This window comes from Diceros bicornis, chromosome 34, assembly GCF_020826845.1.
Source record: "Diceros bicornis minor isolate mBicDic1 chromosome 34, mDicBic1.mat.cur, whole genome shotgun sequence".
NCBI classification, from domain to species: domain Eukaryota; kingdom Metazoa; phylum Chordata; class Mammalia; order Perissodactyla; family Rhinocerotidae; genus Diceros; species Diceros bicornis.
In genome coordinates this window covers 26139652-26423247 of record NC_080773.1, presented here as the reverse complement: position 1 = coordinate 26423247, position 283596 = coordinate 26139652, and the positions used below count along the sequence as shown (strand labels likewise).

The following is a 283596-nucleotide window of genomic DNA, read 5'->3' as shown; positions in this document are numbered from 1 at the left end:
CTAGAACCTATTTGTCATCTATCCTCTGAATACTGGGGGCTGATGCTCCTGTCCCTTGGCCCTCAAGCTTCAGTTGTAATACCTGAGGGAATGTTATTGGATCTCTTGAGCCCATTATGGATTGATGAGAAAGGTCTATGGGCAGAACTTGGCTATGGGGGAATGAGGACATACCATGCATGACCTCATCCTTCCCTTCACGTGAACTTGGGACTCCTGCTGTGCTATGGCGTGGCAGATACCCCACTCCCATTAGTCCCAGAGAAAAAAGATTGCTTCTTACTGTACTATGTCACTGAAAGACAATGATGTCCGTGGGAATGGAGTATCTGGAAAGAAACATAGTAGTTCCCTCTGTAGTGGTGAAGGGTGGAATGAGTGTCGGTCCTCTCCTCTTCTCAAGCTACAAAATCAGCAAAGTAGGTGTATTCTGGAATCCCTCTTGTCCCTCTCCTCAGGCACTGAGTACCCAGGATCCAGGCACTGAGTATCCCAAGCCTTGATCTCTCCTTGGACTCCCTCTTGCACTCAGGGTGCTGGGAGTCCTGGCCCCACACTCATAGAAGACATGGAGTTGGGTGGTTTTCTATGGTCACACAAACTCCAAGATACATTGTACATCAGAGTCGTTGATGACAAATTCCCAGGCTTGTTGGGTGATGACCTAAAAATGAGGTGTGTATCGAGATCCCTTATGTGCTATGATGTAGTGATCTCTCCCCTACTTCCAGCCTTATCTTGAACTAATTTCTCGGGGCTGTAGTGAAGGTGGCTCACCACACAAGGGGACGCCTGTCCTCCCAATACTCTTTGTAGACCTGGTGAGCTCCAGGCAAGGCGGGGTGGCGGGGGGGGGGGGGGGGTGATGCTGTCCTTGGTGCTGAACTAGGGCCAAGTTCTGAGCTCAAAAATCGCCCAGCTTGAAGTGGAGTCTGAACCCCTCCAGCATGGGATCCTATATTCAGGTCAGGAAGGCAGCCATATAACCTGAAGTGGTTAAGAGATATGGCTTGCCTGAGAGAAAAGGTTTAGGGGACATGAATCCTCTCATCAGTGGACTGGGGGTCTCTTATGCTCTCTCTGCTTCCTAGTTCATCCCTGGGGATGCTTCTGCATATCCGGGTGTCCCTAATTGCCTAGAGGAACTAAGAACAGTGAGACTATATGAAAGAAAATTGGACCTAAGATTAAAGAGACCAATGGGGACCTGAAGAGAGAAAGAATCCTGGAGAGTATTGGGCTTTATGTTGAGAGGCTGTGAGATCGGAGTGACAGGAACTCGTGGGGGAGGGGCCATCCGTTTCGAAAAGTAATCATTATACTACTGAGAAGTATTCATAACCTTTGTTTACTGACTAACATATTTCAGGAAAATTTTAAAAGTAGGTTTTCTCATAAGACTTTACTACGTATAATTTACGCCTACTAAATAGAATATTTAGATCTGGATCCTGGAGAAAGCAGCCGACGTTCACTCGTTCTTGAATATTGATTGAACTTTACTCTGTGCTAAGCACCGTCTCACACGTGAGGTTACCTGGCGCCCGTGGTCTGGTCTATAACATCATCAACCGCAGATCCCTCTTCCCAGAGCCAACAACTTTTGATGACCATCTTGGTATACTCTCTTTCTTTTTTTCAGGATATTTGTTTTTTTCTCTCATTTTGATCCTATTGGAGGTGATGCTATATCGTTCTATTTTCTTTTGCAGAGTAATTACCTAGTCTTCTAAATCTCATTTTTACTGGTTGTTTTTAATAGGAGATGTGCTACATTTAATAAATCTCTCAAATTAATTATATTTTATTTTATTGCAGTAACTTTGGTATATAACATTATATAAATTTTAGGTGTATATCATTATATTTCCATGTCTGCTTAGGTTACATGATGTTCAACCACCAAAAGACTAATTACAATCCATCACCACACACATGTGCCTAATCATCCCTGTCGCCCTCCTCCCTCTCCCCTTCCGCTCTGGTAACCACCAATCCAATCTCTGTCTCTATATGATTGTTTGCTGTTGTTTTTATCGTCTACTTATGAATGAGATCGTATGGTACTTGACTTTCTCCCTCTTCTTGTTTCACTTAGCACAATACCCTCAAGGTCCACCCATGTTGTCACAAATGGCTGGATTTCATCGTTTCTTATGGTCGAGTAGTGTTCCATTGCGTATATATACCACATCTTTATCCATCTCAAATTAGGTTGGGCATTCATTTGTTTCCATTTATCTTGAGTGAAAGTGGCATAACATCACTGCTTTTGGAAATTATGAGTTTTTCCAGGTCTTCTCATCGGGTAACTGGAGTAAACTTTCTAGAACAAAGATAAGTAGAGCTCATGTTCCTGATTAGAACAGTTGGGAGCCCACCGACTCATTTTCTCTACAACAGCGTTGCTCAGCCAATTTGCCCCCTGAACGTCCTAAAGTGATGAAGCTCACACAAGAATTCCACACTCCAGAGCCCAGACCCTTTGAGGCACTTGGAGGAGTTGAGGAAATAACCAAAGTCTGGCTGCCTTTAGATGGAAGAAAGTGTAATGGATTTATGGCCAAAAAAGAGATTTTCTTTTCCTACAGTGTCACTTCCTTCCAGTCATCCCCTTTTCAACTTCCTCAAACAAAGCCTGAAGTGAGAAAACAGAGTTGTGAAATGTCAGTATTGGGGTTTCTCTATTCACAACATCCTCCTAGTTTTCTGATGGGGAACCAGTCACATGTTGCAGGCTTCTATAGTAATATGTTGACCACAAGTGACAGAATCATTAGTCTATCCAAATAAAGGAGAATTTTATGAGAATATTCTGGGATCTCCCACATCATTAAAGAAGAGCAAAACCACCCGGTGGGAAAGATAGTCCTGAGTCTCTCATACTCTCACACATCTTGCTGGCTCTGTCCAAATCATGATGCTCTGACTGCTCCTTACCTGGCCGATTTCTCATGGATGTATTTGCAGGGAGCAACCTTGAGGGATGAGATCACGTCTCCCTCCAGGACAAAGAGCAGGCTCCCTTACTGCTTGCTCTGAAAGTGGTAGATTCTGACTTTGCTTCTCTTTGCCTCCTGGGGACCTAACGACCTGACTCAGGGCTTTCTCTGAGACTTATCTTATCAACAAAATTTTCTGAATAGCTCTGGGTGCCAAAACAGACCCACTCCTTAACCCCATGGGCTCACCATCTAGCGGGATGGAGAGCGTTGAAGATGCCATTACAGACAAGATCAGGACCGTTAGGAAAGCACGAGGGTCAGAACAAAGACCTGGGCTAGAGACAGATTTGAAAGCAACAGCATCTTTTCTTTAATTTCTAAAATATTTATCGAAAGCATATTATGTGTCAGATGTTGGTCTTGGTGATCAAAAATAGACAAAAATTCCTTCACCCTGTATCACAGATCAGGCATAGACGTGTCCTTGGGAATGGACAGTGAGGAAACATTGCCCAGGCCAAGTCTCAGAGGTGGACACAGACAGATAAAAAGAGAGGATGAGGCTGGGAAGTCTGTTCCTTTCCTTTCCAGGACCAGGCTGGGGAGTGCGGGAGGGAGGAGCGAATTAAAGAAAGAAAAAGGAAAAAGGAAAGGAAAGAAGGAGAGCAAGAGGTGGAAGAAAGAGGAGAGAGAGACTCCTTCCTGGCTGAATCTGTGGAAATGTGGATGGCCCAACTGGCAGCTGTGGTTGTCACTGCTCTTAGGAAACACTTGACTGTTTGAATGCTCACAAAGCAGTTAGGACAGTGCCTGGACACAGGGCAAATCCCTGGGGCCCACTGATAACGACCCCCTGTAACACTGAGGCTGTCTAACTGGATTTTTCTGGTCCCTCCACTTGCTGGACTGTGTGGATATGAGCAGCTCACCCGAGCCTCCTCTGTGAGACAGAGACAATGCTGACCCTCTCAGAGTCACTGAATAACACAGGATAGGTGAGGAATTGATGCACAATAGGTGATAAGCAGAGGAATTCGTTCTCTAGAGCTACTGTCACAAATTAACACACACTGCGTGGCCTAAAACAGCAGAAACTTATTCTCTCACAGTTGTGGAGGCTGGAAGACCACAATCAAGGTTTCAGCTGGGCCACGCACCCTCGGACGGCATAGGGAAGTATCCTTTCTTGACTCGTCTGGCTTCTGGTGGTTGCCGGCAATCCTTAGCATTTCTTGCCTTGTGGCATCACAACTCCAATCTCTGCCTCCATTGTCACACAGATTTCTTCCTTACATGTTTCTGTGTCCAAATTTCGCTCTATGTATAAGGACACCAGTCACTGGTTTTAGGGCTCCTCGCCCCACCCTCCACCTGGCAAAATAAGTCTGACCTCATACTAACTTGGTCATGTCTCCAAATAAAATCACATTCACAGGTATCAGGGGTGAGAACCTGAATAAATATTTTGGGGGGACATAATTCAACCCACAACAGCAGGGATTCATTATCAGCAGTATTGGACCCCCTGATATTCCCACTGTCCATCTCCAGTCCCTACCTTCCTCCTGAGCTCCCGACCATCTCCAGCTGTCTGCTGCATGCTGATATCCATGGGGAATCCCAGATACCCCTGAGCTCCCAACATGTGACTCTGACATCATTGTCTCCATCATGCCCTGCCCCCAACACTTGAGAGAAATGAAAAAATACAGTGAAAAAACTTGTACAAATATATTCACAGCAGTTTTATTCATAATTGCCAAAAACAGCAAACAAATCACACGTTCATCAACAAAAACAAAGGTAAACAAACTGTGATACACTGGAAACGTACTCAGCAATGAAGGAACAAAGTACTGATACCCACACACAATGGATGAATCTCAAAAAACTCATTACTGAGTGAAAAAACCACTTCAGTACATACTGCATGATCCTAATTATATAAATCAATTATAATATTTAAAAAGTTCATTTTCCCCAAACATTGATCCACTTGTTCTACCACATTGGTTGAAATGTCCTTCCTTTCCAAAGTGAATAGACTAGATGCTGTTCAGTGGACCGTGTATAATGTGTGAGTCTATTTATGGACTCTGTTCTGTCCACAGCACACTCTCTTGATGACGCTACTTCATAGCAAAGTCTGATGTCTCCAACTGTGGTCTTCCTTTTTTAGACTGTTTTCCTTTTCCAAGTATTTACATTTCCATATATATTTTAGAATTCACTTCTCACACACACACACACACACACACACACACACACATAAATCAATATGGAGAAAAGTGACATCTTACCAATATTGTAAAGATTCTTTCTCATTCACTGGGCTTGTCTCCACCCATGAGCATGGTATATCTCTTCATTCTTTTGGATCTTCTTTAACTTCCCTCAGCAATGTTCTGTATTTTTCAGTGCACAAGTATTTCATGTTGAAATAAAAAATTGTTCCTTAGTCCCGTATGCTTTTTTGGTGCTATTATAAATTTGTTGGGGTACTTTAGTAGGGAATTTTTCGTGCCTCACCCAATCTTTGATTTCTTTCCAAAAAGACTACTTTATGAAGTGACTGCTGAGATATAGTCCTGTCTTCGTGTGGGTGCTGAAGGGCAATTTTGGGATCATTTGCTTCATTCATCAGAAGGTAATGTGATCGTTTGAGAACCTTTCTCATTCACTGAGTTTGTCTCTGTAGGGGGCGATCATGAGCTGCTGCTTGACTGTCCCATCGCAATGCAAATGTCCACCTCTTGGGCTCAGCTTTCAAAGACACAGGAAGATGATGGCCCGGTGTGTAGACATTCCAGGTGGAGAGATCTCAGAGTGCAAGGTCTGAGGTCTGACGCTGGTCCCCTCCAGAGTCAGGAGCAATTCCCAGCAGGACCTTACTGTCCAATGCACGGTGACCCAGCATGTGTTCAGAATACACTTTGTGGCATGTGCTCTGATAGGATTTTACACCCAGAATTCTCATTATGAACTTGCAGGTAGGGCTTCCCACCCCTGTTTCACAGAGTAGGAAATTGAGGCACAGAGAGGTAGGAGTCAGCCTGTCACTTACTTTGTAAACAGGTAGCGTGGATACAAACTCAAACTCTTTGGTTCCAAAGTCTGTGTTCTTTACACTATTACAGGGATTTTTAACTCTAAGCCAGGGGCAATCAGGCCCTGACTTTGTCTTTGCTGCACAGGGGCTGTGATCTCTCAAGCCAGGGTCGAGTCTCTGCAGTTTCTCACTTGTGGATCTTGATCTCTGAGTTCTCACTAGCAGCGGCCTCCTGTTCCTGTGGATCCCGAGGCTTCATGCCATGAAAGCTGAGGGATGCACAATGGAGCTGTTCTTCTTCCCCTGAGCAGGGGTCAGCCACATCTTGGTGAGAGTGCTCTGGGATGTTGCTCTCCTGGGATTCAATCAGGGGACCCTGAGTGGTGGGAGAGAGAAGGGAGTCAGAGGAGAACAGTAAGGCCAGGATAAGACAGCAAGTGTTCAGGAAAGAAACCCATGTATTCCTTCATCCATTCATCCCATATACATTTTTCTTGACATCTCCTTCCTTTATGCTTTCCTTGAATATTTAATATTTAGAGAACACGTTATTTGGTGCTTGCTAATCTCATGAACTTCCCACAACAACCCCATAAGGAAGATATTATCATTGTCTTCATTTTATACATATGAAAACGGCAATGATCAAAGTAAGCAGCATACTCAAAGTCCCTGAGGAAGGGACCAGCCTGGTAGCATCGTGGTTAAATCCGTGCACTCTGCTTGGTAGCCCTGGGTTCACAGTTTCAGATCCCCGGCACAGACCTACACACTGCTTATCAAGCCATGCTGTGTCTGGCGTCCCACATATAAAGTAGAGGAAGATGGGCACGGACATTAGCCCAGGCCCTATCTTCTTCAGCAAAAAGAGGAGACTTGACATCAGATGTTAGCTCAGGGCTAATCCCCGAGATGAGGATGTCAGGTGTCTGGGTGAGGGCTGGTGGGAGAGAAAGAGACATGAGTATAAGCAGGGAGGGTCTAAGGTTCAGCCATGAGAGTAGACGCGGTCTTCAGTCTAGCTCCTGCCTCTAAACTCTGACTGGCTGTACCCCCAACACCTTCCAGGAGCAGAGTCTTATCCCAGTCATGTCCTGGGACTCCTGTGTGCTTCCCCTGTGGTCTCTCCTGGAGCCCCCTCCTTACCCATCACACGCACAGAGAGATGGATGTCTTTGTAATTATATTTTGTTCTTCCTCTCTCCACCCAAAAAGAGTATCTTCCGTTGTCACTCCTCCTGGCGTCTCTGATGTCCAGTGAGCAGTCGTAGATCCGGGGGTCCCCAAGGAGGTGGAATCGGCCCTGGGTCTCCTCCTGTGCTTTACGATCTGAGTTGTTTGTGGCCACTGGAATGTCTTGGTCTGTGTTGGCCCTTCCTGGAACCAGTAGCCATGAGCTGGGGTAGACTCAGCCCAGCTATCCCGGGGGTAGGAGACAGTGCAGGGCACCCGCACACACAGACCCTCATGCACCGTCACTGACTCCTGCACTTGAGATTGTAACCCTTGTAATTTTTCCAGGGCTCCCTCTGGCCCTCAGCCCCCTCCCTCCACCAGAGCAGGGCCAGCAGCAGCAGCAGCAGCATGTCTGGGGTTGGCAGTCTCAGGTTCCTCCAGGGAAAGTCTGTTTCTCAGCGTTCTCTATCGGGAACTAAAAGTTACAAGATTTAGAGGAGGCTCCTACAAGAAGATGAGGGTGAGGTCAGAACAGTGACCCTCCTCAGAGGAGGAACTTCACAGTCAGACAGAGCTGGGGCTGGGACAGCTCATGGAGTCAACCATCCACCACCCCTCCAAGTCCACTCCTAGGGACCCTGGGCCAGAGAGGGTGACATACCCACCCTCATTCACACCTCATGCAGGCCGTGATTCTCATATCTAGCCTTCCAGTTGATGCCTTTCTCCTCAGGATTACATTTTCTGTAAAGTAAAAATGTGTCTCTTCTAATCAGATCTCCCATTTCAAGCCTATAGATGTTTTTGGAGCTCAATCCATTCAGGGGTGCAACTCAGGGCCAAAGGAGATGAAGGGAGCCAAGTGTCATCCCTCCCTCAGCATCCACCTGGTGGGCATCTTCTCTTGCTCATGAGGTCACACACCAGCCCCGGTTGCTGCCCCGAGTGTCAATGCTCAGTGGGGAGACAATCAGTGTCCCGCAACCAGAACCTCCTTGTGATGGAAGACATGGAGACACGTGTAGGAGACACAGAGTGAGTAACGTTAGCCTGGGGGTCGTCAACTCTTAGGGATGATGAGGATTTCCTGAGGGAAGAAACACACACCTGAATTCACAGAAGGTTATTTTTAACTGTGTGGTAGGGGCGGGGAGGAAGTGATGGGATCCTGGAAGGTGATGCCTCCTCAGACCCATGTCGATTTTCTTGAAATATGTTTGGGTGAAACATAAGACATACAGAGAAGTCTCCCCAAAAGAACAGCTCAGTGATTCATCAAAAATGAATACCTTTCAAGGTATTGGTCTCCCTCTGTATCCCCACACCCCACTCTACCCAAGGAGCCCCAGCCTCACTGGAATGCTATCTTATTCCTTGATTTTCTCTATAGTTTTATCATCCAAGCATGCTGCCTTTAATACTATGGCTTTGCACGTGCTGTTCTTAAGACTTTGTATACATAGAAAAAAATTGCAGTTTGTTTTCTTCTATTCAACTTCATGAATCTGCCCATCCCTTATTATCCCCTTCCCAGAACTATAACCCAAACCCAAGGTACAGTAAGTGCTGTGATCATGGAGAAGGAAGGTGCAGGGTTTCTGCCTGCATAGGCACTCCCACATCATCACAATTTACTCCATTTTCAGCTGGAATCTCAGCCTGCAGCCCCATCCCCCCGCCGGGCCCCCTTGCCCTGACCACTCACTCTCTCCCTGCTGGGACAGTTGCAGCATCTGTGGTCAGAAAGGCTTGCCCATGCTCTGCCTGTTTCCCACGGTCCCCAATTTGCAAAGAAAAGCAGAAGGGGAAGGAGAGACATGAGAAAGCCACAGAGAATCTGTGTGCAAAAGAGGAACTATGACCAACAGGTCATCAGAGCTGGAGGACCTTCTAGTCCCAGTTCTCCAGTTTGCAGAAGAAGGCAAGGAGGTCCAGAGTGGGCAAGTGAATTGGCTGAATCACACAGGTGCCATGTATTATGTGCCACTGATTACACCGGAATCCACTTCAGCAATTTATGTCTGCCCAGGTTTCATTGCGCTGGAAGACAGGAAGCTTATCTTAATCGGAAAGGGAAGAATTGTCAACTCATCCCATGAGGTGAGGGAGGAAATTTCATTCATTTAATCATTCATTCATCAAACAACCATGTGCACTGTGCCTTCAGTTTTCCAGTAAAGGCGTGAAATGACAGACCTATCCCTTGCCTTTGAGGAGAACAACTGGTTGGGATAGACAGGTAACCTGACAATACCAGTGCCATAGGATAGATGGCTCTGAGGAGTGAAGCCCACCTGGTGTGGGAGGGGCTCTTGCTCTTCTGGACTGGAAGGTGAGTCTCAGGGAGGACTGGGCCAAATAGACATGGTAAAAGCTCTCAGGCAGTCACGAGGGATGTGAATTCCACATGTGACCCTGGTACCCTGGGAATTCTTTGACTCTCAGGTATTATGTTCTCAATCCCACTCACTCTCCCACTGTGCTGGAGATCCTCTGACAGCTGCCAAGTTCTGTGCTCTGTTTGTGATCAACCCCACCTCTCCCTCAGCAGGAGTCAGGCCACCACCGACAGGGGGCGCCCCCTCTGTCTGTCGAGGACTTACCTGGCTCCAGGGGATCCCTAGGAAAAGGCCAAGGTGCTGTCCGTGGTGCTGATTCAGAGCTCAGTGCTGACTTTGGAGATGTCTGCTGCTCTGTAGGGGGCCTGATAACATAGCACAGGGACCTTATGTTTGGAGTCAGGAGGGTCAACGTATCAGATGTGCTAGGAAGGGCTCACGTCTACCTGGCAGGAGGGGCTGAGGGAAAGGGAAGATCTATACTTCCCCTCCTTGCCCTGTCCACCCTCAGGAATGTCCTGTGAACAATGCCAGGCTACTGTCCCTGGTCCCAGTTCAGGGAAGATGAAGGCTCTATGCTGACCCTTTACATCTCTGTTCCCATTTCATTTTCCCAGCATCCCTGTTAGAGAGGGGTAATCCCTTCATCAGACAGAGGAGGGAGCTGACACTCAGACAGGTGAGTAGCCATAGGAACTAATCTCCAAAGACGACCCCACACAATCCCGCCCTCCTTTATACAAACACAATCCTCCTCTCCTTACAAGATGCAGTTTGTTATTATTATCTTCTCCTCTTGAACCCACATTGGGTCCGTGACTGCATGACCAATGGAATGTGGATGACAAGATGTTCTTAGAGTCGTACAGCTCAGACATGAAGAATGCCTGGCAGCTTCCACTCCTGCCCTGTGGATCACTGGGCATCTGTGTAAGCAATCCAGGGGACTCTGATGGAAAGAGACGCTACGTAGAGGAACCCTGAGGGGTCAGACGTCCAGTCCCAGTCACTGCCACCATCCCAACAGGACTGCCTGAAAGAGCCCAAAGCAAAACTAGGAATGAATCTACCCAGCCAGGCTCTGGCCAATTTATAGCTCTATGAAATAGAATAAAATGATTTTTTGGGCCACTGAGATTTAGAGTGCTTTGATCTTCAGAAAAAGGTAAGTGAGACAGTAACCACAAAATTCATGGCTAATAAGGAAAAAGTAAACCTGACAAATTTTTCATCATACTGTATTTAAAAGATGAGTTTAAGAGGGTGATCTGAAGCCTTCTGTGAAGATAACTGTGGAGGCTTTGCCAGGCTGGAACTACATTTCGCAGAATTCTCTTCACTATTTGATTCCAGGTTAGAGTTGGCCCAGAGAGAGGGCAGAAGTTGAAGCCGCAGCCACCAGGCTCTGAGGGTCAGTGGAGGGGCAGGTGCTTTTGCAGCTGTCACACATCATCCCTGATCTGTTGGGTCATCTTGCTGATGAGAAACAACAGCTGCTCAACTGCTGGGATGCAAGGAGGGTGGTGGGGGAAGCCAGTGGCTGGACTTCAGCGGACAAGAACCATTAAGCCTCAGTACATGGGTTGGTGATCCAGGTTGACATAGGTGGCCCAGAGAGATGTTTACAGTGACGTGCAAAATACAGACCAAGAGCATACTAAGACATTTTCCCAGGTCTCTTTGACCTGACAACTAGGGCCATTTGCTTATTCACAGGAGCACCATCTTCCCCAGAACACAGCACAGGAAACAGCACATCTCAATACTCAGTTCCCAATGCCCAGCTGTGTGTCTGTCTGTCTGTCTGTCTGCCTGTGTGCATATCCTGAATATTGGGCTCCCAGGCCAGTGTGATGGTCAATTTTATGTGTCAACTTGACTGGGACATGGGATGCACAAATTAAATGTTATTGGTAGGTGTTTCTGTGACGGTCCTTCCAGATAAGATTGGCATTAAAACTGGCGAACTCAGTAAATAGATTGCTCTCCCCAATGGAGGTAACAGCATCCAATCCATTGAGGGTCCGTATAGAACAGAAAGTGATGCAGGTCAGATTTCCAGGGTAACTGGATTCCAGCATCCCTGGGACATGGATCTCAAGTTTTTGGGTCAAGGCTAGGGAAGATAAAAGGGCTGAACTTGGTTTGGGGAGGGAACTCCCTCTGCTGGAGCTTCTCAGGGTCCTTGAAGGCTTCCAACGACCTTGGATGAGAAGAAAAGTCTCTTTTTCTGGAAGTTACCCTGCATGTCACATTCAGGAACAGCTTGTTATTTTGTAACTGTATTTCAGGTAATAACCTCTCTTCCCTTGAAAGAAGTGTCCCCATTATGCACATCTCTGATGCTCAGAGAGCAGTTGTAGATCTGAAGATCACCAAGGAGGTGAGGTGGAATCATTCCTGAGTCTTCTCCTGCACTTCTTGGTTGGGGGCATTTGTAGCCACTGAGGCATCCTGTCAAGGACTGGGGCCCCATCTTGGCACCAGTAGCCATGAGCTGGGTCAGAATCCATCCAGTAGAATTTTGGGTAGGAAATGGTGCAGGTCACAAGGACACACAATCTCTCCTGCACTGTCACCAGCTCCTGCATCTCAAGTTCATATTTCGGAACTGAGCCAAAGCTGCTGGAGAGAAAGAGACTCAGACTCCACCCTCATTCCCCACCCTGGACCCCTCTGGCTCCTGGTCCACTCACCTTCCTACAGCATGGACTGCAGCACTACCAGCAGTTGAAGCATCTATTGAACCATAAATGCCAGGTACTTCCCTGGAACAGTCTGGTCACCAGAGTCCCTTACTATGGGAAGAACAGTTTGGGAAAAACAAGAGTAAACCACAACAGGAAGCCAGTGAACATGAACACGATAGTAATTGTGCACATAAGTGCAACTTCAGACCCACAGCTGCTAGAGATGAGGAGGTTCTTGGAGATCAGCCATAACCACTTCCCTATTCTGTAGAGCTCAATATACGTCTAGAGAAAGCAAAAGTCACACTGGCTGATGCGACTTTCATACTCAGAAGGGTTTATGAAAAATTGGAATTATTTCTGCTTTGCACATTCAGAACTTCCTAGTGAATTTTTTCCCTGGAAAATGTTACCCAGTGAAGCAATTCCTCTATAGATCCAAGGCTATTTGGGTTTTTCATTTGTTCTTGAAACAGATTCCATAAATTATATTTTTCTTATTATTTTATATATCATCTGAACTTTAAATGGATTAGCATATATTTGCGTGAAGTATCTCTTATTTTGTTCTTAAATCAAATGATTGAAGCAAAACATACATAGAGAAAACAGTTCAGATTATAGAGATACACTTGATCAGTTTTCAAAATGATGACATTTCTGGAACAACCACCTTGATCAAGAAGCCACACCAAAACCCAATCCTAGTTACTCCTCTCCCATCCCCCCAAAAAGGTAACCACTATAATGACTTCTATCATCGTGGATTAGCTTTATCTGTTTTTGATTTTTCAGTAATTGAGATCATCCATTATGTGTCTTTTTGTGTCTGGCTTCCTGTGCTCAATATTTTCGTTGTGAGAGTTACTCACATATCAGCAGTTAATTCATTTTCACTCTTGAAGGAATTCCATTGTGTGCATATACCACACTCCATATAACCCATCTACACTTTTTTTATAATTTTTATTCCTTTATTTTTTCCCTCAAAGCCCCAGTAGATAGTTGTATGTCATAGCTGCACATCCTTCTAGTTGCTGTATGTGGGACGCGGCCTCAGCATGGCCAGAGAAGCGGTGGGTCGGTGCGCGCCCGGGATGCGAACCTGGGCCACCAGTAGCAGAGCAGGCACTTAACCGCTAAGCCACGGGGCCGGCCCAAGCCCCATCCACTTTTGATGGATATCTGGGTTCTTTCTAGACTGGATTTATTCTGAAGAGTGCTGCTATTATCATGTCTTTTGGTACAAATACGTAATTTTATTGGGTATATTTTTAGAGTGGCATTTCTCAGTAATAGGGTACGTGCATTTTCATTTTCAGTAGGTACTGCCAAACAGTTTTCCAAGGCAATTATAAAATTTACATTCCAATCATGAGCATATGAGAGTTCCAACGGTTTCAATTCTAGACAGTACTGTGTATTTCCTTGTTCTTTTTTTGTTTTGTTTTGTTTTCATTTTAACAATCCTAAAGATAAGCGGAATTTCATTGTGGGTTTAATTTGCATTTCATTTATGACTCATGAGATTGGGAAATGTCTCATATATTTATGGGGAATTTGAACATCTTCCTCTGTGAAGGGTTTAAGATCTTTTCTAATTTTTCTCTTCAGTTTTTGATATTTTCTTATCAACTTTTGGAAGATACTTAAATACTTTGCATAAAAGTTATTTCTTGGATATTTTTATTGCAAATATCTTCTTCATGGCATCTTTAGAAATAGAATTTCTTACTTCTAATGTAGTTAAGTTTATCAATCTGTTCTTTCATTATTAATAAATATTTGCCCTATTTAAGTAATCTTTGCATACCCTCAAGAATACACAGGTGATTTGCTAATAAAATACTTGAAGTTTTACTATTTACATTTAGGTATCTCAACAGTCAGTAGTGATTTTCATGTATTGTGTAATGTAGGTGTTACCATTCATTTTTTTCCCATATGCATATCCAATGGATCCAGCACTGTTTCTGAAAGGGACATATTTTCCCCACTGCACCTAAGTATAGCTCTTGTCATAAATCAAGTAATTTTATATGTGTAGGTTTGATTCTGAATATTCTATTCTGTTCTATTGGCCTACCCTAGTAACAGTCCCACATGACCTTAATTAATGTACCATTATAACAGGTCTTGATGTCTTGTAGCATGAATATACTACAACTTTTTGCTTTTTTATGATTTTTTTGCCTCTACTAGGTCCTTTCCAATGAATTAAGACTTTCTAGATAATGATTGGCACCACATTCAATCTACTGGGCAAGTACATGGAAGGAGAACCTCTCTGAGAAACAGGGTCACAGGGAAGACCAAAGCTAAAAGTGGGGAAATAAAACATTAAAAACCCCTTCCAGAACCCAAATATAATCCTAAGTAACGATAGAGGAATTTGAAGCTCTGGAGACTGAAGGTAACTACACAAACCACAAAACCAAAATCTAGCTCAATTATGACTGGGTTGATTCAGAATTCAACATCAACATCGCAACTGAAGAAGTGGCATGCCCACTTCCAGGTATACACTGCTCATCTCAGTCTCTACTCTTCCACACATGATGTCTAACATTCAATAAAAAGTTATTAAATGGACAAAAGTAGAAATACCAACTGCCTATCAAGAGGCAAAGCAATCAACAGAAGCCGGCTCAGATACGACAAGATGTTGCAACTATCAGATAGGAACATTTAACATAAGAATATTCATGTTAAAAGCTCTAATGAAAAGTTGGGTGAAATGCATGATCATATGGACAATTTGAAAAGGAAGACGAAAATTATAAGAAAGAGATAAATGGAAATGGTAGAAATTTTTAAAATAGGATAAGAGAAGCAAAGAATGCCTTTGATGGACACAGTAGACTTGACACAACCAGGGAAAGAATCAGTAAATTGATTGATCGATAGAAATTACCCAAACTGAAACAAAATGTTTCAGTAAGTGAACTGGAAGAACATCAAATTTTTATTTAACTATTTCTTCAAAAGTAACAAAGAGAGTAAAACAATAAAACTATCACCTAGATTTAACAAGTATTCACATTTTTCTTGAGCTTTTAGGAGTCACTATTGTGTCTTTTTAAGTTCTTCTGTATTGTAAACACGTGAAAGGAATCTTCTTCTGTTCCTGCATTATAACTGCTTCCAGACTGGGTTCTTTGGCTTGCACAGCCTTGTATGTTTCTGTCCCTTTTCTGATGTAGTATGTTTTCATAGTGTTCATGTTCATTATTTTTCGTATTCTGATGCTTAACACAAACAGTCTGGCCAAAATTGTATCTGCACCCTCCACTCTGAGCTAGTGTTTGGAGAGTGGGTGTTGTTTTCAATCAACTTCTCTGACACCTAAGCATCTGGGGTTGACGGAAGCAAAAGGGAGTCAAAGAGGGTAAAACTAAAATGGGATTCAGCACAGACCTCCTGGGGTGCAGGACTTGACTCTATTTTATGACACTCCAACTTTCACTAGGGAACTCTCCATCAGCCCAGAGGTGTATCCTACATTGGGGTTTCTCTTTGAACCCCAACTCAGAACAGTGTGATGGAAGATGGTAAGCTCTGGCCACCCTCAGATGCAGCCCCAATGATATGAATGGTTTCTTCTTTGGAAGTCTTTTCGTTTTTTTATTCAGGTCTATTCACTCATATGAATGAGCATATGTGCCCATTGGAATATCTCATGAAAATTCTCAGGGTTCTCTCAGCCCAAAGTTTCCTCTTATATTCCTGCTTCTGGAGAAGAGGTAATTATAGAGGGTCAGGAAATTTTCAGTGCCACACTACAAACTTCTGACTCTTTCCACTTGACCCCATTAAGAAGTATATGGTGTCATTTTTTTATTCATTTCCTGGTTTGGATGTTGCTGGTGACATTTTAGCTCCTTTGATTGAGATGTCGTGTGTTCATTTAATATACGACAGGACTTGTCACAAGTAGCATCAGGCTAATTTGCCAGCAGAAACTTGCATTTTCCAGGAGTAAGGAACCAGCACACAATAAACACACACCTGTACCAGGACCTGCACACAGTGCTTTACGTGTGTCACAACATTCTTGTGAGATGGGGCTTATTATTTCCCCACTTTGCAGAGCAGGACACTGAGTAACAGAGAAGTAGAGTGACTAAATTTCCAATGTCACCCTCTTAGTAAGTGGAGAAGCCAGGATTGAATCCAAGTTTTCCCTATTCTAAAGCTCTTATTTATTCCCTACGTCGAAGAATTCCCATTAAATTACTAATAATCCATTGACTAGAGACACATTTACTCCATAAGAACGATTGTTTGAAGTCTCCCTTTCGCAGAGAATCTCTGGGCTCCAGGACCTATCTGTCCTCTACCCTCTGAATACTTGGGTCTGATGCTCACATCCCTTGGCCCGAAAGCCTTCATTTTGTGATATGTGAGGGAATATTAGTGGAGCTCTTGAGTTCTTTATGGTCAGAAGGGTTTATGGGCAGAACCTGACTGTGGGGAAATGACGAAAACCCACGTATGACCTCATCCTTCACATTATGTGAACTTGGGAATACAGTTGTGCTTTGGGGTGGCAGAGCCCCCACTCCCAATTGGTGCCAGAGAAAAAGGATTCTTTCTTACCTATACTACGTTCTTGAAAGACAATGGTGTCCACGAGAATGGAGCATCCGGGACAGAAATGTAGTAGTTCCCCTTTCACTGATGAAGGGTGGAATGAGTGCTGGTCTTCCCCCCCCTTTTCCAGCCACAAAAACAACAATTAAGCTGGGTTCTGGAATCCGTCTTGTCCTTCTCCTCAGCCTGGTCCCCAGAAACCAGGCTGTGAGTATCCCAAGCCCTGAACTCTCCTTGGAGTCTGTATTGCATTCAGAGTTCTGGGAGTCCTGGCCCCACACTCATAGGAGACATTGAGTTGGATGGTGTTCTATCATCAAACGAACTCCAGAAAACATCATACACCAGAGTGGTTAATGCCAAATTTCCAAGATTGTGGGGTGATGACTCGAAAATGACGTGTGCATCCAGATCCTTTATTTCCTATGACATAGTGAACTCTCCTCTTCTTCCAGCCTAGTCTTGAACTAATTGGTCTGGGAGGCAATGAAGGTAGCTCAGCACACGAGCGGTTCTCTCTCCTCCTAAGAGAGATTGTAGACCTGGTGGTCTCCCAACAGTGGAATGATGCTGTCCGTAGTGCTGAAATAGGGCCAGTTTCTGTGCTCAAAAATCACCCAGTCTGAAGCAGTCTAACCCTTCAAGCGTGGGGTCCAAGACTCAAACTAAGGGTAGCCATATTACATGGAGTGGTGAAAATAATTGCCCTGCCTAAGAGAAAAGGACTTGGGAAGTGGAATCCTCTCTTCTGGGGGTTGGGGTTCTCTTATGTGCTCTCTGCTTCCTAGTTGATCCTTGGAGACTCTTGCGCATGTCTGAATGTCCCTAATTGCCTAAGGGAACTAAGAACAGTTAGGCTGTATTAAAGAAAATTGGCGACCGTCCCCGTGGCTTAGCGGTTAAGTGCCTGCTCCCCTACCGGCGGCCCATGTACGGATCCCGGGCATGCCCCGACACATCGCGACACATCGCGACACATACTGAGGCCGCGTCCCACATACAGCAACTAGAAGGATCTGCAACTATGACATACAACTATCTGCTGGGGCTTTGGGGAAAAAAAAAAGGAAGAGGATTGGCAATAGATATTAGCTCAGAGCCAGTCTTCCTCAGCGAAAATAGGAGGATTAACATGGATGTTAGCTCAGGGCTGATCTTTCTCACACAAAAAAAAAATAAGAAGAAGAAGAAATAAAGAAAGACAATTGGGCCAAAAATTGAAGAGACCAATGGAGACTTGAAGAGAGAAAGATTCCAGGAGAGTATTGGGCCTTATTTACAGAGGTTGAGAAATGGAGTGACAGGAACTCTTGGGGAGGGGCCATCTGTTTCAAAAAATAATTATTATAATAGTGAGAAGTACTCATAATCCTTATTTACTGACTATTATATTACAGGAAAATTTTTAAAATGTTTTCTCATAAGACCTTGCTAGGTATAATTTATACCTATTAAACGAAATATTTGGATCTAGATCTTGGAGAAAGGAGTTGGTTTTCACTCATCCTTGATTATTGATTGAACATCTACTCTGTCAAGCACCATCCCACACGTGAGATTTCTTGGTGCCCGCAGTGCAGTCTATAACGTAGTTAACACCAGGTCCCGCTTCCCAGAGCCAACTACATTTGATCACCATCTTTGTATAGTTCCTTCCTTATTTTCTGGGCATTTGTTTACTGTCTCACTTTGATGCTATTGGAGGGAAGATTTTATATCGTTCCATTTTGTTTTTCTGGGTAATTAATTAGTCTTCTATATTTCTTTCTCGCTGCTTTGTGTGTGTGTCAGAAAGGATATGCTTTATTTAGGTTCTCCGCTTTGATTGTTTTTGCCTCCTTTGGACTATCAGCCTGACTCACAGGTTTCTCTGCGATGTATCTTATGAATAAAATTTTCTGAACTGCTGTGGAAACTAGAACAGATACAGTCCTTGCCCTGATGGATTTACCATGTAGTGGAATGTGGAGCACTGACGTGCTATTATAGACAACATGAGGACAGTTAGGAAAATTCTGGGGTTAGAGCAAAGACCTGGGCTGGGGAAAGAGATTTTCCAAGTACACCATTTTCTTTTTAATTTCTAAAATTTTTATCGGGAGCTTACTATGTATCAAGTATTGTTCTTGGGGAAAAAAATAGACAAAACTATCTTCACCCAGTATCTCAGATCAGGCATAGACTAGCTCTTGGAAGAGGGCAGTGAGGAAACATTGTCCAGGCAGGACCTCAGAGTTGGGCACAGACAGATAAAGAAGAGAGGGCAATGCTGAGAGTTCTGTTTCTCCCTCCTCCAGGACAAAGCTGGGGATGGAGGAAGGAAGAAACAAGGGAAAAAAAGAAGGAAAAAAAGAAGGAGAAAAGGAGCGAGGGAGGGGAGGAGGAAGAGAGAGACCCTTTTCAAATCTATGGAAGTGTGGACAGCCAGCCTAGCAGTTCTGGGTTGTCACTTCTCTTAGGAACAGATTGACTGTTCGAATGCTCACAAAGCAGTTAGGGCAGTGCCTGAACACAGGCAAATACCCAGGGAACACTGATTAGGACTCGATTTTGGATTCTGGGTCGTCTACTTGGATTGAATCTTGTCCCTCCACTTGCTGGCCTCTGTGGCTTTGAGCAGCTCATCCGAGCCTCATCTGTAACACGGGGACAGGGTTGACACGCTCAGTGTCACTGTGAGTACTGAATGAGACAGAAGACTTGAGGAATTCGTTCACAATAGATGCTGAGCAAATATGTTAGTTCCCTAGGGCTGCTGTGACTACTTACCGCAAACTGGGTGACTTAAAACAGCAGAATTGTATTGTCTCACAGTGGTGGAGGTTGAAAGACCACAATCAAGGTTTCAGCAGGGACACATTCCCTCACAAGGCTCTAGGACAAAACCCTTCCTTCCCTCTTCCTGCTTCTGGTGGTTGCCGGCAATCTTTGGCCTTCCTTGCTTTGGAGCATCATAACTCCAATCTCTGCCTCTGTTGTCACATGACCTTCTTCCTTACATGTGTCTGTGTCCAAATTTCCCCCTTTGTATAAGGACACCAGTCACTGGATTTAGGGTCCACAAATCCAGTCTGACCTCATATTCACTTGATTACATCTGCAACTAACCATCTCAAAATAAAATCACACTCACAGGTACCAAGGGTATGAACGTGAATATATCTTTTTTGGGGGGACACAATTCAACCCACAACAGGCGGCAAAAATTATCAGGACTATTGGACCTCCTGATGTTCCCACTGTCCATCTCCTGTCCCTACCTTCCCCTTGAGCACCAGACCACCCATCTCTCCAGCTGCCTGCTGGACGCTGGTCTCAATGGGGAGTCCCAGAGACCCTCGAGCTCCCAACATGTGACTCTGACCTCATTGTCTCCATCTCTGGCCCGCCCCCCAACACTTGAGAGAAATGAAAACACACCTGGACTCAGTCGTGTGCAAATACATTCACAGAAGCTTTATACATAATTGTCAAAAAATGAAAGCAAACCAAATGTGCAGCAGCAGAAAAAAGGGTAAACAAAGTGTAATATACTGGAATCTTACTCAGCAATAAAGAAACAAAATACTCATACTCACAACAGCATTGATGAATCTCAAAAACACCAATACTGAATGCAAACACCACATGAGTCCAAACTGCATGATTCAAATTATATAAACCAAATGTGTCATTTATAAGGTTCATTTTTTTCCAAACCTTAATCCACTAGTTCTACCAATTTGTTAAGTCCTTCCTTTCCTAAATGAATAGACTGGGTGTAGTTCAATGGATTGTGTACAGTGTGTGGGTTTATGGACTCTGTTCTGTCCACACCACACTCTCTTGATGAGTCTACCTTTATTTCTGTTGACTGGGATTACTTGAAATCAGTATGGGAAAACTGACATCTTAACAATACTGTGTCTTCCCATCCATGAACATGGTATATTTCTTCATTCATGTGGATCATCTTTAATTTCTGTCAGCAATATTCTGTATTTTTCAGTATGGAGGTATTGCATGTTTAAATTTTAAAAATGTTCCAAAAATGTTCCAGAAAATGAGAGGACGAGGCTGGGAAGTGTGTTTCTTTCTTTTCCAGGGAAGTCTGAAAAGGGAGGCAGGTAGAAGAAAGGAGAAAAAGAAAAAAAATGGAAGGAATAAATGGGGGAGTGAGGAAGAAAGACAAGTGAGAGATGGAAAGAGAGAGAGAGAGAGAGACTCTTTCCTGTCCAAATCTGTGAAAATATGGATGGCCAGGCTAGCAGCTTTGGTCATCACTGTTCTTAGGAACTGCTTGACTGTCTGAATGTTCACAAAGCAGTCAGGAGAGTGCCTGGACACAAGGCAAACCCATAGGACCCTCTGATTAAGACCCGCTTATGCCACTGGGGTCATCTACCTGGATTCAACCTGGTCCCTCCACTTGCTGGCCTGTGTGGATTGAGCAGGAGCCCGAGCCTCCCCTGTGACATGGGGACAGGGCTGACACTCTCACAGTCATTGTCAGGATTGAATGAGACAGGACAGGTAAGGAATTGATGCACAGTAGGTTCCAAGCAATGAGTCAGTTCCCTAGGGCTGCTGTGACATATTACCACAAACTGGGTGGCTTAAAACAGTGAAATTTATTCTTGCACAGTTATGGAACCTAGAAGAGCAAAATCAAGGTTTCAGCAGGGTCACACTCCCTCAGAAGGCTCTAGGAATCCTTCCTTGCCTCGTTCTCCTTCTGGTCGTTGCCAGCATCATAACTTCAATCTCTGCCTCCACTGTCATGTGGCCTTCCTCCCTGCTTGTGTCTGTGTCCAAATTTCCCTCTTTGTATAAGGACACCGTCATTGGACTTAGAGCCCTCCAATGCAGTCTGACATCACATTAACTCAGTTACGTTTTTGAAGACTTACCTCTAAATAAAACCATATTCCCAGGACCAGTGTAGATAACTTGAATATACCTTTTTGGGAAACGCAATTCAACGAAAACAGCAGGCATTCATTACCAAGATATGGGACCCCCTGGTGTTCCCACTGTCCATCTCTAGTCCCTACTTTCCTCCTGAGCTCTGGACCATCCATCTCTCTATCTGTCCACTGGAGGCTGGTCTCCATGGGGAGTCCCAGAGTCCCTCGAGCTCCCAACATGTGACTCTGACCTCATCGTCTCCATCTTAACCCTGACCCCCAACACTTGAGAGAAATGAAAACACACCTGGACACAGTCTTGTACAAATATGTTCACTGCAGCTTTATTCATAAGCACTAAATACTGGAAAGAACCCCAATGTCCATCAACAGAAAAATGGGTAAAACAAGGTGTGATTCACTGGAATCCTACTCAGCAATAAAGGAACAAAATACTCATACTCACACAACATGGATGAATCTCACAAAACACAATACTGAGTGAAAAAACCACAAGAGTACACACTGCATGATTCCAATTATATAAACTAATGATAAAATTTATGAGGTTCATGTTTTCCAACCTTGATCCACTTGTTCTACCACATTTGTCAAGAAGACCTTCCTTTCCTGATTGAATAGACTGAGTGCTGTTCAGTGGACTGTGTACAACATGTGGGTCTGTTTATGGGCTCTGTTCTGTCCACACCACACTCTCGTGATTACTCTATAGCAGAGTCTGATTTCTGTCATGGTGTTCTTCTTTTTCAAGATTATTTTGTTATTCTAGGTCCTTTACATTCCAAATAAATTTTCTTTGTCAATTTATAAATATATATATAATTTATGCGTTAAACTTATATATATATATATATATATATATACACACTTATACATCCATATATAGACGTCTGTTGACTGGGATTACTTTAAATCAATATGAAGAAAACTGGCATCTTAACAATATTGTGTCTTCCAATCCAAGAACGTGATGTATTGCTTCATTCATTTGGATCTTCTTTAATTTCACTCAGCAATACTCTGTATTTTTCAGGGAGGAAGTACTGCATGTTTAAATCAAAAAATTGATCCTTGGTACTTTATGGGTTTTGGTGCTGTTAAAATGGGCTTGGTTCCATTTGTAGGATTATTTTTTAAAATTTTTTGTTTATTGCAGTAACATTGGTTTATACATTGTATAAATTTCAGGTGTACATCATTATACTTCTATTTCTGCATAGATTACATCATGTTCACCACCCAAATACTAATTACTACCCATCACCACACATGTGCCCAATTATCCCTTTCACCCTCCTCCCTCCCCGCTTCCCCTCTGGTAACCACCAATCCAATCTCTGTCTCTATGTGTTTGTTTATTGTTGTTGTTATCTACTACTTAATGAAGGAAATTGTATGGTATGTGACCTTCTCCCTCTGACTTATTTCACTTTGCATAATACCCTCAATGTCCATCCATGTTGTAAGACCTGAAAATATGAAACTTCTAGAAGAAAACATAAGCAGTACGCTCTTCAACATCGGTCTTAGCAACATATTTTCAAGCTCCATGTCTGACCGGGCAAGAGTCAATAGAAAAAATAAACAAAAGGGACTACATCAAACTAAAAAGCTTCTGACAACAAAGGAAACCATCAACAAAACAAAAAGACAACCTAACAATTGGGAGAAGATATTTGCAAACCATACATTTGTAGGATTTTTAATGCCACATTCAAATCTTTGATTTCTTTCCACCAAGGCTACTTTAAGAAGTGACTGCTGTGATATCTTCCTGTCTTTGTTTGGGTGCAGAAGGTAAATTTTGGGATCCTGTTGTTTCATTCATCAGATGGTCGTGTGAGCATTTGGGAACCTTCCTCATTTGTTTGGTTTGTCTCTATAGGGGAGACCATGAGCTGCTGTTTGACTTTCCAGTTCTCAACCCAGAAGCCCACTCTTGAGCTCAGCTTTCAAAGACAGAGGCAGAGGAAGGTCCAGCGGGAGGGCATTCCAGGAGGAAGGACCTCAGCGTGCAAGGGCAGAGATCTGACGCTGGTCCCCTCCAGAGTCAGGAGAAAGTCCCAGTAGGACCTTTCTGTTCAAAGCGCAGGGATCCCGTGTGTATTCAGCATGCGTTTTGTGCCAGAGGCTGTGACAGGATTTTGCTCTCAGAATTTGTCATCACAACCTTGCAGATAGTGTCTCTCATTTGTGTTTCACAGAACAGGAGACTGAGTCACAGAAAGGTAGCATTTGTTCTGTCACTTAGGAAAGGGGCAGAATGTGACTCGAACTTGGAATTCTTTGGTTCCAAATCCTGCATTCTTTCCAGTATTTAGAGGGATTTTGAACTCTACAGGAATCAGCCCTGACTTTTCTTTACCCTGCAGGGGCCGTTATCCCTCAAGCCAGGGCCAAGTCTCTGCATTTCTCACCGGTGGATCTTGATCTCTGACTACTCAATACCAGCGGCATCCTGTTCCTGTGGATCCTAAGGCTTCATCCCATGAAAGCTGAGGGATGCATAATGGAGCTCTTCGTCCTCCCCTGAGCAGGGGGCACACACATCTGGGGGAGAGAGGTCTGGGGGGCCGTCTTCCTGGGATTCAATCAGGGGACCCTGAGTGGAGGGAGAGAGAAGAGAATGAGAGTGGAACAACAGAGACAGGATAAGGCAGGAAAGCCCAAGAATTCCTCCTTCCATTCATCCCACACACATTTTTGTTGAGATCTCCTTGATTCATGCTTTCCTTGAATATTTAATACTTAATGAGCATCTTATTTGTTGCTTACTAATTTCATTAACTTCTCACAACAGCCTCATAAGAAACATACTATTATTGTCTCCATTTTATAGATATGAAAACTGAGGTTGTACCAAGTAAGTAGCATGCTCAAAGCCCTTGGTGAAACCAGGATCCCATCCTGTTCTTTCTGACCCCAAAGCTTGAGGCCCCCTGTGTGAGGCCCTCATCTCGGTGCTGGATATACTGCGAGGAATGGGGCAGGCGCAGGCCCTGACCTCATGCAGCTTACTCTTTTATTGAGGGAGGCAGCAAAACATGTGAGTTAAACTAATAAATATCTAATTATAAGTTATTATGTGATAGAAAGTAACTAGGTAAGTGAGAATTACAGGTCCTTGCATCAGGCATGGCACCCGTCATTGGGAAAGTCACAGTTTCACGGGAGGCCAAGAGAGGCAAAGAAATTATGTCCCTGTGGTAGGCAGAGAGCAGCCCCCCAAAGATGTCCGCATCCTAATCCCCTGGAACATGTGAATGCGCTACATTACATGGCAAAAGGGACTTTGCAGATTGGGTTAAGTCAAGCGTAATGAGGTGTGGAGATCCTCCTGGATTACGTGGCCGGACCCGATGTAATCACAAGGGTCTTGACAAGTGAAAGAAGGAGGCAGAGAGAGATTTGAAGATTCTGTGCTTCTGGCTTTGAAGACGGAGGAAAGAGGCATGAAACAAGGAACGCAGGCGCCCTCTAGAGGCTGGAAAAGGCAAGAAAATGCATTTCCCCCTGGAGCCTCCAGAAGGAACGTAGCCCTGCCTGCCAATGCCTTCATTTTAGCCCAGTGAAACCCGTTTTGGACTTGTGACCTTCAGAACTGTAAGATAATAAATTTATGTTGCTGGAAGCCACTGAATTTGTGTTGATTCATGACAGCAGCAACAAGAAAGTAACACAGACTCACATAGAGCGAGTGACAGGCGCTGCCTGAGGAGCATCCTTCTTTGCTGCTCCTCTTGGCAACAGAACTGTTCAACAGAATTGTTAATGTTTGTGCTCTTCCTGTTCTCTCCTGATTGTTCAAATTAAGGTTCTCACACACACACAACCACTTCCCGACACTGCTGTTTTCAAGCACACCAGTGACCTCTGCTGGTGAATCCAAATGGTCACATTTCAGTCCTCACCTCTCTGGACTTTGCAGCAGCAGGTCATCCAGGAGCATGGCGTCCCTAGATGAAAGCCCTTCTTTACTTAACTACAAGATACCACACTTTCCCAGGTCCACGGACCTCACTGGCAGCCCCGTTGCTGGCTGCTCTCCAACCAAAGGGAGAACGAAGAGCATTAGAGGAGGGAGGACCAGCCCATTCACAGACCCAGAGGCACTAGTAACCTTGTTCTGGTTGATGACGATGAAAAGTCCAAGGCGGATGGAGTAGAACGGGAGGTGGGGGGAGTGGAGGAAGTGGACTGCACAGTGGGGCTGGGATCAGGGTGAGGGAAGAGAGGGACTCGCCAAAATGCAAAATTAAAAGAGTAGCCGAAAACCTCAGTAATTCAGATAAAAAATGTTTGAATGCGAGATTTGTAAATCAAAAAAATGCAGAAAACAACAAAAAAAACCTGGAGAATAAAAATCAAGAATGTAAATAACCCAGGATTAGTAAGAGTGCCCTCAGAACCACTTGGAGTCTGAGGCAGAAGAAAAAATATGTGCCCCGTGTATATGTTTTTATGTAATTTTAACGTTCATTTTTTCTATAACATTCAAATATTATTAAACACTTGAAAAGTGCTGTGTATTAAAACATTTTTAAGTCTAAAGGTTTTATGTGTACTCAAATCAGAATTTGTTATAATTTTGCTTTCCTGGCTTTACTGGAAACAAACGCAGAGAGAATATTTTCAAATTCTCCTTCTCTGCTTCTCTCCTTTTCAACTGAGAATACTGCCACGTGTGACAATTTCCCTTGACCAAGTTATGATCCCAGGGAATTATCAACTGACTTCAGTCGACTGATTCTGCCATTATTTACATTTTTGATATTTTGCACATCATTAATTTTGTTTATTAAAAATAGTGTATTAAGATAGTACTTATCTCGGTTACTGAGATTTCTTGAATCCCCTTAAGATCTGCATCTGAGGTGAGTGCCTCACTCTCCTCACCCTAACCCTGGCCCTTCTGGAGAGGTAGGTGCTGAGAGGCCGGAATATGCAGGGCTACAGGCTGAGGAGTGTGAGCTTCATTCTCTAGGTCAGAGGGTGGCAAACTACAGGCCATGAGTCAAATCTGGCCCCATACTTGTGTTGGTAAATAAAGCTTTATTGGAACACAGCAACGCTCATTCATTTACATATGGTCTGAGGCTGCATCCATGCTGCAGTAGCAGAGTTGAGTGGCCGCAACAGACACTCTGTCAGCCCACAAAGCCAAAAGTATTTACCATCTGTCCCTTGAAAGAAAAACTTTGCTGGCCTCTGTTCTAGATGATGGGGGCAAACAGATGCTCAAAAGCAGAGGAATTGGACAATGATGGCTTTTAGATGATCGCTGTGTGTGAGAGATGGGAGGTGAGTGGCAGAGAGATGAGGGGTCCAGGAAAGAGATCTTCAAGTCTCAGCAATGACGGGGGTCAAGTTGGAGAGAGGGAGACTGATGCTACCTGTTCTTAACTGGAAAAATGAACATGACGTGGTGAATTTTTAGCTGTAGCTGAAGAAAGGGATAGAGAGAAAGTGACTCCTCTGTGCATGGACTGAAGGAAAGAAGTGGGAGCTGTCATGCTGTCAGCAAGTTGAGGTATCCAGCGTGGGGGGAGGAGGCGGAGGAGATGAGAAGAGCTACATGGCCATGCTGGGTGGGTCAATCCAGGGGGCCCTTCTAGAGGAGGTGTCCAGGCAGGATGCCGGATTGGGAGATGTCCAGGTCACTCACCTGGGAGAATGAGCTCATGAGAGCATTTGCACACTCCATCCCCGTGTCCCTCACGCTCGCTGCTGGCCTTGCTGCTTTTCTCCTGCAGGACCTCACTCAGTGAGAAGAGACCAGAGAGCCTTTCAGTCTGGTCAGCTCAGGGTGCAGTGGGCAGACCGACCCCTCCTCTGTTCTCTCTTAAGGGGCTGGAGTGGTAACTGAGGTGGGAGAGGGGTGGTCCCATCCCAGAGACACCAGGTTGAGAACAAAGCTCCCCCCTCCTGGACAGTGGGGTCAGTGATTTGTGACAGACTCACCTGGGTGCCAGGGACCTCATTCCTGCCTTTGATTCAGGCTCTGGACCCACCCAGTCCCTCCAGCTCTGGGTTCAGGGATCCGTGGCTGCCTGCCCTTCCCACCCCAGGGCTCTCCCTCCCTCCCCAGGTCGCTGCTCACATGATGACGATGACGCAGAAGGACAGGAAGAGCAGGCCTGTAGCACCTGCTCCCCCCATGGCCCCCAGCTCCACTCCTGAAAATGACCACGCTTTTCCTGCAGACAAATTGGGTTATTGGTGATTCCCTTATGAGAACTTGGTCTAGTCTCCTCCAACATCCTGTAGGGCCCCACACTTCTGTGTTCAGGCCCCTTTGCCAGATACAGGAACAGGGACATGGGTTGGGGAGGGGCAGGGGTTGGATGAGGAGAGTGAGACATACAAGAGCTGGGTTGCAGCCTGTCTTTATTTAAAATGTTGACATTTTGTTCATTGTGGCATTTATTTTGCATTCATTTTTAAATAAAAAATATTGCATCATAATATTAGTTTTTATTGCTGTGATTTTTTTGGCTTCTCTTTAAATTTTGGACCCATGGTAAGTGCCTCACTCGCCTGACCCTCACCCCAGTCCCGCAAAGCTGGGACCTTGTGTCCCCAGACACACCTGTCCAGGCGCCAGCCCCTCTCCTACAAGACCCACCTCCTTCTCTGGCTCCCCCTCCAGCCCTCGCCCCACCCCACAGCCCTGTCCTGGCAAGAAGACGACAGTGACCCTCTGAGTCCCAGGGAAGTTCCAGGCCTCACATCCCAGCACAGACCAGAGCTGAGCTCCCCTCTGAAGCTCAGGGGGCTACTGGCTGGACTGTGGGGTGGGGTGGGTGCTGTCCTCCTCCTCCAGCCCCTCCCCCTTCCACCAGTGCACTCACTCTGCAGAGAGAGGCTCAGGGAGACATGCAGGGAGCCCCGAGGGTGCTGAGCTTGGCAGGTGAATTCACCCTCATGCCCTGACTCCACCTGGGGCAGCTCCAGGACCCCAGGGTTTGAGGGCTGTGAGGGGCTCAGGGTCTGGCTCCCACGGGTCCAGCTCAGCCTGACTGGGGGATTGCTGGTGACAACACAGACCAGGCGCAAGGACTGGCCCTCCAGGACTGAAAGAGATGAGCCATTCTTCAGAATTGTGGGTGCTGCAGAAGAAGAGACAGAAGGTCAGAGTGAAAAAGAGATCAAAAGAGGAAGAATGCAGAAGGAGGCTGAATGAGGACAGACACAGAGATATAAGCCGAGGTGCAGGAAAATGCTCACTTTCACCCCTCCCTTGTGGGACTGTAAACTTGTCCATCTTCCTTACAGAACAACTTGGCCACATCTCTCAAAATTGGAAAGAACATTTGAAACAGCTATATTTTGCTTTTTGGAACTTTTCCCACAGACTTGCACACACACTTGTGAAAGGAGACACAAGATAGTTCATTGCAGCATTTCTGTTAATAGAATAAAATGTACGCCATTATTTTCCATTAACAGAACATGCATATAAATCAGAAACCAGCCGGCCCATGGAATACTGAAAGTCACGGAGAAGAATGAGGAGAGTCTGTATTGCTGATATCCAAGGACCCCTAAGATCCTTTACGTGAACAAACCAAGGCTCAGAGCAGCCTATGGACACTGGTCACTTCCCGGGGAGGACTGGGCATCTGAGGACAAACTCTACTGTGAATTTTGAATTTTTGAGCATGTGAATATGTTACCTGTTCGAAAGTACTTAAATAAGCAACTGGAAGGGAAAATTAAAAGATAAAGCTGGGAGAGTCATCAAGAGACAAATGATAAGGGGCCTCGAGACGTGAGCTCTGCTGTAGGAATGTTGCCCTTTTCTCCTTGTGGAGCTGAGGGAGATCGAGAAGTCTGAGGAGAGTGAGGGGTCAATGGGGGCCATGGAGGCTGAGGATGGGAGGGGCCACGGTGATCACCCACAAGGGGTGCTCTGGTCACCACGTTGAACCCAGCGTGAGGCAGGGACCTTGGGAGGCGGCTCCGTCCTACCTGTGCTGTTTCTTTGGAAGATAGTTACAGTCAAGTTCTGTGGAGAATCTGGGAGAGAAAGACATGGTGGACCCGCGTGAGTGTTGAGGGCTGAGTGGACATCGGCCCTTGTCCCCAGGAGCTGCATAAATGGGAGAAGGGTGGAGGCAGGCATCCTCAGGACCCCCTCCCAGCCTGGATTCTGGGACCCAACACCCAGTGTCTAAGGCCATCACATTTCCATCCCCATTGCCCTCAGGACCCCATCATGGACTGGGGCATCCTGGCCCAGCACTCACAGGACACGTTGAGGTGGACGGTACTCGTCCTCGTCACTCCAGCCATAGTCGGGGTCACCTGACAGGTGAGGCTGGTGCCGTGGTCCTGGGGCCGTGAGGTGAGGGTGAGCACCAAGGAGAGGTGAGTCCTGGGGCCCAGGGAGGTGAGGGCAGCTGATGTCCAGGAGAAGATGAGGGGTGTGCCCCGCTCACAGCCCCATGGCACAGAGCAGGTCAGGTTCCTGGGGTGGCCGGACTCCAGGGTTCCTGAGATGAGGATGTCAGGCGTCTGGGTCAAGGCTGGTGGGAGAGAAAAACACATGAGAATCAGTAGGGAGGGTGTGAGGTGCAGCCATGAGAGAAGACTCAAGCTTCAGTCCAGCTCCTGCCTCTAAACTCTGACAATCTCTACCCCCAACCTCTCCCAGGAGTGGAGTCTTATCCCAGTCATGTCCTGGGACTCCCATGTCCTTCCCCTGTGGTCTGTCCTGGAGCCCCCTCCTTACCCATCACATGGACAGAGAGACGGTTGTCTTTGTATTTGTATTTTGTATTTCCTCTCTCCACCCAATAAAAGTATTTTCCGTCATCACTCCTCCTGGCATCTCTGATGTCCAGGGAGCAGTCGTAGGTCCGGGGGTCCCCAAGGAGGTGGAATCGGCCCCGGGTCTCCTCCTGTGCTTTACGATCTGGGTTGTTTGTCGCCACTGGAACATCTTGCTCTGTGTTGGCTCCTTCCCGGAACCAGTAGCCATGAGCTGGAGTAGAGTCATTCCAGCCATCCTGGGGGTAGGAGACAGTGCAGGGCACCCGCACACACAGACCCTCCTGCACCATCACTGACTCCTGCACTTGCAGCTTGTAATCCTTGTCATTTTTCCAGGGCTCCGTCTGGCCCTCGGCCCCCTCCATCCACCAGAGTAGGGCCAGCAGCAGCAGCAGCAGCAGCATGTCTGGGGTTGGCAGTCTTAGGTTCCTCCAGGGAAAGTCTGTTTCTCAGTGTTCTCTATCGGGAACTAAAAGTTGCAAGATTTAGAGGAGGCTCTTCCAAGAAGATGAGGGTGAGGTAGGAACAGTGACCCTTCTCAGAGGAGGAACTTCACACCCAGACAGAGCTGGGCCTGGGACAGCTCATAGTGTCAATCATCCACCACCCCTTCACATCCACTCATGGGGATCCTGGGCCAGAGAGGGTGAGATCCCCACCCATATTCACACCTCATGCAGGGCGTGAGTCTCATCTCTGGCCTTCCAGTCGATGCCCTTGCCCTCAGGAGTACATTTTCTGTAAAGGAAAAATGTCTCTTTTGTAATCAGATCTCCTATTTCAAGCCTATAAACATTTCTAGAGTTTGATCCAGTCAGGGGTGCAACTCAAGGACAAAGGAGATGAAGGAACCAACTGTCCTCCCTCCCTCCCTCAGCATCCACATGGTGGACATCTTCTCTTGATCATGAGGTCACACACCAGCCCTGGCTGCTACCCTGAGAGTCACTGTCCAGTGGGGAGACAATCAGTATCCCGGAACCAGATCCTCCCTGTGATGGGAAGACATGGAGACACGTGTAGGAGACACAGTGTGAGTAACGTTAGCTTGGGGGTCGTCCACCCTCAGGGATGGTGAGGATTTCCTGAGGGGCGAGACACACACCTAAGTTCACAGAAGGTTATTTTTAACTGTGTGGTGGGGGCTGGGAGGAAGTGATGGGATCCTGGAAGATGATGCCTCCTCAGACCCATGTTTATTTTCTTGAAATATTTTTGGGTGAAACATAAGACATACAGAGAAGTGTCCCCAAAACAACAGCTCAGTGATTCATCAAAAATTAATACCTTTCATGAAATATAATGTTGGGAGCACCAAGGACCTCCCCCTTGGTCCCCCTCTGTATCCCCACACCCCACTCCACCCAAGGAGACCCACACTCACTGTAATGCTATTTTACTCCTTGATTTTGTCTATAGTTTTATCATCCAAGCATGCTGCCTTTAATACCATGGCTTTGCACACACTGTACTTAAGACTTTCTATACATAGAAAAAATTACAGTTTGTTTTCTTCTATTCTTCACAAATCTGCCCATCCCATATTATCACGTTCCCAGAACTATCACACAAAACCAGAGTACAGTCAGTGCTGTGATCATGGAGAAGGAAAGTGCAGGGTTTCAGCCTGCATAGACACTCCCACACCATCAACATTTCCTGCATTTTCAGCTGGAATCTCAGCCTGCAGCCCCATCCCCCTGCCGGGCCCCCTTGTCCTGGCCACTCACTCTTTCCTTGTTGGGACAGTTGCAGCATCTGTGGTCAGAAAGACTTGCCCATTCTCTGCCTGTTTCCCATGGTCCCCAATTTGCAAAGAAAAGCAGAAGAAGGGGAAAGAGAGACATGAGGAAGCCTCAGAGAATCTGTGTGCAAAAGAGGAACTATGACCAACAGGCCATCAGAGCTGGAGGACATTCTAGTCCCCGTTCTCCAGTTTGCAGAAGAAGGCAATGAGGTCCAGAGTGGGCAAGTGACCCGGCTGAATCACACAGGTACCATGTATTATGTGCCATTGATTACACGGGAACCCACTTCAACAATTTTTGTCTGCCCAGGTTTCATTGGGCTGGAAGACAGGAAGCTTATCTTAATCAGAAAGGGAAGAATTGTCAACTCAACCCATGAGGTGAGGGAGGAAATTTCTTTCATTTACTCATTCATCCATCAAACAACCATGTGCACTGTGCCTTCAGTTTTCCAGTAAAGGGGTGAAATGACAGACCTAGCCCTTGCCTTTGAGGAGAACAACAAATGGTCGGGACAGACAAGTAACCTGACAATCCCAGTGCCATAGGATAGATGGCTCTGAGGAGTGAAACCCACGTGGTGTGGGAGGGGCTCTTGCTCTTCTGGACTGGAAGGTGAGTCTCAGGGAGGACTGGGCCAAGTAGACATGGTAAAAGCTCTCAGGCAGTCACGAGGGATGTGAATTCCACATTTGACCCTGGTACCCTGGGAATTCTTTGACTCTCAGGTATTATGTTCTCAATCCCACTCACTCCCCCCCTGTGCTGGAGATCCTCTGCCGGCTACCAAGTTCTGTGCTCTGTTTGTGATCAACCCCACCTCTGCCTCAGCAGGGATAGGGCCACCATCCATAGGGGGCGCCCCCTCTGTCTGTCGAGGACTTACCTGGCTCCTGGGGATCCCTAGGAAAAGACCAAGGTGCTGTCCGTGGTGCTGAATCAGAGCTAAGTGCTGACTTTGGAGATGTCTGCAGCTCTGTAGGGGGGCCTGATAACATAGCACAGGGACCTTATGTTTGGAGTCAGGAGAGTGAAGGTATCAGATGTGCTGGGAAGGGCTCAGGTCTACCTGGCAGGAGGGGCTGAGGGAAAGGGAAGATCTGTACTTCCCCTCCTTGCCCTGTCCACCCTCAGGAATGTCCTGTGAACAATGCCAGGCTATTGTCACTGGTCCCAGTGCAGGGAAGGTGAAGGCTCTATGCTGACCCTTTACATCTCTGTTCCCATTTCATTTTCCCAGCATCCCTGATAGAGAGGGGTAATCCCTTCATCAGATAGAGAAGGGAGCTGACACTCAGGCGGGTGAGTAGCCATAGGAACTAATCTCCAAAGACGACTCCACACAATCCCGCCCCTCCATTATACAAACACAGTGATCCTCTCCTTACAAGATGCAGTTTGTTATTATTATCTTCTCCTCTTGAACCTACATTGGGTCCATGACTGCATGCCCAGTGTAATGTGGATGACAAGATGTTCTGAGAGTCACACAACTCAGACATTAAGAAGGCCTGACAGCTTCCACTCCTGCCCCGTGGATCTCTGGGCATCTGTGAAGCAATCCAGGGACTCTGATGGAAAGAGAGGCTACATAGAGGAACCCTGATGGGTCAAACATCCAGTCCGAGTCACTGCCACCATCCAACAGGACTGCCTGAAAGAGCCCAAAGCAATACTAGGAATGATACTACCAAGCCAGGCTCTGGCCAATTTATAGCTCTATGAAACAGAATAAAATGATTGTTTGGGCCACTGAGATTTAGAGTGGTTTCATATTCAAAAAAAGATAAATGAGACTGTAACCACAAAAATCATAGCTAATACGGAAAAAGTAAACCTGACAAATTTTTCCTCATACTGTATTTAAAAGATGAGTTTAAGAGGGTGATATGAAAGCTTCTGTGAAGATACCTGTGGAGGCTTTGCCAGGCTAAAACTACATTTCCCAGAATCCGTTTCCCTATTTGCTTCCAGGTTAAAGTTGGCCCACAGACAGAGGAGAAGTAGAAGCCGCAGCCACCAGGATCTGAGGGTCAGTGGAGGGGCAGGTGCTTTTGCAGGTGTCACTCATCATCCCTGATCTGTTGGCTCATCTTGCTGACGAGACACAACAGATGCTCAACTGCTGAGATGCAAGGAGGGTGGTGGGGGAAGCCACTGGCTAGACTTCAGGGAACAAGAACCATCAAGCCTCAGCCCATGGATTGGTGATCCAGGTGGACATAGGTGGCCCAGAGAGATGTTTACAGTGGCGTGCAAAATACAGGACAAGAGCATATTAAGACATTATCCCAGGTCTCTTTGACCTGACAACTAGGGCTGTTTGTCCATTCATAGGAGCACCATCTTCCTCTGAACAAAGCGCAGGCAACAGCACTTCTCAGTACTCAGTTTTCAATGCCCAGCTGTGTGTGTGTCTGTCTGTCTGTCTGCCTGTGTGCATATCCTGAGTATTGGGCTCCCAGGCCAGTGTGATGGTCAATTTTATGTGTCAACTTGACTGGGACATGGGATGCGCAAATTAGATGTTATTTGCGGGTGTGTCTGTGACGGTGCTTCCAGAGAAAATTGGCATTAAAATTGGTGTACTCAGTAAATAAATTGTTCTCCTCAATGGAGGTGACATCATCAAATCCATTGAGGGCCAGTATAGAACAAAAAGGGATGCCGGTCAGATTTCCAGGGTAACTGGATTCCAGCATCCCTGGGAAATGGATCTCAGGTATTTGGGTCAAGGCTAGGGAAGATAAAAGGGCTGACTTTGGTTTGGGGAGGGAACTCCCTCTGCTGGAGCCTCCCAGGGTCCTTGAAGGCTTCCAATGACCTTGGATGTGAAAAAAAGTCTCCTTTTCTGGAACTTACCCTGCCTGTCACATTCAGGAACAGCTTATTGTTTTGTAACTGTATTTCAGGTAATAACCTCTCTTCCCTTGAAAGAAGAGTGCCCTCTTGTCTCCATTATGTACATCTCCAATGCTCAGGGAGCAGTTGTAGGTCTGAAGATCACCAAGGAGGTGAAGTGGAATCATTCCTGAGTCTTCTCCTGCACTTCTGGGTTGAGGTCATTTGTAGCCACTGAGGCATTCTGTCAAGGAGTGGGGCCCCATATGGACACCAGTAGCCATGAGCTCGGTCAGAATCCATCCAGTAGAAATTTGGGTAGGAAATGGTGCAGGTCACAAGGACACACAATCTCTCCTGCACTGTCACCAGCTCCTGAATCTCAAGTTCATATTTTGGACCTGAGCCAAAGCTGCTACAGAGAAGGAGACTCAGACTCTACCCTCAATCCCCACTCTGGACCCCTCAGCCTCCTGGTGCACTCACCTTCCTACAGCATGGACTGCAGCAGCACTACCAGCAGTAGAAGCATCTATTGAACCATAAATCTCTGGGACAGTCTGGTCATCAGAGTCCCTTACTATGGGAAGAACAGTTTGGGAAAAACAAGAGTAAACCACAAAAGGAAGCCAGTGAACATGAACAGGATAGTAATTGTGCACATAAGTGTAACTTCAGACCCACAGCTGCTAGAGATAAGGAGGTTCTTGGAGATCAGCCATAGCCACTTCCCTATTCTGTAGAGCTCAATATAGGTCTAGAGAAAGCAAAAGTCACACTGGCTGATGCGACTTTCATACTCAGAAGAGTTTACGAAAAATTGGAATTATTTCTACTTTGCACATTCAGAACTTCCTAGTGAATTTTTTCCCTGGAAAATGTTTCCCAGTGAATCAATTCCTCTATGGATCCAAGCCTATTTGGATTTTTCATTTGTTCTTGAGACAGATTCCATAAATTATATTTTTCTTATTATTTTATATATCATCTGAACTTGAAATGGATTAGCATATATTTGCGTGAAATATCTCTTATTTTGTTCGTAAATCAAGTGATTGAAGCAAAACATACATAGAGAAAACAGTTCAGATTATAGAGATACACTTGATCAGGTTTCAAGGTGATGACATTCCTGGAACAACCACCTTGATCAAGAAGCCCCACCAAAACCCATTTCTAGTTACTCCTCCCCCATCCCCCCAAAAAGTAACCAATGTAATGACTTCTATCATCATGGATTATCTTTATCTGTTTTTGATTTTTCAGTAATTGAGATCTTCCATTATGTGTTCTTTTGTGTCTGGCTGCCTGTGCTCAACATTTTTGTTGTGAGAGTTACTCACATGCCAGCAGTTAATTCATTCTCACTGTTGAAGGAATTCCATTGTGTGCATATACCACACTCCATATAACCCATCTACTTTTGATGGATGTTTGGGTTATTTCTAGACTGGATCTATTCTGAAGAGTGCTGCTATAATCATGTCTTTTGGTATAAATACACCATTTGGTTGGGTATACGTGTAGAGTGGCATTTCTCAGTAATGGGGTACTTGCATATTCAGTTTCAGTAAGTACTTCCAGACAGTTTTCCAAAGTAATTATAAAATTTACATTCCAATCGTGAGCATATGAGAGTTCCAGCGGTTTCAATTCTAGACTATACTTGGTATTTCCTTGTTCTTTTTTTTGTTTTGTTTTGTTTTCATTTTAACCATGTTAAAGATACGTGGAATTTCCTTGTGGGTTTAATTTGCATTTCACTGATGACTAATAAGATTGGGAAATGTCACATATTTATGGGGAATTTGAACATCTTCCTCTGTGAAGGGTTTAAGCTGTTTTCTAATTTTTCTCTTTGGTTTTGATCTTTTTCTTGTCAACTTTTGGAAGATACTTAAATACTCTGTATAAAAGTTATTTCTTGGATATTTTTATTGCAAATATCTTCTTCATGGCATCTTTAGAAATAGAATTTCTTAATTCTAATGTAGTTAAGTTTATCAATCTTTTCTTTCATTATTAATAAATATTTGCCTTCTTTAAGTAATCTTTGCATATCCTCAAGAATACACAGGTGATTTTCTAATAAAATACCGGAAGTTTTACTATTTACATTTATATATCTCAACAGTTAGTAGTGATTATCATGTATTGTGTAATGTATGTGTTACCATTCATTTTTTCCCATATGCATATCCAATGGATCCACCACTGTTTCTGAAAGGGACATCTTTTCCCCTAATTATATTACCTAGGTATAGCTCTTGTCATAAATCAAGTAATTTTATATGTGTAGGTTTGATTCTGAATATTCTATTCTGTTCTATTGGTCTATCCTAGTAATAGGCCCACATGACCTTAATTAATGTACGGTTATAACAGGTCTTGATGTCTTGTAATATGAATATACTACAACTTTTTACTTTTTCATTATTTTTTTGCCTCTTCTAGGTCCTTTCCAACGAATTAAGACTTTCTAGATAATGATTGGCACCATATTCAATCGATTGGGCAAGAACATGGAAGGAGAACCTCTCTGAGAAACAAGGTCAAAGGGAAGACCAAAGCTAAATTTGGGGAAATAAAACATTAAAAACTCCTTCCAAAACCCAAATATAATCCTAAGTAATGATAGAAGAATTTGAAGCTCTGGTGACTGAAGGTAACTACACAAACCACAAAACCAAAATCCAGCTCAATTATGACTGGGTTGATTCAGAATTCAACATCAATATCCCAACTGAAGAAGTGACAGGCCCACTTCCAGGTATAAACACTGCTAATCTCAGTCTCTACTCTTCTCAACATGATGTCCAAGATTCAATAAAAAGTTATTAAGTGGACAAAAGTATAAATAGCAACCGCCTACCAAGAGGAAAATCAATCAACAGAAGCCAGCTCAGATACGACAAGATGTTGCAACTATCAGATGGGAACATTTAACATAAGGATAATTAAGTTAAAAGCTCTAGTGAAAAGGTGGGGGAAATGCACGATCATATGGAGAATTTCAAAAGCAAGATGAAAATTGTAAGAAAGAGATAAATGGAAACGGAGGAAATTTTTAAAATATGATAAAAGAAGCAAAGAATGCCTTTGATGGGCTCAATAGACTTGACAAAACAAAGGAAAGAATAAGTAAATTTTCAGATTGATCGACAGAAATTACCCAAACTGAAACAAAATGTTTCAGTAAGGGAACTGGGAAAACATCAAATTTTTATTTAACTATTTTTTCAAAAGTACCAAAGAGAGTAAAACTATAAACCCATTACCTAGACTTAACAATTATTCACATTTTTCTTGAGCTTTTATGAGTCACTATTGTGTCTTAGTAAGTCTTTCTGTATTGTAAACACTTGAAAGGAATCTTCTTCTGTACCTACATTATAATTGCTTCCAGACTGGGTTCTTTGGCTTGCACAGCCTTTTTTGTTTCTGCCCCGTTTCTGGCGTAGTATGTTTACATAGTGTTCATGTGATTATTTTTCATATTCTGATGCTTAACACAAACAGTTTGGCCAAACATTGCATCTGCCCTCTGCACTCTCAGCTAGTGTTTGGGGAGTGGGTGTTGCTTTCAATCAACTTCATGACACCTAAGCATCTGAGGTTGACGGAAGCAAAGGGGAGACAAAGAGGGTAAAACTAAAATGGGATTCAGCACAGACCTCCAGGGGTGCAGGACTTGACTCTATTTTATGACACTCCAACCTTCACTAGGGAACTCTCCATCAGTCCAGAGGTGTATCCCACATTGGGGTTTCTCTTTGAACCCCAACTCAGAACAGTGTGACGGAAGATGGAAAGCTCTGGCCACCCTCAGATGCACCCCCAATGATATGAATGGTTTCTTCTTTGGAAGTCTTTTCATTGATTTTATTCAGGTCTGATCACTCATATGAATGAGCCTATGTGCCTATTGGAAGATTTCGTGAAAATTCTCAGAGTTCTCTCAGCCCAACTTTGCCCCTTATATTCCTACTTCTGGGGAAGAGGTAATTATAGAGAGTCAGGAATTTTTCAGTGCCACACTACAAACTTCTGACTCTTTCCGTTTGACCCCTTTAAGAAGTATATGGTGTGATTTTTTTATTCATTACGTGGTGTGGATGTTGCTGGTGACATTTCAGCTCCTTTGATTGAGATATCCTGTGTTCATTTAATACATGACAGGACTTGTCACAAGTAGCATCAGGCTAAGTTGCCAGCAGAAACTTGCATTTTCCAGGAGTAACGAACGAGCACACAATGAACACACACCTGTACCAGGACCTGCATACAGTGCTTTACGTGTGTCACAACATTCTTATGAGATGGTGCTTATTATTTCCCCTCTTTGCAGAGCAGGACACTGAGTAACAGAGACGTAGAGTGACTAAATTTCCAATGTCACCCCCTTAGTAAGTGGAGAAGCCAGGATTGAATCCAAGTTTTCCCTATTCTAAAGCTCATATTTATTCCCTATGTCGAAGAATTCCCATTAAATTACTAACAATCCATTGACTAGAGACACATTTACTCCATAAGAACGAGTGTTAGAAGTCTCCCTTTCGCAGAGAACTCTGGGATCCAGGACCAATCTATCCTCTACCCTCTGAATACTTGGGTCTAATGCTCCCATCCCTTGGCCCGAAAGTCTTGATTTTATGATATGTGAGGGAATATTAGTGAAGCTCTTGAGTTCTTTATGGTCAGAGGGGTTTATGGGCTGAACCTGACTGTGGAGAAATGACGAAAACCCATGTATGAACTCATCCTTCACATTATGTCAACTTGGGAATACAGTTGTGCTTTGGGGTGGCAGAAACCCCACTCCCATTTGATGCCAGAGAAAAAGGATTCTTTCTTACCTGTACTATGTTCTTGAAAGACAATAGTGTCCAGGGGAATGGAGTATCTGGGACAGAAATGTAGTATTTCCGCTTTCAGTGGTGAAGAGTGGAATGAGTGTTGGTCCTCCCCTCCTTTTCCAGACATAAAAACAGCAATTAAGCTGGGTTCTGGAATCCGTCTTGTCCTTCTCCTCAGTCTGGTCCCCAGAAACCAGGTGGTGAGTATCCCAAGCCCTGAAGTCTCCTTGGACTCCTTATTGCATTCAGAGTTCTGGGAGTCCTGGCCCCACACACATAGGAAACATTGAGTTGGATGGTTTTCTATCGTCAAACGAACTCCAGAAAACATCATACACCAGAGTGGTTGATGCCAAATTTCCAAGATTGTGGGGTGATGACCTAAAAATGGGATGTGCGTCCAAATCCTTTATTTGTTGTAACATAGTGAACTCTCCTCTCCTTCCAGCCTAGTCTTGAACTAATTGGTCTGGGATGCAGTGAAGGTGGCTCAGCACACAAGTGGCTGTCTGTCCTCCTAAGAGAGATTGTAGACCTGGTGGTCTCCCTACAGTGGAATGATGCTTTCCGTGGTGCTGAAATAGGGCCAGTTTCTGTGCTCTAAAATCACCCAGTCTGACGGAGTCTAACCCTTCAAGCGTGCGGTACACGACTCAAACCTAAAGGTAGCCATATAACCTGGAGCGGTGAGAATAATCGCCCTGCCTAAGAGAAAACGACTTAGGAACTGGAACCCTCTCTTCAGAGGGTTGGGGTTCTCTTATGTGCTCTCTGCTTCCAACTTCATGCTTGGAGCCTCTGTGCATGTCTGAATGTCCCTAATTGCCTACGGGAACTAAGAAGAGTTAGGCTGTATGAAAGACAATTGGGCCTAAGATTGAAGAGACCAATGGAGACCTGAAGAGAGAAAGATTCCAGAAGAGTATTGGGCCTTATTTACAGAGGTTGAGAAATGGAGTGACAGGAACTCTTGGGGGAGGGGTCATCTGTTTCAAAAAATAATTGTTATAATAGTGAGAAGTACTCATAATCCTTATTTACTGACTGTTATATTACAGAAAAATTTTTAAAATGTTTTCTCTAAGACCTTGCCGGGTATAATTTATACCTATTAAACGAAATATTTGGATCTAGATCTTGGAGAAAGAAGTTGGCTTTCACTCATCCTTGATTGTTGATTGAACATCTACTCTGTCAAGCACCATCCCACACATGAGGTTTCGTTGTGCCCGCAGTGCAGTCTATAAGGTAGTCAACACCAGGTCCCGCTTCCCAGAGCCAACTACATTTGATGACCATCTTTGTATAGTTCCTTCCTTATTTTCTGGGCATTTGTTTACTGTCTTACTTTGATGCTATTGGAGGAAAGATTTTATGTCGTTCCATTTTTTTTTCTCGGTAATTAATTAGTCTTCTATATTTCTTTCTCATTGTTTTCTGTGTGTGTCAGAAAGTATATGCTTTATTTAGGTTCTCCGCTTTGATTGTCTTTGCCTCCTTTGAACTATCAGCCTGACTCGCAGGTTTCTCTGGGATGTGTCTTATGAATAAAATTTTCTGAACTGCTGTGGAAACTAGAACAGACACAATCCTTGCCCTGATGTGTTTATCATGTAGTGGAATGTGGAGCATTGAGGTGCTATTATAGACAACATGATGACAGTTAGGAAAGTGCTGGGGTTAGAACAAAGAACTGGGCTGGGGAAAGAGATTTTCCAAGTTCACCATTTTTTCACATTGCTATAATTTTTAGCAATAGGAGCTTACCATGTATCAAGTACTGTTCTTGGTGAACAAAATAGACAAAAATATCTTCACCCAGTATCACAGATCAGGTGTAGACTTGCTCTTGGTAGAGGACAGTGAGGAAACATTGTCCAGGCAGGACCTCAGAGTTGGGCACAGACAGATAAAGAACAGAGGGCAATGCTAAGGGATCTGTTTCTGCCTCCTCCAGGGCAAAGCTGGGGATGGAGGGAGGAAGAAACAAGAGAAAAAAAGAAGGAAAAAAAGAAAGAGAAAGGGAGTGATGGAGGGAAGGAGGAAGAGAGAGAGACCCTTTTTCAAATCTATGGAAGTGTGGATAGCCAGGCTAGCAGCTCTGGGTTGTCACTTCTCTTAGGAACAGATTGACTGTTCGAACGCTCACAAAACAGTTAGGGCAGTGCCTGGACACAGGCAAATGCCCATGGAACACTGATTAAGACTTGATTGTGGATTCTGGGTGGTCTACTTGGATTCAATCTGGTCCCTCCACTTCCTGGCCTGTGTGGCTTTGAGCAGCTCACAGGAGCCTTCTCTGTAACACGGGGACAGTGTTGACCTTCTCAGTGTCACTGTGAGTATTGAATGAGACATAAGACTTGAGGAATTGGTTCACAATAGATGCTGAGCAAATGTGTTAGTTCCCTAAGGCTGCTGTGACTACTTTCCACAAACTGGGTGACTTAAAACAGCAGAAATGTATTAGTTGAAAGACTACAATCAAGGTTTCACCAGGGACACATTCCCTCAGAAGGCTCTAGGGTAAAACCCTTCCTTCCCTCTTCCTGCTTCCGATGGTTGCCGGCAAACTTTGGCCTTCTTTGCTTTGGAGCATCATAACTCCAATCTCTGCCTCTGTTGTCACATGACCCTCTTCCTTACATGTATCTGTGTCCAAATTTCCCCCTTTGTATAAGGACACCAGTCACTGGATTTAGGGTCCGCCAATCCAGTCTGACCTCATATTAACTTCATTACATCTGCAAAGACCCATCTCAAAATAAAATCACGCTCACAGGTACCAAGGGTGTGAACATCAATATATCTTTTTTGGGGGGACGCAATTCAACCCACAACAGACGGTAAACCTTATCAGGACTATTGGACCCCCTGATGTTCCCGCTGTACATCTCCAGTCCCTACCTTCCTCTTGAGCTCCAGACCACCCATCTCTCCAGCTGCCTGCTGGACGCTGGTCTCCCTCGGGAGTCCCAGAGACCATCGAGCTCCCAACATGTGACTCTGACCTCATTGTCTCCATCTCGGGCCTTCCCCACAACACTTGAGAGAAATGAAAACACACCTGGACACAGTCTTGTGCAAATACATTCACAGAAGCTTTATACATAATTGTCAAATAATGGAAGCAAACCAAATGTGCATCTACAGAAAAAGGAGTAAACCAAGTGTAATATACTGGAATCTTACTCAGTAATAAAGAAACAAAATACTCATACTCACAACAGCATTGATGAATCTCAAAAACACTAATACCGAATGAAAAAAAACACATGAGTACAAACTGCATGATTCAAATTATATAAACCAAATGTGTCATTTATAAGGTTCATTTTTTCCAAACCTTAATCCACTTGTTCTACCAATTTGTTAAGTCCTTCCTTTCCTAGATGAATAGACTGGGTGTAGTTCAGTGGATTCTGTATAGTGTGTGGGTCCGTTTATGGACTCTGTTCTGTCCACACCACGCTCTCTTGATGACTCTCGCTTTATGTCTGTTGACTGGGATTACTTGAAATCAATATGGAGAAAACGGACATCTTAACAATACTGTGTCTTCCCATCCATGAACAAGGTATATTTCTTCATTCATGTGGATCTTCTTTAATTTCTGCCAGCAATGTTCTGTATTTTTCAGTATGGAGGTATTGCCTGTTTAAATTTTAAAAATTTCCTTGGTGCCTTATGTTTCTTGCTGCTGTTATAAAGGGGCAGGGGTCCATCTGTAGGGAATTTTTAAAGCTTCATCCAATCCTTTGATTTCTTTCCATAGAAGCTAGTTCATGAAGTGACTGCTGTGATATATTCCTGTCTTCGTCTGGGTGCTGTAGGAGAATTTGGGGATCATGTTGTTTCATTCATCAGATGGTCATGTGAGCATTTGGGAACCTTCCTCATTCATTTGATTTGTCTCTAGAGGGGAGACCATGAGCTGCAGCCTGGCTTTCCCATCTCAACCCGGAAGTTCACCTCTGGAGATCGGCTTTCAATTACAGAGGCAGATGAAGGCCTGGTGGGAGGACATTCCAGGAGAAGGGACCTGTGTGCTAGATCTGAGATGTGACACTGGTCCCCTCCAGAGTCAGGAGAAATTCCCAGCAGGACTTTTCTGTTCAAAGCATCAGGGTTCAGCATGTGTTCAGCATACACTTTGTGGCAGGTGCTGTGATAGAATTTCACTGCCAGAATTCTCACTATGAATTTGCAGGTGGGGCTCTCATCCAGGTTTCACAAAGCAGGAAACTGAGGCAGAGAGGTAGGAGTTTGTCTGTCACTTACTTAGTCAAGAGGCAGATGTGGACTCAAACTCAAAACTCTTTGGTTCCAAAGTCTGTGCTCTTTACACTATTTAGAGGGATTTTTAACTCTACAGCAATCAGCCCGGGACTTTTGTTTGAACCACAGGAACCGTGATCCCTCAAGCCAGGGCTGAGTCTCTTCAGTTTCTCACTTGTGGATCTTGATCTCTGAGTACTCATTACCAGTGGGCTCCTGTACCTGTGGATCCCGAGGCTTCAGGCCACAATAGCTGAAAGATGCATAATGGAGCTCTTCGTCCTCCCCTGAGAAGGGGGCAGCCACATCTGGGGGAGGGTGGTCCAGGAAGCTTCCCTTCTGGGATTCAATCAGGGGACCCTGAGCGGAGGGAGAGAGAAGGGAGTCAGAGGAGAACAGTAAGGACAGGATGAGGCAGCGAGTGTCCAGGAGGGAAGCCCATGTATTCCCTCATCCATTCAACACACATGCATGTTTCTTGACATCTCCTTCATTCATGCTTTCCTTGAATATTTAACATTTAGAGAACACGTTATTGGGTGCTTGCTAATCTCATGAACTTCCCACAACAACCCCATAAGGAAGATATTATCATTGTCTCCATATTATACATATGAAAACTGCGATGATCAAGGTAAGCAGCATGCTCAAAGTCCCTGAGGAAGGGACCAGCCTGGTAGCATAGCAGTTAAATTCAGGTGCTCTGCTTGGCAGCCCTGGGTATGCAGGTTCAGATCCCTGGCATGGACCTATGCACCATTTAACAAGTCATGCTGTGGCTCACATCCCACATATAAAGTAGAGGAAGATGAGCTCGGACGTTAGCACAGGGCTAATTTTCCTCAGCAAAAAGAGGAGGACTGGCATCAGATGTTAGCTCAGGGCTGATCTTCCTCACTAGAAAAAAAAGGCCCCTGAGGAAAACGAGGATCCAATCCAGTTCCTGATGACCTCAAAGCCCGAGGCCCCCTCAGTGTGAGGCCCTGAGCTGGGTGCTGGATGTTCTGTGGTGCAGACACAGACCCTGACTTCTTGCAGCTTACTCTTTAATTGAGGGATGCAGTGAAATATGAGTTAAGCAAATAAATATCTAATTGTGAGTTATGATATGATGGACAGGAACTGGGTAAGTGAGAGAGGATTACAGGGCCTTGATGAAGGCATGGCGCCTGCCCTTGGGAAGCTCACAGTTTGGTGGGAGGACAAGCCAGTCAAAGAAACTATGTCCCTGTTATAGGCAGAATAACAGCCTCTAAAGATGTCCCAGCCCTAATCCCCAGGAAACTGTGAATGTGTTACCTTACATGGCAAAAAGGACTTTGCAGATGGAGTTAAATTAAGGACATTGAGATGTGGAGATTCTCCTGAATTATTTGAGAGAGCCCAATATAATCACAAGGGCTTTGACAAGCGAAAGGAGAAGGCAGAGAGAGATTTGAAGACACTGTGCTTCTGGCCTTCAAGATGGAGGGAGGAGCCAAGAACCAAGGAAGGCAGGCGCCCTCTAGAGGCTGGAAAAGGTAAGAAAACGCATTTTCCCCCGGAGCCACCAGAAGGAAATCAGCCCCGCCTGCCAATGCCTTCATTTTAGTCCAGTGAAACCCAGTTTGGACTTGTGACCTCCAGAACTGTAAGACAATAAATTGATGTTTTTGGAAGCCAATGAATTTGTGGTGATTCATGACAGCAGCAACAAGAAAGTAATACAGACTCACATGTAGGAGAGTGACAGGTGCTGCCTGAAGAGCACCCTTCTTTGCTGCTCTTCTTGATAAACAAACACTTCACCAGAATAGTTAATATTTTTGCCCCTCCCATTCTCTTCATTATTCAAATTAAGATTCACACACACACACACACACACACACACACACACACACACACAACCACTTCCCGACACTGCTGTTATCAAGCACACCAGTGACCTCTGCTGGTGAAATACAAATAGCCATCTTTCAGTCCTCACCTCTCTGGACTTTGCAGCAGCAGGTGACCCAACTGCACACTTGCCCTAAAGGAAAGCCCCTTTAGACTTAATTACAAGACATCACATTTTCTGGGTCCATTGATGTCGCTGGAAGCCCCCTTGCTGGATGCTCCCCATCTCCCTGCCCCTAAATATCAGAGCAGCCCCGGACTCTTTCCTTCTTCAACTTTGTTTCGTGATCTCATCCACTACATTGGCTTCATCTCATCTAGTAGGCTGATGACTCCCATCTCCTTCTCCTCTCTGGAAAGACTTTGATCCAAAGGTATACTTGAAATGCCCATTCTCTGTTAAAACAAACAGAAAACTCAACATATTCAGACTGAACTTCTCCTTTTCTCCCCCAAATCTCTTCCTCCAATCATCTCAACCTCAGTGATTGGTGTCTCCATTTTTCCAGCTGTTCAGTGCAGAAATCTAGGAGTCATCCTTGACCCCTTTCTGTCACTCGCACCACACTCCCAGTCCATTAACAATTCTCAGTAGCCGTAACTTCAGAATTCACCCAGAATCCTATCAAGCCCCACCCTCACGCCATCCTGGTTCCAGCCACCATCAACCCCTGCCTGTTATGTTTCACCAGTCCCTTTTCTAACTTCCCTGACACACACAGTCTCTCTGTGCACAGCAGCCAGAAGGATCCTGTGGAAATGAAAGTGGGATCAGGTTCCTCTTCTGCCCGAAAGTCTCCCGATGCCCACAGTGTCCTGTGTGTGCAGACGTGATGTACACACACGCTGACTTCCCCAAACTCGTTTCCTGCTTGTTAGCCCTGCCTCCCTCTATGTAATCACACGGACTTCCTTGCTGCTGCTCCTTCATTCGCTGGTCATCCTCCTGTGTCTGACTGTTTTCACCTGCTGTTCACTCTGCCTGGAGGGCTCTTGGATCACCCAGTGAAATTCAAAACTCTTGATCCTCCTTCATGACTTTGCTCAAACATCACTAACAAAACCACAAGTCAACCTACGGAATGGGAGAGAATATCTGCAAATCATGTAACAGATAAGGGGTTAACATCCAGAATATATAAAGAACTCCCACAAATCAACAACCACCACAAAAATACACCCGTTAAAAAATGAGCACAGACTTGAATTAGACATTTCCCCAAAGAATATATACAAATGGCCAATGAGCATATGGAAAGATGCTCAACATCACTGATCACTGGAGAAGTGCAAATCAAAACTACAATGAGATATCACCTCACACCCATTAGAATGACCACTATAAAAAAAAATAAACATATGTTGGTGAGGATACAGAGAAATTTGAACCCTTGTGCACTGTTGCTTGGAATGTAAAATGGTGCAGCCACTATGGAAAACAGTATGGAGGTTTCTCAAAATATTAAAAATGCAATTGCCATATGATCCAGCAATTCCACTTAGGAGTATTTATCCAAATGAACCCAAAGCAGAACCTCCAAGAGATGTTTGCACACTCACGTTCCCTGCAGCATTGTTCACAGTAGCCAAGAAGTGGAAGCAACTCAGATATCCAGTGACAGATGGATGGATAAAGAAAATGTGGTGTATACATAGATTGGGATATTATTCAATCTATTGGGATATTTAAAATGAAGGAAATCCTGTCACATGCTACAACATAGATGAGCCTTGAGGACAGTATGCTAAGTGACATAAACCAGTCACAAAAAGACAAATACTGCATGATTCCACTAATATGGGGTGTCTAGAGTAGTCACGCCCACGGAGACAGAAAGTAGAAGGGTGGTTTCAGGGGCTGGGGTGGTGGGGGAAGTGGGTAGTCAATGAGTACAGAGTTTCAGTTTTGCAAGAAGGAAATGTTCTAGAGATCGGTTTCACAACTGTGCACTTAAGAATCGTTATGATGGCAAATTTGTTATGAAATTTTCACTACAAGAAATAAATAAATCCCAAGAGCACTCCACAAGCCATCTCCTCAGCACTGTCTCTTCTCTCTACCCTGCATTTTCCCCAAAGTACACGTCTACCTTGCACATTCTATTCACTTATTTGTTGTTAGCTTGTTTATTTTTTTTACTAGTTTAATTATCACCCTCTGTCTAGAAAACAACTTCTTTGAGCCGAGATGTTAGATATTTTTCATGATGAGTCTCTGCCACCTACAGTGCTCGTCACTCAGTAGGTACTCAATAACATTTCCTGGAGGAATTAATGAATGAAAAGATGCATGTTACCCTGCTGTCAAAACCTTCCAAAAGCTCCCAGTCACACTCCAAATGCAATAAATAGTGTGCAATGAAAAGTGTGACATGTCCATCGGAGCATGGAGGATGAACAGGAATGAATGAGTGGAAACGGGGAGGGAAGAGCTTTAGAGGAGGAACAGCCCATGCAGAGACCCAGAGGCACAAGTAACCTTGTTCCGGTTGATGACGATGAAAAGTCCAGTGTGGATGGAGTGTGAGTGGGAGGTGGGGGGAGTAGAGGAAGTGGCCTGGACAGTGGGGCTGGAATCAGGGTGAGGCAAGTGAGGGTCTCGTCCAAAATGAAAAATTAAAATGGGAGCGAGAATCCTCAGTAATTGAGATTAACAGTATTTGAATACAAGATTTTTTAAATCAAAACAAAGGCAAAAAATCCCATGCAGACCAAAATTCAGTACTTTAAATAACCCAGGATTAGTAAGAGTGTCCTTCTGGAACAACTGGAGTCTGAGGCAGAGGAAAAAATCTGTGCCCCCATATACGTGACTTTATGTATTTTAATGGTCAATTTTCTCAAAACATTAAAATGATTGAAATATTACTGAAAACCTGAAAATTCTGTGTATTAAAACATTATTGTAAGTTTCAAAGGTTTTATGTGGACCCGAATCAGAATTTATTACAATTTTGATTTCATGCCTTTACTGGAAGCAAACACAGACAGAATATTGTCAAAATCTCCTCCTCTGCCTCTCTCGTTTTCAACTGAGAATGCTGCCACGTGTGACAATATCTCTTGACCAAGTTATGATCTTAAATTATTATTAACTGACTTCATTATACTCATCCTACCATTATTTAGATTTTTGATATTTCACTCATCGTGGATTTTTTTCATTAATTTTGATTTTTAAAATATACTGCCTTACAGTAGTACCTCGATTGCTGAGATTTTGGACACGTTTCTAAGTTTTGTGTCTCAAACTAGTGCCTCACTCTCCTCACCTTAACCCTGGGCCTTTTGGAGACGTAGGTGCTGAGAGGCCAGAATATGCAGGGCTGTGGGCCGAGGAGTCGGACCTTCATTCTCTAGGTCACGGGTCAGCAAACTACATACAGCCCTGGGTCAAATCCGGCCCACCGCCTGTGTTTGTACATAAAGTTTTATGGGAACATAGTCATACTCATTTATTTACTTATGGTCTAAGGCTGCATTCATGCTGCAAAAGATGAGTTAAGTGGCTGCAACAGAGATTTTATGGCCCAAAAAGCCAAAAATATTTATTCTCTGGCCCTTGATAGAAATGCTTTGCCGGCCTCTGCTGTAGATGATGGGGGCAAACAGATGTTCAAACTCAGATGAACTGAACAATGATGGCTTTTAGATGATCACTCTGTTTAGGGCAAGGGATATGAGGGACAGGGAGATAGGGGTCCAGGAAAGAGTTCCTAAAGCCTCAGCGATGACGGGGGTCAAGATGGAGAGAGGGAGACTGATGCTAGCTGTTCCTAGGAGGAAAGAAGACAAGACGTGGTGAATTTTTGGCTGTAGCAGAAGAAAGGGAGGATAGAGTGAAGGTGACTCCTCCATGCCTGGCCTGAAAGGAAGAGGATGGGCTGTCATGCTATCAGCAAGATGAGGATCCCACTCGAAGGGATGAGGAGGAGGAGGAGATGAGGAGAGGATCTTTGGTCATACTGAGCAGGATAATCCAGGGAGTCACCCTGGGAGAGGTGTCCAGGCACAATGCTGGATGGAGAGAAGTCCAACTAACTCACCTGAGAGACTGACCCCGTGACACTGTTTGCACCCTCCATGCCCGTGTCACCCACATCCTCTGCTGGTCTGGCTGCTTTCCTCCTGCGGGACCTCACTCTGAGTGAAGAGACCAGAGAGCCTTTCAGTCTGAGCAGCTCAGGGTGCAGTGGGCAGACTGACTCCTCCTCTGCTCTCTCTTAGGGGCTGGAGGGGTGACTGAGGTGGGAGAGGGGTGGCCCTGTCCCAGACACCCCAGGGTTGAGAAAAGGCTCCCCTGTCCTGGACAGTGGGGCCCGGGGTTTGTGACAGACTCAACCGGGTGCCGGGACCTCCTTCCTGCCCTTGATTCAGGCTCTGGACCCACCCAGTCCCCCAGCTCTGGCTTCAGGGATCCGTGGCTGCCTGCCTTTCCCACCCAAGGGCTCTCCCTCCCTTCCCAGGTCCTTGCTCACATGATGACGATGACGCAGAAGGATAGGAAGAGCAAGGCTGTAGCACCTGCTCCCCCCACGGCCCCCATCACCACTCCTGATAAAGGCCACGCTTTTCCTGCAGAGAATTGGATTATTGGTGATTCCCTCTGAGAACTCGGTCTCTTCTCCTCCCACTCCCTGTAGGGCCCCACACATCTGTGTTCAGGCCCCTTTGCCATGAGCAAGAACAGGCTCATGGGCTGCGGGTGGGGGTTAGGGTGAGGAGAGTGAGGCATACAAGAGCTGAGTTGCAGCCTGTCTTTAATTAAAATGTTGTCATTTTGTTCTTTGTGGAGTTTATTTTGTATTTTTAAAATACTTATTTAAATACTCTATTGCAATATTATTGCTCTTGATTCCTGAGGATTTTCGATTCTCCTTAAGTTTTATGGTGAAGAGGAGAGGTTTACTCACCTGACCTTCGTCCCAACGCCCAAAGAAAGGGTCTTGTCTCCCGAGACACACCTGTCCAGACCCTAGCCCCTCTCCTCCAAGACCCACCTCCTTCCCTGGCTCCCCCTCCAGCCCTCGCACCACCCCACAGCCCTGGCCTGGCATAAATGGACAGTGACACCCTGAGTCCCAGGGGATTTCCAGGCCTCACAACCCAGCACAGACCAGAGCTGAGCTCCCCTCTGAAGCTCAGGGGGCTGCTAGCCTGTCTGTGGGGTGGGGTGGGTGCTGTCCTCCTCCTCCAGCCCCTCCCCCATCCACTGGTGCACTCACTCTGCAGAGAGAGGCTCAGGGAGACGTGCAGGGAGCCCTGAGGGTGCTCAGCTTCGCAGGTAAATTTGCCTTCATGCCCCCAATCCACCTGGGGCAGCTCTAAGACCCCGGGGTTCAAGGGCTGTGAGGGGCTCAGGGTCTGGCTCCCATGGGCCCAGCTCAGCCTGGCTGGGGGGTTGCTGTCAACAACACAGACCAGGTGCAGTGACTGGCCTTCCTGGACTGAAAGAGAGGACCCGTTCTTCAGGACTGTGGGTGCTGGAGAAGAAGAGACAGAGGGTCAGAGAGGCAAGGAGATGGAGAGAAAGGCAAAGGAGGCAGACAGAGACCTGGAGAGGAGGACAGACACACAGATACAATTTGAAGTGCAAGGAAATGCACACTTTGACCCCTCAGTGGCGGAAATGTACACTTGTCCACCCTCCATGCAAAGAAACTTGACCATATCTCTCAAAATTAGAAAGAGCATAGGAAACAGCCATGTTTTGCTTTTACGAAGTTATCCCACAGACACACACACACATCAAAGGAGACACATGAGTATTCATTTCAGTGTTTCTGTTAGTAGAAGAAAACAAATGCCATGATTTTTCCATTAACAGAAGATGCACACAAATCAGAATCCAGCCAGGACATGGAATACGGCACAGTCATGGAGAACAATGAGGACAGTCTGTACTACTGATGTCAAATGACCCATAAGATCCTTTAGGTGAAGAAACCAAGGTCCAGAACAGCCTATGGACACTGGTCACTTCCTGGGAGTGGACTGGGCATCTGAGGACAGACTCTGCTGTTCACTGTGAATTTTAGACCATGTGAATATATTACCTGTTCAAAAATACTTAAACAGTTGTTAGGGAAAATAAAAAGATGAGCCTGGAGGAGTCTTCAGGAGATGGGTGACAAGGAGCCTCAAGAGATGGGCTCTGCTGTATGAATGTTGCCCTGTTCTCCTTGTGGAGCTGAGAAGGCGTTTGGAGAAGTCTGAGGGGGGTGACGGGGCCGATGGAGACAGATGCTCACAGCTCCTTCCTACCTGTGCTGTTTCCTTGGAAGACAGTGGCGGTCAAGTTCTGTGGAGAGTCTGGGACAGAAAGACAAGGTGTCCCCGCATCAGTGGTGAGGGCTGGGTGGACATGGGTCCTTGTCCCCAGGAGCTGCACAAATGGGGGAAGGGTGGAGGCTGGAGTCCTCCTGACCTGCTCCCAGTGTGGATTCTGGGACCCCCACCAGTGTCTGAGACCCTGACACCCCCATCCCCACTGCCCTCAGGACCCCATCAGGGACCCGGGCGTCCTGGCCCAGCACTCACAGGTGACGTTGAGCTGGATGGTCCTTTCCACAGTTAGACCGGTTGTGGGGAACTTCACCTGACACGTGAGGTTGGTGCCATGGTCCTGGGGCCGTGGGGTGAGGGTGAGCACCGAGGAGAGGCGGGTCCTGGGGCCCAGGGAGGTGAGGGCAGCCGACATCCAGGAGAAGATGGGGGGCGTGCCCTGCTCACAGGCCCAGGGCACAGAGCACGTCAGGTTCCTGGGGTGGCTTGACTCCAGGGTCTCCGGGATGAAGATGTTGAGTGTGTGGGTCAGGGCTGGTGAGGAGATAGGGAGACACAGGGATCAGGAAGAAGAGTCTGAGGAGCGGCCCTGAGAGAAGCCTCAGGCTTTGGTCCAGCTCTTCCCTTGGTCTCCAGACTTGTTTTACCCCCAAATCCCTCCCAGGATGGAAAGTGCTCTGCCTGCTCTGCCCTGGGACCCCCATGTCCTTCCTCTGTGTTGATTCTTGGAGCCAGCGCCTTACCCGTCACATGCACAGAGAGTTGGTTACTTGTGTAAGAATATATCACACTTCCTCTCTCCACTCGAAAAAAGTATTTTCCGTCATCTGTCCTCCTGGCGTCTCTGATGTCCAGGGAGCAGTTGTATTTCCCGGGGTCCCCAAGGAGATGGAATCGGCCCCGGGTCTCCTCCTGCATTCCTCGATATGGGCTGTTTGTGGCCACAGGAGCATCCTGGCCTACTCTTGCCCCTTCCCGGAACCAGTAGCCACGAGCTGGTGTAGAGCTGCTCCAGTGACTCCAAGGGTGGGAGAAGGAGCAGGGCACAAACACACACAGTCCCTCCTGCACCGTCACTGACTCCTGCACTTGCAGCTGGTAACCCTTTTCCACCTCCCACCATCCCTTGGCCCCCTGCCTCCACCACAGCAGGGCCAGCAGCAGCAGCAGCATGTCTGATGTTGGAGGTCCCAGCTTCCCCAAGAAAATCTGTTTCCCGGGTTTCTTTCTCAGGAACTAAAAGTTGCAGACTTAGAGCAGACTTTAACAGGAAGATGAGGGTGAGGTCACAACAGTTACCCAGAGGAGGAACTTCACATCCAGAAAGTATCAGGGCCAGGACAGCCCATGGAGTCAACCATCCACCAACCACGTCCACCCCTGGGGACCCCGGGCCAGGGAAGGTGAGAGGCTCACCCAAATTCACAGCCCATGCAGGGCCTGAGCCCCGTCTGCTGCCTCCCTGTCAATGTCCTTTCCCTCAGGGATCGTTTTCCGCCAAGTGAAAATTGGTGCCTTCTGGCCAGACCCCCTGAGTCGGTCTGTGGAGGTTGGTCCAGCCCGGGGTGGGACTCAGGGAACCAAGATATGAGGGAAGCCGACTGACCTACCTCCCTCAGCATCACCATGGTGGGCATCCCCTCTCTGCTCAGGAGGTCACACACCAGCCCTGGACACAGCCCTGAGTCACTGTCCAGTGGGGAGGCAACAGGTGTCCAGGCAGCTGGAACTCCCTGTGACAGGGGATGCGATGGGGGACACACAGGCAGTGTGTGATGTTGACAACCCTCAAAGTTGGAGGTTGTATCTCAGGAGGACTGGGCAGGGGGGACACTCAGGTGGTGGAGGCCAGGAGTCTGTGTGTTAACACAGCTAAGGATGTCGAGGGGAGCCCGGCCCACAGGACCCCTGGAAACCGAGGCTGTGATTCTCTGTAGAGTGGGGTTTGGAAGGGAAGAAAGTGCAGGAGGGAAGGGGCAGATTTTGAAAGGGATAGAAACATCCCCCTTTGTAGAGACAGTATGGGCACCAGAACGGATTTCTTCATCACTGGTGTCTCAAGATTGCTCCTCCTCATTGCTCCAGAGTATGGCAAGATCTGCCTACCTCTGGGTCTTTGCCTAAACAAGCTCTGCTCTCAGAATCTGGGTGTGTGGCAGACACAGAGCAAGGAACGCCAGCCTGAGTGTCGTCCACCTTCAAGGATGATGAAGATTTCATGAGAGAAGAAGCATGCACCTGAATTCACAGAAGGATAGTTTTAAGAGTGTGGTGGGGGCTGGGAGGAAGTGATGGGAGTCCTGGGAGGTGGTGACTGTCCAGACACAAGTCAGTTTTCTGGAAAGGTTTTTTTTGGGAAACGTAAGGCACATACAAAGAAGTGCCCCCACAAGAACAGCTCAATCAATCACTCATCAAAAAATGAACACCCAGGGCTGGCCCCGTGGCGTTGTGGTAAAGTGCTCATGCAAGGATCGCAGGAGCGCACTGATGCACTGCTTGTCAGGGCATGCTGTTGCCACTTCCCATATAAAGTAGAGGAAGATGGGCATGCATGTTAGCCCAGGGCCAGTCTTCCTCAGCAAAAAAAAGAAAAAAAAAGAGGAGGATTGTCATCGATGTTAGCTCAGGGCTGATCTTCCTCACACACACACAAAAAAATGAACACCCTCCAAGAAGTAGAAGGTTAGGAGCACCCAGGACCTCCCCCCTACATCCCCTTCCTTATCACCACACCCTACTTTCCACAGGGAGCCCAAGCCTCACACTAATGTCATTTATTTCCTTGCTTAGCTCTGTGGTTTATCATCTGAACATGCTGAGTTTAACACCATGACTTTGCACGTGTTTATATTAAGACTTTGTATACGTAGAAAAATTACAGTCTTTCTTCTATTTGACTTCATGAAGCTGCCCATCCCATTTTATCCCCTTCCCAGAAGTATCACCCAAAACCTGGAGTAGAATCAGTGCTGTGATCATGGAGAAGGAAGGTGCGGGGTTGGAGCCTGCATAGACACTCCCACACCATCACCATTTCCTGCATTTTCAGTTGGAATCTCATCCTGCGGACCCCTCCCCGTCCTGGGCCCCTGTGCTGGCCACTCACTCTCTCCCTGCAGGGTCAGCTGCAGCATCTGTGCTCCGAAGGGCCTGGCCAAGCCGATCCTGTTCTCATTTTTCGCAATTTGCAAAGAAAAGCAGAAGAACGGGAAGGAGAGACATAGGGAAAAAACTAACTGTGTGCAAAAGAGGAAGTATAACCCACGGGCCATCAGAGCTGAGGGGTCGTCTAGCATTACTTCTCCATTTTACAGGAGAAAACACCGAAGTCCAGAGTAAGCAAGTCAACTGCCCAAATCACCCAGGTGCTCTGTCGCATGCACTATTCTCTTCACCTTGGGCCACTTCATCAATCTTTGTGATCCCAGGTTTCCTTGAATGAGAGGCAGGAAGTTTGAGTTAATCTGGAAGAGAAGAGTTTTCAACTCAACCCAAGAGGGGAGGGAGGAGATTTAAAGCATTTGTTCATTTATTCATTCAACAGTCATGTAAATCATGCCTTCACATTGCTAGTAAGAGGGATGAACATGACAGGTCTAGCCCTTGCCTTTGAGCAGAGCACCATCTGGTAGGGAGACAGGTTACCTGATAATTCCGGTGCCAGAGGCTACGTGGCTGTGATGGGGAAGCACACATGGGGTGGGTGGAGCTCTTGCTCTTCTGGACTGGAAGGTAAGTCTCAGGGAGAACTGGGCCAGTAGACATGGTAGAGACTCTCAGAGGGTCACGAGGGATGTGAATTCCACAGGTGATGCTGGCACCCTGGGAGTTGCCAAACTCACAGATATTATCTTCTCAATACCACTCACTCCCATACTGTGCTGGAGATCTTCTTGCCAGCTACCAAGTTCTGTGCTCTGAATGTGCCCAACCACACCTTTGCCCCAGCCGACCTTAGACCACCTCCCATAGGGGGCGCTCCTTCTGCCCAGGACTTACCTGGCTCCTGGGGATTCCTTAGGAAAGGGCAACGGTGATGTCCGTGGTGCTGATTTAGAGATGACTTCGGAGATGTCTGCGGCTTTGTGGAGGGGCCTGCTCACTCAGCACAGGGACCTTATATCTGGAGTCAGGAGGGTCAAGACATCAGATGTGCTGGGGAGGGCTCAGGTCTACCTGGGAGGAGGCACTAGACAGGGGGAAATTCCTCTGTTTCTCCTCCTTTTCCTTCTGTCCACACTCAGGAATGTCCTATGAACAATGTCAGCCTGTGATCACCGGTCCAAGGGCAGGGAAGGTGAAGGTTTTGTCCCGCACTTTTGCATATCTCTTCCCATTTCATTTTCCCAACATCCCTAACAGAGAGAGATGTTCCTCTCATTAAGTGGAGGAGGCAGCTTAAATTCGGACAGGTGAGTAGCTGTAGCAACTAGTCACCAAAGACAACCCCAAACAAGCCAGACCCTCCTTTATCCAAACATGGCGCTCCTTTACTTACAAGATGGAGTTGGTTATTATTATCTCCTCTTCTTGAACCTAGACGGGGCCCATGACCGCTTTGACCAATAGAATGTAAAGGACAAGATGTTCTGAGACTCATATGGCTCAAACATTAAGAAAGCCTGGCAGGTTACACTCTCTCCTCATGGATTTCTTGACATCTGTGTAAGCAACCACGGAGACTCTGATGGAGAGAGATGCTACATAGAGTAACACTGAGGGGTCAGATGTCCAGCCCCAGTCACTGCCACCATCCCAATGTGACTGCCTGAAAGAGCCTGAGGCAAATCTAGGGGTGAAACTGCCCAGCTGGGCGCTGGCCAATTTACAGAACAATGAGAATAAATAATAAACAATAGAATAAAATTATTGCTTGAGCCACTGTGTTTTAGGCTGATTTGACGTGCAGGGCAAGATAACTAAACAGCAGCCAGGCAAATCATAGCTAATAAGGAAAATGTTAAGTTGAAGATTTACTCACCTGACAGAATTTTCCATTTACTATATTTAAAGGATGACTTTTAAACGGTTATTTGAAAGCTTCAGTGAACATACCCGTGGAGGATTTGCCAAGCTGGGACTACGTTTCCCATCATTCCCCTCCCTCTTTGCTTCCAGGTTATAGATGGCCACAAGAGAAGGGAGAAGTTGAAGCTGGAGCCACCGGGCTCAGAGACGGAGGTGCTAGGAAGCCCTTGCACATCATCACTGATGTTTGGCTCACCCTGCTGGTGTGACGTAACAGCTGCTCAACTGCTGGGAGGCAGGGATGGGTAGCGGAAAGCCACTGGCTGGATTTCGGAGGACAAGGAGCACCAAGCCTTACTACATAGATTGGTGACCCAAGTGGACACAGGTAGCCCAGAGAGTCATTTACAGTGACTGGCAAAGGATCAAGTAGAAGAGCATCATTAGTGTTTCTCTCCTACTAAGACATTGTCCCAGGATCTCTTTGACCTGACAACGAGGGCCATTTGCCTATTTGTAGTAGCCCCATCTTCCCCAGGGCAAAGGGCAGGAAATGGCCCATCTCAGTATTCCGAATGCCCAGTGACAAGCTGTGTGTCTGTCTGTCTTTCTGTGTGTGTATGCTCACCTTTAGCCTCCGAGGCCAGTATAATTGCTAATTTTATGCGTCAACTTGAATGGGCTGTGGAATGCCCAAGTTAAATATTATTTGTGCATGTGTCTGTGAGGGTGTTTCCAGATGAGACTGGCTTTTAACGTGGTGACCTCAGTAAAAGAGATTTCCCTCCCAAATGGGGGTGGGCACCTTCCATTCCTTTGAGGCACTGAATAGAAGAGAAAACAGTGCAGGTCAAATTTCCAGGGAATTGTTTCAGGGTAGATTTCCAAGGTGGGGTCTCCTTCTCACAAGTCAGATTTCTAGAGTAACTAGATTCCAGCATTCCTGGGAAACGCATCTCATGAGGTTAGGTCAGGGCTAGGAAAGAGAAAGGGGCTGACGTCTTTTTCTGGAGGGGCACTCTCTCTGTTGGAGCCTCCCAGGAGCCTGTGGGCCTCCCATTAACTTGGGTGGAAAAAAGCCTTCTTTTCTGGGACTTACCCTTCCTGTCACATTCAGGAACAGTTTCTCATTTTGTAATTGTGTTTCATGTAATAAACATGAGTAAGAGAATCAGACTCCATCCTCGCTCTCCACCCTGGACACCTCTGGCTCCTGGTCCTCTCATCTTCCCACAGCATGGACTGCAACAGCACCAGCAATAACAGAAGCATCTCTTGAACAATAAATGCCAGCCACTGCCCTGGGACAGTATGGTCACCAGGCTCCCTCAGTATGGGAAGAGTGGCTGGGGAAAAATAAGAGTAAACTACAACAGGAAGTGAGTGAATAAGAACCGGATAGTAATTGTGCACATAAGTGTAAGTTCAGACCCACAGCTGCCATAGATGCGGAACATCTTGGAGATCAGCCATCACCACTTCCCTACTCTGCAGAAGTCAATATAGGTCTAGAGAAACAAAAAGACTTCCAAAAGTGATACTGGCTGATGTGACTTTCATACTGAGAAGTGCTTATGAAAAGTTGGAATTTTTTCTGCCCTGCACATTCGGATGAACTTGGCATTGAACTTTTTCCCTGGGAAATAATGTTTCCCACTGAATCAATTCCTTTATGGATACAGGAATATTTGGGTGTTTCACTTGGTCCTGAGATGGTTTCAGTAAAATATACATTTTTATAATTTTTACATGTCATCTAAATTTTAAAATGAATCAGCATATATTTGTGTGAGGTATCCTCATATATTGTTTTTAAAGTAAAAGACATTGAAGCAAATATACATAGTGAAAGTAGTTCTGATTATAAAGATATGCTTCATCAATTTTCCTAATGATGACATTCCCAGAATAACCATCTAGATTAAGAAGCGTCACCAATGCCCATTCCTAGTTAGTCATGTCCACCCGAAAAAAAAGTACCACTGTAATGACTTCTATCATCATTGATTAGTTTTATTTGTTTTTAATTTTTACGTAGTTGGGAACTTCCAGTGTGCGTTCATCTGTGTCTGGCCCCTTTGCTCAGTCTTTTGCTGTGAGATCTATCCACACATCAGTGACTCATTCATTCTCACTGCTGAAAGAATTCCATTGTGTGCATATGCCATACACTCCATATCTGTCAGTTTCTGATGGGCTTTTGGGCTATTTCCATCCTGGATCTCTTACGAAGAGTGGTGCTACAAAAGTGGTAATTTACGTATGTATGTGCACTTTTCTTGGGTGTATTTTGTAGCGTGGCCTTTCTCAGTCATAAAGTATGTGCATATTCAGTTTTAGTAAGTATTGTCAAACTGTTTCCAAAGTATTTATAATATTTACATTTCAATAACGAGTATATGAGAGTTCCAGTAATTTCAATTCTGGACAATACTTGATATTTCCAATTGTTTCCTTAGTGAGATTTTTGGTCTGCTTTCATTTTAATCATCCTGGAGATTAGTGGAATTCATTGTGGGTTTATTTTGCATTTCACTGATGACTCATGAGACTGAGGAACTTCTCATATTCTCATGGGGATTTGAGCATCTTCCTCTGTGAAGGACTTTATGTCATTTGCCCAATTTCCTATTTGGTTGTTGATCCTTTTCTTATCAATTTTCACAGCTACTTAAATATTCTGCATACAAGTTCTCTCTTGGAGATTTTTATTACCAATATCTTCTTCATGGCATCTTTATGAAGAGTTTCTTAATTCTAACATAGTCAAGTTTATCAACCTCTTCTGTCATTGTTAGTAAATGTTTATCTTTTTCAAGAAATACTTGCATAGCCACAAGGATACACAGATGGTCTTTTTTTTCTAAAAAAATATCTAAAGTTTCCCTATTTACATTTGGGTATCCAAACCACTAGGAATGGACTTTCCTGTATTGTGTGATGTAGGTGTTATGATTCCTTTTTACCCATGCAGATATCCAATGGATCCAGCACTATTTATCAAAAGGCCATATTTCTCCCACTGCTCTTGTCATAAATCAAGTAAATGTATATGTGTAGGTTTGATTCTGAACGTTCTATCCAGCTCTATCGGTCTACCCTAAAACAGCCCCACATGACCTTAATTACTGTGGCTTTATAAGAGGTCTTGGTACGTTGTGGTACCAATATACTATAACTTTTCTCTTTTTTGTGATTTTTTTGCCTCTTCCAGGTCCTTTCCAACAAAATAAGTCTATCTAGATAATGATTAGTTCTGCATTCCTTCTACTGGGCAAGAACACGGAGAGAGATCGTCTCTGAGAAATAGAGTCATAGGGAAGAGCAAAGCTAAAGGTGGAAAATAAGTGCTTAAAACCCCTTCTACAGACTAGTCATGATCCTCAGTAATGCCAGAGGAATTGATGCTCTGGTGACTGAAGGTAACTACACCAACCGCAAAACCAAAATCCAGCTCAATCCTGACAGGAGACGTACAAATTTCCACATTAACATCCCAACAGAAGAGGCATGCCCGCTTCCAGGCATAAAAGCTGTTTAGCTCAGTGTCTACTCTTCTACACACGATGTCCAACATTCAATAAAACATTCGGAAATGCACAAAAGCAAGATATGTCAACCAACTTTCAGGAGTCCAAGGAATCAACAGAAGAAATCTTGGATATGAACCAGATGTTGGAACTATCAGAAAGGAACATATAACATAACTATTATGTCAAATGCTCTAGTGGAAAGGTGGGGAAAATGCATGATCATATAGGGAATTTCAACAGAAAGATGAAAATTATACAAAGAGATAAATGTAAATGGTAGCAATTTTATAAATTTAACAACAGAAATGAAGAATGCCCTTGATGGACAAAGTAGACTTGAAACAACCAAGGAAAGAATCAGTAAACTTGAAGATCAATTCATAGAAATTACCCAAACTGAAACTGAAACCTTTCCATAAGGGCATTGGAACAACATCATATCTTTACTTAACTTTTTTGTTAAAGAAGTACCAAAGTGAGAATAGAATAGCAAACTTCCCACCTGGATTTAAGAATTATTCACCTTTTCCCTGAGCTATTAAGAGTCACTGTTTTTTCTTATTAAGTTCTTCTGTACAGCAAACACCTGAGGGGAATCTTCTTCTGTTTCTGGCATTGTAAGTGCTCCCAGACTGAGTTCTTTGGCTTGCACATCCTGGTATCATTCTCCCCCCTTTCTGTTGTAGTATGTTTGCATAGTGTTCATGTGATTTCTCTTCATATTCTCATGCTTACCACAGGCAGTCTCTCCAGACATTGTATCTTCCCCCTTAACTTAGAGCTAGGGTTTAGGTGGTAGGTGATACTTTGAACTAACTTGTCTGAGATCTATGTGTCTGGGGTAAGGGAATCTCTGGGGAGAGAAAGAGGGTAGAACTCAAATGGGAATGGGCACACCCCTCCTGAGGTCCAGGACTCCCCTCTCTCTACTGACACTTTGTGCTTCACTAGGGTCCTCTCCATAAACCAAAGGTATATCCTACATTGAGGTTTCTGCTTGAACCCATACTGAGAACAGTGTGAGGGAAAATGCTAAGCTCTGGCAACCCTCAGAGACAGCCCCTATGATGTAAGGCTTCTTCTCTGGAAGTCTTTTCATTGATTTTATCCAGGTCAGTCCACTCATATGAGTCAGCGTGTGTGCCAATTGGGAGATCTCGGTGAAAGTTCTCAGAGTTCTGTAAACCCTACTTTCCCGAATATATTCCTGCTTCTTGAGAAGAGGAAATTATTCAGGCTCAGGAAACTTTCGATGCCACACTACAGACTTCTGATTCTTTCCAGTTGACCCCATTGAAAAGTATACAGTGTGATGTTTTATTCATTTCCTGGTTTGGACTTTGCTGGTGAAATTTTAGCTCCATTTACTGAAATGTCCTGTGTTCACTTAATACAGAATAGGACTTGCCACTCACAGCATCAGGCTAAGTTGCCAGCAGGAACTTGCATTTTCAAGGGATAAGGAACCAGCACACAACGCACACACACCTGTACCAGGACCTGCATACAGTGCTTTACGTGTGTCACAGCATCCTTGTGAGATGGGGCTTATTACTTCCCCACATTACAGAGCAGGACACTGAGGTACAGAGAAATAGAGTGACTAACTTTCTCGTGTGACCCCCTTAGCAAATAGAGAAACCAGAATTGAATTCAAATTTCTCTTATTGTAAAGCTTATATTTATTCCCTACAGCATAGAATTCCCATTAAATTATTTATAATCCATTGATTAGAGATACATTTACTGCATTAGAACCAGTGTTGAAGTTTCTCTTTCCCAGAGAAACTCTGAGCTCTAGAACCTCTTTGTCGTCTATCCTCTGAATACTGGGGGCTGATGCTCCTGTCCCTTGGCCCTCAAGCTTCAGTTGTAATACTTGAGGGAATTTTAGTGGAGCTCTTGAGGCCATTATGGATTGATGAGAAAGGTCTATGGGCAGAACTTGACTATGAGGGAATGAGGACATACCATGTATGAGCTCATCCTTCCCGTCACGTGAACTTGGGACTCCAGCTGTGCTATGGCATGGCAGATACCCCACTCCCATTAGTCCCCGAGAAAAAAGATTGATTCTTACTGTACTATGTCACTGAAAGACAATGATGTTCATGGGAATGGAGTATCTGGGAAGAAACATAATAGTTCCCTCTGTAGTGGTGAAGGGTGGAATGAGTGTTGGTCCTCTCCTCTTCTCAAGCTACAAAATCAGCAAAGTAGGTGGATTCTGGAATCCCTCTTGTCCCTCTCCTCAGGCACTGAGTACCCAGGATCCAGGCACTGAGTATCCCAAGCCTTGATCTCTCCTTGGACTCCCTCTTGCACTCAGGGTGCTGCTAGTCCTGGCCCCCATACTCATAAGAGACATGGAGTTGGGTGATTTTCTATGGTCACACAAACTCCAAGAAACATTGTACATCAGAGTGGTTTTGCCAAATTCCCAGGCTTGTTGGGTGATGACCTAAAAATGAGGTGTGTATTGAGATCCCTTATGTGCTATGATGTAGTGATCTCTCCCCTGCTTCCAGCCTTATCTTGAACTAATTTCTCTTGGCTTTAGTGAAGGTGGCTCACCACACAAGGGGACGTCTTTCCTCCCAATATTCTTCGTAGACCTGGTGAGCTCTAGGCAAGGGGGGGTGATGCTGTCCGTGGTGCTGAACTAGGGCCCCGTTCTGAGCTCAAAAATTGCCCAGCTTGAAGAGGGGTCTGAACCCCTCATGCATGGGATCCAATATTCTGGTCAGAAAGACAGCCATATAAGCTGAAGTGGTGAAAAGTTATGGCTTGCCTGAGAGAAAAGGTTTAGGAGACATGAATACTCTCATCAGTGGGTTGGGGTTCTCTTATGCTCTCTCTGCTTCCTAGTTCATCCCTGGGGAAGCTTCTGCATGTCTGGGTGTCCCTAATTGCCTAGTGGGACTAAGAACAGTGAGACTATATGAAAGACAATTGGACCTAAGATTACAGAGACCAGTGGTGACGTGAAGAGAGAAAGAATCCTGGAGAGTATTGGGCTTTATGTTGAGAGGCTGTGAGATCGGAGTGTCAGGAACTCGTGGGGGAGGGGCTATCAGTTTCCAAAAGTAATCATTATGCTACTGAGAAGTATTCATAACCTTTGTTTACTGACTAATATATTTCAAGATAATTTTAAAAATAGGTTTTCTCATAAGACCTTACTACGTAAAATTTACACCTACTAAATAGATTATTTAGATCTAGATCCGGGAGAAAGCAGCCGACGTTCACTAATTCTTGAATATTGATTGAACATTACTCTGTGCTAAGCACCGTCTCACACGTGAGGTTTCATGGCGCCCGTGGTCTGGTCTATAACATCATCAACCCCAGGTCCCTTCTCCTAGAGCCAACAACATTTGATGACCAACTTGGTATATTCCCTTCTTTTTTTTCAGGACATTTGTTTTTTTCTCTCATTTTGATCCTATTGGAGGTGATGTTATATCGTTCTATTTTCTTTTGCAGAGTAATTACCTAGTCTTCTAAATCTCATTTTTACTTGTTGTTTTTAATATGAGATGTGCTATATTTAATAAATCTCTCAAATTATTTTTATGTTATTGCAGTCATTTTGGAATATAACATTATATAAATTTTAGGTGTATATTATTATATTTCCATGTCTGCTTAGTTTACATCACGTTCAACCACCGAAACACTAATTACAATCCATCACCACACACATGTGCCTAATCATCCCTGTCGTCCTCCTCCCTCTCCCCTTCCCCTCAGGTAACCACCAATCCAATCTGTCTCTATGTGATTGTTTGTTGTTGTTTTTATCTTCTATTTATGAGTGAGATCTTATGGTATTTGATTTCTCCCTCTGTCTTGTTTCACTTAACGCATTACCCTCAAGGTCCAACCATGCTGTCACAAATGGCTGGATTTCATCGTTTCTTATGGTCGAATAGTGTTCCATGGCGTATATATACCACATCTTTATCCATCTCAAATTAGGTTGGGCATTTATTTGTTTCTATTTATCTTGAGTGAAAGTGGCATAACATCACTGCTTTTGTAAATTATGAGTTTTTCCAACTCTTCTCATCGTATAACTGGAGTAACTTTCTAGAACAAAGATAAGTAGAGCTCATGCTCCTGATTAGAACAGTTGGGAGCCCACTGACTCATTTTCTCTACAACAGCGTTGCTCAGCCAATTTGCCCCCTGAACGTCCTAAACTGATGAAGCTCACACAAGAATTCCACACTCCAGAGCCCAGACCCTTTGAGGCACTTGGAGGATTTGAGGAAGTAACCAAAGTCTGGCTGCCTTTAGATGGAAGAAAGTGCAATGGATTTATGGCCAAAAAAGAGATTTTCTTTTCCTACAGTGTCACTTCCTTCCAGTCATCTCCCTTTCAACTTCCTCAAACAAAGCCTGAAGTGAGAAAACACAGTTGTGAAATGTCAGTATTGGGGTTTCTCTATTCACAACATCCTCCAAGTTTTCTGATGAGGAACCAGCCACATGCTTCAGGCTTCTATAGTAATATGTTGACCACAAGTGACAGAATCATTAGTCTATCCTAATAAAGGAGAATTTTATGAGAATGTTCTGAGATCTCCCACATCATTAAAGAAGAGCAAAACCACCTAGTGGGAAAGAGACTCCTGAGTCTCTCATACACTCACACAACTTGCTGGCTCTGTCCAAATCATGATGCTCTGACTGCTCCTTACCTGGCAGAGTTCTCATGGATGTGTTTGCAGGGAGCAACCTTGAGGGATGAGATCACGTCTCCCTCCAGGACAAAGAGCAGGCTCACTTACTGCTTGCTCTGAGAGTGGTAGATTCTGAATTTGCTTGTCTTTGCCTCCTGGGGACATATCGACCTGACTCAGAGTTTTCTCTGAGACTTATCTTATCAACAAAATTCTCTGAACAGCTCTGGGAGCCAAAACAGACCCACTGCTTAACCCCATGGGCTCACCATCTAGCGGGATCGGGAGTGTCGAAGACGCCATTACAGACAAGATCAGGACCGTTAGGAAAGCATGAGGGTCAGAACAAAGACCTGGGCTAGAGACAGATTTGAAAGCAACAGCATCTTTTCTTTAATTTCTAAAATATTTATCAAAAGCATATTATGTGTCAGATGTTGGTCTTGCTGATCAAAAATAGACAAAAATTCCTTCACCCTGTATCACAGATCAGACATAGACTTGTCCTTGGGAACGGGCAGTGAGGAAACATTGCCCATGCCAAGTCTCAGAGGTGGACACAGACAGATAAAAAGAGAGGACAAGGCTGGAAAGTCTGTTCCTTTCCTTTCCAGGACCAGGCTGAGGAGTGAGGGAGGGAGGAGGGAATTAAAGAAAGAAAAAGGAAAAAGGAAAGGAAAGAAGGAGAGCAAGAGGTGGAAGAAAGTGGAGAGAGAGACACTCCTTCCTGGCTGAATCTGTGGAAATGTGGACGGCCCAACCAGCAGCTGTGGTCGTCACTGCTCTTAGGAAACACTTGACTGTTTGAATGCTCACAAAGCTGTTAGGACAGTGCCTGGACACAGGGCAAATCCCTGGGGCCCACTGATAACGACCCCCTGTAACACTGAGGCTGTCTAACTGGATTTTTCTGGTCCCTCCACTTGCTGGCTGTCGTGGATATGAGCAACTCACCCAAGCCTCCTCTGTGAGACAGAGACCATACTGACCCTCTCAGAGTCACTGTGAGGACTGAATAACACATGATAGGTGAGGAATTGATGCACAATAGGTGATAAGCAGATGGAGTAGTTCTCTAGAGCTACTGTGACAAAGTAATACACACTGTGTGGCCTAAAACAGCAGAAACTTGTTCTTTCACAGTTGTGGAGGCTGGAAGACCACAGTCAAGGTTTAAGCAGGGCCATGAACCCTCGGACGGCTATAGGGAAGTATGCTTTCTTGACTCCTCTGGCTTCTGGTGGTTGCCAGCAATGCTTGGCGTTTCTTGCTTTGTGGCATCACAAATCCAATTTCTGCCTCCATTGTCACACGGCCTTCTTCCTTACATGTTTCTGTGTCCAAATTTCGCTCTATGTATAAGGACACCAGTCACTGGTTTTAGGGCTCCTCGCCCCACCCTCCACCTGGCAAAATAAGTCTGACCTCATACTAACTTGGTCATGTCTCCAAATAAAATCACATTCACAGGTATCAGGGGTGAGAAGCTGAATAAATATTTTGGGGGGGCATAATTCAACCCACAGCAGCAAGTATTCATTATCAGCATTATTGGACCCCCTGATGTTCCCACTGTCCATCTCCAGTCCCTACCTTCCTCCTGAGCTCCAGACCATCTCCAATTGTCCCCTGCATGCTGGTATCCATGGGGAGTCCCAGAGACCCTTGAGCTCCCAACATGTGACACTGACATAATTGTCTCCATCATGGTCCTGCCCCCAACACTTGAGAGAAATGAAAATAATACAGTGAAAAAACTTGTACAAATGTATTCACAGCAGCTTTATTCATAATTACCAAAAACGGCAAACAAATCCAATGTTCATCAAGAAAAACAAGTGTAAACAACCTGTGATACACTGGAAACCTACTCAGCAATGAAGGAACAAAGTACTGGTACACAAACACAATGGATGAATCTCAAAAAACTCATTACTGAGAGAAAAAACCACTTCAGTACATACTGCATGATCCTAATTATAGAAACCAATTATAATATTTAAAAAGTTCATTTTTTCCAAACATTGATCCACTGGTTCTACCACATTGGTTGAAATGTACTTCCTTTCCAAAATGAATAGACTAGATGCTGTTCAGTGGACCGTGTATAATGTGTGTGTCTATTTATGGACTCTGTTCTGTCCACACCACACTCTCTTGATGACTCTACTTAATAGTAAAGTCCGATGTCTCCAACTGTGGTCTTCCTTTTTTAGACTGTTTTCCATTTCCAGGTATTTACATTTCAATATATATTTTAGAATCCACTTCCCTCTCTCTGTCTCTCACACACACACACACACACACACACACACATAAATCAATGGAGAAAAGTGACATCTTAACAATATTGTAAAGATTCTTTCTCATTCACTGGGTTTGTCTCCATCCATGAACATGGTATATCTCTTCATTCTTTTGGATCTTTTTTAACTTCCCTCAGCAATGTTCTGTATTTTTCAGTGCACAAGTATTTCATGTTGAAATAAAAAATTGTCCCTTGGTCCCGTATGCTTTTTTGGTGCTATTATAAATTTGTTGTGGTACTTTTATAGGGAATTTTTTATGCCTCACCCAATCTTTGATTTCTTTCCACAACGACTACTTTATGAAGTGACTGCTGAGATATAGTCCTGTCTTCGTGTGGGTGCTGAAGGGCAATTTGGGGATCATTTGCTTCATTCATCAGAAGGTAATGTGATCGTTTGAGAACCTTTCTCATTCACTGAGTTTGTCTCTATAGGGGCGATCATAAGCTGCTGCTTGACTGTCCCATCACAGTGCAAATGTCCACCTCTTGGGCTCAGATTTCAAAGACACAGGCAGATGACGGCCCAGTGCATAGACAGTCCAGGAAGAGGGATCTCGGTGTGCAAGGTCTGAGGTCTGAAGCTGGTCACCTCCAGAGTCAGGAGAAATTCGCAGCAGGACCTTACTGTCCAAAGCACGGTGACCCAGCATGTGTTCAGAACACACTTTGTGGCAGGTGCTCTGATAGGATTTTACTCCCAAAATTCTCATTGTGAACTTGCAGGTAGGGCTTCCCACCCCTGTTTCACAGAGTAGGAAATTGAGGCACAGAGATGTAGGAGTCAGTCTGTCACTTACTTTGTAAAGAGGTAGTGTAGATACACACTCGAACTCTTTGGTACCAAAGTCTGTGTTCTTTACACTATTACAGGGATTTTTAACTCTACGTCAGGGGCAATCAGGCCCTGACTTTGTCTTTGCTGCACAGGGGCTGTGATCTCTCAAGCCAGGGTCGAGTCTCTGCAGTTTCTCACTTGTGGATCTTGATCTCTGAGTTCTCACTAGCAGCGGCCTCCTGTTCCTGTGGATCCCGAGGCTTCATGCCATGAAAGCTGAGGGATGCATAATGGAGCTGTTCATCCTCCCCTGAGCAGGGGGAAGCCACACCTGGGGGAGGGTGGTCTGGGATGCTGCTCTCCTGGGATTCAATCAGGGGACCCTGAGCGGTGGGAGAGAGAAGGGAGTCAGAGGACAACAGTAAGGCCAGGATAAAACAGCAAGTGCCCAGGAGAGAAACCCATGTATTCCTTCATCCATTCATCCCATATATATTTTTCTTGACATCTCCTTCCTTTTTGCTTTCCTTGAATATTTAATATTTAAAGAACACGTTATTTGGTGCTTGCTAATCTCATGAACTTCCCACAACAACCCCATAAGGAAGATATTATCATTGTATTCATTTTATACATATGAAAACGGCAATGATCAAAGTAAGCAGCATGCTCAAAGTCCCTGAGGAAGGGACCAGCCTGGTAGCATCGTGGTTAAATCCGTGCACTCTGCTTGGCAGCCCTGGGTTCGCAGTTTTAGATCCACGGCACGGACCTACACACTGCTTATCAAGCCATGCTGTGTCTGGCGTCCCACATATAAAGTAGAGGAAGGTGGGCACAGACGTTAGCCCAGGCCCTATCTTCTTCAGCAAAAAGAGGAGACTTGACATCAGATGTTAGCTCAGGGCTAATCTTTCTCAGGAAAAAAACACCCCTGATGAAACCAGGATCCAATCTAGTTCTTTCTGACCATGAAACCTGAGGACCCCTGTGTGTGAGGCCCTGAGCTGGGTGCTGGATGTTCTGTGGTGGACACAGCAGACACAGACCCTGACTTCTTACAGCTTACTCTTTAATTGAAGGAGGCAGTAAAATATGAGTTAAGCAATTAAATATCTAATAGTGAATTATTACATGTTGGACAGGAACTGGGTAAGCGAGAGATTATTATGGGGCCTTGATTCAGGCATGGCACCTGACCTTGGGAAGCTCGAAGTTTGGTGAGAGGACCAGTCAGTCGAAGAAATTATGCCTGTGGTAGGTAGAACCACAGCCCCCAAAGGTGGCTGTCCAAGGCGATGTCCAAGCCCTAATCCCTAGGAACCTGTGAATGTGTTAGATTACATAAGGAAAACGGACTTTGCAGAAGGAATTAAGTGAAGGATATTGAGATGGGGACATTCTCCTGGATTATTTGAGAGGGCCTAATGTATTCAAAAGAGTCTTTACATGTGAAAGGAGGCAGAGAGATATTTGAAGATACTGTTCTTCTGGCCTTGAAGATGGAGGAAGGGGCCAGAACTAAGGAAAGCCGGCGCCCTCTAGAGGCTAGAAAAGGCAAGAAAATGCATTTTCCCCTGGAGCTTCCAGAGGAGACTCAGCCCTGCCTGCCAGCGCCATCCTTTTAGCCCAGTGAAACCCATTTTGGACTTGTGACCTCCAGAACCGTAAGATAATAAATTTTTATTGTTGGAAGCCGCTGAATGTGGTGATTCATCACAGCAGCAACAAGAAAGTAACACAGACTCATGGAGGAGAGTGACAGGTGCTGCCTGAGTAGCATCCTCCTTTCTGCTCCTCTTGACAAGAGAACACTTCACCAGAATTGTTAATATTTTTGCCCATCCCATTCTCTTCAATAGTCAAATTAAGATTCACACACACACACACACACACACACACACACACACACTTCCCAATACTGCTGTTATCAAGCAGACCAGTGACCTCTGCTGGTGAAATCCAAATAGCTATCTTTCAGTGCTCACCTCTCTGGACTTTGCAGCAGCAGGTGACTCGACTGCACACCTGCCCCAAAGGAAAGCCCCTTTGGACTTAATTACAAGATATTACGCTTTCTGGGTCCATTGACCTCGCTTCAAGCCCCCTTGCTGGATGCTCCCCACCTCCCTGCCCCTAAATATCAGAGCAGCCCCGGTCTCTTTCCTCCTTCAACTTTGTTTCGTGACCTCATCCACTACATTGGCTTCATCTCGTCTAAAGGCTGAGGACTCTCAAATCCGTACCTCCAGCTCCTTCTCCTCTCTCGAAAGACTTTGGTCCAAAGGTACACTTGAAATGCCCATTCCTGGTCAAAACAAACAGAAAACTCAACATATTCAGATGAACTTCTCCTTTTCTCCCCCAAATCTCTTCCTCCAATCATCTCCACCTCAGTGATTGGTGCCTCCATTTTTCCGGCTGCTCAGTGCAGAAATCTAGGAGTCATCCCTGACCCCTTTCTGTCACTCATACCGCACTCCCAATCCATTAGCAACTCTCAGTAGCCTTTGCTTCAGAATTCACCCAGAATCATATCAGGCCCCACCCTCATGCCATCCTGGCTCCAGCCACCATCATCTCCTGCCTGGAATGTCTCACCAGCCCCCCTTCTAACATCCCTGACACACACAGTCTCTCTGTGCACAGCAGCCAGTGGGATCCTGTGAAAATGAAAGTGGGATGAGGTTCCTCTTCTGCCCAAAAGTCTCCAGATGCCCACAGTGTCGTGTGTGTGCAGACGTGATGTACACACACGCTGACTTGCCCAAACTCATTTCCTGCTTGTTGGCCCTGCCTCCCTCTGTCTGATCACATGGACTCCCTTGCTGCTCCTTCATTCGCTGGTCAACCTCCTGTGTCGGATTGTTTTCACCTGCTGTTCCCTCTGCCTGCAGGGCTCTTGGATCACACAGTCAAATTGAAAACTCTTGATCCTCCTTCATGCCTTTGCTCAAACATCACTAACAAAACCACAAGCCAACCTACGGAATGGGAGAGTATCTGCAAATCATGCAACAGATAAGGGGTTAACATCCAGAATATATAAAGAACTCCCACAAATCAACAACAACCACAAAAATAAACCTCTTAACAAATGAGCACAGAACTGGGATTAGATATTTCCCCAAATAACATATACAAATGGCCAATAAGCATATGGGAAGATGCTTAATGTCACTAATTATCAGAGAAGTGCAAATCAGAACTACAAGGAGATATTGCCTCACACCCATCAGAATGACCACCAAAAAAAAAAAAAAAAAAAAACTCGTGTTGGTGAGGATGCAGAGAAATTTGAACCCTTGTGCACTGTTCCTGGGAATGCAAAATCATGAAGCCATTCCAGAAGACAGTACGGAGGTTTCTCAAAATATTAAAAATGGAATTGCCATATGATCCAGCAATACCACTTAGGAGTATTTATCCAAATGAACTCAAAGCAGAATCTCCAAGTGATATTTGCACACTCATGTTCCCTGCAGCATTATTCACAGTAGCCAAGAAATGGAAGCAACTCAAATATCCAGTGACAGGTGAATGGACAAAGAAAATGTGGTGTATGCATAGATTGGGATATTATTCAGCCTTTACAATGAAGGAAATCCTGTCACACACTACAACATAGATGAACCTTGAGGACAGTATGCTAAGTGAAATAAACCAGTCACAAAAAGACAAATACTGTATGATTCCACTAATATGGGGTGTCTAGTGTCGTCAAACCCATGGAGACAGAAAGTAGAATGGCGTTTGCAGGGGCTGGGGTGGCAGGGGAAGTGGGTAGTCAATGGGTACAGAGTTTCAGTTTTGCAAGATGGAAATATTCTAGAGATCTGTTGCACAACTGTGCACTTAAGAATCATTATGATGGTAAATTTGTTATGAAAATTTTCACTACAAGAAATAAATAAATCCCAAGAGCACTCCACAAGTCATCTCCCCAACTCTCCCTCTTCTCTGTACCCTGCATTTTCCCCAAAGCACACGTCTACCTTGCACATTCTATTCACTTATTTGTTGTTTGATTGTTTTTTTTTTATTAGTTTGATTATCACTCTCTGTCTAGAAAACAACTGCACTGAGCCAAGATTATAGACATTTTTCATGATGGATCTCTGCCACCTACAGTGCTCATCACTCATTAGGTGCTCAATAACATTTCCTGGAGGAATTAATGAATGAAAAGATGCATGTTATCCTGCTGTCAAAACCTTCCAAAGGTGTCACATTCTGAATGCAATAAATAAGTGAAAAGTGTGACATGTCCATCAGTGCATGGAGGATGAACAGGAAGGAATGAGTGGAAATGGGGAGTGAAGAGCGTTAGAGGAGGAACAGCCCATGCAGAGACCCAGAGGCACAGGTAACCTTGTTCTGACTGATGACGATGAAAAGTCCAGGTTGGATGGGATATGAGTGGGAGGAGGGGGGAGTGGAGGAAGTGGACTGGAGAGTGGGGCTGCGGTCAGGGTGAGGCCAGTGAGGCATTTGCCCAAAATGCAAATGTAAAAGGGGAGATGAAAACCCCTGTAATTGAGATAAATAATATTCCCGTGCAAGATTTTTTAAATCAATTAAATGCAAAAAAAAAAAAAAAAAAAAACACTATGGAGAAAGGAAAATCAAAAATTTAAATAACCCAGGATTAGTAAGAATGCCTTTCTGAACCTACTGGAGCCTGAGACAGAGGAAATATGTGTCCCTTTCTATATATATTTTTAATGATTTCAGTGGTCAATTTTTTCCAGAACATTAAACTAATCGAAACGTTATTGAAAACCTGAAATGCACAGTGTATTTGAACATTAAGTTTAAAGGTTTTATGGCTACCCAAACCAGAATTTGTTATAATTTTGGTTTCCTGGCCTTACTGGAAACAAATGCAGAGAGAATATTTTCAAAATTTATTTCTCTGAGTTTTCAGCTGAGAGTAATGCCATGTGTGACAATTTCTCTTGACCAAGATATGATCTTAAATTATTACTAACTAACTTCAGTCTACTGACCCTACCATTGTTCAGATTTTTTATATTTTGCTCCTCATGGAATTTTTTCATTAATTTTGATTTTTTATAAACAGTGCATTGAAGTATTATCTCGATTGATGAGATTTTTGGCACCTTTCTAAGTTTTGCACTTGAAGCGAGTGCCTCACTCTCTTCACCCTAACCCTGGCCCTTCTGAAGACATTGATGCTAAGAGGCCAGAATATGCAGGGCTGCAGGCTGAGGAGTTGGAGCTTTATTCTCTAGGTCAGGGGTCACCAAACTACAGCCCATGAGTCAAATCCGGCCCCATACCTGTATTTCTAAATAAAGTTTTACTGGAACACAGCCACGCTCATTCATTTACATATGGTCTGAGATGCCTTCCTGCTGCTATAGCAAAGTTTTGTGGCTGCAACACAGACTGTATGGCCCACAAAGCCAAAAACATTTACTCTCTGGATCTTGAAAGAAAAACTCTGCCGGCCTCTGCTCTAGGTGTTGGGGGCAAACAGATGTTCAAATACAGAGGAATTGGACAATGATGACTTTTAAATGACCACTCTGTGTAGAGCAAGGGAGATGAGGGGCAGGGAGATGAGGGGCAGGGAGATGAGGGGTCCAGAAAAGAGATCCTGAAGCCTCAGCAATGACAGGGGTCAAAATGGAGGGAGGGAGACTCCCAGTGAGCCCCAGCCTCACTGGAATGCTATCTAATTCCTTGATTTTCTCTATAGTTTTATCATTCAAGCATGCTGCCATTAATACCATGGCTTTGCACACGCTGTTCTTAAGACTTTGTATACATAGAAAAAATTGCAGTTTGTTTTCTTCTATTCAACTTCATGAATCTGCCCATCCCATATTATCCCCTTCCCAGAACTACCACTGAAAACCAAGAGTACAGTCAGTGCTGTGATCATGGAGAAGGAAGGTGCAGGGTTTCAGCCTGCATAGGCGCTCCCACACCATCAAAATTTCCTGCCTTTTCAGCTGGAATCTCAGCCTGCAGCCCCATCCCCCTGCCGGGCCCCCATGTCCTGGCCACTCACTCTCTCCCTGCTGAGACAGTTGCAGCATCTGTGGTCAGAAAGACTTGCCCATGTTCTGCCTGTTTCCCATGGTCCCCAATTTGCAAAGAAAAGCAGAAGGGGAAGGAGAGACATGAGGAAGCCACAGAGAATCTGTGTGCAAAAGAGGAACTATGACCGACGGGCCATCAGAGCTGGAGGACCTTCTAGTCCCAGTTCTTCAGTTTGCAGAATAAGGCAAGGAGGTCCAGAGTGGGCAAATGAATCGGCTGAATCACACAGCTGCCATGTATTATGTGCCATTGATTATACGTGAACCCACTTCAACAATTTTTGTGTGACCAGGTTTCATTGGGCTGGAAGACAGGAAGCTTATCTTAATCAGAAAGGGAAGAATTGTCAACTCATCCCAGGAAGTGAGGGAGGAAATTTCATTCATTTGATCATTCATTCATCAAACATCGATGTGCACTGTGCCTTCAGTTTTCCAGTAAAGGCGTGAAATGACAGACCTAGCCCTTGCCTTTGAGGAGAACAACAAGTGGTTGGGATAGACAGGTAAAATGACACTTCCTGTGCCACAGGATAGATGGCTCCGATGAGTGAAGCCCACCTGGTGTGGGAGGGGCTCATGCTCTTCTGGACTGGAAGGTGAGTCTCAGGGAGGACTGGGCCAAGTAGACATGGTAAAAGCTCTCAGGCAGTCAGGAGGGATGTGAATTTCACATGTGACCCTAGTACCCTGGGAATTCTTTGACTTTCAGGTATTATGTTCTCAATCTCACTCACTCCCCCCCTGTGCTGGAGATCCTCTGCCAGCTACCAACTTCTGTGCTCTGTTTGTGATCAACCCCACCTCTGCCTCAGTAGGGGTCAGGCCACCACCGACAGGGGGTGCCCACTATGTCTGTCGAGGACTTCCCTGGCTCCTGGGGATCCCTGGGAAAAGACCAACGTGCTGTCTGTGGTGCTGAATCAGAGCTAAGTGCTGACTTTGGAGATGTCTGCAGCTCTGTAGGGGTGCCTGATAACATAGCACAGGGACCTTATGTTTGGAGTCAGGAGGGTCAAGGTATCAGATGTGCTGGGAAGGGCTCAGGTCTACCTGGCAGGAGGGGCTGAGGGAAAGGGAAGATCTGTACTTCCCCTCCTTGCCCTGTCCACCCTCAGGAATGTACTGTGAACAATGCCAGGCTACTGTCACTGGTCCCAGTGCAGGGAAGGTGAAGGCTCTATGCTGACACTTACATCTCTGTTCCCATTTCATTTCCCAGCATCCCTGATAGAGACGGGTAATCCCTTCATCAGACAGAGGAGGGAGCTGACACTCAAATGGGTGAATAGCCATACGAACTAATCTCCAAAGACGACCCCACACAATCCCGCCCTCCTTTATACAAACACAGTGCTCCTCTCCTTACAAGACGCAGTTTATTATTATTATCTTCTCCTCTGGAACCCACATTGGGTCCGTGACTGCATGACCAATGAAATATGGATGATAAGATGTTCTGAGATTCATACAGCTGAGACATTAAGAAGGCCTGACAGCTTCCACTCCTGCCCCGTGGATCTCTGGGCATCTCTGTAAGCAATCCAGGGGACTCTGATGGAAAGAGAGGCTACATAGAGGAACTCTGAGGGGTCAGACGTCCAGTCCCAGTCACTGCCACCATCCCAACAGGACTGCCTGAAAGAGCCCAAAGCAAAACTAGGAATGAAACTACCCAGCCAGGCTCTGGCCAATTTATAGCTCTATGAAATAGAATAAAATGATTGTTTGGACCACTGAGATTTAGAGTGGTTTGATCTTCAGAAAAAGATGAATGAGACAGTAACCACAAAATTCATAGCTAATAAGGAAAGAGTAAACCTGACATATTTTTCGTCATACTGTATTTAAAAGATGACTTTAAGAGGGTGAACAGAAGCCTTCTGTGAAGATACCTGTGGAGGCTTTGCCAGGCTGGACTACATTTCCCAGAATCCTCTTCCTTATTTGTTTTCAGGTTAAAGTTGCCCCACAGAGAGGGCAGAAGTTGAAGTCGCAGCCACCATGCTCTGAGCATTAGTGGAGGGGCAGGTGCTTTTGCAGCTGTCACGCATCATCCATGATCTGTTGGCTTATCTTGCTGGCGAGAAACAGCAGCTGCTCAACTGCTAGGAGGCAAGGAAGGTGGTGGGGGAAGCCATTGACTGCACTTCAGGGGACAAGCACGATCAAGCCTCAGTACATGGATTGGTGATCCGGGTGGACATAGGTGGCCCTGAGAGTTGTTTACAGTGGCGTGCAAAATACAAGACAAGAGCATACTAAGACATTATCCCAGGTCTCTTTGACCTGATAACTAGGGCCATTTGCCTATTCATAGGAACACCATCTTCCTCCGAACAAAGTGCAGGAAACAGCACATCTCAGTACTCAGTTCCCAATGCCCAGCTGTGTGTGTGTCTGTCTGTCTGCCTGCCTGTGTGCATATCCTGAGTATTGGGCTCCCAGGCCAGTGTGATGGTCAATTTTGTGTGTCAACTTGACTGGGACATGGGATGCGCAAATTAAGTGTTATTTGCGGGTGTGTCTGTGACGCTGCTTCCAGATAAAATTGGCATTAAATTGGTGAACTCAGTAAATAGATTGCTCTCCTCAATGCAGGTGACATCATCAAATCCATTGAGGGCCCGTAGAGATCAAAAGTGATGCAGGTCAGATTTCCAGGGTAACTGGATTCCAGCATCCCTGGGACATGGATCTCAAGTATTTGGTTCAAGGCTAGGGAAGATAAAAGGGCTGACCTTGGTTTGGGGAGGGAACTCCCTCTGCTGGAGCCTCCCAGGGTCCTTGAAGGCTTCCAATGACCTTGGATGAGAAGAAAAGTCTCCTTTTCTGGAACTTACCGTGCCTGTCACATTCAGGAATAGCTATTATTTGGAACTGTATTTCAGGTAATAACCTCTCTTCCCTTGAAAGAAGTGAGCCGTCTTGTCCCCAGTATGCACATCTCTGATGCTCAGGGAGCATTTGTAGGTCTGAAGATCACCAAGAAGGTGAGGTGGAATCATTCCTGAGTCTTCTCCTGCACTTCTTGGTTGGGGTCATTTGTAGCCACTGGGGCATCCTTTCGAGGAGTGGGGTCCCATCTGGGCACCAGTAGCCATGAGCTGGGTCAGAATCCATCCAGTAGAATTTTGGGTAGGAAATGGTGCAGGTCACAAGGACACACAATCTCTCCTGCACTGTCACCAGCTCCTGCATCTCAAGGTCATATTTTGCACCTGAGCCAAAGCTGCTGGAGAGAAGGAGACTCAGACTCCACCCTCATTTCCCACCCTGGACCCCTCTGGCTCCTGGTCCACTCACCTTCCTACAGCATGGACTGTAGCAGCACTACCAGCAGTAGAAGCATCTATTGAACCACAAATGCCAGGTAGTTCCCTGGGACAGTCTGGTCACCAGAGTCCCTTACTATGGGAAGAACAGTTTGGGAAAAACAAGAGTAAACCACAACAGGTAGCAAGTGAACATAAACAGGATAGTAATCGTGCACATAAGTGCAACTTCAGACCCACAGCTGCTAGAGATGAGGAGGTTCTTGGAGATCAGCCATCACCACTTCCCTATTCTGTAGAGCTCAATATAGGTCTAGAGAAAGCAAAAGTCACACTGGCTGATGCGACTTTCATACTCAGAAGGTTTTACGAAAAATTGGAATTATTTCTGCTTTGCACATTCAGAACTTTCTAGTGATTTTTTTCCCTGGAAAATGTTTCCCAGTGAATCAATTCCTCTATGGATCCAAGGCTATTTGGGTTTTTCATTTCTTCTTGAGACAGATTCCATAAGTTATATTTTGTTTATTATTTTATATATCATCTGATCTTTAAATGGATTAGCATATATTTGCCTGAAGTATCTCTTATTTTGTTCTTAAATCAAATTATTGAAGCAAAACATACATAGAGAAAACAGTTCAGATTATAGAGATACACTTGATCAGTTTTCAAAATGATGACCTTCCTGGAACAACCACCTTGATCGAGAAACCCCACCAAAACCCATTCCTAGTTACTCCTCCCACATCCCCCCAAAAAAGTAACCAATGTAATGACTTCTATCATCATGGATTAGCTTTATCTGTTTTTGATTTTTCAGTAATTGAGATCTTCCATTATGTGTTCTTTTGTGTCTGGCTTCCTGTGCTCAACAGTTTTGTTGTGAGAGTTACTCACATGTCAGCAGTTAATTCATTCTCACTCTTAAAGGAATTCCATGGTGTGCATATACCACACTCCATATAACCCATCTACTTTTGATGGATGTTTGGGTTATTTCTAGACTGGATCTATTCTGAAGAGTGCTGCTATCATCATGTCTTTTGGTATAAATATGCAATTTTGTTGGGTATATTTTTAGAGTGGCATTTCTCAGTAATGGGGTACTTGCATATTCAGTTTCAGTAGGTACTGCCAAACAGTTTTCCAAAGCAATTATAAAATTTACATTCCAATCGTGAGCATATGAGAGTTCCAGCGGTTTCAATTCTAGACTATATTTGGTATTTCCTTGTTCTTTTTTTTTGTTTTGCTTTGTTTTCATTTTAACCATGTTAAAGACAAGTGGAATTTCCTTGTGGGTTTAATTTGCATTTCATTGATGACTAATAAGATTGGGAAACGTCTCATATGTTTATGGGGAATTTGAACATCTTCCTCTGTGAAGGGTTTAAGATGTTTTCTAACTTTTCTCTTTGGTTTTTGATCTTTTTCTTATCAACTTTTGAAAGATACTTAAATACTCTGCATAAAAGTTATTTCTTGGATATTTTTATTGCAAATATCTTCTTCATGGCATCTTTAGAAATAGAATTTCTTAATTCTAATGTAGTTAAGTTTATCAATCTTTTCTTTCATTATTAATAAATACATGCCCTATTTCAGTAATCTTTGCATATCCCCAAGAATTCATAGGTGATTTTCTAATAAAATGCCGGAAGTTTTACTATTTATATTTAGATAGCTCAACAGTTAGTAGTGATTTCCATGTATTGTGTAATGTAGGTGTTACCATTCATTTTTTCCCATATGCATATCCAATGGATCCAGCACTGTTTCTGAAAGGGACATCATTTCCCCTAATTATATTACCTAAGTTAGCTCTTGTCATAAATCAAGTAATTTTATATGTGTAGGTTTGATTCTGAATATTCTATTCTGTTCTATTGGTCTATCCTAGTAATAGGCCCACATGACCTTAATTAATGTACGGTTATAACGGGTCTTGATGTCTTGTAGTATGAATATACTACAACTTTTCACTTTTTCATGATTTTTTTGCCTCTTCTATGTCCTTTCCAACGAATTAAGAATTTCTAGATAATGATTGGCACCACTTTCAATCTATTGGGCAAGAACATGGAAGGAGACCCTCTCTGAGAAACAAGGTCAAAGGGATACCAAAGCTAAATGTGTGGAAATAAAACATTAAAAATTCTTTCCAAAACCCAAATATAATACTAAGTAATGATAGAGGAATTTGAAGCTCTGGTGACTGAAGGTAACTACAAAAACCACAAAACCAAAATCCAGCTCAATTATGACTGATTTGATTCAGAATTCAACATCAATATCCCAACTGAAGAAGTGACATGTCCGTTTCCAGGTATAAACACTGCTCATCTCAGTCTCTACTCTTCTCAACATGATGTCCAAAATTCAATAAAAAGTTATTAAGTGGACAAAAGTATAAATAGCAACCGCCTACCAAGAGGAAAAGCAATCAACAGAAGCCAGCTCAGATACGACCAGATGTTGCAACTATCAGATGGGAACATTTAACATAAGGATAATTAAGTCAAAAGCTGTAGTGAAAAGGTGGGGGAAATGCACGATCATATGGAGAATTTCAAAAGCAAAATGAAAATTGTAAGAAAGAGATAAATGGAAACGGAGGAAATTTTTTAAATATGATAAAAGAAGCAAAGAATGCCTTTGATGGACTCAATAGACTTGACACAACAAAGGAAAGAATCAGTAAATTTTCAGATTGATCGATAGAAATTACCCAAACTGAAACAAAATGTTTCAGTAAGGGAACTGGGAAAACATCAAATTTTTATTTAACTATTTTTTCAAAAGTACCAAAGAGAGTAAAACAATAAACCCATCACCTAGACTTAACAATTATTCACATTTTTCTTCAGATTATATGAGTGACTATTGTGTCTTATTAAGTTCTTCTGTATTGTAAACACCTGAAAGGAATCTTCTTCTGTACCTGCATTATAATTGCTTCCAGACTGGGTTCTTTGGCTTGCACAGCCTTTTTTGTTTCTGCCCCGTTTCTGGTGTAGTATGTTTACATAGTGTTCATGTGATTAATTTTCATATTCTGATGCTTAACACAAACAGTTTGGCCAAACATTGCATCTGCCCCCTCCACTCTGAGCTAGTGTTTGGGGAGTGGGTGTTGCTTTCAATCAACTTCATGACACCTAAGCATCTGGGGTTGACGGAAGCCAAGGGGGGAGAAAGAGGGTAAAACGAAAATTGGATTCAGCACAGACCCCTTGGGGTGCAGGACTTGACTCTATTTTATGACACTCCAACCTTCACTAGGGAACTCTCCATCAGTCCAGGGGTGTAACGCACATTGGGGTTTCTCTTTGAACTCCAACTCAGAACAGTGTGATGGAAGATGGAAAGCTCTGGCCGCCCTCAGATGCACCCCCAATGATATGAATGGTTTCTTCTTTGGAAGTCTTTTCGTTTTTTTATTCAGGTCTGATCACTCATATGAATGAGCATATGTGCCTATTGGAAGATCTCGTGAAAATTCTCAGAGTTCTCTCAGCCCAACTTTGCCCCTTATATTCCTGCCTCTGGGGAATAGGTAATTATAGAGGGTCAGGAATTTTTCAGTGCCACACTACAAACTTCTGACTCTTTCCGTTTGACCCCTTTAAGAAGTATGTGATGTGATTTTTTTATTCATTACGTGGTTTGGATGTTGCTGGTGACATTTTAGCTCCTTTGATTGAGATGTCGTGTGTTCATTTAATACATGACAGGACTTGTCACAAGTAGCATCAGGCTAAGTTGCCAGCAGAAACTTGCATTTTCAAGGAGTAAGGAACCAGCACACAATGAACACACACCTGTACCAGGACCTGCATACAGTGCTTTACATGTATCACAACATTCTTGTGAGATGGGGCTTATTATTTCCCCTCTTTGCAGAGCAGGACACTGAGTAACCGAGAAGTAGAGTGACTAAATTTCCAATGTCACCCCCTTAGTAAGCAGAGAAGCCAGGATTGAATCCAAATTTTTCATATTGTAAAGCTCGTATTTATTCCCTATGACGAAGAATTCCCATTAAATTACTAACACTCCATTGACTAGAGACACATTTACTCCATAAGAATGAGTGTTTGAAGTCTCCCTTTTGCAGAGAAACTCTGGGATCCAGGACCTATCTGTCCTCTACCCTCTGAATACTTGGGTCTAATGCTCCCATCTCTTGGCCCGAAAGCCTTCATTTTGTGATATGTGAGGGAATATTAGTGGAGCTCTTGAGTTCTTTGTGGTCAGAAGGGTTTATGGGCAGAACCTGACTGTGGGGAAATGACGAAAACCCATAAATGACCTCATCCTTCACATTATGTGAATTTGGGAATACAGCTGTGTACTCCCAATTGGTACCAGAGAAAAAGGATTCTTTCTTACCTGTACTATGTTCTTGAAAGACAATGGTGTCCACGGTAATGGAGAATCTTGGACAGAAATGTAGTAGTTCCCCTTTCACTGGTGAAGGGTGGAATGAGTGTTGATCCTCCCCTCCTTTTTCAGCCACAAAAACAGCAATTAAGCTGGGTTCTGGAATCCGTCTTATCCTTCTCCTCAGTCAGGTCCCCAGAAACCAGGCAGTGAGTATCCCAATCCCTGAACTCTCCTTGGACTCCTTATTGCATTCAGAGTTCTGGGAGTCCTGGCCCCACACTCATAGTAGACATTGAGTTGGATGGTTTTCTATCATCAAACGAACTCCAGAAAACATGATGCACCAGAGTGGTTGATGGCAAATTTCCAAGATTGTGGGGTGATGACCTAAAAATGAGGTGTGCGTCCAAATCCTTTATTTGCTGTGACATAGTGAACTCTCCTCTCCTTCCAGCCTAGTCTTGAACTAATTGGTCTGGGATGTAATGAATGTGGCTCAGCACACAAGCGGCTGTCTGTCCTCCTAAGAGAGATTGTAGACCTGGTGGTCTCCCAATAGTGGAATGATGCTGTCCGTGGTGCTGAAATAGGACCAGTTTCTGTGCTCAAAAATCAACCAGCCTGAAGGAGTCTAACTCCTCAAGAGTGGGGTCCAAGTCTCAAACCTAAAGGTAGCCATATAACCTGGAGTGGTGAGAATAATTGCCCTGACTAAGAGAAAAGGACTTGGGAACTGGAACTCTCTCTTCAGGGGGTTGGGGTTCTCTTATGTGCTCTCTGCTTCCTAGTTCATCCTTGGAGACTCTTGTGTATGTCTGAATGTCCCTAATTGCCTAAGGGAACTAAGAACAGTTAGCCTGTATGAAAGACAATTGGGCTTAAGATTGAAGATACCAGTGGAGACCTGAAGAGAGAAAGATTCCAGGAAAGTATTGGGCCTTATTTGCAGAGGTTGAGAAATGGAGTGACAGGAACTCTTGGGCGAGGGGCCATCTGTTTCAAAAATAATTGTTATAATAGTGAGAAGTATTCATAATCCTTATTTACTGACTATTATATTACAGGAAAATTTTTTAAATGTTTTCTCATAAGACCTTGCCAGTTATAATTTATACCTACTACACGAAATATTTAGATCTAGATCTTGGAGAAAGCAGTTGGCTTTCACTCATCCTTGATTCATGATTGAACATCTACTCTGTCAAGCACCATCCCACACATGAGGTTTCCTGGTGCCTGCAGTGCAGTCTATAAGGTAGTCAACACCAGATCCCGCTTCCCAGAGCCAACTACACTTGATGACCATCTTTGTATACTTCCTTCCTTATTTTCTGGACATTTGTTTACTGTCTCACTTTCATGCTATTGGAGGGCAGATGTTAAGTCGTTCTGTTTTGTTTTTCTGTGTAATTAATTAGTCTTCTATATTTCCTTCTCGTTGTTTTGTGTGTGTGTCAGAAAGTATATGCTTTATTTAGGTTCTCTGCTTTAATTGTCTTTGCCTCCTTTGGACTATCAGTCTGACTCAGAGGTTTCTCTGGGATGTATCTTATGTATAGAATTTTCTGAACTGCTGTGGAAACTAGAACAGATACAATCATTTTCCTGATGGGTTTACCATGTAGTGGAATGTGGAGCATTGAGGTGCTATTATAGACAACATGAGGACAGTTAGGAAAGTGCTGGGGTTAGAACAAAGACCTGTGCTGGGGAAAGAGATTTTCCAAGTACACCATTTTTTTACATTGCTAAAATTTTTATCGGGAGCTTACCATGTATCAAGTATTGTTCTTGGTGAACAAAATAGACAAAAATGTCTTCACCCAGTATCGCAGATCAGGTGTAGACTTGCACTTGGGAGAGGGCATTGAGGAAACATTGTACAGGCAGGACCTCAGAGTTGGGCACAGACAGATAAAGAAGAGAGGGCAATGCTGAGAGATCTGTTTCTCCTTCCTCTAGGACAAAGCTGGGGATGGCGGGAGGAAGAAACAAGGGAAAAAAAGAAGGAGAAAAGGAGCGAGCGAGGGAAGGAGGAAGAGAGAGAGACCCTTTTTCAAATCTATGGAAGTGTTGACAGCCAGGATAACAGCTCTGGGTTGTCACTTCTCTTAGGAACAGATTGACTGTTCGAATGCTCACAAAGCAGTTAGGGCAGTGCCTGAACACAGGCAAATACCCAGAGAACACTGATTAATACTCGATTTTGGATTCTGGGTCATCAACTTGGATTAAATCTGGTCTCCCCACTTGCTGGCCTGTGTGGCTTTCAGCAGCTCACACCAGCCTCCTCTGTAGCACAGGGACAGTGTTGACCCTCTCCGTGTCACTGTGAGTATTGAATGAGACAGAACACTTGAGGAATTGGTTCACAATAGATGCTGAGCAAATGTGTTAGTTCTCTAGTGCTGCTGTGACTACTTACCACAAACTGGGTGACTTAAAAAAGCAGAAATGTATTGTCTGACAGTGGTGGAGGCTGAAAGACCACAATCAAGGTTTCAGCAGGGACACATTCCCTCACAAGGCTCTAGGGTAAAACCCTTACTTCCCTCTTCCTGCTGCCGGTGGTTGCTGGCAATCTTTAGCCTTCTTTGCTTTGGATCATCATAACTCTAATCACTGCCTCTGTTGTCACATGAGCTTCTTTCTTACATGTGTCTGTGTCCAAATTTCCCCCTTTGTATAAGGACACCAGTCACTGGATTTAGGGTCTGGCAATCCAATCTGACCTCATATTAACTTGATTACGTCTCAAAATAAAATCACACCCACAGTTACCAAGGGTGTGAACTTGAATATATCTTTTTGGGGGGGGACACAATACAACCCACAACAGATGGCAAACAATGTCAGGACTATTGGACCCCCTGAGCTTCCCACTGTCCATCTCCAGTCCCTACCTTCCCCTTGAGCACCAGACCACCCATCTTTCCAGCTGCCTGCTGGACGCTGGTCTCCATGGGGAGTCCTAGAGACCCTCGAGCTCCCAACATGTGCCTCTGACCTCATTGTCTCCATCTCGGGCCCGCCCCCCAACACTTGAGAGAAAGGAAAACACACCTGGACACAGTCTTGTGCAAATACATTCACAGAAGCTTTATACAAAATTGTCAAAAAATGGAAGCAAACCATATGTGCATCAATAGAAAAAGGGGTAAACAAAGTGTAATATACTGGAATCTTACTCAGCAATAAAGGAACAAAATACTCATACTCACAACTGCATGGAAGAATCTCAAAAACACCAATACTGAATGAAAAAAAACACATGAGTACAAACTGCATGATTCAAATTATATAAACCAAATGTGTCATTTATAAGGTTCATTTTTTCCAAACCTTAATCCACTTGTTCTACCATTTTGTTAAGTCCTTCCTTTCCTAAATGAATAGACTGGGTGTAGTTCAGTGAATTCTGTATAGTGTGTGGGTCCGTTTATGGACTCTGTTCTGTCTACACCACACTCTCTTGATGACTCTAGCTTTATGTCTGTTGACTGGGATTACTTGAAATCAATATGGAGAAAATGGACGTCTTAAAAATATTGTGTCTTCCCATCCATGAACATGGTATATTTCTTCATTCTTGTGGATCTTCTTTAATTTCTGTCAGCAATATTCTGTATTTTTCAGTATGGAGGTATTGCCTGTTTCAATTTTAAAAATGTTCTAGAAAAAGTGAGGATGAGGCTGGGAAGTGTGTTTCTCTCTTTTCCAGGGAAGTCTGGGAAGGGGTGGAGGTAGAAGAAAGGAGAAAAAGAAAAAAATGGAAGGAATAAATGGGGGAGGGAGGAAGAAATACAAGTGAGAGAGTGAAAGAGAGAGAGAGAGACTCTTTCCTGTCCAAATCTGTGAAAATATGGATGGCCAGGCTAGCAGCTCTGGTCATCACTGCTCTTAGGAACTGCTTGACTGTCTGAATGTTCACAAAGCAGTCCGGAGAGTGCCTGGACACAAGGCAAACCCACAGGACCCTCTGATTAAGACCCCCTTATGCCACTGGGGTCATCTACCTGGATTCAACCTGATCCCTCCACTTACTGGCCTGTGTGGATTGGGCAGGAGCCCGAGCCTCCCCTGTGACATGGGGACAGGGCTGACACTCTCACAGTCATTGTCAGGATTGAATGAAACAGGACAGGTGAGGAATTGATGTACAGTAGGTTCCGAACAATGAATCAGTTCCCTAGGGCTGCTGTGACAAATTACCACAAACTGGGTGGCTTAAAACAGTGAAATTTATTCTTGCACAGTTATGGAAACTAGAAGAGAAAAATCAAGGTTTCAGCAGGGTCACCCTCCCTCAGAAGGCTCTAGGAATCCTTCCTTGCCTCATTCTCCTTCTGGTGGTTGCCAGCATCATAACTCCAATCTCTGCCTCCACTGTTACGTGGCCTTCTTCCCTGCTTGTGTCATGTCCAAATTTCCCTCTTTGTATAAGGACACCGTCATTGAACTTAGAGCCCTCCAATGCAGTCTGACATCACATTAACTCAGTAATGTTTTTGAAGACTTACCTCTAAATAAAACCATATTCCCAGGACCAGCGTAGATAACTTGAATATACCTTTTTGGGAAACACAATTCAACCCAAAACAGCAGGCATTCATTATCAGGATTATGGGACCCTCTGATGTTCCCACTGCCCATCTCCAGTCCCTACCTTCCTCCTGAGCTCCGGACCATCCATCTCTCTAGCTGTCCACTGGAGGCTGGTCTCCGTGGGGAGGCCCAGAGACCCTCGAGCTCCCAACATGTGACTCCTACCTCATCGTCTCCATCTCAATCCTGACCCCCAACACTTGAGAGAAATGAAAACACACCTGGACACAGTCTTGTACAAATATGTTCACTACAGCTTTATTCATAAGCACTAAATACTGGAAAGAAGCCCAATGTGCATCAACAGAAAAATGGGTAAAACAAGGTGTGATACACTGGAATCCTACTCAGCAATAAAGGAACAAAATACTGATGCTCACACAACATGGATGAATCTCAAAAAACACAATACTGAGTGAAAAAACCAAAAGAGTACACACTGCGTGATTCCAATTACATAAACTAATGATAAAATTTATGAGGTTCATGTTTTATAACCTTGATCCACTTGTTCTACAACATTTGTCAAGAAGACCTTCCTTTCCTAATTGAATAGACTGAGTGCTGTTCAGTGGACTGTGTACAACACGTGGGTCTATTTAGGGGCTCTGTTCTGTCCACACCACACTCTCGTGATTACTCTACTTTATAGTAGAGTCTGTTTTTCTGCCATGGTGTTCTTCTTTTTCAAGATTATTTTGTTATTCTAGGTCATTTACATTTCCAAATAAATTTTTTTTGTCAATTTATATATATATATATATATAATTATATATACTTATGTGTTAAACTTATATATGTATACTTATACGTCCATATATATACGTCTGTTGACTGGGATTACTTTAAATCAATATGAAGAAAACTGACATCTTAACAATATTGTGTCTTCCAATCCAAGAACATGGTGTATTGCCATGAAACAAGGAACGCAGGCGCCCTCTAGAGGCGGGAAAAGGCAAGAAAATGCATTTCCCCCTGGAGCCTCCAGAAGGAACGTAGCCCTGCCTGCCAATGCCTTCGTTTTAGCCCAGTGAAACCCGTTTTGGACTTGTGACCTCCAGAACTGTAAGATAATAAATTTATGTTGCTGGAAGCCACTGAATTTGTGGTGATTCATCACAGCAGCAACAAGAATGTAACACAGACTCACACAGAACGAGTGACAGGCGCTGCCTGAGGAGCATCCTTCTTTGCTGCTCCTCTTGGCAACAGAACTGTTCACCAGAATTGTTAATGTTTGTGCTCCTCCTACTCTCTCCTGATTGTTCAAATTAAGATTCTTACACACACAACCACTTCCCGACACTGCTGTTATCAAGCACACCAGTGACCTCTGCTGGTGAATCCAAATGGTCACATTTCAGTCCTCACCTCTCTGGACTTTGCAGCAGCAGGTCATCCAGGAGCATGGAGTCCCTAGATGAAAGCCCTTCTTTCCTTAACTACAAGATATCACACTTTCCCAGGTCCACGCACCTCACTGGCAGCCCCGTTGCTGGCTGCTCTCCAACCAAACGGAGAGCGAAGAACATTAGAGGAGAGAGGACCAGCACATTCACAGAGGCCAAGTAACCGTGTTCTGGTTGATGACGATGAAAAGTCCAAGGCGGATGGAGTAGAGCGGGAGGTGGGGCAGTGGAGGAAGTGGACTGCACAATGGAGCTGGGATCAGGGGGAGACAAGCGAGGCACTCGCCAAAATGCAAAATTAAAAGAGTAGCCAAAAACCTCAGTAATTCAGATAAAAAATGTTTGAATGCGAGGCTTGTAAATCAAAAAGAATGCAAAAACAACAAAAAAAACCTTGGAGAATAAAAATCAAAAATGTAAATAACCCAGGATTAGTAAGAGTGCCCTTCATAACCAATTGGAGTCTGAGGCAGAAGAAAAAATACGTGCCCCGTGTATATGTTTTTATGTAATTTTAATGTTCATTTTTTCTATAACATTGAAATATTATTAAACACTTGAAAAGTGCTGTCTATTAAAACGTTATTAAGTCTAAAGGTTTTATGTGTACTCAAATCAGAATTTATTATAATTTTGCTTTCCTGGCTTTACTGGAAACAAACGCAGAGACAATATTTTCAAAATATCCTTCTCTGCTTCTCTCCTTTTCAACTGAGAATACTGCCATGTGTGACAATTTCTCTTGATCACCCTATGATCTTAGGTAATTACTAACTTCAGTCGACTGATTCTGCCATTATTTAGATTTTTGATATTTTGCTCATCATTAATTTTGTTTTTTAAAAATAGTGTATTAGGATATTATTTATCTCGGTTACTGAGATTTCTTGCATCCCCTTAAGATCTGCATCTGAGGTGAGTGCCTCACTCTCCTCACCCTAACCCTGGCCCTTCTGGAGAGGTAGGTGCTGAGAGACCGGAATGTGCAGGGCTGCAGGCTGAGGAGTGTGAGCTTCATTCTCTAGGTCAGAGGGCGGCAAACTACAGCCCATGAGTCAAGTCTGGCCCCATACTTGTGTTCGTAAATAAAGCTTTATTGGAACACAGCCACGCTCATTCATTTACATATGGTCTGAGGCTGAATTCATGCTGCAGTAGCAGAGTTGAGTGGCCGCAACAGACACTCTATCAGCCCACAAAGCCAAAAGTATTTACTATCTGTCCCTTGAAAGAAAAACTTTGCTGGCCTCTGTTCTAGATGATGGGGGCAAACAGATGTTCAAAAGCAGAGGAATTGGACAATGATGGCTTTTAGATGATCGCTGTGTGTGAGGGATGGGAGGCGAGAGGCAGAGAGATGAGGGGTCCAGGAAAGAGATCTTGAAGCCTCAGCAATGACGGAGGTCAAGTTGGAGAGAGGGAGACTGATGCTACCTGTTCTTAACTGGAAAAATGAAGAAGACATGGTGAATTTTTGGCTGTAGCAGAAGAAAGGGGTAGAGAGAAAGTGACTCCTCTGTGCATGGACCGAAGAAAAGAAGTGGGGGCTGTCGTGTTGTCAGCAAGTTGAGGTATCCAGCGTGGGGGGAGGAGTCGGAGGAGATGAGGAGAGCAGCATCGGCCACGCTGGGTGGGTCCATCCAGGGGGCCATTCTAGAGGAGATGTCCAGGCAGGATGCTGGACTGAGAGATGTCCAGGTCACTCACCTGGGAGAATGAGCTCATGAGAGCATCTGCACGCTCCATCCCCATGTCCTCCACGCTCCCTGCTGGCCTTGCTGCTTTTCTCCTGCAGGACCTCACTCTGTGTGAAAAGACCAGAGAGACTTTCAGTTGGAACAGCTCAGGGTGCAGTGGGGAGACTGACTCCACCTCTGTTCTCTCTTGAGGGGCTGGAGGGGTGACTGAGGTGGGAGAGGGGTGATCCCGTCGCAGAGACCCAAGGTTGAGAGCACACGATCCCACCTCCTGGACAGTGGGGCCAGGGATTAGTGACAGACTCCCCCGGGTGCCGGGACCTCCTTCCTGCCCTTGATTCCGGCTCTGGACCCACCCAGTCCCCCAGCTCTGGCTTCAGGGATCCGTGGCTGCCTGTCCTTCCCACCCCAGTGCTCTCCCTCCCTCCCCAGGTCCCTGCTCACATGATGATGATGACGCAGAAGGACAGGAAGAGCAGGCCTGTAGCACCAGCTCCCCCCACGGCCCCCAGCACCACTCCTGATAAAGGCCACGCTTTTCCTGCAGAGGATTGGATTATTGGTGATCCCCTCTGAGAACTCGGTCTCTTCTCCTCCCACTCCCTGTAGGACCCCGCACATCTGTGTTCAGGCCACTTTGCCAGATACAGAAACAGGGACAGTGGTTGGGGCAGGGGTTTGGGTTAGGATGAGGAGAGTGAGGCATATAAGAGCTGGGTTGCAGCCTGTCTTCATTTAAAATGTTGACATTTTGTTCATTGTGGCATTTATTTTGAATTCACTTTTAAATAAAAAAATATTGCATCATAATATTTTTTATTGCTATGATGTTTTTTTCTTCTCTTTAAATTTTGGACCCATGGTAAGTGCTTCACTCGCCTGACTCTCACCCCAGTCCCGCAAAGCTGGGACCTTGTGTCCCCAGACACACCTGTCCAGGCCCCAGCCCCTCTCCTCCAAGACCCACCTCCTTCCCTGGCTCCCCCTCCAGCCTTCGCCCCACCCAACAACCCTGGCCTGGCAGGGAGACGACAGTGACACTCTGAGTCCCAGGGAATTTCCAGGCCTCGCAACCCAGCACAGACCAGAGCTGAGCTCCCCTCTGAAGCTCAGGGGGCTGCTGGGTGGACTGTGGGGTGGGGTGGGTGCTGTCCTCCTCCTCCAGCCCCTCCCCCTTCCACCAGTGCACTCACTCTGCAGAGAGAGGCTCAAGGAGACATGCAGGGAGCCCCGAGGGTGCTGAGCTCGGCAGGCGAATTCGCCTTCATGACTTGAGTTCACATGGGGCAGCTCCAGGACCCCAGGGTTTGAGGGTTGTGAGGGGCTCAGGGTCTGGCTTCCACGGGCCCAGCTCAGCCTGGCTGGGGGGTTGCTGTCAACAACACAGACCAGGCGCAAGGACTGGCCCTCCAGGACTGCAAGAGATGAGCCATTCTTCAGGATTGTGGGTGCTGGAGAAGAAGAGACAGAAGGTCAGAGTGAAAAAGAGATCCAAAGAGGAAGGATGCAGAAGGAGGCTGGATGAGGACAGACACAGAGATATAAGCTGAAGAGCAGGAAAATGCTCACTTTCACCCCTCCCTTGTGGGACTGTAAACTTGTCCATCTTCCCTGCAGAACAACTTGGCCACATCTCTCAAAATTGTGAAGAACATTTGAAACAGCTATATTTTGCTTTTCATAACTTTTCCCACAGACTTGCACACACACTTGTGAAAGGAGACACAAGATTGTTCATTGTAGTTTTTCTGTTAATAGAATAAAATGTATGCCATGATTTTCCATTAACAGAAGATGCATATAAATCAGAATCCAGCCGGCCCATGGAATACTGACAGTCACGGAGAAGAATGGGGAGAGTCTGTACTACTGATGTCACAGGACCCCTAAGACCCTTTAGGTGAAGAAACCAAGGCTCAGAGCAGCCTATGGGCACCGGTCACTCCCAGGAGGGCACTGGGCATCTGAGGACAGACTCTGCTGTGAATTTTGAGTTTTTGAGCATGTGAATATGTTACCTGTTTGAAAGTACTTAAATAAGCAACCGGAAGGTAAAATTAAAAGATACAGCTGGGAGAGTCATCAAGAGACAAATGATAAGGGGCCTTGAAACGTCAGCTCTGCTGTAGGAATGTTGCCCTGTTCTCCTTGTGGAGCTGAGGGGGATCGAGAAGTCTGAGGAGAGTGAGGGGTCAATGGGGGCCATGGGGGCTGAGGATGTGAGGGGCCACTGGGATCACCCACAAGGGGTGCTCTGGTCACCACGTTGAGTTCAGCGTGAGGCAGGGACCCTGGGATGGGGCTCCTTCCTACCTGTGCTGTTTCCTTGGAAGACAGTTACAGTCAAGTTCTGTGGAGAATCTGGGACAGAAAGACATGGTGGACCCGCGTGAGTGGTGAGGGCTGTGTGGACATCGGGCCTTGTCCCCAGGAGCTGCTTAAATGGGGGAAGGGTGGAGGCAGGCATCCTCAGGACCCCCTCCCATTCTGGATTCTGGGACGCAACACCCAGTGTCTAAGGCCCTCACATCTCTATTCCCATTGCCCTGAGGACCCTGTCACGGACTGGGGCATCCTGGCGCAGCACTCACAGGACACGTTGAGGTGGATGGTACTCGTCCTGGTCACTCCAGCCCTAGGCAAGGTCACCTGACAGGTGAGGCTGGTGCCATGGTCCTGGGGCCGTGGGGTGAGGGTGAGCACCGAGGAGAGGTGGGTCCTGGGCCCCAGGGAGGTGAGGGCAGCAGTTGTCCAGGAGAAGATGGGGGGTGTGCCTCGCTCACAGCCCCACGGCACAGAGCACGTCAGGTTCCTGGGGTGGCCAGACTCCAGGGTCCCCGAGATGAGAATATCAGGTGTCTGGGTGAGGGCTGGTGGGAGAGAAAGAGACATGAGAATCAGTAGGGAGGGTCTGAGGTGCAGCCATGAGAGTAGACTCAGTCTTCAGTCTAGCTCCTGCCTCTAAACTCTGACATGCTGTACCCCCAACCCCTTCCAGGAGCAGAGTCTTATCCCAGTCGTGTCGTGGGACTCCCATGTCCTTCTCCTGTGGTCTCTCCTGGAGCCCCCTCCTTACCCATAACTTGCACAGAGACATGGTTGTCTTTGTAATTATATTTTGGTCTTCGACTCTCCACCCAAAAAAAGTATGTTCCGTTGTCACTCCTCCTGGCGTCTCTGATGTCCAGGGAGCAGTTGAAGGTCCGGGAGTCCCAAAGGAGGTGGAATCGGCCCTGGGTCTCCTCCTGTGCTTTACGATCTGGGTTGTTTGTGGCCACTAGAACGTCTTTGTCTCTGTTGGCCCCTCCGCGGAACCAGTAGCCGTGAGCTGGGGTAGAATTAGTCCTGCCATCCCGGGGGTAGGAGACAGTGCAGGGGACCCTCACACACAGACCCTCCTGCACCGTCACTGACTTTTGCACTTCCAGCTTGTAACTCTTGTCATTTTTCCTGGACTCCCTCTGGCCAACGGCGCCACCCCTCCAGCAGAGCATGGCCAGCAGCAGCAGCAGCAGCAGCATGTCTGGGGTTGGCAGTTTCAGGTTCCTCCAAGGAAAGTCTGTTTCTCAGCATTCTCTATCGGGAACTAAAAGTTGCAGATTTAAAGGACGCTCTTACAAGAAGATGAGGGTGAGGTCAGAACAGTGACCCGACTCAGAGGAGGAACTTCACACCCACACAGAGCTGGGGCTGGGGCAGCACATGGAGTCAACCATCCACCACCCCTCCAAGTCCACTCCTGGGGACCCTGGGCCAGAGAGGGTGAGATCCCCACCCACATTCACACCTCATGCAGGGTGTGAGTCTCATCTCTGGCCTTTCAGTTGATGTCTTTCTCCTCAGGAGTACATTTTCTGTAAAGTAAAATTGTGTCTCTTCTAATCAGATCTCCTATTTCAAGCCTATAGATATTTCTGGAGTTCAATCCAGTCAGGTGTGCAACTCAGGGACAAAGGAAATGAAGGTAGCCAATAGTCATCCCTCCCTCAGCATCCACGTGATGGGCATCTTCTCTTGCTCATGTGGTCACACACTAACCCTGGCTGCTGCCCTGAGAGTCACTGTCCATTGGGGAGACAGTCGAATTCCTGGCACCAGAACCTCCCTGTGATGGGAAGACATGGAGACACGTGTAGAAGACACAGAGTGAGTAACGTTAGCCTGGGGGTCATCAACTTTCCGGGATGGTGAGGATTTCCTGAGGGAAGAGACACACACCTGAATTCACAGAAGGTTATTTTTAACTGTGTGGTGGGGGCGGGGAGGAAGTGGTGGGATCCTGGAAGGTGATGCCTCCTCAGACCCATGTCGATTTTCTTGAAATATTTTTGGGCAAAACATAAGACATACAGAGAAGTGTCCCCAAAAGAACAGTTCAGTGATTCATCAAAAATGAATCCCTTTCAAGAAATATAATGTTGGGAGCACCCAGGACCTCCACCTTGGTCCCGTCTGTATCCCTACACCCCACTCTACCCAAGGAGCCCCAGCCTCACTGGAATGCTATCTTATTCCTTGATTTTCTCTATAGTTTTATCATGCAAGCATGTTGCCTTTAATACCGTGGCTTTGCACACGCTGTTCTTAAGACTTTGTATACATAGAAAAAACTACAGTTTGCTTTCTTCTATTCAATTTCATGAATCTACCCATCCCATATTATCACCTTCCCAGAACTATCAACGAAAACCGAAAGTACAGTCAGTGCTCTGATCATGGAGAAGGAAGGTGCAGGGTTTCAGCCTGCATAGGCACTCCCACACCATCACCATTTCCTGCATTTTCAGCTGGAATCTCAGCCTGCAGCCCCATCCCCCTGCCAGGCCCCCTTGTCCCGGCCACTCACTCTCTCCCTGCTGGGACAGTTGCAGCATCTGTGATCAGAAAGTCTTGCCCATGATCTGCCTGTTTCCCATGGTCCCCAATTTGCAAAGAAAAGCAGAAGGAGAAGGAGAGACATGAGGAAACCACAGAGAATCTGTGTGTAAAAGAGGAACTATGGCCAACAGGCCATCAGAGCTGGAGGACCTTCTAGTCCCAGTTCTCCAGTTGGCAGAAGAAGGCAAGGAGGTCCAGAGTGGACAAATGAATCGGCTGAATCACACAGCTGCCATGTATTATGCGCCATTGATTATACTGGAACCCACTTCAGCAATTTTTGTCTGCCCAGGTTTCATTGGGCTGAAGACAGGAAGCTTGTCTTAATCAGAAAGGGAAGAATTATCAACTCATCCCAGGAGGTGAGGGAAGAAATTTCATTCATTTAATCATTCATTCATCAAACAATGATGTGCACTGTGCCTTCAGTTTTCCAGTAAAGGGGTGAAATGACAGACCTAGCCCTTGCCTTTGAGGAGAACAAAAGTGGTTGGGACAGACAGGTAACATGGCAATTCCAGTGCCATGGGATAGGTGACTGTGATGAGTGAAGCCCACCTGGTGTGGGAGGGGCTCTTGCTCTTCTGGACTGGAAGGAGAGTCTCAGGGAGGAATGGGCCAGGTAGACATGGTAAAAACACTCAGGCAGTCACGAGGGATGTGAGTTCCACATGTGACCCTGGTACCCTGGGAATTCCTTGACTCTCAGGTATTATGTTCTCAATCCCACTCACTCCCCCACTGTGCTGGAGATCCTCTGCCAGCTACCAACTTCTGTGCTCTGTTTGTGATCAACCCCACCTCTGCCTCAGTAGGGATCAGGCCACCACCCATATGGGGGCGCACACTCTGTCTTTCCAGGACTTACCTGGCTCCCGAGGATCCCTAGGAAAAGACCAAGGTGCTGTCCGTGGTGCTGATTCGAAGCTGAGTGCTGACTTTGGATTTGTCTGCAGATCTGTAGGCGGGCCTGATAACATAACACAGGGACCTTATGTTTGGAGTCAAGAGGGTCAAGGTATCAGATGTGCTGGGAAGGGTTCAGGTCTACCTGGCAGGAGGGGCTGAGGGAAAAGGAAGATCTGTACTTCCCCTCCTTGCCCTGTCCACCCTCAGGAATGTCCTGTGAACAATGCCAGGCTATTGTCACTGGTCCCAGTGCAGGGGGGTAGGCTCTATGCTGACCCTTTGCATCTCTGTTCCCATTTCATTTTCCCAGCATCCGTGATAGTGAGAGGTAATCCCTTCATCAGACTGAGGAGGGAGCTGACACTCAGCCGGATGAGTAGCCATAGGAACTAATCTCCAAAGACGACCCCACACAATCCCGCCCTCCTTTATACAAACACACTGCTCCTCTCCTTACAAGATGCAGTTTGTTATTATTATCTTCTCCTCTTGAACCTACATTGGGTCCGTGACTGCATGACCCATGGAATGTGGATGACAAGATATTCTGAGAGTCATACAGCTCAGACATAAAGAAGGCCTGGCAGCTTCCACTCCTGCCCCGTGGATCTCTGGGCATCTGTGTAAGCAATCCAGGGGACTCTGATGGAAAGAGAGGCTACATAGAGGAACGCTGAGGAGTCAGACGTCCAGTCCCAGTCACTGGCACCATCCCAACAGGACTGCCTTAAAGAGCCCAAAGCAAAACTAGGAATGAAACTAGCCAGCCAGGCTCTGGCCAATTTATAGCTCTATGAAATAGAATAAAATCATTGTTTTGGCCACTGAGATTTAGAGTGGTTTGATCTTCAGAAAAAGATGAATGAGATAGTAACCACAAAAATCATAGATAATATGGAAAAAGTAAACCTGACAAATTTCTCCTCATACTGTATTTAAAAGTTTACTTTAAGACAGTGATCTGAAGCCTTCTGTGAAGATACCTGTGGAGGCTTTGCCAGTCTGGAATACATTTCCCAGAATCTTCTTCCCTATTTGTTTCCAGATTAAAGTTGGCCTACAGAGAAGGGAGAAGTTGAAGCCGCCGCCACCAGGCTCTGAGGGTCACTGGAGAGGCAGGTGATTTTGCAGCTGTCACACATCATCCTTGATCTGTTGGCTCATCTTGTTGGCAAGACACAACAGCTGCTCAACTGCTGGGAGGCAAGGAGGGTGGTGGGGAAAGCCACTGGCTGGACTTCAGGGGACAAGAACCATTAAGCCTCAGCACATGGATTGGTGATCCAGGTGGACATAGGTGGCACAGAGAGATGTTTAAAGTGGCATGCAAAATACAGGACAAGAGCATACTAAGACATTATCCCAGGTCTCTTTGACCTGACAACTAAGGTTGTTTGCCTATTCATAGGAGCACCATCTTCCTCCGAACAAACCACAGGAAACAGCACATCTCAGTACTCAGTTCCCAATGCCCAGCAGTGTGTGTTTGTCTGTCTGTCTGCCTATGTGTATATCCTGAATATTGGGCTCCCAGGCCAGTGTGATGGTCAATTTTGTGTGTCAACTTGATTGGGACATGGGATGTGCAAATTAAGTGTTATTTGTGACTGTGTCTGTGACAGTGCTTCCAGATAAAATTGGCATTAAAATTAGTGAACTCAGTAAATAGATTGCGCTCCTCAATGGAGGTGACATCATAAAATCCATTGAGGGCCTGTATAGAACAAAAAGTGATGCAGGTCAGATTTCCAGGGTAACTGGATTCCAGCATCCCTGGGAAATGGATCTCAGGTATTTGGGTCAAGGCTAGGGAAGATAAAAGGGCTGACCTTGGATTGGGGAGGGAACTCCCTCTGCTGGAGCCTCCCAGGGTCCTTGAAGGCTTCCAATGACCTTGGATGAGAAGAAAAATCTCCTTCTCAGGAACTTAACCTGCCTGTCATATTCAGGAACAGTTTGTTATTTTGTGCCGGTATTTCAGGTAATAATTTCTCTTCCTTTGAAAGAAGTGTGCCCTCTTGTCTCCATTATGTACATCTCTGATGCTCAGGGAGCAGTTGTAGGTCTTAAGATCACCAAGGAGGTGAGGTGGAATCATTCCTGAGTCTTCTCCTGCACTTCTTGATTTGGGTCATTTGTAACCACTGGGACATCCTTTCGAGGAGTGGGCCCCATCTTTGCAGCAGTAGCCATGAGCTGGGTCAGAATCCATCCAGTAGAATTTTGGGTAGGAAATGGTGCAGGTCACAAGAACACACAATCTCTCCTGCACTTTCACCAGCTTCTGCATCTCAAGGTCATATTTTGGACCTGAGCCAAAGATACTGGAGATAAGGAGACTCTGACTCCACCCTCATTCCCCACCCTGGACCCCTCTGGCTCCTGGTCCACTCACCTTCCTACAGCATGGACTGCAGAAGCACTACCAGCAGTAGAAGCATCTATTGAACCATAAATGCCAGGTAATTCCCTGGGACAGTCTGGTCACCAGAGTCCCTTACTATGGGAAGAACAGTTTGGGAAAAACAAGAGTAAACCACAACAGGAAGCCAGTGAACATGAACAGGATAGTAATTGTGCACATAAGTGCAACTTCAGACCCACAGCTGCTAGAGATGAGGAGGTTCTTGGAGATCAGCCACCACCACTTTCCTATTCTGTAGAGCTCAATATAGGTCTAGAGAAAGCAAAAGTCACACTGGCTGATGTGACTTTCATACTCAGAAGGGTTTATGTAAAATTGGAATTATTTCTGCTTTGCACATTCAGAAATTTCTAGTGAATTTTTTCCCTGAAAAATGTTTCCCAGTGAATCGATTCCTCTATGGATCCAAGGCTATTTGGGTTTTTCATTTCTTCTTGAGACAGATTCCATAAATTATATTTTTCTTATTATTTTGTTTATCATCTGAACTTTAAATAGATTAGAATATATTTGCGTGAAATATCTCTTATTTTGTTCTTAAATCTAATGATTGAAGCAAAACATACATAGAGAAAACAGTTCAGATTATACAGATACACTTGACCAGTTTTCAAAATGATGACATTCCTGGAACAACCACCTAGATCAAGAAGCCCCAACAAAACCCATTCCTAGTTACTCCTCCCCCAACCCCCCAAAAAGGTAATCAATGTAATGACTCTATCATCGTGGATTAGCTTTATCTGTTTTTGATTTTTCAGTAATTGATATCTTCCATTATGTGTTCTTTTGTGTCTGGCTTCCTGTGCTGAACATTTTTGTTGTGAGAGTTACTAACATGTCAGCAGTTAATTCATTCTCACTCTTGAAGGAATTCCATTGTGTGCATATACCACACTGCATATAACCCATCGACTTTTGATGGATGTTTGGGTTATTTCTGGACTGGAACTCTTCTGAAAAGTGCTGCTATCATCGTGTCTTTTGGTATAAATACGCAATTTTGTTGGGTATATTTTTAGAGTGGCATTTCTCATTAATAGTGTACGTGCATATTCAGTTTCAGTAGGTACTGCCAAACAGTTTTCCAAAGCAATTATAAAATTTACATTCCAATCATGAGCATATGAGAGTTCCAGCAGTGTCAATTCTCGACTATCCTTGGTATTTCCTTGTTCTTTTTGTTTTGTTTTGTTTTGTTGTCGTTCTAACCATGTAGAAGATAAGTGGAATTTCATTGCGGCTTTAATTCGAATTTCATTGATGACTAATGAGGTTGGGAAACGTCTCATATGTTTATGGGGAATTTGAACATCTTCCTCTGTGAAGGGTTTAAACTGTTTTATAATTTCTCTCTTTGGTTTTTGATATTTTTCTTATCAACTTTTGGAAGATACTTAAATACTCTGCATAAAAGTTATTTCTTGGATATTTTTATTGCAAATATCTTCTTCATGGCATCTTTAGAAATAGAATTTCTTAATTCTAATGTAGTTAAGTTTATCAATCTTTTCTTTCATTTTTAATAAATATTTGCCCTTTTTAAGTAATCTTTGCATTTCCTCAAGAATACACAGGTTGGGCCGGCCCCCTGGCTCAGCGGATAAGTGCGCACGCACGGATGCTGGCGGCCCGGGTTCGGGTCCCGGGCACGCACCGACACACTGCTTCTCCGGCCATGCTGAGGCCGCATCCCACATACAGCAACTAGAAGGATGTGCAACTACGACATACAACTATCTACTGGGGCTTTGGGGGGAAAATAAATAAATAAATAAATAAATAAAATCTTAAAAAAAAAAAAAGAATACACAGGTGATTTTCTAATAAAATACCAGAAGTTTTACTATTTACCTTTAGATATCTCAACAGTTAGCAGTGATTTTCATGTATTGTGTAATGTAGGTGTTACCATTCATATTTTCCCATATGCATATCCAATGTATCCAACACTGTTTCTGAAAGGGACATATTTTCCCCACTGCACCTAAGTATAGCTCTTGTCACAAATCAAGTAATTTTATATGTGTACGTTTGATTCTGAATATTCTATTCTGTTCTATTGGTCTATCCTAGTAACAGCCCCACATGACCTTAATTAATGTACCGTTATAACAGGTCTTGATGTGTTGTAGTATGAATATACTACAACTTTTTACTTTTGCATGATTTTTTTTGCCTCTTCTAGTTCCTTTCCAACGAATTAAGACTTTCTAGATAATGATCGGCACAATATTCAATCTATTGGGCAAGAACATGGAAGATGAACCTCTCTGAGAAACAAGGTCTCAGGGAAGACCAAAGCTAAAAGTGGGGAAATAAAACATTAAAAACCCCTTCCAGAACCCAAATATAATCCTAAGTAATGACAGAGGAATTTGAAGCTCTGGTGACTGAAAGTAACTACACAAACCACAAAACCAAAATCCAGCTCAATTATGACTGGGTTGATTCAGAATTCAACATCAATATCCCAACTGAAGAAGTGACATGCCCACTTCCAGGCATAAACACTGCTCATCTCAGTCTCTACTCTTCTTAATATGATGTCCAAAATTCAATAAAAAGTTATTAAGCGGACAAAAGTATAAATAGCAACCGCCTATCAAGAGGCAAAGCAATCAACAGAAGCCAGCTCAGATATGACCAGATGTTGCAACTATCAGATGGGAACATTTAACATAACAATAATTAAGATAAAGCTCTAGTGAAAAGGTGGGTGAAATGCACGATCATATGGAGAATTTCAAAAGGAAGTTAAAAATTATAAGAAAGAGATAAATGGAAATGGTAGAAATTTTTAAAATAGGATAAGAGAAACAAAGAATGCCTTTGATGGACTCAATAGACTTGACACAACCAGGGAAAGAATCAGTAAATTGATTGATGGATAGAAATTACCCAAACTGAAACAAAATATTTCAGTATGGGAACTGGGAAAACATAAAATTTTTATTTAACTATTTTTTCAAAAGTACCAAAGAGAGAAGAACAATAAACCTATCACCTAGATTTAACAATTATTCACATTTTTCTTGAGCTTTTAGGAGTCACTATTGTGTCTTTTTAAGGTCCTCTGTATTGTAAACACGTGAAAGGAATCTTCTTCTGTTCCTGCATTATAATTGCTTCCAGACTGGGTTCTTTGGCCTGCACAGCCTTGTATGTTTCTGTCCCTTTTCTGATGTAGTATGTTTTCATAGTGTTCATGTTCATTATTTTTCGTATTCTGATGCTTAACACAAACAGTCTGGCCAAACATTGTATCTGCTGCCTCCACTCTAAGATAGTGTTGGGGAGTGGGTGTTGCTTTCAATCAACTTCTCTGACATCTCAGCGTCTGGGGTTGACGGAAGCAAAGGGGAGTCAAAGAGGGTAAAACTAAAATGGGATTCAGCACAGACCTAGCGGGGTGGGAGAATTGACTCTCTTTTATGACACTCCAACTTTCACTAGGGAACTTTCCATCAGCCCAGAGGTGTATCCTACATTGGGCGTTCTCTTTGAACCCCAACTCAGAACAGTGTGATGGAAGATGGTAAGCTCTGGTCGCCCTCAGATGCAGCCCCAATGATATGAATGGTTTCTTCTTTGGAAGTCTTTTCATTGATTTTATTCAGGTCTGTTCACTCATATGAATGAGCATATGTGCCTATTTGAATATCTCATGAAAATTCTCAGGGTTCTCTCAGCCCAACTTTTCCTCTTATATTCCTGCTTCTGGAGAAGAGGTAATTATAGAGGGTCAGGAAATTTTCAGTGCCACACTACATACTTCTGACTCTTTCCACTTGACCCCATTAAGAAGTATATGGTGTGATTTTTTTATTCATTTCCTGGTTTGGATGTTGCTAGTGACATTTTAGCTCCTTTGATTGAGATGTCGTGTGTTCATTTAATACATGACAGGACTTGTCACAAGTAGCATCAGGCTAAGTTGCCAGCAGAATCTTGCATTTTCAAGGAGTAATGAACCAGCACACAATGAACACACACCTGTACCAGGACCTGCATACAGTGCTTTACGTGTATCACAACATTCTTGTGAGATGGGGCTTATTATTTCCCCACTTTGCAGAGTAGTACACTGAGTAACAGAGAAGGAGAGTGACTAAATTTCCAATGTCACCCCCTTAGTAAGCGGAGAAGCCAGGATTGAATCCAAGTTTTCCCTATTCTAAAGCTCGTATTTTTCCCTACGTTGAAGAATTCCCATTAAATTACTAATTATCCATTGACTAGAGACACATTTACTCCATAAGAACGCGTGTTTGAAGTCTCCCTTTCCCAGAGAAGCTCTGGGCTCCAGGACCTATACGTCCTCTACCCTCTCAATACTTGGGTCTGATGCTCCCATCCCTTGGCCCGAAAGCCTTCATTTTGTGATATGTGAGGGAATATAAGTGGAGCTCTTGAGTTCTTTATGGTCAGAAGGGTTTATGGGCAGAACCTGACTGTGGGGAAATGATGAAAACCTATGTATGACCTCATCCTTCACATTATGTGAGCTTGGGAATACAGCTGTCCTTTGGGTTGGCAGAGACCCCACTCCCCATTGGTGCCAGAGAAAAAGGATTCTTTCTTACCTGTACTATATTTTTGGAAGACAATGATGTCCACAGGAATGGAATATCTAGGACAGAAATGTAGTAGTTCCCCTTTCACTGGTGAAGGGTGGAATGAGTGTTGGTCCTACCCCCACTTTTCCAGCCACTGAAACAGCAATTAAGCCGGGTTCTGGAATCCCTCTTGTCCTTCTCCTCAGCCTGGTCCCCAGAAACCAGGCAGTGAGTATCCCAAGCCCTGAACTCTCCTTGGACTCCTTATTGCATTCAGAATTCTGGGAGTCCTGGCCCCACACTCATAGGAAACATTGAGTTGGATGGTTTTCTATCATCAAACGAACTAAAAAAAATCATACACCAGAGTGGTTGATGCCAAATTTCCAAGATTGTGGGGTGATGACCTAAAAATGTGGTGTGCGTCCAAATCCTTTATTTGCTATGACATAGTGAACTCTCCTCTCCTTCCAGCCTAGTCTTGACCTAATTGGTCTGGGTTGCAATGAAAGTGGCTCAGCAGACAAGCGAATGTTTGTCGTCCTAAGACAGATTGTAGACCTGATGGTCTCCCAACAGTGGAATGATGCTGTCCGTGGTGCTGAACTAGAGCCAGTTTCTGTGCTCAAAAATCACCCAGTCAGACGGAGTCTAACTCCTCAAGTGTGGGGTCCAAGACTCACACGTAAAGGTAGCCATATAACCTGGAGTGGTGAAAATAATTGCCCTGCCTAAGAGAAAAGGACTTGCGAACTGGAATACTTTCTTCAGGGGACTGGGGTTCTCTTATGTGCTCTCTGCTTCCTAGTTCATCCTTAGAGACTCTTGCACATGTCTGAATGTCCCTAATTGCCTAAGGGAACTAAGAACAGTTAGGCTGTATGAAAGACAATTGGTGGCCTGCCTGGCGGCTTAGCGGTTGAGTGCGTGCTCCGCTACTGGCGGCCCGGTTCGGATCCCGGGCACGCACCGACACACCGCTTCTCCAGTCATGCTGAGGCCACATCCCACATAAGGCTACTATAAGGATCTGCAACTATGACATACAACTATCTGCTGGGGTTTTGGGGAAAAAAAGGAAGAAGATTGTCAATAGATGTCAGCTCAGAGCTGGTCTTCCTCAGCGAATAGAGGAGGATTAGCATGGATGTTAGCTCAGGGCTGAACTTTCTCACACACACAAAAAAAGAAAGACAATTGGGCCAAAGATTCAAGAGACCAATGGAGACCTGAGGAGCTAAAGATTACAGGAGAGTATTGGGCCTCATTTACAGAGGTTGAGAAATGGAGTGACAAGACCTCTTGGGGGAGGGACCATCTGTTTCAAAAAATAATTATTATAATAGTGAGAAGTACACATAATCCTTATTTACTGACTATTATATTACAGGAAAATTTTAAAATATTTTCTAATAAGACCTTGCCAGGTATAATTTATACATATTAAACGAAATATGTAGATCTAGATCTTGGAGAAAGCAGTTGGCTTTCACTCATCCTTGATTGTTGATTGAACATCTACTCTGTCAAGCACCATCCCACACATGAGGTTTCTTGGTGCCCGCAGTGCAGTCTATAAGGTAGTCAACACCAGGTCCCGTTTCCCAGAGCCAACTACATTTGATGACCATCTTTGTATACTTCCTTCCTTATTTTCTGGGCATTTGTTTACTGTCACACTTTGATGCAATTGGAGGGAAGATTTTATGTCGTTCCATTTTGTTTTTCTGGGTAATTAATTAGTCTTCTATATTTCTTTCTCGTTGCTTTTTGTGTGTGTGAGAAAGGATATGCTTTATTTAGGTTCTCTGCTTTGATTGTCTTGGCCTCCTTTGGACTATCAGCCTGACTCAGAGGTTTCTCTGCGATGTATCTTATGAATAAAATTTTCTGAACTGCCTTGAAAACTAGAACAGACACAATCCTTGCCCTGATGGGTTTACCATGTAGTGGAATGTGGAGCATTGAGGTGCTATTATAGACAACATGAGGACAGTTAGGAAAATTCTGGGGTTAGAACAAAGACCTGGGTTGGGGAAAGAGATTTTCCAAGTACACCATTTTTTTACACTGCTAAAATTTTTATCCGAATCTTATTATGTATCAAGTATTGTTCTTGGTGAAAAAAATAGACAAAACTATCTTCACCCAGTATCACAGATCAGGGGTAGACTAGTTCTTGGGAGAGGACAGTGAGGAAACAATGTCCAGGCAGGACCTCAGAGTTGGGCACAGACAGATAAAGGAGAGAAGGCAATGTTGAGAGATCTGTTTCTCCCTCCTCCAGGACAAAGCTGGGGACGGAGGGAGGAAAAAACAGGGGAAAAAAAGGAAAAAAAGAAGGAGAAAAAGAGCAAGGGAGGGAAGGAGGAAGAGAGAGAGAGACCCTTTTTCAAATCTATGGAAGTGTGGACAGCCAGGGTAACAGCTCTGGGTTGTCACTTCTCTTAGGAACAGATTGACTGTTTGAATGCTCACAAAGCAGTTAGGGCAGTGCCTGGACACAGGCAAATACCCAGGGAACACTGATTAAGACTCGATTGTGGATTCTGGGTGGTCTACTTGGATTCAATCTGGTCCCTCCACTTGCTGGCCTGTGGGGTTTGGGCAGCTCACACCAGCCTCCACTGTAACACGGGGACAGGGTTGAGCCTCTCAGGGTCACTGTGAGGATTTAATGAGACAGAACACTTGAGGAATTGGTTCACAATAGATGCTGAGAAAACGTGTTAGTTCCCCAGGGCTGCTGTGACTACTTACCACAAACTGGGTGACTTAAAACAGCAGAAATGTATTGTCTCACAGTGGTGGAGGCTGAAAGACCACAATCAAGGTTTCAGTAGGGACACATTACCTCACAAGGCTCTAGGCTAAAACCCTTCCTTCCCTCATCCTGCTTTCGGTGGTTGCCGGCAATCTTTGGCCTTCCTTGCTTTGGAGCATCATAACTCCAATCTCTGCCTCTATTATCACATGACCTTCTTCCTTACATGTGTCTGTGTCCAAATTTCCCCCTTTGTATAAGGACACCAGTCACTGGATTTAGGGTCCAACAATCCAGTCTGACCTCATATTAACTTGATTACATCTGCAAAGACTCATCTCAAAATAAAATCACACTCACAGGTACCAAGGGTGTGAACGTGAATATATATTTTTTGGGGGGTCACAATTCAACTGACAACAGACAGCAACCATTATCAGGACTATTGGACCCCCTGAGCTTCCCACTGTCCATCTCCAGTCCCTACCTTCCCCTTGAGCACCAGACCACCCATCTCTCCAGCTGCCTGCTGGACGCTGGTCTCCATGGGGAGTCCTAGAGACCCTCGAGCTCCCAACATTTGACTCTGACCTCATAGTCTCCATCTCGGGCCCGCCCCCCAACACTTGAGAGAAATGAAAACACACCTGGACACAGTCTTGTGCAAATACATTCACAGAAGCTTTATACATAATTGTCAAAAAGTGGAAGCAAACCAAATGTGCATCAACAGAAAAAGGGGTAAACCAAGTGTAATATACTGGAATCTTACTCAGCAATAAAGGAACAAAATACTCATACTCACAACAGCATGGATGAATCTCAAAAACACGAATACTGAATGAAAAAAACACATGAGTACAAACTGCATGATTCAAATTATATAAACCAAATGTGTCATTTATAAGGTTCATTTTTTCCAAACCTTAATCTGCTTGTACTACCAATTTGTTAAGTCCTTCCTTTCCTAAATGAATACACTGGGTGTAGTTCAATGGATTGTGTATAGTGTGTGGGTCCGTTTATGGACTCTGTTCTGTCCACACCACACTCTCTTGATGACTACAGCTTTATGTCTGTTGACTGGGATTACTTGAAATCAATATGGAGAAAATGGACATCTTAACAATACTGTGTCTTCCCATCCGTGAGCATGGTATATTTCTTCATTCATGTGCATCTTCTTTAATTTCTGTCAGCAATATTCTGTACTTTTCAGTATGGAGGTATTGCCTGTTTAAATTTTTAAAATGTTCCAAAAATGTTCCAGAAAAAGAGAGGATGAGGCTGAGAATTATGTTTCTCTCTTTTCCAGGGATGTCTGGGAAGGGAGGGAGGTAGAAGAAATGAAAAAAAGAAAAGAAAAAGGAAGGAATAAATGGGGGAGGAAGGAAGAAAGACAAGTGAGAGAGTGAAAGAGAGAGAAAGAGAGACTCTTTCCCGCCCAAATCTGTGAAAATATGGATGGCCAGGTTAGCAGCTTTGGTCATCACTGCTCTTAGGAACTGCTTGACTGTCTGAATGTTCACAAAGCAGTCAGGAGAGTGCCTGGACACAACGCAAACCCACAGGACCTTCTGATTTAGACCCCCTTATGCCGCTGGGGTCATCTACCTGGATTCAACCTGGTCCCTCCACTTGCTGGCCTATGTGGATTGAGCAGGAGCCCGAGCCTCGCCTGTGACATGGGGACAGGGCTGACGCTCTCACAGTCACTGTCAGGATTGAATGAGACACGACAGGTGAGGAATTGATGCACAGTAGGTTCCAAGCAATGAATCAATTCCCTAGGGCCGCTGTGACAAATTACGAAAATGTGGGTGGCTTAAAACAGTGAAATTTATTCTTGCACAGTTATGGAACCTAGAAGAGCAAAATCAAGGTTTCAGCAGGGTCACGCTCCCTCAGAAGGCTCTAGGAATCCTTCCTTGCCTCATTCTCCTTCTGGTGGTTGCCAGCATCATAACTCCAATCTCTGCCTCCACTGTTACGTGGCCTTCTTCCCTGCTTGTGTCATGTCCAAATTTCCCTCTTTGTATAAGGACACCGTCATTGGACTTAGAGACCTCCAATGCAGTCTGACATCACATTAACTCAGTTATGTTTTTGAAGACTTACCTCTAAATAAAACCACATTCACAGGACCAGCATAGATAACTTGAATCTACCTTTTTTGGAAACACAATTCAACCCAAAACAGCAGGCATTCATTATCAGGATTATGGGACCCCCTGATGTTCCCACTGCCCATCTCCAGTCCCTACCTTCCTCCTGAGCTCCGGACCATCCATCTCTCTAGCTGTCCACAGGAGGCTGGTCGCCATGGGGAGTCCCAGAGACCCTCCATCTCCCAACATTTCACTCTGACCTCATCGTTTCCATCTTGACCATGACCCTCAACACTTGAGAGAAATGAAAACATACCTGGACAAAGTCTTGTACAAATATGTTCACTACAGCTTTATTCATAAGCACTAAATACTGGAAAGAAGCCCAATGTGCATCAACAGAAAAATGGGTAAAACAAGGTGTGATACACTGGAATCCTACTCAGCAATAAAGGAACAAAATACTGACACTCACACAACATGGATGAATCTCAAAAAACACAATACTGAGTGAAAAAACCACAAGAGTACACACTGCATGATTCCAATTATATAAACTAATGATAAAATTTATGAGGTTCATGTTTTCCAACCTTGATCCACTTGTTCTACCACATTTGTCAAGAAGACCTTCCTTTCCTAATTGAATAGACTGAGTGCTGTTCAGTGGGCTGTGTACAACATGTGGGTCTGTTTATGGGCTCTGTTCTGTCCACACCACACTCTCGTGATTACTCTATAGTAGAGTCTGATTTCTGCCATGGTGTTCTTCTTTTTCCAGAATATTTTGTTATTCTAGGTCCTTTAGATTTCCAAATAAATTTTAGAATCAGTTGGTCAATTTATATATATATATATATATATATATATATATATATATATATATGTGTGTGTGTGTGTATATATATATAATTATATATAATTATGTGTTAAACATACATATATATACTTACACATCCATACATTCATATATATACGTCTGTTGACTGGGATTACTTTAAACCAATATGAAGAAAACTGACATCTTAACAATATTGTCTCTTCCAATCCAAGAACATGGTGTATTGCTTCTTTCATTTGGATCTTCCTTAACTTCACTCAGCAATACTCTGGATTTTTCAGGGTGGAAATACTGCATGTTTAAATCAAAAAATTGATCCTTGGTACTTTATGGGTTTTGGTGCTGTTAAAATGGGCTTGATTCCATTTGTAGGATTATTTTTTTTTAATTTTTTGTTTATTGCAGTAACATTGGTTTATAACATTATATAAATTTCAGGTGTACATCATTATACTTCTATTTCTGCATAGATTACATCATGTTCACCACCCAAATACTAATTACAACCCATCACCACACATATGTGCCAAATTATCCCTTTCACCCTCCTCCCTCCTCCCTTCCCCTCTGGTAACCACCAATCCAATCTCTGTCTCTATGTGTTTGTTTATTGTTGTTGTTATCTACTACTTAATAAGGAAATCGTATGGTACTTGACCTTCTCCCTCTGACTTATTTCACTTTGCATAATACCCTCAACGTCCATCCATGTTGTAAGACCTGAAACTATGAAACTTCTAGAAGAAAACATAGGCAGTACGCTCTTACACATCGCTCTTAGCAACATATTTTCAAGCACCATGTCTGACCGGGCAAGAGAAACAATAGAAAAATAAACAAATGGGACTACATCAAACTAAAAAGCTTCTGCACAACAAAGGAAACCATCAAGAAAATGAAAAGACAACCTAACAATTGGGAGAAGATATTTGCAAACAATACATTTGTAGGAGGTTCAATGCCACATTCAAACCTTTGATTTCTTTCCACCGAGTCTACTTTAAGAAGTGACTGCTGTGATATCTTCCTGTCTTCGTTTGGGTGCAGAAGGTAAATTTGGGGATCCTGTTCATTCATCAGATTGTCGTGTGACCATTTGGGAACCTTCCTCATTTGTTTGGATTGTCTCTATAGGGGAGACCATGAGCTGCTGTTTGACTTTCCAGTTCTCAACCCAGAAGCCCACTCTTGAGGTCTGCTTTCAAAGACAGAGGCAGAGGAAGGTCCAGTGGGAGGGCATTCCAGGAGGAAGTACCTCAGTGTGCAAGGTCAGAGGTCTGACGCTGGTCCCCTCCAGAGTCGGGAGAAAATTCCACTAGGACATTTCTGTTCAAAGAACAGTGATCCAGGAAGTTTTCAGCCAGAGGCTTTGACAGGATTTTGCTCTCGGAATTTGTCATCACAACCTTGCAGATAGTGTCTCTCATTTGTGTTTCACAGAACAGGAGACTGAGTCACAGAAAGGTAGCATTTGTTCTGTCACTTAGGAAAGGGGCAGAGTGTAGACTCGAACTTGGAATTCTTTGGTTCCAAATCCTGCGTTCTTTCCAGTATTTAGAGGGATTTTGAACTCTACAAGAATCAGTCCTGACTTTTCTTTACCCTGCAGGGGCCGTGATCCCTCAAGCCAGAGCCGAGTCTCTGCGGTTTCTTACCTGTGGATCTTGATCTCTGTGTACTCATTACCAGTAGCCTCCTGTTCCTGTCGGTCCTAAGGCTTCATCCCATGAAAGCTGAGGGATGCATAATGGAGCTCTTCGTCCTCCCCTGAGCAGGGGGCACACACATCTGGGGGAGAGTGGTCTCGGGGGCCGTCTGCCTGGGATTCAATCAGGGGACCCTGAGTGGAGGGAGAGAGAAGAGAATGAGAGTGGAACAGCAGAGACAGGATAAGGCAGGAAAGCCCATGAATTCCTCCTTCCATTCATCCCACACACATTTTTGTTGAGATCTCCTTGACTCATGCTTTCCTTGAATATTTAATACTTAATGAGCATCCTATTTGTTTCTTACTAATTTCATTAACTTCTCACAACAGCCTCATAAGAAACATACTATTATTGTCTCCATTTTACAGATATGAAAATTGAGGTTGAACCAAGTACGTAGCATGCTCAAAGCCCGTGGTGAAACCAGGATCCCATCCTGTTCTTTCTGACCCCAAAGCTTGAGGCCCCCTGTGTGAGGCCCTCATATCGGTGCTGGATATACAGTGAGGAACGGGGCAGACACAGGCCCTGACCTCATGCAGCTTACTCTTTTATTGAGGGAGGCAGCAAAACATGTGAGTTAAACTAATAAATATCTAATTATAAGTTATTATGTGATAGAAAGTAACTAGGTAAGTGAGAATTACAGGTCCTTGAATCAGGCATGGCACCCGTCCTTGGGAAGGTCACAGTTTCATGGGAGGCCAAGACAGGCAAAGAAATTATGTGCCTGTGGTAGGCAGAGAGCAGCCCCCCAAAGATGTCCGCATCCTAATCCCCTGGAACCTGTGAATGCGCTACATTACATGGCAAAAGGGACTTTGCAGATGGGGTTAAGTCAAGCGTATTGAGATGGGGAGATCCTCCTGGATTACGTGGCCGGGCCCAATGTAATCACAAGGGTCTTGACAAGTGAAAGAAGGAGGCAGAGAGAGATTTGAAGATTCTGTGCGTCTCACCTGGAAGACCAAGGAAGGAGCCATGAAATAAGGAACGCAGGCGCCCTCTAGAGGCCGGAAAAGGCAAGAAAATGCATTTCCCCCTGGAGCCTCCAGAAGGAACGTAGCCCTGCCTGCCAATGCCTTCATTTTAGCCCAGTGAAACCTGTTTTCGACTTGTGACCTCCAGAACTGTAAGATAATAAATTTATGTTGCTGGAAGCCACTGAATTTCTGGTGATTCATGACAGCAGCAACAAGAAAGTAAAACAGATTCACATAGAGCGAGTGACAGGCGCTGCCTGAGGAGCATCCTTCTTTGCTGCTCCTCTTGGCAACAGAACTGTTCACCAGAATTGTTAATGTTTGTGCTCCTCCTATTCTCTCCTGATTGTTCAAATTAAGATTCTTACACACACACAACCACTTCCCGACACTGCTGTTATCAAGCACACCAGTGACCTCTGCTGGTGAATCCAAATGGTCACATTTCAGTCCTCACCTCTCTGGACTTTGCAGCAGCAGGTCATCCAGGAGCATGGCTTGCCTAGATGAAAGCCCTTCTTTCCTTAACTACAAGATATCACACTTTCCCAGGTCCACGGACCTCACTGGCAGCCCCGTTGCTGGCTGCTCTCCAACCAAATGGAGAACAAAGAGCATTAGCGGAGGGAGGACCAGCCCATTCACAGACCCAGAGGCACTAGTAACCTTGTTCTGGTTGATGACGATGAAAAGTCCAAGGCGGATGGAGTAGAACGGGAGGTGGGGGGAGTGGAGGAAGTGGACGGCACAGTGGGGCTGGGATCAGGCTGAGGCAAGCCAGGCACTCGCCAAAATGCAAAATTAAAAGAGTAGCCAAAAACCTCAGTAATTCAGATAAAAAATATTTGAATGCGAGATTTGCAAACCAAAAAGAACGCAAAAAACAAAAAAAAAACCGTGGAGAATAAAAATCAAGAATGTAAATAACCCAGGATTAGTAAGAGTGCCCTTCAGAACCAATTGGAGTCTGAGGCAGAAGAAAAAATATGTGCCCCGTGTATATGTTTTTATGTAATTTTAACGTCCATTTTTTCTATAACATTCAAATATTATTAAACACTTGAAAAATGCTGTGTATTAAAACGTTATTAAGTCTAAAGGTTTCATGTGTACTCAAATCAGAATTTATTATAATGTTGCTTTCCTGACTTTACTGGAAACAAACGCAGAGAGAATATTTTCAAATTCTCCTTCTCTGCTTCTCTCCTTTTCAACTGAGAATACTGCCACGTGTGACAATTTCTCTTGATCACGTTATGATCGTAGGGAATTAATAACTAACTTCAGTCGACTGATTCTGCCATTATTTACATTTTTGATATTTTGCACATCATTAATTTTGTTTTTTAAAAATAGTGTATTAAGATAGTATTTATCTCGGTTACTGAGATTTCTTGCATCCCCTTAAGATCTGCATCTGAGGCGAGTGCCTCACCCTCCTCACCCTAACCCTGGCCCTTCTGGAGAGGTAGGTGCTGAGAGACCGGAATGTGCAGGGCTGCAGGCTGAGGAGTGTGAGCTTCATTCTCTAGGTCAGAGGGCGGCAAACTACAGCCCATGAGTCAAATCTGGCCGCATACCTGTGTTTGTAAATACAGCTTTATTGAAACGCAAACAGATGTTCAAAAGCAGAGGAATTGGACAATGATGGCTTTTAGATGATCGCTGTGTGTGAGGGATGGGAGGCGAGAGGCAGAGAGATGAGGGGTCCAGGAAAGAGATCTTGAAGCCTCAGCAATGACAGGGGTCAAGTGGGAGAGAGGGAGACTGATGCTACCTGTTCTTAACTGGAAAAATGAACATGACGTGGTGAATTTTTGGTTGTAGCAGAAGAAAGGGATAGAGAGAAAGTGACTCCTCTGTGCATGGACTGAAGGAAAGAAGTGGGGGCTGTCGTGCTGTCAGCAAGTTGAGGTATCCAGCATGGGGGGAGGAGGCGGAGGAGATGAGGAGAGCAACATCGGCCATGCTGGGTGGGTCAATCCAGGGGGCCATTCTAGAGGAGGTGTCCAGGCAGGTTGCCGGATTGGGAGATGTCCAGGTCACTCACCTGGGAGAATGAGCTCATGAGAGCATCTGCACGCTCCACGCCCGTGTCCCTCACGCTCCCTGCTGGCCTTGCTGCTTTTCTCCTGCAGGACCTCACTCTGTGTGAAGAGACCAGAGAGCCTTTCAGTCTGGCCAGCTCAGGGTGCAGTGGGCAGACTGACCCCTCCTCTGTTCTCTCTTAAGGGGCTGGAGGGGTGACTGAGGTGTGAGAGGGGTAGTCCCATCCCAGAGACCCCAGGTTGAGAGCACACACTCCCCCCTCCTGGACAGTGGGGCCAGGGATTTGTGACAGACTCACCCGGGAGGCTAGGGACCTCCTTCCTGCCTTTGTTTCAGGCTCTGGACCCACCCAGTCCCTCCAGCTCTGGGTGCAGGGATCAGTGGCTGCCTTCCCTTCCCACCCCAGGACTCTCCCTCCCTCCCCAGGTCCCTGCTCACATGATGACGATGACGCAGAAGGACAGGAAGAGCAGGCCTGTAGCACCTGCTCCCCCCACGGCCCCCAGCACCACTCCTGATAAAGGCCACGTTTTTCCTGCAGATAGATTGGGTTATTGGTGATTCCCCTCTGAGAACTTGGTCTAGTCTCCTCCCACTTCCTGTAGGGAACCCACACTTCTGTGTTCAGGCCCCTTTGCGAGATACAGAAACAGGGACAGGGGTTGGGGCAGGGGCAGGGGTTGGGTGAGGAGAGTGAGGCATACAAGTGCTGGGTTGCAGCCTGTCTTTATTTAAAATGTTGACATTTTGTTCATGGTGGCATTTATTTTGCATTCATTTTTAAATAAAAAATATTGCATCAAAATATTAGCTTTTATTGCTGTGATTTTTTGGGCTTCTTTTTAAATTTTGGACCCATGGTAAGTGGCTCGCTCGCCTGACCCTCACCCCAGTCCTGCAAAGCTGGGACCTTGTGTCCCCAGACACACCTGTCCAGGCCCCAGCCCCTCTCCTACAAGACCCACCTCCTTCTCTGGCTCCCCCTCCAGCCCTCGCCCCACCCCACAGCCCTGTGGGGTGGAGCAGAGTGGGCGGTGGCGGGAGTGGAGGAACTGGACTGGACAGTGGGGCTGGGATCAGAGTGAGGCAAGTGAGGCATTCGCCCAAAATGCAAATTTAAAAGGGGAGCTGAAAACCTCTGTAATTGAGATAAATTATGTTCTCATGCCAGATTTTTTAAATCAATTAAATGCAAAAAAACACCATGGAGAAGGGAAAATCAAAAATTTAAATAACCCAGGATTACTAAGAATGCCTTTCTGAACCTATTGGAGCCAGAGACAGAAGAAAAACTTGTCCCTCTCTACATAGGTTTTTAAGGATTTTAGTGGTCAACTTTTTCCAGAACATTAAAATAATTGAAATATTATCGAAAACCTGAAAGGCACAGTGTATTTGAACATTGAGTTTAAAGGTTTTATGGCTACCCAAAACAGAATTTGTTATAATTTTGGTTTCATGGCCTTACAGGAAACAAATGCAGAGAGAATATTTTCAAAATCTCCTTCTCTGCTCTCTGGTTTTCAGCTGAGAAAACTGCCATGTGTGACAATTTCTCTTGACCAAGTTATGATCTTAAATTATTATTAACTAACTTCAGTCTACTGATCCTACCATTGTTCAGATTTTTTATATTTTGCTCCTAATGAAATTTTTTCATTAATTTTGTTTTCTAATAAACAGTGCATTGAAGAATTATCTCAATTGCTGAGATTTTTGGCACCTTTCTAAGTTTTGCACTTGGGGCGCGTGTGTCACCCTCCTCACCCTAACCCTGGCCCTTCTGGAGAGGTAGTTGCTGAGAGGCCAGAATATGCAGGGCTGCAGGCTGAGGAGTGTGAGCTTCATTCTCTTGTCAGGGGTCAGCAAACTACAGCCCATGAGTCAAATCCGGCCACATACCTGTGTTTCTAAATAAAGTTTTACTGGAACACAGCCACGCTCATTCATTTACATATGGTCTGAGGCTGCTTTCACACTGCAAGAGCAAAGTTTTGTGTCTGCAACACAGACTGTATGGCCCACAAAGCCAAAGTCATTTACTCTCTGGCCCTTGAAAGAAGAACTCTGCTGGCCTCTGCTCTAGGTGATGGGGGAACACAGATGTTCAAATACAGAGGAATTGGACAATGATGATTTTTAGATGATCACTCTGTGTAGAGCAAGGGAGATGAGGGACAGGGAGATGAGGGGTCCAGAAAAGAGCTCCTGAAGCCTCAGCAATGACAGGGGTCAAAAAGGAGGGAGGGAGACTGATGCTACCTGTTCTTAAGGGGAAACACGGAAAAGACGGGGTGAGTTTTTGGCCATAGCAGAAGAAAGGAAGGACAGAGAGAAGGTGGCTCCTCTGATCCTAGCCTGAAGGAAAGAGTAGGGGCTGTCCTGCTGTCAGTGAGATGGGGATTTGACCCTGGGGGAGGAGGAGGAGATGAGGAGAACAACTTTGGCCATGCTGAGCAGAGCAATTCAGGGACACATCCTGGCAGAGGCGTCCAGGCAAGACGCTGGATGGCGAGATACACAGGTCACTCACTGAGAGACTTACTTTGTGACTGCATTTGCACCCTCCATGCTTGTGTCCTCCATGCCCACCGCTGGCCATGCTGCTTTCTTCCTGTGGGGCCTCACTCTGAGTGAAGAGACCAGAGAAAGTTTCAGTCTGGCAAGCTCAGGATACAGTGGGCAGACTGACCCCTCCTCTGCTCTCTCCTAAGGGGCTGGAGGGGAGACTGAGATGGGAGAGGGGTGGTCGCGTCCCAGAGACCCCAGGGTTGAGAACAGGCTCCCCCTTCTCGGACCGTGGGGCCTGGGATTTGTGACAGACACACCTGGGTGCCAGGGGTCTCCTTCCTGCCCTTGCTTCAGGCTCTGGACCCACCCAGTCCCACAGCTCTGGCTTCAAGGATCCGTGTCTGCCTGCCCTTCCTACCCCAGGGCTCTCCCTCCCTCCCCAGGTGCCTGCTCACATGATGACGATGACGCAGAAGGACAGAAAGAGCAGAGTCTTAGCACCTGCTCCCCAGACTGCACCCAGCGCCACTCCTGATAAAGGACACACTTTTCCTGCAGAGGATTGGATTATTGGTGGTTCTCCTCCGAGAGCTCCATTTCTTCTCCTCCCACTCCCTGTAGGACGCCACACTTCTGTGTGCAGTCCACTTCACCAGATACAGAAACAGGGACATGGAGATGGGGGTACGGGAGGGGGGGGTGGGGTTAGGGTGAGGAGAGTGAGGCTTACAAGTGCTGGGTTGCAGCCTGTCTTTATTTAAGATATTGATATTTTGTCCTTCATGGCATTTATTTTATGTTTATTTTTTTAAAAAATATTGCATTTCAGCATTATTTCTTCTGATTACTATGATTTTTTTGGCTTATCTTTAAGTTTTGTGGCCATGGTAAGTCCTACACTCGACTGACCCTCCTCCCAGCCCCAAAAAGCAAGGACTTTAGGTCCCCAGACACATCTGTCCAGGCTCCAGCCCCTCTCCTCCAAGACCCAAGTCCTTCCCTGGCTCCCCCTCCAGCCCTCGTCCCACCCCACAGCCCTGGCCTGGCAGGAAGACGACAGTGACACTCTGAGTCCCAGGGAATTTCCAGGCCTCACAACCCATCACAGACAAGAGCTGAGCTCCCCTATGAAGCTCAGGGGGCTGCTGGGTGGACTGTGGGGTGGGGTGGGTGCTGTCCTCCTCAGCCAGCCCCTCCTCCATCCACCGGTGCACTCACTCTGCAGAGAGAGGCTCAGGGAGACGTGCAGGGAGCCCCGAGGGTGCTGAGCTTGGCAGGTGAGTTCGCCTTCATGACTTGACTTCACGTGGGGCAGCTCCAGGACCCCAGGGTTTGAGGGCTGTGAGGGACTCAGGGTCTGCCTTCCACGGGCCCAGCTCAGCCTGGCTGGGGGGTTGCTGTCAACAACACAGACCAGGCGCAAGGGCAGGCCCTCCAGGACTGCAAGAGATGAGCCATTCTTCAGGATTGTGGGTGCTGGAGAAGAAGAGACGGAAGGTCAGAGTGAAAAAGTGATCCAAAGAGGAAGGATGCAGAAGGAGGCTGGATGAGGACAGACACAGAGATATAAGCTGAGGTGCAGGAAAATGCTCACTTTCACCCCTCCCTTGTTGGACTGTAAACTTGCCCACCTTCCTTGCAGAACAACTTGGCCACATCTCTCAAAACTGGAAAGAACATTTGAAACAGCTATATTTTGCTTTTTGGAACTTTTCCCACAGACTTGCACACACACTTGTGAAAGGAGACACAAGATTGTTCATTGCAGCTTTTCTGTTAATAGAATAAAATGAACGCCATGATTTTCCATTAACAGAAGATGCATATAAATCAGAATCCAGCCGGCCCATGGAATACTGACAGTCCCGGAGAGGAATGAGGAGAGTCTGTATTACTGATGTCAAAGGACCCCTAAGATCCTTTAGGTGAACAAACCAAGGCTCAGAGCAGCCTATGGACACTGGTCACTTCCGAGGGGCGGCCTGGGCATCTGAGGACAGACTCTGCTGTGAATTTTGAATTTTTGAGCATGTGAGTATGTTACCTGTTCGAAAGTACTTAAATAAGCAACTGGAAGGGAAAATGAAAAGATAAAGCTGGGAGAGTCATCAAGAGACAAATGATAAGGGGCCTCGAGACGCGAGCTCTGCTGTAGGAGTGTTGCCCTGTTCTCCTTCTGGAGCTGTCGGAGATCGAGAAGTGTGAGGAGAGTGAGGGGTCAATGGGGGCCATGGGGGCTGAGGATGTGAGGGGACACTGGCATCACACACAAGGGGTGCTCTGGTGACCACGTTAAGTCAAGTGTGAGACAGGGACCCTGGAAGGGGGCTTCTTCCTACCTGTGCTGTTTCCTTGGAAGACAGTTACAGTCAAGTTCTGTGGAGAATCTGGGACAGAAAGACATGGTGGACACGCGTGAGTGGTGAGGGCTGTGTGGACATCGGCCCTTGTCCCCAGGAGCTGCATAAATGGGGGAAGGGTGGAGGCAGGCATCCTCAGAACCCCTCTCAGCCTGGATTCTGGGACCCAACACCCAGTGTCTAAGGCCATCACATTTCCATCCCCATTGCCCTCAGGACCCCATCAGGGACTGGGGCATCCTGGCGCAACACTCACAGGACACGTTGAGGTGGATGGTACAGGTCCTGGTCACTCCTGCCCCAGGCAAGGTCACCTGACAGGTGAGGCTGTTGCCATGGTCCTGGGGCCGTGGGGTGAGGGTGAGCACCGAGGAGAGGTGGGTCCTGGGGCCCAGGGAGGTGAGGGCAGCTGATGTCCAGGAGAAGATGGGGGGGTGTGCCCCGCTCACAGGCCCACGGCACAGAGCAGGTCAGGTTCCTGGGGTGGCCGGACTCCAAGGTCCCCGAGATGAGGATGTCAGGTGTCTGGGTGAGGGCTGGTGGGAGACAAAGAGACATGAGAATCAGTAGGGGGGGTCTGAGGTGCAGCCATGAGAGAAGACTCAGTCTTCAGTCTAGCTCCTGCCTCTAAACTCTGACCCGCTGTACCCCCAACCCCAACCAGGAGCAGAGTCTTATCCCAGTCGCGTCCTGGGACTCCTGTGTGCTTCCCCTGTGGTCTCTCCTGGAGCCCCCTCCTTGCCCATCACACGCACAGAGACATGTTTGTCTTTGTAATTGTATTTTGTTCTTCCTCTCTCCACCCAAAAAAAGTATCTTCCGGTGTCACTCCTCCTGGCGTCTCTGATGTCAAGGAAGCAGTTGGAGGTCCGGGAGTCCCAAAGGAGGTGGAATTGGCCCTGGGTCTCCTCCTGTGCCTTACGATCTGGGTTGTTTGTGGCCACTGGAACGTCTCGGTCTATGTTGGCCCCTTCCCGGAACCAGTAGCCATGAGCTGGGGTAGAAGTAGTCAAGCCATCCCGAGGGTAGGCGACAGGGCAGGGCACCCGCACACACAGACCCTCCTGCACCCTCACTGACTCTTGCACTGGAGGCTTGTAGCCCTTGTAATTATTTGAGGGCTCCCTCTGGCCCTCAGCCCCCTCCCTCCACCAGAGCAGGGCCAGAAGCAGCAGCAGCAGCATGTCTGGGATTGGCAGTCTCAGGTTCCTCCAGGGAAAGTCTGTTTCTCAGCGTTCTCTATCGGGAACTAAAAGTTGCAGATTTAGAGGAGGCTCTTACAAGAAGATGAGGGTGAGGTCAGAACAGTGACCCTCCTCAGAGGAGGAAATTCACAGCCAGACAGAGCTGGGGCTGAGACAGCTCATGGAGTCAACCATCGACCACCCCTCCAAGTCCACTCCTGGGGACCCTGGGCCAGAGAGGGTGAGATCCCCACCCACATTCACACCTCATGCAGGGTGTGAGTCTCATCTCTGGCCTTTCATTTGATGTCTTTTTCCTCAGTATTACATTTTCTGTAAAGTAAAAATGAGTCTCTTCTAATCAGATCTCCTATTTCAAGCCTATAGATATTTCTGGAGTTCAATCCAGTCAGGTGTGCAACTCAGGGACAAAGGAGATGAAGGTAGCCAATTGTCATCCCTCCCTCAGCATCCACGTGATGGGCATCTTCTCTTGCTCATGAGGTCACACACCAGCCCTGGCTGCTGCCCTGAGAGTCACTGTCCATTGGGGAGACAATCGTTGTCCTGGCACCACAACCTCCCTGTGATGGGAAGACATGGAGACACGTGTAGGAGACACAGAGTGAGTAACGTTAGCCTGGGGGTCGTCCACCCTCAGGGATGGTGAGGATTTCCTTAGGGAAGAGACACGCACCTAAGTTCACAGAAGGTTATTTTTAACTGTGTGGTGGGGGCTGGGAGGAAGTGATGGGATCCTGGGAGGTGATGCCTCCTCAGACCCATGTCGATTTTCTTGAAATATTTTTGGGCAAAACATAAGACATACAGAGAAGTGTCGCCAAAAGAACAGCTCAGTGATTCATCCAAAATAAATACCTTTCAAGAAAATAATATTGGGAGCACCAAGGACCTCCGCCTTGGTCCCTCTCTGTATCCCAACACCCCACTCCACCCAAGGAGCCCCAGCCTCACTGTAATGCTATTTTATTCCTTGATTTTCTCTATAGTTTTATCATCCAAGCATGCTGCCATTAATACCATGGCTTTGCACACGCTGTTCTTAAGACTTTGAATACATAGAAAAAATTACAGTTTGTTTTCTTCTATTCAACTTCACGAATCTGGCCATCCCATATTATCCCCTTCCCTGAACTATCACCCAAACGCAAAGTACAGTCAGTGCTGTGATCATGGAGAAGGAAGGTGCAGGATTTCAGCCTGCATAGGCACTCCCACACCATCACCATTTCCTGCATTTTCAGCTGGAATCTCAGCCTGCAGCACCATCTCCCCACCGGGCCCCGTTGTCCTGGCCACTCACTCTCTCCCTGCTGGGACAGTTGCAGCATCTGTGATCAGAAAGGCTTGCCCATGCTCTGCCTGTTTCCCATGGTCCCCAATTTGCAAAGAAAAGCAGAAGGGGAAGGAGATACATGAGGAAGCCAGAGAAAATCTGTGTGAAACAGAGGAACTATGACCGACAGGCCGTCAGAGCTGGAGGACCTTCTAGTCCCAGTTCTCCAGTTTGCAGAAGAAGGCAAGGAGGTCCAGAGTGGGCAAATGAATCAGCTGAATCAAACAGCTACCATATATAATGTGCCATTGATTATACTGGAACCACTTCAGCAATTTTTCTCTGCCCAAGTTTCATTGGGCTGGAAGACAGGAAGCTTACTTAATCGGAAAGGGAAGAATTGTCAACTAATCCCATGAGGTGAGGGAGGAAATTTCATTCATTTAATCATTCATTCATCAAACAACGATGTGCACTGTGCCTTCAATTTTCCAGTAAAGGGGTGAAATGACAGACCTAGCCCTTGCCTTTGAGGAGAACAACAAGTGGTTGGGACAGACAGGTAACCTGATAATTCCAGTGCCATAGGATAGATGGCTCTGAGGAGTGAAGCCCACCTGGTGTGGGAGGGGCTCTTGCTCTTCTGGACTGGAAGGTGAGTCTCAGGGAGGACTGGGCCAAGTAGACATGGTAAAAACACTCAGGCAGTCACGAGGGATGTGAATTCAACATGTGACCCTGGTACCCTGGGAATACTTTGACTCTTTGGTATTATGTTCTCAAACCCACTCATTCCCCAACTCTGCTGGAGATCCTCTGCCAGCTACCAACTTTTGTGCTCTGTTTCTGATCAACCCCACGTCTGTCTCAGCAGGGGTCAGGCCACTACCCATAGGGGGCGCCCCCTCTGTCTGTCGAGGACTTCCTGGCTCCTGGGGATCCCTGGGAAAAGACCAAGGTGCTGTCTGTGGTGCTGAATCAGAGCTAAGTGCTGACTTTGGAGATGTCGGCAGCTCTGTAGGGGGGCCTGATAACATAGCACAGGGACCTTATGTTTGGAGTCAGGAGGGTCAAGGTATCAGATGTGCTGGAAGGGCTCAGGTCTACCTGGCAGGAGGGGCTGAGGGAAAGGTAAGATCTGTACTTCCCCTCCTTGCCCTGTCCACCCTCAGGAATGTCCTGTGAACAATGCCAGGCTATTGTCACTGGTCCCAGTGCAGGGAAGGTGAAGGCTCTATGCTGACCCTTACCATCTCTGTTCCCATTTCATTTTCCCAGCATCCCTGATAGAGAGGGGTAATCGCTTCATCAGACAGAGGAGGGAGCTGACACTCAGCCAGGTGAGTAGCCATAGCAGCTAATCTCCAAAGACAATCCCGCCCTCCTTTATACAAACACAGTGCTCCTCTCCTTAGAAGATGCAGTTTGTTATTATTATCTTCTCCTCTTGAGCCTACATTGGATCCGTGACTGCATGACCAATGGAATATGGATGACAAGATGTTCTTAGAGTCATACAGCTCAGACATTAAGAAGGCCTGGCGGCTTCCACTCCTGCCCCGTGGATCTCTGGGCATCTGTGTAAGCAATCCAGGGTACTCTGATGGAAAGAGAGGTTACATAGAGGAACACTCAGGGGTCAGACGTCCAGTCCCAGTCACTGCCACCATCCCAACAGGACTGCCTGAATGAGCCCAAAGCAAAACTAGGAATGAATCTACCCAGCCAGGCTCTGGCCAATTTATAGCTCTATGAAACAGAATAAAATGATTGTTTGGGCCACTGAGATTTAGAGTGGTTTGATCATCAGAAAAAGATGAATGAGACAGTAACCACAAAAATCGTAGCTAATATGGAAAAAACAAATCTGACAAATGTTTGCTCATACTGTATTTAAAAAGTGACTTTAAGAGGGTTATCTGAAGCCTTCTGTGAAGATACCTGTGGAGTCTTTGCCAGGCTGGAATACATTTCCCTGAATCTTCTTCCCTATTTGTTTCCAGGTTAAATTTAGCCCACAGAGAAGGGAGAAGTTGAAGCCACAGCCACCAGGCTCTGAGGGTCAGTGGAGGGGCAGGTGCTTTTGCAGCTGTCACAAATCATCCCTGATCTGTTGGCTCATCTTGCTGGCGAGACACAACAGCTGCTCAACTGCTAGGAGGCAAGGAAGGTGGTGGGGGAAGCCACTGGCTGGACTTCATGGGACAAGAACCATCAAGCCTCAGCCCAAGGATTGGTGATCCCGGTGGACATAGGTGGCCCAGAGAGATGTTTATAGTGGCGTGCAAAATACAGGACAAGAGCATTCTAAGACATTATCCCAGGTCTCTTTGACCTGACAACTAGGGCCCTTTGTCTATTCATAGGAGCACCATCTTCCTCCGTACAAAGCGCAGACAACAGCACTTCTCAGTACTCAGTTCTTAATGCCCAGCTGTGTGTGTGTCTGTCTGTCTGTCTGCCTGTGTGCATATCCTGAGTATTGGGCTGTCAGGCCAGTGTGATGGTCAATTTTATGTGTCAACTTGACTGGGACATGGGATGCGCAAATTAAATGTTATTTGTGGGTGTGTCTGTGACGGTGCTTCCAGATAAAATTGGCATTAAAATTGGTGAACTCAGTAAATAGATTGCGCTCCTCAATGGAGGTGACATCATCAAATCCATTGAAGGCCCATATAGAACAAAAAGTGCTGCCGGTCAGATTTCCAGGGTAACTGGATTCCAGCATCCCTGGGACATGGATCTCAGGTATTTAGGTCAAGGCTAGGGAAGATAAAAGGGCTGACCTTGGCTTGGGGACGGAATTCCCTCTGCTGGAGCCTCCCAGGTCCTTGAAGGATTCCAATGACCTTGGAGGAGACGAAAAGTCTTCTTTTCTGGAACTTACCCTGCCTGTCACATTCAGAAACAGCTTATTTTTTTGCAACTGTATTTCAGGTAATAACCTCTCTTCCCTTGAAAGAAGTATGCCCTCTTGTCTCCATTATGTACATCTCTGATGCTCACGGAGCAGTTGTAGGTCTGAAGATCACCAAGGAGGTGAGGTGGAATCATTCCTGAGTCTTCTCCTGCACTTCTTGGTTGGGGTCATTTGTAGCCACTGGGACATCCTGTAAAGGACTGGGGCCCTATCTTGGCACCAGTAGCCATGAGCTGGGTCAGAATCCATCCAGTAGAATTTTGGGTAGGAAATGGTGCAGGTCACAAGGACACACAATCTCTCCTGCACTGTCACCAACTCCTGCATCTCAAGGTCATATTTTGGACCTGAGCCAAAGCTGCTGGAGAGAAGGAGACTCAGACTCCACCCTCAATCCCCACCCTGGACCCCTCTGCCTCCTGGTCCACTCACCTTCCTACAGCATGGACTGCAGCAGCACTACCAGCAGTAGAAGCATCTATTGAACCATAAATGCCAGGTACTTCCCTGGGACGGTCTGGTCACCAGAGTCCCTTACTATGGGAAGAGCTGTTTGGGAAAAACAAGAGTAAACCACAAAAGGACGCCAGTGAACATGAACAGGGTAGTAATTGTGCACATAAGTGCAACTTCAGACCCACAGCTGCTAGAGATGAGGAGGTTCTTGGAGATCAGCCATCACCACTTCCCTATTCTGTAGAGCTCAATATAGTTCTAGAGAAAGCAAAAGTCACACTGGCTGATGCGACTTTCATACTCAGAAGGGTTTACGAAAAATTGGAATTATTTCTGCTTTGCACATTCAGAACTTCCTAGTGAATTTTTTCCCTGGAAAATGTTTCCCAGTGAATCAATTCCTCTATGGATCCAAGGCTATTTGCGTTTTTCATTTCTTCTTGAGACAGATTCCATAAATTATATTTTTCTTATTATTTTATATACCATCTGAACTTGAAATGGATTAGCATATATTTGCCTGAAGTATCTCTTATTTTGTTCTTAAATCAAGTGATTGAAGCAAAACATACATAGAGAAAACAGTTCAGATTATAGAGATACACTTGATCAGTTTTCAAGGTGATGACATTCCTGGAACAACCACCTTGATCAAGAAGCCCCACCAAAACCCATTCCTAGTTACTCCTCCCACATCCCCCCAAAAAAGTAACCAATGTAATGACTTCTATCTTCATGGATCAGCTTTATCTGTTTTTGATTTTTCAGTAATTGAGATCTTACATTATGTGTTCTTTTGTGTCTGGCTTCCTGTGCTCAACATTTTTGTTGTGAGAGTTACTCACATGCCAGCAGTTAATTCTTTCTCACTGTTGAAGGAATTCCATTGTGTGCATATGCCACACTCCATATAACCCATCTACTTTTGATGGATGTTTGGGTTATTTCTAGACTGGATCTTTTCTGAAGAGTGCTGCTATCATCATGTCTTTTGGTATAAATACGCAATTTGGTTGGGTATATGTGTAGAGTGGCATTTCTCAGTAATGGGGTACTTGCATATTCAGTTTCAGTAGGTACTGCCAAACAGTTTTCCAAAGCAATTATAAAATTTACATTCCAATCGTGAGCATATGAGAGTTCCAGCGGTTTCAATTCTAGACTATACTTGGTATTTCCTTGTTCTTTTTTTTGTTTTGTTTTGTTTTCATTTTAACCATGTTAAAGATAAGTGGAATTTCCTTGTGGGTTTAATTTGCATTTCATTGAGGACTAATAAGATTGGGAAACGTCTCATATGTTTATGGGGAATTTGAACATCTTCCTCTGTGAAGGGTTTAAGCTGTTTTCTAATTTTTCTCTTTGGTTTTTGATCTTTTTCTTATCAACTTTTGGAAGATACTTAAATACTCTGCATAAAAGTTATTTCTTGGATATTTTTTATTGCAAATATCTTCTTCATGGCATCTTTAGAAATAGAATTTCTTAATTCTAATGTAGTGAAGTTTATCAATCTTTTCTTTCATTATTAATAAATATTTGCCCTATTTAAGTAATGTTTGCATATCCTCAAGAATACACAGGTGATTTTCTAATAAAGTACCGGAAGTTTTACTATTTACATTTAGATATCTCAACAGTTAGTCGTGATTTTCATGTATTGTGTAATGTAAGTGTTACCATTCATTTTTTCCCATATGCATATCCAATGGATCCAGCACTGTTTCTGAAAGGGACATATATTCCCCACTGCACCTAAGTATAGCTCTTGTCATAAATCAAGTAATTTTATATGTGTAGGTTTGATTCTGAATATTCTATTCTGTTCTATTGGTCTATCCTAGTAACAGGCCCACATGACCTTAATTAATGTACGGTTATAACGGGTCTTGATCTAGATCTAGATCTTGGAGAAAGCAGTGGCTTTCACTCATCCTTGATTGTTGATTGAACATCTACTCTGTCAAGCACCATCCCACACATGAGGTTTCGCTGTGCCCGCAGTGCAGTCTATAACGTAGTCAACACCAGGTCCCGCTTCCCAGAGCCAACTACATTTGATGACCATCTTTGTATACTTCCTTCCTTATTTTCTTGACATTTGTTTACTGTCTCACTTTGATGTTATTGGAGGGAAGATTTTATGTCGTTCCATTTTGTTTTTCTGGGTAATTAATTAGTCTTCTATATTTCTTTCTCATTGTTTTGTGTGTGTGTCAGAAAGGATATGCTTTATTTAGGTTCTCCGCTTTGATTGTCTTTGCCTCCTTTGGACTATCAGCCTGACTCACAGGTTTTTCTGGGATGTATCTTATGAATAAAATTTTCTGAACTGCTGTGGAAACTAGAACAGACACAATCTTTGCCCTGATGGGTTTCCCATGTAGTGGAATGTGGAGCATTGAGGTGCTTTTATAGACAACATGAGGACAGTTAGGAAAGTGCTGGGGTTAGAACAAAGACCTGGGCTAGGGAAAGAGATTTTCCAAGTACACCATATTTTTACATTGCTAAAATTTTTATCGGGAGCTTACCATGTATCAAGTATTGTTCTTGGTGAACAAAATAGACAAAAATATCTTCACCCAGTATCACAGATCAGGTGTAGACTAGCTCTTCGGAGAGGACAGTGAGGAAACATTGCCCAGGCAGGACCTCAGAGTTGGGCACAGACAGATAAAGAAGAGAGGGCAATGCTAAGAGATCTGTTTCTCCCTCCTCCAGGGCAAAGCTGGGGATGGAGGGAGGAAGAAATAAGAGAAAAAAAGAAGGAAAAAAAGAAGGAGAAAAGGAGTGATGGAGGGAAGAAGGAAGAGAGAGAGACCCTTTTTCAAATCTATGGAAATGTGGACAGCCAGGCTAGCAGCTCTGGGTTGTCACTTCTCTTAGGAACAGATTGACTGTTCGAATGCTCACAAACCAGTTAGGGCAGTGCCTGGACACAGGCAAATACCCAGGGAACACTGATTAAGATTTGATTGTGGATTCTGGGTCGTCTACTTGGATTCAATCTGGTCCCTCCACTTGCTGGCCTGTGTGGCTTTGAGCAGCTCACCCGAGCCTTCTCTGTAACACGGGGACAGGGTTGACCCTCTCAGTGTCACTGTGAGTATTGAATGAGACATAAGACTTGAGGAATTGGTTCACAATAGATGCTGAGCAAATGTGTTAGTTCCCTAGGGCTGCTGTGACTACTTACCACAAACTGGGTGACTTAAAACAGCAGAAATGTATTGTGTCACAGTGGTGGAGGCTGAAAGACCACAATCAAGGTTTCAACAGGGACACATTCCCTCAGAAGGCTCTAGGGTAAAACCCTTCCTTCCCTCTTCCTGCTTCTGGTGGTTGCCGGCAATCTTTGGCCTTCCTTGCTTTGGAGCATCATAACTCCAATCCCTGCCTCTGTTGTCACATGACCCTCTTCCTTACATGTGTCTGTGTCCAAATTTCCCACTTTGTATAAGGATGCCAGTCACTGGATTTAGGGTCTGCCAATTCAGTCTGACCTCATATTAACTTGATTACATCAGCAAAGCCCCATCTCAAAATAAAATCACACTCACAGGTACCAAGGGTGTGAACGTCAATATGTCTTTTTTGGGGGGACACAAGTCAACCCACAACAGACGGCAAACATTATCAGGACTATTGGACCCCCTGATGTTCCCGCTGTACATCTCCAGTCCCTACCTTCCTCTTGAGCTCCAGACCACCCATCTCTCCAGTTGCCTGCTGGACACTGGTCTCCATGGGGAGTCCCAGAGACTCTCAAGCTCCCAACACGTGACTCTGACCTCGTTGTCTCCATCTCTGGCCTGCCCCCCATTCACTTGACAGAAATGAAAACACACCTGGCCACAGTCTTGTGCAAATACATTAACAGAAGCTTTATACATAATTGTCAAAAAATGGAAGCAAACCAAATGTGCATCAACAGAAAAAGGGGTAAACAGAGTGTAATATGTTGGAATCTCACTCAGCAATAAAGAAACAAAATACTCATACTCACAACGGCATGGATGAATCTCAAAAACACCAATACTGAATGAAAAAACCACGAGTACAAACCGCATGATTCAAATTATAAAAACCAAATGTATCAAGTATAAGGTTCATTTTTTCCAAACCTTAATCCACTTGTTCTACCAATTTGTTAAGTCCTTCCTTTCCCTAATGAATAGACTGGGTGTAGTCTAGAATCAGTGGATTCTGTATAGTGTGTGGGTCCGTTTATGGACTCTGTTCTGTCCACACCACACTCTCTTGATGACTCTAGCTTTATGTCTGTTACTGGGATTACTTGAAATCAATATGGAGAAAACGGACATCTTAACAATACTGTGTCTTCCCATCCATGAACATGGTATATTTCTTCATTCATGTGGATCTTCTTTAATTTCTGTCAGCAGTATTCTGTATTTTTCAGTATGGACGTATGGCCTGTTTCAATTTTAAAAATGTTCCTTGGTGCCTTATGTTTCTTGCTGCTGTTATAAATGGGCAGGGGTCCATCTGTAGGGAATTTTTAAAGCTTCATCCAATCCTTTGATTTCTTTCCATAGAAGCTAGTTCATGAAGTGACTGCTGTGATATATTCCTGTCTTCGTCTGGGTGCTGTAGGAGAATTTGGGGATCATGTTGTTTCATTCATCAGATGGTCATGTGAGCATTTGGGAACCTTCCTCATTCATTTGATTTGTCTCTATAGGGGAGACCATGAGCTGCAGCTTGGCTTTCCCATCTCAACCCGGAAGTTCACCTCTGGAGATCGGCTTTCAAAGACAGAGGCAGATGAAGGCCTGGTGGGATGACATTCCAGGAGAAGGGACCTGTGTGCAAGATATGAGGTCTGACACTGGTCCCCTCCAGAGTCAGGAGAAATTCCCAGCAGGACATTTCTGTTCAAAGCACCGGGGTTCAGCATGTGTTCAGCATACACTTTGTGGCAGGTGCTGTGATAGAATTTGACTCCCAGAATTCTCACTATGAACTTGCAGGTGGGGCTTCTCATTCAGATTTCAGACAGCAGGAAACTGAGGCAGAGAGGTAGGAGTTGATCTGTCCTTACTTAGTCAAGAGGCAGAGTGTGGACTCAAACTCAAAACTCTTTGGTTCCAAAGTCTGTGCTCTTTACACTCTTTAGAGGGCTTTTTAACTCTACAGCAATCAGCCCAGGACTTTTATTTGAACCACAGGAGCCATGATCCCTCAAGCCAGGGCTGAGTCTCTGCAGTTTCTCACTTGTGGATCTTGATCTCTGAGTACTCATTACCAGTGGCCTCCTGTTCCTGTGGGTCCTGAGGCTTCATGCCACAATAGCTGAAAGATGCATAATGGAGCTCTTCGTCCTCCCCTGAGCAGGGGGCAGCCACATCTGGGGGAGGGCGATCTGGGAAGCTTCCCTTCTGGGATTCAATCAGGGGACCCTGAGTGGAGGGAGAGAGAAGGGAGTCAGAGCAGAACAATAAGGACAGGATAAGACAGCAAGTCTATTTATCCCACATACATTTTTCTTGACATGTCCTTCATTCATGCTTTCCTTGAATATTTAATCTTTAGAGAACACCTTATTGGCTGCTTGCTGTTCTCATGAACTTCCCACAACAACCGCATAAGGAAGATACTATAATTGTCTCCATTTTATACATATGAAAACTGCAATGATCAAGGTAAGCAGCATGCTCATAGTCCCTGAGGAAGGGACCAGCCTGGTAGCATAGCAGTTAAATTCAGGCACTCTGCTTGGCACCCCTGGGTATGCAGGTTCAGATCCCCAGCACGGATCTATGCACCACTTAACAAGCCATGCTGTGGGTGGCGTCCCACATATAAAGTAGAGGAAGATGAGCTCGGACGTTAGCCCAGGGCCAATCTTCCTCAGCAAAAAGAGGAGGACTGGCATCAGATGTTAGCTCAGGGCTGATCTTCCTCATTAGAAACAAAAGGCCCCTGAGGAAAATGAGGATCCAATCCAGTTCCTGCTGACCTCAAAGCCCGAGGCCCCCTCAGTGTGAGGCCCTGAGCTGGGTGCTGGATGTTCTATGGTGGACACAGCAGACACAGACCCTGACCTCTTGCAGCTTACTGTTTAATTGAGGGATGCAGTGAAATATGAGATAAGCAAATAAATACCTAATTGTGAGTTATGATATGATGGACAGGAACTGGGTGAGTAAGAGAGGATTACAGAGCCTTGATGCAGGCATAGCACCTGCCCTTGGGAAGCTCACAGTTTGGTGGGAGGACAAGCCAGTCAAAGAAATTTTGTCCCTGTGATAGGAAGAATAACAGCCTCTAAAGATGTCCCAGCCCTAATCCCTAGGAAACTGTGAATGTGTTACCTTACATAGCAAAGAGGACTTTGCAGATGGAATTAAATTAAAGACATTGAGATATGGAGATTCTCCTGAAGTATTTGAGAGAGCCCAATATAATCACAACAGCTTTGACAAGCGAAAGGAGAAGGCAGAGAGAGATTTGAAGACACTGTGCTTCTGGCCTTGAAGATGGAGGGAGGAGCCAAGAACCAAGGAAGGCAGGCGCCCTCTAGAGGCTGGAAAAGGTAAGAAAACGCATTTCCCCCCGGGACTTCCAGAAGGAACTCAGCCCCGCCTGCCAATGCCTTCATTTTAGTCCAGTGAAACCCAGTTTGGACTTGTGACCTCGAGAACTGTAAGACAATAAATTTATGTTTTTGGAAGCCAATGAAGTTGTGGTGATTCATGACAGCAGCAACAAGAAAGTAACACAGACTCACATGGAGGAGAGTGACAGGAGCTGCCTGAGGAGCATCCTTCTTTGCTGCTCCTCTCGATAAGAGAACACTTCACCAAAATAGTTAATATTTTTGCCCCTTCCATTCTCTTCATTGTTCAAATTAAGATTCACACACACACACACACACACACACACACACACACACACACACACAAAACCACTTACTGACACTGCTGTTATCAAGCACACCAGTGACCTCTGCTGGTGAAATCAATATTTCAGTCCTCACCTCTCTGGACTTGGCAGCAGCAGGTGACCTGACTGCACACCTGCCCTAAAGGAAAGTCCCTTTAGACTTAATTACAAGACATCACACTTTCTGGATCCATTGACGTCGCTGGAAGCCCCCTGGCTGGATGTTCCCCATCTCCCTGCCCCTAAATATCAGAGCAACCCTGGACTCTTTCCTTCTTCAACTTTGTTTCGTGATCTCATCCACTGCATTGGCTTCATCTCATCTAGTAGGCTGATGACTCCCAAATCTGTAACCCCAGCTCCTTCTCTCCGGAAAGACTTTAATCCAAAGGTATACTTGAAATGCCCATTCCCTGTCAAAACAAACACAAAACTCAACATATTCAGACTGAACTTCTCCTTTTCTCCCCCAAATCTCTTCCTCCAATCATCTCCACCTCAGTGATTGGTGCCTCCATTTTTCCGGCTGCTCACTGCAGAAATCTATGAGTCATCCTTGACCCCTTTCTGTCACTCACACTGCACTCCCAATCCATTAACAATTCTCAGTAGCCTTAAGTTCAGAATTCACCCAGAATCTTATCAAGCCACACCCTCATGCCATCCTGGTTCCAGCCACCATCACCACCTGCCTGGAATGTTTCACCAGTCCCTTTTCTAACTTCTCTGACACACAGAGTCTCTCTGTGCACAGCATCCAGAGGCATCCTGTGAAAATGAAAAGGGGATCAGTTTCCTCTTCTGCCCGAAAGTCTCCAGATGCCCACAGTGTCCTGTGTGTGCAGATGTGATGTACACACACGCTGACTTCCCAAAACTCATTTCCTGCTTGTTGGCCTTGCCTCCCTCTGTGTAATCACTCGCATGTCCTTGCTGCTCCTCATTCACTGGTCAGCCTTGTGTGTCTGACTGTTTTCACCTTCTGTTCCCTTTGCCTGGTGGGCTCTTGGATCACACAGTCAAGTTGCAAACTCTTGATTCTCCTTCATGCCTTTGTACAAACATCACTAACAAAACCACAAGCCAACCTACAGAATGGGAGAGAATATCTGCAAGTCATGTAACAGATAAGGGGTTAACATCCAGAATATATAAAGAACTCCCACAAATCAACAACAACCACAAAAATACACCCGTTAAAAAATGAGCACAGAACTTGAATTAGACATTTCCCCAAAGAATATATACAAATGGCCAATAAGAATATGGAACGATGCTCAACATCACTAATCATTGGAGAAGTGCAAGTCAAAAATACAATGAGATATCACCTCACACCCATTAGAATGACCACTATGGAAAAAAGAAAAAACATGTGTTGGTGAGGATACAGAGAAATTTGAACACTTGTGCACTGTTGCTGGGAATGTAAAATGGTGCAGCCACTCTGGAAAACAGTACGGAGGTTTCTCAAAATATGAAAAATGGAATTGCCATATGATCCAGCAATTCCACTTAGGAGTATTTATCCAAATGACCTCAAAGCAGAACCTCCAAGAGATGTTTGCACACTCACGTTCCCTTCAACATTATTCACAGTAGCCAAGAAGTGGAAGCAACTCAGATATCCAGTGACGGATGGATGGATAAAGAAAATGTGGTGTATACATAGATTGGGGTATTATTCAATCTATTGGGATATTTAAAATGAAGGAAATCCTGTCACATGCTGCAACATAGATGAACTTTGAGGACAGTATGCTAAGTGACATAAACCAGTCACAAAAAGACAAATACTGCATGATTCCACTAACATGGGGTGTCTAAAGTAGTCAAGCCCATGGAGACAGGAAGTAGAAGGGTGGTTTCAGGGGCTGGGGTGGTGGGGGACGTGGGTAGTCAACGAGTACAGAGTTTCAGTTTTGCAAGATGGAAATGTTCTAGAGATCTGTTTCACAACTGTGCACTTAAGAATCATTATGATGGTCAACTTGTTGTGAAATTTTCACTACAAGAAATAAATAAATCCCAAGAGCACTCCACAAGCCATCTCCTCAACACTGTCTCGTCTCTGTACCCTGCATTTTCCCCAAAGCACATGTCTACCTTGCACATTCTGTTCACTTATTTGTTGTTAGGTTGTTTTCTTTTTACTAGTTTGATTATCACCCTCTGTCTAGAAAACAACTTCTTTGAGCCAAGGTTTTAGATATTTTTCATGATGAGTCTCTGCCACCTACACTCCTCGTCACTCATTAGGTGCTCAATAACATTTCCTGGAGGAATTGATGAATGAAAAGATGCATGTTACCCTGCTGTAAAAACCTTCCAAAAGCCCCCATTCACACTCCAAATGCAATAAATAAGTGAAAAGTGTCACATGTCCATCAGAGCATGGAGGATGAACAGGAATGAATGAGTGGAAACGGGGAGGGAAGAGCTTTAGAGGAGGAAGAGCCCATGCAGAGACCCAGAGGCACAAGTAACCTTGTTCGGGTTGATGACGATGAAAAGTCCAGTGTGGATGGAGTGTGAGTGGAGGTGGGGGGAGTAGAGGAAGTCGCCTGGACAGTGGGGCTGGGATCAGAGTGAGGCAAGTGAAGGTCTCGTCCAAAATGAAAAATTAAAATGGGAGCCAAAATCCTCAGTAATTGAGATTAACAGTATTTGAATACAAGATTTTTTAAATCAAAACGAATGCAAAAAATCCCATGCAGAACAAAATTCAATACTTTAAATAACCCAGGATTAGTAAGAGTGTCCTTCTGGAACAACTGGAGTCTGAGGCAGAGGAAAAAATCTGTGCCCCCATATACGCGACTTTATGTATTTTAATGGTCAATTTTCTCAAAACATTAAAATGATTGAAATATTACTGAAAACCTGAAAATGCTGTGTATTAAAACATTACTGTAAGTTTCAAAGGTTTTATGTGGACCCGAATCAGAATTTACTACAATTTTGATTTCATGCCTTTACTGGAAGCAAACACAGACAGAATATTGTCAAAATCTCCTCCTCTGCCTCTCTCGTTTTCAACTGAGAATGCTGCCACGTGTGACAATATCTCTTGACCAAGTTATGATCTTAAATTATTATTAACTAACTTCATTATACTCATCCAACCATTATTTAGATTTTTGATATTTCACTCATCGTGGATTTTTTTCATTAATTTTGATTTTTAAAAAATACTGCCTTAAAGTAGTACCACGATTGCTGAGATTTTGGACACGTTTCTAAGTTTTGTGTCTCAAGCTAGTGCCTCACAGTCCTCACCCTAACTCCGGGCCTTCTGGAGACGTAGGTGCTGAGAGGCCAGAATATGCAGGGTTGTGGGCCGAGGAGTTGGAGCTTTATTTTCTAGGTCAGAGGTCAGCAAACTACATACAGCCCTGGGTCCAACCCGGCCCAACGCCTGTGTTTGTAAATAAAGTTTTATGGGAACATAGTCATGCTCATTCATTTACTTATGGTCTAAGGCTGCATTCATGCTGCAAAAGATGAGTTAAGTGGCTGCAACAGAGATTCTATGGCCCAAAAAGCCAAAAATATTTATTCTCTGGCCCTTGATAGAAATACTTTGCCGGCCTCTGCTGTAGATGATGGGGGCAAACAGATGTTCAAACGCAGACGAACTGAACAATGACGGCTTTTAGATGATCGCTCTGTGTAGGGCAAGGGAGATGAGGAGCAGGGAGATGAGGCGTCCAGGAAAGAGATCCTGAAGCCTGAGCAATGACGGGGGTCAAGACGGAGAGAGGGAGACTGATGCTACCTGTTTCTAGGAGGAAAGTAGACAAGACGTGGTGAATTTTTGGCTGTAGCAGAAGCAAGGGAGGATAGAGAGAAGGTGAATCCTCCATGCCTGGTCTGAAGGGAAGAGGAGGGGCTGTCACGCTGTCAGCAAGATGAGGATCCCACTTGAAGGGATGATTAGGAGGAGATGAGGAGAGGAACTTTGGCCATACTGAGCAGGATAATCCAGGGAGTCACCCTGGGAGAGGTGTCCAGGCACAATGCTGGATGGAGAGAAGTCCAAGTTACTCACCAGAGAGACTGACCCCGTGACACAGTTTGCACACTCCATGCCCGTGTCACCCACATCCTCTGCTGGTCTAGCCGCTTTCTTCCTTCGGGACCTCACTCTGAGTGAAGAGATCAAGAGCCTTTCAGTCTGGCCAGTTCAGGGTGCAGTGGGCAGACTGACCCCTCCTCTGTTCTCTCTTAGGGGCTGGAGGGGTGACTGAGGTGGGAGAGGGGTGGCCCTGTCCCAGAGACCCCATGGTTGAGAACAGGCTCCCCCTTCCTGGACACTGGGGCCAGAGGTTTGTGACAGACTCACCCAGGTGCCAGGGGTCTCCTTCCTGCCCTTGCTTCAGGCTCTGGACCCACCCAGTCCCCCAGCTCTGGCTTCAAGGATCCGTGGCTGCCTGCCCTTTCCATCCCAGGGCTCTCCCTCCCTCTCCAGGTCCCTGCTCACATGATGACGATGACGCAGAAGGACAGGAAGAGCAGGGCTGTAGCACCTGCTCCCCCCACGGCACCCAGCACCACTCCTGATAAAGGCCACGCTTTTCCTGCAGAGGATTGGATTATTAGCGATTCCCCTCTGAGAACTCTGTCTCTTCTCCTCCCACTCCCTGTAGGGCCCCACACGTCTGTGTTCAGGGCACTTTGCCATGAGCAAGAACAGGCTCAGGGGCTGCAGGTGGGGGTTAGGGTGAGGAGAGTGAGGCATACAAGAGCTGAGTTGCGGCCTGTCTTTAATTAAAATTTTGTCATTTTGTTCTTTGTGGAGTTTATTTTGTATTTTTAAAATACTTTTTTAACTACTCTATTGCAATATTATTGCTCTTGATTCCTGAGGTTTTTCGATTCTCCTTAAGTTTTATGGTGAAGAGGAGAGGTTTACTCACCTGACCTTCTTCCCAACCCCCGAAGAAAGGGTCTTGTGTCCCGAGACACACCTGTCCAGACCCCAGCCCTCTCCTCCAAGACCCACCTCCTTCCCTGGCTCCCCCTCCAGCCCTCAACCCACCCCACAGCCCTGGCCTGGCAGGAAATGGACAGTGACACCCTGAGTCCCAGGGGATTTCCAGGCCTCACAACCCGGCACAGAGCAGAGCTGAGCTCCACTCAGAAGCTCAGGGGGCTGCTGGGTGGAATGCGGGGTGGCGTGGGCGCTGTCCTCCTCCTCCAGACCCTCCCCCATCCTCTGGTGCACTCACTCTGCAGAGACAGACTCAGGGAGACGTGCATGGAGCCCTGAGGGTGCTGAGCTTGGCAGGTAAATTTGCCTTCATGCCTCCAATCCACCCGGGGCAGCTCTAGGACCCCGGGGTTCAAGGGCTGTGAGGGGCTCAGGGTCTCGCTCCCATGGGCCCAGCTCAGCGTGGCTGGGGGGTTGCTGTCAACAACACAGACCAGGTGCAGTGACTGACCTTCCAGGACTGAAAGAGAGGACCCGTTCTTCAGGACTGTGGGTGCTGGAGAAGAAGAGACAGAGGGTCAGAGAGGCAAAGAGATGGAGAGAAAGGAAAAGGATGCAGAAGGAGACCTGGTGAGGAGGACAGACACGCAGATACAGTTTGAAGTGCAAGGAAATGCACACTTTGACCCCTCAGTTGTGGAAATGTACACTTGTCCACCCTCCATGCAAAGCAACTTGACCATATCTCTCAAAATTAGAAAGAGCATAGGAAGCAGCCATATTCTGCTTTTACGAGGTTATCCCACAGACACACACACACATCAAAGGAGACACAAGAGTATTCATTTCCGTGTTTCTGTTAGTAGAAGAAAACAAATGCCATGATTTTTCCATTAACAGAAGGTGCACACAAATCAGAATCCAGCCAGGACATGGAATACGGCACAGTCATGGAGAACAATGAGGACAGTCTGTACTACTGACGTCAAATGACCCATAAGATCGTTTAGGTGAAGAAACCAAGGCCCAGAGCAGCCTATGGACACTGGTAACTTCCTGAGGGGACTGGGCATCTGAGGACAGACTCGGCTGTTCATTGTGAATTTTAGACCATGTGAATATATTACCTGTTCAAAATACCTAAACAGTTGTTAGGGAAAATAAAAAGATGAGACTGGAGGAGTCTTCAGGAGATGGGTGACAAGGAGCCTCAAGAGATGGCTCTGCTGTGTGAATGTTGCCCTTTCTCCTTGTGGAGCTGAGAAGGCGTTTGGAGAAGTCTGAGGGGGGTGACGGGGCCGATGGAGACAGATGCTCACAGCTCCTTCCTACCTGTGCTGTTTCCTTGGAAGACAGTGACGGTCAAGTTCTGTGGAGAGTCTGGGACAGAAAGACAAGGTGGCCCCGCATCAGTGGTGAGGGCTGGGTGGACATGGGTCCTTGTCCCCAGGAGCTGCATAAATGGGGGAAGAGTGGAGGCAGGAGTCCTCCTGACCTGCTCCCAGTGTGGATTCTGAGACCCCCCACCAATGTCTGAGACCCTGACACCCCCATCCCTACTGTGCTCAGGATCCAGGCATCCTGGCCCAGCACTCACAGGTGACGTTGAGCTGGATGGTCCTTTCCACAGTTAGACCAGTTGTGGGGAACTTCACCTGACACGTGAGGTTGGTGCCATGGTCCTGGGGCCGTGGGGTGAGGGTGAGCACCGAGGAGAAGCGGGTCCTGGGGCCCAGGGAGGTGAGGGCAGCCGACATCCAGGAGAAGATGGGGGGCGTGTCCTGCTCACAGGCCCAGGGCACAGAGCAGGTCAGGTTCCTGGGGCGGCCAGACTCCAGGGTCTCCGGGATGAAGATGTCGGGTGTGTGGGTCAGGGCTGGTGAGGAGATGGGGAGACACAGGAATAAGGAGGGAGACTCTGAGGAGCGGTCCTGAGAGAAGCGTCAGGCTTTGCTCCAGCTCTTCCCTTGGACTCCTGACCTGTTTTACCCGCAAACCCCTCCCAGGTTGGAAAGTCCTCTGCCTGCTCTGCCCTGGGACCCCCATGTCCTTCCCCTGTGGCGATTCCTGGAGCCAGCGCCTTACCGGTCACATGCACAGAGAGCTGGTTACTTGTGTAAGAATGTCGCACATTTCCTCTCTCCACTTGAAAAAAGTATTTCCCGGCATCTGTCCTCCTGGCGTTTCTGATGTCCAGGGAGCAGTTGGATCTCTGGGGGTCCCAAAGAAGACGGAATCGGCCCCGGGTCTCCTTCTGCACTCCTGGATATGGGCTGTTTGTGGCTACAGGAGCACCCTGCTCTACTCTGGCCCCTTCCCGGAACCAGTAGCCACGAGCTGGGGTAGAGCTGCTCCAGCGACTCCAAGGATAGGAGAAGGAGCAGGGCACAAACACACACAGGCCCTCCTGCACCGTCACTGACTCCTGCACTTGCAGCCCGTAACCCTCTTCCAGCTCCCTCCGTCCCTCGGTCCCCTCCCTCCACCAGAGCAGGGCCAGCAGCAGCAGCAGCAGCATGTCTGGTGTTCGCAGTGCCAGGTTCCCCAAGAAAATCTGTTTCCCGGGGTTCTTTCTCAGGAACTAAAAGTTGCAGACTTAGAGGAGACTTTAACAGGAAGATGAGGGTGAGGTCAGAACAGTTACCTTCCTCAGAGGAGGAACTTCACACCCAGAAAGTATCAGGGCCAGGACAGCCCACGGAGACAACCATGCACCAACCACATCCACTCCTGGGGACCCCGGGCGAGGGAAGGTGAGAGGCTCACCCAAATTCACAGCCCATGCAGGGCCTGAGCCCCGTCTGCTGCCTCCCTGTCAATGTCCTTTCCCTCAGGGATCGTTTTCCGCCAAGTGAAAATTGGTGTGTTCTGACAAGACCCCCTGAGTTGGTCTGTGGAGGTTGGTCCAGCCCGGGGTGGGACTCAGGGAACCAAGATATGAGGGAGGCCGACTGACCTCCCTCCCTCAGCATCACCATGGTGGACATCCCCTCTCTGCTCACGATGTCACACACCAGCCCTGGACACAGCCCTGAGTCACTGTCCAGTGGGGAGACAACAGGTGTCCAGGCAGCTGGAACTCCCTGTGACAGGGGATGCAATGGGTGACACACAGGCAGTGTGTAATGTCAACAACCCTCAAAGTTGGAGGTGGTGTCTCAGGAGGACTGGGCGGGGGGGACACTCAGGCGGTGGAGGCCAGGGTTCTGTGTGTTAACACAGCTAAGGTTGTCGACGGGAGCCCGGCCCACAGGACCCCTGGAAACCGAGGCTGTGACTCTCTGTAGAGTGGGGTTTGGAAGCGAAGAAAGTGCAGGAGAGAAGGGGCAGATTTCGAAAGGGATAGAAACTTCCCCCTTTGTAGAGACAGTATGGGAGCCAGAACGGATTTCTTCATCACTGGTGTCTCAAGATTGCTCCTCCTCATTGCTCCAGAGTATGGCAAAATCTGCCCACCTCTGGGTCTTTGCCTAAGCAAGCTCTGCTCTCAGAATCTGGGTGTGTGGGAGACACACAGCAAGGAATGCCAGCCTGGGGTTCGTCCACCTTCAAGGATGATGAAGATTTCATGAGAGAAGAAGCATGCACCTGAATTCACAGAAGGTTAGATTTAACAGTGTGGTGGGGGCTGGGAAGAAGTGATGGGAGTCCTGGGAGGTGGTGACTGTCCAGACGCAAGTCAGTTTTCTGGAAAGGTTTTTTTGGGAAATGAAAGGCACATACAAGGAAGTGCCCCCACAAGAACAGCTCAGTCATTCCTCAAAAAATGAACACCCGGGGCTGGCCCCGCGGCGTAGTGGTTAAGTGCTCACGCACGGATCGCAGGAGCTCACTGATGCACTGCTTGTCAGGGCATGCTGTGTCCACGTCCCATATAAAGTAGAGGAAGATAGGCATGCATGTTAGCCCAGGGCCAGTCATCCTCAGCAAAAATATAAAAAAAAGAAGAAAAAGAGGAGGATTGTCATCAATGTTAGCTCAGGGCTGATCTTCCTCACAAAAAAAAAAAATGAACACCCTCCAAGAAGTAGAAGGTTAGGAGCACCCAGGACCTCCCCCCTAGATCCCCTTCCCCATCACCACGCCACACTCCCCACAGGGAGCCCCAGCCTCACTGTAATGTCATTTATTTCCTTGCTTTGCTCTGTGGTTTATCATCTGAACATGTTGCCTTTAACACCATGGCTTTGCACGTGTTTATCTTAAGACTTTGTATACATAGAAAAATTACAGTATTTCTTCTATTTGACTTCATGAAGCTGCCCATCCCATATTATCCCCTTCCCAGAACTATCACCCAAAACCTGGAGTAGAGTCAGTGCTGTGATCATGGAGAAGGAAGGTGCGGGGTTGGAGCCTGCATAGACATTCCCACACCATCACCATTTCCTGCATTTTCAGTTGGAATCTCATCCTGCAGACCCCTCCCCGTCCTGGGCCCCTGTGCTGGCCACTCACTCTCTCCCTGCAGGGGCAGCTGCAGCATCTGTGCTCAGAAGGGCCTGACCACACCGATCCTGTTCCCATTGTTCCCAATTTGCAAAGAAAAGCAGAAGAACGGGAAGGAGAGACATAGGGAAAAAACTAACTGTGTGCAAAAGAGGAAGTATAACCCACGGGCCATCAGAGCTGAGGGGCCGTCTAGCTTTACTTCTCCATTTTGCAGCAGAAAACCCGAAGTCCAGAGTAAGCAAGTCAATTGCCCAAATCACCCAGGTGCTCTATCTCATGCACTATTCTCTGCACCTTGAGCCACTTCATCAATCTTTGTCAGCCCAGCTTTCCTTGGCTGAGAGGCAAGAAGTTTAAGTTATTCTGGAAGAGAAGAATTTTCAACTCAACCCAAGAGGGGAGGAAGGAGATTTAATTCATTTGTTCATTTATTCATTCAACAGTCATGTAAATCATGCCTTCACATTGCTAGTAAAAGGGGTGAATATGACAGGTCTAGCCCTTGCCTTTGAGCTGAGCACCATCTGGTAGGGAGACAGGTTACCTGATAATTCTGGTGCCATAGGCAAGGTGGCTGTGATGGGGAAGCACACATGGGGTGGGTGGAGCTCTTGCTCTTCTGGACTGAAGGGGGGTCTCGGGGAGGACTGGGCCAAGTAGACATGGTAGAGACTCTCAGGGGGTCACAAGGGATGTGAATTCCGCAGGTGATGCTGGAACCCTGGGAGTTGCCAGACTCGCAGATATTATCTTCTCAATACCCCTCACTCCCATACTGTGCTGGTGATCTTCTGCCAGCTACCAAGTTATGTGTTCTGAATGTGCCCAACCAAATCTTTGCCCCAGCCGACCTTAGACCACCACACATAGGGGGTGATCCTTCTGCCCAGGACTTACCTGGCTCCTGGGCATTCCTTAGGAAAGGGCAACGGTGTTTTCCGTAGTGCTGATTCAGAGCTGACTTTGGAGATGTCTGCAGCTCTGTGGAGGGGCCTGCTCACACAGCACAGGGACCTTATATTTGGAGTCAGGAGGGTCAAGACATCAGATGTGCTGGGGAGGGCTCAGGTCTACCTGGGAGGAGACACTAGACAGGGGGAAATTCCTCTGTTTCTCCGCCTTTTCTTTCTGTCCACCCTCAGGAATGTCCTATGAACAATGTCAGGCTGTGGTCACCGGTCCAAGGGCAGGGAAGGTGAAGGTTTTGTCCTGCACCTTTGCATATCTCTTCCCATTTCATTTTCCCTACATCCCTAACAGAGAGGGATGTTCCCCTCATCAAGTGGAGGAGGCAGCTTAAATTCAGACAGGTGAGTAGCTGTAGCAACTAGTCACCAAAGACAACCCCAAACAATCTAGACCCTCCTTCATACAAACATGGCGCTCCTCTCCTTACAAGATGGAGTTGGTTATTATTATCTCCTCTCCTTGAACCTAGATGGGGCTCATGTCCGCTTTGACCAATAGAATGTGGAGGACAAGATGTTCTGAGACTCATATGGCTCAGACATTAAGAAAGCCTGGCAGGTTCCACTCCCGCCTCATGGATTTCTGGGCATCTGTGTAAGCAATCACGGGGACTCTGATGGAGAGAGATGCTACATAGAGGAACACTGAGGGGTCAGATATCCAGCCCCAGTCACTGCCACCACCCCAATGCGACTGCCTGAAAGAGCCCGAGGCAAATCTAGGGGTGAAACTGCCCTGCTGGGCTCTGGCCAATTTACAGAACAATGAGAATAAATAATAAACAATAGAATAAAATTATTGCTTGAGCCACTGTGTTTTAGGTTGTTTTGATGTGCGGGGTGAGATCACTAAACAGCAGCCAGGCAAATCATAGCTAATAAGGAAAAGGTTAAGTTGAAAGTTTACTCACCTGACGGATTTTTCCATTAACTATATTTAAAGGATGACTTTTAAAAGGGTATTTGAAAGCTTCAGTGAACCTACCCGTGGAGGATTTGTCAAGCTGGAACATATCTGTGGAGGATTTGCCAAGCTGGAACTACATTTCCCATCATCCCCTTCCCTCGTTGCTTCTAGGTTAAAGTTGGCCACGAAAGGGAGAAGTTGAAGCTGCCGCCACAGGGCTCTGAGGGTCAGTGGAGGCGGAGGTGCTATGAAGCCCTTGCACATCATCAATGACGTTTGGTTCACCTTGCTGGTGTGACATAACAGCTGGTCAACTGCTGGGAGGCAGGGAGGGGTAGCGGAAAGCCATCGGCTGGATTTCGGAGGACAAGGAGCACCAAGCCTTAGTACATGGATTGGTGACCCAGGTGGACACAGGTGGTCCAGAGAGTCATTTACAGTGACGGGCAAATGATTCAGCAGAAGAGCATCCCTAGTATTTCTCTCCTACTAAGACATTGTCCCAGGATCTCTTTGACCTGACAACTAGGGCCATTTGCCTATTCAAAGGAGCCCCATCTTCCCCAGGGCGAAGGGCAAGAAATGGCCCATCTCAGTATTCAGAACGCCCAGTGCCAAGCTGTGAGTCTGTCTATCTTTCTGTGTGTGTATGCTAACCATTAACCTCCAATGTCAGTATGATGGCTCATTTTATGCGTCAACTTGACTGGGCTGTGGAATGCCCAGGTTAAATATCATTTGTGCATGTGTCTGTGAGAGTGTTTCCAGATGAGACTGGCTTTTAACGTGGTGACCTCAGTAAAAGAGATTTCCCTCCCAAATGGGGGTGGGCACCATCCAATCCTTTGAGGCACTGAATAGAAGAGAAAACAGTGCAAGTCAAATTTCCAGAGAAATGTTCCAGGGTCAATTTCCAAGGTGGGGTCCCCTTCTCAGAAGTCAGATTTTCAGAGTGACTGGATCCCAGCATTCCTGGGAAATACATCTCATGAGTTTAGGTTGGCTAGGGAAGAGAAAGGGGCTGAAGTCTTTTTCTGGAGGCGGACACTCTGTGTTGGAGCCTCCCAGGGGCCTGTAGGCCTCCCATTAACTTGGATGGAGAAAAGACTTCTTTTCTGGGACTTACCCTTCCTGTCACATTCAGGAACAGTTTCTCATTTTGTAATTGTGTTTCATGTAATAAACATGAGTAAGAGAATCAGACTTCATCCTCGCTCTCCACCCTGGACACCTCTGGCTCTTGGTCCTCTCATCTTCCCACAGCATGGACTGCAACAGCACTACCAACAACAGAAGCATCTCTTGAACAATAAATGCCAGCCACTGCCCTGGGACAGTCTGGTCACCAGGGTCCCTCAGTATGGGAAGGATGGCTTGGGAAAAATAAGAGTAAACTACAACAGGAAGTGAGTGAATAAGAACAGGATGGTAATTGTGCACATAAGTGCAAGTTCATACCCGCAGCTGCCAGAGATGCGGAAGTTCTTGGGGATCAGCCATCACCACTTCCCTACTCTGCAGAACTCAATATAGTTCTAGAGAAAGCAAAAGACTTCCAAAAGTGATACTGGTTGATGTGACTTTCATACTCGGAAGTGCTTATGAAAAATTGAAATATTTTCTGCCCTGCACATTCGGATGAACTTGGCATTGAACTTTTTCCCTGGAAAATAATGTTTCCCACTGAATCAATTCCTTTATGGATACAGGGCTATTTGAGTTTTTCACTTTGTCCTGAGATGGTTTCAGTAAAATATACATTTTTTTATAATTTTTAGATGTCATTTAAAATTTAAAATGAATCAGCATATATTTGTGTGAGGTATCCTCATATATCGTTTTTAAAGTAAAAGACATTGAAGCAAATATACATCTTGAAAGCAGTTCTGATTATAAAGACATGCTTCATCAATTTTCCTAACGATGACATTCCCAGAATAACCATCTAGATTAAGAAGCGTCACCAATGTCCATTCCTAGTTAGTCACGCCCACCCGAACAAAAAGTACCACTGTAATGACTTCTATCATCATTGATTAGTTTTATTTGTTTTTAATTTTTACGTAGTTTGGAACTTCCAGTGTGCGTTCATCTGTGTCTGGCCCCTTTGCTCAGTCTTTTGCTGTGAGATCTAGCCACACATCAGTGATTCATTCATTCTCACTGCTGAAAGAATTCCATTGTGTGCATATGCCACACACTCCATAATCTGTCTATCTTTGATGGGCGTTTGGGTTATTTCCATCCTGGATCTCTTACGAAGAGTGGTGCTACAAAAGTGGTGATTTATGTATGTATGTGCACTTTTGTTGGGTGTATTTTGTAGCGTGGCCTTTCTCAGTCATAGAGTATGTGCATATTCAGTTTTAGTAAGTATTTCCAAACAGTTTCCAAAGTGTTTATAATATTTACATTTCAATAACAAGTATATGAGAGTTCCAGTAATTTCAATTCTAGACAATACTTGATATTTCCAATTGTATCCTTCATGAGATTTTTGGTCTGCTTTCGTTTTAATCATCCTGGAGATTAGTGGAACTCATTGTGGGTTTATTTTGCATTTCCTTGATGACTCATGAGACTGAGGAACTTCTCATATTCTCATGGGGTTTTGAGCATCTTCCTCTGAGAAGGACTTATACTCTTTTGCCCAATTTCCTATTGGGTTGTTGATCCTTTTCTTATCAATTTTCACAGGTACTTAAATATTCTGCATACAAGTTCTCTCTTGGAGATTTTTATTACCAATATCTTCTTCATGGCATCTTTTATGAAGAGTTTCTTAATTCTAACGTAGTCAAGTTTATCAACCTCTTCTGTCATTGGTAGTAAATGTTTACCGGGTTTAAGAAATACTTGCATAGCCACAAGGATACACAGATGGTCTTTTTTTTCTAAAAAAAATCCAAAGTTTCCCTATTTACATTTGGGTATCCAAACCACTAGGAATGGACTTTCCTGTATTGTGTGATGTAGGTGTTATGATTCCTTTTTACCCATGAGGATATCCAATGGATCCAGCACTATTTATCAAAAGGGCCATATTTCTCCCACTGCTCTTGCCATAAATCAAGTAAATGTATATGTGTAGGTTTGATTTGAACATTCTATCCTGCTTTATTGGTCTATCCTAAAACAGCCCCACATGACCTTAATTACTGTGGCTTTATAAGAGGTCTTGGTACCTTGTGGTACCAATATACTATAACTTTTCTCTTTTTTATGATTTTTTGCCTCTTCTAGGTCCTTTCCAACAAAATAAGTCTATCTAGATAATGATTAGTTCTGCATTCCTTCTACTGGGCAAGAACACGGAGAGAGATCGTCTCTGAGAAATAGAGTCATAGGGAAGAGCAAAGCTAAAGGTGGAAAATAAGTGCTGAAAACCCCTTCTACAGACTAGTCGTGATCCTCAGTTATGCCAGAGGAATTGAAGCTCTGGTGACTGAAGGTAACTACACAGACCACAAAATCAAAATCCGGTTCAATTCTGACAGGACAGGTACAAATTCCCACATTAACATCCCAACAGAAGAGGCATGCCCACTTCCAGGCATAAACGCTGTTTACCTCAGTGTCTACTCTTCTACACATGATGTCCAACATTCAATAAAACATTTGGAAATGCACAAAAAGCAAGAAATATCAGCCAACTTTCAAGAGTCCAAGGAATCAACAGAAGAAGTCTCGGATATGAACCAGATGTTGGAACTATCAGAAAGGAACATATAACTATTATTATGTTAAATGCTGTAGTGGAAAGGTGGGGAAAATGCATGATCATATAGGGAATTTCCACAGAAAGATGAAAATTATACAAAGAGATAAATGTAAATGGTAGCAATCTTATAAATTTAACAACAGAAATGAAGTATGCCCTTGATGGACTCAGTAGACTTGAAACAACCAAGGAAAGAATCAGTAAACTTGAAGATCAGTTCATAGAAATTATCCAAACTGAAACTAAAACCTTTCCATAAGGTCATTGGAACAACATCATATCTTTACTTAACTTTTTTGTCAAAGAAGTACCAAAGTGAGACTAGAATAACAAACTTCTCACCTGGATTTAAGAATTATTCACCTTTTCCCTGAGCTATTAAGAGTCACTGTTTTTTCTTATTAAGTTCTTCTGTACAGCAAACAACTGAGGGGAATCTTCTTCTGTTTCTGGCATTGTAAGTGCTCCCAGACCGAGTTCTTTGGCTTGCACATCCTTGTATCATTCTCCCCACTTTCTGTTGTAGTATGTTTGCATAGTGTTCATGTGATTACTCTTTATATTCTCATGCTTACCACAGGCAGTCTCTCCAGACTTTGTATCTTCCCCCTTAACTCAGAGCTAGGGTTTAGGAGGTAGGTGTTACTTTCAACCAACTTGTCTGAGATCTATGTGTCTGGGGTTAAGGGAATCTCTGGGGAGAGAAAGAGGGTAGAACTCTAATGGGAATGGGCACACCCCTCCTGAGGTCCAGGACTCCCCTCTCTCTACTGACACTTTGTGCTTCACTAGGGTCCTTTCCACAAACCAAAGGTATATCCTACATTGAGGTTTCTGCTTGAACCCATACTGAGAACAGTGTGAGGGAAGATGCTAAGCTCTTGCAACCCTCAGAGACAGCCCCTATGATATAAGGCTTCTTCTCTGGAAGTCTTTTCATTGATTTTATCCAGGTCAGTCCACTCATATGAGTGAGCGTGTGTGCCAGTTGGGAGATCTCGGTGAAAGTTCTCAGAGTTCTGTCAATCCTACTTTCCCGAATATATTCCTGCTTCTTGAGAAGAGGAAATTATTCAGGCTCAGGAACCATTCGATGCCACACTACAGACTTCTGATTCTTTCCAGTTGACCCCATTGAAAAGTATATAGTGTGATGTTTTATTCATTTCCTGGTTTGGACTTTGTTGTTGAAATTTTAGCTGCATTTACTGAAATGTCCTGTGTTCACTTAATACAGAATGGGACTTGCCACTCACAGCATCAGGCTATGTTGCCAGCAGGAACTTGCATTTTCAAGGGATAAGGAACCAGCACGCAACGAACACACACCTGTACCAGGACCTGCATACAGTGCTTCACGTGTGTCACAGCATCCTTATGAGATGGGGCTTATTACTTCCCCACATTACAGAGCAGGACACTGAGGTACAGAGAAGTAGAGTGACCAATTTTCTCATGTCACCCACTTAGTAAATAGAGAAACCAGAATTGAATTCAAATTTCTCTTATTGTAAAGCTTATATTTATTCCCTACAACAAAGGATTCCCATTAAATTATTTATAATCCATTGATTAGAGATACATTTACTGCATTAGAACCAGTGTTGAAGTCTCTCTTTCCCAGAGAAGCTCTGAGCTCTAGAAGCTATTTGTCGTCTATCCTCTGAATACTGGGGGCTGATGCTCCTGTCCCTTGGCCCTCAAGCTTCAGTTGTAATACCTGAGGGAATGTTATTGGATCTCTTGAGCCCATTATGGATTGATGAGAAAGGTCTATGGGCAGAACTTGGCTATGGGGGAATGAGGACATACCATGTATGACCTCATCCTTCCCGTCACGTGAACTTGGGACTCCTGCTGTGCTATGGCGTGGCAGATACCCCACTCCCATTAATCCCAGAGAAAAAAGATTGCTTCTTACTGTACTATGTCACTGAAAGACAATGATGTCCATGGGAATGGAGTATCTGGAAAGAAACATAATAGTTCCCTCTGTAGTGGTGAAGGGTGGAATAAGTGTTGGTCCTCTCCTCTTCTCAAGCTACAAAATCAGCAAAGTAGGTGGATTCTGGAATCTCTCTTGTCCCTCTCCTCAGGCGCTGAGTACCCAGGATCCAGGCACTGAGTATCCCAAGCCTTGATCTCTCCTTGGACTCCCTCTTGCACTCATGGTGCTGGGAGTCCTGGCCCCACACTCATAGAAGACATGGAGTTGGGTGGTTTTCTATGGTCACACAAACTCCAAGAAACATTGTACATCAGAGTGGTTGATGCCAAATTCCCAGGCTTGTTGGGTGATGACCTAAAAATGAGGTGTGTATCGAGATCCCTTATGTGCTATGATGCAGTGATCTCTCCCCTGCTTCCAGCCTTATCTTGAACTAATTTCTCGGGGCTGTAGTGAAGGTGGCTCACCACACAAGGGGACGTCTGTCCTCCCAATACTCTTTGTAGACCTGGTGAGCTCCAGGCAAGGCGGGGTGGCGGGGGAGGGGGGAGGGGGTGATGCTGTCCGTGGTGCTGAACTAGGGCCAAGTTCTGAGCTCAAAAATCGCCCAGCTTGTAGTGGGGTCTGAACCCCTCCAGCATGGGATCCAAGATTCAGGTCAGGAATGCAGCCATATAACCTGAAGTGGTGAAAAGATATGGCTTGCTGGAAAGAAAAGTTTTAGGGGACATGAATCCTCTCATCAGTGGGCTGGGGGTCTCTTATGCTTCTCTCTCTGCTTCCTAGTTCATCCCTGGGGATGCTTCTGCATGTCCGGGTGTCCCTAATTGCCTAGAGGAACTAAGAACAGTGAGACTATATGAAAGACAATTGGACCTAAGATTAAAGAGACCAATGGGGACCTCGAGAGTGAAAGAATCCTGGAGAGTATTGGGCTTTATTTTGAGAGGCTGTGAGATCGGAGTGACAGGAACTCGTGGGCAAGGGGCCATCCGTTTCGAAAAGTAATCATTATACTACTGAGAAGTATTCATAACCTTTGTTTACTGACTAATATATTTCAGGAAAATTTTAAAAATAGGTTTTATCATAAGACCTTACTACGTATAATTTACACCTACTAAATAGAATATTTAGATCTAGATCCTGGAGAAAGCAGCCGACTTTCACTCGTTCTTGAATCTTGATTGAACATTACTCTGTGCTACGCACAATCTCACATGTGAAGTTTCATGGCGCCCGTGGTCTGGTCTGTAACATCATCAACCCCAGGTCCCTCTTCCCAGAGCCAACAACATTTGATGACCATCTTGGTATACTCCCTTCTTTTTTTCAGGATATTTGTTTTTATTCTCTCATTTTGATCCTATTGGAGGTGATGCTATATCGTTCTATTTTATTTTGCATAGTAATTACCTAGTCTTCTAAATCTCATTTTTACTGGTTGTTTTTAATAGGAGATGTGCTATATTTCATAAATCTCTCAAATTAATTTTATTTTATTATATTGCAGTAACTTTGGAATATAACATTATATAAATTTTAGGTGTATATCATTATATTTCCATGTCTACTTAGGTTACATCACGTTCAACCACTGAAACACTAATTACAATCCATCACCACACACATGTGCCTAATCGTCCCCGTCGTCCTCCTCCCTCTCCCCTTCCCCTCTGGTAACCACCAATCCAATCTCTGTCTCTATGTGATTGTTTGATGTTGTTTTTATCTTCTACTTATGAGTGAGATCTTATGGTATTTGACTTTCTCCCTCTGTCTTGTTTCACTTAGCACAATACCCTCAAGGTCCATACATGTTGTCACAAATGGCTGGATTTCATCGTTTCTTATGGTCGAGTAGTGTTCCATTGCGTATATATACCACATCTTTATCCATCTCAAATTAGGTTGGGCATTTATTTGTTTCTATTTATCTTGAGTGAAAGTGGCATAACATCACTGCTTTTGTAAATTATGAGTTTTTCCAACTCTTCTCATTGGGTAACTGGAGTAAACTTTCTAGAGTGAAGATAAGTAGAGCTCATGCTCCTGATTAGAACAGTTGGGAGCCCACCGACTCATTTTCTCTACAACAGCGTTGCTCAGCCAATTTGCCCCCTGAACGTCCTAAAGTGATGAAGCTCACACAAGAATTCCACACTCCAAAGCCCAGATCCTTTGAGGCACTTGGAGGAGTTGAGGAAGTAACCAAAGTCTGGCTGCCTTTAGATGGAAGAAAGTGCAATGGATTTATGGCCAAAAAAGAGATTTTCTTTTCCTACAGTGTCACTTCCTTCCAGTCATCTGCTTTTCAACTTCCTCAAACAAAGCCTGAAGTGAGAAAACAGAGTTGTGAAATGTCAGTATTGCAGTTTCTCTATTCACAACATCCTCCTACTTTTCTGATGGGGAACCAGCCACATGCTTCAGGCTTCTATAGTAATATGTTGACCACAAGTGACAGAATCATTAGTCTATCCTAATAAAGGAGAATTTTATGAGAATATTCTGGGATCTCCCACATCATTAAAGAAGAGCAAAACCACCTGTTGGGAAAGATAGTCCTGAGTCTCTCATACTCTCACACATCTTGCTGGCTCTGCCCAAATCATGATGCTCTGACTGCTCCTTACCTGGCCAAGTCTCATGGCTGTATTTGCAGGGAGCAACCTTGAGGGATGAGATCACGTCTCCCTCCAGGACAAAGAGCAGGCTCCCTTACTGCTTGCTCTGAAAGTGGTAGATTCTGAATTTGCTTGTCTTTGCCTCCTGGGGAACTATCGACCAGACACAGGGCTTTCTCTGAGACTCATCTTATCAACAAAATTTTCTGAACAGCCCTGGGAGCCAAAACAAACCCACTCCTTAACCCGATGGGCTCACCATCTAGCAGGATGGGGAGCATTGAAGATGCCATTACAGACAAGATCAGGATCGTTAGGAAAGTACGAGGGTCAGAACAAAGACCTGGGCTAGAGACAGCTTTTAAAGCAACAGCATTTATTCTTTAATTTCTAAAACATTTATCAAAAGCATATTATGTGTCAGATGTTGGTCTTGGTGATCAAAAATAGACAAAACTTCCTTCACCCTGTATCACAGATCAGGCATAGACTTGTCCTTGGGAATGGGCAGTGAGGAAACATTGCCCAGGCCAAGTCTCAGAGGTGGACACAGACAGATAAAAAGAGAGGACAAGGCTGGGAAGTCTGTTCCTTTCCTTTCCAGGACCAGGCTGGGGAGTGAGGGAGGGAGGAGGGAATTAAAGAAAGAAAAAGGAAAAAGGAAAGGAAAGAAGGAGAGCAAGAGGTGGAAGAAAGAGGAGAGAGAGACTCCTTCCTGGCTGAATCTGTGGAAATGTGGACGGCCCCACTAGCAGCTGTGGTCGTCACTGCTCCTAGGAAACACTTGACAGTTTGATGCTCACAAAGCAGCTAAGACAATGCCTGGACACAGGGCAAATCCCTGGGGCCCACTGATAACGACCCCCTGTCACACTGAGGCTGACTAACTGGATTTCTCTGGTCCCTCCACTTGCTGGACTGTGTGGATATGAGCATCTCACCCGAGCCTCCTCTGTGACAGAGACAGGGCTGACCCTCTCAGAGTCACTGTGAGGACTGAATAACACAGGAGAGGTGAGGAGTTGATGCACAATAGGTGATAAGGAAATGGATTAGTTCCCTAGAGCTGCTGTGAGAAATTAACACACACTGTGTGGCCTCAAACAGCAGAAATTTATTCTTTTACAGTTGTGGAGGCAGGAAGACCACAATCAAGGTTTCAGCAGGCCCACGCACCCTCACAAGGCTCTAGGGAAGAATCCTTTCTTGACTTATCTGGCTTCTGCTGTTTGCCAGCAATCCTTGGCGTTTCTTGCCTTGTGGCATCATAACTCCAATCTCTGCCTCCATTGTCACACGGCCTTCTTCCCTACATGTTTCTATGTCCAAATTTCACTCTTTGTATAAGGACAGCAGTCACTGGATTTAGGGCTCCTCGCCCCCCCCCTCTGCCCGGCGAAATAAGTCTGACCTCTTACTAACTTGGTCATGTCTCCAAATAAAATCACATTCACAGGTATCAGGGGTGAGAACCTGAATAAATATTTTTGGGGGACATAATTCAACCCACAACAGCAGGTATTCATTATCAGCATTATTGGATCCCCTGATGTTCCCACTGTCCATCTCCAGTCCCTACCTTCCTCCTGAGCTCCAGACCATCTCCAGCTGTCTGCTGCATGCTGGTCTCCATGGGGAGTCCCAGAGACCCTTGAGCTCCCAACATGTGACTCTGACATCATTGCCTCCATCATGGCCCTGCCCCCCAAAACTTGAGAAAAATGAAAACATACATGGAAAAAACTTGTAGAGGGCCGTCTCCGTGGCTTGGCAGAGTGGTGCGCACGCTTCACTAATGGTGGCCCGGGTTCGGTTCCCGGGTGCGCACCGATGCGCTGCTTCTCCAGCCATGCTGAGGCCGTCTCCCACATACAGCAACTAGAAGGATGTGCAACTACGACATACAACTATCTACTGGGGCTTTGGGGGAAAAAAAAGGAGGAGGATTGGCAATAGATGTTAACTCAGAGCCTGTCTTCCTCAGCAAAAAGAGGAGGATTAGCACACATGTTAGCTCAGGGCTGATCTTCTTCACAAAATAAATAAATAAATAAATAAATAAATAAATAAATAAAGTAATAAAGTAATAAAGTAATAAATAAAAATAAAATAAAAAATAAAAATAAAACTTGTGGAAATATGTGCACAGCAGCTTTATTCATAATTGCCAAAATCTGGAAACAAACCCAAAGTTCATCAACAGAAAAAAGTGTAAACAAACTGTGATACACTGGAAACCTACTCAGCAATGAAGGAACAAAGTACTGATACACACACACAATGGATGAATCTCAAAAAACACAATACTGAGTGAAAAAGCCACTTGAGTACATACTGCATGATTCTAATTATAGAAACCAATTATAATATTTACAAAGTTCATTTTTTCCAAACATTGATCCACTTGTTTTACCACGTTGGTTGAAATGTCCTTCCTTTCCAAAATGAATAGACTAGATGCTGTTCAGTCCACCATGTATAATGTGCGGGTCTATTTATGGACTCTGTTCTGTCCACACCACACTCTCTTGATGACTCTACTTCATAGTAAAGTCTGATGTCTCCAACTGTGGTCTTCTTATCCTAGACTGTTTTCCTATTCTAGGTTTTCACATTTCCATATAGATTTTAGAATCAACTTCTCAATTTATATGTTATATATATATATATACACATAAATCAATATGGAGAAAAGTGACGTCTTAACAAAACTGTGTCTTCCATCCATGAACATGGTATATCTCTTCATTCATTTGGATCTTCTTTAACTTCTCTCAGCAATGTTCTATATTTTTCAGTGCAAAAGTATTTCATGTTTAAATAAAAAATTGTTCCGTGGTCCTTTATGTTTTTGTAGTGCTATTATAAATTTGTTGGAGTCATTTTGTAGAGAATTTTTCGTGTTTCACCCAATCTTTGATTTCTTTCCACAACGACTACTTTAGGAAGTGACTGCTGAGATATAGTCCTGTCTTCGTGTGGGTGCTGAAGGGCAATTTTGGGATGATTTGCTTCATTCATCAGAAGGTAATGTGATCGTTTGAGAACCTTTCTCATTCACTGAGTTTGTCTCTGTAGGGGGCGATCATGAGTTGCAGCTTGACTGTCCCATCGCAATGCAAATGTCCACCTCTTGGCCTCAGCTTTCAAAGACACAGGAAGATGATGGCCCGGTGCATAGACATTCCAGGAAGAGGGATCTCAGTGTGCAAGGTCTGAGGTCTGATGCTGGTCCCCTCCAGAGTCAGGAGAAATTCCCAGCAGGACCTTACTGTCCAAAGCACGGTGACCCAGCATGTGTTCAGAATACACTTTGTGGCAGGTGCTCTGATAGGATTTTACTCCCAAAATTCTCATTATGAACTTGCAGGTAGGGCTTCCCATTCCAGTTTCACAGAGTAGTAAATTGAGGCACAGAGAGGTAGCAGTCAGTCTGTCACTTACTTTGTAAACAGATAGCGTGGATGCAAACTCAAACTCTTTGGTTCCAAAGTCTGTGTTCTTTACACTATTTAGAGGGATTTTTATCTCTAAGACAGGGGCAATCAGGCCCTGACTTTTTCTTTGCCCCACAGGGGCTGTGATCTCTCAAGCCAGGGTCGAGTCTCTGCAGTTTCTCACTTGTGGATATTGATCTCTGAGTACTCACTAGCAGTGGCCTCCCGTTCCTGTGGATCCCGAGGCTTCATCCCATGAAAGCTGAGGGATGCATAATGGAGCTGTTCTTCCTCCCCTGCGCAGGGGGCAGCCACATCTGGGGTAGGGTGGTCTGGGAAGCTGCTCTCCTGGGATTCAATCAGGGGACCCTGAGTGGAAGGAGAGAGAAGGGAGTCAGAGCAGAACAGTAAGGACAGGATGAGGCAGCAAGTGTCCAGGAGGGAAGCCCATGTATTCCCTCATCCATTCATCCCACATACATTTTTCTTGACGTCTCATTTATTCATGCTTTCCTTGAATATTTAATATTATAGAACACGTTATTTGGTGCTGGCTAATCTCATGAACTTCCCACAACAACCTCAGAAGGAAGATATTATCATTGTCTCCATTTTATACGTATGAAAACTGAGGTGATCAAAGTAAGCAGCATGCTCAAAGTCCCTGATGAAGGTTCCAGCCTAGTAGCATAGCGGTTAAGTTCATGCACTCCGCTTGGCAGCCCTGGGTATGCAGGTGCAGACCCAGGGCACAGCATCCCACATATAAAGTAGAGGAAGATGGGCACGGACATTAGCCCAGGACCAATCTTCCCCAGCAAAAAGAGGAGGACTGGCATCAGATGTTAGCTCAGGGCTGATCTTCCTCACCAAATAAAAGTCCCTGATGAAACCAGGATCCAATCCAGTTCTTTCTGACCACAAAGCCCGAGGCCTCCTATGTTTGAGGCGCTGAGCTGGGTGCTGGATGTTCTGTGGTGGACACAGCAGACACAGGCCCTGACTTCTTGCAGCTGACTCTTTAATTGAGGGAGGCAGCGAAATATGAGTTAAGCAAATCAATATCTAATTGTGAATTATGATATGTTGGACAGGAACTGGGTAAGCGAGAGAGGATTATAGGGCCTTGATTCAGGCATAGCACCTGCCCTTGGAGAGCTCGCAGTTTGGTGGGAGGACAAGTCAGTCAAAGAAATTTGTCCCTGGGGTAGGCAGAATAACAGCCCCCCAATGGTGGCTGTCCAAGGTGATGTCCAAGCCCTAATCCCTAGGAACCTGTGAATGTGTTAGACTACATAAGGAAAAGAGAGTTTGCAGATGCAATTAAGTGAAGGATATTGAGATGGGGACGTTCTCCTGGATTATTTGGGAGGGCCCAATGTAATCAAAAGGGTCTTTACATGGGAAAGGAGACAGAGAGAGATTTGAAGACACTGTGATTCTGGCCTTGAAGATGGAGGAAGGGGCAACGAACCAGGGAAGGCAGGCGCCCTCTAGAGGCTGAAAAAGGCAAGAAAATGCATTTTCCCCGGGGGCCTCCAGAAGGAGGCGTTGCTTACCAATGCCTTCATCTTAGCCCAGTGAAACCCGTTTTGGACTTGTGACCTCCAGAACTGTAAGATAATAAATTCATGTTGTTGGAAGCCACTGAATTTGTGGTGATTCATCACAGCAGCAACAAGAAAGTAACATAGACTCACATGGAGGAGAGTGACTGGTGCTGCCAAGGAGCATCCTTCTCTGCTGCTCCTCTTGACAAGAGGACACTTCACCAGAATTGTTACTATTTTTACCCCTCTCATTCTCTTCATTATTCGAATTAAGATTCACACACACACACACACACACACACACACACACACAACCGCTTCCCGACACTGCTCTTATCAAGCACACCAGTGACCTCTGCTGGGGAAATACAAATAGCCATCTTTCAGTCCTCACCTCTCTGGACTTTGCAGCAGCTGGTGACTCGACTGCACACCTGCCCTAAAGGAAAGCCCCTTTAGACTTAATTACAAAACATCACACTTTCTGGGTCCATTGACGTATCTGGAAGCCCCCTTGCTGGATGCTCCTCATCTCCCTGCCCCTAAATATCTGAGCAGCCCCGGACTCTTTCCTTCTTCAACTTTGTTTCGTGACCTCATCCACTAAATTGGCTTCATCTCATCTATAGGCTGATGACTCCCACATCCGTACCTCCAGCTCCTTCTCCTCTCTGGAAAGACTTTGATCCAAAGGTATACTTGAAATGCCCATTCCCTGTCAAAACAAACAGAAAACTCAACATATTCAGAGTGAACTTCTTTTCTCCCCCAAATCTCTTCCTCCAATCATCTCCACCTCAGTGATTGCTGCCTCCATTTTTCCGGCTGCTCAGTGCAGAAATCTAGGAGTCATCCTTGACCCCTTTCTGTCACTCACACCACACTCCCAATCCATTGGCAACTCTCAGTAGCCTTAGTTTCAGAATTCACCCAGAATCCGATCAGGTCGCACCCTCACGCCATCCTGGCTCCAGCCACCATCATCTCCTGCCTGGAATGTTTCACCAGCCCCCTTTCTAACTTCCCTGATATACACAGTCTCTCTGTGAACCTCAGCCAGAGGGATCCTGTGTAAATAAAAGTGGGATCAGGTTCCTCTTCTGCCCAAATGTCTCCAGATGCCCACAGTGTCTTGTGTGTGCAGACATGATGTACACACACGCTGACTTCCCCAAACTCATTTCCTGCTTGTTGGCCCTTGCCTCCCTCTGTGTAATCACTCGGAAGTCCTTGTTGCTCCTCACTCACTGGTCAGCCTCCTGTGTCCGATTGTTTTCACCTGCTGTTCACTCTGCCTGAAGGGATCTTGGATCACACAGTCAAATTGCAAACTCTTGAGCCTCCTTCATGCCTTTGCTCAAACATCACTAACAAAACCACAAGCCAACCTATGGAATGGGAGAGAACATTTACAAATCATGTAACAGATAAGGGGTTAACATCCAGAATATATAAAGAACTCCCACAAATCAACAACAACCACAAAAATAAACCTCTTAACAAATGAGTACAGAACTTGAATTAGACATTTCCCCAAAGAATATACACAAATGGCCAATAAGCATATGGAAAGATGCTCAGCATCACTAATCATTGGAGAAGTGCAAATCAAAACTACAATGAGATATCACCTCATACCCATTAGAATGACCACTATTAAAAAAAAAAAAAAACACGTGTTGGTGAGGATGCAGAGAAATTTGAATCCTTGTGCACTGTTGCTGCGAATGTGAAACGGTGCAGCCACTATGGAAAACGCTACCGAGGTTTCTCAAAATATTAAAAATGCAATTGCCATATGATCCAGCAATTCCACTTAGGAGTATTTATCCAAATGAACTCAAGGCAGAATCTCCAAGAGATATTTGCACACTCAACGTTCCCTGCAGCATTATTCACAGTAGTCAAGAAGTGGAAGCAACTCAAATATCCAGTGACAGATGGATGGATAAAGAAATTGTGGTGTATACATAGATTGGGATATTAGTCAGCCTTTAAAATGAAGGAAATCATGTCACATACTACAGCATAGATGAACCTTGAAGACAGTATGCTAAGTGAAATAAACCAGTCACAAAAAGACAAATACTGCATGATTCCACTAAAATGCGGTGTCTAGACTAGTCAAACCCATGGAGACAGAAAGTAAAAGGGTGGTTCAGGGGCTGGTGTGGCAGGGGAAGTGGGTAGTCAACGGGTGTAGAGTTTCAGTTTTGTAAGATGGAAATGTTCTAGAGATCTGTTGCACAACTGCACACTTAAGAATCATTACAATGGTAAATTTACTATGAAATTTTCACTACAAGAAATAAATAAACACCCAGAGCACTCCACAAGTCACCTCCCCAACCCTCTCTCTTCTCTGTACCCTGCATTTTCCCCAAAGCACACGTCTACCTTGCACATTCTATTCACTTATTTGTTGTTTGGTTATTTTGTTTGTTTTTTTACTGGTTTGATTATCACCTTCTGTCTAGAAAACAAGTTCATTGAGCCAATATTTTAGACATTTTTCATGATGAGTCTCTGCCACCTACAGTGCTCGTCACTCAGTAGGTGCTCAATAACATTTCCTGGAGGAATTAATGAATGAAAAGGTGCATTTTACCCTTCTGTCAAAATCTTCCAGGGCCGGCCCCATAGCTTAGCAGTTAAGTGTGCGCGCTCCGCTGCTGGCGGCCTGGGTTCTGATCCCGGGCGGGCACCGACACGCCACTTCTCCGGCCATGCTGAGGCCGCGTTCCACATACAGCAACTAGAAGGATGTGCAACTATGACATACAACTATCTACTGGGGCTTTGGGGAAAAAAAAAGGAGGAGGATTGGCAATAGATGTTAGCTCAGCCGGTCTTCCTCAGCAAAAAGGAGGATTAGCATGGATGTTAGCTCAGGGCTGATCTTCTTCACAAAAAAAAAAAAAAAACATTATTGTAAGTTTTAAAGGTTTTATGTGTACCCAAATCAGAATTTATTACAATTTTGATTTCATGCCTTTACTGGAAGCAAACACAGACAGAATATTTTCAAAATATCCTTCTCTGCCTCTCTCGTTTGTAACTGAGAATACTGTCACGTGTGACAATGCCTCTTGACCAAGTTATGATCTTAAATAATTATTAAGTAACTTCATTGTACTCATCCTACCATTATTTAGATTTTTGATATTTCACTCATTGTGGATTTTTTTCATTAATTTTGATTTTTAAAAAATATTGCATTAAAGTATTATCTCTGTTGCTGAGATTTTTCGCAGCTTTCTAAGTTTTGCACCTAAGGAGAGTGCCTCACCCTCCTCACCCTAACCCTGGCCCTTCTGGAGAGGTAGATGCTGAGAGGCCGGAATATGAAGGGCTGCGGGCTGAGGAGTGTGAGCTTCATTCTCTAGGTCAGGGGTCAGCAAACTACATACAGCCCTGGGTCAAATCTGGCAGGCTACCTGTATTTGTAAATAAAGCTTTATTGGAACACAGCCACACTCATTCATTTACATATGGTCTATGGCTATTTCATGCTGCAACAGCAGAGTTGAGTGACTGCCACAGAGACTCAATGGCCCACAAAGACAAAAATATTTACTCTATGGCCCTTGGTAGAAAAACTTGGCTGGCCTATGCTGTAGATGATGAGGGCAGACATATGTTCAAATGCAGAGGAGCTGGACAATGATGGCTTTTAGATGATCACTCTGTGTAGGGCAAGGGAGATGAGAGGCAGGGAGATGAGGGCTCCAGGAAAGAGATCCTGAAGCCTCAGCAATGACGGGGGTCAAGATGGAGAGAGGAAGACTGATGCTACCTGTTCTTAGGAGGAAAAATGGACAAGATGTGGTGAATTTTTGCCTGTAGGAGAAGAAAGGGAGGAAAGAGAGAAGGTCACTCCTCCAAGCCTGGCCTGAAGGAAAGATGAGGGGCTGTGGTGCTGCGGATAAGATGGGGATCCAACTTGAAGGGGTTGAGGAGGGGGAGATGAAGACAACAATTTTGTCCATGCTGAGAGGGATAATCCAGGGAGTCACCCTGGGAGAGGCATCCAGGCAGGATGCTGGATGGAGAGACACCCAGTCACTCACCTGAGAGACTGACTTTGCTACTGTATTCTCTCCCTCCATGCCCGCGTCACCCACATCCTCTGCTGACCTTGCTGCTTTCTTCCTGCCGGACCTCACTCTGAGTGAAGAGACCAAGAGCCTTTCAGTCTCGCCAGCTCAGGGTGCAGTGGGCAGACTGACCCCTCCTCTGTTCTCTCTGGGGCTGGAGGGGTGACTGAGGTGGGAGAGGGGTGGTACTGTCCCAGAGACCCCATGGTTGAGAACAGGCTCCCCTCCTGGACAGTGGGGCCCGGGGTTTGTGACAGACTCACCCTGGTGCCAGGACCTCCTTCCTGCCTTTGATTCAGGCTCTGGACCCACCCAGTCCCCCAGCTCTGGCTTCAGGGATCCGTGGCTGCCTGCCCTTCCCACCCCAGGGCTCTCTCTCCCTCCCCAGGTCCCTGCTCACATGATGACGATGACGCAGAAGGACAGGAAGAGCAGGGCTGTAGCACCTGCTCCCCCCACGGCCCCCAGCACCACTCCTGATAAAGGCCACGCTTTTCCTGCAGAGGATTGGATTATTAGCGATTCCCCTCTGAGAACTCTGTCTCTTCCCCTCCCACTCCCTGTAGGGCCCCACACGTCTGTGTTCAGGGCACTTTGCCATGAGCAAGAACAGGTTCAGGGGCTGCAGGTGGGGGTTAGGGTGAGGAGAGTGAGGCATACAAGAGCTGAGTTGCGGTCTGTCTTTAATTAAAATTTTGTCATTTTGTTCTTTGTGGAGTTTATTTTGTATTTTTAAAATACTTTTTTAACTACTCTATTGCAATATTATTGCTCTTGATTCCTGAGGATAATCCGTTCTCCTTAAGTTTTATGGTGAAGAGGAGAAACTCACTCACCTGACACTTGTCCCAGCCCCCAAAGAAAGGGTCTTGTGTCCCCAGACACACCTGTCCAGGCCCCAGCCCCTCTCCTCCAAGACCCACCTCCTTCCCTGGCTCCCCCTCCAGCCCTTGCCCCACCCCACAGCCCAGGCCTGGCAGGAAATGGACAGTGACCCTCTGTGTCCCAGGGAATTTCCAGGCCTCACAACCCAGCACAGAGCAGAGCTGAGCTCCCCTCTGAAGCTCAGGGGGCTGCTGGCTGGACTGTGGGGTGGGATGGGGGCTGTCCTCCTCCTCCAGCCCCTCCCGCATCCACCGGTGCACTCACTCTGCAGAGAGAGGCTCAGGGAGACGTGCAGGGAGCCCCGAGGGTGCTGAGCTTGGCAGGTTAATTCACCTTCATGCCTCGACTCCACTCGGGGCAAATCCAGGACCCCAAGGTTGAATGGCTGTGAGGGGCTCAGGGTCTGGCTTCCACGGGCCCAGCTCAGCCTGGCTGGGGGGTTGCTGTCGACAACACAGACCAGGCGCAGGGACTGGCCCTCCAGGACTGAAAGAGATGACCCATTCTTCAGGGCTGTGGGTGCTGGAGAAGAAGAGACAGAGGGTCAGAGAGGCAAAGAAATGGAGAGAAAGAAAAAGGATGCAGAAGCAGACCTGATGAGAAGGACAGACACGCAGACATAATTTGAAGTGCAGGAAAACGCACACTTTGACCCCTCACTGGTGGAATGTAAACTTGTCCACCCTCCATGAAGAGCAACTTGTCCATATCTCTCAAAATTAGAAAGAACATATTAAGCAGCTATTTTTTGCCTTTGGGAACTTATCCCACAGACATACAGAAACACACACACACGCACGCACGCACACTTGTGAAAGCAGAAACAAGAGTATTTGTGGCAGTGTTTCTGTTAGTAGAATAAAGTGAATGCGATGGGTTTCCACTAGGGGAAGATGTGTACAGAATGAGATCCACCCAGACCATGGAATACTGCACAGTCACGGAGCAGATGAGGACAGTCTGCACTACTGATGTCAAAGGACTCCTGAGATCCTTTAGCCGAACTAACCAAGGCTCAGAGCAGCCTGTGGACACAGGTCACTTCCTGGGAGGGGACTGGGCATCTGAGGACACATTCTGCTGTGCATTTTGAATTTTTGACATATGAATATATTACCTGTTCAAAAATACTTAAGCAATTGTCAGAGAAAATAAAAAGATGAGACTGGAGGAGTCTTCAGGAGATGGGTGATAAGAGGCCTCAAGAGGTGGGCTCTGCTGTGTGAATGTTGTCCTGTTCTCCTTGCGGAGCTGTGAGGAGGGGTGGACGATTCTGAGGGGAGTGAGGGGGCGATGGGGACAGCTGCTCACAGCTCCTTCCTACCTGCGCTGTTTCCTTGGAAGACAGTGACGGTCAAGTTCTGTGGAGAGTCTGGGACAGAAAGACAAGGTGGCCCCGCATCAGTGGTGAGGGCTGGGTGGACATGGGTCCTTGTCCCCAGGAGCCTCATCTGAAGGGCAAAGTGGAGGTGGGCGTCCACCTGATCCCCTCCCAGCCTGTATTCTGGAATCTACCACCAGTGTCTGAGACCCTGAATCCCACATCCCCATTGGCCACGGGACCCCATCAGGGACCCGGGCACCCTGGCCCAGCACTCACAGGTGACGTTGAGCTGCATGGTCCTTTCCACAGTCACACCAGCTGCAGGGAACTTCACCTGACACGTGAGGCTGGTGCCGTGGTCCTGGGGCCGTGGGGTGAGGGTGAGCACTGAGGAGAGGATGGTCCTGGGGCCCAGGGAGGTAAGGGCAGCTGATGTCCAGGAGAAAATGGGGGGTGTGCCCCCCTCACAAGCCCAGGGCACAGAGCAGGTCAGGTTCCTGGGGCGGCCAGACTCCAGGGTCTCCGGGATGAGGATGGCTGGTGTGTGGGTCAGGGCTGGTGAGGAGAGAGGGAGACACAGGGATCAGGAGGGACGGTCTGAGGAGCGGCCCTGAGGGAAGGCTTAGGCTTTGATCCAGCTCCTCCCTCTGAGCCCAAACCTGTTTTACCCCCAACCACCTCCCAGGATAGAGAGTCCCCTCCCTGCTCTACCCCAGGACTCCCATGTCCTTCTCCTGTGGGGATTTCGGGAGCCAGCACCTTACCTGTCACATGCACAGAGAGCTGGTTACTTGTGTAAGAATATTGCACAAAACTTCCTCTCTCCACTCGAAAATAGTATTTTCCATCATCTGTCCTCCTGGCGTCTCTGATGTCCAAGGAGCAGTTGTATCTCCGGGGGTCCCCAAGGAGGTGGAATCGGCCCCGGGTCTCCTCCTGCACTTCTCGATATGGATTGTTTGTGGCCACTAATGCAGCTCGGTCTGTTTTGGCCCCTTCCCGGAACCAGTAGCCGTGAGCTGGAGTAAAGTCAGTCCAGCCATCCCGGGGGTAGGAGAAGGAGCAAGGCACCCGCACACACAGACCCTCCTGCACCATCACTGATTCCTGCACTTGCAGCCAGTAATACTTCTCCAACTCCCTCTGACCCTCAGCCCCCTCCCTCCACCAGAGCAGGGCCAGAAGCAGCAGCAGCAGCATGTCTGGGGTTGGCTGTGCCAGGTTCCCCGAGAAAGTCCGTTTCTTAAGGTTCTCTCTCAGGAACTAAAAGTTGCAGATTTAGAGGAAGCTGCAACAGGAAGATGAGAGTGAGGTCAGAACAGTGACCCTGCTCAGAGGAGGAACTTCACATCCAGACACCGTTGGGGCAGGGACAGCCCTTGCAGTCAACCATTGACCTCCCACGTCCACTCCTGGGACCCTGGGTCGGAATGATGAGAGCCTCACCCAAAATCACACCCCATGCAGGGCCTGAGCCCCGTCTCTTGCCTCCTTGTGGATCCCCTTTCCCACACCGATCATTTTCTGCCAAGTGAAAATTGGTGCCTTCTGGCCAGAACCCCTGAGTCTGTCTGTGGAGGTCATTCCAGCCAGGAGTGGGACTCATGGAACCAAGGTATAAGGGACACCAACTGACTTCCTTCCCTCAGCATCCACATAGTGGGCATCCCCACTCTGCTCATGAGGTCACACACCAGCCCTGGATGCAGCCCTGAGTTACTGCCCAGCGGGGAGACAATAGGTGTCTGGGCACCTGGAACTCCCTGTGACAGGGGCTGCAATGGGGGTCACACAGGCAGTGTGGGGTGTCACCTTCCCTGCAGGTTGGAGGTTGTGTCTCAGGAGGACGGGCAGAGGGGACACTCAGGCAGTGGAGGCCAGGATTCTGTGTTAGCACAAGCCGGGGACGTCGAGGGGATCCCTGCTCACAGCACGGCTGGGAAACTGAGGCTGTGATTCTCTGCACCATGGGTTTGGAAAGGAAGAAAGTGCAGGACAGAAGGGGCAGATTTCAAAAGGGATAGAAACTTTTCCCTTTGTGGGGGCTGTTTGGGCACAGGGCAAATTATTTCATCGCTGGTGTCTCACAGGACCGCGCTTCTCCTCATTGCTCCAGAGCATGGTGAGGTCTGCCGACCTCTGAGTCGTTGCCTGAGCAGGTTCTGCTCTCAGCATGCCGGTGTTCAGGAGACACAGAGCAAGGAACGCCAGCCTGGGGGTCATTCACCCTCAGGGATGGTGAAGATTCCATGAGAGAATAGACATGAGCCTGAATTCACAGAAGGTTATTTTTTAACTGTGTGGTGCGGGCCAGGAGGAAGTGATGGGAATCCTGTGAGGTGGTGCCTCGTCAGACCAATGTGGGTTTTCTTGAAACATTTTTTGGGGAAACATAAGACACATACAGAGAAGTGCCCTCACAAGAACAGCTCAGTGATTCATCAAAAAATGAAGATCCTCCAAGAAGTAGGACCTTGGGAGCACCCAGGACCTCCCCCGTGGTCCCCCTCCCTATCCCCACACCACACTCCCCCAAGGAGCCCCAGACTCACTGTAATGTCATTTGTTTCCTTGCTTTTCTCTGTGGTTTTATCATCTGAACATGCTGCCTTTAACACTATGGATTTGCATGTCTTTATCTTAAGACATAGAAATATACATAGAAAAATTACAGTCTGTTTTCTTCTATTCAACTTCATGAATCTGTCCATCCCATATTATGCCCTTCCCAGAACTATCACCCAAAACCTACGGCAGTGTCAGTGCCATGATCATGGAGAAGGAAGGTGCGGGGTTGGAGCCTGCATAGACCCTCTTACACCATCACCATTTCCTGCATTTTCAGCTGGAATCTCATCCTGCAGCCCCATCCCCCTCCTGGGCTCCCCTGTCTTGGCCACTCATTCTCTCCCTGCAGGGGCAGCTGCAGTATCTGTGGTCAGAAGGGCCTGGCCATGCCGATCCTGTTCCCATTGTTCCCAATTTGAAAAGAAAAGCAGAAGAATTGGAAGGAGAGACATGGGGAAGTACAAGAAACGAACTGTGTGCAAAAGAGGAAGCATGACCCATGGGCCATCAGAGCTGAGGAGGCTTCTAGCCTTATTTCTCCAATTTTCAGAGAAGACAGTGAGATCCAGAGGAAGCAAGACAATTGCCCAAATCACACAGGTGCCATGCCTCATGCACTATTCTCTGCACTGGGATCCACTTCATCAATCTGTGTCAGCCCAGGTTTCCTTGGATTGGGAGGCAGTAGTTTATGTTAATCTGGAAGGGAAGAATTTTCAACTCATCCCAAGAGGGGAGGGAGTAGATTTCATTCATTCATTCATTCAACAATCACGTAAACCATGCCCTCAGGTTTCTAGTAAGAGGGGTGAATATGACAGGTCTAGCCCTTGCCTTTGAGGAGAGCACCATCTGGTAGGGAGACAGGTTACATGATAATTCCAGTGCCATAGGCTAGGTGGCTGTGATGGGGAAGCACACCTGGGGTGAGTGGAGCTCTTCCTCTTCTGGACTGGAAGGTGAGTCTCAGGGAGTACTGGGCCAAGTAGACACGGTAGAGACTCTCAGGGGGTCACGAGGGATGTGAATTCTGCAGGTGATGCTGGTACCCTGGGAGTTGCCGGACTCTCAGATATTATCTTCTCAATACCACTCACTCCCATACTGTGCTGGAGATTTTCCGCCAGCTACCAAGTTCTGCGCTCTGAATGTGCCCAACCACACCTTTGCCCCAGCCGACCTTAGACCACCACACTAGGGGGCGCTCATTCTACACAGGACTTGCCTGGCTCCTGGGGATTCCTTAGGAAAGGGCCATGGTGCTGTCCGTGGTTCTGATTCAGAGCTGAGGGTTGACTTTGGAGATATCTGCAGCTCTGTGGAGGGGCCTGCTCACACAGCACAGGGACCTTATATCTGGAGTCAGGAGGGTCAAGACATCAGATGTGCTGGGGAGGGCTCAGGTCTACCCGGGAGGAGGGACTAGACAGGGGGGAATTCCTCTGTTTCTCCTCCTTTTCCTTCTGTCCACCCTCAGGAATGTCCTATGAACAATGTCAGGCTGTGGTCACCGGTCCAAGGGCAGGGAAGGTGAAGGTTTTGTCCTGCGCCTTTGCATATCTCTTCCCATTTCATTTTCCCAACATCTCTAACAGAGAGGCATGTTCCCCTCATCAAGTGGAGGAGGCAGCTTAAATTCAGACAGGCGAGTAGCTGTAGCAACTAGTCACCAAAGACAGCCCCAAACAATCCAGACTCTCCTTTATACAAACATGGCGCTCCTCTCCTTACAAGATGGAGTTTGTTATTATTATCTCCTCTTCTTGAACCTAGACTGGTCCCATGATCGCTTTGACCAATAGAATGTGGAGGACAAGATGTTCTGAGACTCATATCACTCAGACACTAAGAAAGCCTGGCAGGTTCCACTCCCGCCTCATGGATTTCTGGGCATCTGTGTAAGCAATTGCGGGGACTCTGATGGAGAGAGATGCTACATAGAGGAACACTGAGGGGTCAGATGTCCAGCCCAGGTCACTGCCACCATCCCAATGCGACTGCCTGAAAGAGCCATAAGCAAATCTAGGGGTGAAACTGCCCAGTGGGGCTCTGGCCAATTTACAGAGCAATGAGAATAAACATTAAACAATAGAATAAAATAATTGCTTGAGCCACTGTGTTTTAGGTTGATTTGATGTGCAGGGCGAGATAACTAAACAGCAGCCACGCAAATCATAGCTAATAGGGAAAAGGTTAAGTTGAAAGTTTACTTACCTGATGGATTTTTCCATTTACTATATTTAAAGGATGACTTTTAAAAGGTTATTTGAGAGCTTCAGTGAACATACCCGTGGAGGCTTTGCCAAGTTGGAACTACATTTCCCAGCATCCCCTTCCCTCTTTGCTTGCAGGTTAAAGCTGGCCACAAGAGAAGGGAGAAGTGGAAGCTGCAGCCACCAAGCTCTGAGGGTCAGTGGAGGGGCAGGTGCTATGAAGACCTCGCACACCATCACTGGTGTTTGGCTACCCTGCTGGTGTGACGTAACAGCTTCTCAATTGCTGGGAGGCAAGGATGGGTAGGGGAAAACCACTGGCTGTATTTCGGACGACAAGGAGCACCAAGCCTCAGTACATGGATTGGTGACCCAGTTGGACACAGGTGGCCCAGAGAGTCATTTACAGTGACATGCAAAGGATCCAGGAGAAGAGCATCCCTAGTATTTCTCTCCTACTAAGACATGTCCTAGAATCTCTTTGACCTGACAACCTGGGCCGTTTGCCTATTCAGAGGAGTCCCATCTTCCCCGGGGCAAAGGGCAGGAAATGGCCCATCTCAGTATTCAGAAAGCCCAGTGCCAAGCTGTTTGTCTGTCTGTCTTTCTGTGTGTGTATGCTCATCATTAGCCTCCGAGGCAGGTATGATGGCTAATTTTATGTGTCAACTTGACTGGGCTGTGGAATGCCCAGGTTAAATATTATTTGTGCATGTGTCTGTGAGGCTGTTTCCAGATGAGATAGGTTTTTAACGTGGTGACCTCAGTAAAAAGAATTTCCCTCCCAAATGGGAGTGGGCACCATCCAATCCTTTGAGACTCTGAATAGAAGAGAAAGCAGTGCAGGTCAAATTTCCAGGGAAATGTTCCAGGGTAAATTTCCAAGGTGGGGTCTCCTTCTCACAAGTCAGATTTCCAGGGTAACTGGATTCCAGCATTCCTGGGAAATGCATCTCATGAGTTTAGGTCATGGCTAGGGAAGAGAAAGGGGCTGATGTCTTTTTCTGGAGGGGGACGATCTGTGTTGGAGCCTCCCAGGGGCCTGTGGGCCTCCCATTAACTTGGATGGAGAAAAGATTTTTCTGGGACTTACCCTTCCTGTCACATTCAGGAACAGTTTCTCATTTTGTAACTGTGTTTCATGTAATAAACATGAGTAAGAGAATCAACTCCACCCTCAATCCCCACCCTGGACCCCTCTGGCTCCTGGTCCTCTCACCTTCCCACAGCATGGACTGCAGCAGCACTACCAACAACAGAAGCGTCTCTTGAACCATAAATGCCAGCCACTGCCCTGGGACAGTCTGGCCACCAGGTACCCTCAGTATGGGAAGAATGGCTGGGGAAAAAGAAGAGTAAACTACAACACGAAGTGAGTGAATAAGAACAGGATAGTAATTGTGCACATAAGTGCAAGTTCAGACCCACAGCTGCCAGACATGCGGAAGTTCTTGGAGATCAGCCATCACCACTTCCCTACTCTGCAGAACTCAATATAGGTCTAGAGAAAGCAAAAGACTTCCAAAAGTGATACTGGCTGATGTGACTTTCATACTCGAAAGTGCTTATGAAAAGTTGGAATTTTTTCTGCCCTGCACATTCGGATGAACTTGTCATTAACTTTTTCCCTGGAACATAATGTTTCCCACTGAATCAATTCCTTTATGGGTATAGGGCTATTTGGGTTTTTCACTTTGTCCTGAGATGGTTTCAGTAAAATATACATTTTTTATAATTTTTAGATGTGATGTATATTTTAAAATGAATTAGCATATATTTGTGTGAGGTATCCTCATATATTGTTTTTAAAGTAAAAGACATTGAAGCCGATATACATAGTGAAAGCAGTTCTGATTATAAAGACATGCTTGATCAATTTTCCTAATGGTGACATTCCCAGAATAATCATCTAGATTAAGAAGCGTCACCAATGTCCATTCCTAGTTAGTCAGGCCCACCCGAAAAAAAGAACCACTGTTGACTTCTATCATCGATTCGTTTTATTTGTTTTTAATTTTTACACAGTTGGGAACTTCCAGTGTGCGTTCATCGTTGTCTGGCCCCTGTGCTCAGTCTTTTGCTGTCTGATTTACCCACACATCAGCAATTCATTCATTCTCAATTCTGAAAGAATTCCATTGTGTGCGTATACCGTACACTCTATAATGTGTCTACCTTTGATGGATGTTTGGGCTATTTCCAGTCTGGATCTCTGAAGAAGATTGGTGCCACAAAAGTGGTGCTTTAGGCATGTATGTGCACTTTTGATGGGTGTATCTTGTAGAGTGGCCTTTCTCAGTAATAGAGTATGTGCATATTCAGTTTTAGTAAGTATTGCCAAACAGTTTTGAAAGTGTTTATAATATTTACATTTCAATAATGAGTCTATGAGAGTTCCAGTAATTTCAATTCTGGACAATACTTGATATTTCCAATTGTTTCCTTCGTGGGATTTTTGGTCTGCTTTCATTTTAATCATGCTGGAAATTAGTGGAATTCATTGTGGGTTTATTTTGCATTTCCTTGACGACTCATGAGGCTGAGGAACTTCTCATATTCTCTTGGGGATTTGAGCATCTTCCTCTGTGAAGGACTTTAAGTCATTTGCCCATTTTCCTATTTGGTTGTTGATCCTTTTTGTATCAGTTTTTACAGGTACTTAAATATTCTGCAGACAAGTTCTCTCTTGGAGATTTTTATTACAAATATCTTCTTCATAGCATCTTTTATGAAGAGTTTCTTAATTCTAACATAGTCAAGTTTATCAATCTCTTCTGTCATTGTTAATAAATGTTTGCCCTGTTTAAGAAGTGCTTGCATAGCCACAAAAACACACACTGTCTTTTATGTTTACTAAAAAAATCTAAAGTTTCCCTTTTTACATTTACGTATCCATTCCACTAGGAATGAACTTTCCTGTATTGTGTGATGTAGGTGTTATGATTCCTTTTTGCCCATAGGGAGAGCCAATGGATCCAGCACTATTTCTCAAAAGGGCCATATTTCTCCCACTGCATTGAAGCATAGCTCTTGTCATAAATCAAGTAATTGCATATGTGTAGGTTTGATTCTGAACATTCTATCCTGCTCTGTTGGTCTATCCTAGTAAAATCCCAACATGACCTTAATTACTGTGGCTTTATAAGAGGTATTGGTAGCTTGTGGTAAGAATATACTATAACTTTTCTCTTTTTTATGATTTTTTGCCTCTTCTAGGTCCTTTCCAACAAAATAAGTCTATCTAGATAATGATTAGTACTGCATTCCTTCTACTGGGCAAGAACACGGAGAGAGATCGTCTGAGAAATAGATTCATAGGGAAGAGCAAAGCTAAAGGTGGAAAATAAGCACTGAAAACCCCTTCTACAGACTAGTCATGATCCTAAGTAACGCTAGAGGAATTTGAGGCTCTGGTGACTGAAGGTAAGTATACCAACCACACAACCATAATTCAGTTCAATTCTGACAGGACAGGTTCAAATTTCCACATTACCATCTCAACAGAAGAGGCATGCCCACTTCCAGGCATAAACACTGTTACCTCAGTGTCTACTCTTCTACACACGTTGTCCAACATTCAATAAAATATTTGGGAATGCACAAAAAGCAAGATGTGTCAACCAACTTTCAAGAGTCAACGCAATCAACAGAAGAAGTCTCAGATATGAACCAGATGTTGGAACTATCAGAAAGGAACATATAACATAACTATTATTATGTTAAATGCTCTAGTGGAAAAAGTGGGCAAAATGCATGATCACATGGGCAATTTCAACAGAAAGATGAAAATTATACAAAGAGATAAATGGAAATGGTAGCAATTTTTTAAATTTGACAACATGAAGAATGCCCTTGATGGACTCAGTAGACTTGAAACAACCAAGGAAAGAAGCAGTAACTTGAAGATCAATTCATAGAAATTACCCAAACTGAAACTAAAACCTTCCGTAAGGGCATTGAAACAACATCATATCTTTACTTAACTTTTTTGTTAAACAAGTACCAAAGACAGAATAGAATAACAAACCTGTCACCTGGATTTAAGAATTATTCACCTTTCTCCTGAGCTATTAAGTGTCACTGTTTTTTCTTATTAATTTCAGCTGTACTGAAACACCTGAAAGAAATCTTCTTCTGTTTCTGGCATTGTAAGTGCTCCCAGACTGAGTTCTTTGGCTTGCACATCCTTGTATCTTTCTTCCCCCTTTCTGTTGTAGTATGTTTTATAGTGTTCATGTGATTACTCTTCATATTCTCATGCTTTACACAGGCAGTCTCTCCAGACACTGTATCTTCCTCCTTAACTCAGAGCTAGGGTTTAGGGTGTAGGTGTTACTTTCAACCAACTTGTCTGAGATCCAAGTGTCTGGAGTTGAGGGAATCCCCGGTGATAGAAAGAGGGTAGAACTCAAATGGGAATGGGCACACCCCTCCTGAGGTCCAGGACTCCCCTGACCTGGAAGTGTCTACTTACACTTCAAGCTTCTCTAGAGTCCTCTCCATAAATCTAGAGGTGTATCCTACATTGAGGTTTTTGCTTGAAACCAAACTGAGAACAGTGTAAGGGAAGATGCTAAGCTCTGGCAACCCTCAGAGACAGCCCCTATGATATGTAAGCCTTCTTCTCTGGAAGTCTTTTCATTGATTTTATCCAGATCAGTCCACTCATATGAGTGAGCGTGTGTGCCAATTGGGAGATCTCGGTGAAAGTTCTCAGAGTTCTGTCAACCCAACTTTCCCGCATATGTTCCTGCTTCTTGAGAAGAAGAAATTATTCAAGATCAGGAACCTTTCGGGGCCACACTACAGACTTCTGATTCTTTCCAATTGACCCCATTGAGAAGGATATGGTGTGATGTTTTATTCCTTTCCTGGTTTGTACTTTGGTGGTGAAATTTTAGCTCCATTTACTGAAATGTCCCGTGTTCACTTAAAACAGGATGGGAATCGCCAATCACAGCAAAAGGCTAAGTTGCCAGCAGGAACTTGCATTTCAAGGGATAAAGAACCAGCACACAATGAACACACACCTTGTACCAGGACCTGCATACAGTGCTTTAAGTGTGTCACAGCATCCTTGTGACATGGGGCTTATTATTTCCCCACATTACAGAGCAGGACACTGAGGTACAGAGAAGCAGAGTGACTAACTTTCTCATGTCACCCCCTTCGCAAATGGAGAAACTAGAATTGAATTCAAATTTCTCTTATTGTAAAGCTTATATTTATTACCTACAGCAAAGAATTCCCATTAAATTATTTATAATCCATTGACTAAAGATACATTTACTCCACTAGAACCAGTGTTTGAAGTCTCCCTTTCCCAGAGAAGCTCTGAGCTATAGAAAATATTTGTCCTCTATCCTCTGAATACTGGGGGCTGATGTTCCTGTCCCGTGGCCCTCAAGCTTCGCCTGTGATACCTGAGGGAAAGTTAGTGGAGCTCTTGATCTCATTATGCTTTGATGAGAAAGGCTTATGGGCAGAACTTGACTATGGGGAAATGAGGACATACCATGTATAACCTCATCCTTCCCATCACGTCAACTTGGGACTCCCGCTGTGCTATGGAGTGGCAGATACCCCTCTCCCAATGAGTCTCAGAGAAAAAAGATTGTTTCTTTCATTTACTATGTTATTGAAAGGCAATGATGTCCATCGGAATGGAGTATCTGGGAAGAAACATAATAGCTCCCTCTGTAGTGGTGAAGGGTGGAATGAGTGTTGGTCCTCCCCTCTTCTCAAGCCATTAAAACAGAGAAATAGGTAGATTCTGGAATCCCTCTTGTCCCACTCCTCAGGCACTGAGTACCCAGAAACCAGGCGCTGAGTATCCCAAGCACTGAACTCTCCTTGGACTCCCTCTTGCACTCAGGGTGCTGGGAATCCTGGCCCCACACTCATAGAAGACATGGCATTGGGTGGTTTTCCATGATCACACTAACTCCAGGAAACATTATACATCAGAGTGGTTGATGCCAAATTCCCAGTCTTGTTGGGTGATGACCTAAAATTGAGGTGTGTATCAAGATCCTTTATATGCTATGATGTAATGAACTCTCTCCCCTCCTTCCAGCCTTATCATGAACTAATTTCTCTGGGCTGCAATGAAGGTGGCTCACCACACAAGGGGACGTCTGTCCTCCCAATACTCTTTGTAGACCTAGAGCTCCAGGCCACGGAATGATGCTGTCTGTGGTTCTGAACTAAGGCCAAGTTCTGAGGTCAAAAATCGCCCAGCTCTAAGAGAGGTCTGAACCCCTCAAGCATGGGATCCAAGATTCAGGCCAGGAAGGCAGACATATAACCTGAAGTGGTGAAAAGATATGGCTTGCCTAAGAGAAAAGCTTTAGGAGACATGAATCCTCTCGTCAGTTGCCTGGGGTTCTCTTATGCTCTCTCTGTTTCCTTTTTCGTTCTTGGGCATGCTTCTGCATGCCTGGGTGTCCCTAATTGCCTAGAGGAACTAAGAACAGTGAGACTATATGAAAGACAATTGGACCTAAGATTAAAGAGACCAATAGGGAACTGAAGAGAGAAAGATTCTGGGAGAATATTGGGCTTTATGTTGAGAGGCTGAGATATCGGAGTTACAGAAACTCGTGGGCGAGGGGCCATCAGTTTCAAAGAGTAATCCTTATACTACTGAGAAGTATTCATAACCCTTGTTTACTGACTAATATATTTCAGGAAAATTTTAAAAATAGGTTTTCTCATAAGACCTTACTACTTATAATTTATATCTACTAAATAGAATATTTAGATCTAGATCCTGGAGAAAGCAGCTGACTTTCACTCATTCTTGAATATTGATTGAACATCTACTCAGCGCTAAGCACCATCACACACGTGAGGTTACGTGGCGCCCGTGGTCTGGTCTATAACATCAACAGCAGGTCCCGCTTCCCAGAGCCAGCAACGTTTGATGACCATCTTGGTATACTCCATTCTTTGGTTTCAGGACATTTGTTTTTTTTCTCTCATTTGATCCTGTTGGAGGTATGATGCTATATAGTTCTATTTTATTTTGCAGAGTAATTACCTAGTCTTCTAAATTTCATTTGTACTGCTTGTTTTTAATGGGAGATGTGCTATACTTAATAAATCTCTCAAATTATTTTTATTTTATTTTATTGCAGTAACTTTGGAATATAACATTATATAAATTCAGGTGTACATCATTATATTTCTATTTCTACTTAGGTTACATCATGTTAACCACCGAAAGACTAATTAAAATCCATCACCACAAACATGTGCCTAATCATCCCTGTCACCCTCCTCCCCCCCCATTTCCCTTTGGTAACCACCAATCCAATCTCTGTCTCTATGTGATTGTTTGTTGTTGTTTTTATCTTCTACTCATGAGTGAGATCTTATGGTATTTGACTTTCTCCCTCTGTCTTGTTTCGCTTAGCACAATACCCTCAAGGTCCATCCATGTTGTCACAAATGGCTGGATTTCATCCTTTGTTATGGTTGAGTAGTATTCCATTGCGTATATATACCACATCTTCTTCATCCATCTCAAAATAGTGAGAACATGTATTTGTTTTCGTTTTTTCTTGAGTGAAAGTGGTTTAACATCACTGCTTTTGGAAATAACCAGTTTTTGCAGTTCTTCTCATTGGGTAACTGGAGCAAACTTTCTAGAACAAAGATAAGTAGAGCTCATGCTCCTGATTAGAACAGTTGGGATCCCACTGACTCATTTTCTCTACAACAGCGTTGCTCAGCCAATTTCCCCCCGGAACGTCCTAAACTGATGAAGTTCACACAAGAATTCCACACTCCAGATTCCAGATCCTTTGAGGTACTTGGAGGAGTTGAAGACATAAGCAAAGTCTGGCTGCCTTTGGATGGAAGAAAGTGCAATGGATTTATGGCCAAAAAAGAGATTTTATTTTCTTACAGTGTCACTTCCTTCCAGTCATCTCCTTTTCAACTTCCTCAAACAAAGCCTGAAGTGAGAAAACAGAGTTGTGAAATGTCAGTATTGGGATTTCTCTATTCACAACATCCTTCTGGTTTTCTGATGGGGAACCAGCCACATGCTCAGGCTTCTATAGTAATATGTTGACCACAAGTGACAGAATCATTAGTCTATCCTAAAAAAGGAGAATTTTATGAGAATATTCTGAGAACTCCCACTTCATTAAAGAAGAGCAAAACCACCTGTTGGGAAAGATAGTCCTGAGTCTCTCATACTCTCACACATCTTGCTGCCTCTACCCAAATCATGATGCTCTGACTGCTCATTACCTGGCCGAGTTCTCATGGATGTATTTGCAGGGAGCAACCTTGAGGGATGAGATCACGTCTCCATCCAGGACAAAGAGCAGGCTCACCTACTGCTTGCTCTGATGTGGTAGATTCAGAATTTGCTTGTCTTTGCCTCCTGGGGACCTATCTACCTGACTCAGGGCTTTCTCTGAGACTTATCTTATCAACAAAATTTTCTGAATAGCTCTGGGAGCCAAAACACACCCACTCCTTAACCCCATGGGCTCACCATCTATCGGAATGGGGAGCATTGAAGATGCCCTTACAGACAATATCAGTTCCGTTAGGAAAGTATGAGGCTCAGAACAAAGACCTGGGCTGGAGACATATTTTAAAGCAACAGCATCTTTTCTTTAATTTTTAAAATATTTATCAAAAGCATATTATGTGTCAGGTATTGGTCTTGGTGATCAAAATAGACAAAAATACCTTCACCCTGTATCACAGATCAGGCATAGACTTGTCCTTGGGAACGGGCAGTGAGGAAACATTGCCCAGGCAAAGTCTCAGAGGTGAACACAGACAGATAAAAAGAGAGGACGAGGCTGGGAAGTCTGTTCCTTTCCTTTCCAGGACCAGGCTGGGGAGTGAGGGAGGGAGGAAGGAATTAAGGAAAGAAAAAGAAAAAAAATGAAAGGAAAGAAGGAGAGCAAGAGGTGGAAGAAAGAGAAGAGAGAGACAGAGAGAGACTCTGAGCTGGCTGAATCCATGGAAGTGTGGATGGCCAGCTTAGCAGCTGTGGTCGTCACTGCTCTTAGGAACACACTTAACTGTTTGAGCGCTCACCAACCAGTTAGGACAGTGGCTGGACACAAGGCAAATCCCTGGGGCCCACTGATAACGACCCCCTGTAACACTGAGGCTGTCTAACTGGATTTTTCTTGTTCCTCCACTTGCTGGCTTGTGTGAATATGAGCAGCTCACCTGAGCCTCCTCTGTGACACAGAGGCAATGCTGATCCTCTCAGAGTCACTGTGAGGACTGAATAACACAGGATAGGTGAGGAATTGATGCACAATAGGTGATAGCAGATGGATTAGTTCCCTAGAGCTGCTGTGACAAATTAACACACACTGTGTGGCCTAAAACAGCAGAAATTTATTCTTTCACAGTTCTGGAGGCTGGAAGACAACAACCAAGGTTTCAGCAGGACCACGCACCCTCGGAACACTCTAGGGAAGAATCCTTTCTTGACTGATCTGGGTTCTGGTGGTTGCCAGCAATCCTTGGCGTTTCTTGCCTTGTGGCGTCACAACTCCAATCTCTACCTCCATTGTCACACGGCCTTCTTCCCTACATGTTTCTGTGTCCAAATTTCGCTCTTTGTATAAGGACAAGAGTCACTGGTTTTAGGGCTCCTCGCCCCCCCCTCCACCCGGCAAAATACGTCTGACCTCATACTAACTGGGTCATGTCTCCAAATAAAATCACGTTCACAGGTATCAGGGGTGAGAACCTGAATAAATCTTTTTGGGGGAGATAATTCAACCCACAACAGCAGGCATTCACTATCAGGATTACTGGACCCCCATGATGTTCCCACTGTCCATCTCCAGTCCCTACCTTCCTCCAGAGCTCCAGACCATCCATCTCTCCAGCTGCCTGCTGCATGCTGGTCTCCCTGGGGAGTCCCAGAGACCCGTGAGTTTCCAACATGTGACTCTGACATCATTGTCTCCATCATGGCCCTGCCCCCCAACACTTGAAAGAAATGAAAACATACATGGAAAAGACTTGTAGAGGGCCAGCCCCGTGGATTAGCAGTTAGGTCTGCGCGCTCCACTACTGGCATCCCGTGTTCGCATGCCGGGTGCGCACCGACGTACCGCTTCTCCGGCCATGCTGAGGCCGTGTCCCACATACAGCAACTGGAAGGATGTGCAACTATGACATACAACTATCTACTGGGGCTTTTGGGGAAAAAAAGGAGGCGGATTGGCAATGGACATTAGCTCAGAGTCTGTCTTCCTCAGCAAAAAGAGGAGGATTAGCATGGATGTTAGCTCAGGGCTGATCTTCTTCACTAAATAAATAAATAATTAAAAATAAAAAATAAAAATAAAACTTGTAGAAATATATTCAGAGCAGCTTTATTCATAATTGCCAAAAACGGGAAACAAGCCCAATGTTCATCAACAAAAACAAGGGTAAACAAACTGTGATATACTGGAAACCTACTCAGCAATGAAGGAACAAAGTACTGATACACACACAATGGATGAACCTCAAAAAATTCAATACTGAGTGAAAAAGCCACTTGAGTACATACTGCATGATTCTAGTTATATAAACAAATTATAATATATATATAGTTCATTTTTTCCAAACATTGATTCACTTCTTCTACCACATTGGTTGAAATATCCTTCCTTTCCAAAATGAATAGACTAGATGCTGTTCAGTGGACCATGTATAATGTGTGGGTCTATTTATGGATTCTGTTCTGTCCACAGCACACTCTCTTAATGACTCTACTTCATAGAAAAGTCTGATGTCTCCAACTGTGGTCTTCCTATCCAATACTGTTTTCCTATTCTAGGTTTTTACATTTCCATATAGAGTTTAGAATCAGCTTCTCAATTTATATATTATATATATATATATATATATATACACATAAATCAATATGGAGAAAAGTGACGTCTTAACAAAACCGTGTCTTCCCATCCATGAACATGGTATATCTCTTCATTCATTTGGATCTTCTTTAACTTCCCTCAGCAATGTTCCCTATTTCTCAGTGCAAAAGTATTTCATGTTTAAATAAAAAATTGTTCCTTTGTCCTTTATGTTTTTTTGGTGCTATTATAAATTTGTTGGGGTCCTTTTGTAGAGAATTTTTCGTGCCTCACCCAATCTTTGATTTCTTTCCACAACGACCACTTTATGAAGTGACTGCTGAGAAATAGTCCTGTCTTTGTGTGGGGGTCAAAGGGCAATTTGGGGATGATTTGCTTCATTCATCAGAAGGTAATGTGATCGATTGAGAACCTTTCTCATTCACCGGGTTTGTCTCTATAGGGGGCGATCATGAGCTGCTGCTTGACTGCCCCATCGCAATGCAAATGTCCACCACTTGGGCTCAGCTTTCAAAGACACAGGAAGATGATGGCCTGGTGCATGGACATTCCAGGAGGAGGGATCTCACTGTGCAAGGTCTGAGGTCTGACGCTGGTCCCCTCCAGAGTCAGGAGAAATTCCCAGCAGGACCTTACTGTCCAAAGCATGGTGATCCAGCATGTGTTCAGCATACACTTTGTGGCAGGTGTTCTGATAGGATTTTACTCCAAGAATTCTCACTATGAACTGGTAGGTAGGGCTTCCCATCCCTGATTCACAGAGTAGGAAATTGAGGCACAGAGAGGTAGGAGTCAGTCTGTCACTTACTTTGTAAACAGGTAGTGTGGATGCAAACTCAAACTCTTTGGTTCCAAAGTCTCTGTTCTTTACACTATTTAGTGGGATTTTTAACTCTACAGCACCTGACTTTTTCTTTGCCCCACAGGAGCTGTGATCTCTCAAGCCAGGATCGAGTCTCTGCAGTATCTCACTTGTGGATCTTGATCTCTGAGTTCTCACTAGCAGCGGACTCCTGTTCCTGTGGATCCCAAGGCTTCATCCCATGAAAGCTGAGGGATGCATAATGGAGTTGTTCTTCCTCCCCGGAGCAGGTGGCAGCCACATCTGGGGGAGGGTGGTCTGGGAAGCTGCTCTCCTGGGATTCAATCAGGGGACCCTGAGTAGAGGGAGAGAGAAGGGAGTCAGAGCAGAACAGTAAGGACAGGATAAGACAGCGAGTGTCCAAGAGGGAACCCCACGTATTCCTTCTTCCATTCATCCCACATACATTTTTCGTGACATCTCCTTTCTTTATGTTTTCCTTGAATATTTGATATTTAAAGAACACATTATTTGGTGCTTGCTAATCTCATGAGCTTCCCACAACAACCCCATAAGGAAGATATTATCATTGTCTCCATTTTATATATATGACAACGGCGATGATCAAAGTAAGCAACATGCTCAAAGTCCCTGAGGAAGGGGCCACCCTGGTAGCATAGTGGCTAAATTCGTGCACTCTGCTTGGCAGCCCTGGGTTCGCAGGTTCAGATCCCCGGCACGGACCTAGGCACTGCTTATCAAGCCATGCTGTGGCTGGCGTCCCACATATAAAGTAGAAGAAGATGGGCACGGACGTTAGCCCAGGGCCAATCTTCCTCAGCAAAAAGAGGAGAATTGGCATCAGATGTTAGCTCAGGGCTAATCTTCCTCAGCAAAATATCCCTGCTGAAACCAGGATCCAATCTAGTTCTTTCTGACCACGAAGCGTGAGGCCCCCTGTGTGTGAGGCCCTGAGCTGGGTGCTGGATGTTCTGTGGTGGACACAGCAGACACAGACCCTGACTTCTTGCGGCTTACTCTTTAATTGAGGAAGGCAGCAAAATATGAGTTAAGCAAATAAATACCTAATTGTGAATTATATGTTGGACAGGAACTGGGTAAGCGAGAGAGGATTATAGGGCCTTGATTCAGGCATGTCACCTGCCCTTGGGAAGCTCGCAGTTTGGTGGAAGGACAAGTCAGTCAAAGAAATTATGTCCCTGTGGTAGGCAGAATAACAGCCCCCCAACGGTGGCTGTCCAAGGTGATATCCAAGCCCTAATCCCTAGGAACCTGTGAATGTGTTAGACTACATAAGGAAAAGGGACTTTGCAGATGGAATTAAGTGAAGGATATTGAGATGGGGACATTCTCCCGGATTATTTGGGAAGGCCTAAGGTAATCAGAAGGGTCTTTACATGTGAAAGGAGGCAGAGAGAGATTTGAAGACGCTGTACTTTTGGCCTTGAAGATGGAGAAAGAGGCCATGAACCAAGGAATGCAGGCGCCCTCTAGAGGATGGAAAAGGCAAGAAAATGCATCTTCCCCTGGAGCCTCCAGACGGGCCTCAGCCCTGTTGGCCAATGCCTTCCTTTTAGCGCAGTGAAACCCATTTTGGACTTGTGACCTCCAGAACCGTAAGATAATAAATTTATGTTGTTGGAAGCCACTGAATTTGTGATGATTCATCACAGCAGCAACAAGAAAGTAACACAGACTCATGGAGGAGAGTGACTGGTGCTGCCAAGGAGCATCCTTCTCTGCTGCTCCTCTTGACAAGAGAGCATTTCAACAGAATTGTTAATATTTTTGCCCCTCCCATTCTCTTCATAATTCAAATTAAGATTCACACACACACACACACACACACACACACTTCCCGATACTGCTGTTATCAGGCACACCAGTGACCTCTGCTGGGGAAATCCAAATAGCCATCTTTCAGTCCTCACCTCTCTGGACTTTGCAGCAGCAGGTGACCTGACTGCACACCTGCCCTAAAGGAAAGCCCCTTTGGACTTAATTACAAGACATCACACTTTCTGTGTCCGTTGACCTCGCTGGAAGCCCCCTTGCTGGATGCTCCCCATCTCCCTGCCCCTAAATATCAGAGCAGCCCCGGACACTTTCCTTCTTCAACTTTGTTTCGTGACCTCATCCACTACATTGGCTTCATCTCATCTAATAGGTTGATGACTCCCACATCCGTACCTCCAGCTCCTTCTACTCTCTGGAAAGACTTTGATCCAAAGGTATACTTGAAATGCCCATTCCCTGTCAAAACAAACAGAAAACTCAACATATTCAGACCGAACTTCTCCTTTTCTCCCCCAAATCTCTTCCTCCAATCATCTCCACCTCAGTAATTGGTACCTCCATTTTTCTGGCTGCTCAGTGCAGAAATCTAGGAGTCATCCTTGGCCCCTTTCTGTCACTCACACCACACTCCCAATCCATTATCAACTCTCAGTAGCCTTAACTTCAGAATTCACCCAGAATCTGATCAGGCCCCACCCTCACGCCATCCTGCTTCCAGCCACCATCATCTCCTGCCTGAATGTTTCACCAGCCCCTTTTCTAACTTCCCTAATACACACAGTCTCTCTGTGCACAACAGCCAGAGGGATCCTGTAAAAATGAAAAGTGGGATCAGGATCCTCTTCTGCCAGAAAGTCTCCAGATGCCCACAGTGTCCTCCTTGTGCAGACGTGATGTACACACATGCTGACTTCCCCAAACTCATTTCATGCTTATTGGCCCTGCCTCCCTCTGTGTAATCACTTGGACGTCCTTGCTGCTCCTCACTCACTGGTCAGCCTCCTGTGTCTGACTGTTTTCACCTGCTGTTCACTCTGCCTGCAGGGCTCTTGGATCACACAGTCAAATTGAAAACTCTTGATCCTCCTTCACGTTTTTGCTCAAACATCACTAAAAAAACCGCAAGCCAACCTACGGAATGGGAGACAATATCTGCAAATCATGTAACAGATAAGGGGTTAACATCCAGAATTATAAAGAACTCCCACAAATCAACAACAACCACAAAAATACACCCGTTAAAAAATGAGCACAGAACTTGAATTAGACATTTCCCCAAAGAATATATAAATGGCCAATAAGCATATGGAAAGATGCTTAACGTCACTAATCATCAGAGAAGTGTAAATCAGAACTACAATGAGATATCACCTCACACGCATTAGAATGACCACTATTAAAAAAAAAAAGAACAAGTGTTGGTGACGATACAGAGAAATTTGAACCCTTGTGCACTGTTGCTGGGAATGTAAAATGGTGCAGTCACTAGGGAAAACAGTATGGAGGTTTCTCAAAATATTAAAAATGGAATTGCCGTATGATCCAGCAGTTCCACTTAGGAGTATTTATCCAAATGAACTCAAAGCAGAATCTCCAAGAGACATTTGCACACTCATGTTCACTGCAGCATTATTCACAGTAGCCAAGAAGTGGAAGCAACTCAAATATCCAGTGACAGATGGATGGATAAAGAAAATGTGGTGTATACATAGATGGGGATGCTATTCAGCCTTTAAAACAAAGGAAATCCTGTCACATACCACAACATAGATGAACCTTGAGGACAGTATGCTAAGTGAAATAAACCAGTCACACAAAGACAAATACTGCATGATTCCACTAATATGGGATGTCTAGAGTAGTCAAGCCCATGGAGACAGAAAGTAGAATGGCGTTTGCAGGGGCTGGGGTGGCGGGGAAAGTGGGTAGTCGATGGGTGCAGAGTTTCAGTTTTGCAAGATGGAAATGTTCTAGAGATCTGTTGCACAACTGTACACTTAAGAATCCTTATGATGGTAAATTTGTTATGAAATTTTCACTACAAGAAATAAATAAATCCCAAGAGCACTCCACAAGTCATCTCCCCACAAGTCATCTCTCCCTCTTCTCTGTACCTTGCATTTTCCCCAAAGCACACGTCTAACTTGCACATTCTATTCACTTATTTGTTGTTTGGTTGTTTTTTTTTTTTCACTAGTTTGATTATCATCCTCTGTCTAGAAAACAACTTCATTGAGCCAAGATTTTAGATATTTTTCATGATGAGTCTCTGTCACCTACAGTGCTCATCACTCAATAGGTGCTCAACAACATTTCCTGGAGGAACTGATGAATGAAAAGATGCACGTTACCCACTATCACAACCTTCCAAAGATGTCCAGTCACATTCTGAATGCAATAAATAAGTGAAAAGTGTGACATATCCATAAGAGCGTGGAGGATGAACAGGAATGAATGAGTGGAAATGGAGAGTGAAGACCATTAGAGGAGGAACAGCCCATGCGGAGACCCGGAGGCACAAGTAACCTTGTTCTGACTGATGACGATGAAAAGTCCAGGGTGGATGGAGCAGACTGGGAGGTGGGGGGATTGGAGGAAGAGGACTGGATAGTGGGACTGCGTGAGGCAAGTAGGGCACTTGCCCAAAATGCAAATTTAAAAGGGGAGCTGAAAACCTCTGTAATTGAGATAAATAATGTTTTCATGCAAGATATTTTGAATCAATTAAATGCAAAAAAACACCACGGAGAAGGGAAAATCAAAAATTTATATAACCCAGGATTAGTAAGAATGTCTTTCTGAACCTACTGGAGCCTCAGACAGAAGAAAAATGTGTCCCTCTCTACATAGGTTTTTAAGGATTTTAGTGGTCAATTTTTTCCAGAACATTAAAATAATTGAAATATTATTAAAAACCTGAAATGCACAGTGTATTTGAACATTAAGTTTAAAGGTTTTATGGCTACCCAAATCAGAATTTGTTACAATTTTGGTTTCGTGGCCTTACTGGAAACAAATGCAGAGAGAATATTTTCAAAATCTGCTTCTCTGACTCTCTCGTTTTCAGCTGAGAACACTGCCATATGTGACAATTTCTCTTGACCAAGTTATGATCTTAAATTATTATTAACTAACTTGAGTCTACTGATCCTACCATTGTTCAGATTTTTTATATTTTGCTCCTCATGAAATTTTTTCATTAATTTTGATTTTTTATAAACAGTGCATTGAAGTATTATCTCGATTGCTGAGAATTTTGGCACCTTTCTTAGTTTTGCACTTGGGGCGAGTGCCTCACCCTCCTCACCCTAACCCTGGCCCTTCTGGAGAGGTAGGTGCTGAGAGGCCAGAATATGCAGGGCTGCAGGCTGAGGAGCGTGAGCTTCATTCTCTAGGTCAGGGGTCAGCAAACTACAGCCCATGAGTCAAATCCGGCCCCATACCTGTGTTTCTAAATAAAGTTTTACTGGAACACAGCCACGCTCATTCATTTACATATGGTCTGAGGCTGCTTTTATGCTGCAATAGCAAAGTTTTGTGGCTGCAACACAGACTGTATGGCCCACAAAGCCAAAGTCATTTACTCTCTGGCCCTTGAAAGAAAAACTCTGCCGGCCTCTGCTCTAGGTGATGGGGGCAAACAGATGTTCAAATACAGAGGAACTGGACAATGATGATTTTTAGATGATCACTCTGTGTAGAGCAAGGGAGATGAGGGGCAGGGAGATGAGGGGTCCAGGAAAGAGATCCTGAAGCCTCAGCAATGACAGAGGTCAAAATGGAGGGATGGAGACTGATGCTACCTGTTCTTAAGGGGAAACACGGAAAAGACGGGGTGAGTATTTGGTCGAAGCAGAAGAAAGGCAGGACAGAGAGACGGTGATTCCTCTGATCCTAGCCTGAAGGAAAGAGGAGGGGGCTGTCCTGCTGTCAGTGAGATGGGGATCTGACCCTGGGGGAGCAGGAGGAGATGAGGAGAACAACTTTGGCCATGATGAGCAGAGCAATTCAGAGAGCCATCCTGGGGGAGGCGTCCAGGCAAGATGCTGGATGGCGAGATACACAGGTCACTCACTGAGAGACTTACCTTGTGACTGCATTTGCACCCTCCATGCTTGTGTCCTCCATGCCCACCGCTGGCCTTGCTGCTTTCTTCCTGCGGGACCTCACTCTGAGTGAAGAGACCAGAGAGACTTTCAGTCTGGCCCGCTCAGGGTGCAGTGGGCAGACTGACCCCTCCTCTGCTGTCTTCTAAGGGGCTGGAGGGGAGACTGAGATGGGAGAGGAGTGGTCGCGTCCCAGAGACCCCAGAGTTGAGAACAGGCTCCCCCTTCCCGGACAGTGGGGCCCGGGGTTTGTGACAGACTCACCTGGGTGCCAGGGGTCTCCTTCCTGCCCTTGCTTCAGGCTCTGGACCCACCCACTCACACAGCTCTGGCTTCAAGGATCCGTGTCTGCCTGCCCTTCCCACCCCAGGGCTCTCCCTCCCTCCCCAGGTCCCTGCTCACATGATGACGATGACGCAGAAGGACAGAAAGAGCAGAGTCTTAGCACCTGCTCCCCAGACTGCACCCAGCGCCACTCCTGATAAAGGACACGCTTTTCCTGCAGAGGATTGGATTATTGGTGGTTCTCCTCCGAGAGCTCAATTTCTTCTCCTCCCACTCCCTGTAGGACGTCACACTTCTGTGTGCAGTCCACTTCACCAGATACAGAAACAGGGACATGGGGATGGGGTTGCGGGAAGGGGTGGGGTTAGGGTGAGGAGAGTGAGGCATACGAGTGCTGGGTTGCAGCCTGTCTTTATTAAGATATTGATATTTTGTTCTTCATGGCATTTATGTTTATTTTTTTAAAAAAATATTGCATTTCAGTATTATTTCTTTTGATTACTAAGATTTTTTTGGCTTATCTTTAAATTTTGTGGCCATGGTAAGTCCTACACTTGCCTGACCCTCCTCCCAGCCCCAAAAAGCGAGGACCTTATGTCCCCAGACACACCAGTCCAGGCCCCAGCCCCTCTCCTCCAAGACCCACCTCCTTCCCTGGCTCCCCCTCCAGCCCTCAATCCACCCCACAGCCCTGTCCCGGCAGGAAGACGACAGTGAGACTCTGAGTCCCAGGGAATTTCCAGGCCTCACATCCCATCACAGACAAGAGCTGAGCTCCCCTCTGAAGCTCAGGGGGCTGCTGGGTGGACTGTGGGGTGGGGTGGGTGCTGTCCTCCTCCTCCAGCCCCTCCCCCTTCCACCGGTGCACTCACTCTGCAGAGAGAGGCTCAGGGAGACATGCAGGGAGCCCCGAGGGTGCTGAGCTTGGCAGGTGAATTCACCCTCATGCCCCGACTCCACCCGGGGCAGCTCCAGGACCCCGGGGTTCAAGGGCTGTGAGGGGGTCAGGATCCGTCTCCCACGGGCCCAGCTCAGCCTGGCTGGAGGGTTGCTGTCGACAACACAGACCAGGTGCAGGGACTGGCCCTCTAGGACTGAAAGAGATGAGCCGTTCTTCAGGGTTGTGGGTGCTGGAGAACAAGAGACAGGGGGTCAGAGAGGCAAAGAGATGGAGAGAAAAAAATGGACGCAGAAGGAGACCTGATGAAGAGGACAGATGCAGATGCAATTTGAAGTGCAGGAAAACTCACACTGTCACCCCTCGCTGCTGGGAATGTACACTTGTCCACCCTCCATGCAAAGCGACTTGACCATATCTCTCAAAATTAGAAAGAGCATAGGAAGCAGCCTTATTTTGCTTTTAGGAAGTTACCCCACAGACACACACACACGTGTCAAAGGAGACACAAGAGCATTCATTTCCGTGTTTCTGTTTGTAGAAGAAAACAAATGCCATGATTTTTCCATTAATAGAAGATGCACACAAATCAGAATCCAGCCAGGCCGTGGAATACGGCACAGTCACGGGGAAGAATGGGGACAGTCTGTACTACTGACGTCAAATGACCTGTAAGATCATTTAGTTGAAGAAACCAAGGCCCAGAACAGCCTGTGGACACTGGTCACTTCCTGGGAGTGGACTGGGCATCCGAGGACAGACTCTGCTGTGCATTGTGAATTTTAGACCATGTGAATATATTACCTGTTCAAAAATACCTAAACAGTTGTTAGGGAAAATAAAAAGATGAGACTGGAGGATTCCTCAGGAGATGGGTGATAAGAAGCCTCAAGAGATGGGCTCTGCTGTGTGAATGTTGCCCTTTCTCCTTGTGGAGCCGAGGGGGGTGGAGAATTCTGAGGGGAGTGAGGGGCTGATGGGGACAGATGCTCACAGCTCCTTCCTACCTGTGCTGTTTCCTGGGAAGACAGTGACGGTCAGGCTCTGTGGAGAGTCTGGCACAGAAAGACAAGGTGGCCCCACATCAGTGGTGAGGGCTGGGTGGACACGGGTCCTTGTCCCCAGGAGCTGCATAAATGGCGGAAGGGTGGAAGTGGGCATCCTCCTGACCCCCTCCCAGCCTAGATTCTGGGACCCACCACCAGTATCTGAGATCCTGACACCCCCATCCTCACTGCCCTCAGGATCCGGGCATCCTGGCCCAGCACTCACAGGTGACGTTGAGCTGGATGGTCCTTTCCACAGTTAGACCAGTTGTGGGGAACTTCACCTGACAGGTGAGGTTGGTGCCATGGTCCTGGGGCCGTGGGGTGAGGGTGAGCACCGAGGAGAGGTTGGTCCTGGGGCCCAGGGAGGTGAGGGCAGCCAACATCCAGGAGAAGATGGGGGGCGTGCCCTGCTCACAGGCCCAGGGCACAGAGCAGGTCAGGTTCCTGGGGCGGCCAGACTCCAGGGTCTGTGGGATGAGGATGTTCGGTGTATGGTTCAGGGCTGGTGAGGAGAGAGGGAGACACAGGGATCAGGAGGGAGGGTCTGAGGAGCTGCCCTGAGAGAAGCCTCAGGCTTGGGTCCAGCTCCTCCCTTTGACCCCTGACCTGTTTTACCCCCAAACCCCTCCCAGGATGGAAAGCCCCCTCCCTGCTTGCCCCAGGACCCCCATGTCCTTCCTCTGTGGTGATTCCTGGAGCCAGCACCTTACCCGTCACATGCACAGAGAGCTGGTTACTTGTATAAGAATATTTCACACTTCCTTTTTCCACTCGAAAAAAGTATTTTCCATCATCTGTCCTCCTGGCGTCTCTGATGTCCAGGGAGCAGTCATTGGTCCAGGGGTCCCCAAGGAGGCGGAATCGGCCCCGGGTCTCCTCCTGTACTTTATGATCTGGTTTGTTTGTGGCCACAGGAGCATCCTGGTGTGGTTTTGCCCCTTCCCGGTACCAGTAGCCATGAGCTGAGTTAACGTAAGCCCGGTCACTCTTAGGGTAGGAGAAGGAGCAGGGCACAAACACACACAGGCTCTCCTGCACCGTCACTGAGTCCTGCATTTGCAGTGGATAATTCTGCTTGTCATCCTCCTCCGGCTCCCTCCATCCCTCGGCCCCATCCCTCCACCACAGCAGGGCCAGCAGCAGCAGCAGCAGTAGCATGTCTGGGGTTGGCTGTGCCGGGTTCTCTGGGAAAGGCTTTTTGTCAGGGTTCTCTCTCAGGAACTAAAAATTGCAAGATTTAGAGGAGTCATTAACAGGAAGATGAGGGTGAGGTCAGAACAGTGACCCTCCTCAGAGGAGGAACTTCACACCCAGACTGCATCAGGGCCGGTACACCCCATGGAGTCAACCAACCGCCAACCACGTCCACTCCTGGGGACCCTGGGCCAGGGAGTGTGAGATCCTCACCCAAATTCACAGCCCATGCAGGGCCTGAGTCCCATCTGCTGCCTCCCTGTCGATGTCCTTTCCCTCAGGGATCATTTTCTGCAAAGTGTAAACTGGTCGCTTCTGGCCAAACCCCCTGAGTCTGTCTGTGGAGGTCATTCCAGCCAGGGGTGGGACTCAGGGACACGAGATATGAGGGAGGCCAACTGACCTCCCTCTCTCAGCATCACCATGGTGGCCATCCCCTCTCTGCTCACGAGGTCATATACCAGCCCTGGACGCAGACCTGAGTCACCATCCAGTGGGGAGACAACAAGTGTCCTGACAGCTGGAGCTCCCTGTGACCGGGGCTGCAATGGGGGACACACAGGCAGTGTGGGGTGTCGCTCTCTCTCCAGGTTGGAGGCTGTGTCTCAGGAGGACTGGGCAGAGGGGACACTCAGGCGCTGGAGGCGAGGATTCTGTGTGTTAGCACAGCTAAGGATGTTGAGGGAAGTCCAGCCCACAGGACCCCTGGGAAACTGAGGTTGTGATTCTCTGCACCATGAGTTTTGGAAGGGAAGAAAGTGCAGGAGGGAAGAGGCAGATTTCGAAAGGGATAGAAACTTCCCCATTCGCTGGGGCTGTCTGGAGAACACGATGGATTTCTTCATCGCTGGTGTCTCAAGGGGCCATGTTTCTCCTCATTGCTTTGGAGCATGGTGTGGTCTGCTGGCCTCCAAGCCTTTGCCCGAGCAGGCTCTGCTCCCAGGAAACCCAGTGTTCAGGAGACACAGAGCAAGGAATGCCAAATCTGGGGGTCATCCACCCTCAGGGATGGTGAGGATTTCGTGAGAGAAGAGACATGCACCTCAATACACAGAAGGTTATTTTTAACTGTGTGGTGGGGGCTGGAGGAAGTGGTGGCAATCCTAGGAGGTTGTGGTTCCTCAGAGACTTGTCGGTTTTCTTGAAATTTTTTTGGGGGGAAACATAAGACGCATACAGAGAAGTGCCCACACAAGAACAGCTCAGTGATTTGCCACAAAATGAACACCCTCCAAGAAATAGAATGTTGGGAGCACCCAGGACCTCCCCCTTGGTCCCTCTCCTTATCCCCACACCCCACTGCCCCCAAGGAGCCCCAGCCTCACTGTAATGCCAAATGATTTTCAGTTTTGCTCTCTAGTTTTATCATCTGATCATGCTGCCTTTAGTACTATGGCTTTGCACACGCTTTCCTTAAGACTTTGTATACACAGAAAAAATTACAGGCTCTTTTCTTCTATTCAACTTCATGAATCTGCCCATCCCATATTATCCCCTTCCCAGAACTATCACCCAAACCCAGAGTACAGTCAGTGCTGTGATCAAGGAGAAGGAAGGTGCAGGGTTTGAGCATGCATAGACACTCCCACATCATCACCATTTCCTGCATTTTCAGCTGGAATCTCAGCCTGCAGCCCCATCCCCCTGCTGGGCCCCCTGTCCTGGCCACTAACTCTCTCCTTGCTGGGAAAGTTGCAGCATCTGTGGTCAGAAAGGCTTGCCCATGCTCTGCCTGTTTCCTGTGGTCCCCAATCTGCAAAGAAAAGCAGAAGAATGGGAAGGACAGATACGGGGAAGCCACAGAGAATCTGTGTGCAAAAGAGGAACTATGACTGACAGACCAACAGAGCTGGAGGACCTTGTAGCCCCACTTCTCCAATTTAAAGAAGAAGACACCAAAGTCCAGAGTGGGCAAGTTAATTGGCCAAAGCACACAGGTGCCCTGTCTCATGCATCATTGTCTGCACCAGAAGCCACTCCATCAATCTTTGTCTGCCCAGGATTCATCGGGCTGGGAGATGGGAAGCTTACGTCAATCCGAGAAGGAAGAATTGTCAACTCGTCCCATGAAGTGAGGGAGGAAATTTCATTCATTTAGTCATTAATTCAACAACCATGTACACTGTGCCTTCAGGTTTCCAGTAAAGGGGTGAATATGACAGATCTAGCCCTTGCCTTTGAGGAGAGCAACATCTCATCGGGAAACAGACAGGTTACCTGACAATTCCAGTGCCATAGGGGAGGCAGCTGTGATGGGGAAGCACAGGCTGGGGTGGGAGGGGCTCTTGCTCTTCTGGACTGGAAGGTAAGTCTCAGGGAGGAATGGACCAAGTAGACATGGTAGGGACTCTCAGGCAGTCATGAGGGATGTGAATTCCACGGATGATCCTGGTACCATGGGAATTCCTGGCCTCTCAGGTATTTTCTCAATTCCACTCACTCCCCCACTGTGCTGGAGATCCTCCCCCAGCTACCAAGTTCTGTGTTCTGTTTATGACCAACTCCATCTCTGTCCCAGCTGTGGTCACCACTGCCAATAAGGGGCGCTCCCTCTGCCTACTTACCTGGCTCCTGGGGATCCCCAGGAAAGGGTGATGGTGCTGTCCGGGGTGCTGATTCAGAGCCGGTTTGATCAGGAAGGCTTGTTCTCATCTCATTTAATTCTCATAATATTAATGTTATATGTTACATATGAGGCTGTACTACTATAATTCCTACTTAATAGCTGAAGAACTGAGGCTCAAAGGTAAGTCCTTCCCTGGACTGCCTGACTGTAAAGCAAGGATTGGCCAACTTTTTATGCAAGGAGCCACGTGGCAAATATTTTAGGCTTTGTGGGCCATCGGGTCTCTGTAGCCCCAGAGAGCAAAGATTCCCTCTTATCTGCACTACGTTTTGAAAGGCAATGATGTCCAGCAGAATGAAGTATCTGGGACTGAAATGTAAGAGTTCCTTCTTCAGTGGGAACTATTCAGTGGATTCGGGGTGCAGCTTAGCTGGGTCCCATGGTTTAGTGTCTCTCACAGGCTGTAATCGAGATGTCAATGGAGGGTGTAGTTGAAATAACTACTGGTTCCCCACTGGTTGTTGGATGAAGGCCACCCTCAGTACCTCCCAAGATTGGGCAGCTCACGCAATGACATCTGCCTTCATCAACGTGAGAAAAACAGACAGAAAGAGAAAGAACAAGGCAAAAGTCACAGTCTTTTGCAACGTAATTTTGGAAGTAACCAAATTACAGTGCCTCTATTGTATTCTGTTCATTAGAAGCAAGTCACTAGGTCCAGCCACACTCATAGGAAGGAGATTACACAAGGGCATGAATTCTAGGATGTGAGGATCACTGGGGGTCATCTTAGAAGGCTGCCTCCTACAGTCAGGAATAAGCAATAACTATCTGTCCTCAGTCAGACAGTGGGCATCGTGGAGGGGTGACACGAAATGTGGATGAAGCTGGGGAACCTGGGGAGGAAGCAAGGTGAGAATTCAGGGGAGAGACGATGCAGCCTGAACTAGGACAATAACCATAGGCATGGAAATCAGGGGCAGGTGAGGGATACTTAAAGGATAGTGAAAGAAACAATTAGACAAATACAGAATGTCGGACATTCTGTAACACTGCTGGCCCTTGTCTCCCACAGGAAAAAAAACAAAAAACAAAATAAAAGCAATGTTTTGAGAAAAAAAAAAGGTGGGGACTGTTCTAGACATAACAAGATATAGGAAACGTAACAACCAGAAAATGCAACGTGTGGACTTCTACTCCTGGCAGGATGTAAAAAGTTATGGCAGGAAAATGCTCCAATGCAACAAACAGAAACAGATGAACATGTTTCTAAGCTTAAGAACAGGGATCAGGGGGCCAGCCTTGTGGCCTAGTTGTTAAGTTCGGCATGCTCCACTTCAGCAGCCTGGATTCGGATCCCGGGTGTGGACCTACATCGCTCATTAGCGGCCACACTGTGGCAGCGACCCACATACAAAATAGAGGAAGACTGGCACAGATGTTATCTCAGGGCAAATATTCCTCAGCAAGAAAAAAAAAAGAACACAGATCAGGAAACAGTAGCCCACCAGCCAAATCTGGCCTGCTGCCCTTTTTTTTTTTTTTTTTGGTGAGGAAGATCAGCCCTGAGCTAACATCCATGCTAATCCTCCTCTTTTTGCTGAGGAAGACCGGCTCTGAGCTAACATCTATTGCCAATCCTCCTACTTTTTTTCCCCAAAGCCCCAGTAGATAGTTGTATGTCATAGTTGCACATCCTGCTAGTTGCCGTTCGTGGGATGCGGCCTCAGCATGGCCGGAGAAGCGGTGCGTCGGTGCGCACCCGGGATCTGAACCCGGGCCGCCAGTAGCGGAGCTCGCGCACTTAACTGCTAAGCCACCAGGCCGGCCCCTGCTGACTGTTTTTATATGGCCCACAAGCTAAGAATGGTTTTACACTTTCAAATCGTTGGGGGAAAAATTCAAAAGATTTCCCAATACACGAAAATTACATGAAATTCAAATTTCAGTGACCATCAATAAAGTTTTATTGGAATGCAGCCACCCTCCTCCTCTTACGTCGGTGTCTAAGCCTGCTTTCACCCTACAACAACAGAGTTGCAACAGAGACCCCATGGCCCACAAAGCCTAAAATATTTGCCACATGGCTCTTTGCAGAAAAAGTTGACTGATCCTTGCTTTACACTCAGATAGTCCAGGTAAGGAACTTATTCTCTGAGCCTCAGTTCTTCAGCTATTAAGTAGAAATTATAGTAGTATCACCTCATATGTAATATATAACATTGTTATGAGAATTAAATGAGATGAGAACAATAACCATGCATTCAGCATGTACTATGTGCCAGGCACTGTTCTAAATTCTTCGTAGGTGTTGTTAATTCAATTTGACTTCACACAAACCCTATGAGGCAGGTATTGCTATTATCACCCCCATTTTACAGATGAGCAAACTGAGTGCATTTAAAGTGCTAAGCACAGTGGTTGATACATGGTAACCCCTGGTTGATCTTTTTTTTCCTGATGCCCTGGCTGGCAAGGGATTGAGATCAAACTCCCAGAGTTCCTAAAACTCCATGTCAAGTTTTATCATCCTGTATTGACTGTGTCTCTGTTGCTCCCAGGTAGGGGGTTCAGAGGACAGTAACCTCATTTGCGTCACCAGAACCTAGCACAGGGACAGCCTGGCACAAGGAGACCTTAGGAAATGGCCATTCAACAAATGAGCCAACAAGCCAGTGATGACCAGACTGGCCTGTGACGACCTTTAATGGTGACCTCACTGACCCTTAATGGTGTCAAAGGTTACCGAGCCTTAGACACTGAAACTAAGGCATTATGGTTCCCCAGTCATGGGGAAAACATGGGCTACACAGTGCCCGTCATGTCCCTCTCATGCCATCACCCAACACTGACCCACACACACCCTGGGGCTCCATCTCAGTCTTGGGATCTCTGAGGTTCTGGCCTCTTCACTTTGAGAACCTTTGAGCTACAGTTTTGTGGGGATCTGGGTTTGGGGAGATCTGAGTCTTTGGACTCCTTGGGCCTCAGATTTGAGTCTCAGGGGTCTCCAAGGCCCTTGACCTTTGAGGGGTGTGGGTGAAGGAGTCTCCAAGTCCCTGGGTCTTGGGGTCTCTGGAGCCCTGATTCTGTGGCTTCTTGGGACCCAGGGGTCTGGGTCTCCAGGCCTCTGGGCTCCTGGGTTTGGGGGTGGGGAGGAATATAAGCCTTTGGACCCTTCTGTCTAGAGTGTCTGGGGGTCCCTGGGATACTGGAATTCGGAGTCTCCATGACCCGGGCCCAGAGACTACTGGATTTCAGGGGTCTGAGACTTTGGATCCCTCAGTCTCAGAAGTCAGGGTCTCTAGGGTCTCCTGGTCCCGTCAAGACTTCTCTCACGGGCCCTCCATCCTCGAGCTCCAACTCCACGCGAAAGAAAGTGTGCACCGAGTTCACCGGCCGCAGCCTGCGCAAGGGGTCTCAATCTCACCCACCAGCCAGAGCCAAGCGCACGTGCAGAGAGCCCCGGAAATCACTAACGACTGACGCACGCGCAGACCTCAGCTCACACACTGCTCACTCTCATTTGACACGCGCACCATTACCACCCCTGCAGAGCACGCGCACATACACTCCCAACCCCCACCCTAGGACTTTCTGCTTTGCGCATGCGCTATCTGTTCCTTTTACATTCGCGACCAACCTCTACAGCCCCATTTTCAATGCCCACCCGCAACCCCACCACAACAGGTAGAAATCGTATGCTCTATAATCCCTTTAAAGGCGTATAACAATCCCACAAAAGCAGATAATAAGAATCCAGCCCGCACGGCAGGAGCGCGCTGCCACAGCAAAAAAACAGGTACACACAGCTGGGAGCAGCCTATGACCGCGCGCAGGCGCGAGAAACAAGAGAAGTGCATTTTGGGAGTGGTAGGCAGAGTGAAAGGAAGGGCCGCAAGGATTTCTGGGAGTTGTAGGCCACGCTAGCGCAGCTTCCACGGGTACTTCAGGCGGAGCTGTTGCATGGGGTTCTGGGAGTTGTAGGCAAGACAGCCCCAAGGCCTTGTGGGAGTCGTAGTCTCCGAGCCACTTCCGTGCCGGGACTCCGCGTGTTAAGCAGCTTGTGCGTCCTAGCATCTCAGTCTGCCCAGGTGAGTATTTCCTCCCGCGGCGGGTCGGCCCGTGGGCGCCCGCTCTTTGTTGCGGTACTGTGTGAGGGTTGAGGGTCTCTCTGGGGGTGGTGACCGTCGCCTCTGTGATTTCCCAATACCTGTATCCCAGAGGCCTTCTGGCCAAGATCCCCACTTTGGACACTGGTCCGACCTGTCTCTTCCCTGCCCACCCACCCCCTCCCCCAGGTCGGGATTCGACCATCTTCTGCCCCCGCCTCCAATTGGGTACTTCCTGGAGGCCCCTATTCTGCTCTAGAACCAGTGTCCTGATAGAAAGATGTCACACACTATCCACCCTTCTGACTAGCATCCCAGGGGTCCGCGTCCCGTCCTCCGGGCGCATTTATCATTCCGTCATCCTACAGATACTTACTGAGCGCCAATCTGTGCCAAGCTCTGCGCGAGGCGGGAGGAGACAGTGGTGGACGATGCAGACCCAGTCCCTGCCTTTAGGGAGCTCACAGTACAGCAAGGCAGACAGGTCTGTCACCATGACAGGTAGAGTCGTGGTCAGGCTGGGATGGAGACATACAAATGGCTCTGCGAGCCCACAGGAGGCGCCTGACCCAGCCTGGGGTCCCTAAAGTCTTCAAGGGAAGACGCTTAACAAGCACCTCAAACTTGACGTGCCCAAATGGAATTCCTGGTCGTCCCCCCTGACTAAATGGTCCCATCATCCTTCCAGGTGCTCTGCGCAAAACCTCCAAGTCATTAATCATTCATGTTTTCTTATCACCCCGCCCTCCACCCCAACCCAAGTCTTGTGCAAGTCCTATGGACTCTACCTTCAAAACGGATCCAAAATTCCACCATTTCTTCCCACTCCCACTGCCACCACCACCGTCCAGGCCACTATCATCTCTCACCGACTGTTGCCATAGCCTCCTCCATGGGCTCCCTGCCTCTGCCCTTGCCCCCTACAGTCTGTTCCCCACACAGCAGCTAAAGGGATCCTTAAGTCAGATCATATCCCTTCTCTGGTCAAAACCTTCCCATGGCTCCCATCTCCCTCTGAATAGACTTAACACCCCATATCATGGCCTATGAGTCTCTGATAACCTGCACAGACTCATCTCCTGCTGGGTATTCCTCCTTCAGGAGGTGGACTCCCAGGACAGGGTGATTGTAGATTTAGGGGGAGAGGAGAGATCAGTCCAGGGTGATCTGGTCCCTTCCTGCAGAGGAGCTGGGTGGAAGGTGTGGTCCTTTTAGGAGAGAGGGAACAGCTGGGCAAGAACAGATTTCTGCCTAGGGTGGAGGGCTAGTCAGTTTGGAGACTTAGAGAGAAGGTCCAGCGGGGTTCCTCAGTGGGGCATTTGGAGGACCAGGCTGGTGGACGTCACAATTCAGAGTCACCCACAAGAAGAAGGAGCTGGGCAGGACCTGAGGACCATGAAGAAGACTCTCCAAAAGAGACTGCAGAATTGGCAGGAGAAAAACCAGGAGAGCAGAGGGAGGGTCAAGTCAAAAGTCAGAGGGAGAAAAGATTTCAAGGGGGCACTGCTCCCCTGTGACAGCTGTGCCTTGTGGTCACAGTGGATGGGTTCTGAAGGCTGCTTGCTGGGCCCAGGGATGGGAAGAAGAAGAGCCAATGCAAACTCCTACAGACAGGAGTGTTCCTGGGGCATTTGAGAGTAGAAGCCAGTGTGGCTGAGGGAGAGTGGAGAAAGGGAGCCAGCTGGCATAGGGCCTCACAGGCCATTAGCTTTTCCTCAAGAGAGATGAGATGCACGGGAGGATGTAGAGAAGATACTGGGCAGGATCCTGCTGGCTTTGTGGAGAATAGTGTGTGTAGAGGAGGAGAGGGGCGGTGGAGGCAGGGAGACCAGCGAGGAGTCTCCTGCAGTATTCCAGGAGAGAGATGGTGGGTCAGACGAGGGTGGCAGCCATGGAGACCCTGCAATGTGGGCTTCTAGATCTGTTTCGAAGCTACAGTCAAACAAGATTTGCTACGTTCCGGTTGGGCACTTGGGGTCTGAGGTCTGAGGATGCCCCAGGGGGATGCATCCTCAGTGGGGCATTTGGAGGGAAGGTCAGGACCCAACGTTGCAATTTGGAGTCACTCACGGGGAGATTGAGAAGAGGAGAGAGAGTGAGCAGCCCAGGGTCCTGGACCCTAAGGCTTCCGGCCTGAGCACCCAGAAGGATGGCACTCCCCTTTACTGCAGGAGAAGCAAGTTTGGGACAAGGAATCAGGAATCTGGGTTTTGAGATGCCTGTTAGCCATCTCAGTGGCACCGGCCCGTAACCCCAGTAAGATACAGACAGTAAACACAAAGTCACATAAAATGATTCCACACATTGTAAATCCTAGAAGCAGGGTGACCTGCCCAAAGGCTACTGAAGAAGTCCAGGCTGGAGGTGATGGTGGCTTGGGGAGGGTGATTGAGTCTGGTGGGGTTTTATGGGTTCACCAGGCAGGTGGGACCAAGGAGGGTGTGGCTGGAGGACTGGAGTTTTGGCTGGGTGAGTTGGGATGAGGTAGGAAGTGGAGAACAGAAAGGGGTCGAGGATGGGCTGACCCATGTCTTGATGAGGCCACAGAAGCTTGTGGAAGATTCTGATACCAGAGCAGAGTCCCGTCCAATCCTGGAGGCCCACACACACCCCCACCCCCAAATCAGAAGCAACTCCAGTTGGTCTCCTGGGAGGTGTGATCCAGGCTGCCTGTGTGTCTCCCTGGTGGAGGTGATCACCTGCCTTTCAGAGGATGCCATCGGGACCCATTCCTGGAGACAGTACCCCAGCCCCACAAAGTGAAATTCAATTGGTTTTTCCAGCTCAATCCCCTTCCACGAACATTACTGCAGTCCCCTGTAGTAATGTTTAGATCACTGACCCCTCTATCCTTATCCTTAGATCTATCCTTAGATCACTGACCCCTCCCAAGCTCTCTGAACAGCCCTGGAGGCCCAGGTCAGTGGTTTCCACCCTGTCCCTCTGATCAGGGCTGTACGGGGGGTGGCCTCCTTGGGGCTTGTGAAAACTGGTCCTTAATATGCACCCCCATCTCTCTAAACAGGATCCAACCTAATTCTGTGTATAATATGCTTGACTCTCCCTCTCTTTCCCCCGAAATCAACTCCTGAGACTCCTCTTAGTGGGTGCAATCCAAGAAGACTTCCTGGAGGAAACAGCCTCCTTAAGCCAGAACATATAGCCAACCCCCAACTCCAGAAGAAGCTTACTCCAGGACCCGCACACGCGTGGCCCTGGGTCTGTTTCAGGCAGGGGCGCTATCCAGGCAGCCTCCCCGGAGGCAACCGAGGCAACAAGCTCTCGATCTGGAATCCACATGTAACCCACCTCCTCTCTCTCCCCGTCCAGGAGAAGCCGGCCCCTCCCGCGCAGCCCGGACCCCGCGATGCCCGCCCCGCAGTGCGCCACCTGCCACACAGCGCGTGCCGCCCTCCGCCGCCCGCGCTCTGGCCACGCGCTGTGCGGCGCCTGCTTCTGCGCCGCCTTTGAGGCCGAGGTGCTGCACACGGTGGTCGCGGGCCGCCTGCTGCCGCCCGGCGCCGTGGTGGCCGTGGGCGCCTCGGGCGGCAAGGACTCCACGGTGCTGGCGCACGTGCTGCGGGCGCTGGCGCCGCGCCTGGGCATCTCGCTGCGCCTGGTGGCCGTGGACGAGGGCATCGGCGGCTACCGGGACGCGGCGCTGGCGGCCGTGCGGCGCCAGGCGGCGCGCTGGGAGCTCCCGCTCACCGTCGTGGCCTACGCAGACCTCTTCGGGGGCTGGACGATGGACGCCGTGGCCCGCAGCACGGCCGGCTCCGGCCGCAGCCGCGCCTGCTGCACCTTCTGCGGGGTGCTGCGACGCCGGGCGCTGGAGGAAGGGGCCCGCCTGGTGGGAGCCACGCACATCGTGACGGGTGAGCGCAGGCGCGCAGCGGGAGGGAGAGGGGCGCATGCGCGGGTGAGGGGCGGGAATTGAAAGGGGGATGGGGCGCGTGCCCAAGAAGTGAAAAAGAGACCCTGGGTGTGCCCTAGGTGGAAGATCTCAGTAAGGAGAAGAAGTGTGCATGCCCACTGAAGGTCATGGGCACAGTACGTGCGCTTCCCTAGGATGGGCGTGGCAAGTTTTTAAGTCACTGCCATCATCTTGCTCACGCACACTGGCGAATAGAGGGGTGGAGGGGTACTCTCTAGGGGCTAGAGCTGTGGTTCCCTGCCTTTTTAAGAAAATGACATTCTTTGTATCTCCCTCCATAAAAGGCGGGGTGTGAAGGGATATCTCCCATCAGAAGCCATCTCTGAAGCGCACGGCGTCTTTTAGCTCCTCTCTATCTGCTTCTCCTCTCTGATAACTCGCTTACTCCGTCCCAAACATTACTGCAACAAGTAATTACTGACTATGTACTGTGTACCAGATACAAGCCATGTAGCCATGAGCAGATGACCTAATCTCGCTTTTCTCTTCTGTAAAATGGGGATATTAGTAGTATCTAGGTCCTGGCGTTGCTGGGAATTGGATGAGTTATGTGTGAAGCGCTTAGAGACTGGAAAACAGTAAACATACAAATGTTTGCCCTTATAATGATGCACAAGACAGACAGTCTCTGCTCCCGCCCATTTCTCACATTCATAATTATAACCCAAGTGCTACTAAGGAAAGTTACACAGACTTTGGGAGTTTGTAACAGGAGGACCTAGTGCAGGGAGAAAGGTAGGGATTGAGGAGCATTTCCTGAGTGAGCTGAGCCCCAAAGGCCGTGTGAGTGACAGGTGAAGGCTGAATAGGAGGTGGGAGACGCGTTCTGAGCAGAGGAAATGGCTCATGCAAAGGCCCTGAGGAGGGCAAGCAGGGCCAGTTTGAGCAGCCCTAAGAAGACCAGTGTTTTACTATATAGGCTCAAGGATAAGATGACAAGACGCAGGATAGGTAGAGATTTAGCTTAAATTTTACGGTGACTCTCATGTAAATATTCCCTCACTTTCTCCCTGGTCTTTGTAAACACGCTGATCTGCATCCCCAGAGGCGCTTGTGTCAACAGCTCACTTGAGAGTCTCCATTAAGTGCCATTTTGACTCCTGTGCAATCTGGAGGACACTCTCAACTGAGGCTGCAATGATCTTGGTGGCGTGAAGCCCCTTTCCTCACTAGGTGAAAGGGCGGCCAGCACAGGGCCTGGTTTGCAATAAGTGGGTGGCAACTGAGGGCACCCCGAAGCTGCTCCTCGGAGCCTGTGTGTGACCCCTCTCGTTTCTCGCTGTGTCCACCTTCAGCCTCCACCTGGCTGTCCCATGGTGCCCGGGGGTTGTCATGGCCGGGTCACCCACTCTGTGCCATTCTCCAGGCCCCCTCCCTGTCTCTCTGGGTCCTGACTGCCCCGCGGTCCCCGGGGTCGCCATGACCTGCACCCCTTGCTCCTACCTGATCCTGCTCCCAGTCTCTCTCTAGGTCCTGGCTGCCCCACACGGGGGGGGGGGGGGGGGGGCGTGGTCTCCATGGCCCGGTCACCCACTCCGTGCACACCACTCGCCACCCCCGCCCTCACGTCTGTCTCTGGGGCCTGGCTGCACCACGGTGCCCCGGGGTCTCCATGACCAGCAACGCCCCCCGCCCCCGCCTCACCTGCTCCCCCTCTCTCCCCCCAGGCCACAACGCCGACGACATGGCGGAGACGGTGCTCATGAACTTCCTGCGGGGCGACGCGGCGCGGCTGGCCCGGGGCGGGGGCCTGGGCTCGCCGGGCGAGGGGGGGCGCCCTGCCGCGCTGCCGCCCGCTGCAGCTGGCCTCGCAGAAGGAGGTGGTGCTGTACGCGCACTTCCGCCGCCTCGACTACTTCTCCGAGGAGTGCGTCTACGCGCCCGAGGCCTTCCGCGGCCACGCGCGCCACCTGCTCAAGCTCCTGGAGGCGGCGCGGCCGTCGGCGGTGCTGGACCTTGTGCACTCGGCCGAGCGCCTGGCGCTGGCCCCGGCCGCGCGGCCCCCGCCCCCCGGCGCCTGCTCCCGCTGCGGCGCGCTGGCCAGCCGCGCGCTCTGCCAGGCCTGCGCGCTTCTGGAAGGCCTGAACCGCGGCCGGCCCCGCCTGGCCATCGGCAAGGGCCGCCGGGGGCTGGACGAGGCGGGGCTGCCGCCAGATGGGGAGCGGGAGCGGGAGCGGGCCCCCGCCTCGGACGCATCCCTGCCTTCTAGGGACTCCGGTTCCCGCCGGGATCCGCCGCCTGGGAGCACGGGGCTGCCTGTAAAAGACACTGAATAAACCCGGTTACCTTCGCCCGGGGCTTCGGCGTGAGGTTGGGAGGGGGACGGAAGGGGTTGCCTGTGACCCTGCAGAAGCCGGGGGCCAGGACTCCCGGGTCCGGGGGAGGAGGGGCTGGGGGCCCGGACTCCTGGATCTCATTCATTGCACCACGATCTCATTGGTTGTAGCCTGAGGCCCAGTGGTCACCTAGCTGGAGAAGGACCAAACTGGGGGCTCACACCCAGGTCGGCCCGGGGCTCTTCAAGACTGCAGTCATGCCCCACCCCCACCTGAGTCTCCCCCAGTGCCTGTGTGATGCGTGAGGGGCAGCTGGGTGGGCACCCCACGCCTCAGATTCTGGAGGCAGAGCTGAGTGAGCCTGGGTCGGTGACCTAACCTCTCTGGTCTTCCATTTCCTCTTCTGAAAATGGAATCGAAGCCCCCCATCAAAGCGCTGTCGTGAGGATTTGATCACGTGCTCAGTAAATGTGGCCCACTGCGTTGTCCATGTTAGGGTTTGGCCACCAGGGGGCTCTGGGTTTCAGGGTTGCTGCCCTGCCCGTCCAGACAAGTGTGAGCCCAGAAGCTTCCTGCCTGACCCTGGGGAGACTTGGTGTTCCCAGTCCCACCTCCGGGCCGTGCTGGGCTGGTCCCTTGTCAGGAATGCCCTCCGTTCCCATCTTCCTGCTCAAATCCTCCAGGGTCCTCCCAGCAGCCTCTCTGATTCTCTCCTCCCACCCCGCCCAGCCCAGGACAAAGGACTCTCCCAAACCCCAGACCCTGGGTCCTGCCCTCATATGTGGCCATCCACACTCTTTGGGTCTCAATTTTCCTACTTCAATGGGGCTGGAGCGCAAGGACCAGATGCCCCGCCTCCCCTGTGAGTTACTTTGAGCATTAGGTTACTTATTCATTCAACAAACGTTTGTGGAGTGTCTCATCTTTGACCCATGTGCCAGGTGCTAGGATTTCCCCCAGGTGCTAGAAATACAGCAGTGCACAAAAGACGGAAGCCCCTGCCCTCAGGAAGTTGACCGGCTGGGAGAAACAGACCATAAGCAAATATATAATGTCAGGTAGTGATTAAGGCAACAAATAAAAATGAAACAGGACAAGAAGAGAGTTAGCAAGAGCCAGTTTCCAGACGGGTCAGGGCGAGGCCTCCTGGAGGAGGTGGCATTTGAGGAGAGACCTGAGTAAAGCAAAGGAACGAATCCCAAAGCCATCTAGGGGAAGAGCTTTCCAGTCAGGGAACTGCGGATGCAGAAGCTGGAAGGTGGGAATAAGCTTGGTAAATCCAGGGAGCAGCAGGGAAGTGTGTCCAGAACAGAGTGGGCAGGAAGAAGCATAGCAAGAGACAAGAGGGGGCGGTAGCCAGGGACGGGTCATGCAGGGTCTTCTAGAGGCCGGAAGGACTTGGATTTATTCTGAGAGTGATGGTGAATCGTTGGAGGGCTTTCCACCGAAAGAGGTCGATCCGATTTCCATTTTCTAAAAATCATTCCGGCTGCAGTGAGGAGATCCGGCTGCAGGGGGCGCGAGATGATCAAGGTCAGTTAGGACGATTCTTGCGTGCGAGGCACAGACTCTGAGCACCCCTCCCGTGATAACTCAGCGATGCGATGGACGGATTTTGATCTCGAGTTTTACGAAGGATACTCTTGTGGCTCAGAGAGGTGGAGTGACTTGCCCAAGGTCACACAGCAGCAAATCAGAGAAGAAGCTGGAGCTTTTGACCCTTTTACTGTGCTGCCTGCTGGAAGCCAGGGGACCTGCGTCCTCGTTACAGGTCAGCCACTGATTCACCCAATATGGATTTGTGCAAGGGACCTTTCCCCTTCTGTTCAAGCGACTTTCTCCCTCCACCAGGAGGTGGATGGTTGGTTAGATTTCTGCTGTGATTTAGAGCAACACTATCCAATGAAAACTTAATGTGAGCCCTGTATGTAATTTTAAATGTTCTGATAGCCATATATATATATTTTGTGTGTGACGAAGATCAGCCCAGAGCTAACATCCGTGCTAATCCTCCTCTTTTTTTTGCTGAGGAAGACCAGCTCTGAGCTAACATCTATTGCCAATCCTCCTCCTTTTTTTTTTCCCCAAAGCCCCAGTAGATAGTTGTATGTCATAGCTGCACATCCTTCTAGTTGCTGTATGTGGGACGCGGCCTCAGCATGGCCGGAGAAGCTGTGTGTCCGTGGGCGCCCAGTTCAGAACCTGGGCCGCCAGTAGCCGAGCGTGCACACTTAACCGCCAAGCCATGGGGCAGGCCCAATACCCATATTTTTTAAACCACGAGGAAAAAGGGTGAAATTTCTATAACATTTTATTTGACCCACTATATCCAAAATATAATGATTTGAACATGTAACCAGTATTTTTAAAAACTTTGAGGACCGGCCCTGTGGCTTAGCGGTTAAGTGCGTGCGCTCCACTACTGGCGGCCAGGGTTCGGATCCCGGGTGCGCACTGACGCACCGCTTCTCCGGCCATGCTGAGACTGCGTCCCACATACAGCAACTAGAAGGATGTGCAACTATGACATACAACTATCTAGTGGGGCTTTGGGGGGAAAAATAAAAGGAGGAGGATTGGCAATAGATGTTAGCTCAGAGCTGGTCTTCCTCAGCAAAAAGAGGAGGATTAGCATGGATGTTAGCTCAGGGCTGATCTTCCTCACAAAAAAAAAACTTTGAGATACTTTACATTCCTTTTTTTTTTTTTTTTGTACTAAGTTTTCGAAATCCAGTGTGTATTTATACTTTCAGCCTATCTCCATTCAAAGTCAGTCGCCACATGTGACCTGAGGGCCCCCCAAGGGAGCTGGGGAAAATGCTGTTCTCAGCACTGGCCACCAGGGGTCACTGTGCCCACGCCTGTGCATCGCTTGGCCATTGCTGGCAAAGCAAGGTCTCCTTCCGCTGCCTAGACGGGGACCTCCCCTCTCTCGGGCCACCTCCTCTCTGGTCCCCCGGCTCTGAGCCAGCCTCCCGGGGCGAGAGACACAGTCTGGCAGAAGTCTTGAGGCCGCCAATGAACACTGGAAACCTTCCTTGACCGTGTGTTCCATCATTTGTTCATTCCACAAATATTTATTGAGCGCTTAATTTGTGACAGCAGCGAACGAAACAAAAATCTGCCCTCCTGGGAGAGGCCAAAAAAGAAAAATAAGTAGAATATATAGCATGTCAGATGGTGATAAACAAGGGGGTGAGGAGCACGCCCACATTTAAGTAGGGTGCAGAGGAATGGCCTCGAGGAGAAGGTGGCATGTCAGCAAAGACCTCCAAAAGGAGGCAGGGAGCCCTGCAGATCTGTGGGAACAGCGTCGCTGGCAGAGGGAACAGCAAGTGCAAACTCTGAGGCCGGGGAGTGACGGAGGGGGTGAGTGGAGAGAGGTAAGAGAGACCAGATGGGATAGGCGCGGCTCCGGTTCTGAGAAGGGAGCTGCGGGGATTTTTGCGCAGAGGAGCGATAAGGATCATCCCTTTATTCACAGAGCAAACATCTGCTGACGCCTCCCAGGAGCCAGGCCCTGCACCGGGCGAGGGGAAAGAGCTGAGTCAGCCGCAGTCCTGGCCTCAGCGGGCTCCTGGTCCGGTGGGGGAGGCGAACACCGACTCTGGCTAGTCCAGACCCAGAGCGGTCCATGAGGCAGTGGGCTTAGCAAGGACTCAGGGGATCCCAGAGGTGGGGCGTCATGGAATGCTCTCTGAAGGAGGTAGTGTTTAACCCAGGACCCAGGAGATGGGTAAGAATGAGCAGGGGAGAGGGTTGGGAGGGGAAGGAGAGAAGAGCACGTGCAAAGGGCACGTGCCTTCCTGCAGGCAAGAAACCTGTGCAGAATGGCTGGTCCCAGGGCAGGACGGCTGGACGGCTGGACGGCTGGGGAGGAGCTGGTGAGGGCAGCCAGCCCCCTGAGAAGGGTCAGGATGTTGCTGTGCCAGCAGGTGGACTTTCCACTGGGGTGATGGGGCCAGGAAGGGTTTACAGCAGACAGGGCTGGCCCAGGGCGCAGGGAGAGCCTCTGGGGCCTAGTCCAGGAGCACAGCAGGGGAGAAACTTATAGGTCAGGAGGCCAGGGAGAGGCTGAAACTGAGGCAGTGGCAGGGAGTGGGGATGGTGGGAGCAGATAGGAGGGCCCTTTAAGAAGCACTGGCCAAGGTTGGTAATCCTACTAAACTCTAGGTTGTGTTTGGTAAGCGTAAGAGCTCCCATGCAAACTCAAAGACTGTAAATACAAGAGAAGCCTCTCCTAAACAGACTGAACAGAAATGCAGATGTTTGCCACTCAGGCTGACAGTAAACACGAAGGGCGGGGCAGGGGTGTTGCTGAGGCAGGATGCCCTACTGATCACTGAGTGGGGCTTTGGCTGAGGCCTGTGGCCTTGGTAAATGCAGCCCCTACGTACAAGGGATACTTTATTCCCATTGAATGTGGGTCTGTGAAAGGACCAGGGCTGAGGAGGCAGAAATCCCCATGGCCTGGGGTACCATCACCCAGAATCAGAAGCATTCCTCCCTGCAAGGATTTGGAGCCTAATCTCAGAAAGATGGGCTTCCCCACTTTCCGCCTGTGTTGCTCTCCGAGGGCTGGGTAATTGGAGATTACTGTTAGGTCTGAAGAGATAGAGGCATTGGGTGCAGAGATTCTGGAGAGAATCAGCGATTCCTGAGAGAGGCAGAGATTCTGGAGAGAAGCAGAGATTCTGGAGGGAGGTAGAGATTCTGGAGAGAAGCAGAGATTCTGGAGGAAGGCAGAGATCCTAGAAACAGGCAGAGATTCTGGACACAGAGATTCTGGAGACAGTCAGAGATTCTGGAGACAGGCAGAGATTCTGGAGGAGGCAGAGATTCTGCAGACAGGCAGAGATTCTGGAGAGAAGCAGATACTGGAGAGAAGGCTCTGTGATAATCTCACTCATTCAGTTTTCGTAGAACCTCTGCCGCATGGCGGGTACTGGACTGGGCTCTGGAAGGGAATGTCTGCACTAGAGAACATGACCAGGAGGTGACCTTCCAGCTTAGATTTGGGCCAGTGATCATGGAGGAGTGGCAGGAAGCATGTCCCAGGCAGAGGGAACAGCAAAGACAAAGGCCCTGAGGTGGGAAGGCACCTACCACATCAAGAAATTCAAAGAAGTCCAGGGGGGCTGAGGCACAGGGCATGACGGAATAAGGAGGTTGGAGAGATGGACATCAGCCAGACATAGAGTGCCTTGGAGGCGTTTAGCTTTTATTATAATTGCAATGGGAAATCACAGATGGATTTTAAGCAGGTTTTAACATGATACTGTTTTATGTTTTAAGAACGCGTTGATGTTATAAACCAATGTTACAGCAATAAAAAAAAAAAAAAAAAAAAAAAGAACACATTGTCCGCCCTGCCCAGTGTGGCCAGTGGAGAATGGATTTGCCGTGGGGTGGGGGGGGAGGGGGTGGGGAGGGGATCAAATGTGGAAGCAACAAGACCAGCTTGGATACTATGGGACCTGTCCAGGGGAGAGATAAGTGTGGCTTACACAAGGGTGGGTGCGAGAGGAAGTAAGTGAGCGAATTCACCGTCTATTTTGGAGGTAAGGTGACAGGAATTGACAAAGTGGGAGGTGGGGGCGAGGGAGGGATCAAGGACGGCCCCCAGCTTTCAGTCCGAGCAACTGAGGAGAGGATGGTGTCATTTAGGATCCAGGGGAAGAATCAGAGGGAAAGCGGGAGCAGACCGTGGAGCTGAAGCCAAAACACGTGGGAGATAACAGAGATGGAGGGTGGTGGACCAGAGATGTTCGTTGGCTATCACCCGGCATCCAGGGCGCCCAGGTGCACAGATAGAGGCTGCCTGGCACATATATAGCAGATACAGGTACCAACTGAGAGACGTCTGGGAGATTGCCCAGAGAGAGTTCAAAGAGACACATGAGGTCAGGAGCAGAGGGTTCGAATCCCGGCTCCAACACTCACTGGCTCACCACCCCACGTTGAGCAATGGACCTCATTTCTCTCTGTTTCCTCATCTGTAGAATGGGAGCGATGGTGGGCACCCTGTAGGGCCCATGGGAGAGTTAAGCGAGGCACACAGTGGGTGCTAGAACAATTGCCAACCGAGAGCTGGTGGGGACCTAGCAAAAGACAGACAGTGAGGGTCCGTTCGCTCATCCCGCAAACATTCATTGCACGATCTCTCACGAGAGGCTGTTCCAGGGGATGGGGACCCAGCAGAGAGCTCCCCGCCCTCGATGGCACGGAAACAGGTTTGGAGATGGAGTGGCGTCATGTTTAACAGCCAGATGACCCAGGTTCCAATCCCGACTCTGCCACTTGCTCAAGTGACTTCAATCTGAGACCGACTTCCTCACCTGTAATGTGATACTAACGCGAGTCCCTCACCTCATACAGCTGGCATGAGGATTAAATGTGATAATATCTGTAAAGCCCTTGGCAACCTGCCTGATTTGCATTTTAAGTGGAAACAGACAAGCATTGGCTCACACAGGGAGTCAGGAACCTGGGTTAGAAAGGACCTCCTGGTTTTCCAGTCCCCCAGCCTCCAGGTGGCCGGAGACCACTTCCCCCATCACCCATTCCCACAGTCACACCCTGGGCCCTATCTTCATCCAGAAGGGCTCCACCTCTGAAACCACAAAAGTCCACATCCCACTCCCTGACCACAGCCCCAGAGCTGTGGGTGGCTCTGCCCTACCTGTTCTGACACCTCGAAGACACTCTGACCCTCCTCATGCAGCCTCCCCACCAAGCCCCTTCTGTCTGAGCTCCCTTCACCCCCACAGTCCGCCCCTTTACCCTTGTTATCCTCAGCTCCCCTGTCGCAGCATCCCTCCCACCATCACCCAGCCCAACTGCTCAGAGGTGCCTCTTTAATAATTGTATTTATTTATTTTTTCTCCCCAAAGCCCCAGTAGATAGTTGTATGTCATAGTTGCACATCCTTCTAGTTGCTGCATGTGGGACGCGGCCTCAGCATGGCCGGAGAAGCCGTGCGTCAGTGTGCGCCCGGGATCCGAACCCCGGGCGGCCAGCAGCAGAGCGGGAGCGCCTAACCGCTAAGCCACGGGGCTGGCCTCAGAGGTGCCTCTTTAAATTCTTCATCACCAACATCTCCCCACCCCTTGTCCTCCCCAACCCCAGCCACCCATGTGCCCCTTGAGAAGGGCTAGCCTCGGTCTCCCATCTCCCTGGACCGGCCCTGCCTCCACTTCCTGCCACCCGACCCACACCTCACCACAGCCTAACCCACCCTTCCTTCTTCCTTCCTGGGACAATGGAAGAGGCGTCTTTCCTCCTGTCTGGGGCTAATGTCACGTTCCTCGGTTGCACCATCCGCCCCTTTGTTCTGGCTCATCTCGCACCCACGAGTTGTTGAGAGCCCTCTGCCTGGGTTCTCATCACAGGTGCCACCACTCAGCGTTGTGTAACCCTGGGCGGGCGACTTCACTTCCTTATCTCTACGTGGAGGATCGTGAGTGCCTTTTGCACGGGACCGAGGGAAGGGTTCGGTGAGTTAATTTACAAAAAATGCCTTAAAACGGTGTTAGACTCACAAATCAGTGCTCGAATGGAATTGACTCTCCCATCACCACCAGCCACAGTAGAAGATTCAGAGGGTGGAGCAGAGACTCAGAAAGTCCTGGAATTTGTACACTTCCTCCTGCACGTACCAGCTGGATGACCTTGGACAAGCCACTTCCCCTCTCTCAGCCTCAGTTTCTCAGTCTGTAAAATGGGCACAAGAAAGAACCTATCCCACAGAGTCCAGACTTCCCATACCTCACTTCTCATGTTCTTCTGTTCTTCCTATCTCTCACTCTGCCTCAGCCACACTGGCTTCTTCACCGGTCCCCACACACACCAGACCTCCTCCCACCCCAGGGCCTTAGCACATTCTGATTCCTCTGTCTGGAACAGTCTTCCCCCAGAGATCCCCGTGGCTCACTCCCGACCACCTTCAGGTCTTTGCTCAAAGGTCACTTCAGTCAGGTCTTCCCTGACCCTACCTTCTGCCTGCTTTATTAAGTTTTTTTTTTTTTTTTGCTGAGGAAGACTGGCCCTGAGCTAACATTCATGCCCACCTTCCTCCACTTTATGTGGGATGCAGCCACAGCATAGCCTGACGAGCGGTGCGTTGGTGCGCGCCTGGGATCTGAACCCGGGCCACCAGCAGCAGAGCTCGCACACTTAACCGCTACGCCACGGGGCCAGCCCCTTTATTATGATTTTTCATAAAAATTGAAATTTTTTCATTTCAATTTTTCATATGATTTTTTTAATCACTTTCTATTTTGTTTAACTTTCTTTTTCTTGATTGCCTCCCCTTCCAGAATGTCAGCATCGACAGGGGAGAGATTTCTGTTTCTTTTGCTCATTGCTGTATCCTCAGAGCTTAGAACCATGACAGATACATAGTAAGTATCAATAAATATTTGTTGAATGGAAGGACAGAGATTGAGGAGGGAGGGGGAGAAAGAAAGAAAGGAAGGAAGGAGGGGAGGGAAGGAGGAAGGAAAGAAGATAACCCACATAAAGAAGTTACCCAGGGGCCAGCCTGGTGGCGTAGTGGTTAAGTTCACACACTCCACTTCGGTGGCCCGGGGTTCGCAGGCTCGAATCCTGGGTGCAGACCAACACACTGCTCATCAAGCTATGCTGTGGCGGCGTCCCACGTACAAAATAGAGGAAGATGGGCATGGATGTTAGCTCAGGGTTAATCTTCCCCAGCAAAAAGAGGAAGATTGGCAATAGATGTTAGCTCAGGGCCAATCCTCCTCAGCAAAAAAAAAAAAAAAAAAAAGTTACCTGGATAAACAAAATGTGGTCTACCCATACAATGGAGTATAATTCCATCTTAAAAAGGAAGGGAATTCTGATACCTGTTACAACATGGGCAAACCTTGAGGATACTATGCTGAGTGAAATAAGCCAGACACTAAAAGACAAATTCTGTATGATTCCACCTATACGAGGCACCTAGAATAGTCAAATTCATGGAGACAGGAGACAGAACAGTGGTTGCCAGGGGCTGGGGTGAGGGAGAAACGGGGACTTAGTGTTTAATGGGTGCAGAGTTCCAGTTGGGAAGATGACAAGGTTCTAGAGATGATGGTGGGGATGGTTGCACAACCATGTGAGTGGACTTAATGCCACTGAGCTGAACACTTAAAAATGGTTAAAACGGTAAAGTTTTTGTTATGTATATTTTACGACAATAAAAAAGCAAATTAACTTTTTCTTAAGTTTTGAACACGAAAACAAAATAAAAAAGAAGAAGACAACAGTGTGCTTGGCTGTGCCAAGCCCTCAATAAATGTCAGCTACAGTGTTTGTTTTTTCCTCTCTCATGACCGGCCCTCACTGGTCACACACGTTTCTCCTCCCCCCCACGTCTAAAAGTCGTCTTTCTTCACCCACAGGTTCCTCCATTCCTTGATCTTCTCCACCCACCTCCCCGCCTTCCACTCCCCACAAAATCTCTCTCTCCAAAATCTCCAGTCACCTCTCTGTCATTTTTCCCAGTGGCCACCCAGCTGTGTTGATCTGTGCTGCTTCTTCCTTAATTTTTTTTTTTTTGCTGAGGAAGATTAGCCCTGAGCTAACATCCTTAAAAGTTATCTCAACTTCCCAACACCACTCTCTCCTGATTTTCCTCCTAGCTCTTCAATCGTTCCTTCTCAGCCCCCTTCCCCCTAAGCTGGGGGTCTTCCCTGGGGTCCCGGGCAGATGCCCCTGGTCTTCTCACTCTATGCAATCTCTCTGGGTGGGCTCCACACGCTCTGTCTTCCGGGGTCTTCTGCACCAGTCATGCCCCACTGTTGTTTCTAACCAGACAGCTCTCCTAAGCTCCAGACCTAGGTCTCCAGTGAGGACCCTAAGGGCTCTTCTCTCCCCTGTTCAGAATCACCCTTGGACCCATGCTTCTCCTGGCCACTGCTCCCAGTAGCACTCTGAGCTCTGTCAGATCCTCCTGCCAGAAGGTATCTACTCATAGCTGCTCACCTCCCTCCCACCCCACCCCCCACACTCCCTTCATCCCCCTGGTGAACTCCTACTCATCCACAGCAGGCCCCAGCTTAGACAGCCCGCCCTCCGGGAACCCTTTCCCCACTCCTAGGGCTCCATCAGGCCCTTCGATATCCCTGGTCAGAGCACACATCACCCTGGACCGAATTTCCTGCAGCCCCGTTGGCCTTTCCTCCCAGACCGTGAGTTCCTTGAAGGCAAGGACTGTGAGCATGTGTTCATTCGTTCATTCCTTCATCAGATATTTATTGAGGACCCAGGTCGTGGCAGACAACACTGTGCTAAGCAGGTGGGTGGTCTGGTGAGCAAGGTAGCTCAGAGTTCAGAGCCTGGAGGGAAGGGCATGAGTAAATTGGCAAGGACACTGGTGGGGGAGTGCTTAGGGGCTGGGATGGGGAGCAGAGCAATAAGGCGGTTCACTGAGCCTCATCTGTGTCTACATTGCCAGCCTTTCTCTCAGGCTCCCTCAGTTCACAGAGGCCTTGCGCTTAAGCAGAGCGTTCTCTCTAGGAAGAGGGAGATTCGTGTTTACTGGGGCCCTCCAGCTCAGCTGAGGGTCTCCCTACGTCCATCAAATCAAAGCTTTCTGCTCATATCGGGGAGGGGGGCTTGTGTCTACGAGGAAATTCTGTTTTGTTGTTAACTCTTTATTTTTAAATTAATATTGAATTTATGTATTTATTTTATTTATTTATTTATTTATTTTTATTTTTTGCTGAGGGAGATTTGCCCTGAGCTGACATCTGTGCCAATCTTCCTGTATTTTTTATGTGGGATGCCGCCACAGCATGGCTGCCAATGAGTGGTGTCGGTCCGTGCCCAGGAATGGAACCCAGGCCACAGAAGCGGAACATGCCGAACTTAACCACTAGGCCACGGGGCTGGCCCCTGTTGTTAACTCTTTATTTTGAAATAATTACAGACTCACTGGAAGTTGCAAAATAATAGTCCTGAGAGTCCCAATGCCCAGCACCCAGCTTCCCCCAATGATGACACCCTAGATGGCTGCAGTTCAACATCAGAACAAAACCAAGGAGGGTACCTCACTGTTAACTAGACTCCAGCTCTCATCCCATGTCCGTCGTTCATGTGCATCTACTTGCCTGTGGGCACGTGTGTGCACGTGTGTTTCTATGTAATTTTGTCCCGTGCATAGATCCGCGTAACCACAAAAGCATCGAGATACAGCACTGATCCCCCACAGAGCAGCTCCATTGTGCAGCCCCACCTCTACGTTCCCAGAGAATTATCTCCTTACACGGGGTTTATGCATCTCACCCTTCTGGCTCACCAGGGCCTGAGCCCAGACCTTCAGCTCAAAGCAGCAAGGCCCCTCAGCAAAGCCAGTTCACAGGACACAGAAATGCATGCAGCGGAGGTGGGAGTGTGGATTCAGATGCACAGTGGGAGTCCCCAGGTGTGGAGACAGGGACGGTGGGAGGGAGAGTGCAGAGACGCGGCCTCCTGAGTCATTGCGTGGAGGTCCGGGATGGCCCAGGGTAAATAGCAGTTATTAGGGAGTTTAAGAGGCTGGGGGAGGGACTGAGGCTGGCAGGCCTCGCCCCACGTTAGAATGGGTCCCCGAAATCCAGGGCCCCACCTCGGGCTGCCTGGAACCCTTCCCCATCTCACCACTGTCTCTCCTGCTCTCTGTGTGTCTCTGTCCCCCTCTCTCTGTGTCCCTGCCCCCCTCCCTCTGGTCTCTGGCCCCCTCTCTCTGGGTCCCTGTCCCCCTCTCTCTCTGGGTCTCTGTCCCTCTCTCTGGGTCGCTGTCTCCCTCCCTCTGGGTCTCTGTCTCCTTCTCTGGGTCTCCATCCCTTACTCTGTCTCTGTACCCCACTCTCCCATCCCTCTGCAGAGCCCAAGTTGGGGGACATCAGTTCTGCACTGTCCCTCCTCCTTGCCGGGGCCCCTCCTGCCCCACCTTCAGGGTTGTGAGGAACAGGAGGTGAGATACATGGGAGGCAGGACTGCCCAGTGCTCCCGCACTCCTTCTCCTGTGGCTCCCCATCCCCAGTCCCTACCTCTCTCTCTTCCTCTTGTGCTGTCACCTTTCATCTCTGCCTGCCTGTCTCCTCTTTCTCAGTGTCCTCTGTCAGTGTCCCCATCACCCACCTCGTATCCACTGCTCCCTCCATCTCCCCATGTTATCTGCCGTGTCCTGCATCCTCTTTCTCTCTCTTCCATGGTACCACCCTTTCCTCCCATCGCCTCTCCACCTCCATCCGTCACCACTGCCATTATTCTACGTGTGTGTGTTTGGGGGTACCTCTGCCTCTCTCCTCTCTCCCCACCTTTTTCTCTTTCTTTGTGTCTGTTTCTATTCTGTCTTCGCCTTCTTCACTCTGTTTTTCTTCTTCTCTCTCTCCGCCCTTCCACACTCATCTCTCCACAACTTTGTCTCTGTGCCTCCCCTCGCCTCCTCTGGTCTTTTTCCATTTGCCCTCTCCACCTCCCTCAATTCTCCCTACCGGGGACACTTTCCTCTCTGGGCCTGTATTTCTCTTGCTCTTTGCCTCTCCTCCTTCGTGTTACTTCTCTCACATTCCCCAGCCTCTCTCTGTCTCTGTCCCTGCCCCCTTGGCCGCACCCAGCGCCTTCCCCTGAGCCCCTCCACCCTGTCTGCCCTGCCCTGGGGTCCCCCTCTCTGGCTTCCTCCCAGATTATAAAACCTTCACTGGGCTGGTGGGCGGGCTCTCATTACTGACTGTGGCCGCTTCTCTGGCCACAGAGAGGAGGGAGGAGAATTCTGAATAGGAACTAAGTAGGCAATTACAAAGATGTCAGGAGAAGGGCAAGGGCAGGGCCAGCAGCAGGACCAGGGATAAAAGGCCTCCACGGAGTGACAAGGAAGCGATGCCACTCACACCTCTTCCAAGAGGGAGACAACAGGGCCCAGTCTGAGCCTTGCCAAGCCTCCTCCCCCCAGCCACCAAGGAGCCCCCGGACCCTGCCCTCCTGCTTTCTGGCCTCTGCTCTGTCTCTGATCCATGTCTCTAAGGGTCTTGATCTCTGTGTGAGAGGCTTTCTCTGTCTCTGTCCTTCTGGGTCTCTTGCAGCCTCCTCCTCTCTCAATCCCTGTCTGCATTTGCCAGAACCCAACCAGTGGCCCCCAGAATGTTCCTCCTGCTGACAGCACTTCAGATCTTGGCTGTAGGTAAGAGAGCAGTGGGGTCTGGGGTAGGGGTCCTCTGGAGACTCTGAGAAGAGATGGGGAAGGGTGCTAGGGACGCAGGATGCTCATGGACGACCTGATGAGAAGGAGTGGCAAGGAACTTGGGGATCAGGGCTGAGAAGCGTGCTGGAGGGGGTTGAGTTCTGAGTTGTGGAGGTGTCAGGAGATGGCGGCACAGGAGAGTCGTAGGAGATGGGGAGAAATGAATGATGAATTGTGGAGAACTATGGGGTCATATTAGAAAGGGGGGCCACAGGACGGTCCTTGATTGTGCTAAGGAGAAACCAACATGGGAAAGACGGAGTGTTGTCAGAAATGATGGTGGGGGTGACGATGGGGTGGTGGGCTCATGGCAGGTGGCCTGGTGTGGTGGGCGGAGAGGGTGTTGGGCGAGATAGTGGGTCCTGAGGGGTCACATGGAGTGGGAAGGTTGGGGAAGGGACAGGGAGCTCCTTGAATGTGTTGGAGATGGATTAATGGGGGAAATGTGGCATATTGTGAAAAGTGATGATAGAAAGTATTCGTGATAAAGAAGTCATGAAGAGCAGATGTATGAAGGCCCTAGATGAGGTGCCATGGGATCAAATAATAGATATTATGGAGGTGACTAGGGGGGTCAGAAAACTCCCTATTGTGTTGGGGCAATAATGGGGGCAGCCTTGGTCATATCTCATATTGAGTGGGGTGGATAGAGATGGGTGGTTTAAGGGTTAGGCAAAGAAGAGAGGGATTTGTGGGTCCTGGACACCCTAGAGGGTTGGGGGGTGGAGAGTGTTTACTCTGCTTTCCCCACCCCACCCCACCTCTGCCTGTTCCTAGCCGTGTCACAGAGCCAAGGGGATGAGAACAAGATAATTGGTGGCTATCCGTGCAGACAGAACTCTCAGCCATGGCAGGCAGCCCTACTGGCAGGTCCCCGGCGTCGCTTCCTCTGTGGAGGGGCCCTGCTGTCAGACCAGTGGGCCATCACTGCTGCTCACTGCGCCCGCCCGTGAGTGACTCCCTCTCCTGTTCCTGCACCAAGTGAATTTCTTAGTCTAGAGCCCCAGAGCCCAGCTGAGAACCTGGAACCCTGTGTAGAACCCAATGTAGTAGCTGGGTCCTGGTTTGGGGTCTAGATAATTGCCTAGAACCGCAGACACAGCTCAGAACCTGGAATCCAGCCAGAAATCTTGAACTTAGTTTAGATTCTGAAAGCAGATCAACAGCTTAGAAGCCATACACCAGCTTAGAGACTCACAGAGAACCTAGAACCTAACACATAACCTAGAGATCCATCCAGAGACCAAGCTCTACAAAGAGAGAAAGATCAGGAGCCCATTCTAGATGGGTGGTTGAATGCAGGGCACAGTCTACATTCAGAAACTCAGGACCCCTCTCAGAACACTGCCTAGAATCCAGAGTCTGATCCAGAACCTACAGTCCAGCCACAAATCCAGAACCTCACTTATAGCTAGAACATACACCTCAGAGCATAAGATAGAGACAAATCTGGAACCTCTCCTAGATCTGATGTTTAATCCAGATTGTAGTCTGCATCTCCTCTTTGAGCAGCCTAGAACCCAGACCTCAACCCAGCATCTAAATCCCAGAATGTAGACCATAATCTGAAGCCCCATACAGAACTTAGAGCCCCTCCAAGATTCTAGACCTAACTTAGAACCTAGACCCCAGACTAGAAGTAAAAGTCCAGATGAGAGCTCACCCAATGCCTATAAACCACATCTAATGCCATAAACTGAAGTTCAACTTAGAACCTAGAGTACAGAACTCAGCCCAGAGTCTAGAATGCAAAGCCCAGAATGCTAACCAACATCTAGAACCTTGGATCTAGGCCATATCATGGAGCTCCACCTAGAACCCAGAGCCCAACCTTACGTCAAGGGCTCAGACCAGAGTCTAGAACCAAGAGCCCAGATTATAACCTGTAATTCAATCTGAAACAGAGCCTGACCTAAAATCAAGAACTCAGACTAGTGTTTAGAACATTTACCTCAACCAGAGCACAGAACTCAAACCATTGTCTAAAACCCAGGTCATAAACCAGAGCATAATCAGGAACCCAGAACTCAGTGTAGACACTGGAGCTTATATCAGTATCTAGAACCCAGAATCCAGCCATCATGCAGAGCTCAAAGTAGAACCCTCAGCCTACCCTAAAACCGAAAGCTCACACCAGTATCTAGAAAGTATGCCATAATTCAGACTCAATCTAGAACCCAGCTCCTATCTTAGAGTCAAAAGTTCAAAATGTCTAGAACCCAGAGGCCAGGCTAGACTTGAGATGAAGCCTCCCTGGAGCCTACTCCAGAATATCAATTCTGATTTAGAGCCTAGAGCCAAAGCCCAGAGTCTCACTTGGAACTCAGAGCACAGAACCAGGCTCAGACTCTGAAACTGAGTCAACAATGCCCAACCATCACCTTACACCCAAGCCAGAAGACAGAGCACAGTTCAAAAGAGGACCGGGAGGATGGTGGGATTGGGCCAAGAGAGGATGCCCAGGCGGTGGGAATTGGTACAGGAGGCCAGCAAACACTCAGCCTGCAGATAGAGGGAGGCAGGTTAGACTTGGGGAAAATGCATCACCAGGGAAGAGAACGGGGCTGGAGGCGGGGGAGGGGTCTCCAGGTCAGATCCTAAGCAGCACTACTCTTGGGGTCATGGGCCAGGATCCTTCAGGTCGCCCTGGGCAAGTACAACTTGAAGAACTGGGAGGCCACCCAGCAGGTGCTGCGCGTGGTTCGCCAGGTGCCACACCCCCAGTACAACTCCCGGACCCACGACAATGACCTGATGCTGCTGCGGCTGGAGCAGCCCGCTCGGCTGGGGAGAGCAGTGAGGCCTATCACTGTGGCCAGATCCTGTGCCAGCCCAGGGACTTCCTGCCGTGTGTCAGGCTGGGGTACCACATCCAGCCCCATAGGTGAGGACTCGTGCATCCAGGACAGGAGGGGCTAAGGGCCTGATCTCCAGGCCTCAGGGAGGAGGGGCTGGGGGCCGGGACTCCTGGGTCTGAGGGAGGAGGGGCAGGGGGCCTGGACTCCTGGGTCTGAGGGAGGAGGGGCTGGGGGCCTGGACCCCTGGGTCTGAGGGAGGAGGGGCTGGGGCCTGGACCCCTGGGTCTGAGGGAGGAGGGGCTGGGGGCCTGGACTCCGGGGTCTGAGGGAGAAAGAGGCTGGGGCCCTGGACTCCTGAGTCCTGTGGGAGGTTGGACCCCGGTCATAACCTCTCAGTGCCCCCCCAGCCCAGTACCCCAACTCGCTGCAGTGCGTGAATATCAACATCTTCTCGGATCAGCAGTGTAGGCAGGCCTATTCCGGAGCGATCACCACAGGCATGGTCTGTGCAGGGGTCCCCCAAGGCGGGAAGGACTCTTGTCAGGTGAGGCCCAGAGGGAGAGCTGGAGGAGGGGGATTGTTTGGGGCTGGGACAAAAGGATCTCGGGAGCATGAAAATCAGCAGAGGTCCCCGGAGACCCAGAGAGATTGTCATAGCCGGGTTACACTGCCTCATAGCTGTGTGCCCTTGGGTAATGGATCTAACCCCTCTGTGCTTCAATTTCCCCATCTGTTCAATGGAGTAGCACCTCTAAGAGCTGGAAGAGATGGTCCATATAAAGAGACACACACAGTTTTCCGGAGACAGAGGGGCCCAGTGAGACGCAAGGGCCAGAGACAGCACAGGCACCAGTGGAGAGGGACAGAAGGGAGCCTAGCCCCCAGGGCTGATATCTCCAGAGCCCCTGCTAGGGGTCTCAGCCCATCTCCCTCTTCATCTCTGATGCTGGGGTCTCCACACCCATGGTTCTGGCCATCTGTTCGTGGGCATACCCCTCTCTGTGTCTCCCCCTCAGGGTGACTCTGGGGGACCCCTGGTGTGCAAAGGATAGCTCCAGGGCCTCGTGTCCTGGGGGATGGAGCACTGTGCCCTGCCTGGCTACCCCGGGGTCTACACCAACCTGTGCAAGTACCACAACTGGATTCAGGAAACCATACGGAGCAAATGATCGCCAGTGTGACCAAACTTTAGCTGTTGGATATGCTTCCCCAGACACCGCTCTCTCCACTCAGGACCGGGGTCCGGGCCCCTGGCCTCTCCCCCTCCCCTAGACCCAGGGAGTCCCCGCCTCCGGCCCCTCCTCCCTCAGACCCACCAGTCCTGACCCCCAGCCCCTTCCTCCCTCAGATCCCGTGATCCGGGCCCCCAGCCCCTCCTCCTCCCCCAGACCCTCCTCCCTCAGACCCAAGTCTCCAGGCCCCCAGCCTCCTCCTCCCTCAGACCCAGGGGTCCAGGCCCCCAGCCCCTCCTCCTCCCCCAGACCCTCCTCCCTCAGACTCAAGACTCCAGGCCCCCAGCCTCCTCCTCCAGCAGACCCTGGAGTCCTGGTCCCCAGCATCCAGATCTTGACCCTTAGCTCAGAACTCTTCTCTCCCAGATCAGTTCCTTCAGGTTTTCTCTCCCCACCCCCACAACATCACCATCATTATTCAAGACCCCCCTAGACACAGAGGGCAAGAACCTGAAGGCACCAAACTGACACCATATTCCAAAGAAGGCAATTTTCAAAACTCTAAAACCGGATAAATAATGATAATAAAAATTGAATAACAGTAAATGCCGTTCATCTGTTCCTTTAACTCATTCAACGGGTATATACACAGCGGCCCCAGTGTGCCCAGCCAGGGATCATGTTCTGACAAGACAAGTGGCTGAATGAGGGTGCATGTTGTTCCCTGGGGGTCTGCCTGCACCCCTCCCCATCCATTGTGTCTGGTGTGGCAGAAGGAGACGCCTAGCCCCACAGTGTGACCCTGAGCAGGACTGCCCCCCTAGCCTCCTCTCCGGGTCCTGTGAGCAGCAACTGCTGAGATTCAGGGCAGGGAGGGCAAAGACTCACCGTTTCCTGGAAAACCCTGTGCAACTAGAGGGCCTCTTTTTCCTAATCAGATCTCAGGTGAGGAGAGCTGAGTTAATCACACCCTTGAGTTCAAGTCCTAGCTGAGCTCTGCTCTCATTTTATTGATTTATTTCCACCCATCATCCTTACCTCTGGTGCCCTCCTTCCCCACAGGCGCCGACACAAATGGCCTCAAATACCGTGCATTTCTTGGAAAACGTGCCTTGTCGCATTGCCTGGTTTGTAATTTGCATGAAATCGTTGTGTTATGAATTTCATTCTCTTTCTTACTGTCATTCAACGACTATTTATTGGGGCCCTACTATGCGCCAGACATTGATCTATTTATTGGGCCCCTACTCGGTGCCAGATGTTGGTATAGGTGCTGGGGGTGGAGATGTGAACAAGCCAGACACAATTAAATGCTTCTCCTCACAGAGCTTACATTGTAGCAGGAGGTGATAGACAGGAAACAGTCAACGTAATTTAAAAGTAAAGTAGAGAGTCTCTATGAGTAAAAAGGCCAATAAATTTGGGCCGGGCAGCAGGCACAGTGTGTGCCGGAGCCAGCTCATCCCAGCCCGTAAAAGCCTATTGGCAGATTTTCAGGAATTCTGAACCGGTTGCTAAACAGCTATTATGAAAAATCGAATTACATAAATTGACAATTAAATCATGTATAGTAAAAACAAAGTCAATAAATACTGAAAACTCTCAAGTCCTAATTATTTTTACTAATATCTATGCTTTGAGGTTATTTGTGTCTGTACAACACACAGCGTCTGTAACGGTGGACTTTCGGGCGTCTCTTCCCAACTCCGTGCCCAGTGACGTCAAATCGGGAGCTTCCCATCAGCCCCAGTGGGATGATTTACACCACAGAAATTGGCAAATACTGCAGATCAGGGCTTCTTTTCTGAGAGCTGTGGTTAAACCCCCACTGGCACACTGCAGGACAGGTCTGCCTGGGAACGACCTAATGGTCTTAGTGTCTGTCTTTTCATAGTTCTGTGCTTGGATGCTGCAGAGTTGAGATAGAGTAGAAGGCTGCACCAGCCTCACAGGTGCTCACCTGCTGTGCTGCGGGGGACAGCACAGGATTGGAGAGTTCCCAGGTGGCAGGTCGGGGGCCTGCGTGCCTACAGCAGCTCAGAAGATCGCTGGGAAACGGAGGCTGCTCTTTCTGTCAAGGTGATGCAGAAACACTGTGGCTCTCAGACGTGGCAGCCATATGAGCTCTTCTTCTGTACAAGTGGAAGAAAAAGGACAAAAACAGACTTGGGTAGCTTCGGGCCCCCAGTGAGGTGAAGAAACGGTATGGCCCATGCTGTAATTCTTAGCCTGCATCCCTCTAGAAAGCTGAGTAAAAGTAATTTAGATGGAAGATTACTTTAATCTGATTTCCAACCCGTTCTCCCAGCTGTGGTGGCTGAGTACGGTATTTTATTGCTTCTCAGACGCACATTCCTTTCTTTTTTTTTTTTTTTTTTTGAGGAAGATTGGCCCTGCGCTAACGTCTGTTGCGAATCTTCCTCTCTTTCTTTTTTCTCCGCAAAGCCCCAGTAGATAGTTGTATGTCGCAGTTGTACATCCTTCTAGTTGCTCTATGTGGGACGCCGCCTCAGCATGGCTTGATAAGCGGTACATCTGTCCGGGCCCAGGATCCAAACCGGTGAACCACGGGACACCAGAGTGGAATGCGGGAACTTAACTGCTACGCCACCGGGCTGGCCCCTCCTTTCATATTTTTAACATCTCTGAAATCAGGAAGCATCTTACAACTGATGGTGTTTTAGCATTATGTCACAATTCGATGGAAAGCTCCCTTTTCTTTCTTAGTGGTATACAAAATAATAGTGCAAATCCAATCAATGGTATTTTAGATTTAATGAGACAGAGTACCAAGGAAGGTGATTGTAGGTGAGGAGTCACATTGTGGTATTAAATTGGTGACGTTATTCCACCAAACACTGTTTTAACAATCTAGCCATGTTGCTGTTTGCTCATCTAGTTTCTTGGTTCTCAGTGCCACAGAGTCTTCTCAACCTATGCTGTCCAATATGATAGCCACCAGCCACATGTGATCATTTAAATTTTAAATTAAAATTAGCTAGATTTAATCCACGTTAAAATTCCATTCCTTAGTTACACTCACCACATTTCTGGTGCTCGATAGCCATGTGGGGCAAGTGGCTGCCATATTGGACAGCGCAGAAGAATAGAATATTTCCATCATGGAAGAAAGTTCTACCGGATAGCCCTACTCTACTCTATACTCCTGTTTCTTGTAATGTGGTCCAGAGAACAGCAGCATCGGAATCCCCTGGAGCTTATTAAAAGTGCAGAGTCTTGGACCCTCCTCCAGACCAACCGAACCAGAATTTGCATTTTTAACAAGATCCCCAGAGGACTCAATGCTTATGAAAGTTTGAGAAGAACCACTCCATGATATACATCCACCATGTTTAATGACCCAATGCCCCAGTGATGGACACCTAGGTTCCCTCCACAACCCAAGCAACTGCGCAATGACTATTTGGGGGCATGCCCCTTATGGACCTATAGAAGACTTCCCCAAAATATTCACAGGAGCAGGACCAAGGGACCAAAAGTCTTACTCTTATTCAATTTCACCAAGTACTGGCAGATTTTTGCCCAAATGAGAAGAATTTCACATCCTCAACGATGCCTGTAGTTCATTCATTCATTCAGCAAATATTCGTTAAATCCTACTACAGATAAACACCTCTGGGCTGGCCCCGTGGCTTAGCGGTTAAGTGCACGCACTCCACTACTGGCGGCCCGGGTTCGGATTCCGGGCGCGCACCGACACACTGCTTCTCCCGCCATGCTGAGGCCGAGTCCCACGTACAGCGACTAGAAGGATGTGCAGCTATGACATACAACTATCCACTGGGGCTTTGGGGGGAAAATAAATAAATAAATAAAATTAAAAAAAAAAAAAACACACCTCTGTCCTTAAGGAACTCACTTCTAGAGGAGAGGGAGACAAGAAACAAATGAATAAACAAAACATCAAGTATTACAGATGGGAATTAAGTGTCATGGAGAAAAGCAAAGCAGAGGAAGGGGGTGGAGAACGTCAGAGGAGGGTTGCAATTTTAAGTGAGTGGTTGTGCAGTGAAGGGTTAACTCAGCAGGCCTGGGTTTTCCAGCCTCTGCACATTACAAAGAAAGGTTTGGCCCTTGCCTGGATTCTGGGAGGGAACCTCTAAACCCTTGAAATAGCCTGCCTGATAATAATGTCTTTGATGACCTGAAGGCCTTGGGCCATGCCAGAGCATCTGTCCTAATAAGGTGACTTATGGTGGAGGCCTTGGGGCATGTTGTATCAGTTTGACCTCTGGAGGGGGCTGGACACGAAGGTCAGTCATGAGGGCAGACAACCATGTGCCTGTGTGACCAACCGCCAATAAAAACCCTCGACACCAAGGCTCAGGTGGGCTTCCCTGGTGGGCAACACTCTCTATGTGCTGTCACACGTTGCTGGGAGAAGCGCTGTCTGCACGTCTCCACTGGGAGAGACACTAGAAGATGGCACCTGGTCTCTCCTGGATTCTTCCCTGTGTGCCGTTTTCCTTTGCTGACTTTAATCTCCATCCTTTCCCTGTAATAAACCAAAATCGTGAGTATAGCAGCTTTTCTGAGTTCTGCAAGTCCTTCTAGTGATTCACTGACCCTGTCTTGGGGACCCCCAACTACGGTGGTCAAGGAAGACCTCATGGAGAGGATGACAAGGATGGAAGAAACCATGCAGCATCTGGTTTAGAAGGGGGGTCCAGGAGTGGGAACCACAGGTATTAAAGTTCTGAGATGGGAGTGTGCCTGGCATGACAGGGCCAGGAGGAGAGGAGAGGATGGATAACGTCAGAGGACTATTGGGGGCCAGATCGTCTAGAGCCTTGAAGGCCACCATAAGGAAACATGACTTTCACTCTGAGAGAGATGGGAGGCACTGCAGGGTTTTGAGAAGAGTAGTGACCTGCCCTGAGATACATTTTGAAAGGTCTCTCTGGCTGCTGTGACGCAAATATAGCGTAGGCAGGCAAGGACAGAAATGAGGAGACCAGATAAGAGACCTATGATAATTCAGGTGAGAGATGATGGTGGCTGAGAGGAACCAGACTGGCAAGGATGGAAGTTGTTGAGAAATGGTCAGATTCTGGATCTATTTTGAGCTGACAGGGTTTGGTAACAAAATGGATGTGTCCTGTGAGGAAAGGAATTCAAGGATGAGACTAAGGTTTTGGCCGGGGAATGGAAGGATGGAAAGACCATCTACTGAGAAGAATAAGACTACAAGAGGAGCCTGTTTGGAACAAGAGAAGGCTGGAGGACAGGGGTTTGGTTTTTGGGAGTTTTGTTTGTTTGTTTGTTTTTATTGAGGTAAAACTGGTATATAACATTATATAAGTTTCAGGTGTGCATCATTATAACTCAACATCTGTATACCCTACAAGGTGATCACCACCAAAAGCCTAGTTACTATCCATCACCATACACTTGACCCTCTTCACCCATTTCACCCACTGTCCAACCTCCTTCCCCTCCGATCACCACCAATCTGTTCTCTGTATCTATGAGTTTGTTTTTGTTTTTGTTTTTGTTTATGAGTTTGTTTTGTTTTTTTAGATTCCACAGGAATAAAATCATATGGTATTTGTCTTTCTCTGTCTGACTTATTTCCCTTAGCATAATACCCTCAAGGTCCATCCATGTTGTCACAAATGGCAAGATCTCATCTTTTTTAGGGCTGAGCAGTATTCCATTGTATATATATACCACATTCTTCTTTATACATTCACCCATCAATGGACACACAGGTTGTAGGTGTTTGGTTTTGAACATGGAGATGTTGAGTAGGCAGTTGGATGTTAAATCAAGAGTTCAACAGCAAGATCTGTATGGAGACGTAAATTTGGGAGTTGTCAGCATGTAGATAGTATTTAAAGCCATGAGACCAAATAAGATCACCAAGGGAGTGAGTGTAGACAGAGGAGAGAAGAGGGCCAGGTGCTGAGCTCTGGGATGCTCCACCACGTAGAGTGGGGACATGAGGAGAAAACAGTACCAGACATGGATGAAGAGCAGCCAGTGAGTTATGAGAAAGACCAGATGGGTATAGTGTCCCAGAGCTGAGGAAGGAAACTCTTTGAAGGAACAGGGAATGATCCACTTGTTAAATGCTTCTGATAACTCAAGTAAGATGAACCCTAAAGAGCTGGCCACTGGGTCCGGCAACATGGGAGTTATTGGTGCCCTTAGCAGGAGCACAGCTGGTGGAGTAGTGGAGGAGAAAGCCTTCATGGAGTGTACTCATGAGAGAACAGGAGATGAATTGCAGACAGTAAGTGTAGCCAACTTTTTTAGAGAAGAATTGCAGTCAAGGGAGCAACAGCTGGGCCAGGAGCTGAAGGAGAGCATGAAGGTTGAGAGAACAGGGTTTTGTTTTGTTTTGGTTTGTTTTTATTGTTTTAATGGTAGATGGGAGAAACTGTAGCACATTTGCATGTTAATGGACTGCTCACTGGGGAAGGAAAAAAATTGATGATGCAGGCAAAGGAGCAGAGAACTGCTGACTGCAACAATGTCCTCAAGGAAGCCAGAGGGGATGGAATACCAGGCACAAGTAGAGGGGTCTTGGAGATGCAGACTGTTCATCTATAGAAATGGGAGAGGAGACAGAGGATGTGGACACAGACGCAGGTGCAGGTAGGTGGCAAGAGTGACCTTTCTAATTCTTGCTGTTCGATGGGTGAAAAGTGGTATGTCATTGCTGCAGGGAAAGGTGATGACTGGGGCTAACATCCTTAATAACACGGATCCGGCTTAAAAGAAGAATTGGTGTCTCTCAACTCCTTGTGCATTTTTCTTTCCAGGAGCAGGAGTCTGGTTTCTCCCTGAGTGTTTCTCCGTCTCTATGTCTTTGTAGCACTTCGCATTTCCTCTGTCCTCTACCCATCCACCCTGTCCTTCTATCTCTGTGTATTTACCCCTTTGTTTCTTTCTCTGTCTCCTCCTCCCTTCAGGTTTGCATTGTGGCCTCTCCCCCAGGCCTGGGTGTGGGGCCAACTTTCTAGTCCCAGCCAGCACTTCCAACCAGAACTTCAAGTTTCTGCTTGACAAAGAACTCCATTTTGAAGCCAAGCTAGGGTGGGGCATCCAGGAACCTCGGGCTACCTCCATCTCTCCAGCTTTACTTATTTAACGAGCACATTTGTGGCCCTTGGTCCGCACCAGGTTCTCATCTGGGCACCTACAAATATTAACTCATTTAACCCTCCTTTACAAGGTAGCTGCTGTCGATAGCTCCATCTTACAAATGAGACACTGAGGCACCAAGTGGTCATGTCACTTGAACTCAGGCAGTCTAGCTCCAGAGTCTGAGCTCTGAACCACTAGGAACACCTCATCTTTTTTCTAGTCCTTTCTTCTTTCTCCTGCCCTGCTCTTTGTGGGGGGACAGTACTCCTGGATTTGGTCCAGTTGGTGTGTGACTTTCAGCAGCTCACTGCCCTCCACTCCAGTTGCCTTATTGATCAAGTGAGGGGGGAATGCACCCAACTCTCTGTGAGTCCATGAACTCACTTCAATGAGAATCAGCCAACCTGAGAACTGGCCAATCAGAACCCCTAGTATCATCATTGACCTGCTACTCACTTTTTAGCAAATGCCAAAGCCAGCCACCCCCACTCCAGGTTCCAACCCTTCCCAAATGAGAAAGGTTTTTCTGGAAGCATGGACCCAGGCCACAAGAGGGCACAGCTACCCTGACTTCCCATACAAGCCTGTCACCTTACTCAATCTGGCATCCTCCCTCCTGCCACTCGTCTGAACCCAACTCTACTCAAAAAGAGTGAACTCAGTCCCCACTCTGGGTCCAGCCCTGGGACGTGGGGTGGTTTCAAGGTGGAGAAGGACAGTGGCCTTTCTCTCACTTTGAGAGGCGCTCACAGCTATGACCCAGCCCACTCCCACCAAAACCCTACCCTAGCACATAACATTCAATCTCACGTCTAGTCCTCACTATCAGTGTCAACCCACGACACCAACTCAACTGTATTTCAATACCTCCCCATCTAAAACCTCAACTTGGCACCATCTCCAGCCCCAACCCAACGGGACTCTATCAACAACCTTATCCCCAGATCCCTCCCATCTACACTCCAATCCTACCCCCAAAACCAACTCCAACTCCCTCCTCTCCCCATATCCATTCTCCTCCCCAAACTCACTTGCATTCCCAGTGCTGTGATGACCATCAGACCCATCCTAAACCTGACCACAAACTTTTCGTCCTAGAATAGGGAAAAATTGTGAAAGACTTTAAGATGGACCCAATAGGTGTCTTGGATGGAAAATTAGATGAGTTATCTGATTTTATGAGGTCTCTGCTTCTTTTACTGTCTTTGAGCTACTTTGCAACTCTATAAATTATAGATAGCTGATAGCAATGCAAATAATTCTCGTCCATAACCGTGCAAATGAGTTTTGTCAGGTGGAAGTACATTTCCCTCCCCTCCATATAGAATAAGCCAGTATTTGCATCTATCTATAAATTCATTTCGACATTCCTTATTGCTTACACATGTGTGGTTCTTCGTAACATCTTGCTAGTTCCATCATTTATTAATGAATCAAAATAAAATCTTTGACATGTTCATTTTAAATATGTAGGAGAGTCATGGTTAGACCCTTCAAAAATATATGTCTTTTAACACTAGTTTTGATCCCTACATCCAAACGTTAACTCCCCCAGTACGGACCATACCAGTTTTGATGTGAATCCTCACTCCTTCCATCTCAACCCTTTAACCTCATTGTGACACCACTGCTCTCTCTCCTTCCAGACTTTATCTCGTCCCCATCCATGGCTTTCTTCCAAATTCTGACCCCACCTCTGTCCTCCCTAATCCTTAATCCTGCCCCCTCCACCCCAGATTAACTCTCGGTCCCACCCTGTCACAGTTCCAGGAGCCGCCTATTCATTCCCAAAACACCACTTCTTCCTGCTTCCTCTTCCCCCCCATCATGGCCCCCAGAGCTTTCCAGTTCCCCCTTTTCTCCACCTACGGCCCCGTGGACTCCCTGAACCCATCTGGCCCTGTTCCTAAAAGGCCATTGGTCCAAAATATTGCTTTCCCAGGCCCAATCCCCACCCCCATCCAAATCCAAGACAGGTGATTTATACCCACCTATCTGAAGATTCCCTTCTTGTGCCTGATGGTTGGGGAGGGGGAAACAGTAGAATACATTTGGGCGTCCTTGTGTTTTTCAGAAGAAAAAGAGCTGGAATTGGAGTTGGAGCTGGAGATGAGGCTCGGGACTGAAATTTGGATGTGTCAGGTTTGGTGTTGAGAGATAAATTTGAGATAATTTTTGATGGGACTGGATGATGGGACTGGATTTGAGGGATAGGCTGATGGTAAGGGGTGTGGTTAGGATTAGGTAGGTATATGGAAAGAAGGTGGAAAATGGCCATCTGGGTGGAATATGCACGGGGCTGGAGTGGAGATCAGAAAGTGGGATGGAAAATGTGTTGATGTTAGGGCAGGTCATGGGGATTTGGAGTGGGTTTGGCCTGTCCCCTTCCCTCTAGGTGGGTCCTGCTGCCTGAAGATTCACAGTGGGTTCAACGCGGGCTTGGGCGGGGCCAGATCTAGGTCCCAGCTTGTCCTGGAAGCTCCGCCCCCAGCGGAGGGCCAAGCCCAGGCTGGGGGGTGCCTGGTGACTGCTTGCCGAGCCATTGGGGGTGGAGAGGGGGAGGCCAACAACAGGGAAATTCTGAGGGCGCTGGGGGAGGGAGTTCAGGGGTTAAAAGCCATGGGTCCGGGCTGAAGTTGGGAGCAGTTGGCGGCAGAAGCTCTTCACCCGGGCCCCTCGCCCAGGTAGGGTCCCCCAGGGGCGGGGGCGGGAGCGTTGGAGGGAAGGAGGCAGGAGAGGAAGGAGAGGAGAGGAGGGAAGGGAACAGAGGGAGAATAGCTGAGTCAGGGAGATAGAGAGGGGAGCCAGAGGCTCAGTTACAGAGAGAGAAATCTGCAGAGATGGAGAGAGGTGAAGCACGCAGAAAGATAAGAACCTCCGTTTGAGACCAGGTGTCCCTACCGACCCTAAGAGAGGGCACTGGGGACGCAGAAGGGGGAGGGAGGGGCAGGAGGGCCGACCGAGGACCTAGCTCCCGGGGGGCAGGGGTGGAAGGGCAGGCCACCTGGGGTGAGGGACAGCAAGCCGGTGTCCTAGGGGGGTGCACACCGCCCCCCCACCTCGTTACTGGGCCCCCCACCGAGGATAAGTTTGGAAAGGGAATGCAGATTCCAGAGTCAGAGCTCTCAGTGCAGGAGAGGAAAAATTCAAGACTGAGAAGTGCAGGAGCAGAGGTGGGGGGGCTTCCAGAGATGGGGGATCTAGCCAGCCCTTAACACCTCCTTCAACGTCTCAGGCCCGCCCACCCCGGAGTCGCCATGTGGCCCCTGGCCGCTATGACCGCCTTCCTGACCGTGACCCTGTCAGGCGGTAAGAATGCGCGGGGAGTGGAGGCGGGGTGGCCACTCCGGACAATGGTAGGAGGGGTCAGGCCGAGGGGAGGGGGCGTGGTAGCCTCGAGCTCCGCCCCTTGCCCGCTCAGGCCGGTCCCGCGGGATGGCCCTGACAGCTTCCTGCTTATCCTTGCGTGACCTGGTTTTCCGGCTGGGGTCAGCCCACTCTCCCCAACGACCCCAGACCCTTCCCAGGGGCATCCCAGCCCAGCTGGGCACCCACCACTATTTTTAAGTCTTCTGGATCTTCCCCGCCAGCCCCTTCCCTGGGTGTCCTACTCAGCACTGGAGAGCCCACCCTCCAATCGCTACCTCATAGCAGCCCCTCCCACATTCAAGGCCTCTCTGCGAGTTAGAGGAGACAGACAGACACGGGTTCAAATCCTGATGCTGCCACTCTGAGCAAGTAACTTAGCTTCTTTCTTTCATCTGTAAAATGGGAACATTTAAGTCCTTACCTCAAAGGGTTGTTGTGAATATTAAAATGAGATAATGCATATCAGGTGCTCAGTGCATGGTAGGTAGCAAGGATTGGAAAGCTAGTCATTATTACTTTATTAGTAGTGCAGTCATGTCCCACTTAAATGACTTTCAGTCAAAGATGGACTGCATATACAATGGTGGTCCCATAGGATTAGTCCCATATAATCTAAGTACCACAAACTATGTAGGTTTGCGTAAGTACTACAGGTGAGGAAGAAATTTTCCTCTACCCTTCTAGTTTCTTCTAGCTGGTCTAAGAACTAAATTGACATGAGACAAATTAATAGGAGAAAAACAAACAAAAGTTTGATAACATGTACACGTGGGAGAAACCCAGGAAAACCCAGTAACTCTCCAAAATGGCTGAAGCCCTCACCTTAAATACCATCCTCAGCTAAAGACAAAAGAAGATGTTGGGGGGCCAGCCTGGTGGCAAAAGCGGTTAAGTGCACGCACTCTGCTGTGGCGGCCCGGGGTTCACCGGTTCGGATCCTGGGCGCGCACCAATGCACCGCTTGTCAGGCCACGCTGTGGCGGCGTCCCATATAAAGTGGAGGAAGATGGGCACGGATGTTAGCCCAGGGCCAGTCTTCCTCAGCAAAAAAAAAAAAAAAAAAAGATGTTGGAGGTGGGGAGAGTCAGGGACTTCAAAGGGAAGGAAGGCAGTTGAAAAGGAGCGGATGTTTGGAAAACAAGTGTTTATTTGGCCACACAGAAACAGAAACACAGAGGGGAGCCCAACATACAGGCTTTTCTAGGTTCCTCCCTGTCTACTACCTAGTTCGTGTGGTGCTAAGATGATAGCTCACTTCCTGAGACAGGTTTTTTAATCTGAATTCTTTTAGACAGTTAAGGGGGCAGGAACAAGAAAAACTTTCTGAGTTTTTTGTTTCTTAAAAATAATCAGCCTAAAATAGTCCTCATGTTAGAGACACATTTTGTGATGGCAAATTTTGTTCCCCTTCAGTACGCTCTACGATGTTCGTGCAATGACGAAATCGCTTCACAGCACATTCCTCAGAATGTATCCCCATCGTTAAGTGACACACGACTGTGTTCTCTCTCTATTCTTAGCCCCTTCTAGAACCTGCTAGTTTGTTTTTCCGTTAATCCTTGGGGTGACCCGAAACCTATCTGATTCCACCCAGAGTTGGTCCCCAAAGATTCCTTTTCTCTCATTTAAGCCCCTTTCCCTGCCTTTGCAGACAAGTTCTCTGGAAACCCCATTTGTGCATCATTTATTCATTCATTCATTCAACAAATAGCTGTTGACCAAAAACACAGTTCCTGCTCTCAGCACCCAGAGCCTAGAGGGAATGGATGCAGATGTTATTCAATTACCCAAATAATTAGTTAATAATTAGTTACAACTGTGACATGAAGTGACGGCGTCAAGGAGCCTAGAGATGTAATGGCTGCTCCTGTCCTGGAAGGAAGGACTTGACCCTTGAGCTGAGACCCAAAGGAGAGAGGGATCTGAGGGCACCTGGCATCCAGCACCACCTTTGGCCTGAAGGTGGGGTGGCTTCTCTCCTTTGGCGACACTCCCAGGACTTGTGCCCATGACCTGAGCCCCTCCTGTGTGTCACGCCCTGAGCTAGGAGCTCCAAAGGCATCCCCTTGTGGAATCCTCAGTGGTCTTATGAGGTAGGTGCACTATAATTACTCCAGTTTTACAGCTAAAAAAACCCAAAACTCTGAGATAGTAGAGTCCTGCTCCAAAGACACCAACAGTGCCTGAGTCAGGATCCTAATCCACGCCGCCTGCCCTGTCCCCCACATCCTGGACTTTACGCCTTGGCAAACCATCTTCATTATTTTGGACCTAATGGTCTGCTTAGCGTCAATTCTTTTCTTTTTTTTCTTTGCTTAAAGGATATTAAAAGTGAGTTTAGGGGCAGGCTCCGTGGCTTAGCAGTTAAGTGCGTGCACTCCGCTACTGGCGGCCCGGGTTTGGATCCCAGGTGCGCACCAACGCACGGCTTCTCCGGCCATGCTGAGGCGGCGTCCCACATACAGCAACTAGAAGGATGTGCAGCTATGGCGTACAACTATCTACTGGGGCTTTGGGGAGAAAAAGGGAAAAAAAGGAGGAGGATTGGCAATAGATGTTAGCTCAGGGCTAATCTTCCTCAGCAAAAAAAAAAAAAGAAAGAAAGAAAAGTGAGTTTATATCACTGTCCTAAATGGAAAACAGCCTACTTTTCCATTACCTATCAAAAAGGTAAGAGAGAAAAATAAATCTCACACAGTGAAACAAAAACAATATGTTTATTGGGTTGGACCACCTGAAATTACCAACAGTTGATCCTTTTTGACCTCCCCCAAAACAATGATTTCAGATGGTTCAAATCAACAAATTTTAGGTTGCTGGACAAAGGCTTCTACTTCCTCCTGGTTTTAAAAAGTGAGCTCAGTGAGGATTAGAGAGGTGTTAAGAGCCTATTAGCACCATCATGAGACTTTCCCCTTAACAAAATCAGGATTGAAAGAGAACTGGATGACGATTTGGTTTCTGAGGGTGCAATCTGACGTTGCTCACACTTCATCTCTGTACCACCTAAAATGACCTTGTGCCCACCATGACTCCCGGTCCCAACTCTGAGAACCACTGGCCTAATCCCACCATTTATGTAGGTGGGGAAGCTGGCCCAGGGAGAAGGGACCTGCTGGCCACAGAGCTGGGGACCCCCTGTTGTAGTTAATAATAACAATCCCCACTTACTGAGTGCTTGCTCTGTGACAGGCGCTGTGTGTGTCTTAGATGTAAGATCTTGTTGAATCCTACAACTGCCCCATGAGAGACGAAACTATGACTTTTCCTACTTTACAGCTGAGAAAACTGGGGCTGGTGACTCGTATGGGATCATGGCACATTCAGGACTGGACTTTCTCTGTCCCTTTGTCAACTGCTGTGCCTCCAATGCCAGGCATAGTGCCTGCCACACACAACCTTCATTCATTGAGCACCTACTGTGTGCCAGACACTGTACCAGGTACTGAGGATGCAGCACTGAATAAAGCAGTTAAGCGCCTGTTGTCAGTAGGGTTTACAGTCAAGATGGGGACATTACAAAAAACATAAATGGGAACAAATAGAAAAAGAAATGAATAGTGATTGTGGCACCGATGAAAATCAACTGGGGAGATATAAGAGGGAATGACTGGGGAGCTAGGAGGGGTGATATTAGACCGGGTGGCCAGGGATCAGGGATGGCTTTAGATTCTGAGTGCCACCGAGTAGAGTATTTCATACATATGTATTATGTTCTATGCCTGCACTGTCCAATACGGTGGCCTCTGGACATGTGGGACTTTTGAGCATTTCAAATGTGACTGGTGTGATTGAAGAAATGAACTTTTTATTTCATTTTAGTTAGTTCAAATTTTAATAGCCACATGTGGCTAGTGGCTACCATATTGAACAGCACAGGTCTCGAGAAAGAACTGTCCAGAAAGAGGAAGCAGCAAGTATCAAGGGTCTGGTGTGCTTGAAGAACAGGTCCATGAGTCTGGAACTGAGTGAGTGAAGAGGAGAGAGGTGGGAGATGGAGCCAAAGAGGCCAGCAAGGGTCGGATGCTCCAGAGTCCTGTGAACTGAATTTGGGTGTAGTTAGTCTGTGGATGGTATTTAAAGCCATAGAGTCACCCTTAAATATGTGTTGAAAGGATGGATGGTTGGATGGGTGAATGGGTGGATGGGTGGATAGATGAATGGATGGATGGGTGGATGGACAGGTGGATGGATGGATGGATAGGTGGATGGATGGATGGATGGATGGATGGATGGATGGATGGATGGATGGGCGGATGGATGGATGGATGGATAGGCAGATGGATGGATGGGTGGATGGACGGATGGATGGATAGGTGGATAGATGGATAGATGTATGGATACTGCCTATGTAAGTAGATATGTAGGGACGGTTCACTTCTACATCCTGAAATCCATCCCCACGGTGAAATGAGAGAGAAAATGCAGATGGGGAGAAAATCAGCCTTCTGCTTACCTATCAGAACCATCCTCATTCCATGAACTCTTCTTTTAACCCCAATGGAGGGTTTGGCACTTCTACGGAAAAGAATGTCACCTCTTTGTCCTGACTCATCTCCACTACATAGAAAATGGCAACTCCTAGAGGCCAACAAATGAATCATCAGTTCCTGGTTACCCAGAGCAAAATTCTGACCCTCTCTCCCCGCCCAGGATCCACAATGCCAGGCCTCTTCTCCCTGGACCCAATTCTCTAACATTTCTCTTCTTCACCAGGCATCTCTCAAGAGTTTCCCAAGATTCTCAACAACACCAATGGGACCAGTGGGTTTCTCCCTGGTGGCTACACCTGCCTCCCCCATTCTCAGCCCTGGCAGGCAGCCCTACTAGTGCGAGGGCGGCTGCTCTGTGGAGGAGTCCTGGTCCACCCCAAATGGGTCCTGACTGCCGCACACTGTCTCAAGGAGTATGTGGGGGCCAGGGAAGCGTGGGACGTGGATAAGAGTGGGAGTGGGGTGCTGGGTGGGGTGGGTTTGGATTTGAAGATGAGGTTGGAGTTAGGGTTGGGTGGATACGAGAGTGAGAATGAGATTTGGGGTGGAGATACGAGAGTTGGGTGTAAAAATGGAGTCAAAGTAGAGGATTTGGATGGGATTGGAGTTGAGGATGTGGAAGGAGATGTGTTTGGAGATGAGGAAGGTGGGATGTGGAAGAGGCTGGAGCTGGGATGGGGATAGAGATGGGCTCATCCTCTCCTCTAACCACCACTTTCCTATACCCACAGCAAGTACAGAGTTTATCTGGGCAAGCATGCTCTGGGGCATGTGGAGGCTGGAGAGCAAGTGAGGGAGGTAGTCCATTCTATCCCCCACCCTCGATACCAGATCAGCCCCACCCACCTGAACCATGACCACGACATCATGCTTCTGGAGCTGCAGTCACCAGTCAATCTCACGAGTCACATCCGCGTCCTGCCCCTCTCCCACAATGACGGCCTCCCCCCCGGCACCTGCTGTCGGGTGTCTGGCTGGGGCACCACCACCAGCCCCCAGGGTATGAAACCACACAAGTGGCCTGAGGTCTCACAGAGAATGGGCAGAGATGGGAGGGTAGATTGGAGGAGGATTCTTTATATATAAAAATATAAGTATATATAGTTATATATTATATATGTGATATGTATATAATATGTAAAGATATATCTCAGGGCCCGCCCCGTGGCTTAGCGGTTAAGTGTGTGCCCTCCGCTACTGGCGGCCCGGGTTCGGATCCCGGGCGCTCACCGATGCACTGCTTCTCTGGCCATGCTGAGGCCGCGTCCCACGTACGGCAACTAGAAGGATGTGCAGCTATGACATACAACTATCCACTGGGGCTTTGGGGGGAAAATAAATAAATAAAAATTTTAAAAAATAAAAAAAATAAAGATATATCTCCTAAATAAATATAAAAATATAAATTTATAAATATAAAGCTATATATGTTATATATCATACATAATGTATAGTTATATCCTTTATTTAAATATATAAAGTTATATATGTTTTATATATTATGCATAATATATAGTTATATATGTTCTTTAGATAAATGTATAAATTTATAAAATATGTAAAAATATATAAATATGTAAAAATGTACTATATAATATATATACATGATATATTTATATAAATATACATAATTATAGACCTGTGGATAAATATGCAAATTATATTATATAAATTAGATTTTTCTAAATTATAGATGATCTATTTGTGTATTTATTTAAATATACTTATAAAGAAGATGTTATATACACTCTAAATATATTTAAATATAAATATTTATAATTTAGAAAGTAAATTTAATTTATTGATAAGTATGTTTATTAAATATAATAAAATATAAATAAATATATCCCTTGTATAAATTATATACGAAGATAAAGTTGGTCTCTATAGCAACAAGCGCTCTTTGCATCTCCATAGTAGTCTCTAGCTGTCTCCCAGTCTCGTTTCCATATCTGTCTCCCAACACGCCCCGTCTCTCTAACCACGGCTCTGTCCTACCCTCCCACATCTCTCTCCATCCTCCTCGTGTTTTCCCCATCTCCACTTCTCTATCTCTCACCGTCTCTGTCTTCCTATTTCTTCCAGCTCTTTCTCTTTCCCCATCACTCGCTCCACCTCTCTCCTCATCTACCTCCCCATTTATCTCTCTTCCCTCCCAGTTACCTGCCCCATCCCTCTCCATCTTTCCCTCCACTTTTCTCCTCATCTTTCCTTCCACCTCTCCCCCCATTTCCACATTACTGTCTCTTCCATCACTTCCCCCATTTACATATCCCATCTCTTCCCCCATTTTTCTACCAACTCTCTGTCCATTCAAATCCCACCCCATAGCCTACCTGAGCAGATGTGCTTAGACCTTCCTCTCCCTCCTCCCCAGTGAGTTTCCCTCAAACCCTGCAATGTGCCAACATCCAGCTACGCTCAGATGAGGAGTGTCGTCAAGTTTACCCAGGGAAGATCACACCCAACATGCTGTGTGCCGGCGCAAAAGAGGGTGGCAAAGACTCCTGTGAGGTGAGGCCAAAGGGGTGGTGGGTTGCCACGGGCCAGGATGGGAAGCCAGAATGGAAGTGTGAAAACGTGCTTGGGGGAAAAGATTTTTGCTTCCAGCCTTGGGGGAACGAGTCTTTGTAAGGTGAGATGTTCCCTAGCATAGAAGATCAAGATGAAAAGGGAGTACTCATGGCTGGCAAAGATAATTCATGTTAAGCCTGGGCTTTGATTGACAGTGGCTGCCCCGATCCTTGTGTCAAGATGCATAAAGATTGGGATTCTTTTGGTTGCAACTGACAAAAACCCAACTCAAACTGGCTTAAGCAAAACACTGGCTTTTGTAACTGAAAAGTCCACGGGTGTCTTGCTTCATCCATGGATGGATCCAGGTGCACAAATAATGTGTTGAGGACTCTGTACCCCTTTAACTCTCAGCTATTCTCTCTTCTGTTTTGGCTTCATTCTCAATTAAGCTCTTCCTATGCGATAGCAAGATGGCCCCGGCAGCTTTGGGCTTACGTCCCACCCTCTAAGCAACCCCATCGGAAAGAGAGAACATCTCTTTTCCTATAGTTTACATAAACATCTTGAGCATGATTCTCACTAGACTGATTGAGTTTTGGTTCAGTGGGAAAGAGTATGATAATGAATTAATGATGTGTACCTTATCAATTAGTAATGTTTGCCCCAGGCCCAGGGGAAGTGGACATACACGTGTGTTGCATACTCTACCCAGATGTGGTTGGGTTAATTCAATAGTAAGACCGCAGGGAGAAACCATAAATCCAAAGCAGGGCTGGGGGGACGGGGAGTGGAAGGTGGGATTTGGTGCCAGGGAACAAAAAACGTGTGTATGAGGTAAGCTGTCACCACTTTATTAAGACTGAGGAACAGGAAAACAGGGAGAGACACAGAAGTGTCTGTCTGTCTCTGTCTTTCTGCTTCTCTCTTCCTGTCTCTCTGTCCCTCTGTGTTTGTCTTCTTATCTCTGTTTCTCATCCCTGTATCTCTGTTATGGTCTCTCACTCTCTCTCCATATTCCTCTGTCTCTTTATATCTCTGCCTCCATGGGTATCTCTCTCCATCTTTCACTCTCTCCCCACATGTCCCCATGTCTGCCTTTGTTTAGCCCCAGCGAGGACCCCACTTCTCTCTCTCTCTCCCTGACTCAGGGCGACTCCGGGGGCCCCCTGGTCTGTAACGGAACCCTCTATGGTATCATCTCCTGGGGAGACTTCCCATGCGGGCAGCCCAACCGGCCTGGAGTCTACACCCGAGTCTCTCAATATGTTTCATGGATCCAAGAAACAATCCGACAACAGGCAACGCAGAAGCAGAAATGGACGAAGGGCCTGCAGTAAGAGTCAGTTGACTTACCCGCCTCCTTCCTCCCACCATGCCCTCCCTATTTGGTTTGCCCAGTCCTTCTCTGCCTCTCTCAGAGTGCTCCAGTTGAACCAGTGATCCGTGACCTCAAAATGTCCAGTCTCAGCTGACACTCGATGTTTCAAAAGCACTCAGTCACTGCCAACATCATGGGCTCCCAGACGTTGCATCCCAGAAACATCCCAGTCTCCTGAGTGTCCCAACCCAGACAACGTTCCAGATCTCCCAACTGTTTCAACGTAAACCCAGATCGCCATCTGGATGGTCTATCTGCGAAACACTCAAATACCTCCATCAGCTCGTCTCAACAATATCCTATGTCCTGTGAACGGACCTTCCTTGACAACATCCCATACCGCTTCAAATATTTATTCATTGCCAATATTCTAGATCCTTCTACGTTTTGTACTCAAGAAGGTTCTGGACACCCGTGACATTTCATCCTGAAAATGTTCTCTAATGCTCCAAATCTTCTGCCCCAACAACATTCTGTGCACCTCTGAGTGATTCATCACAGCTCACATTGGATCCTCATAATGGTTCATTCTCACACAGTTCTGGGTCTCCCAAGTGTCCCATCCCTACCTACGTCCCATGTTCTGTCAATATCCAGCCTCTGCCAATATTCGGTCTCTGAATCCCCATGTCCGTTAAAGACCACCAGCACTCTAGACTCTAGAGTGATGGGGTTCAGTACCCCAAGGTGTCTCCCTTTCTGGACCCTATTGTCAACCAAATATTCTGTCCTTTTATCTCCTCCATGAACATCCCTTTTCAATGCTCCGTGCCGTTTCATCTTTGCCCACGATCCCAAACTACAGTGGTTAAATGCTCAAGCCACTGGAGTCCCTGCTTTGAATAAGTCGTAAAACTCATCACCTCTGCTTTCTCATCTGCAAGATGGGGCTCATTTCTTCATAGCATTGTTACAAAGATGAACGTCGAGCGCTTACCGCTATTATTATTTGCATGGTTTCCTGTAAAATATTACCTTAGGATATCAATAACAACCCCTCAGATTTGCAGAGTGTCCAAACAGTGTTGCATTCATTTATTTTTCTCGGTGGACATTTATTTGGTGCTGACCATGTGCAGGCACTCTCCTAGGTGTTGGTAAATACAATTTTGTTTACTTATTCAACAAATGTTGGTACCTATCTTGAGCCAGTCACCACTGCAGACACAGGGGGTAAACAGTGAATTAAACAAAAACTTCCGCCCTTGCAGAGCTTACATTCTTTTCGGGGAGACTAGCGATAAAAAAGATGAATAAGGAAATAGACTGTCGGGCTGCCCGGTGGCATAGTGGTTAAGTGCGCTCGCTCCGCTTTGGCGGCCCCGGGTTCACAGGTTCAGATCCTGGGCGCGCACCGACGCACCGCTTGTCAAACTATGCTGTGGTGGCGTTCCATATAAAGTAGAGGAAGATGGGCACAGATGTTAGCCCGGGGCCAGTCTTCCTCACAAAAAGGGAAGGATTGGCAACAGATGTTAGCTCAGGGCTAATCTTCCTCACACACACACACACAAAAGAAATAGACTGTCAGGTGGCAATATGTGCCAGGGCAAAAAAAATGAAGCAGGGTTGAAGGAGAGGGAATATTGGTTTGGAGAGAGTGGATGGAGTTGCTATTTTATTTCATTATTTTTTTTTTATTTATTTATTTTTTGGAGCTGCTGTTTTAAATAGGATGGTTTGGGAAGAAGACTCAACTGAGATGGTGACATTTAAAGAAAGACCAAAAGGATGGAGGGAGGGAACCAGGTGCATATATGCGGAGCAGATAGTATACCCCAAGGGGAGAGTATGACGAGTGCAAAGGCCCTGAGGCAGGAAGCTCCCTGGTCTGTCTGAAGACCAGTGAAGAGGTTGGTGTGGAAGCAATTGCAATAGCCCAGGCCAGAAATGAGGGTGCCTGGACTGGGTGATATCATCAGAGGAGTTAAGAGGTCAGATTCTGGGGCCGGCCCCGTGGCGTAGCGATTAAGTGTGGGTGCTCCATTGCTGGCGGCCCGGGTTCGGATCCCGGGCGCGCACCAATGCACTGCTTGTCTGGCCATGCTGAGGCCGCGTCCCACATACAGCAACTAAAAGGATATGCAGCTATGACATACAACTATCTACTGGGGCTTTGGGGGAAAATAAAAAAAACAATAAACCTGTATTCTAAAAAAAAAAGAGGTCAGATTCTGGATCTTTTTGAAGGAATTGTTAGTGTCTGCTGATGTCAGATGGAGAATGCGAGAAAAGGATAGTCGAGGATGACTCCAACGCTTTGCCCTGAGCAACTGGAAGGATGGAGTTGCCATTTACTAAAATGGGGGGACTCTGGGAGGAACCGGTTTGCAGGGAAAGGTCAAGAGTCTTTGTTTTGAACTGTTTATTGGACAGCCAAGTGGCAATAAACTCTGCCCTCAGGGGGTTTACAGAAAACAAACAAATACACTAAATAACTGCAGATTGATGATTTCTATGTGTTAATAAATGTAGCCCATAAAGGATATAAACAGGGTTTTGTGTTAGAGAATTAGGGGAGAAGGCTATTTTCAGTGAGGTGGTCAGGGAGGGCTTCTCAGAGGAGGTATTGACATTTGGCTGAAGATCCTAAAAGATGGGAGGGAGCCACTTTTGCAAAAAGTGGGGTAAATATCCCTGAAAAGGGGTGTCACGGGGGCAAAGTCCCTGAGTTGAGCTTATTCCAGGATCTTTGGGGAAGGCCAGTGAGACCACAGAGCAATGATGACAGGAGTTCCTCAGCAGGGATTGCGATTGGAGGATTCAGCTGGAGCCAAATATGCAGGATCTTTTTAGGCAGTGGGACAGAGCTTGGTCCTTCTTCCGGTGTGATGGCAAGCCCCTGAGCAGTGGTGAACAGGGGAAGGATCCTATCTGAGATCATATCCTCCCTCTGGCTGTTGGGTGGGAGGTGAAGACAAAGGAGCAGGGGCTGTGGAAGCAAGGGAGGCCAAGCTGGAGTTGACTGTAGTGATCATGTGGGCAAGGGCAGGGCCATGGCTTGGGCCAGGAGAGATGAAAAGATGTGCATGGGTTGGAGAGAGTTTGCAGTAACATCAATGCAACTTAGTGACACAATCGATTCTTATTAGTCACGGTAGTTACATTCTATAAAGTCACTGCCAGCCCTGAGTTAGCAAATGTCGAACCACTGCCCTTAGGGGAAACACAGTTGCAGGTTCCTGCAAGCCTCTGGTCACGTTCCTGTCAACCAATGAATAGATAACCTTGTTTCATTTGTATTTCTGTTTAAAGACACTTAGTCTAATATACATCATTGATTGACTCACATTGAACTCACAGCCAACAGCACTATAACTCAAGCATAAAGGAAGCTCGTCTAACATATACTTTTTCTGCAAGGCACACCTCTGCACTTAGGAACACTGGACAGCACTTCAGTGCTAGGAACACTGGACAGCACTTCAGAGATATGCTCGGTGGGGTGGGGGTGGGGAGGCATTTAAAACAGTGAAATCATCAAGAAAAAGCACAAAAATGCAAAAAAAAAAAAGTGGCACCAAGTTGAGCATTAAAAGGACACTTGTGTGCAGATTGAGAGCTGAACTGAGAAGGCAAAGCATTGCTTTCTTCAACCTCAGCTGAGAACGTGCTGTCAGTGCAAATAACCAATAACCATCCTATAGATAGGAGACAGAAGGGGAATTTTGCTCGATCTGGGGAGGCAGTCTCCACCAAGGGAGAAAGCGTTCCGGAGAAACGTGGTTTGCAGCATGATTATACAATGTCTCACAATAAAGAACATACATCAAGCATGACAGGGATACATTCTTTCAAAATCACAAGGAGATATTTTGCTGTAGTTTGGCACGTACACAGCAGGCCAACTTGACCCTGGTTTCCAGGAAGAAAAACTTATCTTCAAAAGAGTCCTGGTATTGACGTCAGAGAGCATCCTTTGCTTTTGGATAGTGAGGTAAAGCAGATGTACAGTGTATGTTTGTCAGGCCATAAATCAGGTTGCTCTGGTTAAAATAAAATTCAGACCAAGTTAGGTTTAAACCAGAATAGCTTCCTCATACGCCTTACTATTTTAGATTTCTCTTACGTTCATGCACATCAGGTGACTCAAACTTTTCACCACTCTGTGCATGTCTGTGAATGACCGCGAAAGCCCTGTGATCATTGGTTTGGGTGTATTGATAGATCTTAGCGAGTAAGTGAATTCACAAATTTGGAATCCGTGAATAATGAGGATCAACTATACACGTAGGGGTGAAGGTGAGGCATGTGTCAAGGATGATTGATCGTCTCTGGTTCCTACAAAGGGAGACTGGAATTTGGTGTTTAGAAGCACAGAGGTTGGAGTCCAAATGATCTGGTTAGGGATTGAAGGATCTTTATCTTTTGGGAGCCTCAGTTTCCTTATCTGGTAGGTTGACCTTAAACAAATAGACAGCCAGTTATTTCTCCAGCAAAAATGAGTTTATTCAGGATCAACAAAGAATTCTAGTTTGGGATCTGCAACCATGGTCAGCCACGTGCAAGGTCCAAGCAACAAAGGGAATAGAAACTCTTTGATAGAGGGGAAGAGGATGTTGGGAGGGCTGTTGGAATCAAAGAGCTCATTGGAGGAGACTGGGAGTTCCAAGTGTGGTGGGTTTTCACGGGCTGAGTCAGTCTCTCATTGGCTGAGCTCTTGCTGGGCAAGAAGAGGAAGTCTTTCTTCTTTCTGTTGGGTTGGCCAAGTCATAGGATGTGAGAGCTCCCCCTTCTGTCTTCTTGACATCATTTTATTTTATTTTATTTATTTATTTATTGTGGGGAAGATCAGCCCTGAGCTAACATCCGTGCTAATCCTCCTCTTTTTGCTGAGGAAGACCGGCTCTGACCTAACATCTATTGCCAATCCTCCTCCTTTTTTTTCCCCCCAAAGCCCCAGTAGATAGTTGTATGTCATAGCTGCACATCCTTCTAGTTGCTGTATGTGGGACGCGGCCTCAGCATGGCCAGAGAAGCGGTGTGCCGGTGCGTGCGGGGATCCAAACCCCCGGGCAGCCAGTAGGGGAGCATGCGCACTTAACTGCTAAGCCACGGGGCTGGCCCCTTTGACATCATTTTAAATGAGGTTTCTGTTTATTAATTTTCACAGGTACCAACAGGACCTACTGCTCAGAGCTGTTGGGAGGACAGAATGAAAGATTGGCATTTAAAGGCTCTCCACACAGCAACTTCCCAATCAATGGAGAAGCAGCACGACATAGTAAAGAACCTCGTTTCTGAGGCCAGGCTGCCTGAGTTTGAATCCCAGCTCTGTCACTTATTTAAGCGCACGACTTATTCACTTTCTCCATGCCTCAGTTTTCCCATGATTTATTTACTTTTTTAAATTTGTTTTTAAATTTGTTTTTATTGAGGTAACATTGGTTTATAACATTATATAAATTTCAGGTGTACATCATTATATTTTGATTTCTGTATAGATTACATCATGTTCACCACCCAAATACTAATTACAACCCATCACCACACACATGTGCCGAATCATTCCTTTCTCCACCTCCCTCCCCGCTTCCCCTCTGGTAACCACCAATCCAGTCTCTGTCTCTACATGTTTGTTTGTTGTTATTGTTATCTTCTATTTATGAGTGAGATCATGCAGTATTTGACTTTCTCCCTCTGGCTTATTTTGCTTAGCATAATACCCTCAAGGTCCATCCATGTTGCCACAAATGGCTGGATTTCATCCTTTTTCATGGCTGAGTATATATATATATATATATATATATATATATATATACTCAGTATATATATATATATATATACACTATAGTATATAGTACAGTATATAGTATAGTATATAGTATATATACTATAGTATATAGTACTATATACTATATATAGTATATATACTATATACATCTTCTTTATCCATTCGTCCCTTGCTGGGCACCTAGGTTGCTTCCAAGTCTTGGCTATTGTGAATAATGCTGCAGTGAACACAGGGGTGCATATATCTTTACGCATTTGTGTTTCCATGTTCTTTGGATAAATATCCAGCAGTGGAATAGCTGGATCATATGGTAGTTCTATCCTTGATTTTTTGAGAAATCTCCTTACTGTTTTCCATAGTGGCTGCACCAGTTTGCACTTCCACTAGCAGTGTATGCGAGTTCCCTTTTCTCCACATCCTTTACAACACTTGTCATTTCTTGTCTTGTTAATTATAGCCATTCTGATGGGCATGAGGTAATATCTCACTGTGGTTTTGATTTGCATTTCTCTAATAATTAATGATGTTGAACATCTTTTCATGTGCCTGTTGGCCATCTGTTTATCTTCTTTGGAGCAATGTCTGTTCAGGTCTTTTGCCCATTTTTTAATTGGCTTGTTAGTTTTTTTGTTGTTGAGATGCATGAGTTCTTTGTATATTTTGGTTATTAGCCACTTCTCAGATATATGGTTTGCAAATATTTTCTCCCAATTGTTAGGTTCTCTTTTCGTTTTGTTGATGGTTCCCTTTGCTGTGCAGAAGCTTTTTAGTTTGATGTAGTCCCATTTGTTTATTTTTTCTATTGTTTCCCTTGCCCGGTCAGACATGGTACTTGAAAATATGCTGCTAATGGGGCCAGCCCAGTGGCACAAGTGGTTAAGTGCGCACACTCCGCTGCGGCAGCCCAGGGTTCGCCGGTTCGGATCCTGGGCATTCACCGACGCACTGCTTGGCAAGCCATGCTGTGGCAGTGTCCCATATAAAGTGGAGGAAGACGGGCATGAATGTTGGCCCAGGGCCAGTCTTCCTCAACAAAAAAAAGAAGAGGATTGGCAGATGTTAGCACCAGGCTGATCTCCTCACACACACAAAAAAGAATATATGCTGCTAAGACAGATGTCAAAGAGCCTACTGCCTATGTTTTCTTCTAGAAGTTTTATGGTTTCAGGTCTTACATTCAAGTCTTTAATCCATTCTGAGCTAATTTTTGTGTATGGTGTAAGATAATGGTCTACTTTCATTCTTTTGCATGTGGCTGTCCAGTTTTCCCAACACCGTTTGTTGAAGAGACTTTCCTTTCTCCATTGTATGTTCTTGGCTCCCTCGTTGAAAATTAGCTGTCCCTAGATGTGTGGGTTTCCCATGAGTTAAATGAGTATAACAAGGGTGCTTAACACCAAATGGCTTAAAGACCTAAAAGCAAAAGGTCAAACTATAAAGGTAATAGAAGAAAATGGCAGAGAAAAATTTTGTGACTTGGGGATGAGGAAGTGTTTTTTAAAACTTCAGAAGGACTAACTATAAGGTAAAGCTTGTTTAATTTGATTATATCAAAGTTAAGGATTTCTGTTCAACAAAAGATGCCATGGAGAAAGCAAAGCAATGGGCATAGATATCTGCAATCTGTAATATTGATCTGGGGTTGCTATCTAGAATGTGCAAGGAAACCCTGCATATAAATAAGAAAAATGTTAAAGGATATGAACAGGAGATTTGTAGAGGAGGAAACCAAAAAAAAAAATGATATGAAAAGGTGCACAGACTCTTTAGGCATCTAAGAAATGCAAATATTAATAACATATCACTTTATCAGATGGATTAAAATCTTTAAATAATCCAAGTATTGTCAGGGATGCAGAGACACAGGAACCTTAGTGCACAGCCGGCGTGAATGTAAACTGGTGCAGTTATTTTGGAAAGTAATTTGGCGCTCCTTGATCGAGTTATGTCTGTGCACACCCTAGGATCCAGGAGTTCCACTCCTGGATGTCTATCCTAGAGCCATGATCATGCAGGTCACAAAGGAACAAGTTCAAGGTGTTCATCACTGAGCTGTTTGCTGTGCTGGGAATTAGAGGAGACCTGGGTGCCCACTATTGGGTGCATGGATGATAGGATGTGGTGAAGACCACCATGGAGGACTATACAGCAGTTAAAAACAAAACAACAGACTAGATGTGCACATAGCAACATGAATGGAATCTTAAAGGTATGGTGCTACCAACCTCAATGGTGAAAGTTAAAAATACCGACAATACTAAGTGTTGGTGAAGATGTGGGACAGCTGGAACACTTACACACTGCTGATGGCAGTGTAAAATGGTACAACCACTTTAGAAAACTTTTGGCAAATTTCTTATAAAGTTAAACACACTTATGATACGATCCAGAAATTGCACTCTTAGGTGTCTGCCCAAGAGAGATGACGACATATGTCCGCACAATGATTTGTATATGAATGTTCTCAGCAGCATTATTTGTAATAGTCAGAAAACTGGAAGCAACTCAGATATTCAGCAACCAGTGAATGAACAAATTGTGGTCTTTCCATATTGTGGAATACTAATTGGCAATAAAAAGGAATGAACAATTGATAGATAAATGCAAAAACATGGATGAATCTGAAAGGCATTGTGCTGGTGAGAGAAACCAAGCATTTATGTAATGTTCTTTAAAAGGCAAAATTTTAGTGGCAGAATGTAGATCAGTGGTTGCCTGGGGCCAGGGCAGGGAGGGGAGATTTTGCAAAAAGAACTCCAGGCAGGCAGCTTAAGGATAGGGCGATGTTCTATGTTTTGATTTATAGTGGTGGTTACAGGATTGCATCCAATTTCCAAAATTCATCAAACTCAACACTTAAAATGAATGGATTTTATTTTATGTAGATAGTACCTTATTAAAAATGAAAAAAGCATAGTTCTGAGCTCAAAAAAAATTATAATAAGCTATCTACCACAATACCATTGACATAAATTAAAAATACATGCACACAAAGCAATACACGATTTGTAAGAACATATACTAATAAAAAGATATACAACATTGTGAATGTACTAAATGCCACTGAAATGTACACCTTAAACGGTTAATTACAATGTGTGAATTTCACCTTAATAAAAAAGCTATGCGACAATACATACAATAGCAAAGATACACAATAATAAGTAGCAAAGGATACACAATAATAACAACAATAGCAAAGGGTATACAATAGTAAAACAACAGCAAAAGATACACAATGACCAAGACAATAGCAGAAGAGAATGCGAATAAAATAAATTAGGAAAACAAAAGGGGTCTTATACAGATCACTAAAGATAATGTGCCACTGTCTAATTCAACTCTCTATCTGAGGATTGAGAACTATCTAAATATAGTAATAAACTTTAAAAAAGTAGTTCCTCCTTCAGAGGGCTCTCGGGAGGACTAATTGAGTTACTATGTGAAAAGCACTCAGAACACCTGACACTGAGTGAAATGCTTACTAAGTGGCAGCTGTCATTGGTCTTATTGTTGCTCTTATTGACATAATTGTTATGCTACTCTGTCTCCAAGAGTGCCAGAGCAAGCAGCCTTGCATGACAGCTGGGGATTGGGAAGAATGGTAGGCAGCCACCCAAATCCTTCCTGCGGAACAGATAATAATGATGTACCTGAGCTGGAGATTCTACTGACAACAACACCTTAATTCAGGAAGGTAGGCCAGGTGGCGAGCTTTCTCAGCCCTCCCTCCTCCCTCTCCAAGAATTTTGGAGCCACCTGCGCTCCTGCCTGTTTTTGCTCAGGGGAATTATAGTAACAATGGAATCCTGTGCTGGAAGGAATTCGCAAGGTTGATAGAGGGAGAGAAGGGGGTGGAAAAGACTAGGGTAGAGACTAAAGCAGGCAGGGAGAGGTGTCAGAGGGTTAACAATACTTCCAGCGTTGGCCAGGCATATAAAGCCCGTTCATTTCATTCTCCCTAGACCCCAGTCAGGGAAATGTCAGCTCCCCATTTGACAGAAGTGTAGACCTAGACTAAGGGAAATTCACCAGTGTGTTGAACCCATCCAGGCTGATGGAGATGCATTCCTGTACTTCTCCAAGAATATTCCCAGAGACATTCCCCTCTAGTCTGGAAGGTCCAAGCCAAATTCAGACACTGCCCCAACTGCATGACCTAGTATAAGGGACTAGGCTGGCTTTCCGGGCAAATGGGGGTAACTGGGTTTTGCACCCAATTCCAATGTGTGGGAGTGTGGGAGGGGTTCCCGCACACCACCAAGGAATTCTCAGACACCAGCTGGGTGTCCTCAAATTCAAACTCAATTCTGACACTATCTACCTGGAGATAGCATCAGATCCCTCAGGTTAAGGGCTCCGTCCTACGAGACTGTCGCCCTTCACCTGTTACCTGTGCTTCTGACCAACCTGCTATAGATTAGAGGTTCCCACGACCCCCTCCTTGGGGGTCACAGAACTCAGAGAAACATTTTACTTGTTAGATCACCAGTTTATTACAAAAGGATATAACTCATGAAGGGTCAGATGGAAGAGATGCACAGGGCCAGGTACAGGGAAGGGGTGTGGAGTTTCCATGCTCTCCAAGGCCACCACTCTCCGCAAATCTCCACGTGTTCACCAACCCAGAAGCTCTCTGAACTCCAACCTTTTGGGTTTATGGATGCTTCATTACATAGGCAGGATTGATTAAATCATTGGTCGTCAGCGGTGGATTCTAACTCCAGCCCCTCACTCTTCCCTAGAGGTCAGGGGATGGGACTGAAAACCCCAACCCGTCAATCACATGGTTTGTTTCCCTGGCAACCAGCCTCCATCCTTAGGTGGGGTCCAAAAGTCATCTCATTAACACAGCAAAAGACACCTTTGTTGCTCTCATCACTTGGAAAATTCCAAGGGTTTTAGGACCTCTGTGCTAGAAATGGGGACAAAGACAAAATATTTCTTATTATAAATCAGTGTCACAGGGGGCAATGGATATATGAGCCCAAGCTCCCATTCTAACAGGGACAGTGATGAGAGAAGCAGACGGGTTGCGGGAGGGTTGAGGAGGCAGGAGACCCAGGGCAGGCTTCCTGGAGGAGGGGATAAGGAAGGATAATGTTGTAGCTGTCCCACAGAAACAAGGCGGACTCCCCCACCCAAAAGTCTGTTCAGATGTTGAGATTGATGGTGCCACACACACACCAAAGGATCCTTCCTGCCTCTGTGGGGTGACCACACTTGGCACTGTGAGCAGGAGTCTTGACATGACCACCACCTCCAGGGTCTTTCTCATCTGTCTTTGTCCTGCTCATGAACCCTGCTGCCAGCTGGCAGGCATGCATTTTGAGCTGTGCTGCTTGGCACTGCATTTCTTGGGAACTAGGGAGCATTGTTGTAGAGTTAACTGACCTCAGTCAGAAGTTTCGATAGCTGTCTTTCAGGAACGTGGGTCTGGGATGGTGGCCCTCCTTCAAGTGGCCCTGAGTCATGCATCTCCGTGCCTGGACCTATCTGTGTGCCTGCCCGCTCCCTCAAAGGTCAACGGAGCGGGGAGTGGTTGGTCTGGGGGGGGGGGGTCAAACCAAAAGTTCCAACCCTCTAATCACATGGTTGGTTCCCCTGGCAACCAGCCCCTATCCCCTCCCAAGAGTCACCTCATTAGCATAAACTCGGTAGGGTTACAAGGGGCTTGTTATGAATAACAAAAGATGCTCCTTTCACCCCTACCACTCAGGAAATTCCAAGAGTTTCAAAAGCTCTGTGCCAGGACCTTGGGATGAATACCAAATACATACTAGGGAGCCGTGGGAGGGCTGTGAGCAAGAGAGGAGCAAGGTCAGCTTTGGATATAGAAAGACTCCTGTGGGGCTGTCTGGGGGGAGCCTGGAGGACCAGAATCCAGGTAGGAGGCTAGGGTCAGGGTCCAGGGAGTAGGGAATGAGGCCTGAGCTGGGGCTCAGCTGGGGCACAGTCTGGGATAGGAGGAAGAAGCTGAGAATAGGTTAGGAGGATAGTGTCTGGGTTCAGCCCAGTGAATGGGCAGATGGTGGGGCCCCCCTGAGATGGAGAACCGGGGTGGGGGGAAGATGCCGAGCTCACGAGGGACACTGACTGAGATGGGCCCAGGGGCATTAGGAGGCCAGTGGCTGCAGAGGGCAGGAGCCCAGGAGACAGATTTGAGAGACAGGGAGCCAGGGAGCTGTCAGAGGTTGAGGCGGACTTGGGGGCCCAGGGCGATGTCTCGGAAGAAAGGAAAGAAACTGGGTTCTAGAGAAATCAGTCTCCCAAGGGTCTGGACTAGGGGACTGGGTGGATGGTGGGGACACCACAAAGATAGAGGGTGTGGGGTCTGAGAACAGGTCGGTGGGGATGGACGTGAGCTCGGTTCCGGTCATCCAGGAGGCTGTTGGATGCACAGGCCTGAAGCTGGGGAGAGACCTAGGAGCCATCTTGCCCCAGGTGACAGGTGAAACTGTCAGGTGTATGCAGTCAGTGCAGAGGACATGGCTTAGGAGGGTGCCCTGGGAACACGATTGTTTGTAAAGACACCCATCGGTGGAGGAAAAAAAGGCCTATTCATGGAGGAGGCTGGGAAGGAGAGCCAGAAATGTAGGAGGGAAACTAGAAATACAGGGTGCCCCGGAAGCCGGGAGAGGAGCGGCCGGTCCTGTCAACTGTCAGATGCTGCTGGAGGGCTGAGTAAGACGAGAACGGAGCAGTGACCACTGGGTTGCTCAACATGGAAAACTCCGGAGACCCAAAAGGACTGTGGCTGTGGGGTGCAAGCAGTGAGTGGATCTCCGTGGAGAAGTTTTCTGGGAAAGAGGGTAGAGAAACAGGGCAGGAATTGGTTCTGCTTAAACTCTGTGGTCCCAGCATCACCCAGCAGAGTCAGGCACACAGGGCATCTCAAAATGTTTGATGAATGAATGAATGAATGAATGGGACAGAGAAATAGAATGAGAGAGAAGTGTCAAGATAGAGACAGAAGGCGAAGAACACCTCCAAATTGTAGCTGATATTTCTTCATGTCTGAGAAGAGAAGATTCTGTCACCTAAGTCAACTTTGAAAATTCCTTCTTTATAAAGAAATAAACTAATAAGAGCAATGTTGATCATGTCTATACTTAACATACCTGATGTCTCCACTCATCTTTGTTTCCTTGTTTGATGATCCCAAGAGGAAATGATGTGTAGACCTTCAGCTTCCTTCTAGGACCATTTTTCAGATGAGTAAACTGAGGTCAGGAAAAGAGAGTTGCCTGATTGGCCCTCAGGGAGTCAGGGGATGAGATGAAGTTTCAACCCAGGTCCGTATGATTCCAAAAGCCATATTCTTTCTTTGAAACCTGTAGGAACATCCCTACGTTCATCTATTCACGCATGTACTCATCCAGTTGGTCATTCATTTGTTCATTCCTGTATTTGGATAATAATGACTCTGGAGCCATCCTGCCTGGGTTCAGACTCTAGTTCTGCCACTTACCAGTGGTGTGGCTTTGGGCAAGTGTCTTCATCCAGTCCTGCCTCAGTCTCCATATGTCTGACAGCCTCCATGCGCTGGGCACTCACCGCATGTGTCAGGGCAGCTGAATTCTCTCTAGGGAATGGGCTTCCTATTGAGTTTGTGATGATGTCCAAGAGTAAAACGGGAGGCAAGGGGACTGGAGAGCTCTGAGGGCTCCCTGGGGGTGGTGGCCATGGCGCCCAGAGCTTTTTCTGGAAGCAGGAAATGTGTGGCCACAAGCCTGTCTTTGTCCTCCTTGAGCCTCCAGCTACAAAAAGGAGAGACTGGCTTTTTCCAGAAGCTACAAGCTACAAATCTGTGTGTCAAAAAAGAACGAGTAAGTAGTCATTCCCCCTTCCCTGCTCCAGGGAACCACTAATCTGCTTTCTGTCTCTATGGATTTGCCTGTTCTGGACATTTCATGTGAGCGAAATCATACAAAATGTGGCCTTTTGTGTCTGGCTTCTTTCACTGAGCATACTGTTTTCAAGGTTCATCCAAGTTGTAGCATGCATCAGTATTTCCCTCCTTTTCGTGGCTGAGTAATATTCCATAGTATGGATGGACCACATTTTATTTATCCATTCATCTGTTGATGGACAGCAGCTTAATGGGTACAGAGTCTTTGGGGGGGTGATGTAAATGTTCTGGAATTAGATTGTGGCGATGGTTGCACAACATTGTGAGTGTAGTGATATTCACTGGATTGTAGACTTTAAAATGGTTCAAATGCTGGATTTTATGTTTTCGGAATTTTACTTAAAAAAAAAGTAAAGGCAGAAAGAGAGAGGGAGAGGGAAAGCCCGAGAGAGATCTGTGTTGGGCTTATAGTTTGTTTGTTTGTTTGTTGCCAATATTTTAAAATCGAGAAACGTCCCACTATAAACCTGAATTTCTAGCTTCTCTTGAAAAGTCAGAGGGATTGGCAAAGCTGGGCGGCATTCCAGCATGGCAGCCACCAACTGAAGCTGAAGGGTGAATTTCATTACATGTAAATTACACCTCAATAAACCGGATCCCCCAAAAATCTGCAAAAAGGGAGGGGTTGAGTTAGGCGGTGTCTCAGAAAAATAAAGGCTGAAGTTTCATGATTCTGAATTCAGAAAGGGAAAGAGACTCAAGACCCCAAGAGAAGGTGAGGGACTAAAAGACAGGAGTGGTGTGGGGAGGCCTCTCCTGCGTTTCTTTGTTTCTTTGCAATCTCTGTCTCCGACCGCCTTCTCTTGACTCTTTCTCCATCTCCTTCCCTCTGAGTCTCATTCCCTTTTTATCTTTATTCTCTCTCCCTTCCTCCTCTCTCACAAATGAAGCAAAAACTCAGATAAACCAGCACAGACTTCTCTTATCCCCCAATTCTCTCTCTCTGTCCCTATCTGTCCCCTGTCTCTTTCTCAGTGGAAGCCGTTACGCAGAGAAAAACTGTCATAGAATTAGATAAATTGACCGCATGTATGAAGCAGATCTGTGCTTCTGGAAGCAGGGAGCAGAGCTGACTGTGCATTTAAAAAATTCAGTTAGAATCAGACTTCTGTGGAAGCCAGTTTGGAAACCCTCTTCTGTCTCATCTATGTCGAAATCTCTTCCTTCTCCTCTTCTCTTCCTCGGTCCCTCTGCTCTTGGTTTCCCTGCCTCTCATTCCCAGTGTCCTCCTCTCTCAGCCTCTCCATCCGCCTGACCCTTCCCTGCACCACGTGGGGAGGGGCCCCAGGTGTCCTCACACCGTGTCTTCCCTGAGCCTTCGTCACTGGAGCCGGGATTAGGACCCAGTTCCTGAGGTGTCAGGCTCTGGTTAGTTTGGAGAGGGGGGAGAAGTAGCAGGGCTGGGACTTCCTTCCTTCTCTCCCGGGTCCCTTCCCCTCTCTCCTTCCATTTAGCTGTAAAGTTCAGTTAAGTGTCGTCAGCTGAGAAGAGTTTCTATAGAATTAGAGGGTGCCCCACCCCGTGTCTTCCTGTCCCCTTCCCTCAACCCGGAAACTGAATGGGCTGGGACAAAGAGAGTTAAAAGCTGTGTCAGCTGGCAGCATGAGACAGACAGACAGGAGGAGGGGGACAGGTGGGGCAGCATGAGAGGTGGCTGAGAAGCCAGGTGGACGGTGGGGCAGCTGACTGGCAGGGTGGCTGGCCGGTGAAAAGGACAGGCAGGTAGGTGGACAGAGGCAGACTGTCATAGGTTGAAGCTGCGACAGCCACCTGGAGGACGGGACAGCAGAGAGACAAGGTGAGAAGGTGACAGGCAGAGAGAGGGATAGGCAGGCCATCCCCTCCTCATGGAGCTGCTGGTGGGAGGGATAGGGAAAGGGGAGGCAGTTGGCAGGGAAAGGGACCTCTCTGAGATGCCCCTTTTTCTCCCCAGAACTGGGAGGTGGCCCACTATGGGGCCCAGGATCTTTTTGCTCCTGTGTGTTATTGGTGAGTTCACCAGGGGGAAAAGGGGTCCCTCTCTCCTCATCTCCCCATCCAGCTCTGGCCCCCAGCCTGGCACACAGGAGGGGAGGGGGGCTGACTCTGTGCCCCCCATCACCTCCAGCTCGCAGGGTCCCGTGCACCTCTGTCTCCCTGTATCTTTTGATCCATCTCCCCTCTGTCTCTCCCTATCACTATGTCCCTGTCCCTTCTCTCTCTCTGAATCTGTCTCTCTATTTCTTCCTATCTTTAAGCATCTCTCTCTCTCTGTTGCTTTCTGTGTCTCTTTGGGCGTTTCACTGTGTCTTTTTCTATGTATCACTGAGTCTGTGTATCCCTGTCTCTGACTGTCTCTCACTGACTGTCTGTCAGGATCTCTGTCTCCCTCTTGCCTCTTTCTCTGTGTTTCTTCCTGTCTCTAATCCACAATCTCTAGGTCTCTAACCCCACCTCTCTGGCCTACACTCCTGTCCTCAGGACTCAGCCACGAGACTGACGTGAAGATTTTAAGCGGCAGGGAGTGTGTCCCTCACTCACAGCCTTGGCAGGTCGGGCTGTTTGTGGGCACCAACCTGCGCTGTGGGGGGGTCCTCATCGACCGCAGGTGGGTCCTCACAGCTGCTCACTGCAGCAACAGGTAAGCCCCTGTCTGGGTCCCTTCCTAGGGGCTGAAGGGAGGGTGATGGGGAGAGGAGCGCTGGGAGTTAAGGCTTATGGGAGGGGGTGCCGAAGAGTAAGGAGATGGTCCTGAAGCAAGAGTGTCTGAGGTTAGACAAGGAGCAGGACTTCCTCAATGACGGGCCTGTGGTGGGGCTGGGTGAGTGCAGTGAGGTGGAGGGCAGGGGAGAGTCCTGGAACCTGCCCACCCACCTCCTCCCATTCCCTCTTTTCCCACTTCCCTCCTACATGGCATCTGTCACCATCCCCAGCCATTCCATGACCCAGTCTGGGCCCTGGACCACATTTGGCACCTCTCTGGGCCTCAGTGGTCCCATCTGTAAAATGAGAGGATTGGGTTTTCTAGCTCCAAAGCTCTGGAGTTTTTGTGAACGTTTCAGACACGAAGAGATGGAGAGATTCAGGGACAGGGAGAGACACAAGGAGGACAGAGAGAGTCCACTCATTATTCACTAGTTTATTTATCAGACAGTGTTGACAGCCCAGGCATTCTCCTAGGTGGTGGGAACAGAGCGTGAACAGGACTCACAGGTGTCCCTGCCCCCCTGGGCCTCACGGGCTAAGAGAATCAGAAAGTGACACAGATGCAATGGCATGGGGAGGAGGAATGGGGCAAACCCTCGAAATGGAAAGATGGTGATAGAGACAGAGACCGAGAGACTGGAAGAGACAGACTTACAGAGAGAGAAAGAGCAAGTCAATGAGGGAGGAGGGGACAGACACCGAAATGCAGAGCAGCAAAGAGAGACAGCAGGGCCTGGGGGGCTGGGACTGCCCACTGGCCCCCCGCTGAGCCACCGTGACGCCTCCCCAGCAGGTACTGGGTGCGCCTGGGGGAACACAGGCTCAGCCGACTGGACTGGACGGAACAGATTCGGCGCAGCGGCTTCTCCGTGACCCACCCCGGCTACCAGGGAGCCCGGCAGAGCCATGACAATGACCTCCGGCTTCTGCGACTGGGCAGCCCCGTTTTCTTGACCCAGAGTGTCCAACCCCTGCGCCTGCCCACCACCTGTGCAGCACCCGGCACTGAGTGCCTTGTCTCAGGCTGGGGCCTCACCAATCAATCATGGAGTAAGGGGTCCCTGGATGGGCAAAAGTCGGGTGCAGGGTGAAAGGTTAGGAGTCATGCCATCTCAGAGGAAGGATGGGTCAAGCATCAGGGGACTGAGATCATGGTGGATCGGGGTCTTGGGAGTCAAAGTGGTTAAGGGGTTGGATGTGGAGTCAGAAGTCATGGGTCAGGGAGGTAGTTAGAGGTCAGAGTGATGTCAGGGTCATCAGACTGGAGCAAAAGGCATATATAAATAGGATCTTGGGGTCGTGGGTCACGGTCTCTGGTGTTAGAGGTCATTGTAGAGTTGAAGTCATGGGATACAGATGTTGCACAAGCTAGCTACAATCTGGGGACGGAAATTGGGATTTCATCAGGAATCAGTGGTCTGGGATTGGAAGCCATAGAGTTTGGAGTGTGGAGCCAAAGGTTAGATGTCATGGAGTCTGGAGTCACATAAACTAGGATCACAGGTCACTTTGGAGTTGCAACCAGTGGTTTCTAGAGGATGCAGAGCTGAGGTTGGAGGATAAGGTGAAGACATGGGGCCAGGGGGAGACAGAGAGAAGACATGAGGTTAAGTTGGGATCAAAGGGTAATAAGACTGTGAGTTGAAAGTCACAGCATCTGGGATTGAAGGAGAAAATCAGGTCTGGATTCATCATATCTGAGGTTGGAGCGACAAAGGGGGTCTTGAGTTATGGCACTCGAAGTCATAGGTTAAAGGTCAGGGGGCCTGGGCTAACGGACTGGGGTCAAGGGTCACTATGAAATCAAGTATAAATCTGAAATTTAGAAGTTTGAGGATTGTAGTGGAGGTCACAGGGAGGGAGTAGGGTATAGACTTGGATTGGGCTTCCTTGAGAGGAGGGAAGTGGCCCCAAAGAGGGGAGCTTTGGGGAACCTTGCAGCATCCACCTTCTTCTCCCAGGCCCATTCCCGGATCAGCTCCAATGCCTCAATGTCTCCATCGTCTCCAATGCCAAGTGCAGGGCCGTGTTCCCCGGGAGAATCACGGAGAACATGGTGTGTGCGGGCGGCGTAGCAGGGGAGGATGCCTGCCAGGTGAGCGAAGACAGGCAATGCATGGTCACCCAGGACAGGAAGTAGGGGACAGACAAGTGGGAGGGGATGAGGGAGGGCCAGTCAGAGAAAGGGGATGGGGATGGAGATTGGGTCGGAAAGAAGGGAAGGCACAAAATAGGGGAAGGAGACAGAGAATAGGAGGGAAAGCCAGAACATGGAGGACAGAGAGAGGGAGGATGGGAAAAGAGAACAGAGGGAGGGCAGGAGCAGAGAGGGAAAGATGGGAGAGGCACAAAGAGAGGGAGAGGAAGAGACAGAGAGAGAAGATGGGGGAGGGCAAAGAGTGAACCGGCATTTGGAGCTCAGGTAGGTAAGTGGCTCTCTTTCCGGTTCTGAGTCTTCCCCATACATCCTCCAGTTGATGCTGGCCCAGGTGAGACTGAGAGATTCCAGGATGGGGGCAGGAAAGGGGGCTGGAGGACTCTCTCACCCACTAATTCGGCTACCTTGCCTTCTTGAGTACTCCAGAGAGGAGGCTGCCCCACCCTACTGGCAAAGGTCCCAGCCATTGTCCTTAATAGAACTCTCATGGAGTCCCGCCCTCCTTCTCTGGGATTGGTCATTGGTGATGGTGCCCTCTTCCCTCATTGGCCAGGGCCCCAGCCATTGTCTTTGAGGGACCGCTCTACCTTCATGGAGCCCCGCCCTCCTTCCCTGGGATTGGCCCCTCCGGACAGTGTGTTCTCTATTGGTCAGTCATTGTTGTTGTCTTCAGGAACCTGGCTGTGATCTTTTCAAGGATGACCAGGCTTGGAGCCAGTCTTCAAGGCCCAAGAATGGGTTGAGGGATGGGAGGAGGGAACATGGGAACAGGATTTCTCCCTTATTCAGTCTGTGCTCCTTTTCCTTCTGCCTTCCAGGGTGACTCTGGGGGCCCTCTGGTGTGTGGAGGAGTCCTTCAGGGTCTGGTGTCCTGGGGGGCCACGGAGCCTTGTGGGCAAAAAGGCATCCCGGGAGTCTACACCAATATTTGCAAATATGTGGACTGGATCCAGAAGATCATAAGGAACAACTGACCTTCTCCCTCCACCTCCATCCCTCAGCTTGGGGGCCACTCTGACCCTCAGAGCACCGACATCTCCTCCATCATCACCCCCAGCTCCCAAACTTCTTGGTCTGGGTATCTTCCTGGAACTTCAACTCCAGCCAGCCCTTCTAAGACCCATGATTGGGGGAGGAGGGAGTGTGTGACTATCTGGAATAAATATAATATAACTGGAGGAGGGGATATGTCTGTCTATTTGATGTCCCCAGGCTGGTTGAGACTGGAGTTTCATTTCCCCTACCTAACAGGCGTAGAAATACAGATCAGAGAGGGAGAGAATTTTCCCTCAGGGGTCACACAGGAGTGGAGTAGAAAAAGTTACTTATAACAATAAAGATAAGGGCCATTTTTCTCCATGCGGCACAATAGGAACAGTGCCCAGAGCTTATAAGCTTTTCGAGGGCCCATGAAGGATATAAAGGGGAGAAAAAATGATTGGCTCCAAAATACCAAATGAAAACTGTGAAATCAAAATTCACAACCATTTAGGGCCAGCCCCGTGGCTTAGCGATTAAGTGCACGCACTCCGCTGCTGGCGGCCCAGGTTCGGATCCCGGGCGCGCACCGACGCACCGCTTCTCCGGCCATGCTGAGGCCGTGTCCCACATACAGCAACTAGAAGGATGTGCAGCTATGACGTACAACTATCTACTGGGGCTTTGGGGGGTGGAAAATAAATAAATAAAATTATAAAAAAAAAATTCACAACCATTTAATTAAATGTCTATTAAACGTAACATCCTTCCAACTGGTCAACCGCAACTTGCCTCCGCTGGAGTTGAGCGTATGTTATATTTCAGGTGGGATGTGGCTTTGTCTTCATATGTCTGCAGTGACGGATGGTGTGGGTGCAGCCTTGGAAAGCAGGAGGACCCAGCCCAGGTCTTAAAATAGTCCTGCCCACTTCTTGGGTTCTGTCTTCACCGCCTCTCCAGGAGGTGAGAAGAGAACTTCTTCACCCCGATGAACAGAAGGGGAATTGGAGGTAGGAGAGAGTGCGGGGTGATCACGACAGCCATGGGAACATTTGCTGAGCACCTGCTCTACTTGGCTCTCCTGAAGTCCTCATCCCAACCCCCAGAGGCAGGGCTGTCCCCCCCATCTCACAGATGAAGAAACCGAGCCTCACCAGGGTGGAGTCCCTCGTCCCACGTCACCTGGGTAGGAAGAGGCAGAGCCCGAGTTTGGGGCCAGGGCTGGCTGCTGTCAGAACCCAGGCCTACCCAGCAGTCTTGCTCCACATCTGGTTGGGGGAGAGAGGAGGGCAAGACCAAGAGAGGAGATCTAACTGATAACAAGCCGGGAGAAGTAGGGATCATCACTGATTGAGGAGGCTCAGATTTGAGAAGTCATCGGACCTAGGTCACACAGCGAGTAAGTGCCATGGCTGGATTCAGAGGACCTCAGGTTCTGGGAGGTGGGGAGAGGGGAGCAGAGAGAAGGGTCGGCAGAGAAGCAAGCCCTGGAGGTTGGGGTGCCCACAGAGGGCTCATTTCCCTTCCCACAGGCCCCAATCTGCCTCCCCCACCCTCCTGTCCTGCCCCTTCGCCCGCCTGCCTGCCCGCCCAGCAGCAGCCCCACCTCTTCAGCACCCCAGTTTCCCCCTCTTCTTGGAATGGAGAAGGGGCCCACCTGGGCTCTGGCAGTGGGGAGGGAGAGCAGAGACAGGAGGGGAGACAGAGCCTGGGAGATGAGGTGGATGCAGAGGGATTTAGAGACAGAGGGAGAGAGAGACGAGGGAGGCAGAGACAGAGACACACAAAGATATAAAGAATTAGAAGAGACATGCAGAGAAAGACTGGGAGAGAAAAACAGATAGAGAGAGAAAGAAACAGACAAAAGGGTACAGAGACACAGAGAGAGACAGAAAAAGAAAAATGACACACAAAGAATTACAGAAAGGCAGCGAACGACAGATAAAGAGAGACAGATTCCAAGCAGCAGGGAAGAAAACAGACAGAAGGACGGACACAGAGGTGTGGAGAAACGGAGAAAAGCAGAGAGAAGAGGGGCTTGGAGAGGTGACAGAGGCAGGCCGGGCAGGCAGCCCCTCCTCCAGGCCCAGAGCAGGCCTGGGGACGGTCCCCACACACTCCCCGCCCCCGGGCGATAAGGCTGGGCTAGGAGGCGCAGTCATCCTGGGTCCGCCCCGGGGCCACCCCACTCCTGCCTGTCTGGTGCCTCGCTCTCCGACCCAGCCTACTGCACTGCCACCGGCGCCGGCCCCCAGAGCCCCAGCCCCAGAGCCCGTGAGTCCGGGAGGGAAGGGAAGGTCCCCTCTGGACGCCTGCACTCCGAAGGCACCAAGCCTCCTCTGCCGCGGCATTTCTGCCTCTACTCTGTCCTTCTCAGCTTGGGTGGGGGCTCTCTGCCTGTCTCTGGGTCTCCAATGGGCTGCCTCCAACCTCAGTAACCTCTGACCCTAGCTTTGGTCACCGAATCCAGCCCTCCACTCCCACCCCTGCTGGCCAGGTCAGCTGAGGGCACTGGCCCTTCCCCTCACAAGCCCCGCCCAGCTATGTCCATCCATCCCTCAAAGAGGTAGGGGGTCAGCAGGGTTGGGTCCAGAAATCTCTCAGGCTGAGCCCTCACTGCACCCCAGGCAGCCCTCAAAGGGCCCATGTCACCCTGGGTGGTTGCTGAATGGTGCCAGTCCCCTTCATCTCCCTCCTCAAGCTGCTGGGGCCTGGCCAAGTCTCAGGTGGGCAAGAAGGAAAACATTCTCTAGAAGGCACCTCAGAGGTCCCGTGGCTGACTTAAAACAGGCCAGTCTACCACTTGCCCCAGCCCAAGTCCCTCTCAGCAGCTGCCACATCCTTGTTGGCTACTGGAAGCTTCTAGCTGAGATCCAAGGCCACCCTCCATACCAAAAATTTATTTTAAAGGTTTGGAGGTTGGGGTGCTGTGAGAACAAGGGGATTCCTCAAACCCTGTTGTTTCTCCCTGGGGGAAGCCAAAGCAGGCAAGGGAGAGAGGAGAGGGCATGAACCAGCCCCCAGTCTCCCCATAAAGTGATTTGGCTCCTTGTCCCTCCCTGTTCCCAGAAGAACCTGGGGCCTGCCCTTCCCCCCTCCAGGCCATGACGATTCTGCGATTAATCATGCTGGCTCTGGTGACAGGTACGGTGGAAGATGGGGAAGGGCAGGGGCCTCCCTCTGGAATCTCTAGGATCCCTAACCCTCTGTCTGGACATTGAGAGGGCTGATAGTCAAAATACAGAATAACGCATAGGGCATCTGAATGAATATATGAGCCATAATGAGTCCTGGATGCCCCTTGCTGGACCAGATGTAATCCCTTTAGATGCTAGAACGGGGAGAGGCCAAGGAGGTCCCAGGGGAGGGGCCAGGGAAGCTAGGGTGGTGTGGGGGACACTCGAAGAGCTGAGAGCAGTGGCTACTGACCAACCAGTATGGAAGGATTTCAATCACTTAACGCCTGGCACGTCCATACAGTGCGTCCCAGCCGGACACCAGACTGGGACCCAGACCACCCACCCTCTCTCTCCTCCCCACCTCCACTTCTGGGAGTCCTCTCATGCCTGAGCCCCCTCTTTTGCCCTCACCCCCTCCAGGGCGTGTAGGGGGAGAGACCAGGATCATCAAAGGGTATGAGTGCTCTCCTCATTCCCAGCCCTGGCAGGTGGCTCTGTTCCAGAAGACACGGCTGCTCTGCGGGGCAACGCTCATCGCTCCCAAATGGCTCCTGACAGCAGCCCACTGCCGCAAGCCGTGGGTGCGGGGGCTGGGGCGGGGCTGGGAGGGGGCTGGAAATGGAGAGATGGATGGAGGGGGGCTTGGGGGTGGGGAGAATGTGTATGGGGTCGGAGATGGGCATGGATGGGAGGGGCGTTAGCATTGATGATGGAGATTGCGTTGTAATTGAAGATGGAGGGATGGAAGATGTTGGAACTGGGATGGTGTTGGGTATGGGGTTGGGATATGGTTTGGAAAGGGGCTTTGGTGGGAGATGGGGAAGAGGTTGGAAGTGGAGATACGGTCCTTCCTTCTCTCAGGTGCACTCACCTCTCCCCCCGTGTCTCTCCCCACCACCTGCCTCTCCCTACCCTTCCATCTCTGACCACCATCTCTCCCACCTCAGCCGATACATAGCTCACCTGGGGGAGCACAACCTCCAGCAGCGGGATGGCTGTGAGCAGACCCGAATAGCCACTGAGTCCTTCCCCCACCCAGACTTCAACAACAGCCTCCCCAACAAAGACCACCGCAATGACATCATGCTGGTGAAGATGGCGTCACCAGCCATCATCACCTGGGCTGTGCGACCCCTCGCCCTATCGTCACGCTGTGTCACTCCTGGCACCCGCTGCCTCATTTCCGGCTGGGGCACCACGTCCAGCCCCCAGTGTAGGGTCTCTAGAGGGGAACATGGTGGAAGGAGGGTGGTCACGATTGTGGAAGATCATAGGGAACCAGAGGACCTGCCAAAGATGAGAGTCGTAGTGACAAATAGGGGGCTACCTCGGGGTGGCAGTGGTGGGATAAGTCGAAAGGAAGAGTGGAAAAGTAAGCGCTGGGGGAGGTGGAGACAAAGTTTGGGCCTTGCAGTCAGACAGACATGGTGTGCCATCCCAGATCCACAACCTGGTAGCCGTAGGACCTTACACACATGGCTTCCTTTCTCTAAACCTGGGTTTTCTTCTCTATAAAATGAGAACAATCACATCTCCCTACCAGAGCTGAATTAGAAATAAGGGATATAGAGCAACTAGCATAAAGAATTTACTCAATAGCATTACTGTTGCTGTTGTTACAAGTAGAAAGACAAGTTGGCTACAAGCAAGAAGGACAGCAAGGTCTGTGGGTTCAAAGCAAGCTTTGCAGTGTAGGGAAGAGAACCAGGGCTCTCATTTTCCACACCCCTTCATGCCATTTCCACAGTGCACCTGCCTCATACCTTGCGATGCGCCAACATCACCATCATCGAGCACAAGGAATGTGAGAACGCCTACCCCGGCAACATCACAGACACCATGGTGTGTGCCAGTGTTCGAGAAGAGGGCAAGGACTCCTGCCAGGTCAGAGGGCAGGGCCTGGGTCTCCAACCACATCCCCATTCCCATCTCCAAGCCTCATTGTGTCTTTATCTACACCCACAGTCTCATCCTCAGCCCTAACCCCCATCTCCTCCTGCAACCCCAAATCCATCTCCATCCCCAGTTCCCATTTCTAACCTCGACATGATCCTTGGTTCCATCCCCCTTCTCACCCCTATTTCCAAACTCAACCATTCCCAAATCCACTTTCATCCTTAACCCCATCTTTGTTCCCACCCATAACTCCAACCTCATCCCTAATACCATTGCCAACCCCATCCTCAATCTCCATCCCAAACCCAACACCATTCTCACTCCCTCCCTAACACCATGCCCAACCCCTTCCTCTCCCATGGTGGCCTCCCCTCCTCTCTCACTGGTTCTCTCTCTCCCCATCCCCAGGGTGACTCTGGGGGCCCTCTGGTCTGTAATGGATCTCTTCAAGGCATTATCTCCTGGGGCCAGGATCCATGTGCTGTTGCCAGAAAGCCTGGTGTATACACAAAGGTCTGCAAATATCTGAACTGGATCCAGGAGACTATGGAGAAAAATTAGCAGGACCAGCTCACCACAGCCCAACACCGCCAACCCCTACTCGGTGATGTGGTTCCTGTTCATTCTGTTTATAATAAAGCAGCCTAAGCCAGGACCCCTTTATATACTTTGTCTGGATCTCCTTGACTACAAGAGATGCTGTAGCTTAATAATCAACTTGGGGTTTGGAATTAGCGAAGCCTAGCTTCACATCCTGCCTCGTATTGACTCGTGACTCTGGGAATGATAACAGCTCTTTGGTTCACTGTTGTATCTCTAGCCCCAACGATGGTTCCTGGCACTCACCAAGGTTTCAATAAATATTTACTGAATGAACGAATCTTTTGGGGGCTTCCCATATGCCAGAACCTGGTCCAAAGGCTTTTAAATGTAGCAACCAACAATAGTCACAAAACCTTATGTGGTCAGTGCTGTTATTATACCCATTTTACAGACGAGGAAACTGAGGCACAGAAAAACGAAGCCACTTGCTCATGTCACACAGCCAGTAAGCAGAAGAGCAAGGAATCTGAAGCAAGGTGATTTCTTAAGTACCGAGCAATACTGCCTTGATTAAGCCTCAGTTTCCTTCTCTGTAAAATCGTGCATGCAAAAGTATGATAGCACAGTAAGTCGGGCAGTCTGCAGATAGTTAAGATCTAACAGAAAGAGAGCTGTCATTGTTTTTTTCCAGGCTCCGTGATAGGTGGTTCATCAGGACCTATGCTAGGCAATATGGTAGCCACTAACCATATGTCGTTATTTAAATTAAAATTACATACAATCAGAAATGTAATTCTTCAGTTCCACTTGCCACATACCAAATGTGCTACAGCCACACAGGATTGATGGCTGCCGTGTTGGATAGCACATAGACAGCATTTCCACCATTGCAGACAGTTCAATTGGACAGTGTTGAGCTGGACAGCCACTGGAGAAGATGCCCCACAAATCGTCCAGAACTCGGGGTCTCTTTTGACGTTCGGCTCGCTTTGCAGGGGAGGTAGCTGGCCTGAGGAGTAAGAGAACCCAGAGCCGGAACCGGGGCCTCCGGTTTTTAGTCGGGCTTGCTGTGTGATCTCCTGTGAGTCACTGCCCTCTCTGAGCCTCCCATTCCTCACTTGAAATGAGGGAGTTGGCCCAGGTGATGCTGACGCCCCTTGCAGCCTCCTGTGATTCACGGGCCTGTGTCACCTGGAGACACGCAGATGGCAGGGAGGATGTGAAGTGACCACGCATAGGCATGATCGGAGCCTCCCCCAACACACACGGGGGGCTAGTCACCGGGACACACTGAGCTGGGTTTGCTCTCTGGGTTTGCTACCTCCCATTCTGTCTCCCTGTTTCTGTGTGTCTCAGTCCCTGTCACTCCCACTCTTCCTTCAATCTGTCTTATCTGACTCCCTCTTCCTGTCAGCCTTCTGGCTTTTCTCACTATGTCACTCTAGGTATGCACTTCCCTGTTTATTTTCCACTCTCTCGGTCACATCGCCTATTCCAACACTATTCCCTCGCGACCCCTAGGCTACCTGAGGATGAGGCATCCTCTCTCCCCGTCTGGGAAGACTTCTTGAAACAGGGGACCTGGGGAATCCCCATGGAATCCACCTCCAAAAAGGGTGTTTCCGACACTGGGAGAAGCCTATATTCCGGGGGCCCCTCCCAGAGCAGGAATCTGGGGCCCAGGTTGGGTGCCAGCCCCACCCACGGCATAATTAGGGAGAGAGAAAGGGAGGGGGTGAGGCCCTCGGGGGAAGGTGGAGAAGTTTCCGGAACTCTCTCGGGGTTAAAAGGGAAGGCCTGGCCAGGGGTCCTTGGCAGAGGATTCCGGCGGCCCACGCGGCAGGGCAGAGGTACTTCTGGGTCTCCTGCTTTCTTCCCCTCGGCGACTCCCAGGTGAGGGGGGATGCACCTCACCCTGGTTGGGGCGGGTCTCGAGAGCAAGGGTGGAGCCCCTCAGGTCGCAGGCGGGAGCCCTGTTTGAGCCGCGGTTTCCCTATCTACGGGACACGCCTCTGAGCCTCGGACCCCCACCCCACCTCGGACCCCCACGCCACCGCCCGAAGGAGGGCGAAACCCCACGCACTGGCAGGCTAGGAGCCAGGACAGCACCGCCAGGAGAGCGCTCCCCTTGGGCGTAGGGAGGGCAGGAGGACGTCACCACGGGCGTCATTAGAATAATTGCACCCATTTTGGCTGATCCGGCCCGAATCGCCCGCCCGTCCGCCCCTGCGATTGTTGGCCCCAGGTTAAACGTGTCCCCGCAGGCTGGGGTGGTCCAGGCTGGGCGGACGGGAGCGGCGGGGTGGGGGTCTCTGACAGGGCATGTGTTTTGAAGCTTCCCCGGCCCCCCAGCCTAGGCCATGAGATCCCCGCACCTCCACCTCTCCGCCACCTCGGGCGCCCGGGCCCTGGCAAAGCTGCTGCTGCCGCTGCTGACGGCGCAACTCTGGGGTGAGGCGGGGAGCAGGGCTGGGCAGGAGGCGCCGGGGACCCGGGGCGATGGGAGAGTGCGCTCTTATCACCTACCCTCGCGCACTTCTGCACCCGCTGGCAACCCAGCACCCACCCAGCGATCCGGAGCAGCCCCCCAACCCCAAGTCTGCCCCGCCCCCTCCAGGCCCCGCCCCCTTCACTCCACCTGGAGTCTTACTCCCCCTTTCTCCCCTCGGCGTCCTTTCCCCGCGCGTTACTCCACCCATTCTCTCCTGGCCCCTTCTTACTCCGCCCTGTTTTGTCCCAAGTCTTGCCTTATCGCTTCTTGCCCTCGCTCACTTTTCTAGACCCGTGCATCTTGACTCTCACTCTGCACCGCCTTCTAGCCCCGCCCCTTGCAGCCCCGCCCCTGCCGCCCCTGCGTCCTAGCCCCGCCCCTTGAAGCCCCGCCCCTGCTGCCCTCTGCGTTCTAGCCCCGCCCCTTGATGCCTCGCTGCGTCCTAGCCCCGCCCCTTGAAGCCCTGCCCCCTGCTGCCCTCTGAGTTCTAGCCCCGCCCCTTGAAGCCTCGCCCCTGCCTCCCCCCACTGCGTTCTAGCCCCGCCCCTTGCAGCCCAGCCCCCTGCTGCTCTCTGCGTTCTAGCCCCGCCCCTTTCAGCCCCGCCCCCTGCTGCCCTCTGCCTTCTAGCCCTGCCCCTTGAAGCCCCGCCGCCCCGCTGAGTTCTAGCCCCGCCCCTTCTAGCCACGCCCCTCGCAGCCCCGCCGCGTTCTAGCCCCGCCTCCTTGTCGCCCCGCCGCGTGCTATATCGTCTCTCTTCGCGCCGCCTTCTGTCCCTGCCCCTCCAGACCCACCCTGTCCGGTCTCCTCACTCTGCTCCGCCCCGTACTCGCCTCCTTCCCCTTTCACGCTGGTTCTTCGCCGCACACTCCCATTCGATTCTTGCAGGACCCCCCCATTTCCACGCCCTCGCCGCGGTTCCGGCTGCGCCCCCAAAGCCCCGCCCGGACCCCAAACTCAGGGCTTACCCTGCCTTGCCCGCTCTGATCGCCACCCCCTTTCTTTCTCCAGCCGCGGAGGCATTGCTGCTCCCCGTAAACGACACGGGCTCGGACCCCGTGGCCTCCGGCCCCGTGGCCTCCGGCGCCCCTTGCGCGCGCGGCTCGCAGCCCTGGCAGGTCTCCCTCTTCAATGGCCTCTCGTTCCACTGCGCGGGCGTCCTGGTGGACAAGAGTTGGGTGCTCACGGCCGCGCACTGCGGGAACGACAAGTAGGGGGAGCTCCTTGGGGACGCACGGAGGGGTGGGGGAGGCAGGGTGCGGGAAGGGCTGGGGCACTTGAGGGTATGGAGCTCTCCTAGCTCGATATGGGGGTCAGTCCTGGAGGGCTTCCTGTAGGAGGAAAGGTAGTGTTGTGCTGTGGCCGCCAGGGGGAGATGTGTGTCTGGGCCAATCCATCACTCCTGTTCAGCTGATTCTCCTTGGGTTACATTTGGGTGTAGGTAGTTGTGTGCAAGATACAGAACTCACGGTCTGGTGTGGTTAGGAATTTAGAACTAAAAAAATTGTTCCCCTCATGAGTCCCCACTGGGGGAGGAATGAAGGGGTAGGCTTAGCAGGTAGACCCCCAGCCCTCAATTCTGGCAGAACTCCCGGACCCAAACACCTGATTGCTTGTTCCCGTGTCTCAAGAATTCAGATGCCCAGTTCTCTTCTACCCCACCCATTCCTCCCCCAGACCCGGGGGTCAGGGTCCCCAGCCCCTCCTCTCTCGGACCCGGGAGTCCAGGCCCCATCCTGCTACCTGTACCCTCCATCCCTGAGACTCAGAATCCAGACCTAGTCCCTACAAAGGCTTTGCCTTCATGTGGCTCTTCCTTCCTCAGGCCACTGTGGGCTCGAGTGGGAGATGACCACTTGCTGCTTCTCCAGGGCGAGCAGCTCCGCCGGACCACTCGCTCCATCATCCACCCCAAGTACCACCAGGGCTCGGGCCCCCTCCTGCCAGGGCGAACGGATGAGCACGACCTCATGCTGCTGAAGCTGGCCAGGCCCGCTGTGCTGGGGTCTCGCATCCAGACCCTACGCCTGCCCTACCGCTGTGCCCAGCCTGGAGACCAGTGCCAGGCCGCTGGCTGGGGCACCACGGCCGCCCGAAGAGGCAAGAACTGGGGGCCCTGAGGCCTGCATCTCGGGGAAGGAGGCTGGGGACCAGACTCCTGGGTCTGAGGGAGGAGGTTGGGGGCCTGGACTCCTGGGTCTGAGGGAGGAGATTTGAGGCCTGGACTCCTGGGTCTGAGGGAGGAGGGGCTGGGGGCCTGGGGCCTGGGACAGGAACAGTCTGGGTATCCAGACTCCTGGGTCCTGGAGGATTGGGGGCTGGACCCCAGAATTACCTGGTGTTCTCTCCCATCAGTGAAGTACAACAAGGGCCTGAGCTGCTCCAGGGTCACTATCCTGAGCCCTAAAGAGTGTGAGGTCTTCTACCCTGGCGTGGTCACCAGCAACATGATATGTGCAGGACTGGAGCGGGGCCAGGACCCCTGCCAGGTAGGGACTGGCCAGGGAGGGTCTCTGACTCGTGGAGGCGAGTGTAGGGAGGTTATGGGAAAACAGAAGTCCCCAACCCCATAGCCACCCACAACCCAACGTCATCCCCGTGTCCAACACGACCCCATCCCTATCCCAACTCCAACCGCATGTGCAATGCTACCTCCTTGGGTCCATCTTCTCATGCCAAACTTTCTCCCCAACTCTATTCCCAAGCCCATCCCCAGCCCTAATTCCCTTCCTATCCCATTCCTAAACCCCTATTCCACCCCTATCTTTAGATCCATCTCCCTCTCCTTACCTATGATCCCATCTCCACCACATCTCCACTCTTATCCCCTGAGCCAACGCCCACAACCCCAAGTCCCACTCCATCCCCCCCCCCAATCCCCCATACCTGATTCCAACCCAACCCCAACCTCATCTTTATCCCAACCGTGCCCAACCCCTACCTTCCTCATCACTACCCCAGATCTCCAAGTGGCAGCCCTCGTATTGATGTATTTACTTGCTCTCTCCTTCTTCCCACCCCAGAGTGACTCGGGTGGTCCTCTGGTCTGCGACGAGACCCTGCAGGGCATCCTTTCCTGGGGCGTTTACCCCTGCGGCTCTGCTCAGCATCCAGCTGTCTACACTCAGATCTGCAAATATGCCTCGTGGATAGAGAAAACCATACGCTCCAACTGACCCAGACGCCTTGCAGCTCCTTCGCCATCTGCTCCTTTCCTTCCTCCTTCCTACGCAGTTGGCTGGACTCTGCCCCTGCCCCGCTCAGATCTCTGCCGTCCATCCGCACCTGCTGACGTCTCTCTGCTTCCCCATCCCCCACCCTGCCCTCTGCTGTTCTCTGCCAGCGTTGAAGCTGCAGGGCAGAAAGTGTTGGCAACGTTTTGTTCCAGAGAAACGAGGAAGCCTGTAGTCACTTAGTCTCTGAGAGAATTTGTCAGTCATCCAACCTGGCTTCCTCTACCACTCCCTGCTGTGTGACTTTGGGCAAACCAAATACCCTCTCTGGGCCTGGGTTTCCTCACCTGGAAAATGGAGATAACGAAGCGCCTACCTCACAGACGTGTTGTGAGGAGACTATGATATCATGTGTGTGTGCGCAGGTCACGGCGGTAATTATCGTAAAGTGTTAACACAGTGGGTGGTGAGCTCTCACTAAACGTTACCTGTTGCCATGATCTGTGAACAAGTCCTGGTGAGAACGTGTGTGACTCTGTCCTGGGAAGAAAAGCATAGGGGTAGCCCCCAATCCCAACCCCCCAACACCATCTCTGTCTCCATCCCTCAGGGCTGATGGGAGAATCACAGTCTCCACCCTCCTCTGAAGTTCCATGAAGTACCCCTTAAGCACTTCCTTCTTACCTCCCACCATTTCCCATGTCTGAGTCCGCCCAACACCAGTTCTTCCTGTCCCAGAGCTGGGCTGGCTCTGAATCATCTGGTACCTTCTCTGCCTTCCTGGGGCCCCTGGAACCCAAGGGACCTCACCCTGCCTCCATCCCAGCCTCTAAGACCAGAGGAACACTCCCCACCTCTGTTGCTAAGTTCATGAAGAAAAGCCCTCTGAAATTTAGGGGAAATTTTTTAGTTTGTTTGTCAGATGCATCTCCATCGCCTCAACTACCGCAAGCTGCAGTCCCAGCTCCGCCACATCCCCATTCTCATTCCCCAATCCAACACCCGTAACCCTAGGTCCAATTCCATCTGCATCCCCATCCCAAACTGGCTTTGAGATTTTGCCCTGAAAATTTAGGAGGAGGGATTCTTTTCCTCTTCTTGAAAATTGTCTCTGTGTAAATATTCCTGTGCTGGGGGGTGTTATACACAGAATCCAGGCAAAGCTCACAGTCGTTTGGGTGTCTTTGCTTACCCCTGACTTTGGAGCAGTAACATAAGCTGAACATACGCACAACAGAAGTTTCCCACCCAGCACTGGTGGGTTTTTTTTTTTTTTTTTTTTTTTTTTTGTTGGCTGGGAAAGCTGCGCCCTGAGCTAACATCTGTTACCAACCTTCCTCTATTTTTTTTTCTCCCCAAAGCCCCAGTGCATTGTTGTATATTCTAGTTGTAAGTCCTGCTAGTTCTTCTACGTGAGCCGTCACCACAGCAAGGCTACTGACAGATGAGTAGTGTGGTTCCACACCCCGGGAACTGAACCCCGGGCTGCCAAAGCAGAGTGTGCCAAACTCTAACCACTAGGCCGTCAGGGCTGGGTCCAGCACTGGCTGTTTTTGTTTTCTCTTTCAAGTACCAGTTTATTAAGCACCTATTGTGTGGCAGGCCCAGAACACAGCAGTGACCGCAAGGTCCCTGCCCTCACAGAGCCCGTAGAATCCCAGGGCACAGGTCCGAGCACAGAGCCTTCCATTGCCTCTTCCCCCGCCCCCATTAGCACACCCAGGAAATGTCAATCAGGCATATCAGCTGAGTTTGTCACGCAGAGATCAGAAGCAAAGTAGGTGGGAACTCGAAAACCCTATTCCTTTTTAAAGGCAATTCACACCATTCCTTTAGTCATGCTGCAAGTGTTTATTGAGCCATGTCCTACGCCAGATCCTGGAGCTGAATCAGACCGGGCCCTACCCTCAAGATGCTACTAGTCAGGTCAGAGAGACAGGCAAGCCTTACATTCTTGTCATTCAGGTCTCTGCTCAAAGGTCATCACCTCAAGAAGGCCTTCAGGATTGCCCTGGCTAAAGGGGTCTCCCCCACCCATGGTCACCAACCCATTGCTTTTTGTTTGTTTGTTTAATTTTTTTATTGATGTCATAATAGTTTATAATATTATGAGATTCCAGTTGTACATTATTATTCATCAGTCAGCATATAAATGCGCCCCTTCACCCCTTGTGCCCACCCCCCAACTCCCCTCCCCCTGGTAACCACCAAACTTCTCTCTGTCCATGTGTTGGTTTATATTCCACATATGAGAGAGGTCATACAGTGTTTGTCTGTCTCTGTCTGCCTTATTTTACTTAACATAATACCCTCCAGGTCCATCGATGTTGCAAATGGGATGATTTTGTCTTTTTTTATGGCTGAGTAGTATTCTATTGTATATATACCACATCTTCTTTATCCATTCATCTGTCAATGGATACTTGAGTTGCTTCCACTTCTTGGCTATAGTGAGTAATGCTGCAATGAACATAGGGGTGCATAAGCCTCTTTGGATTGTTGATTTTAAGTTCTTTGGATAAATACCCAGAAGTGGGATAGCTGGATCATAAGGTACTTCTATTTTTAATTTTTGGAGGAATCTCTATACTGTTTTCCATAGAGGCTGCACCAGTTTGCATTCCCACCAGCAGTGAATGAGGAGCAGTGAATTGCTTTTTAATTTCTTTTACAGCACTTGTTATAGCTGAAATGATCTCATTTATTCGGTTACTCCACGCTGATCTGTCTTCTCCCTCCCCTGACCCAGTCTGTGAGGTCAGGAACTCTGATTTACTCGCTGTGGTTTCTAAGCACTTGCTGTGGTGCCTGGCACACAGAAGCTACTCAATACATTGTTAAATTAACAAATAACCCAAATTTATCACTGCTGTAACAGAAGGAGGCACAGCCCCAAGGAGAGGCCAAGGACTCTACCTGAAGGAGTAAGGGAAGGCTTCTCAGATGAGGGGACAATTGCCTGGGGTTTTAAAGGATGTGTAGGAGTTAACTATGTAGAGAAGGAAATGTATTTCTGTCACTTACTGTGTGACCTTGAGCATATTACTTGAATGATCTCTACCTCAATTTTCCCCTCTGTGAAACAGAGATTGATTAGAGGCTCCTGAGAATTAAGTGAGATAGTATACACAAAACACTTACCTAACTTCCGGGCACAGAGTAGTCAATAAAGATAGCTATAAAGATGTTCTTTTTTTGTTATTTTGGTGAGGAAGATTGGCCCTGAGCTAACACCTGTTGCCAATCGTCCTATTTTTGCTTGAGGAAGAGTGGCCCTGAGCTAACATCTGTGCCCATCTTCCTCTATTTTGTATGTGGGTCACTGCCACAGCATGGCTTGATGAGTGGTGTAGGTCCACGCCCAGGACCTGAATCTGCAAACCTGGGCTACCTAAAGTGGAGGGCATGGAACTTAACTACACCACCGGGCTGGCCCCTATCAAAATGTTCTTAAAGCTGTTAGTATGGCACTTAGCATGTAGTGCATATTCAGTCCCTGGTCTCAAAGAAGTCCCTGGTCTCAGAAGACCCTTCTAGACAGGGTATAAGACATCTGTAGCCATGGGTGGTGTGTGTTATGCTGGAGGCAGTATAGAGCCCTGTAGGAGATGGATGGACATATCATATTTATTGAATGCTTATCATATGCCAGGGACTGTCGTTAAGTCCTTCCTATGTGTTAATTCACTTAATCCCCCTACAGCCCCGGTTACTATTGCTGCTTAACAGATGGAGCCACTGAGAGATATCTGATGACTTGCCCAAGGTCACACCCAATAATTGCTCATGTTGAAATTTGAAGCCGGGTGGTCCAGTTCTAGAGTCCGTGCTCCAAACCACTACACCATAGTGAGGATGCATTCGAGGGGAGCCCAGATCCAGCTTGATAATCAGAATTGTGGCAATGGAAAGTGGAAGAGGCTGTGAGGGCCCAGGGGAGGAAAAGATGGACTCAGCCTAGAGAAATCAGGGAAGACTTCCTGGAGGAGGGGGCGTTTAGGTTGGGTCTTGAAGGATGAGTACGTGCTCACCAGGAAAAGAAGGATCTAGAGAAAGACATTCGCTCATTCAATTAACATCTCCTGAGGCCTCCCATGAGCCCAGGCCTGAACTGCGTGATGCTGGGGACACAGAGATGAGTCAGACGTGGGCTTGGCCCTCCAAGGAATGCCCACCTGATGAGAAGGAACGATGGGGAGAGAGGCAGCAAGGATAGGGTGATGGGAAGGACAATGGAGGGGAAATAGGTGAGAAAAAAAGAGGACAATGTTCTGAGGACTTAGCCAGGATCCGGTGGTATTCAAAGAAATGGATGGGTGGGGATGTGAAGAATGGGGTAACTTATGACAAGAGTGGTTCATCCAGTGGGGACCACATTTCTCAACCTTCTAGGAGAGGCCTTTGCCCTTGTGGGAAGGGGCGCAAATCCCCAGGGCAGAGAGGGTTCTGTGGGGTGTGTACACCTGTGCAGCGGTCTTGTGGTCTCTGTCTCTCTGTCTCTCTCTCCTTCTCTTACCTCAGATCCTTCTGTGTCTCTATCATCCTTTTTTTTTTTTTCTTTCTCTCTCTTTCCCCACCTCACTCGCATCCTGTCTGCCTTCTTCCCTCTGAGTCCTGGTTCTTTCTCCCACCCCCAGCCTGCTTTCTGCGAGGTCCTGTTGCACATCCCTCCAGCCTGCCCCATACATGCCAGCTCTCCGCAGCCTCATTCAAGATGAATTTGCTTTCACTCTGGGACCCCACCTTAAGGATCTTCCCCGTCTCCTTCTTCCTCCTCCAGGCCACAGAATACCCTGTCTCCAGATTCTGCATCCTGATGTCATGAGGAATGAGGGCTCCCCTTTCTGGAGACCCTCAGGAGGACTCCACTTCCCAGGCCCCTCCCCCATTTAGCCAAGTCCTGACCAGCAGGCTCATCCCGAGGGGGTCCCCCTCACCACCTCCCTTCCCAAGGCCCCTGTCAAGGTCCCGGGCTTCCCCCTCCCCCTGTGACATTTCCCAACTGAGATTAATCATGGGGCGGCCCCAGGGAGGAGGAAGGAGAAGGCATGGCTTACCTTAAAGAAGCTAGGACGGCCGGCCGAGTGCAGGCTGGAGGACCCAGACACCCGGCGGTCATGAAGCTGGGGTTCGCCTGTGCTCTGCTTTCTCTCCTGGCAGGTGAGGCCCCAGCCTTCCAACCCACTGCCCCTCCATGGCTCTGGGTGCCCATCCATCTTGCCCTTCACCCCCCAGGCTTCCCCTCCTGCCCTCTACGCATCTCAGCATCTCTCCCCAGCCCTTCCCTCTTGCTCTTCATTGATCCCTCTGCCCCCCACCCTAACCCCAGGGCACAGCTGGGCAGACATCCGAGCCATTGGGGCCGTGGAATGCCGCCCCAACTCGCAGCCCTGGCAGGCCGGCCTCTTCTACCTCACCCACCTCTTCTGTGGGGCGTCCCTCATCAGTGACCGCTGGCTGCTCACAGCTGCCCACTGCCGCAAGCCGTGAGTGACCGGGGTGCACCATTCTGGGGAGGGTGAGGGGCGAGGGGCCTCTGGTAGAGGAGGGAGGGAGCTGTAGGCGGGAAGGGCTGAGGCTCCATTTCTGTTCCCCAAAATTCAACTCTTAGAATTACAAACACTCCACTCTCCTAATTCTGGAGTCTTTAAATACCAGGTTCTAAGAGTCTAAAGATTCAAAACTTATACTCTTAGAATCCTAGACTCTGACTCAGAGAAATCCAGAATCATAGACTCCTCAAGTCTTGGATCCACGAGATTCTACGTTAGCTTTGGAGAATTCTACAATAGTGGATTCAGAGATTATTAGAATCTTAGAAGTCCAGAGCAGCACTACCCAATGGAAATATAATGACAGCCACAAAGCTAAGTTTAAGTTTTCTAGTAGATGCATGGAAAAGCCAAAAAGAAACAAGTAAAGTGAATTTTAATAACAGATTTAATTTGACATACTCAGCATATTATTTCAACATGTAATCAATTTTTAAATGTTTATGGATGACATAGTTTCCTCTTTTTTTTGTTCTAAGGCTTTGAAATCAGACATGTATTTCACATTTATGCCACATCTCATTTTGGACTAGCCACATTTCAAGTGCTCAATAGTTGTATTGGATAGCACAATCCTAGAATCTTAGATTCCAGCTAGAATTCTAGAGTATTCTAGAGTATTCTAGCTAGGTTTATTGACTATAGAAACTCATAGTCCTAGAATTTTTGATTTACGGTATCCTAGAATACTGTGATTTATAGAATTCTAGAATCTTGAAACAAGAGAATTCTAGAAGCTTATACTCATTAATGTCTAGAATCTGTTGGATTTACTATCCCAGAATGCTCTCATTCCAGATTCTTAAAATCCCCAAAGTTTTAATTCACAGAATTCTAGAGTCTCAAACTATTTGAATACTAGATTCTTAAGTTTCTAAAATCATAGATTTATAGAATTCTAGAAAGATGAAATTCTAGTCTTATTGTCCCAGAATATTGGAATTCTAGGCTCTTTAAATCTTAGATTTAATTCAGATCATTTTAAAATCCCAGAATTTTTGATCCAGAGAAATCTAGAACATTAGAATCTTGGGAAGCATAACATTCTAGCACTTGAGCCTCATAGAATTCTAGAATCGCGGATTCCTAGGGTGTTAGAATCTTAGATTCTGAGCATTCTAATAGAATCCTAGAATCTACATGATGCAGAAATCTTTTCTACATTATCTCTGGCTGCCCAGGATGCTGTGTGGGAATTTCCCATCATGCATTCCTCCACGATGGAGCCTCTTTTAGCTCAGGTCTGTACATCAGGCTGGGAGAACAATGTTCAGATTTCAGCCCCAAAGACAAAGAAAGACAGAAGCTGAGATGTGGAGGTAAGAGATTCAGGGATGGGGATGAGTTGGGGCGCAGGGCTGGTTTCCCAGACACAGAGACAAGACGGTGAGGTAACAGAGAAGGACAGAGATCGAAACAACACCTCACACTCTTCAAACCCGGAATTCTCAGTTTAGCCTGGCCCCTAATGTCAGAGGTCAGAGGCTGGGGGATGGACATGTAGACCCCTAGCGGGTCCCCGGTCTCCAGCTGTCCAGGGCATGGACCCAGAGCAGAACAAGTGGACTGGAGCTGCAGTGAGAGGGCTTGAGGTTAGACCTCAGGAAGAAATGCATTGAGAGGTGAGCAATAGCAAACAGGAAAAGCCTGACGCCACAGATGACCCCCGACTTGGGGATTTTCCATATCCCTTCTCCCTCCATACGCACACATACACCAAAATACATACAGAGCCACTCCCCACAGACGCCACCAGACCTGTGGGGGCAGGAGGTGGGGCTGTTGTTGTATGGTAGGTGGAGCCCCCACATGCCCACATGGTTCGCGGGGATCTAGGTCACCACCAAAGCCCCAGGTGAGGCAGGGAGGAAGGTGGCTCACTGCGCATGGGCTTAGGAAGGTGTAGGAGGTTTCAAGAGAGAATGACAAAGGTAGCGGCAGACAAACGGATGGAAGGGAGGGCAGAGGCCCGGAGAGGATGTGTGCCTTGTTTAAAATCACACAGTACCCTGGGTCACATGTAGATGATGGGGGCCCAGAGAGGGTGTGTGGCTTGTGGAGGGTCACACACATCCTAGTGGACAGGAAAAGAGCACTAGGACTGAGAAGACCCCACACCTTCTCCCAGCTTGACCTCTGAGCCCTGTCTCAGCAGACATCTGTGGGTCCGCCTCGGGGAGCACCATCTCTGGAAATGGGAGGGTCTAGAGCAGCTGTTCCGAGCCACAGACTTCTTCCCGCATCCTGGGTTCAATGATGACCTCAGCGCCAATGACCACAATGATGACATCATGCTGATCCGTCTGCCCAGACAGGCACGGCTGGGACCTGCTGTGCAACCCCTCAACCTCAGCCAGACCTGTGTCTCTCCAGGCACCCAGTGCCTCATCTCAGGCTGGGGGGCCGTGTCCAGCCCCAAGGGTACAGCCTTGCCCACAACACACTCCCTTACATCTCATGCCGAGAGTCTGAATCCCTCCTCTTTCTCTGTCTCTGCCTTTTCATCTCTGCCATCTATCTATCTACCTATCTGTCTGTCTATCTACCTTTCTACCTACATATCCATCCATCCATCCATCCATCCATCCACATATTTCATCAAATCTAAGATGCCATGAATTATAAGATGCATCATTATTTTAAGACCCGCTAACAACAACAACAACAAAAGATCCCATTGATCCTTGTATGGCAGCATTTCCTGGAAGATACCTCCTGATTTCAGAAATGTTTAAATGTGAACATACATGCATCTTAGAATCAAAATAAGGCTACATCTCTCAGAATCACAAAGCAGCAATCTATTAGCCAAATTTGGCTTCCCACATCAGAATCAGTTTTCAAAGTGTCTTGAAAAAAAAAAGTCTGAATTTGTTGCTGCCAACAAAGCCTAGGAGATTTTACATAAAAGCCAAGTCTCTGGATTCACTTGAAAAATTCAAAGAACTGTGTACACTGGGCCCACATTCCCAAAATATCGACAACTGTTGAACAGAGTAGGTGGAGGCTGTCCCCTTCAGACAAGTCCTCTGGTCCACTACGGTTCACCCTACTGGCTGCCGTCTCCCTGTACAGTCCCCTCCACTCACTTCTGTTTACCCATCGAGCCCCTAGATGCATCTGAATTTGCACCCATATATTATGTACATGAATATATGTAGGTCTATATCCACCTCTATCTCTATTATATGCACTGTATCTCCCTCTCTCTATCTAGTATCTCTAAATCGTTATCTCTGTCTCTATCAATGACCATAAATGTCTCCTCTCCTTTATCTCACTGCCTTCTCCCTTGGTATCTCTGGTCCTATATCTCCCCATTTCTTCATTGCTTCCTCTGAGAATCTCTTTCCGTTTAAGAGGTCTCTATCTCCTGCCGCAGTCTCTATTTCTCTCTGTGTGTTATGTACGTATCTCTTCTTGTCTCTTGGGTCTCTGCATCTGCCTCTCATCTCTCTCTCTTCGGCCCTCTTCCCCACTTCATATACATCAGTTTCTCTTTCACACTATGATTCTGTCTCTTTGTCACCGTCTCTTGTTTCTGTTTTTGAGAGTCGTATGCTGTGGTTCTGTGAGTCCTCCTTCAGAAACGGGGGGGGGGGCTGCTAAGTGTGGTGGGGACAGTTGCTGATCCCCTACGGATGGATCTCTTTCCCCAACAGTGCAGTACCCGCTCACGTTGCAGTGTGCCAACATCAGCATCCTGGAGTCCAAACTCTGCCGTCGGGCATATCCTGGCCACATCTCGGACAGCATGATCTGTGCCGGCCTGTGGGAGGGGGGCCGGGGCTCCTGCCAGGTGAGACCTACACTAGGGAGGAGGGAGATGGGTATCCTGCGGGGATTCCTGGGTCCTGTGGAGAAGGGAGTTGGGGCCCCAGACTTCCTGGATCAAAGCAAGGAGGGAGTTGGAACACCTGGGTCCTGGGAGAGGATGGGGCCAGGGCCAGGATTCCTGGATCTAGAGGAGGAGGGGACTGGGGGTCTAGACTTTAAGTCCTTGGGGAAGCAGGGACTAGGAGACGACAGTGCTAGGTCCAGGGGTGAGGTGGGAGCTGTGACGGTCTGAGGGAGGAGGGCCTGGAGACCTGGATACGGGGATGTTGGGGGAGAAGGAGTCGGGTGTTCCTGGAGGGAGGAAGGGACTCGTGTAATGTCACAGATAGACCCTCCTGACAGTCTCTCTGCTCTTCTCTCGCGTACAGGGTGACTCTGGGGGGCCCCTGGTTTGCGACGGAACCCTGGCAGGTGTGGTATCTGGGGGCGCCGAGCCCTGCTCCAGACCCCAGCGCCCCGCCGTCTATACCAGCGTTTGCCACTACGTGGACTGGATCCGAAAGACCATGGAGGACAACTGAGCCCTCGATCTTTGGACGATAAGAGAGGGTGGGTGCAGAGCAGGGAGGAACAGCCGCGTTCCAGCCTCAATGGTCTCCGCCCTTGGCCTCAGCTGCCCTGGAGACACCTTCTGGACATTCAGGCTCGGACCCTCGGAATGGAGCAGGGAGACACCTGCGCCTCTCGTGGCCGGGTGTCTATGACGTCACCAAGAACTGGCACCACCCGGCGAAAGAGCATCACCTCGTGGCTCTGCCCGGGTGTGAAATGCACCAAATAGCTCTGCCCCTCGGAACTTTGTCCAATGAGACTTCGCCCCTGCACTCCGCCTCCTGTTGCCCCGCCTCCTCCGCCAGAGACCCCGCCCCCTTGACGTCAGGGGGCGGTACCTTCCCCCACGTGGAGCTCCAGCAGTACCGGGCTCCGCCCCATGTGGCCCCGCCCCAGGCGTGTCCCGGGTTTGAATTGTGGCGGGGACCAGACTGGGAGAAGTGGGGGGCTGGGGGGGTCGGGGGAGGGTCTCGATCCCTTCAAAGCCAATAAACGTGCAGAGCCGCGCCTTCCTTCCTTCTCGCTGTGGAATGAGGGAAGGGCCACCAGTGGGCAGTGGAGGGCAGATTGGGGACAGCCACCGCGCTGCAATTCCCCTTGCGCCCTTAATAGGTCCTGCCTGAAGTCTGTCTCCATCAGCCCTATTGCAGCAAGGCTCTTGGGATCTGATCCGGCCGGTCCCGTCTCCCCTAGGGGAAGGGGAAACCAGGTCACGGTGCCTCCCAAACCTGCCTTCCCGGATCCCAGACCTCTCAGGGGGCAGCGGGTGGGGCCCGATCTGCCCTCAAATGTTGGGGTCAAGAAGACTCGCCTTTCTTCCTTTCCTGGTTACTGGCAGCAGCCCCTTCCTCCCACAAAATCCCAGGCTCCAAATCCCTCCTTCCAAAAAGACTTAAGAATTCAGCCGCCAGCCCGCTCCTCCCTCAGGACCCAAGTCCAGGCCTCCATCCCCGTGCTCCCTCAAACTCAGGAGTCCAGGTCCCCAGCCTCCTCCTTCATCAGACCCAGATGTCCTGGCCTCCACTCCCCTCCTCCCTCAGACCCGGGAGTCCGGGCCCCCAGCCCCTCGTCCCTCAGACCCGGGAGTCCGGGCCCCCAGCCCCTCCTCCTCGGACCCAGATGTCTAGGCCCTCAGCCCCTTCTGTTTCAGATCCAGGAGTCACAGCGCTGAGCTCCTTCTCTCCCTTGCTTCCGAAGTCCGAGATTATAGCTCCTCTTCCCTCAAGATGTCCCGTTCAGCCCCTCAGCCCCTCCTCGCTTATCCCCAGGGTCTCAGTGCCCAGAAGCTCCGCAGGCTCAGGAGACGGTGGAGGCGGAGCAGGAGGCGGAGATTCCCAGATAAAAGGCTCCAGAATCCTGTACCAGGCAGACAGCCGCAGTGCTGGGGCCTCTTCCTCTGAGTCTGAATCAGTAGGAGACCCCGCCCCCTGGATTCCATAAGGTGAGGTGCAGAAGTTCTCAGACACAGGCATCAGGGCCGGGGGCCCCTCCTCCTCTAGGTCCCAGGACCCCAACCTCAGATCCCTTCCTCCTTCAAGACCCAGGAATCTGGGCCCCCGCCCCCTCCTCCCCAAGACTTAGGAGTCCCAGCTCCCAGTTCCCTCTTCCTTCAGACCCAGGAGTCCGGGATCCTCACTCCCTCCTCCCTTGGAACACAGCAATCTAGCCCCCCAGTGCTCCCTTCCCTCAGACCCAAGAATCTGAGGCTCCAGGCCCCTCCTCTTGCAGGACCCAGAAGAACGGCTCTCGATGCTCTGTTCCCTCCCCAATCCCAAAATCCTACTAGGATTTCGGGCTCCTTCCTCCTTTCTCAGCCCCACCCTCCCCCTCTCCCAGACCCCACCATGGGATGCCCCCCACCTGCTGCAGTCTGGACCTGGACTTTCCTCCTCTTGCTGTTGGAAGCCTGGGCAGGTGAGGGGAGGCGGAAGGCATCGGTGGTGCGGGGCGGGAGCCTGTGGGAATGCCGTGGTGGTTACACGGGTGCATGTGGTGGTGTGGGGCTGGTGAAGCAAGCGACGGCATGTGGGAGCTCCTGTGGGTTTTCCTGACAGTGGGTGGAGCGCCTGGCAGGAGGTAGGAGCATGTCGGGTTGTGCTGCTTACTTCCTGAGCACACCAAGCCGGCAGGGTGTGCTTGCCGAGAGGTGCAGATACACGCTGGAGTATACGGGGCATGTGGATGCGTCTGGAAGCGTGCTCGGGTGTGTGACTGCGTGTGTGATGACCCATGGGCTTCAGTGAGTGTACACGTGTGTCTGGGTGGCAGCTGGGGCCTCACACGTGAGGGTGTGTGGATGTGGGAGGAGGAGGGCTGAGAACTTGCTGTCTGTCCCTTTGAACCCACAGTGGTTTACCTGGCCCCACACTGCCCCAGAGGATGCTGATCCAACCCTCTCCCTCCCACTGCAGGACGCTTGAGGGCGCAGGAGTCCAAGGTGCTGGACGGCCACGAGTGCCAGGCCCATTCGCAGCCTTGGCAGGCGGGCTTGTTCCAGGGTGTTCGGCTGCAATGTGGGGCTGTCCTCATAAGTGACAAGTGGGTCCTCACGGCTGCCCACTGTAAAAAAAAGTGAGTGCGTGCCTGGGGAAAGAGGGCGCTGGGGTCTCAGACTCCTGCCTGGGTCCTCAAGGATCACCCACCATTACAGGAAGTACACAGTACGCCTGGGAGAGCACAGCCTGCAGGAAAAGGAGGGGACAGAGCAAAGAATGGCTGTGGCTCAGTCCCTCCCACACCCCTGCTACAACAGCAGCAGCGAGGATCACAAGCACGACCTGATGCTCATTCGACTACGTGGGCGAGTATCCCTGGGGCCCAAAGTGAAGCCCATCAACCTGGCGGATCGCTGCGCTGAAGCCGGCCAGAAGTGCACCATCTCCGGCTGGGGCACTGTCACCAGCCCGCGAGGTAGTAGGAGGGAGAGGAGGAGCCGGTTGGCCCAGTGGACCCACAAGCCATTGGCAACGCTTTGCCTCCAGAAGGAGATAAAGAAAGGAAAGTGATTGTGATGTTGAGAGTCACAGGTAGCCCATGTTGGAAACCTTGAAGGCCAGAATATTAACAGGAGTGGTGGGAGAAAGACAGCAAACTAGCAGATTGTTAAGCAGGGCTCAGAAAAATGGGTGAATGAATGAATGAGTGGATGAATGAATGCATGCCTCCTTTATAGTGGAGAGTACCATGTTATGAGACCTTTTGTTGTACAGGATTTTATATAATCTTTTTAACAAACTTAGGATATACAGGCTCCTTGGTGGCCCAGGAAAACAGGTCCCAAAGCACCTTCTCCCTCTTGACCCCAAGACTCCTAGCCCCAGACCCCCACTTCTCTCACATCCAGGAGTCCAGGCCCTTCCCCTCCCAGGACCCACAGGCTAGGTCCAGAGTCCCCTCCTCACTCTGCATCCAAAAGTCTGCACCTCCATGAGCTCCTCCCTTTGGGACTTCAGAGTCCTGGGAGCCCCTCATCCTGAGACGCAGTGAAAAAATTGGGGCTCAGCTCAAAAAAAACGATGTGATTCACCAGGAAGTGGCAAAGCCAGGATTCAGGTCCCTGACTGTCTGACTCCTACTTCGAAGGAGACAATGGGATGCTGTGGAAACCCACCTGCTCGTGAATGAGGCAGGTCAGCTCAAACCATGGCTCTGCCCCTTTTCACTGGGCAAGTCCCTTCCCATCTCTCGGCCTCATTTTCCTCATCTGTAAAATGGGGATAATTATCCAACAGATTTTTAAGCTCCATAAGGGGTCAGGTTACATCTATTTTCTTCATTGGATGTTCCTAGTGCAAAGGATGGTAATGGTATACAGTAGGTGCTCACTAAATATTTCTTGAATGAATGCATGGATGAAAGAATGATGGAACGAATGAATGCATCCCTCCTTCAAAGAGTGGTTGTGAGGGTTAAATGAGATTAGAAGCATACAGCTTCTGACACATAGAGGCGCCAGATAGAAGGTTTTTCTCCTCAAGTCTATTGCTCAAAGGTTCATAAAAAAGATTAATTTCACTTTCAATCATTAATTCAACACTTCTTTGTGAACATCTGGTATGCTCCTGGGGCTGGACGGTGCAAAGTCCCTATCCAAATGGAGTTGCACACTACGTGGGGGAAATAGATATACACAAATACATATAAAATAAAATATTAGGTAGAGTTACACCCTGTAATGGAATATCATGGAGGCTGAGAGGAAAAGGAGGGATGGAGAGGTGGTGTTTTAATTAGAGTGGTCAGGGAAGGCTTCCAGGAGGAGGTGACATTTGGAAGAAGTAGGATTTAGCTGAGATGGAAGACCTGGGAGTGGGAAGATTGAAGAGAAAAGGTCAGAGGTGTCACAAGGGGGCCCCTCCAAGTCCCCTGGTCGCCTGATCCTTAATTTGAAGATGTCTCAGGGCAAGAAACAAAAGGTAGGATCTGAGGGTTCTTTTCTAGATGGAGAGAAGGAAATAGCAGGGGCCATCACTTGTGTCATGTGATAAGTGATGTCCCCTGTGAAATGTGTCAGAAAACTCCCCGGTGTAGCTGTGGATGGACAGAAGGGAGGTTAGATCCAGGCCAGGATCGGGGGAAAGGGTTGCTCTCTCTGGGAACTTACAACCTCTGCCCCCTCAGAGGATTTTCCTGACACCCTCACCTGTGCAGAAGTAGAAATCTTTCCCCAGAAGCAGTGTGAGGACGTCTACCCCGGGCAAGTCACAGATGGTATGATCTGTGCAGGGAGCAGCAGTGGGGCTGACACATGCCAGGTGAGTGACTCTGAAACCCCCTTCTTCCCTCCTCCCTCACCACCTTGTAGAGGCTCAAGGCTCGGCAGCGGGGTGACCCCAAGGAGTTAGCACCCAGAGAGGTTGCCCCTATCTCTACAGAGTGGGAAGCAGGTTCAGAGAAGGCCACACTCTCCCTGCAGGTCACACAGCACAGGGATCAGGAATGTTGAATTGTCACTGTCATTGTCTTGGGAACTCTTGCCTGCGGGGTGGAAGGCAGGGAGGAGGTGAGAGGAGATGTCCATAAAAGGAGAGAGTCTGAGCTAAAGGGCATGCAGGCTCCCTGCCGCCTTACTCTGTGTTAGTTCCTGGAATGTGAGCTGACTCTACCACTGACTAGGTAGTCAGCCACTCTTCTTTGGGACCTGAGTGGGTTCCCCAGCGTGGCCACCTTCTCCTATGACTGGTTCTTTGGGGAGCAATGCTCTTTTCCCAACAGGCCAGGGAATGGAGCCATTGACTTCAAAGCTCCCTCAACGAGCTCCTCATTCCCAAGATGACAACTCTTGGGATTTGCCATAGATATAACATTCTCTTTCCTATTGGCTGCAACTCTCGTCTTCAGAGCTCCCCCCGCCCCGTTGTCCCCTTCATGGAAGCCCCACCCGCTTGGCTAATGATTGACCCCTGAAGACAATGCGTCAATGCTTTCTACCCCATTGGCCAGGAATGGAGTCATTTCCATCAGTGATCCTGTCATGAAATCCAATCCGTCTGGATGGCTTCATAGAGACAATGATCTCTTCCCACAAAGACTCCCGCCATTGTCCCTTGGTGTGTGTGTGTCCGTGTCCACAAGAACCCTACTCCTTTCTCCTATGTCAGGATTCAGCGATCTCTTCACCAGCGGCCAGGAAAGGAGGAGACATCAGTTCAGCCCCCTCCGTGTAATCCCCACTGTCTTCTCTTTGATTGGACCCCGGAGACATCATTCTCTTCCCTCATTGGTCCCCGTATGGAAGCCCCATCCCTCGCTCTCACCATTGGTCCCAGGGGACAATGCTCTTAACCCCATTGGCTAGAAGGGACCAATCATGCTACTGGTACCAAATGCTGGATACAGCAGAGAAAGGAACTTCGTGAGCATCTCAGGTTCACCTCTTCTCTTGCTCTCCCCATCCAGGGTGATTCCGGGGGCCCCCTGGTGTGTGGTGGCGTTCTTCAGGGCATCACATCCTGGGGCTCGGACCCCTGTGGGCAGCCCGAGAGACCTGGCGTGTACACCAACCTCTGCCGCTACCTGGACTGGATCAAGAAGACCATGGGCAACAGTGGCTGATCCTAGGGAGAGCTCTGGAGCCCCCTCAATAAACTCACAACCTCGGGCGTTGCCCCTTGCCTGTCTGTGCTTCAGTCCTGCCTGGAGGGGTGGAGGGGTGGGGGTATGCACCCTGCTGGGGGTCTTGATGGGTGGTCTAGAGAGACCAGGACCCCCATGGCCACGCTGGCCATCACCTCTGCCTGAAGCCACTCCTTTTTTTCTGGAAGGACTTGGAGGAATGGGAGGTTAATTTCAGAGGAAAGAAGTTCTGTAACTATTTCCAGATATCCAACGGTCTGGCCTGTGAAAGA

The 283596-nt window shown here is 47.5% G+C and overlaps 12 protein-coding genes, 2 long non-coding RNA genes and 2 pseudogenes across 30 annotated transcripts; 9 read left to right on the top strand and 7 right to left on the bottom strand.

Annotated features, from left to right (window-relative positions):
* Nucleotides 1-24112: 24112 nt before the first annotated feature.
* LOC131397227 (sialic acid-binding Ig-like lectin 8) lies at nt 24113-30878 on the bottom strand (annotated as a pseudogene).
* A 12118-nt stretch (nt 30879-42996) lies between these two features.
* Nucleotides 42997-53533, bottom strand: LOC131397225 (sialic acid-binding Ig-like lectin 8). Its single transcript, XM_058529997.1, has 7 exons — nt 53104-53533; nt 52616-52894; nt 52340-52387; nt 51301-51558; nt 50554-50650; nt 50122-50218; nt 42997-44557 (listed from the first exon to the last, which is right to left on the bottom strand). Exons 1-7 carry the CDS (start codon nt 53531-53533, stop codon nt 44369-44371), a joined length of 1398 nt encoding a protein of 465 aa, XP_058385980.1. The 3' UTR covers nt 42997-44368.
* Nucleotides 53534-68415: 14882 nt separating this feature from the next.
* Nucleotides 68416-93652, bottom strand: LOC131397226 (sialic acid-binding Ig-like lectin 8). The gene is made up of 7 exons (XM_058529998.1): nt 93167-93652; nt 92682-92960; nt 92404-92451; nt 91272-91541; nt 90535-90631; nt 90101-90197; nt 68416-69024 (listed from the first exon to the last, which is right to left on the bottom strand). Exons 1-7 carry the CDS (start codon nt 93609-93611, stop codon nt 68836-68838), a joined length of 1425 nt encoding a protein of 474 aa, XP_058385981.1. The 5' UTR covers nt 93612-93652; the 3' UTR covers nt 68416-68835.
* A 16537-nt stretch (nt 93653-110189) lies between these two features.
* Nucleotides 110190-119395, bottom strand: LOC131397228 (sialic acid-binding Ig-like lectin 8; annotated as a pseudogene).
* Nucleotides 119396-128251: 8856 nt separating this feature from the next.
* On the bottom strand, nt 128252-138582 carry LOC131397224 (sialic acid-binding Ig-like lectin 8). The gene is made up of 7 exons (XM_058529996.1): nt 137977-138582; nt 137489-137767; nt 137224-137271; nt 136190-136447; nt 135442-135538; nt 135010-135106; nt 128252-129472 (listed from the first exon to the last, which is right to left on the bottom strand). The coding sequence occupies exons 1-7, from the start codon at nt 138407-138409 to the stop codon at nt 129284-129286; spliced, it is 1401 nt and encodes a 466-aa protein (XP_058385979.1). The 5' UTR covers nt 138410-138582; the 3' UTR covers nt 128252-129283.
* A 767-nt stretch (nt 138583-139349) lies between these two features.
* LOC131397234 (uncharacterized) lies at nt 139350-142303 on the bottom strand. The gene is made up of 3 exons (XR_009216734.1): nt 142223-142303; nt 141241-141357; nt 139350-139437 (listed from the first exon to the last, which is right to left on the bottom strand). It is a non-coding gene; the product is annotated as an uncharacterized LOC131397234 (long non-coding RNA).
* Nucleotides 139406-143984, top strand: LOC131397233 (uncharacterized). Its single transcript, XR_009216733.1, has 2 exons — nt 139406-139494; nt 142255-143984. It is a non-coding gene; the product is annotated as an uncharacterized LOC131397233 (long non-coding RNA).
* An 8668-nt stretch (nt 143985-152652) lies between these two features.
* LOC131397222 (sialic acid-binding Ig-like lectin 8) lies at nt 152653-187648 on the bottom strand. Of its 11 annotated transcripts, XR_009216730.1 has the most exons (9): nt 187119-187648; nt 186632-186910; nt 186367-186414; nt 185334-185591; nt 184579-184675; nt 184158-184241; nt 180850-181201; nt 180464-180526; nt 176946-178607 (listed from the first exon to the last, which is right to left on the bottom strand). XR_009216730.1 is itself a non-coding variant. In XM_058529995.1 (8 exons), exons 1-8 carry the CDS (start codon nt 187564-187566, stop codon nt 154132-154134), a joined length of 1800 nt encoding a protein of 599 aa, XP_058385978.1. In that variant the 5' UTR covers nt 187567-187635; the 3' UTR covers nt 152653-154131. The 11 variants fall into 11 exon arrangements, 8 of the variants coding, with proteins under 8 accessions (XP_058385978.1, XP_058385970.1, XP_058385971.1 ...); XM_058529995.1 differs by lacking the exons at nt 176946-178607; nt 180464-180526; nt 180850-181201; ... (3 more) ...; nt 186367-186414; nt 186632-186910 and adding exons at nt 152653-154320; nt 159572-159668; nt 159999-160095; ... (2 more) ...; nt 162084-162362; nt 162572-162950 and having other exon boundaries at nt 187114-187635; XM_058529990.1 differs by lacking the exon at nt 180850-181201.
* An 8991-nt stretch (nt 187649-196639) lies between these two features.
* On the top strand, nt 196640-200490 carry CTU1 (cytosolic thiouridylase subunit 1). Its single transcript, XM_058530738.1, is given in 3 exon segments — nt 196640-198155; nt 199882-199982; nt 199984-200490. Coding segments are annotated over 3 exon segments (1116 nt in total). The 5' UTR covers nt 196640-197647.
* A 10061-nt stretch (nt 200491-210551) lies between these two features.
* Nucleotides 210552-217899, top strand: KLK14 (kallikrein related peptidase 14). The gene is made up of 6 exons (XM_058529975.1): nt 210552-210793; nt 213600-213661; nt 214499-214670; nt 216352-216605; nt 216927-217063; nt 217536-217899. The coding sequence occupies exons 1-6, from the start codon at nt 210717-210719 to the stop codon at nt 217569-217571; spliced, it is 738 nt and encodes a 245-aa protein (XP_058385958.1). The 5' UTR covers nt 210552-210716; the 3' UTR covers nt 217572-217899.
* Nucleotides 217900-227418: 9519 nt separating this feature from the next.
* Nucleotides 227419-242176, top strand: KLK13 (kallikrein related peptidase 13). 2 transcript variants are annotated; one of them, XM_058529962.1, is made up of 6 exons: nt 227419-227488; nt 228040-228113; nt 232890-233079; nt 233398-233666; nt 235044-235180; nt 241675-242176. In XM_058529962.1, exons 2-6 carry the CDS (start codon nt 228062-228064, stop codon nt 241909-241911), a joined length of 885 nt encoding a protein of 294 aa, XP_058385945.1. In that variant the 5' UTR covers nt 227419-227488; nt 228040-228061; the 3' UTR covers nt 241912-242176. The 2 variants fall into 2 exon arrangements, with proteins under 2 accessions (XP_058385945.1, XP_058385946.1); XM_058529963.1 differs by lacking the exon at nt 241675-242176 and adding an exon at nt 236332-238152.
* Nucleotides 242177-248145: 5969 nt separating this feature from the next.
* Nucleotides 248146-256512, top strand: KLK12 (kallikrein related peptidase 12). Of its 4 annotated transcripts, none has more exons than XM_058529971.1 (6): nt 248146-248182; nt 252141-252196; nt 252668-252827; nt 253683-253942; nt 254854-254987; nt 255869-256512. In XM_058529971.1, the coding sequence occupies exons 2-6, from the start codon at nt 252160-252162 to the stop codon at nt 256022-256024; spliced, it is 747 nt and encodes a 248-aa protein (XP_058385954.1). In that variant the 5' UTR covers nt 248146-248182; nt 252141-252159; the 3' UTR covers nt 256025-256512. The 4 variants fall into 4 exon arrangements, with proteins under 4 accessions (XP_058385954.1, XP_058385956.1, XP_058385955.1 ...); XM_058529973.1 differs by lacking the exon at nt 248146-248182 and adding an exon at nt 251579-252005 and having other exon boundaries at nt 252668-252794; XM_058529972.1 differs by lacking the exon at nt 248146-248182 and adding an exon at nt 251579-252005 and having other exon boundaries at nt 253686-253942.
* Nucleotides 256513-258178: 1666 nt separating this feature from the next.
* Nucleotides 258179-262379, top strand: KLK11 (kallikrein related peptidase 11). Of its 2 annotated transcripts, XM_058529981.1 has the most exons (6): nt 258179-258302; nt 259098-259172; nt 259628-259784; nt 260155-260420; nt 260955-261091; nt 261512-262379. In XM_058529981.1, the coding sequence occupies exons 2-6, from the start codon at nt 259133-259135 to the stop codon at nt 261662-261664; spliced, it is 753 nt and encodes a 250-aa protein (XP_058385964.1). In that variant the 5' UTR covers nt 258179-258302; nt 259098-259132; the 3' UTR covers nt 261665-262379. The 2 variants fall into 2 exon arrangements, with proteins under 2 accessions (XP_058385964.1, XP_058385963.1); XM_058529980.1 differs by lacking the exon at nt 261512-262379 and having other exon boundaries at nt 260155-260995.
* A 1058-nt stretch (nt 262380-263437) lies between these two features.
* Nucleotides 263438-267832, top strand: KLK10 (kallikrein related peptidase 10). Of its 2 annotated transcripts, none has more exons than XM_058529967.1 (6): nt 263438-263496; nt 263999-264097; nt 265147-265345; nt 265961-266235; nt 266491-266624; nt 267159-267832. In XM_058529967.1, the coding sequence occupies exons 2-6, from the start codon at nt 264007-264009 to the stop codon at nt 267309-267311; spliced, it is 852 nt and encodes a 283-aa protein (XP_058385950.1). In that variant the 5' UTR covers nt 263438-263496; nt 263999-264006; the 3' UTR covers nt 267312-267832. The 2 variants fall into 2 exon arrangements, with proteins under 2 accessions (XP_058385950.1, XP_058385949.1); XM_058529966.1 differs by having other exon boundaries at nt 263446-263539.
* Nucleotides 267833-272356: 4524 nt separating this feature from the next.
* On the top strand, nt 272357-277688 carry KLK9 (kallikrein related peptidase 9). The gene is made up of 5 exons (XM_058530737.1): nt 272357-272468; nt 272638-272794; nt 275016-275281; nt 276523-276659; nt 277066-277688. The coding sequence occupies exons 1-5, from the start codon at nt 272357-272359 to the stop codon at nt 277216-277218; spliced, it is 825 nt and encodes a 274-aa protein (XP_058386720.1). The 3' UTR covers nt 277219-277688.
* Nucleotides 277689-278735: 1047 nt separating this feature from the next.
* KLK8 (kallikrein related peptidase 8) lies at nt 278736-283385 on the top strand. Its single transcript, XM_058529968.1, has 5 exons — nt 278736-279163; nt 279661-279820; nt 279900-280159; nt 281870-282003; nt 283148-283385. Exons 1-5 carry the CDS (start codon nt 279094-279096, stop codon nt 283301-283303), a joined length of 780 nt encoding a protein of 259 aa, XP_058385951.1. The 5' UTR covers nt 278736-279093; the 3' UTR covers nt 283304-283385.
* The last annotated feature ends 211 nt before the right edge of the window (nt 283386-283596 follow it).

Bases quoted from the DNA above. Each gene is read 5' to 3' on its own strand.
- LOC131397225 (XM_058529997.1), bottom strand. From the start codon at position 53,533: ATGCTGCTGCTGCTGCTGGCCCTGCTGTGGTGGAGGCAGGGGGCCAAG. The intron at 52,388-52,615 runs GTGAGTGCTGGG...TTTCTGTCCCAG, and splicing joins CATCCAGCTCAACGTCACCT to ACTCTCCACAGAACTTGACC. The intron at 44,558-50,121 runs GTGAGTTAGTTG...CCCTCCGCTCAG, and splicing joins TCACGGGGTCAGTCTCTCAG to GGTCCCCTGATTGAATCCCA.
- LOC131397226 (XM_058529998.1), bottom strand. From the start codon at position 93,611: ATGCTGCTGCTGCTGCTGCTGCTGGCCATGCTCTGCTGGAGGGGTGGC. The intron at 92,961-93,166 runs GTAAGGAGGGGG...CTCTCCCACCAG, and splicing joins TGTCTCTGTGCAAGTTATGG to CCCTCACCCAGACACCTGAT. The intron at 90,632-91,271 runs GTGGAAGGGGGA...AATCCTCTGCAG, and splicing joins TCTGCAGAGTGAGTGCACTG to GAAAAGCGTGGCCTTTATCA.
- LOC131397224 (XM_058529996.1), bottom strand. From the start codon at position 138,409: ATGCTGCTGCTGCTGCTGCTGGCCCTGCTCTGGTGGAGGGAGGGGACC. The intron at 137,272-137,488 runs GTGAGTGCTGGG...TTTCTGTCCCAG, and splicing joins CATCCAGCTCAACGTCACCT to ACTCTCCACAGAACTTGACC. The intron at 136,448-137,223 runs GTAGGAAGGAGC...CTTCTTCTCCAG, and splicing joins CTTCCAAGGAAACAGCACAG to CACCCACAGTCCTGAAGAAC.
- LOC131397222 (XM_058529995.1), bottom strand. From the start codon at position 187,566: ATGCTACTGCTGCTGCTGCTGCTGGCCCTGCTGTGGTGGAGGGATGGG. The intron at 162,363-162,571 runs GTAAGGTGCTGG...TCTCCTCACCAG, and splicing joins GCTCTCTGTGCATGTGACAG to CCCTGACCCACACACCAGCC. The intron at 161,006-161,807 runs GTAGGAAGGAGC...CTTCTTCTCCAG, and splicing joins CTTCCAAGGAAACAGCGCAG to CACCCACAGCCCTGAAGAAT.
- KLK14 (XM_058529975.1), top strand. From the start codon at position 210,717: ATGTGTTCATTCGTTCATTCCTTCATCAGATATTTATTGAGGACCCAG. The intron at 210,794-213,599 runs GTGGGTGGTCTG...TGCATTTGCCAG, and splicing joins GACAACACTGTGCTAAGCAG to AACCCAACCAGTGGCCCCCA. The intron at 214,671-216,351 runs GTGAGTGACTCC...GTCATGGGCCAG, and splicing joins GCTGCTCACTGCGCCCGCCC to GATCCTTCAGGTCGCCCTGG.
- KLK13 (XM_058529962.1), top strand. From the start codon at position 228,062: ATGTGGCCCCTGGCCGCTATGACCGCCTTCCTGACCGTGACCCTGTCA. The intron at 228,114-232,889 runs GTAAGAATGCGC...CTTCTTCACCAG, and splicing joins GACCGTGACCCTGTCAGGCG to GCATCTCTCAAGAGTTTCCC. The intron at 233,667-235,043 runs GTATGAAACCAC...CCTCCTCCCCAG, and splicing joins CACCACCACCAGCCCCCAGG to TGAGTTTCCCTCAAACCCTG.
- KLK12 (XM_058529971.1), top strand. From the start codon at position 252,160: ATGGGGCCCAGGATCTTTTTGCTCCTGTGTGTTATTG. The intron at 252,197-252,667 runs GTGAGTTCACCA...TCCTGTCCTCAG, and splicing joins TTTGCTCCTGTGTGTTATTG to GACTCAGCCACGAGACTGAC. The intron at 252,828-253,682 runs GTAAGCCCCTGT...ACGCCTCCCCAG, and splicing joins GCTGCTCACTGCAGCAACAG to CAGGTACTGGGTGCGCCTGG.
- KLK11 (XM_058529980.1), top strand. From the start codon at position 259,133: ATGACGATTCTGCGATTAATCATGCTGGCTCTGGTGACAG. The intron at 259,173-259,627 runs GTACGGTGGAAG...CACCCCCTCCAG, and splicing joins CATGCTGGCTCTGGTGACAG to GGCGTGTAGGGGGAGAGACC. The intron at 259,785-260,154 runs GTGGGTGCGGGG...CTCCCACCTCAG, and splicing joins GCAGCCCACTGCCGCAAGCC to CCGATACATAGCTCACCTGG.
- KLK10 (XM_058529967.1), top strand. From the start codon at position 264,007: ATGAGATCCCCGCACCTCCACCTCTCCGCCACCTCGGGCGCCCGGGCC. The intron at 266,236-266,490 runs GCAAGAACTGGG...CTCTCCCATCAG, and splicing joins CACCACGGCCGCCCGAAGAG to TGAAGTACAACAAGGGCCTG. The intron at 266,625-267,158 runs GTAGGGACTGGC...TTCCCACCCCAG, and splicing joins GGGGCCAGGACCCCTGCCAG to AGTGACTCGGGTGGTCCTCT.
- KLK9 (XM_058530737.1), top strand. From the start codon at position 272,357: ATGGCTTACCTTAAAGAAGCTAGGACGGCCGGCCGAGTGCAGGCTGGA. The intron at 272,469-272,637 runs GTGAGGCCCCAG...CCCTAACCCCAG, and splicing joins TCTGCTTTCTCTCCTGGCAG to GGCACAGCTGGGCAGACATC. The intron at 275,282-276,522 runs GTACAGCCTTGC...TTTCCCCAACAG, and splicing joins GGCCGTGTCCAGCCCCAAGG to TGCAGTACCCGCTCACGTTG.
- KLK8 (XM_058529968.1), top strand. From the start codon at position 279,094: ATGGGATGCCCCCCACCTGCTGCAGTCTGGACCTGGACTTTCCTCCTC. The intron at 279,164-279,660 runs GTGAGGGGAGGC...CTCCCACTGCAG, and splicing joins GCTGTTGGAAGCCTGGGCAG to GACGCTTGAGGGCGCAGGAG. The intron at 279,821-279,899 runs GTGAGTGCGTGC...CCACCATTACAG, and splicing joins GCTGCCCACTGTAAAAAAAA to GAAGTACACAGTACGCCTGG.